The sequence below is a fragment of the Onthophagus taurus genome, chromosome 8 (genome assembly GCF_036711975.1).
Source record: "Onthophagus taurus isolate NC chromosome 8, IU_Otau_3.0, whole genome shotgun sequence".
In the NCBI taxonomy this organism is placed as follows: Eukaryota; Metazoa; Arthropoda; class Insecta; order Coleoptera; family Scarabaeidae; genus Onthophagus; species Onthophagus taurus.
In genome coordinates, this window is record NC_091973.1 from 6,665,322 (window position 1) to 6,916,475 (window position 251,154).

The window sequence follows — 251,154 nt, forward strand, 5'->3', positions numbered from 1 at the left end:
TTCCCTTTACTTTGCATTGCCAAGACACGATTTCGGTAGAGTGCAAGAGGTGCTTTTCCCGAAGTATTTTTTGCTGAACTCGATTTTAAGTTTGATCACCTTAGTAATCTACTTGAGATATCATAATTCCCAGTTAGGAAATCCAGAGATACTGTTACAAGTGTCGGCAATGTCGACATGTTTTTTGACTGAATTAGTGATCCGATTATACTTCACGCCGCCTTTGCTACGCTTGATGGCGGAAAAGAATAGTATGGAAAGAAGAGTGGGTGTTGGTAAAGAAATCGGTTCGTTTGAAGGCGAAAAATTAGCATCATCCACCGATTATCTCCGCGTGCATAAAGCTTTTAGGAAGATTCATATGAAAATCGCCATGGGGAATATCCTTACAATGGTGTGCACTGTGATACATCTACTTTATTTATCAAACAAAATCTGCATCTTGTAAATACTTTATTTATTTTAAAATTTTTAGTGTTAACTTTCATCATTCAGACTTTTCCAGTATTATCATTTAAATTTAACTACTTCGTTTTTAATTCTATGTATTTATTAAATTATTATTTATTTATGTATGTAATTCTAAATGATCTGATTATTGAAAAAATAAAAAATCTATACAAAAAAAATTTAATTAATTTAATTATAAACTACAAAAACCTTGACTGTTGAGCTATATTTGACCTTTTATCACTAAAACGAAATGCACCTGATATTCTAAGCATATTTGTCACCCCGACGACGCTTTATCGCAAATACGTCACTTTTTACGCTAATTGACCCGTTATTTCACATTGTTCTATTTAATCTTTCCAAGGTAATTTAAAATCATTTTTATAAATAATTATGCAATTCTTTTTTAAAAGATTTATCAAACGACAAATCACGTCATAACAATAAAAATGTTGTAAAGTTTCTTATCTACTGCGTTCACCTTAACACAAATATTTTACAAACTAAATATGCTATCGAAATACCAGAAAAGGTATTAACTTCCGTAGTCAGAAAGATTTACGTTACAAATTGAAGTCAACACAGATAAAATGTATCATATTTCAACGAATTTGTTTTTGATGGGTTAAATTTTTTTTTATTATTTTTCCGGTGCCTCCACCATATTCCCTATTTTTTGAGTTTTATTTTTCTTTCAATATTTTTTTTTTTTGAATTATGAGAACATGGCGGAATTGCAAGTTATAAAGAATACTTAAATCTTTAAGTAAGGATGAGTTGTAGCTATTTAATCATAGATGTCGGTATTTAACGGACGAATCTGAAGTCCTACAAATACGGCAACGGGTGAAGATGAAATACCTACGAGCGTTCTAAAGCATTCTGCAAGGTACTTAGTTAAACCGCTAACGCATTTAATAAACACATCCTTCACTGATGGCGGTTTTCCGGAAGGAGACAAGTCCTGCTATGACAACTATCTTGGGATTAAATGAAAAACAGGCCATAACAGCATTGTTCATGGATCTTACAAAAGCCTTTTAACCAAGTTGGAGAGAGTTGGCTTTAGAGGTGTTAGCTTATCATGGATGAAATCAAAGAAATTGTATAACTAGAAGCACATATAAACACCAAGAGTTGAAGCCAGCGTTCGATGTGTTTTGTTTACGTTTTCACTCAGTCCAGAACGGGACGCGCTCAGATCGGACCGTCCAGCCGATGATCACCGAGTATTTCCGAATCTTTTAATGGTTCCTTTGAAAATAAATTTACCTGATTAATGTTTATCCATGTTTACCGAACCCTAATACATGAATAATTCTCTCCTAAGTAAACAAGGTTTGTGTGCGCATTTGTGTTTTGGCTTTGGCGAAATAATAATAATAATAAATAAATTTATTGCCATAATAAGAAACAAAAAATACAAATTAAAGAAAATGTATACATTTAACTTAATACATAAATACAGGCAAAAGGGTCGATTTATCGCGTAAGCGATATCTTCCAAACAACCCAATCAATCAGCAGTATACTAAGTTATATAGAAAAACAATAAATGAACGGCAAGCTGCTATGCTAAACTTATGGTCACCAAAAACGGTGCATAATAATAGTTGCTGGAATAAAAGAAGAAGAGAAGAGAAGAAAAGTAGAAGAAGAGAAGAAAAGGGAGAAGAAAAAGTTTTCAGGAAGATACTTGAAGAGCCAATAAATGACGTTTTAGGTGGTTTTTAAATGTTACAAGGTGAGGAATATTACGGATCTCAGTAGGCAGACTATTCCAAAGGGTTACTGCCTGCACAGCAAACGATTTATGGTAAATCTCGGTACTATGGGTCGGGAACATAAGCACAGAATCTAACTGAGATCTAGTAGGTAAACCATGCGACGACAAGCGTTGAAATATACAATACAAATACCTTGGGGTTTGATTGTGAAGAACAGTATATAACATAGTTAATATACGAAACGATCTACGGTTCTGACAGCTTAATATCTGCAAATAATTACGGTATGGGGTTATGTGTTGAGATCTCTCGAGATCAAAGATATACCGTATGCAGTTGTTTTGAAGTCTTTGCAATTTGTTTCGTAGTGTTACCGAAAGATCAGGATATGCCGTGTCAGCATAATCAATATGGGGGAAAATCAGGGAAAAACAAAGATTACGACGGATCATGGGAGGAAGGAAGCAATGGAGACTTTTCAGTGAGTGGAAACAATGATAGACCTTTCTGCAGACGGATTGAATTTGAGGTTTCCAGGACATTGTAGAATCCATAACCACCCCAAGGTTTCAACCGTGTCTGACAGCTGAATAATGTCTCCGTCAAGCATTAAATGAATGGATGAAAAATTATTCAGCTTTGCCAGTAAAGGTCGACTGCCAAACGCAATTGCTTGAGTTTTAGCAGTATTTAATTTAAGGCCATTTGTTTCGTAGTGTTACCGAAAGATCAGGATATGCCGTGTCAGCATAATCAATATGGGGGAAAATCAGGGAAAAACAAAGATTACGACGGATCATGGGAGGAAGGAAGCAACGGAGACTTTTCAGTGAGTGGAAACAATGATAGACCTTTCTGCAGACGGATTGAATTTGAGGTTTCCAGGACATTGTAGAATCCATAACCACCCCAAGGTTTCTAACCGTGTCTGACAGCTGAATAATGTCTCCGTCAAGCATTAAGTGAATGGATGAAAAATTATTCAGCTTTGCCAGTAAAGGTCGACTGCCAAACGCAATTGCTTGAGTTTTAGCAGTATTTAATTTAAGGCCATTTGTTTCGTAGTGTTACCGAAAGATCAGGATATGCCGTGTCAGCATAATCAATATGGGGGAAAATCAGGGAAAAACAAAGATTACGACGGATCATGGGAGGAAGGAAGCAATGGAGACTTTTCAGTGAGTGGAAACAATGATAGACCTTTCTGCAGACGGATTGAATTTGAGGTTTCCAGGACATTGTAGAATCCATAACCACCCCAAGGTTTCTAACCGTGTCTGACAGCTGAATAATGTCTCCGTCAAGCATTAAGTGAATGGATGAAAAATTATTCAGCTTTGCCAGTAAAGGTCGACTGCCAAACGCAATTGCTTGAGTTTTAGCAGTATTTAATTTAAGGCCATTTGTTTCGTAGTGTTACCGAAAGATCAGGATATGCCGTGTCAGCATAATCAATATGGGGGAAAATCAGGGAAAAACAAAGATTACGACGGATCATGGGAGGAAGGAAGCAACAAAGACTTTTCAGTGAGTGGAAACAATGATAGACCTTTCTGCAGACGGATTGAATTTGAGGCTTCCAGGACATTGTAGAATCCATAACCACCCCAAGGTTTCTAATCGTGTCTGACAGCTGAATAATGTCTCCGTCAAGCATTAAGTGAATGGATGAAAAATTATTCAGCTTTGCCAGTAAAGGTCGACTGCCAAACGCAATTGCTTGAGTTTTAGCAGTATTTAATTTAAGGACATTTGTTTCGTAGTGTTACCGAAAGATCAGGATATACCGTGTCAGCATAATCAATATGGGGGAAAATCAGGGAAAAACAAAGATTACGACGGATCATGGGAGGAAGGAAGCAATGGAGACTTTTCAGTGAGTGGAAACAATGATAGACCTTTCTGCAGACGGATTGAATTTGAGGTTTCCAGGACATTGTAGAATCCATAACCACCCCAAGGTTTCTAACCGTGTCTGACAGCTGAATAATGTCTCCGTCAAGCATTAAGTGAATGGATGAAAAATTATTCAGCTTTGCCAGTAAAGGTCGACTGCCAAACGCAATTGCTTGAGTTTTAGCAGTATTTAATTTAAGGCCATTTGTTTCGTAGTGTTACCGAAAGATCAGGATATGCCGTGTCAGCATAATCAATATGGGGGAAAATCAGGGAAAAACAAAGATTACGACGGATCATGGGAGGAAGGAAGCAACGGAGACTTTTCAGTGAGTGGAAACAATGATAGACCTTTCTGCAGACGGATTGAATTTGAGGTTTCCAGGACATTGTAGAATCCATAACCACCCCAAGGTTTCTAATCGTGTCTGACAGCTGAATAATGTCTCCGTCAAGCATTAAGTGAATGGATGAAAAATTATTCAGCTTTGCCAGTAAAGGTCGACTGCCAAACGCAATTGCTTGAGTTTTAGCAGTATTTAATTTAAGGCCATTTGTTTCGTAGTGTTACCGAAAGATCAGGATATGCCGTGTCAGCATAATCAATATGGGGGAAAATCAGGGAAAAACAAAGATTACGACGGATCATGGGAGGAAGGAAGCAATGGAGACTTTTCAGTGAGTGGAAACAATGATAGACCTTTCTGCAGACGGATTGAATTTGAGGTTTCCAGGATATTGTAGAATCCATAACCACCCCAAGGTTTCTAACCGTGTCTGACAGCTGAATAATGTCTCCGTCAAGCATTAAGTGAATGGATGAAAAATTATTCAGCTTTGCCAGTAAAGGTCGACTGCCAAACGCAATTGCTTGAGTTTTAGCAGTATTTAATTTAAGGCCATTTGTTTCGTAGTGTTACCGAAAGATCAGGATATGCCGTGTCAGCATAATCAATATGGGGGAAAATCAGGGAAAAACAAAGATTACGACGGATCATGGGAGGAAGGAAGCAACGGAGACTTTTCAGTGAGTGGAAACAATGATAGACCTTTCTGCAGACGGATTGAATTTGAGGTTTCCAGGACATTGTAGAATCCATAACCACCCCAAGGTTTCTAATCGTGTCTGACAGCTGAATAATGTCTCCGTCAAGCATTAAGTGAATGGATGAAAAATTATTCAGCTTTGCCAGTAAAGGTCGACTGCCAAACGCAATTGCTTGAGTTTTAGCAGTATTTAATTTAAGGCCATTTGTTTCGTAGTGTTACCGAAAGATCAGGATATGCCGTGTCAGCATAATCAATATGGGGGAAAATCAGGGAAAAACAAAGATTACGACGGATCATGGGAGGAAGGAAGCAATGGAGACTTTTCAGTGAGTGGAAACAATGATAGACCTTTCTGCAGACGGATTGAATTTGAGGTTTCCAGGACATTGTAGAATCCATAACCACCCCAAGGTTTCTAACCGTGTCTGACAGCTGAATAATGTCTCCGTCAAGCATTAAGTGAATGGATGAAAAATTATTCAGCTTTGCCAGTAAAGGTCGACTGCCAAACGCAATTGCTTGAGTTTTAGCAGTATTTAATTTAAGGCCATTTGTTTCGTAGTGTTACCGAAAGATCAGGATATGCCGTGTCAGCATAATCAATATGGGGGAAAATCAGGGAAAAACAAAGATTACGACGGATCATGGGAGGAAGGAAGCAATGGAGACTTTTCAGTGAGTGGAAACAATGATAGACCTTTCTGCAGACGGATTGAATTTGAGGTTTCCAGGACATTGTAGAATCCATAACCACCCCAAGGTTTCTAACCGTGTCTGACAGCTGAATAATGTCTCCGTCAAGCATTAAGTGAATGGATGAAAAATTATTCAGCTTTGCCAGTAAAGGTCGACTGCCAAACGCAATTGCTTGAGTTTTAGCAGTATTTAATTTAAGGCCATTTGTTTCGTAGTGTTACCGAAAGATCAGGATATGCCGTGTCAGCATAATCAATATGGGGGAAAATCAGGGAAAAACAAAGATTACGACGGATCATGGGAGGAAGGAAGCAATGGAGACTTTTCAGTGAGTGGAAACAATGATAGACCTTTCTGCAGACGGATTGAATTTGAGGTTTCCAGGACATTGTAGAATCCATAACCACCCCAAGGTTTCAACCGTGTCTGACAGCTGAATAATGTCTCCGTCAAGCATTAAGTGAATGGATGAAAAATTATTCAGCTTTGCCAGTAAAGGTCGACTGCCAAACGCAATTGCTTGAGTTTTAGCAGTATTTAATTTAAGGCCATTTGTTTCGTAGTGTTACCGAAAGATCAGGATATGCCGTGTCAGCATAATCAATATGGGGGAAAATCAAGGAAAAACAAAGATTACGACGGATCATGGGAGGAAGGAAGCAACGGAGACTTTTCAGTGAGTGGAAACAATGATAGACCTTTCTGCAGACGGATTGAATTTGAGGTTTCCAGGACATTGTAGAATCCATAACCACCCCAAGGTTTCTAACCGTGTCTGACAGCTGAATAATGTCTCCGTCAAGCATTAAGTGAATGGATGAAAAATTATTCAGCTTTGCCAGTAAAGGTCGACTGCCAAACGCAATTGCTTGAGTTTTAGCAGTATTTAATTTAAGGCCATTTGTTTCGTAGTGTTACCGAAAGATCAGGATATGCCGTGTCAGCATAATCAATATGGGGGAAAATCAGGGAAAAACAAAGATTACGACGGATCATGGGAGGAAGGAAGCAATGGAGACTTTTCAGTGAGTGGAAACAATGATAGACCTTTCTGCAGACGGATTGAATTTGAGGTTTCCAGGACATTGTAGAATCCATAACCACCCCAAGGTTTCTAACCGTGTCTGACAGCTGAATAATGTCTCCGTCAAGCATTAAGTGAATGGATGAAAAATTATTCAGCTTTGCCAGTAAAGGTCGACTGCCAAACGCAATTGCTTGAGTTTTAGCAGTATTTAATTTAAGGCCATAACGTTTGGACCAATCCAAAATATTGGAAAGGTCATGATTAAGACGTGCAATTGCTTCCGGAAAATCATCAATAGTTATCGTAGTGTAAATTTGGAGGTCATCAGCATACACATGATAATTACAAGAAATACAGTGGGTGACGGCATTAATAAAAATCGAAAAGAGCAACGGACCCAACACACTACCCTGGGGTACACCATATTTAATATCACAAGCAGACGAGAGCGCAGAATCAGCACGCACACACAAGGAACGACAGGAAAAGTAAGATTGAAACCAAGATAAACATGAAGAGGTAAATCCAAGGGCAGCTAGTGACGCCAACAAAAGATCGTGATCAACCGAATCGAACGCCTTGCTGAAATCAAGTAATACAAGGATGGTAACACAACGTTTGTCGCAAGCATACCTAATATCATCTGTAATCTTAATAAGCGCTGTTGTCGTGCTATGACCCTTACGAAAACCCGATTGAAAGTCGTTGTGCAAGTTAAATTCTTGTATATACTCTTGAACTTGTAGATAAACAAGGCGCTCGAGAGCTTTAGATAAAACAGATAAAATGGAGATAGGGCGAAAATCATTTAAACTTGAGGGACTCTTGGATTTAGGTATAGGGACAACATGAGCAACCTTCCAGATTGAAGGAAATGAGGATCGTTCAATGGAGAAGTTAAAAATGTGGGTAATAGGAGTAAGAACAATATCCAATATAGGAAGAAGAAGTTTGAGACCAACTCCATCAGCTCCCACACTCGTAGACCTCGAGTGATTCAAGGCATCGCGGACTTCTGACGCTGTGACCAGGACAAAGGAGAAAGAGGAGGATTTAGATGAGGCAAGAATTTCAGAAATAGTTGTCATCCTAGTCCCACCGCTAATGAGCAAAGGTGGGTCAGCAAAAAACCTCGCCAATGAATCCACATCACAAGCAGCCCGAACAGAGGGAGACTCAACCGCCCCTAAGGAACGCATCAACCTCCAAAACGTCCTCGGATTAGCATTGGATAGTCTCCGGTAGAAATACAATTTTTTGGCATTTCTACATTGGTGATTGCAACGGTTACGCAAGATCCTATAGTTTTCACGATTAATAGTATTTGGAATACGTTTAAATAATAGCTTTGCACGATTACGCTCCCTCATCAGTGATCTTATCTCATCACTTAACCAGGGTGCGGGCGGATGTCTCACCCTACGTCGTCTGAGTGGGGCATGCTTGTCATAGAGATTGATAAGTTTAGAGTTGAAGTAGTCAACCTTGCCATCAATATCGGCCATTCGATAAAGCGGAAGCCAATCGATCTTCTGTGCATCAGACAACAGCAAATCGTTATCAATACGACCCAGATCACGAACGGAAATAATGCGTTGCGAGAAAATATGTTGTCGTATCTGCACTGCACAGTAAATTAAATCGTGATTGGAAAATTGAGGAGCAGGGAGCTGACCATGCATAAGTATGCTGCTCGGACGAGTCGTAATAGTAAGATCCAGAAGCGAATGCGAAGTTGGAAGATGATGAGTTGGTTGTGAGGGCAGGATGGTCAAATTTAATGAGGAAGAAATGAAGCGAAGTTTGTCACTCCGTAAGTCATTTTTTAGCAAACAAGTATTGAAATCTCCCATCAGAAGAATAGTGTTATAATTAAAAGAGTGCCTCTCAAGGGTTTCCTCCAATTGATCAAAGTAGTTAACAAGAGGAGGACAGTAAAAAACGCCAAGTAATAACTTGTTGTAGGAACTTTTCAGTTCCACAAGCATAAATTCCGCCCCCTGAACTGACTGATTTTGGGTGCGTTTTATGGTCTGAAGGTACCATTAAAATATATTTTTCAATAAATCGTCTCTAAATTTGAGGTGCGTCTTATAGTTCGAAAAATACAGTATAGTTTTCCTAAAGATAGAAAAAAAAAATATTTAACTATAAATTGTCACAAAACTATTTAAGGATTTTTTTAGTGTAATTAGGCGACGTTGTGGGTATTGTAACAATCATACTGCACTACAATTTGAACAAGAATTGTGTTGTCAGTCTTCAGTCGGATTTGGACGTCTTGGTGGAATGGTGTAACCGTTATCAGCTAAAGATTAATGTCAATAAGTGCGGTGCGGTTAGTTTTACACGCAAGCTGTCTCCTCTTCCATCTTCTCATTATATAGAAGGTGTTCTTCTTGAGAAACTATCTACAATCAAGGATCTGGGAGTAACTTTTGACCGCAAATTGTCTTTTGTACCTCGAAAATCGTGAATATTGCATCGAAAATATTGCATTTTCTGCAGCGAGGATGCTCGCGTGCTTTTTCTGATATCGGTGTGTACAAGACCCTATTTTCGACCTTTGTATTGTCCAAATTGGAATATGGCTCTGTAATTTGGTCGCCACATTATGTGTGTCATAGACTTATATTGGATAGAATTCAGAGGAGATTTCTCAAATATTTGTCTCTACGCCTGGACGGATCATACCCGGATCGTGGAATGGATTGCGCATCCCTACTGCGGCGTAACAACTTTTCTGCACTAGACGTAAGAAGAGATGACCAGTGCATCAAGTTTTTGCAGAAGTTAGTGCAAGGTGAATTGGATTGTGGTTGGTTGTTGTCGCGGATCATTTTCGCGGTGCCTACGCGTACTACACGTAGTACAAATCAGTTTTATTTGAGGAATTGCAGATCCAATGTTTTAGCCAACTCCCCGGTGCAGAGGATGTGTAAACTAACTAACAATCAATAATAGTGTAAGAGTGTTTATGTGAATTATATTTGTTTTATGGCATGTGTTATTTCTTATTTTCTTTTTCTTGTAATATTGTCCTGTAATTGATCTTTGTTGGGCAATAAAGTGAATTATTATTATTATTATTAAGAATAGAAAAAACTATTAGTACATACCGGCAGTAAAGGGGCAGAATTTGGAAATGCAATTGAATGAGATTATACTAATATTTTAAATTGTTCATCAATACTAATAGTAGAAGGAACTAGTAATATTTCAATGCTACAGATACAAAAGACATGTGATTTATGACTAAAACTTCTGAGTTTGTAGTCAAACTTTACTTAATTAGAGAAAAGATTATTAGAGACTATAAACGACAAAATGTATTATTCAATAACAAGAGCATACTTTTAAAGTTAAGTAATTCCATTTTATTAAGTTTACCTCAAAACATTTATCAGCTTTTTGGAGATCATGCGTATGATGAGGCATGTTATTGGTGGGCATGAAATACAATGTATAAAGTTAATAATAACAAAATTTATTAACGTAAAGTTATTTAATGACCCATGAAAGTACTGTAAAATTCTAATTATATCATCTTTAATTTACTTGTAAGAAATAAACTGTTCACAATTTATACGGTTACAATTATAAATTAATTAATTACAAAAGAACTCAAAGTTTACAGTCTTTAATAAACATTTCAACCATGCTCAATAAAAAGAAATAATGATAATATACATTTCTTCATGTACGCCACTGTGTAAGTCTGATTTTACCGAAACTATACACGCCACTGTCAGTGGGACCAATACCAAAACAAACACTCGAACGTTGGTTTCAATCTCGTATACGGCCGGAGATAGGCAATGCTGCTTCTAGTTATACAATTTCTTTGGATGAAATCCTATCTATCAGCGAGGTTACAATGTGTAGTTGCCCACAATGAACAGGGAACAGAAATAAGATCAGCATGGAGAGAAGTCAAGCTGGGAGTACCTCAGGGTTCCGTGTAACGAACAACATTACGATAATGTTTGCGGATGCCACAACGATTGTGACGAGGTGTAGCACTGATTATGAAATCCAGAAATCACTTACTGTGGATCTGAATAAAGTTAAGTACAAAAAAAATCAGATCAAGGCGAGGTATCGGAATACTGAGATTGCCAATGTTGAAGAGATTTCGTTTCTAGGTTGGAAAATGCATCCTGGACTGTCTTGGACCAATCATATTGATTTCCTTGCTAACAAGATCAGTCATTTCTCCTATGCCATTGTATTATTTCCAGATCAGCTGGCATTGAGGCAGCATTAAGTGCCTATTATGCTTATGTGACTAGGGTTACCATACGTGCCGGTTTGACCGGGATTGTCCCGGTTTCGGACAATCGTCCCGGCCGGATGAGTATTTTGTCCCGGTTAACGATGATGTAAACCTCGAACAATAATGAGAGTTTTAGTTTGTCCCGTTAGGAGCAAAACTATTGCTGCGAAAACTTGATGGTAGCCAAGATGTCAATAAATTTATGATGGAAGTAACTGCTTTTTATAGAAGATGTCTTTCATACATTGAATTGTGGGAAGACAGTTTTGGTGGTGCCGATATTTTTGCATGGGTTGGATTGCAACACGTATTGAAATGAGATGAGATTGAACGATCTGCTGAAACTATTAATGCAATACACGGTGCAAATGATCATCAGAAAATTAATACTGATGATCTCTTACACGAGGTGTTGCTTGGTAAAGCATTTTTTGCGTCACATAACGAAGAGTGGAGTACAACAACAGCCCAAATTGAGTATGTTGACAAATGGGTTCAATCATTCAAACATTTTCAGGCACAACATGTTGATGCACCTAATTTAGTCAAAATGTTGCAATACATTTTGTGTCTACCAGGAACGTCCGCACCTGTAGAGCGTGTTTTCCCGATAATGAAGAATTGTTGGTCGAATGATCGAGGTCGTATGTTAGAGGCTACAGTACGAGCGTTATTATACTGTAAATTTAACTTTTCAATTACTTGTAGCGATTTTTATGAAAAAATTAAAAATAATAATAAAATCTTAAAAAAAGTTCATTCTAGCGAAAAATATGAATGTTGTTTTAATAAAATATTTTTTTAATAATAGCCTAAGGTTTTTTTTCGTTTCCACGCCTGTCCCGGTTTGCAGATTTATGATTATGGTAAACCTACTTATGACCATTCCTTGCTAAGATATGGAGTTGTCTTTTGGGGCCGTGGTGTTGGTATAGATAGAATCTTCATATTACAGAAGAGATGTGTAAGAGCAATCTTTGGTCTAAAAAATACTGATAGCTGTAGAAGTTACTTTAAAGACTATAAAATACCTACCATGTATAGAATTTATATTCTGGAATGTACTGTGTTGGTTAGGAAGAATTACTTTGAATTTTTCAAAAAATATGAAATATCACATCCTCGAAAGAGCCACCAAAAACGCACCTTACTAAGATTCAGAAGACGGCTCTGTACCAGAGTATCAAAATTTTCAATCACATTTCGGAAGGTACAAAGATCCTGCCAGTTCCAGGATTCCGGAGAAGACTGAGAGACAGTTATTATTAAATTGACGTACTCTACGCTTTTTTGGTAAAATGGAGGGAATAAAGTATTATTATTATTATTAATAAAATAAAATCCGAATTGCTTGGTTTGAACTCAAAAATTAAATAACAACGGACACTATCTTAGCATCTCTAGATAATGTTTTCTACCACCAAGTTTTCTATGAATTTGGCAACAATTATTGTCTCTTTTTGGCAGAGGCATAAAAATGTAAATAATTGTCCGCCAGGTTTACCTTTGTTGTATTCAGTTTCTTTCTAAATTGTTTTTAACTTTTTCTGGGATTCCTTTCTGGATGTTCTTGGTCTATCTCCTTTGCATCTGCATATAGAGAGTGGCTAGAACTACCATTTACAGATTTAAGCAATATGCTCAAAACTGTTCTGACATGTCCTACTATTTTTGGATCGCAGTTTATCTTCGCAAAGGATCTGAATGACTTTTCACCGAGCAAGGTATTACCCCTTGAGTCCTGATTCATTTATAACATTATACATATCGATGACAAGTCTCATTCGTCAAATGAACCCAAGGGGTTAAGAGCATTGGACTGCACGGTGAAATTTGATAACGTTATTTATACAACCTTAGGGTCGCGGTGCAAGGTTGGATAGTCCGTCTAGCCGATATGTAATCTAGGTGATGTAATTTAATGTAATCTAAAAATTTGCTGACGTATCGATTAGTTTCAATTACAATAATATTTATAACCTCATCAGTGAAAAATGTTTCAAATATCTCAAATGGGCTGTCTTTATTGAGACCTTGTATTTGATCGAGGAAGACCAGAGTCGCTCCAAAATCGTTATTTATACCAGAACTATAACTTTCGCTATCAGAAGATTTGGAATATTTCAATTTTTTTTGTATACTAATTTCACAATTTGCGTATAACTCAACTATGCTACACACGCAATACGTGGAGCACCGAACGACAGCGCAGAAATGTGTTTTAAAAGCGAATTAAAACATGAAACCAGTTCAAACATGTGTTAGACCGAAGTACAGACTAGCCAAAAAGAAAATATACGTGGCGAAAATCGTGTTAAGTATTATTAAAAAATAATTAAACACTTATTAGTTCGAACCTAATGAATTTTCCGACAGCTCTTTGGCAAAGTTTCCAAATCACTACATTCCATCACTCAAATATTTTACCAGCTCGTTTAGCCGTAAGCCAATTTCTTTTCGCAGTGTGAATAAAGCTGTAAATGCTGAAGCTTCTTTGAAATCACTTTAGACTCATCTATGCTTATTCTTCATCTATGACTTCCTGGAAAAATGATGCGTGATAAGTCCACCTACACTGATCCTGAAAAAATAGTTAATGCTTTTGCAGATCAATTATCTGGAGTATATTCTGGTGTCTCTGCTTATAACATGGTTGTTGTACACTCTACGTGTCCTCCAGTATTTGTTGCCGATGTCACCGAAGAAGAGGTTCTTCATTTCCTAAAAAGGTTACCTAATAAATTTACTGCTGGTGATGATGATCTTCCTGCATTTTTCATTCGTGATTGCTGTGCAGTTTTTGCAGTTCCGCTTCATTTAATAATTAACCTATCCTTAAGCACTTGCTCGTTTCCTAAACTTTGGAAGCGCTCACGCATTGTTGCTGTATTCAAGCATGGCGAACGTACCAACATTACTGATTATCGACCAATATCGTTATTGTCCAATTTCGCTAAGGTATTTGAACAGATTATTTACAAGATGATTTATCCACAGGTTCAGTCATTTGTGTCACCATATCAGCATGGGTTTATCAAGCGTCGTTCGACCATTACCAACCTCGCGGTGGTTACTGAGGTAATTTGTGAATCTTTGGATAGGGGCGGTCAGGTAGATGTGGTATACACTGATTTTTCTAAAGCATTCGACATGATTCATCATGACGTCCTCTTGTATAAACTTAGTGCTTTTGGCTTATCTCCTAAGTTTATGAAACTATTTGCCTCTTACCTATCGGGTCGTATAAATTATGTGTACTACAACGGTTATGCGTCTATGGAGTTTACGGCTAGGTCTGGTGTTCCTCAGGGCTCAAATCTAGGCCCCCTACTATTTGTTATCTTCTTGAATGACCTTCTAGACAAATTTTCATCAGGCTTACTAGCTTATGCGGATGATCTGAAACTATTCCGACCTATTTTTGCGGACCGTGATGTTGTCAGTCTTCAGTCGGATTTGGACGTCTTGGTGGAATGGTGTAACCGTTATCAGCTAAAGATTAATGTCAATAAGTGTGGTGCGGTTAGTTTTACACGCAAGCTGTCTCCTCTTCCATCTTCTCATTATATAGAAGGTGTTCTTCTTGAGAAACTATCTACAATCAAGGATCTGGGAGTAACTTTTGACCGCAAATTGTCTTTTGTACCTCACATCGAAAATATTGCATTTTCTGCAGCGAGGATGCTTGGTTTCGTTTTGCGCACCTCGCGTGCTTTTTCTGATATCGGTGTGTACAAGACCCTATTTCGACCTTTGTATTGTCCAAATTGGAATATGGCTCTGTAATTTGGTCGCCACATTATGTGTGTCATAGACTTATATTGGATAGAATTCAGAGGAGATTTCTCAAATATTTGTCTCTACGCCTGGACGGATCATACCCGGATCGTGGAATGGATTGCGCATCCCTGCTGCGGCGTAACAACTTTTCTGCACTAGACGTAAGAAGAGATGACCAGTGCATCAAGTTTTTGCAGAAGTTAGTGCAAGGTGAATTGGATTGTGGTTGGTTGTTGTCGCGGATCAACACGTAGTACAAATCAGTTTTATTTGAGGAATTGCAGATCCAATGTTTTAGCCAACTCCCCGGTGCAGAGGATGTGTAAACTAACTAACAATCAATAATAGTGTAAGAGTGTTTATGTGAATTATATTTGTTTTATGGCATGTGTTATTTCTTATTTTCTTTTTCTTGTAATATTGTCCTGTAATTGATCTTTGTTGGGCAATAAAGTGAATTATTATTATTATTATTAAGAATAGAAAAAACTATTAGTACATACCGGCAGTAAAGGGGCAGAATTTGGAAATGCAATTGAATGAGATTATACTAATATTTTAAATTGTTCATCAATACTAATAGTAGAAGGAACTAGTAATATTTCAATGCTACAGATACAAAAGACATGTGATTTATGACTAAAACTTCTGAGTTTGTAGTCAAACTTTACTTAATTAGAGAAAAGATTATTAGAGACTATAAACGACAAAATGTATTATTCAATAACAAGAGCATACTTTTAAAGTTAAGTAATTCCATTTTATTAAGTTTACCTCAAAACATTTATCATCTTTTTGGAGATCATGCGTATGATGATGCATGTTATTGGTGGGCATGAAATACAATGTATAAAGTTAATAATAACAAAATTTATTAACGTAAAGTTATTTAATGAAACCAAGTTAGTAAATCAAGAACCTAGGCTTTGACATATGTTAAGCAAACAAATATTATTTTCAAATAAATGAGAGTTATTTTAAAACTTATATTTATGAGATACGTTCTTTACTGCAGTATTTACCATGAAAGTACTGTAAAATTCTAATTATATCATCTTTAATTTACTTGTAAGAAATAACTGTCACTGTCAGTGGGACCAATACCAAAACAAACACTCGAACGTTGGCTTCAATCTCGTATACGGCCGGAGATAGGCAATGCTGCTTCTAGTTATACAATTTCTTTGGATGAAATCCTATCTATCAGCGAGGTTACAATGTGTAGTTGCCCACAATGAACAGGGAACAGAAATAAGATCAGCATGGAGAGAAGTCAAGCTGGGAGTACCTCAGGGTTCCGTGTAACGAACAACATTACGATAATGTTTGCGGATGCCACAACGATTGTGGCGAGGTGTAGCACTGATTATGAAATCCAGAAATCACTTACTGTGGATCTGAATAAAGTTAAGTACAAAAAAAATCAGATCAAGGCGAGGTATCGGAATACTGAGATTGCCAATGTTGAAGAGATTTCGTTTCTAGGTTGGAAAATGGATCCTGGACTGTCTTGGACCAATCATATTGATTTCCTTGCTAACAAGATCAGTCATTTCTCCTATGCCATTGTATTATTTCCAGATCAGCTGGCATTGAGGCAGCATTAAGTGCCTATTATGCTTATGTGACTAGGGTTACCATACGTGCCGGTTTGACCGGGATTGTCCCGGTTTCGGTCAATCGTCCCGGCGTCCCTGCCGGATGAATATTTTGTCCCGGTTAACGATGATGTAAACCTCGAACAATAATGAGAGTTTTAGTTTGTCCCGTTAGGAGCAAAACTATTGCTGCGAAAACTTGATGGTAGCCAAGATGTCAATAAATTTATGACGGAAGTAACTGCTTTTTATAGAAGATGTCTTTCATACATTGAATTGTGGGAAGACAGTTTTGGTGGTGCCGATATTTTTGCATGGGTTGGATTGCAACACGTGTTGAAATGAGATGAGATTGAACGATCTGCTGAAACTATTAATGCAATACATGGTGCAAATGATCATCAGAAAATTAATACTGATGATCTCTTTGGCGAGGTGTTGCTTGGTAAAGCATTTTTTGCGTCACATAACGAAGAGTGGAGTACAACAACAGCCCAAATTGAGTATGTTGACAAATGGGTTCAATCATTCAAACATTTTCAGGCACAACATGTTGATGCACCTAATTTAGTCAAAATGTTGCAATACATTTTGTGTCTACCAGGAACGTCCGCACCTGTAGAGCGTGTTTTCCCGATAATGAAGAATTGTTGGTCGAATGATCGAGGTCGTATGTTAGAGGCTACAGTACGAGCGTTATTATACTGTAAATTTAACTTTTCAATTACTTGTAGCGATTTTTATGAAAAAATTAAAAATAATAATAAAATGTTAAAAAAAGTTCATTCTAGCGAAAAATATGAATGTTGTTTTAATAAAATATTTTTTTAATAATAGCCTAAGGTTTTTTTTCGTTTCCACGCCTGTCCCGGTTTGCAGATTTATGATTATGGTAAACCTACTTATGACCATTCCTTGCTAAGATATGGAGTTGTCTTTTGGGGCCGTGGTGTTGGTATAGATAGAATCTTCATATTACAGAAGAGATGTGTAAGAGCAATCTTTGGTCTAAAAAATACTGATAGCTGTAGAAGTTACTTTAAAGACTATAAAATACCTACCATGTATAGAATTTATATTCTGGAATGTACTGTGTTGGTTAGGAAGAATTACTTTGAATTTTTCAAAAAATATGAAATATCACATCCTCGAAAGAGCCACCAAAAACGCACCTTACTAAGATTCAGAAGACGGCTCTGTACCAGAGTATCAAAATTTTCAATCACATTTCGGAAGGTACAAAGATCCTGCCAGTTCCAGGATTCCGGAGAAGACTGAGAGACAGTTATTATTAAATTGACGTACTCTACGCTTTTTTGGTAAAATGGGGGGAATAAAGTATTATTATTATTATTAATAAAATAAAATCCGAATTGCTTGGTTTGAACTCAAAAATTAAATAACAACGGACACTATCTCAGCATCTCTAGTTAATGTTTTCTACCACCAAGTTTTCTATGAATTTGGCAACAATTGTCTCTTTCTGGCAGAGGCATAAAAATGTAAATAATTGTCCGCCAGGTTTACCTTTGTTGTATTCAGTTTCTTTCTAAATTGTTTTTAACTTTTTCTGGGATTCCTTTCTGGATGTTCTTGGTCTATCTCCTTTGCATCTGCATATAGAGAGTGGCTAGAACTACCATTTACAGATTTAAGCAATATGCTCAAAACTGTTCTGACATGTCCTACTATTTTTGGATCGCAGTTTATCTTCGCAAAGGATCTGAATGACTTTTCACCGAGCAAGGTATTACCCCTTGAGTCCTGATTCATTTATAACATTATACATATCGATGACAAGTCTCATTCGTCAAATGAACCCAAGGGGTTAAGAGCATTGGACTGCACGGTGAAATTTGATAACGTTATTTATACAACCTTAGGGTCGCGGTGCAAGGTTGGATAGTCCGTCTAGCCGATATGTAATCTAGGTGATGTAATTTAATGTAATCTAAAAATTTGCTGACGTATCGATTAGTTTCAATTACAATAATATTTATAACCTCATCAGTGAAAAATGTTTCAAATATCTCAAATGGGCTGTCTTTATTGAGACCTTGTATTTGATCGAGGAAGACCAGAGTCGCTCCAAAATCGTTATTTATACCAGAACTATAACTTTCGCTATCAGAAGATTTGGAATATTTCAATTTTTTTTTGTATACTAATTTCACAATTTGCGTATAACTCAACTATGCTACACACGCAATACGTGGAGCACCGAACTAAAACATGAACCTCGTTCAGCCGTAAGCCAATTTCTTTTCGCAGTGTGAATAAAGCTGTAGATGCTGAAGCTTCTTTGAAATCACTTTGAAATCACTCATCTATGCTCAGCTATGTTAAGATGAGTTCCATTAAAATTTGGATCTAGAATATTTGCAGCAAGATGGATTGGATTTATTACCATTTGCTTATTTCTTAACTAAAAAGTTTTTTACTTCCTTTTCTCTTGTTTAAGCAAAGAGTGTGTCAAAATGACTTTCCAACTTATAAAAGCATGCAGTTACTTGGCTTAATCTTGGTTTATCTCCTTCCAGTTGGGTTGTGTATTTAATAATTATTGTATATTGTGTATCAAGAAGACTTTTTAAACTATGAATAATTGAAATGGCTGCTTTGGTGCTATTTAGCATAAATTTTGAGTTTGATTTTTTCAACTTTTGAATGTAGAATTCGATGAGGGTCTGTTAATTTCTGATTCTGATGTATCATCCACAATCATTTCATCGTCCTCTAAAACTAAAATTTAAGAAAATAATTTCCTGAACCGTCCGAGTTTCGTCAGGACCAACAGAGGGAGCCACGATGAGAAAATTATCTAGTTATATTTTCGAGAATCTTTCATCTGTAGGCAACCCACTTCGCAGCGACTTTCGTGATGACGATTATACTATAGGATATAAGCGCTTAATGCAATCATTTGTATATGTTACAGGCCGTACATGAAATCAGACCGTAAATATACGGTCTAGGCGGTATCTATACGGTCTAGATGGCACAGACCGGAAATGACGAGGTATTTTATATACGGACTAGACCATTTACATACCGACTACCGTAATTTAGATGTATGTTCAATCGCAAGTGTCTAGTTGCCGTTTAGTTTTTGTCTCGTTTTGCTCCAATTTACAAAATATTTTGCAGCAAAATAAGCACAGTGGTGACATTCGTTAAAATTTAAACGTTTTTACTGTTTAATGCAATAGATTTCCACAATTTTACTGCTAAAAAAAAAGTCCAAGAATACACTGGCTCTTAAAGCATTATGATGTGTTATCTGTTCAGGGGGTAGAAAAACTAATAGTGCCTCTTAACAATGATTTAGTTGATGTAATATATTACGTTCATGACGACGAGTTGTTTAACATTCTTCAAGAACTACACACATCCACACTTATGTTCTGTAATTGGAGTCATATATATTATGGAATAGGTAATTAATAAAATCACTTTTTACTTGCAGGTCATGGTGGTAGAGATCGCATGATGAAAAAAACAAAGGAAAAATACAAGAATATAGTGCGTACTGAAATTTTATTGTTTATTAACTTGTGCGCTCCATGGCAAATGAAACAAAAAAGGGAAAAGAAGGGAATTATATCAAAACCGATGATCTTCAATGATCTGAATTCCAGATGTCAAGTAGACTTAATCGATTATCAGTCGCATGCTGATGGTAAATACAGATTTGTCCTGGTGTACCAGGATCACTTAACAAAATTTGTTATTCTGCGACCACTTGAAAGTAAACGCGCAGAAGAAGTCGCTTACCACCTTGTAGACATCTTTACCACTTTTGGGGCTCCTGTAGTTTTGCAATCTGACAATGGACGCGAATTTTGCAATAGAATTATTGAAGAATTAAAAAGTTTGTGGCCTGAACTAAAACTGGTCCATGGAAAACCGCGTTACTGTCAAAGTCAGGGTAGCGTCGAACGCGCTAATCAAGACGTGGAGAACATGTTAACAACTTGGATGTTGGAAAACGAAACAGAGCATTGGAGTCAAGGTCTACGATTCATACAATTTATGAAGAACACATCTTTGCACTCTGGAATAAAAAGGGCGCCATGTTCGGGGACAAACCGAAAATTGGATTAAAAACTTCTAATATTCCATTAGAAGCAATGGATAGCGTAACAACCGAAGAAGATCTGGAAAATGTGATTAATTCTATTCTGATTGAAAATACAGAAACCGTTCAACTGAAAACAGAGCAACCAGCGCTGGAAGGTGTTTCAACAGAAAAAGATTTAGAAGAAGTGGTTACGTTGGTTGTTACTGACAACACACAAACCGGACAATGCCAATTGCACCAAACAGCAACGACCGAAAATGTACCACTAGAAAATAACAATGACACTCAAACACTCTCGTATGAAATATGCGGTAGTTGTTTCAATCCCACTAATCGTGATGCCTCACATGCTGAGAGCACGTCCTTGGAAAATATTTGCAATTTTTGCAATAGAAACAGAAACATAGCAAATGCCAAGGGCGCTTATGATGGATTACAAGCACAGGCAAAACGAATGAAATTAATATCAGATAGCACCCATCCCATACAGATTGGATCAACTGTGAGGATTCCTGTTCCAGCTGTCGATCGTGGCAGGGGAGATGCTCGGTCAGTTTTAGCGGTAGTGTTAGAAGCTACAGAAGATGGTTTTTACCGCTTGGGTACAAAACTAGGAGTCATTTCAAAATACTACAGTCGTTCAGAATTTAGGATTATATGTCCTGCTAACATTTTGAAAATTGAAGAAATCACCAAAGATAAGGAAGTTTCTCTTAGATCGGTGGCTACAAGTCAATCTACTGGGCATGGGCAAGGTTTCAAAAAATGTTACTGTAAGACTAAATGTCAGTCAAACAAATGTGCTTGTCGAAAAAATAATGTATTATGTAACTCAAAATGTCACAATAGTCTAACTTGTACAAATAAATAAAAAATGCATTTTTTTCTTTGTTTAAAATATTACAGTAATATGTATATCGTCTATTTGCAGATGGACCGTTTATAAATAGACTAGTCCTTTTTCAAACCGACTAGTCCGTTTATTAAAGAACAAGCTTCTTACACATATAGACTAATAATTTTAGTCCATTTACATATGGACTAGTCCTTTTGTATACGGTCTTGTTTACATATATGGTCTGTAACATATACACGAGATTTTTAATATTCCGTTCCTTCACAGTGCACGAGTATGCAGATAGCCATTTTTACATCAACTCTAAATCCTACATATTCTAGTACATCAAAGCAATGATTTGATAAAAATTAAGAATTACTAACTTAATCGCTCCGAATAATTCTGACCGCAAATGGCGGTTTAAGTATTTCTAAAATACTTACCACACATACTTACCGCCTTTTTTCGAAGTTAAAAAATAATAAAGTAAAAATATTGAAATCCATAACGGAGGTTTTTAAAAATTTATTTTTTTTTTATATCTGACAAATATAATTCGCGGATACAACAGAAAACAAGTAGCTGATAGCAGTTTATTTTAATACATATTCATACATTTATATATATAGCACATCCAAAGTGAGTTTTTGATGGTAAATAAGGGAGAGATATCTCTTTGGGACGGGTTCTTTTTGGATGAGGGGGAGGATAGTACAAATGGAGGCAGAAAAAGGGAGAGCGGAACTTTTTAACGGCTCATGCAGATAAAGTGCAAATAAAGTGGACTAATAGTTTCCTTTTGTTTTATGACGATTAAAACGAAACAACTTAGGTACCGTGATTCGAGAGGTTTTTTGACGAAATACAAAATAAAAATGAAAGAATTGATGAAAAATAAGTAATAAGAACTAAATAATTGTTAAATAATCTTTTAATATTTTAACAAATTAGAATAGTAAAAGAACTCAAATAAATTATACAAGTAATTAGAAAAAAAATATATACTACCGACCCCGAGTGACTCGCTTTTCGAGTCACTTTCGTGCTGCGGGGACGGTCCGAGAAAAAAAAAATTTGCCCAATTGACATATCGAACGCACACAACTTCCTTCGGATGGTGGAGATAGAATAAACTAAGTTGTGTAAATGTGGAACATAAACGTAAACATTTTACGCTTCACTAAAAACATTCTTAATTATCAAAAGTTTCATGTGAAACTTCACAACCAGTTCCACGAATACGTTAACTTACATGAAATTTAACGATTAATTTTAAAAACGGACACCACACTTTTCAATTATCACCTGCTTCTTGGGGCTCATCCGTTTCACCCTAAACAAAAACATCAAAAATATAAGCAATGAGGTACTTAAATTATCTTTTTTTAAGTATACCTGGTTGTCACTTGTCCAGAGCGTGAGGTTATCTCGAAGGAGTTGCATTATTAGGGTACTATCCTTGTACGAATCTTCATTTAATGTGTCGAGTTCTGCTATTGCATCATCAAAAGCCTGAGCAATAAAATCGTCCAAATTATGATTGAAAAAAAATTAAATAAAACAAAATAAAATAGTATCATTATTAAGCTTAAAAAGTTAATTTCATGATTAAAATCTACATTATGACTTGCAGTTAGTAAAAAAAATCAAAATAAAAAAAATAAAATTTTCGTACAAATGCAGAATTACATGTCTTGTTATTATTATTATTATTATGATGCATTAGGAGAGGTCGGGATAATAACCACACTCAATACTCCTAACCTGTTTGGCTAAATGACAAGCTCTCGCCGGAGAATTTATAATTTCATAATAGAATACGGAGAAGTTAAGCGCTAAACCGAGCCGGATGGGGTGCGTCGATTGCATTTTTGATTTTGCGATATCGAACGCCTCCTGGTAGGCCTTTTGCGAATCTTCTACCACAGCTGCACACGTGAAAAACAAAAAAAAATAAAGTTGAAGAAGTAAAGTTTATTAAAACTCAATATGAAGACACATGTAATTCTGCACCTGCTGGAAAGTTGATAAAAAATATATAAAAATTATAATTAACCTGCTTGGCCAGTTGACAGGCCTTTTCTGGGGAATTTAAAATTTCATAATAGAAAACTGAGAAGTTCAGCGCCAATCCTAGCCTGATTGGATGCGTCGGCGTCATCTTGGCCTTCGAAATCTCAAACGCGTCCTGATATGCTTTCTGCGAGTCGTCAACTACAGCTGAAATTTTCAAACGAAACAGAAACAATCAAAGTGACTCCCCAACTAAATTCGGATGGATCTCGCGACAACCGCGTTCTATTTATACTAATATATGTATAACACACTTTATTTGGATTTTTTCAATTTTATTTTTGCACTTACTATTTCTGGCGTCACCGGTTGCCACCTCTGCTAGATACCGGTAGTAATCTCCTTTCATCTTAAGGTAGAACACTTTAGATTCTGCGTTGCTTGCTTTTGGAATTAGGTATTTGTCCAACAAACCCTAATAAATCATTAAATATATGGATTAATATATGAAGGGTGTGGCAAATAAGTTATGCCACACCCTTTCTTTAAATGTATATTGTGTTAAGGTTGTGGATGAACCCAATTTAACTCATAATCTTTTTTAATAATTGGGTCAATAATAGAAAATGGATGACTTACAAGTACATCATAGCAGATTTCTCTTAATTCCTTTTCGACTTTTTCTCTGTACTCCTTGGCCATTTGCTGATTCCTTTCAGAGCATTCAGTCTTCTGTTCCATGGAGATAACTCGCACGAATTGGTGTCATTCCTTTCAGTTTGCATTAAATAGTAGCATAAAATTTGAGAATTGTTAATTTTGTTGAAATGTCTCCAATTAGCAAATTTAGCGTATGAGTACTTTTCATGAAGTATATTTCTTGGTCCAACCATCACACTGTAAGCTAAGAGCATTCGCTTCTCCAATTTTAATGTCTGCATCAACTTTTTCATACTCAAAGTCCAGTAATTTGTTTGATAATAAATAATGTTTGAAAAATGATTGCCAGTGATTGTTCTCAACAATGACAAATATACAGCCTTAGTTGATCTAGCTTCTCTTGTTCAACTTTTGAACGTAGAATTCGATGAGGGTCTGTTAATTTCTGATTCTGATGTTGATGTATCATCCACAACCATTTCATCGTCGTCTAAAACTAAAATTTTAAAAAATAATTTCCTGAACAGTCCGAGTTTCGTCAGGACCAACAGAGGGAGCCACGATGAGAAAATTACCTAGCTATATTTTCGAGAATCTTTCATCTGTAGGCATACCCACTTTGCAACGACTTTCGTGATGACGATTATACTATAGTACATAAGCGCTTAATGCAATCATTTGTATATACGAGATTCTTAAGATTCCGTTCCTTCACAGTACATGAGTATGCAGATTTTTACATCAACTCTAAATCCTACATATTCTAATACATCAAAACAATGATTTGATAAAAATTAAGAATTACTAACTCAATCGCCCCGAATAATTCTGAACGCAAATGGCGATTTAAGTATTTCTGAAATACTTACCACACATACTTACCGCCTTTTTTCGAAGTTAAAAAATAATAAAGTAAAAATATTGAAATCCATAACGGAGGTTTTTAAAAATTTATTTTTTTTTATATCTGACAAATATAATTCGCGGATACAACAGAAAACAAGTAGCTGATAGCAGTTTATTTTAATACATATTCATACATTTATATATATAGCACATCCAAAGTGAGTTTTTGATGGTAAATAAGGGAGAGATATCTCTTTGGGACGGGTTCTTTTTGGATGAGGGGGAGGATAGTACAAATGGAGGCAGAAAAAGGGAGAGCGGAACTTTTTAACGGCTCATGCAGATAAAGTGCAAATAAAGTGGACTAATAGTTTCCTTTTGTTTTATGACGATTAAAACGAAACAACTTAGGTACCGTGATTCGAGAGGTTTTTTGACGAAATACAAAATAAAAATGAAAGAATTGATGAAAAATAAGTAATAAGAACTAAATAATTGTTAAATAATCTTTTAATATTTTAACAAATTAGAATAGTAAAAGAACTCAAATAAATTATACAAGTAATTAGAAAAAAAATATATACTACCGACCCCGAGTGACTCGCTTTTCGAGTCACTTTCGTGCTGCGGGGACGGTCCGAGAAAAAAAAAATTTGCCCAATTGACATATCGAACGCACACAACTTCCTTCGGATGGTGGAGATAGAATAAACTAAGTTGTGTAAATGTGGAACATAAACGTAAACATTTTACGCTTCACTAAAAACATTCTTAATTATCAAAAGTTTCATGTGAAACTTCACAACCAGTTCCACGAATACGTTAACTTACATGAAATTTAACGATTAATTTTAAAAACGGACACCACACTTTTCAATTATCACCTGCTTCTTGGGGCTCATCCGTTTCACCCTAAACAAAAACATCAAAAATATAAGCAATGAGGTACTTAAATTAATTTTTTTAGGTATACCTGGTTGTCACTTGTCCAGAGCGTGAGGTTATCTCGAAGGAGTTGCATTATTAGGGTACTATCCTTGTACGAATCTTCATTTAATGTGTCGAGTTCTGCTATTGCATCATCAAAAGCCTGAGCAATAAAATCGTTCAAATTATGATTGAAAAAAAAAATATAAAAAAAAAATTGTATCATTATTAAGCTTAAAAAGTTAATTTCATGATTAAAATCTACATTATGACTTGCAGTTAGTAAAAAAAATCAAAATAAAAAAAATAAAATTTTCGTACAAATGCAGAATTACATGTCTTGTTATTATTATTATTATGATGCATTAGGAGAGGTCGGGATAATAACCACACTCAATACTCCTAACCTGTTTGGCTAAATGACAAGCTCTCGCCGGAGAATTTATAATTTCATAATAGAATACGGAGAAGTTAAGCGCTAAACCGAGCCGGATGGGGTGCGTCGATTGCATTTTTGATTTTGCGATATCGAACGCCTCCTGGTAGGCCTTTTGCGAATCTTCTACCACAGCTGCACACGTGAAAAACAAAAAAAAATAAAGTTGAAGAAGTAAAGTTTATTAAAACTCAATATGAAGACACATGTAATTCTGCACCTGCTGGAAAGTTGATAAAAAATATATAAAAATTATAATTAACCTGCTTGGCCAGTTGACAGGCCTTTTCTGGGGAATTTAAAATTTCATAATAGAAAACTGAGAAGTTCAGCGCCAATCCTAGCCTGATTGGATGCGTCGGCGTCATCTTGGCCTTCGAAATCTCAAACGCGTCCTGATATGCTTTCTGCGAGTCGTCAACTACAGCTGAAATTTTCAAACGAAACAGAAACAATCAAAGTGACTCCCCAACTAAATTCGGATGGATCTCGCGACAACCGCGTTCTATTTATACTAATATATGTATAACACACTTTATTTGGATTTTTTCAATTTTATTTTTGCACTTACTATTTCTGGCGTCACCGGTTGCCACCTCTGCTAGATACCGGTAGTAATCTCCTTTCATCTTAAGGTAGAACACTTTAGATTCTGCGTTGCTTGCTTTTGGAATTAGGTATTTGTCCAACAAACCCTAATAAATCATTAAATATATGGATTAATATATGAAGGGTGTGGCAAATAAGTTATGCCACACCCTTTCTTTAGATGTATATTGTGTTAAGGTTGTGGATGAACCCAATTTAACTCATAATCTTTTTTAATAATTGGGTCAATAATAGAAAATGGATGACTTACAAGTACATCATAGCAGATCTCTCTTAATTCCTTTTCGACTTTTTCTCTGTACTCCTTGGCCATTTGCTGCTTCCTTTCAGAGCCTTCAGTCTTCTGTTCGATGGAGGAGATAACTCGCCATGAAGACCTCCTGGCGCCGACGACGTTCTTGTAGGCAACAGAAAGAAGGTTTCGCTCCTCATTGCTGAGTTCTACACCGGTTTCAGTGACGGACTTCATCGCAGAAGCCATGTCATCGTAGCGCTCCGCCTGTTCAGCCAACTTGGCACGCTGCACCAGTTCATCCTTGTCCACTTGAGACATCTCGACAACAATTTCAATCTAAGTCTAGCCTAAAAAATGGGATTAATGAAAGTAGTAATGAGAAGCTACTAGCTAAGAGTTCAAGTTTAAAGGCTTGTTAACCTTTCCAGGGAGAGTATAAAAGAGAGACTATTTATAGACGCGTAGTGCGGATAACCGCCACCACCCCTCTTCTCGTACCCCCTAAAATATTGACAACCCACCGCGTATCCCAAAGATGTTCGCCAATATGGCGTCGTCGCCGACCACACCTTTCGGGGAAATTAATAAGACGCAATATTAATAAGCCGTAATAACCGGTTATTCGAAATTTTGATCTCGAAGCTTAAACGATTACAAAACGATATTGAAACGAGGTGGCTCCTACCCTGAGAAAAGAACGTTGGGGTACTTTTTCTTTCTACAATGGCCGATGACGAAGAAACGATAAACTCGCCGCTACGTCCGAGCGCGGCGCCACACACATCGCTAGAAACCAATAGAAACGACGTGTGTGACGCATCCCTCCAAAAAAAAAAGAGAACGATAATTTTTTTTACAATAATCTAAAAGAAATTGTTTTCATTTTTTTTCTTTTTTTTTAGTTTAACCTTCAAACTAAAAAAAAATCCGTTACGTTTAAAAATAAGACACTACACACTTGCAAAAAAAACTGGTTCAAAAACGTGTATTCACCGGAAACGCAATCATAATTGATATTAATAGCAAAAAACTTACTCTCTCTAAATGAAACAATCAAAAATACGGAAAGGAGTCGGAAACGCGAGCACATGCGGCAAAGACTAGAACGAGACTACGACGCTCGGTCGATTTGGGGTCCACAAACTGTAATACAAGGACACAAGATGGCGGCCACCCGAACCTCGCTACTGTTCGGTCTATTTTATGGATTTTCTATCCGAAACGACGCGGTTCGGGTCAAAAACGATATGAAAACGCCGTGTGCTTACCGAAAAAGTATCGATAACTCGCCTATTTTACTTACTTAAATCGGAAAATGCGTTTCAATTCGTGGGAAAACCGGCAAAATACGTTGCTGTACCGCACCGCTCCAACAGCGACAGAGCTACTAATGACTGAGAGAGCCTATGCGTTGCCAACCTTAACCGACCAACGTTTTCTCACCATGCGCAAAACGAACGGATATAGAACATTCTGTCTTATTATTTAAATTTTTTAAATTTAATTTCTTTTATTAATATAGCATAAATCAAAACCCTTAATACCCGTATTTATCAAATAAAATTCTTTAATAATAATAATAATAATAATAATTTAACCACGATGATACAAAACGACGTTATAAATAAATTCGTTTTGCAATTATCACGTGTTTTAAATTTGCACCATCTAATAAAATCGTGTACCAACGGAGAATCACTCACGCGGAGAAAATAAAAATCAATACCTCACAAAGGTTCGTAAAAACAGAACAGACTCCCGTCCGGCCGTCTACTATCTAGAGTCTACAGACTGCTTCAATTACAATCGAATACAATAATTGTACTAGAAAAGAAATGAAATGACTTCGATAGCTTTCGCAGATTTTATTAATATAACCAACTAAATAGGTGACGCATCGTCGGTTTAGTCATATCCGAGGTACTTATAGGTCGGTTTCATTCATTTGTACAAAACGCCAAAACAGATTACGTAATATTAAAACGTATAAGTAACGTAAATTTACGTTGCAATGTGCTATGGACTAATATAGATAATCATAAAAAAGGAATCATGACATCACACCCTATTTCAAATACGCAACTAATCATTCTTTATCGCTAATATCGTTATATACTTTATATACTAAATATATAAATGAAGTGGGAGACAGAACCAACAGTTGCTATGGAAATTGCCCAGGCTCCAGCCTGGGTCGATAAATTATATTGTATGGTTTTCAATTGCGTTTTCAAAGATTTTAAATTTTCTTTTGATAACACACACCGGACGTGCATAATATCTTGTTATTTCACAATAGAACTGGTTCTACGAACATTCTCGAAAATACAGTCATGGTGTTAGATATGCGAAGAATTTCGTCGATATAACATCTATTTAGGATGGTAATCGTCAGATGGCGATTAGATTTTTAGTTTCACTTCGTTATATTAATATTAATCAAATAACATTGTTCTTCTCAACAAACAATTTTTGCTTTATTATAAAATAAAACCCATTGTTCATATAGATTTTTTTATAAACCCAAAATTAAATTTAAACTCAAACAATTGTAATTTTTTGAGCAAAGTTAAATATTTATTCAAATTTTGGTAATCATTTTCTAAACAGATTCCCACGAATAGTTGGTTTTAATTTTAATAGATGGTGACACCTAAACAATATTAATAAATCAGAAAAATATTATTTTTTATTACTGATTTTAGTTATCTTCTACAAAATCAAACCAAAAACACTTATCCATACCAAGACTTTATCAGATGTTTACTGTTAAAAAATTATATCAACATTATGTAATCATTTAATAAATATTGACTTTAACTAGGTGATACCAAATACGAAGCCAGTGCATTAAATGAATCAAAATTACTAAAAATCTTATTTTCCTCAATATAAATTATACTACAATAATTTTATAAGTTATTCCTAAATGATTTCAATTCATTGTACAAAAATAAGTCGAAACAAACTTTCGAGAGAATGGCACGTCTAAAATCAAGGATACAAATTTAAGCTGCTAAATGAAAGTGCAATACAATACCCAAGTATGATTCAAAAACAAAATAAGATACGCTTTGTGAAACATCTAACATACCTAACCTTAATAAACAGTGTTAGGCTAAATCACGTCAAATTGATGATTCATTAGCAGTCAAAAATGTGATTGGAATAAATTTCATATCAACCTAAAATTAATTAACACATTGTCAACAACCCAAGGTCAATTAATGCAGCGCCACAAGGTCTTTGCGATTCTCAAAAGACGAAGAACCAAGGTCAAAGTCAAACGAAACCTGAGTTTTGTGGAGTTACGAATTTTGCTCAAACCACTTCTATATATCTGTTCTGTGCTTCAACATAAAGTTGTAACACAGTACGTACCCAGTATACTCCTGTTCCGACCCCTTCCGGCATTTTTGATCCATCTGTGAACATGCAAATATCCCAAATTCACCATAAATTGCAGACTATGATATCTTGGTAGACTAATTCCAGACCAAAAACGTTCATAAATTTATCCACAAACCTTACCAATTTTGAAACATTTCAAAAACAGAAACGGCAGAGAAAAAAACGAGTTCGAGATGATCAAAACTGCATTGCCCAACGTCTAACATAACCTTAAAAATCAGAAATCGGTCAATTAATGATCGATTAGCAGTCAAAAATGTGATTGGAACAAATTTCATACCAACCTAAAATTAATTAACACATTGTCAATAACCCAAGGTTAATTGATGCAGCGCCACGGCCACAATCGACCTAGAATTCTGAGGTTAGAGTTGAAAATGTAGGATTTTGCCCGATTAAATCGACATCACATGCGATCGAGGCGCTGCAATTAATATTGTATCTACTGCAAAGAACTTAGTTTTAGAACAGAGAAAATCCGACTTTGGCTGATTAAGTCTAAGTCACTTGACGACAAAGAGATCCAAAACTCCAATTAAAAACTAAAAAATTTCAAATTTGGTAACATTTTTGTTTGGAATAACATTGTTGAATTCGAAGCAAGGTCTTTAATGGCGATTCTCAAAACACGAAGAACCAACGTCAAAGTCAAAAGAAACCTAAGTTTTGTGGACTTACGAATTTTGCTCAAACTGAGATTTGCATCTTTTAACCACCACAACCACTTCTATATATCTGTTCTGTGCTTCAACATAAAGTTTTTATTAGGTGGAAGTGAAATAGATAGAACATCGAAAACTGTGCAACTTTCGTTATCAACGTTGATTTGAAAAACTTAGTAGATATTTAGTATTAATACTGAGACTACATTACATTACTTAGATTACATATCGGGTAAGCAGACCAACCAAAAATCAAGAATCTGATACGATTAACAGCAGGGCAATGACATAAAACATGCTCAACCGTCTCCTCATCCTGCGAACATAGCCGGCATTCAACATCGTCGGCTAGACCCAACAAGTTGAGGTGTGTTTTTAATCGGCAGTGCCCATTAGAACTTAAGTCCTAAAGTATTCCCGGCTTTGACAGTTTCGATGTTAATAAACACCTTAGCGTCTCATTCCAGAAGAACTGGTCCATAGTAGGCGAAGTCTCTCTTCAGTCCATAGTCGAATTCTGCTGGTTCTGGCCCCACAAACGCTTTAGCGCTAGCTCATCTTCCGCTTCATTGCCAGCTACTCCATAATGATCTGGGACCCAGATCAGAGAAACTCTGTTATCACAACTCACTGTGTTTAATGTTCTCTTACAGTCATTAACCAGAACTGATACCATTTTCATGGCTTGCAGCGCCTGGAGAGCGGCTTGACTGTCTAAAAAAAATGGTACTATCATGTTCTCTTTCAAGAAGGATTTTAGCACCTTGTTCCGACCCCTTCCAGCATTTTTGATCCATCTGTGAACATGCAAATATCAATAAAGCATAAAAGATCAACAAACAGCATTGGAACAGTTTTGAGCATATTGCTTAAATCTGTAAATGGTAGTTCTAGCCACTTTCTCTACATAGATTTGCAAAGGAGATAAGTCAAGCAGAACATCCATGTGTTTATCGCATGAGAGTATTAAGAAGATAAATTAAATATGATGTTAATTTATGGTGAATGTCGACGAAATTCACCATAAATTGCAGACTATGATATCTTGGTAGACTAATTCCAGACCAAAAACGTTCATAAATTTATCCACAAACCTTACCAATTTTGAAACATTTCAAAAACAGAAACGGCAGAGAAAAAAACGAGTTCGAGATGATCAAAACTGCATTGCCCAACGTCTAACATAACCTTAAAAATCAGAAATCGGTCAATTAATGATCGATTAGCAGTCAAAAATGTGATTGGAACAAATTTCATACCAACCTAAAATTAATTAACACATTGTCAATAACCCAAGGTTAATTGATGCAGCGCCACGGCCACAATCGACCTAGAATTCTGAGGTTAGAGTTGAAAATGTAGGATTTTGCCCGATTAAATCGACATCACATGCGATCGAGGCGCTGCAATTAATATTGTATCTACTGCAAAGAACTTAGTTTTAGAACAGAGAAAATCCGACTTTGGCTGATTAAGTCTAAGTCACTTGACGACAAAGAGATCCAAAACTCCAATTAAAAACTAAAAAATTTCAAATTTGGTAACATTTTTGTTTGGAATAACATTGTTGAATTCGAAGCAAGGTCTTTAATGGCGATTCTCAAAACACGAAGAACCAACGTCAAAGTCAAAAGAAACCTAAGTTTTGTGGACTTACGAATTTTGCTCAAACTGAGATTTGCATCTTTTAACCACCACAACCACTTCTATATATCTGTTCTGTGCTTCAACATAAAGTTTTTATTAGGTGGAAGTGAAATAGATAGAACATCGAAAACTGTGCAACTTTCGTTATCAACGTTGATTTGAAAAACTTAGTAGATATTTAGTATTAATACTGAGACTACATTACATTACTTAGATTACATATCGGGTAAGCAGACCAACCAAAAATCAAGAATCTGATACGATTAACAGCAGGGCAATGACATAAAACATGCTCAACCGTCTCCTCATCCTGCGAACATAGCCGGCATTCAACATCGTCGGCTAGACCCAACAAGTTGAGGTGTGTTTTTAATCGGCAGTGCCCATTAGAACTTAAGTCCTAAAGTATTCCCGGCTTTGACAGTTTCGATGTTAATAAACACCTTAGCGTCTCATTCCAGAAGAACTGGTCCATAGTAGGCGAAGTCTCTCTTCAGTCCATAGTCGAATTCTGCTGGTTCTGGCCCCACAAACGCTTTAGCGCTAGCTCATCTTCCGCTTCATTGCCAGCTACTCCATAATGATCTGGGACCCAGATCAGAGAAACTCTGTTATCACAACTCACTGTGTTTAATGTTCTCTTACAGTCATTAACCAGAACTGATACCATTTTCATGGCTTGCAGCGCCTGGAGAGCGGCTTGACTGTCTAAAAAAAATGGTACTATCATGTTCTCTTTCAAGAAGGATTTTAGCACCTTGTTCCGACCCCTTCCAGCATTTTTGATCCATCTGTGAACATGCAAATATCAATAAAGCATAAAAGATCAACAAACAGCATTGGAACAGTTTTGAGCATATTGCTTAAATCTGTAAATGGTAGTTCTAGCCACTTTCTCTACATAGATTTGCAAAGGAGATAAGTCAAGCAGAACATCCATGTGTTTATCGCATGAGAGTATTAAGAAGATAAATTAAATATGATGTTAATTTATGGTGAATGTCGACGAAATTCACCATAAATTGCAGACTATGATATCTTGGTAGACTAATTCCAGACCAAAAACGTTCATAAATTTATCCACAAACCTTACCAATTTTGAAACATTTCAAAAACAGAAACGGCAGAGAAAAAAAACGAGTTCGAGATGATCAAAACTGCATTGCCCAACGTCTAACATAACTTTAAAAATCAGAAATCAATCAATTAATGATCGATTAGCAGTCAAAAATGTGATTGGAACAAATTTCATACCAACCTAAAATTAATTAACACATTGTCAACACCACAAGGTTAATTGATGCAGCGCCACGGCCACAACCGACCTAGAATTCTGAGGTTAGAGTTGAAAATGTAGGATTTTGCCCGATTAAATCGACATCACATGCGATCGAGGCGCTGCAATTAATATTGTATCTACAAAAACTGGAAAAAGCGTACTGCAACGTCTCGGCTACAAACGACTTAGTTGTAGAACAGAGAAAATCCGATTTCGGCTGATTAAGTCTAAGTCACTTGACGACAAAGAGATCCAAAACTCCAATTAAAACTAAAAAATTTCAAATTTGGTAACATTTTTGTTTGGAATAACATTGTTGAATTCGAAGCAAGGTCTTTAATGGCGATTTTCAAAATTTTCTCAAAACACAAAGAACCAACGTCAAAGTCAAAACCTGAGTTTTGTGGACTTACGAATTTTGCTCAAACTGAGATTTGCATCTTTTAACCACCACAACCACTTCTATATATCTGTTCTGTGCTTCAACATAAAGTTTTTATTAGGTGCAAGTGAAATAGATAGAACATCGAAAACTGTGCAACTTTCGTTATCAACGTTGATTTGAAAAACTTAGTAGATATTTAGTATTAATACTGAGACTACATTACATTACTTAGATTACATATCGGGTAAGCAGACCAACCAAAAATCAAGAATCTGATACGATTAACAGCAGGGCAATGACATAAAACATGCTCAACCGTCTCCTCATCCTGCGAACATAGTCGGCATTCAACATCGTCGGCTAGACCCAACAAGTTGAGGTGTGTTTTTAATCGGCAGTGCCCATTAGAACTTAAGTCCTAAAGTATTCCCGGCTTTGACAGTTTCGATGTCAATAAACACCTTAGCGTCTCATTGCAGAAGAACTGGTCCATAGTAGGCGAAGTCTCTCTTCAGTCCATAGTCGAATTCTGCTGGTTCTGGCCCCACAAACGCTTTAGCGCTAGCTCATCTTCCGCTTCATTGCCAGCAACTCCATAGTGATCTGGGACCCAGATCAGAGAAACTCTGTTATCACAACTCACTGTGTTTAATGTTCTCTTACAGTCATTAAGCAGAACCGACACCGTTTTCACGGGTTGCAACGCCTGGAGAGCGGCTTGACTGTCTAAAAAAATGGTACTATCATGTTCTCCACCCCTCTTTCAAGAAGGATTTTAGCACCCTGTTCCGACCCCTTCCAGCATTTTTGATCCATCTGTGAACATGCAAATATCGATAAGGCATAAAAGATCAACAAACAGCATTGGAACAATTTTGAACATATTGCTTAAATCTGTAAATGGTAGTTCTAGCCACTTTCTCAACATAGATTTGCAAAGGAGATAAGTCAAGCAGAACATCCATGTGTTTATCGCATGAGAGTATTAAGAAGATAAATTAAATATGATTTTAATATATGGTAAATGTTGCCGAAATTCACCATACATTGCAGACTATGATATCTTGGTAGACTAATTCCAGACCAAAAACGTTCATAAATTTATCCACAAACCTTACCAATTTTGAAACATTACAAAAACAGAAACGGCAGAGAAAAAAAACGAGTTCGAGATGATCAAAATTGCATTGCCCAACGTCTAACATAACCTTAAAAATCAGAAATCAATCAATTAATGATCGATTAGCAGTCAAAAATGTGATTGGAACAAATTTCATACCAACCTAAAATTAATTAACACATTGTCAGCAACTCAAGGTCAATTGATGCAGCGCCACGGCCACAACCGACCTAGAATTCTGAGGTTAGAGTTGAAAATGTAGGATTTTGCCCGATTAAATCGACATCACATGCGATCGAGGCGCTGCAATTAATATTGTATCTACTGCAAAGAACTTAGTTTTAGAACAGAGAAAATCCGACTTCGGCTGATTAAGTCTAAGTCACTTGACGACAAAGAGATCCAAAACTCCAATTAAAACTAAAAAATTTTAAATTTGGTAACATTTTTGTTTAGAATAACATTGTTGAATTCGAAGCAAGGTCTTTAATGGCGATTCTCAAAACACGAAGAACCAACGTCAAAGTCAAAAGAAACCTGAGTTTTGTAGACTTACGAATTTTGCTCAAACTGAGATTTGCATCTTTTAACCACCACAACCACTTCTATATATCTGTTCTGTGCTTCAACATAAAGTTTTTATTAGGTGCAAGTGAAATAGATAGAACATCGAAAACTGTGCAACTTTCGTTATCAACGTTGATTTGAAAAACTTGGTAGATATTTAGTATTAATACTGAGACTACATTACATTACTTAGATTACATATCGGGTAAGTAGACCAACCAAAAATCAAGAATCTGATACGATTAACAGCAGGGCAATGACATAAAACATGCTCAAGCGTCTCCTCATCCTGCGAACATAGTCGGCATTCAACATCGTCGGCTAGACCCAACAAGTTGAGGTGTGTTTTTAATCGGCAGTGCCCATTAGAACTTAAGTCCTAAAGTATTCCCGGCTTTGACAGTGGCGATGTTAATAAACACCTTAGCGTCTCATTCCAGAAGAACTGGTCCATAGTAGGCGAAGTTTCTCTTCAGTCCATAGTCGAATCCTGCTGGTTCTGGCCCCACAAACGCTTTAGCGCTAGCTCATCTTCCGCTTCATTGCCAGCTACTCCATAATGATCTGGGACCCAGATCAGAGAAACTCTGTTATCACAACTCACTGTGTTTAATGTTCTCTTACAGTCATTAAGCAGAACCGACACCGTTTTCACGGGTTGCAGCGCCTGGAGAGCGGCTTGACTGTCTAAAAAAATGCTACTATCATGTTCTCCACCCCTCTTTCAAGAAGGATTTTAGCACCTTGTTCCGACCCCTTCCAGCATTTTTGATCCATCTGTGAACATGCAAATATCGATAAAGCATAAAAGATCAACAAACAGCATTGGAACAGTTTTGAGCATATTGCTTAAATCTATAAATGGTAGTTCTAGCCACTTTCTCTATAAATGCGTTTGCAAAGGAGATAAGTCAAACAAATTGCTATTAAGAAGATAAATTAAATATGATTTTAATTTATGTTAAATGTCGCTGAAATTTTACGATTATGCAGACTACGATATCTTGGTAGACTAATCATACAAGTTGCATCGCAATCTGGTAACATCAACGGTGCGGGCTGAAAAGAAGGCATACTATGATTACGCCTTACGTAGTAAAGATCCAAAGGCTCTTTGGAGAAAGATTAAACTTCTAAATATAAATAAAAAAATCGATAACAAAGTGCCTAACATTTTTCTTCCAAACGATTTAAATAATTATTTTGTTCACGGTGATTCTTCACTTTATATCCAGACTGATCCCGAATTACCCATATTTTATCAAAATAATGTAAACCCTAGAGTGCAGATAATGCAAGCTTTTATGCCTGTTGATGAACATGAAGTATCTATAATAATTAATAACATTAAAACTGCAGCGGTGGGTTCTGATGGTATCTCAATCTGGATGATTGACTTGTGTACCCCTTTTCTCATTCCTTATATTACTCACGTAATAAACGCTGCTGTTCATCAATCAGTTTTTCCGAATGCCTGGAAAATGGCTGAAGTAATTGCATTACCTAAAGTATCTTCCCCTTCTGCCCTAAGGGATTTTAGACCGATCAGTATCCTCCCAGTAATGTCAAAAATTTTAGAGAGAGTCTTGGAAAAGCAACTTAGAGCACACTGCGAAAGGTATAGTATACTGCCAGATCAACAATCTCAAGCATTTGATACAATAAATCATAATATACTTGCATCTAGACTTAATTATTTTGGTCTTGGAAATCAAGCTGCAATTTTGATAAAGTCATTTTTGTCGGACAGGTCTCAGGTGGTGAAGATTAATAGTCAAGTGTCGAGCGCTCTGTCTGTTACTCGTGGAGTCCCTCAGGGGTCCATTTTGGGGCCACTATTGTTCTCTATTTATACATCTGATTTTGACCAGGTTCTTGGTTGTATGCAGACGATACACAGCTTCTGCTGAATTTTAATCCAAATAATTGGGTTGATGCCTGCATAAAATTTAACTCAGATATAGCATTATTTTCTGATGTTGCGAAACGCCATGAACTTGTGCTAAATCCATTTAAGTCTTCTGTTCTTCTGTTTTGCGGTAGTGTCACAAGGAGAGCGATTAAGCCTTTGATATCCGGTCAATTGGTGGTGGATGGCGAACCTCTTACTGTTTCTGATGATATAAAAATTTTAGAAGTCACATTGGATCATCAGTTGAGGTTTGAGGAGCATGTGGCCAGGTGCTTGAGGGGTGGGTATGGCGCCCTGCGTCTCTTGTATGCCCATAGGGATGTCTTAAGTAAAAAATTAAAAATTATGCTGTGTGATAGCTTGGTTCTAAGCAAATTAAATCACTGCGACGTTGTTTATGGTCCAAATTTAACGGAGGTGAGTGGGCGTCGTATCCAGAACCTTCAGAACGGTTGTATTTACGGAATTCGTAAATATGACCATATTAGTCATAAGTTGGCAGAGACTGGGTGGTTGAACATGAAAAACAGACGTAAATTGCATGCAACTTGCGCTTATTATAAAATTATTAAAAGTCAGCGGCCTCCTTACTTGCTGCAACGCCTATCTTTCAGAAGCGATGTCCATAACATTAATATAAGGAGGAAAGATGTATTGACGGTACCACGCCGCGCCTCGCACCGATCCTTTTCCTACCAGATAGCTAAAACGTACAATGATGTACCTATGAACCTTATAGGATTGAACTGTATTTCGTTCAAGAGTAAATTAAAATCCTCCCTCCTTCTTGAGTCATCATGATTTTTTTTTTATTATATTCTGAGTTATTAATGTATCGCTTTATACTGGCATGTCGTCGTATTTTGTTATTTTGTTTTTTTTTTCATTTTGTTTATTAGTATTGTTAAAAACATTCTCATTTTTGCTTTATATATATATTTTCTATATATTCTGGATTAAGTGGAAGAGCAGTTGGTTAATAACCTAACTGAACTTCGTCCAGAAAATAAGTCTATTTTCTAAGAGTGTATTATTGTTTTCTTTCCTTTTTTTTGCGACTTATAAATAAAGGCATTATTATTATTATTATTATTATTAATGACAACTAGCATAAATTATTTCGTCAACTAAGAGAAGGCGCAAATTTTTGTTGTCATCGAATTTAAAAAACAAATAAATTTTTGCCGTATAAGTACAGGATGTCCCGTTAAGCGTACGGAGCGGCTGTATCTCTAGAACGGTAAGGCCTAGAGGTTTGGGAAAAAAATCCTTATAAGTAAAGTGACTAAGAGAAATAGCTGGAAATTATTTTGAAGTTCGTAATTCGACCGCTAGGGGGCGTAACTGCCATTGAGAAACATAAAGTTCCCGCTATCTCAGAAACTTAGACGATGAGCTATAACTTTGACAACATCATTTAATAGCTTGGATAATACCGCATCGCTTTTGTTTTGCGATATTTCTCATATCTGTCATAATAGGGGAGGGGGAGGCCAATGCGTTTTCATATGTTTACATTTTAATATCTCCTAGACCATTCAACCGATTTGAATGTTTTCGGTGTTGTTTGAAAGAGCATTTTATGCTCTTTTTAAAGTTATTTTCAGTAAGACCGTCTGCTTTAAAACAAATGAGCTAGAGGACGTTATCTGCAGCGATTACATATTTTTGTGATTTTTGAAGAAAAGTTAAATGGAACGATACTATTTACTTCACAGACCCTTAGTCACCTTAAAATTTGCTAAATTTTAGTGAAAACCGCATCTCGATATCGCCACCTGTTCTCGAGTTATAGAAGAAAATATTAAAAACTCGAGTGCCATCAATCCGATCCAGTTACCTCATCGAGAAAAACAAATCACATAACCATGGTAACTGTAAACATGTCATTTACTAACGCAGAAGCGTATGATGGAGCGTATGATGATTTATTTTCAATGTTTCGAATACGATGCAACTGCATGGCAAAAATGAGCAATGCAATTACGACAAAGAAAGACATTTTTCTCTAGAAGTGTTTTTAAGATTGACTTAGCGATTACGGAAAACTGGCAACGTGTAGCCCATTCAGACATCTCTATGAATTCGTAAATCATATTGGTGCACAATGTGATCCCACATAATCTGGGAACTCCGAAAACAATTGTCCACAAGAGTTCTCAAAAGAATAATATCTCCACCACGTTGTTACATCAGGCCTTAACAGATACCGATTATGATAACAGATTGAACTATTACCATTGACTTTTAAATATGATTTGGGCAAATCCAAACCTTTTATCACAAATGCTATGGATGCATGAAGCATCTGTCCACAAGCTGATGTAAACTTGCATAATATGCATTCTTGGTTCGAGCAAAACCCACATTGCTTTCACCTCTTTATCTATTGGGTAGACTAAACGACCTGACTTTTCAAGAAAAACCAATAACCAGGAAAAATATGACAAAACACTAAATACCAGTAAAAACGTGTCCAGGGCCGAGACTTAAGCAGCGCTTTTTTTTCGTCGAAACTAGATTAAATAAATGCATCGAGGTTTATGGAAGGCATTTCGCTCATTAGTGAGTTATTTTTGCCAAAAGTTTAAGTTATTCTAAGTGTTTTAGTTTATTTTGTTTTATTATCATTGTTGATGTTTCATTGATCCGTTGGCTTTTCAACACGCCTCAAAAGTAGTTTTGAAGCAGTTCTAAGCTTGGATAAAGTGTGAAGGAAGGTTCTAGATAATAAAATTTTTGTTCTCTCTTATTTGTTTCCTAAGGTAACTTGATCTGATTAAGATATACGAATTTTTAACATTTTCTTTTATAATTCGAGAATGGATGGAGATATCGAGATGCGGTTTTCACTAATATTTAGCAAATTTTATGATGATTAACGGTCTGTGAAGTAAATAGTACCGTTCCATTTAACTTTTTTTCAAAAATCATAAAAATATGTAACCGCTGCAGATAACGCTCTCTAGCTTATTTGTTTTAAACCAAGCGGTCTTACTGAAAATATCTTTTAAAAGAGCATGAAATGCTCTTTCAAACAAGACCAAAAATATTCAAATCGGTTGAATGGTCCAGGAGATATTAAAATGTAAACATTTCAAAACGCATTGGCCTCCCCCTCCCTTATTATGACAGATATGAGAAATATCGCAAAACAAAAGCGATGCGGTATTATCCAAGCTACTAAATGATGTTGTCAACGTTATAGCATATCGTCTAACTTTCTGACATAGCGGGAATTTTATGTTTCTCCATGGCAGTTACGCCCCCTAGCGGTCGAATTACGAACTTCAAAATAATTTCCCGCTATTTCTCTTGCCCACTTTGCTTATAAGGATTTTTTTCCCAATCCTCTAGGCCTTACCGTTGTTGAGATACAGCCACTCCATACGCTTAACGGGACACCCTGTACAATTTTGATTTCAGTTCCTGGCTGAATTTTCAGTTTTGGCATAAAGAGACAAGTTTCTCAGTAATATTCTGCCGTGGAACGAAAGTCGAAAAAATCGATATAAGACTATCTTAGTTGAAGTCACCGTGACCTGGAGTTTCTGCAGAACAACCATCTTAAACCGCTGAATGTTTTGCTGGACGCATTAAAAAGAGCGACGTGGTTTCAACAAGATGGTGCACCTCCATATAACGCACATATAGTGCCGCAGTATCTGGACCGCAGTCTTGTAAGTGTATGTAATGTTGTTAATAAGGAAAATTGCAGTTTTTGATGCTCCTAATAAAAAGAGTTTTTTGACTGCAGCGCCATCTTTATTTTTGTTTAATGAATAATAATAATAACCATTCCAGATATACTTGGTGTGGGAATTATAAGTGAAACACTGTATACGCAGAGATCGGGGGTCGAGAGGTGGCGGAATTTGTTTTGTTTTACGTGATTTTTTGGAGTTCTCCATTATTCCGTCTTCTTTCGAGATTGAGCAGTTGTGGATAAAAGTCCGTTTTGGTTGCGAGTGTCTGTGTGTTGGATGTGTGTATAAGCCTCCCGCTGTTTATTACAGAGGATTTCTGGATGAATTTGAGAATTCGGTTGTAAGTTGTCTGAGCTTTACTAATCGAATTATATGTTGCGGTGATTTTAATGTTAATTTAATCAATATGGATAATTGCGATAGTGAGTATCTGTTGAATTTGCTAAATTCTCTTGGAGGTCAACAATTGATTGATGTACCTACAAGAATTACTTTTGGAACGGCTTCTCTGATAGACTTGTTGATAACGTTCGAAAAGACTCTGGTTCTACGCAGTGGAGTGCTCTGATCATGATATGGTATTTTGCGATGTTGGTGTGAATGTAGGTAGACAATCTCCAGTGTTTAAGTCTCTACGACTACTAAGGCGTATTGATAGTGTATCTTTTCTGCATGATTTACAATCAGTTCCATTCAATTTTATATTTTATCTAACTGATATTAACGACAAGGTCTCATTCTTTACACACGCCTTAATTGATTTATTTGATATTCACGCTCCAATAAAGCAATGTCGAGTTACCAAGCCTCCCGCACCCTGGATGACTGATAATATTAGATTAATGATTAAGTTGAGAAATGAGGCTAAAACCAGGTTTAGACTCATTGGGAATATTATAAGACCCTTCGCAATTTTACTACTGCAGCTATAAGAAATGAAAAGCGAGCTTATTTTGGTTCTATTGCTGCTACGGGCAATACCAAACAGATTGGAATAACTTGAAAACTTTGAACTTAAAACCAATTAAAAAATCTTGTCTACCTTTAAATTTAAAACATCCTGATCTGATTAATAATTATTTTGTAGGCAGTGTAAATGACATTATTAAAGATTTACAGGCTTCTGACCTTGACCTGTACAGTTCTCCTATTTATGGTAGTCAGTTTTCATTTAAGACTGTGGAGATCTCTCTGGTTTTTGACGTGATTGCATCTATTACATCTTCTGCTATTGGTACTGATGGAATTTCCATTGAGATGATCAAACTGTGTTGCCCCACCATTTTGCCATATTTAACCCACATACTCAATTGTTGTTTAGTTGACCATGTCTTTCCCTTGAAATATTCCTCTGCTCAAAAAGGATAACCCACGAGAGTATAGTGACTTGCGACCAATAAGTATTCTCCCTGTTCTTTCTAAAGTTTTAGAAAAGGTTATGAAGGCTCAATTGGGGGAGTATATGGAGACCAATAGTTTGCTCCCTTCAGAACAATCGGGTTTTCGATGTGGGTATAGTTGCACTACATCAATGTTAAATCTAACTGATGATATATTGTCCGCTGTTGACGTGGTTTTTTTAGACTATTCAAAAGCATTTGACACTGTTAACCACACCATTTTGAGCAAACTACTTCGTTATCTGGGTTTTGGTGAAGGCGCAGTAACACTATTGAGTAGCTATCTTAGTGATCGCACACAGAGGGTGAAAATTGATGATGCCATGTCTGGTGAACTCGCACTTTGTAATGGTGTTCCCCAAGGATCTGTGCTGGGACCTATTTTATTTTCTATCTATACGTCACAATTTAATAAATTTATTAAATTCTGTAAAATGAGTACATATGCTGATGATACCCAGCTTTACGCTTCATACGCGACAGTGGGCAGTGGTATTGCTGAGGCTGGTACCTTGATACGATTTTTGAATTAGCAACATACCACCAGCTTAAAATAAATCCTGACAAATCTATGTGGATGAGTTTTAATGGGCAACAGCGCAACCCTACTTCGCACTTAGCCATTAAGATGAATAACACCTTAATTAAAAAGGTCTCTGAAGCTAAGTGTCTTCCCAGTAAACAAGAAACATCTGTGAAACATTTCAATTTTAACGTACAATGAATTAAATGAAACATTTTACAAGTACGTTTCATATACGTGACAGATACGATTGTTACGAAACGTATCTAAAGATATGTATCAAATACATCTCAGTAGGTATATTTATGAAATATCATTAAAATATGTAGCAGAAACATTTCATTTGAAACATTTCTCTACAAATGTGTCTGAAACATGCCTGAATATCTTCATCAGCGCCTGTGAACGTATGCGCATGTTCCAGGACTCGGTGACTCATCAGCGTCTTGTCACGACTTGTTCTATTGTGTGTTTTATGCTGTTCAGTTCTGTTGGTTCTGTTCTCAGTTCCTTCGAATCGTTTTCTATATATCTGTTCTGTGGCTCGAATATTGGTTTAGAATGGCGCAGGTAAGTTTCGTATAAGTTTTTTTATATATCACCACTAGATTTAGTTATTTTTAAATTTATCTAAAAACATTCTTGTTTAAAATGGTGACTTAAATCTTGTGATTGAATTTAACCGAAGAATATTATATTGACATAAAGTTATTCCTTAACCAACGCGATGTATTCGCTGCGACGGCGATTGTTACGCTTGATAATGTTGTCGCCAAGTCGACACGGCGGCAAATGAACATGCACAAACGTGCCCAAACCGACTTTTTCAACTGTCAGGTGACAACGACAAAAACCGTGGGTGTAGCGATACTTTCGCGTCGGTCTGGGTTGGTCTGGCGAAACGTCATGCGAAACAATCGCCGTTACAGCAAATAAATCGCGTTGGTTAAGGAGGAGTTTAAAACTTTTTCCATGACCGAATTCTAATTTAAACATACATTTTAGTGGCAGTTAGGAAGAGCTTCCATTTAACTGATAAAGAATATGAAGTGGTAGTAAGCAATTGGTTACGACAAGCGAATTTACTTTATAATAAGCGAAATAAGGAAACCGCAGATGAGATAATAAAGAATATTGTTATTTTCTTTTAGTATTCTTTCTTTCGTTTACTCGTCGCAATACTGAAAACGTAGTGCAAGAATCGCATCTCAAATATGAAACAAATTTAAAAATTTTGTGTTTCCATTTCTCCATATTTGTATAATTTATGTAGTTTTGTACTTTTATGTTTTAGTTTTATGTAGGTTATTTAAATTTTAGTTAAATTTCTTAGTCTTGAACAATCATAAAAAGATGATGAAAGAGATCCCCAGCTTCTTCAGACTACAAGTAAAGAAGACCTATTTATTTTGTAAAAGTCTTCTTGTTATAAGTGAGACCACATGTTGTAAAATTCTTTTAATCAAGAAAAATAAACAATTCCAAGACTGTACACATCGTTTGTGGTACATTACTTGTTTTATTGTATTATCTGACATGTAAATTGTCATGTAACTGTTTTTGTAAGTTATTTTGTAATACTGATAGGTTCTCTTCATAAAAAGAATTTTACAACATGTGATATCTCCAATAACTAAGATAAAAAAAAATGTTAAATATATTATTATAATTATTATTATTAAATATATTATAGGTATTCTTTACTTGTAGTCTGAAGAAGCTGGGGATCTCTGGCGAAACATCACAAATATATGTGTTTTAATTGAAACAAAGTTTCGTTTGAGAAAAAAAATTCTGTAGGTTATTCATATATAAACAGAAGTAAAAATAATTAAAAATACCACTAATATAATCTAAATTTAACTTTATATTTAAATGACCTACATAAATTATTGGAATGTTTATGTTTAATTTGTTTACAAATAAGAATTTTATTTAAGTTACCATTTTAATATATTTTGTACCCATATTTACTAAATATATTTAATGCATACCTACTCTTATACCTTACTTTATATGTCTTAATCAATGAGAAAACAGAATAGTGGAAATTATTGATTGATAATTTTGAAATTTGGTACAGTAAGCGGTAAGTAACAAGTATCGTACTTCTATTATTATTTTTCCTACCTTAAGGTATGATTTTGTTGCAGCGTCCACCGTCTGCGTCCTGGATGGTATGCTCAGAAATGCTTCCTCAGCATATGCATATCTTTTGAGGAAGCATGTATGAGCATCTTGTCCAGGATGCAGATGCTACACGTCAACGAAATTATATCTTTACATACATATGTATGTACATCCCTGAAACGTCAACGAAACCTTTCAGAAATTATTTTTAAATGTTTATGATACATACTATTAATGTAATGTAAACGTAAACAAAACATTACAGAAATAATTCAAAACCATTAATGAAACATTTTAGTAGTGTACCGTAATTGTCAGCTGTATGTTGCAGAAACGTTTCAATAGAAACGTTTCAATAAAACATAAAAAGGGTCGGACATTAGCAGTTTCAGACACGTTTCATCTATGTTTCAGAAATATGTCGAAGAAACGTTTTACGTTTCAATAATATGTATCAGAAATGTTTCTGAAACGCAAATTTGTTTACTGCGTTGGTATGATTTTAGATACTAGCTTAAGATTTAGAAAACAAATTCAAACATATATTCAGAGATCATATTTTTTTTGCGTCGGCTGTACCCGCATCGTTCATGTTTACCTTTGAAATTAAAAGTGCTCCTCTGTGATATGTTTGTTCTTTCACAATTTTAATTATATGTCTGCTGTATATCATAGGGCTATAGATGCAGTCACGTCACGAAGTATACAAAAGGTTCAGAATAGTTGCCTCAGATTCATTTATGGGATTCGCAAATTTGATAGAGTTTCTCATAAACTTAAGGATGCTGGGTGGCTGCACATGAGCTCTCGACGGGAGTTTCATAGTTTGTCTCTCTATCATAGAATCGTTACCTCTGGAGTCCCGGAGTACCTGCATAATAAAATTAAATATAAACCACAGTGCGAGGGAAGTCAGACAAGGTCAGGTATTAGTTTCTATTCTCCAAAACATAGAACATCACTTTTTCAAAGGTCATTTACATATCATGACCAATTTCGAATAAAATTGAGGAATATGATTTTTCAGCAGTCAACGGGTCTTGTCTGATGTTTGTTATTCTTTGTTTCTCTGTGATTTTTTTGTGACCTTATTCTTATTGATATAAAGTCATTGTTACGATGTTAACAGTTACGCCATCAGTTATTACACTGAGTCCTTTTTTAATTTTCATTATTATTGTTTTTTTTTTATTTTGCTCCTCTTATTTCTTTTTTTTTCTCCTTCATTTAATTTACGTTTGGGTCTTTTGGGCCCTTTCATTTTGTGGGAAGAGTCACCAATTTGTGGGACAATTTAAAAAGAGATTAAAACCAATTTTCGTTACAACGTGACTTGACTTTTTATTTTGTTATAATAATAATAATAAACAAACTTTTTGTATCACTATGGATTTACAATTTTTGTTTAAAAAAGAACTTATTACTATGATTTATATTTATAATTGTGGTGGTTGCCACATATATTCCCTCCCACAACAGGAAATGATAATGGCTATAAAAGGAAAAGGAGTAACGAAACATTCAGTCTTGAATTGAAAGACGCTGTTTTTATTACCAATATTTCGATTTCCAATAAAGGAAAATAAATATTGGTTCAACAACAGACTATTTGAAATGCATATAAAAAGAAACGCATCTGTTGACGTATAGTACTGTCAACTAATGTTTATAAAATTAATTTGGTTATTTTAAATTGACAATGTGATGAATTTTGGTTAATTAGTTATTCTGATGTATCAACGTAATTGACAGTGTCATAATTGTCATGCAACTTATCATTCAAAATGAATGCAGGTTTTAAACGATCTATGCTGATGGTATCATGTAAGTTATTACGAAGAATCTTAAAGGTTTTTTCATATTTTTTAATAACCTTATAAGGTCCATCATAACTAAAATTAAGTGAAGGTCGACGACCTTCGATTCTAACAAAAACATAATTTGAATTAAATAAATCTTTATGAATAAAAGGTTTTGAATAACAATGGAATGATGAAGAAATTGGCTTAATTGCGGATAAACTCTGTCGCAAATTTGATAAAAGTGGTTCAATTTCCACTTGTGAGGTAGAAGTAATAAAGAATTCTCCGGGCAATCGGAGTGTTTGACCGTATACTAATTCAGCGGAAGTACAACCGAGATCCTCTTTTAATGTAGATCGTAGTCCTAATAAAATGAGTGGAAGAGCGTCGTTCCACTTTTTACCAGAACTACTAGCAGTAATAGCGGTTTTGAGAGTTCGGTGAAATCTCTCTAAAATACCATTACTTTGTGGATGGTATGTGGAAGTGTGTATTTGATGGATACCAAGTATTTTATTAAATTGAGAAAAAAGTTTGAATTCAAACTGTTTGCCTCGATCATGGGTAATAGTGTGAGGTATACCGAATCTTGAAAAATGATGACGAAGTAATGTAGTCGCTATGGTGGAAGAAGTTATATCTTTGAGGGGAAACGCTTCAGGCCATCGAGTAAACCGATCAATAACGGTTAGTATGTAAGTACAACCAAGTGATGGGGAAAGAGGACCAATTAAATCAATATGTATATGTTCAAATCTACCTCTCGGAATGGGTATGTTCTGAGGAGGAGATTTGATATGTCTATGAACTTTCGCTTGTTGGCAATTTAGACAAGCTTTTGTCCATAATTGAATGTTTCTAGACATGTGAGGCCAAAAGAAGCGAGATTTAAGATTGTGAAGTGTTGATCGAATGCCAGAATGAGTTAAATTATGAAATTTATCAAATATTTCTTTTCTCAAATTTTTAGGAATATAAATTCTGTGTGAAGTTAAAGAAGTTTCACACCAAACTTTGCATTTTGTATTTGCAACCGTTTGAAGAGATAATTGGTATGGAGTATTGTTCGAAAATTGATTGCGTAGAAGATGATTTAACTCGTCATCTTTGACTTGGGCTGCTCGTATGTCCTCAGGCAATGGATAATTAGATGAAAGGGATTCAATAGTGATTCGTGACAAAGCATCGGCTACAATATTAGAGTCACCTTTAATAAATTTGATATCTGAGGTAAATTGTGTTATATAATTTAGGTAACGGGTTTGGCGAGGAGTTTTATCTGAAAGACTAAAAAAGGAATTTATTAACGGTTTGTGATCAGTAAAAATTGTAAAATGATTTCCATGTAGGTAATGCTTAAAAAATTTAATGGCGGAATAAATTGCCAATAATTCACGATCAAAAGTGGAATATTTCGCTTGAGTAGAAGTGAGCTTTTTTGAGTAAAAAGCAAGTGGTGCTGTAAAATTATCAACTAAAGCAGCACCAGGGCAAGGATGAGCTAAAGCGATCGAATTTGCTAAAGCACTTTTGGCCGAAACAAAAGAATTGGAATTTTCTTGAGACCAAAGTATAAGTTGTGTTTTGGAACGAAGGGAAGTTGCCAAATTATAAAGAGGTCGTAATATCTCTGAAAAATTTGGTACGAACCGGTGAAAGTAGTTTATCATCCCTAAAAATCTTTGAAGTTCCTTTAAATTTGTAGGTTTTGGAAAATCATTAATAGATTTTACTTTCAATTGAGAAGGGCGGATTCCTTCTGAAGAAATTTCATGCGCAAGGAAATCTAAAGAGGAAACTCCAAAAAGACATTTTGATGGTTGGATATTGATACCGTAAGCGGTTAACCTCTCAAAGAGTGTTGATAAGTGAAGTAAATGGTCTTCTTCGTTTTTACTTGCGACAAGGATATCATCTAAATAGACAAAAATGAAATCGAGACCAGAAAGTACTTCGTTCATGAAGCGTTGGAACGTTTGGGCGGCATTTTTGAGGCCAAAGGGCATTCTCAAAAATTCGAATAAGCCAAATGGTGTTGAAATCGCTGTTTTGGGAATATCTTCTACAAACTTTTTGTATCACTATGGATTTACAATTTTTGTTTAAAAAAGAACTTATTACTATGATTTATATTTATAATTGTGGTGGTTGCCACACATTTAATTTAATTATGTTTAAATTTAGATTTGATATGATGCGGGTGATACTGTATTAATGATTTCAAGATTTTGCCTTTGTTTTTTTTTCTTTTTATTTGTTATTATTCATAGATTTTTTTTTTTTATTTTACGGTTGGATAGAACAGACTATTCTTGATCTCCATATATTATGTATATATTTGTATTGTAGTTGCTTCTTTGTAATGGAGACAATAAAGTCATTTATTATTATTATTATTATATAAATAAAAGTAGTTCTGCGATATTAATGGCTTGGATTAAGGTGGATAAAAATTTGACTTTTCATCTTTGCGATTACACCGAGTAAACAGCACACAATGTCCTTCCCAATAAACCTGAGTACGCAATATGATGACTAGCTTTATCTGATATAGATTATTTAAAAAAATTTTTAAAAACAGATTCCTGTAAAAGTTAATTCTAATCTTAAAAGATGGCGACACAATATTAGGAACGAAATATATTAAAGAAAGTCATAAATATTTTTGTTTCATCACTTTATAAAGTGCTAAATCAGTAAAAAGTTGTTTTATAAAAGATAATGAAAACACTTAACTCAACCAAGTTTCTTTTATCAGATGTTTACTGTAGAAAATATGTATCAACGTAATCATTTAATAAATATTGACTCACACCGGCTGATAGAAAGTTCAAATTTCTGAAGAGGAAATGTTTTAATGAAAATTTTTGCACGCATGCGCAAAATATCTGAAATGCTATAAAATTAAGATAGGATTAGTTATCAAAAATTTGATAATATTAACCATGAAATAAAAATAGTTAATACAAAGGTATGCGGAATAATTTTTTTTGTTTCTCCTTTGTATCGGGAATAATTTTGTAGCAGTACCGTGTTGTTACCGATCATACTTCGTACCTTCCCAAACTGTGTTAACCTCACCACACATAGGAACTGAAACAGATGTTCCAGGTAGAGGGGATGGACGCTAAGCTACGGAGGCACTACATAGCAGTGCCCAAGTCATAGTTGTGCATTTGTTTTTATTGATAATTAGCATTGTCCGGTTCAAAAAATTCGAGTTCGAATGCGCGTTCACCGCGGTCTGGTTGAATATAAAAAGATACTTATCGTGCGATAACTTTTCGGTCCGATGTTGCCACTTCGTTCACTTTGTTTTTTAGATCGTCAACGAGATGTGACCAAAAATTTGAAAATGACCGCGAAATATAAAGTATTTGTTCTTTCTTTTATCCGTTCCAATGATAGTTGTATTATAAATTCAGTTTAATAGTAAAAAATTGTTTTTACCATGGAAGACGATGTTTCAGTAAGAGTGGCGGTCAGGTATGTTATTAAAAAAATTTTTTTTAATTTTTATTAAAGTTATCGTATAATTAAATTAAAACGTTTTTCGATAGATAAGTTATCGACGTATACTAACAGGTGTTTTTACTGTCAATAAATATGGGATTAGCGTCATGCTATTAATATTGTTAACCGAACCGTGCAAATCGATATCGTTTAAATTATCCATCTCCGTAATGAAAAAATCAATAGTTTTCCTCTTATGAAAAAGTCCAAATAAGATCCGCGAATGACGTCACTCGAATCTAGAAGGACAGACACAGTTTTGAGTTTATCTAACATTATTATTATTCCCCTGAGGTAAAAAAGTTTTTAGTTACGCAACAAAATCGACGAAAGTTTAATCCAACTCGAATAGATTTTCTTTTAAAATTTAAATGTCGAAGTTGCGCAATCTTAAATTATTATCTAGATTCTATCTTTTGATAATAAAAAAAAATATATATATACATTTTAAATAGGAAGGTTAAAGAAGAGGCAAGTTCATTCACTTCTTCGCACCGTCTTAACTCGAAAATAAAGGATACAACCCAAAAATACACCTTTAGAGACCTACTGGTAACGTGCAGCTTACGCTATATAAACACAATTTAAACGTGCAAATTGTACCTGCAACTAAGTAATTATTACTATTACGTTAAAGGCCGCGAGGGGAGTTGTATCATGTTTATTTTTAAATTTTAAATGATCCGCTTACGCAAATTTATTAGCAATTTTTTTTATGTGTCGATGATATATACAAAATTTGAAGACAATTCCAAAATATTTTTTATTATTATTTTTATTTAGGCATATGGTTTGAAAATATGCATGTATAAATGAACGGTGTGAAACTCAAACGCTTATGCAATAGTCTCTCCTTCGCCTACATGTCTGGCGTGGGAAGAGTAACCTTCATCAACACCACGACCGGTCGGTGGAAGTAAAAAGAACATCTCGCTAAATTCGATTAGACAAAATCGTTGAGATGAAATCGTCTTGATATATTTATTTATTTTTTATTTTTAAAGAAAAAAAAAACTTTAAAACTGTGGAACCTTGATTCTCCGGTGCAAACACCATGACAAAACCGCGGTCGCGTGTGGGCAGGGTAAACTTTTTTCGTCAAGAATATGCACCTGGTATAGGAGCGGTTTTATACAATAATACTTGCACAATTGTGGTCTAAATTTACAAACAATGAATTTTTATGTTTTTTTGAATAGAATATGTTCACAAATAATACTCTTTTAACAAAACTAAGATATCCCAACCCATTCCAGAGATACTTGGCGTGGGAATTTTAAGTGAAACACTGTGTAGATATAAATAAAAATAGTTCCGCTTCTTTCTAATATGTATTATATGTTGAGAAGACTATTTCCTGCTTTGATATTTTTTTATTCGTTGAAAAGTTTTTTTGATTTTAGTACTCTTGATTAGTGCAGTTGTTATAAACTTGGGATGGGCAATAATACTTGCACAATTGTGGTCTAAATTTACAAACAATAAATTTTTTATATATGTTTTTTTAAATCCACAAATAATACTTAAGAACTGAAGTCATTTATGTACTCTAACAACAACTTTTTACAAAACTAAGATATCCCAACCCATTCCAGAGATACTTAGCGTGGGAATTTTAAGTGAAACCTGTATACAGGGTGTTTCGGTGACTCGGGGAACAAATTTAACCATATATACTAGAGTGAAAATGATGACGATTCATGTAAAAAAAATTTAGTAAAAGTCTTCAAATTTCAAAGATACAGGCCATAAAAGTTAGGAAATTTTAACAAATTTTTCCAAATATCTTAAACACTATTTACAGTAAAGCGTTGAAATTTGGTACAGTGTAAATCAATGTCATGTAAAATCGTTAGGCAATTTATGAATTGGATCGGTCATCGGGAACAATGCTATACAGAATGTTCCTAAAGTTTGTTTGTTCAGAACTTTTTTATTCTATCATAACCGTACATTTATGTTTGCAGTTTCTAATAGCAAATTTAATTTAGAAACTTTTATTACTCTTAGATAATATTGATAAAAGTCACCGTTTTCGTGTTAAATTCAAAAATGTTGGGTTCCGATTTCATTAATAGCACTAAAAAAAAAAGAAATCTAAGTTTTTGAACATTTCCCTTAGTATTTTTTATTACTTGTCTTGTTATTTTATGTATGTTTTTATTATTCCTGTTAGTGTTGTCGTTTTTTTGTTTATTTTTTGTTGATTTTTAATTTATTGTTTTCGAATTCTTTTATTAAACCAACAAAAACAAATTAAAAATGTGATTTAGCTAAATCTACACTTGGACATGTTGCGTACATAATAGTTATGACAGCTCAGTTCGATTTTCACTTGTCATTGCCAATTCAGATTATTTATTTATTTCTTTTTTTTTTTAGTGTTATTGAATTCGGAGCCTAACATTTTTGCATTTAATACGAAAACGGTGGTTTTTATCAATATTCTCTAAGAGTGATAAAAGATTCTAAACTAAATTTACTATTAGAAACTGCAAAAATAAATGTAGGGTTATGATAGAATAAAAAAGTTCTGAGCAAACAAAGTTTAGGAACAGCCTGTATAGCACTGTTCCCGCGTACCGATCCAACTCAAAAATTGCCTAATGATTTTACGTGATATTAGTTTACACTGTACCAAATTTCAACGCTTTACCATAAATAGTGTTTAAGATATTTAGAAAAATGTGTTAAAATTTCATAACTTTGATGGCCTGTATCTTTGCAATTTGAGGACTTTTACTAATTTCTTTTACATGGATCGTCATCATTTTCACTCTAGTATACTAGGTTACATTTGTTCCCCGAGTCACCGAAACACCCTGTAGATATAAATAAAAGTAGTTCTGCTTCTTTCTAATATGTATTATATGTTGAGAAGACTATTTCCTGCCTTAATATTTTTTATTCGTTGAAAAGTTCTTTGATTTTTGATTTGAAAAGTTTTGTTGGAGGATATGAGAGATGCGTCACACTACAGACTTTATTACAAGTGTATCTTATGTTGTTAGTACTCTTGATTAGTGCAGTTGTTATAAACTTGGGATGGGCAATAATACTTACACAATTGTGGTCTAAATTTACAAACAATAAATTTTTTATATATGTTTTTTTAAATCCACAAATAATACTTAAGAACTGAAGTCATTTACGTACTCTAACAACAACTTTTTACAAAACTAAGATATCCCAACCCATTCCAGAGATACTTGGCGTGGGAATTTTAAGTGAAACACTGTATAGATATAAATAAAAGTAGTTCTGCTTCTTTCTAATATGTATTATATGCTGAGAAGACTATTTCCTGCCTTAATATTTTTTATTCGTTGAAAAGTTTTTTGATTGTTGATTTGAATAGTTTTGTTGGAGGATATGAGAGATGCGTCACACTACAGACTTTATTACAAGCGTATCTTATGTTGTTAGTACTCTTGATTAGTGCAGTTGTTATAAACTTGGGATGGGCAATAATACTTGCACAATTGTGGTCTAAATTTACAAACAATAAATTTTTATATATGTTTTTTTAAATCCACAAATAATACTTAAGAACTGAAGTCATTTACGTACTCTAACAACAACTTTTTACAAAACTAAGATATCCCAACCCATTCCAGAGATACTTGGCGTGGGAATTTTAAGTAAAACACTTTATAGATATAAATAAAAGTAGTTCTGCTTCTTTCTAATATGTATTATATGTTGAGAAGACTATTTCCTGCCTTAATATTTTTTTATTCGTTGAAAAGTTTTTTAATTTTTGATTTGAAAAGTTTTGTTGGAGGATATGAGAGATGCGTCACACTACAGACTTTATTACAAGTGCATCTTATGTTGTTAGTACTCTTGATTAGTGCAGTTGTTATAAACTTGGGATGGGCAATAATACTTATACAATTGTGGTCTAAACTTACAAACAATAAATTTTTTATATATGTTTTTTAAATCCACAAATAATACTTAAGAATTGAAGTCATTTACGTACTCTAACAACAACTTTTTACAAAACTAAGATATCCCAACCCATTCCAGAGATACTTGGCGTGGGAATTTTAAGTGAAACACTGTATAGATATAAATAAAACTAGTTCTGCTTCTTTCTAATATGTATTATATGTTGAGAAGACTATTTCCTGCCTTAATATTTTTTTATTCGTTGAAAAGTTTTTTGATTTTTGATTTGAAAAGTTTTGTTCGAGGATATGAGAGATGCATCACACTACAGACTTTATCACAAGTGTATCTTATGTTGTTAGTACTCTTGATTAGTGCAGTTGTTATAAACTTGAGATGGGCAATAATACTTGCACAATTGTGGTCTAAATTTACAAACAAAAAATTTTTATATATGTTTTTTTTAATCCACAAATAATACTTAAGAACTGAAATCATTTACGTACTCTAACAACAACTTTTTACAAAACTAAGATATCCCAACCCATTCCAGAGATACTTGGCGTGGGAATTTTAAGTGAAACACTGTATAGATATAAATAAAAGTAGTTCTGCTTCTTTCTAATATGTATTATATGTTGAGAAGACTATTTCCTGCCTTAATATTTTTTATTCGTTGAAAAGTTTTTTGATTTGAATAGTTTTGTTCGAGGATATGAGAGATGCGTCACACTACAGACTTTATTACAAGTGTATCTTATGTTGTTAGTACTCTTGATTAGTGCAGTTGTTATAAACTTGGGATGGGCAATAATACTTGCACAATTGTGGCCTAAATTTACAAACAATAAATTTTTTATATATGTTTTTTTAAATCCACAAATAATACTTAAGAAGTGAAGTCATTTACGTACTCTAACAACAAGTTTTTACAAAACTAAGATATCCCAACCCATTCCAGAGATACTTGGCGTGGGAATTTTAAGTGAAACACTGTATAGATATAAATAAAACTAGTTCTGCTTCTTTCTAATATGTATTATATGTCGAGAAGACTATTTCCTGCCTTAATATTTTTTTATTCGTTGAAAAGTTTTTTAATTTTAGATTTGAAAAGTTTTGTTGGAGGATATGAGAGATGTGTCACACTACAGACTTTATTACAAGTGTATCTTATGTTGTTAGTACTCTTGATTAGTGTAGTTGTTATAAATTTGGGATGGGCAATAATACTTACACAATTGTAGTCTAAATTTACAAACAATAAATTTTATATATGTTTTTTTAAATCCACAAATAATACTTAAGAACTGAAGTCATTTACGTACTCTAACAACAACTTTTTACAAAACTAAGATATCCCAACCCATTCCAGAGATACTTGGCGTGGGAATTTTAAGTGAAACACTGTATAGATATAAATAAAAGTAGTTCTGCTTCTTTCTAATATGTATTATATGCTGAGAAGACTATTTCCTGCCTTAATATTTTTTTATTCGTTGAAAAGTTTTTTGATTTCTGATTCGAAAAGTTTTATTGGAGGATATGAGAGATGCGTCACACTACAGACTTTATTACAAGTGTATCTTATGTTGTTAGTACTCTTAATTAGTGCAGTTGTTATAAACTTGTGTATGGGAAAATGTATATATACATATAAAAATATAAAAAACTTCTTACTTGCTTATATTTTAAATATTTATTGGAACCGGTTTCGACACATAAAGGTCATCATCAGCCAAAATCTTTGCAAAAAGAAAATCACAACAAAATCTAATATCGTTATAAAAATTATATAACTTACGTCATAAATGAAGAAAATGCTAACGTTGAATTTTATAAAAATAACACATTGAATATTAAAATATTAAAATTTACATAAATAAACTATGGTAACAAGTTAAAATTAAATAAATATGTTACAAATTAAAATGAAATGTACAACAAGACGAACACAGCACACAATAATGGAAATTTTACATGAATTTTTTTTAATTTTATTTGTTTGGTTTTTCTTTTCTTGCTTTTTGATAAGAAGGAGTATAATGGGGTGTAAAAAGTATCAACTTGATCGTTGAGTTCTTTGTTTTATGTTCCTGTAGTCTTAAATCAAGTCTACGACCTGTTTGCCCAATATATAAAGTTATAAACTTAGGTTGGGCAATAATACTGGCACAATAGGGCCGTTAAGGTCAATCGATTAGAAAGACCGTCTTTCAAAAAATCGATAATCTAAATTAAATTAGACGGATTAGTTTAATTTTTGCAATAATTAATGTAAAAATTTAAAATTCCCCACTCTCGACTCCAGATGACGTTTTTTCTTGTATTTTCTTCTAGCGTACAAGATTCGTAGCATTGTCTCTTTCCAGGAATTTTATTAATTTTTATACGCTCAAATCTGAGTGACGTACTTTGGAGTTCGCGCCCTGCAGTTTCAAATTTTATTATTTTTTTTTGGAAAAATTAAGCCTCAGAATCAAAAGTTAAACAAAAATACTTAACGGCCTTATTGTTGTCTAAATTTACAATTAATTTTTATATTGTTTTTTTTTAATAGAATATAATCGATTAGAAAGACCGACTTTCAATAAATCGATAATCTAAATTAAATTAGACGGATTAGTTTAATTTTTGCAATAATTAATGTAAAAATTTAAAATTCCCCACCTCCGACTCCAGATGACGTTTTTTCTTGTATTTTCTTGTAGCGTACAAGATTCGTAGCATTGTCTCTTTCCGGGAATTTTATTGATTTTTATACGCTCAAATCTGAGTGACGTACTTTGGAGTTCGCGCCCTGCAGTTTCAAATTTTATTATTTTTTTTTTTAAATTAAGCCTCAGAATCAAAAATTAAAAAAAAATACTTAACGGTCTTATTGTTGTCTAAATTTACAATTAATTTTTATATTATATGTTTTTTTTTAATAGAATACAATCGATTAGAAAGACCGTCTTTCAATAAATCGATAATCTAAATTAAATTAGACGGATTAGTTTAATTTTTGCAATAATTAATGTAAAAATTTAAAATTCCCCATCTCCGACTCCAGATGACGTTTTTTCTTGTATTTTCTTCTAGCGCATAAAATTCGTAGCATTGTCTCTTTCCAGGAATTTTATTGATTTTTATTCGCTCAAATCTGAGTGACGTACTTTGGAGTTCGCGCCCTGCAGTTTCAAATTTTATTATTTTTTTTTTTTGGAAAATTAAGCCTCAGAATCAAAAATTAAAAAAAAAACTTAAATACTTAATTGTGGTCTAAATTTACAATGAATTTTTATATTATATGTTTTTTTTTAATAGAATACAATCGATTAGAAAGACCGTCTTTCAATAAATCGATAATCTAAATTAAATTAGACGGATTAGTTTAATTTTTGCAATAATTAATGTAAAAATTTTAAATTCCCCACCTCCGACTCCAGATGACGTTTTTTCTTGTATTTTCTTCTAGCGTACAAGATTCGTAGCATTCTCTCTTTCCAGGAATTTTATTGATTTTTATACGCTCAAATCTGAGTGACGTACTTTGGAGTTCGCGCCCTGCAGTTTCAAATTTTATTATTTTTTTTTTGGAAAATTAAGCCTCAGAATCAAAAATTAAAAAAAAATACTTAACGGTCTTATTGTTGTCTAAATTTACAATTAATTTTTATATTATATGTTTTTTTTTATAGAATACAATCGATTAGAAAGACCGTCTTTCAATAAATCGATAATCTAAATTAAATTAGACGGATTAGTTTAATTTTTGCAATAATTAATGTAAAAATTTTAAATTCCCCACCTCCGACTCCAGATGACGTTTTTTCTTGTATTTTCTTCTAGCGTATAAGATTCGTAGCATTGTCTCTTTCCAGGAATTTTATTGATTTTTATACGCTCAAATCTGAGTGACGTACTTTGGAGTTCGCGCCCTGCAGTTTCAAACTTTATTATTTTTTTTTTTGGAAAAATTAAGCCTCAGAATCAAAAATTAAAAAAAAATACTTAACGGTCTTATTGTTGTCTAAATTTACAATTAATTTTTATATTATATGTTTCTTTTTAATAGAATATAATCGATTAGAAAGACCGTCTTTCAATAAATCGATAATCTAAATTAAATTAGACGGATTAGTTTAATTTTTGCAATAATTAATGTAAAAATTTAAAATTCCCCACCTCCGACTCCAGATGACGTTTTTTCTTGTATTTTCTTCTAGCGTACAAGATTCGTAGCATTGTCTCTTTCCAGGAATTTTATTGATTTTTATACGCTCAAATCTGAGTGACGTACTTTGGAGTTCGCGCCCGGCAGTTTCAAACTTTATTATTTTTTTTTTGGAAAATTAAGCCTCAGAATCAAAAATTAAAAAAAAATACTTAACGGTCTTATTGTTGTCTAAATTTACAATTAATTTTTATATTATATGTTTTTTTTTAATAGAATACAATCGATTAGAAAGAGCATCTTTCAATAAATCGATAATTTAAATTAAATTAGACGGATTAGTTTAATTTTTGCAATAATTAATGTAAAAATTTAAAATTCCTCACCTCCGACTCCAGATGACGTTTTTTCTTGTATTTTCTTCTAGCGTACAAGATTCGTAGCATTGTCTCTTTCCAGGAATTTTATTGATTTTTATACGCTCAAATCTGAGTGACGTACTTTGGAGTTCGCGCCCTGCAGTTTAAAATTTTATTATTTTTTTTTGGAAAAATTAAGCCTCAGAATCAAAAATTAAAAAAAAATACTTAACGGTCTTATTGTTGTCTAAATTTACAATGAATTTTTATATTATATGTTTTTTTTTAATAGAATACAATCGATTAGAAAGACCGTCTTTCAATAAATCGACAATTTAAATTAAATTAGACGGATTAGTTTAATTTTTGCAATACTTAATGTAAAAATTTAAAATTCCCCACTCTCGACTCCAGATGACGTTTTTTCTTGTATTTTCTTCTAGCGTACAAGATTCGTAGCATTGTCTCTTTCCAGGAATTTTATTGATTTTTATTCGCTCAAATCTGAGTGACGTACTTTGATGTTCGCGCCCTGCAGTTTCAAATTTTATTATTTTTTTTTTGGAAAAATTAAGCCTCAGAATCAAATATTAAAAAAAAATACTTAACGGTCTTATTGTTGTCTAAATTTACAATGAATTTTTATATTATATGTTTTTTTTTTAATAGAATATAATCGATTAGAAAGACCGTCTTTCAATAAATCGATAATTTAAATTAAATTAGACGGATTAGTTTAATTTTTGCAATAATTAATGTAAAAATTTAAAATTCCCCACCTCCGACTCCAGATGACGTTTTTTCTTGTATTTTCTTCTAGCGTACAAGATTCGTAGCATTGTTTCTTTCCAGGAATTTTATTGATTTTTATACGCTCAAATCTGAGTGACGTACTTTGGAGTTCGCGCCCTGCAGTTTCAAATTTTATTATTTTTTTTTTGAAAAATTAAGCCTCAGAATCAAAAATTAAAAAAAAATACTTAACGGTCTTATTGTTGTCTAAATTTACAATGAATTTTTATATTATATGTTTTTTTTTTAATAGAATATAATCGATTAGAAAGACCGTCTTTCAATAAATCGATAATTTAAATTAAATTAGACGGATTAGTTTAATTTTTGCAATAATTAATGTAAAAATTTAAAATTCCCCACCTCCGACTAAAGATTACGTTTTTTCTTGTATTTTCTTCTAGCGTACAAGATTCGTAGCATTGTCTCTTTCCAGGAATTTTATTGATTTTTATTCGCTCAAATCTGAGTGACGTACTTTGGAGTTCGCGCCTTGCAGTATCAAATTTATTTATTTTTTTTTTGGAAAAATTAAAAAAAATACTTAAATGTGGTCTAAATTTACAATGAATTTTTATATTATGTTTTTTTTTTAATAGAATACGTCCACAAATTCCAAGAGAAATAATCGATATGTGCCAAGTATGTACATCAGTAACACCAGGAGAGCCTCAAGTTCGTATAGGTTCAGATAAATACTTCACATACGATCACGTATTCGATATAGGAGACACGCAAGATGAAGTTTACGGGACGTGCGTCGAGCCGCTAATACTATCATCATTAGAAGGGTAATTATTATATTTTTAAAACGCCGTAAATCATTCCTTTCACTTTCTAAAAAAAATCGTCGGCGTCGCTTCACCCGCATCCGTCGAAACTTTCATTTCTAATAAAAAAAAATGCTTTCCTGATAGGTATAACGCCACGGTGTTAGCTTACGGGCAAACTGGATCGGGAAAAACTTACACCATGGGATCGGGGTTCGACGTTGACGTCACCCCGGAACAAATCGGAATCATTCCTAGGGCTATTAAACAAATTTTTAGCGAAATTCGTGATACAATAACCAGGTTTCAATCCGAAGGAAGACCTCCTCCCGAATTTAAAGTTTCCACGCAATTTATGGAATTGTATAACGAAGAAGTAATCGATTTATATAATCCAGTTTATAATAAGGTTAGACAAAAAATAAAAAAATTAATTGAAAATAAATTATTTTTGCATTTTAGACTAGCACTTATAAAATCCATGAAGATCCATACGGCGGTATTCAAATAAAAGGTGTAACGACGCAAACTGTAATATCAGAAGAAGAAACGCTTCAATGTCTTCGTGTGGGTGCTTTATCAAGAACCACTGCAAGCACTCAAATGAATACGCAATCGAGTCGATCGCATGCGATTTTTACGGTTCATATTAAACAGCAGCGACTTATAACAGAGCAAGAAGATTCTAGTGGTTACGAAATTTTATCGGCGAAATTCCATTTTGTTGATTTAGCCGGATCTGAGCGCTTAAAACGCACGGGAGCGACAGGTGATCGAGCCAAAGAAGGTATTTCAATTAATTGCGGACTATTAGCTTTGGGAAACGTCATTTCTGCCCTTGGCGATAAAAGCAAAAGAGCAACTCACGTCCCATATAGAGATTCAAAGCTTACACGACTTCTACAAGATAGTCTAGGAGGAAATAGCCGAACGGTTATGATAGCTTGCGTAAGTCCTAGCGATCGCGATTTTATGGAAACTTTGAACACATTAAAATATGCGAATAGAGCTAGGAACATAAAAAATAAAGTATTTATTAATCAAGATAAAAGCACTAGAACTATTAGCCAATTGAAACAACAAATAGCTCAGCTACAACTCGAATTAATAGAATACAAACAAGGAAAAAGGATCATTGACCAAGATGGTTGCGAAACCGTTAACGACATGTTTTACGAAAACACCATGTTACAAGATGAGGTTAACAATTTAAGAACGCGAATAAAAGTTATGCAAGAAACCGTAGATAATTTAACGTTTAAGAACACCCAATTATTGAGCGAAAAAGCCATGGGTAATTGGGTCGAACCCGACAAAGGACACTTAAGCGATATGATCCAAGAATACGTCAAAGAAATCGAAGATTTACGAACGAAATTAATGGAGGCAAACATAACTTGCGACCACCTACGCAAACAATTAAGCAGATACAGGGAATCCGCGGGAAGTCTAAGAGGCTCCCTCGACAGAGAAATTCCATCCCTAATAGAAGAAGCCCGACGAAAACTAGAACGCGAAAAAGATGTACTTACAAGAAGCCTAGTTGAAATCGATGTAAGCGATCGAGACAGCGAAGAAGAAAGCGAAAACGACGAAAAAGAATACAAAACGAAACTAAACGACGAACTCATCAACTTAACAAACGACATAGATATGAAACAAAAATTAATCGACGAGCTAGAATTATCACAAAGACGCATGCACACAATGAAACAACATTACGAAGAAAAATTAATGCAACTAACAACAAAAATTAAATCAACACAAGAAGAACGCGATAAAGTATTACATACCTATTCATCCACGCATCCAGAACAAAGCGAAAGTGTAAAAAAAATTCGCGAAGAATACAGCAAAAAAATATCAGAAATGCAAAAAGAATTAAAAAAGCTTCAAGTAGCGCAAAAAGAACACGCGAGGCTATTAAAATCCCACAATCATAACGAAAAACAATTAAATTCGTACAAAAATGAATTGTTAGATATGAAAAGGGCGAAAGTGAAATTAATAAATAAAATGAAAGAGGAATCTCAAAGGCACAGAGAAACCGAATCGAAACGTCTCAAAGAAATCGCCCAATTGCGGAAGGAATCGCGGAGAAATGAGAGTGTTATTAAAACCATGGAGGCGCAAAATCGGCTTAAAGAACAAGTTTTGAAACGAAAACAAGAAGAAGTTTCGATTTTGAGAAAAATACAGAGGAATAAATACGGAGTTTTAGATAATAAAATTCGATTTTCGGAAAAAACTGCTAAAGCTAAATGGAGAAAATTGGAAAATTCTATTAATAACATTACGTTAAATAGACGGGGAATCACCGAACAAGAAATTAGGATGGACAATTTTTTGGAAAAACGAGAATCTTTAGGTAAAAAATTAACCATTTTTTTTATACTAAAAAGGATTGATCAAAAATTACAAATAAAAATTATGACAATTTTCAAAATTCGCTATAAAATTAATTTCTTGAAGGATCCTTGTGGAAACATCACCAATTATTAATTAAAGTATCCTCTTTTTAATGCAAAAAACCGTTTTGAAAAATCACTTTTAGTTCTTGAGAAATAAATTTTTGAAATAATCGAGAATTTTGCAATTTTCGCCGATTAAATTTTAAAAATTCGTATAAAATCGATTTCTTGGAATATGAACATGAAAATTCCCTAAAGTATTAATAAAAGTGCCCTCTTTTCAATGAACCAACCCGTTTTGAAAAATAACTTTTAGATTTTGAGAAAACAATATTTGAAATTTTGATAAAATTTTCAAAATTCGCTATAAAATTAATTTCTTGAAGGATCCTTGTGGAAACATCACCAATTATTAATTAAAGTATCCCCTTTTTAATGCAAAAAGCCGTTTTGAAAAATCACTTTTAGTTCTTGAGAAATAAATTTTTGAAATAATCGAAAATTTTGCAATTTTCGCCGATTAAATTTTAATAATTCGTATAAAATCGATTTCTTGGAATATGAGTATGGAAATTTCCCAAAGTGTTAATAAAAGTGCCCTCTTTCCAATGAACCAACCCGTTTTGAAAAATAACTTTAAGTTTTTGAGAAAACAATATTTGAAATTTTGATAAAATTTTCAAAATTCGCTATAAAATTAATTTCTTGAAGGATCCTTGTGGAAACATCACCAATTATTAATTAAAGTATCCCCTTTTTAATGCAAAAAATCGTTTTGAAAAATCATTTTTAGTTCTTGAGAAATAAATTTTTGAAATAATCGAGAATTATGCAATTTTCGCCGATTAAATTTTAATAATTCGTGTAAAAACAATTTCTTGGAATATGAATATGAAAATTTCCTAAAGTGTTATTAAAAGTGTCCTCTTTCTAATGAACCAACTCGTTTTGAAAAATAACTTTTAGTTTTTGAGAAAACAATATTTGAAATTTTGATAAAATTTTCAAAATTTGCTATAAAATTAATTTCTTGAAGGATCCTTGTGGAAGCATCACCAATTATTAATTAAAATATCCCCTTTTTAATGCAAAAAGTCGTTTTGAAAAATCATTTTTAGTTCTTGAGAAATAAATTTTTGAAATAATCGAGAATTTTGCAATTTTCGCCGATTAAATTTTAATAATTCGTATAAAATCGATTTCTTGGAATACGAATATGAAAATTTCCCAAAGTGTTATTAAAAGTGCCCTCTTTCCAATAAATCAACCCGTTTTGAAAAATAACTTTAAGTTTTTGAGAAAACAATATTTGAAATTTTGATAAAGTTTTCAAAATTCGCTATAAAATTAATTTCTTGAAGGATCCTTGTGGAAACATCACCAATTATTAATTAAAGTATCCTCTTTTTAATGCAAAAGGCCGTTTTGAAAAATCACTTTTAGTTCTTGAGAAATAAATTTTTGAAATAATCGAGAATTTTGCAATTTTCGCCGATTAAATTTTAATAATTCGTATAAAATCGATTTCTTGGAATATGAATACGAAAATTTCCCAAAGTGTTATTAAAAATGCCCTCTTTCCAATGAACCAACCCGTTTTGAAAAATAACTTTTAGTTTTTGAGAAAACAATATTTGAAATTTTGATAAAATTTTCAAAATTTGCTATAAAATTAATTTCTTGAAGGATCCTTGTGGAAATATCACCAATTATTAATTAAAGTATCCTCTTTTTAATGCAACAAGCCGTTTTGAAAAATCACTTTTAGTTCTTGAGAAATAAATTTTTTAAATAATCGGGAATTTTGCAATTTTCACCGATTAAATTTTAATAATTCGTATAAAATCGATTTTTTGGAATATGAATATGAAAATTTCCCAAAGTGTTATTAAAAGTGCCCTCTTTCCAATGAACCAACCCGTTTTGAAAAATAACTTTTAATTTTTGAGAAAACAAAATTTTCGATGTTACAATTTTCAAAATTCGCTATAAATTAATTTCTTGAAGGATCCTTGTGGAAACATCACCAATTATTAATTAAAGTATTCTCCTTTTAATGCAAAAAACCGTTTTGAAAAATCACATTTAGTTCTTGATAACTAAATTTTTGAAATAATCGAGAATTATGCAATTTTCGCCGATTAAATTTTAATAATTCGTATAAAATCGATTTCTTGGAATATGAGTATAAAAATATCCCAAACTGTTAATAAAAGTGTCCTCTTTCCAATGAACCAACCCGTTTTGAAAAATAACTTTTAGTTTTTGAGAAAACAATATTTGAAGTTTTGAGAAAATTTTCGATGTTGCAATTTTCAAAATTCGCTATAAAATTAATTTCTTGAAGGAACCTTGTGGGAACATCACCAATTATTAATTAAAGTATCATCTTTTTAATGCAAAAAGCCGTTTTGAAAAATCACTTTTAGTTCTTGAGAAATAAATTTTTGAAATAATCGAGAATTTTGCAATTTTTGCCGATTAAATTTTAATAATTCGTATAAAATCGATTTTTTGAAAAATGGATATGAAAATTTCCCAAAATGTTAATAACAGTGTCCTCTTGCCAATGAACCAACCCGTTTTGAAAAATAACTTTTAGTTTTTGAGAAAACAATATTTGAAGTTTTGATAAAATTTTCGATGTTGCGATAATTTTCAAAATTCGCTATCAAATTAATTTGTTGAAGGATCCTTGTGGAAATATCACCAATTATTAATTAAAGTATCCTCTTTTTAATGCAAAAAGCCGTTTTGAAAAATCACTTTTAGTTCTTGAGAAATAAATTTTTGAAATCACTAATAATTTTACATTTTAACGTGTTCATTTTATTAAATTATAAATTATTTATACAAAAATCCTTTTCTACATATAATTTTTCATGACGACGCTTCTGATGATGACTCAAAGTCGAAACATGTTAAACAGAACTTAATAAACTAGTAATAAAGTACAGAAACTACAATTGTCATAATTTTCTATATACTGTTAAATTAATTATTATAAACACAATCAACTTAGTTCATATAAATACTTTTTGGACAATCTTAACATAATTTTCCAAACAATTTGAACGATTAATCAATAACTATCTTCACGTTTATTTACAATTAAAGTGACATCTAACAGTATGGTTATGTTTTGATAAGAATTTTTTTAACAAATTGCATGTATACTAACATATTTTTTTTTATTTCTTTTTTACCGACAGAAGTAAATGCAAAAGAACACTTTTCTTTGGTAGGTAAGGAATTGGAAATTCTTCAAGACCGCAGAAATCAAATGTCACGTCGCGGACAAGAGACTACCGCTTTGGACAATTACATCGAAGATATTCAAGCGAATTTGAATTACCTGCAAGAAAAAATAAGCGAAACGCAACAAAACGTGATGGAAATCGAGGATTCCCAAGATAACGACGAAGCCACGAATTTACTTCAAGTGGTAAATTCATTGTCGACAGTGGATGAGGCGAAATATTTAATTGAAAAACTTTTAAATATGACCCTAAGCAAAACCAACGCCGTCGCTCAATCAGATGCTAAATTAAAAGAAAACGATGCGCTATTACACGTCTTGAAACAAGAAAATGTACTTAGAGGGCAATTATTAGATCATATTTTACATTCAGACCATTTGGCTTTAGCTGGACAAATGAGTTCTTCTACTAACACTGGATCTAATGAATCTAGTAGATCTGAATCACCAGATGTATCACAGTAAGTAATTTTAGAAATTGTACTAAATAAGCTAAAAATGAAAATTCCTTTTTAGATCATTCAGTTTAGACACGATATCTCCAAGTAATAGTAAGTCAAAAATACGTAGAAGAATGGCAGCTCCTGAAGAAATGTTATATGGGCTACAAATACAGCGAATCTGAACGTTTGCCGTAATAATTGCCTGTTTGGTGATTATTACAGTGTTACGAAAAGAATAAAATGGTGCTATACTTTATATATCATATTTAAAATCTGTTTCATTTCGTTGAATTTTTACATAATCTTCATATGAAGTCTAAAGAAACTGTTGGTCATCAATTTATGTAATTTTTGATTCTATAAACATTTGTAGAGACAGAAAAAATTTTCTTAATCCAAATGTAAATAAGGCGACTTCACTGCTGTGGTAAGACACCTTCTTGGAGTCTTCTTCTTCCATGAGAAAGCTTCATCAGAATATTATTCATGCCAAGGAACAAATAAGACTAGGTATAATTTTAGCTATTAAAACGGTGCCAATTGTGCATAAGAGAAAATGGCGCACATTTTGAGCACAAAAATAATTTTGACTTGAAATTATTGAATCAACTTTTGTCTTGCGTACATGCATGCAAATAATTTGTAATTCCTAAATTATTGTAATGCCTTGCATGATATGTAACCCCATAGCTATGCAATAAAGGCCTTATTGTAGAATATTAGAAAAATTAGAATATTGCCAAATTCTGCATCAAGTCAAATAAGAAATTCTTGTCTTGTACATTTTGATATTTGATGGATTTACCACACAATAAAGTATCAGTACAAATTACATTTTAAAACTTGTACAAAAAAATTAAAAAAATACACCTCCAAGGTAATGAAAAACTTGTTAGGAATGATAAAACAAATGCAAGGAATTCGAACTGTAACATTTATTGCTAAATTGAACGTTTTTGGGATTTATAAAAAGATAAATACAAGAAAAATATTTTGCGCTTTATCTCATCCCTCATCCCAATTTCTGCCGTGTGCTTGCGATCATTATTTTAGGATTTTCACGCATTTTATTTAATACTGGGACGCCCTGTACAAAGCTGTATTTTTTATTGTACTGACGAACGTGCATTTTTACAATTTTGTTAATTTCACCTCTTTTCGTAAACTAACAATCAAATCTCGAATGCTTTGTGAAATTTGGCGGTTTCTTGTATTCATTTTTAATAAATATCCAAAATTTGAATGGCACGAATACATCAAACTACAGTAGTCTTTTTCTTGTACAGAGTGTATTCCGAATATAAAGAACCCTCAAGGGACCTAAAAATGGATTCGTTATAAGCAATAATTTAAAAAATCATGAATAATGATGGTATCAGATTTTTTGGCATTTTTCAATTGATTTCAGTAAATTTTATGTTTATACTTAGTGCCTGGAAGAGGTGAAACATATCTTTATTAAAAAAAAATTGTTTGTAATAATGTTTTAACAATGTAGTTAAAATGGCAAAAAATGAAATTTTGCACGATTCTCGTAAATTAACAATATCTTCGGTAAAATATGTTCTACCATGGTTTTGTTCATATATAATTATTTTGTCAATCTAACATCTTGGAAAATAAACTAAGTACATAATACTTGTATGAGAAATCATGTATCATCACTTCGCCGAGGTCGCTTGCGGGCGAGGCGCTACATTTGATATCACGTAGTCATAAAATTAGTCGAGTTGAGGTTCGTATTCATAATGTATCAATCCCAGCGCCTCGCCCGCAAGCGACCTCGGCGGTATTAGATGAAATCGTTCATTTGATGTCTTAGAAAGTAAATTAGTACACAATACTTGTATGAGAAATCGTTTATCATCACTTCGCCGAGGTCGCTTGCGGGCGAGGCGCTAGATTTGATACCACGTAGTCATAAAATGAGTGTATCAATCCCAGCGCCTCGCCCGCAAGCGACCTCGGCAATATTAGATGAAATCGTTCACTTGACATCTTGGAAAGTAAACTAACTACATAATACTAGTATGAGAATTCGTTTATCATCACTTCGCCGAGGTCGCTTGCGGGCGAGGCGCTAGATTTGATACCACGTAGTCATAAAATGAGTGTATCAATCCCAGCGCCTCGCCTGCAAGCGACCTCGGCGATATTAGATGAAGTCGTTTACTTGACATCTTGGAAAGTAAACTAAGTGCATAATACTAGTATGAGAACTAGTTTATCATCACTTCGCCGAGGTCGCTTGCGGGCGAGGCGCTACATTTGATATCACGTAGTCATAAAATTAGTCAAGTTGAGGTTCGTATTCATAATGTGTCAATTCCAGGGCCTCGCCCGCAAGCGACCTCGGCGGTATTAGATGAAATCATTCATTTGATGTCTTAGAAAATAAATTAAGTACACAATATTTGTTTGAGAAATCGTTTATCATCACTTCGCCGAGGTCGCTTGTGGGCGAGGCGCTAGATTTGAGTCATAAAATTAATTGAGTTGAGGTTCGTATTCATAATGTATCAATTCCAGCGCCTCGCCCGCAAGCGACCTCGGCGGTATTAGATGAAATCGTTTATTCGATGTCTCAGAAAGTGAATTAAGTACACAATACTTGTATGAGAAATCGTTTATCATCACTTCGCCGAGGTCGCTTGCGGGCGAGGCGCTAGATTTGATACACGTAGTCATAAAATTAGTGTATCAATCCCAGTGCCTCGCCCGCAAGCGACCTCGGCGATATTAGATGAAATCGTTCACTTGACATCTTGGAAGGTAAACTAAGTACATAATACTTGTATGAGAATTCGTTTGTCATCACTTCGCCGAGGTCGCTTGCGGGCGAGGCGCTAGATTTGATACCACGTAGTCATAAAATGAGTGTAGCAATCCCAGCGCCTCGCCCGCAAGCGACCTCGGCGATATTAGATGAAGTCGTTTACTTGACATCTTGGAAAGTAAACTAAGTACATAATACTAGTATGAGAACTCGTTTATCATCACTTCGCCGAGGTCGCTTGCGGGCGAGGCGCTACATTTGATATCACGTAGTCATAAAATTAGTCAAGTTGAGGTTCGTATTCATAATGTGTTAATTCCAGGGCCTCGCCCGCAAGCGACCTCGGCGGTATTAGATGAAATCATTCATTTGATGTCTTAGAAAATAAATTAAGTACACAATATTTGTTTGAGAAATCGTTTATCATCACTTCGCCGAGGTCGCTTGCGGGCGAGGCGCTAGATTTGAGTCATAAAATTAATTGAGTTGAGGTACGTATTCATAATGTATCAATTCCAGCGCCTCGCCCGCAAGCGACCTCGGCGGTATTAGATGAAATCGTTCATTTGATGACTTAGAAAGTAAATTAGTACATAATACTTGTATGAGAAATCGTTTATCATCACTTCGCCGAGGTCGCTTGCGGGCGAGGCGCTAGATTTGATACCACGTAGTCATAAAATGAGTGTAGCAATCCCAGCGCCTCGCCCGCAAGCGACCTCGGCGATATTAGATGAAATCGTTCACTTGACATCTTGGAAAGTAAACTAAGTACATAATACTTGTATGAGAATTCGTTTATCATCACTTCGCCGAGGTCGCTTGCGGGCGAGGCGCTACATTTGATATCACGTAGTCATAAAATTAGTCAAGTTGAAGTTTGTATTCATAATGTGTCAATTCCAGCCACTTCGCCGAGGTCGCTTGCGGGCGAGGCGCTCTGTTTGATACTTTATGAACACAAACCTTAATTCCATGAAATTTGGCATTTAGGAGCTATGATACCAGTTCCATCAGACCCAAAAAATATACTGAACATGAACATTTTTGGGGATACATCTCTTTTTTATTACCTTTAGGGTGTATCTGCTTTAATTTTTTTGTAAAAGTTTTAAAATTTAATTTGTACGAAGACTTTATTGTGGCTTTGTATAAGAATCTCATATCCAATTCGATTAAATTTTAGTATTGGAGGATAATGTTGGTTGCCTATTCGCTAGGATCAACCCAACAGTTTCTTAAGATCTATGTATGTTCTTTATTTTTTTATTAACGAATATATTTTGTTATTGAACTAAATAATATATGTTAACTCAAAACTAAAATTGTTGAATTAAATTGACGAATTATTTTTAATTAATTAATTAAATCTTTACTTATCTAAACTAACAAAAACTAACTAAATTCTCTTCGTGTATTTTTATTGAATTGAAGAACAAAAAGAAAGTATTAGTTGTTTTATCCTAATTAATTTATTTATATCATGTATTATATATGCTAGCATATAAGACTTGTCTTATATGATGGTATATTCGTTAAATTGTATACTATTGTTGACGTTTTTTTATTATTATTATTGTATTTGTATGTTTTTATTATTATATAAGTCCTATTACGTTTGCCTTTAATCATTAAAACATGATTAATTATCAATCAATAACGCATGGCCAAATGTACTTTTACTTAAAGTATTTATATGTATTGTATAATTACGTACGTTGCAATAAATGTATATCTTATTTCTTTGTTTCATTAAGTGACATAACATTTTAAGTTAAAAAGAAATAATAAGAGGCGGGAAAATTTGAAATGTAAATAATTGGTAACCAGGGTAATTCGCCATATGATCACCACGCCTTGCGGCAAATGAAACGAAACATAATTAAGTAACGATTTTGTGTTATTGCCGTTTAAGAGTTATTCCAAGGTGTGGGAAATAAGTTTGAAACGATATTTATAAAGTAATTTATGAATAAAAGTGGTTTCGATGGAGTTGGATTTTCGATTGGGCACACTGTTAATCGGTGCGCATGCGCGATATAAAACTAGTCTTGTTATCGTGATTCAATAAATAGTTTCCTTGGCCCCTGAAAAATGGAATCCCGATAGATCCCAAAGTGTTATTTCCGTTAACCGAATTCGGACGGTAAAAAGAGTAATTCGAACGTTTTCGGTTTAAAGAATTTTTTCAGTTTGTTGTGACGTTTCCGGTTTCGGACATGTCATTTCTATCGGTCCGTGTAGAAATGACCGGGTACAACACCATAATGGCGATGTGCACGAAACTCGCATAAAAACGTTATTCGCTATGACATTATATTCTATTTAGGGTTTAGTTGAAAAAATTTTTTCGAAAACAACAAAAAAATTAATTCCCTAAAACTGTGAATCATAACGGGAGAATATAAACGGAGAGAAGAAATAATAGAAAAAAGGCGATCTCTCTCTCACGATTTTATCGAAGAGAGGAGCCCTATTACCGGATAAATAATACTTTTGGGGAGTGTAATGAACGAAAGGGATTTTCAAAAACGGTGTGCAAATCATTTGCAAAAATACTGTGATACTAAACAAAAAATGTGATACTTAATCTAATGTGGCTTTACGTTGCGTTACGCGAACTGTTTTTAGTGAATTAAGTCATCCATACGCGACGTTTCGTTTTCTTTAAAGCAGGTAAAGAAGGTTATTTATTTGTTATTAATTAATATTATAACATTATTAAAGAGAGGTGCTAAAAAGAAAAAGTGGAGAAAGTTTTTTTTATTATTAACGTTGCAAATTATTTATTTTATCTTTTTCACATAAAACGGTACCCTAGATAATGAATTAATAACATTATATCTTATCTAGAAATTATTCTGTCAGTGTATATATATGTTGCTATTACCTATAGAATTGTATCTCTAAAAGCCAAATTGACCAATTTACCAAAACCGTTGTCTTATATGGTGACTAATCCAAACAATTTTTTAATATCCGTTCGTAAAATAAAGAACGGGTGACAAAATCGATGATTTTTGAGGTTAGTTTCAACCCAAACTGGACCCGATGGTGACTAAATCCTTTCAGTTTTTACATTAAGTACAGGTAAATACAAACTTTTGTTTAATTCAAAACATATGAAAATCAATTTTTTGACGTAAAACCTAACATAACCTCAAATTCACTTTACTTAGTACCTATATACAGGTGTTTCACAAAATAAGATGATTGAACAAAACGTGTGTTATCTCGAGTTGCATTCTTAAATAAAATAATAAGAAAGAAAAAACCAATTCAGATAATTAGATAATGAAACATCGTAGTGGTCATGTGACAATACCTCAAAATGTTCGTCTGGATGTTTACTTTCATATCCAGTATTAGTAATTGCTTTTTTAACCCTTACAATATTAATTTTTCAGTTAGGCATGTAATGTAATGATAAACAATTTCGCGCGCAAGCGACCTCTGCGGTATTAGATAAAATCGTTCATTTGATGTCTTAAAAAGCGAATTAATACACAATATTTGTATGAAAAATCGTTTATCATCACTTCACCGAGGTCGTTTGCGGGCGAGGCGCTACATTTGATATCACGTAGTCATAAAATTAGTAAAGTTGAGGTTCGTATTCATAATGTATCAAACCCAGCGCCTCGCCCGCAAGCGACCTCGGCGGTATTAGATGAAATCGTTCATTTGATGTCTTAGAAAGTGAATTAATACACAATACTTGTATAAGAAATCGTTTATTATCACTTCGCCGAGGTCGCTTGCGGGCGAGGCGCTAGATTTGATGTCACGTAGTCATAAAATTAGTGTATCAATCCCAGCGCCTCGCCCGCAAGCGACCTCGGCGGTATTAGATGAAATCGTTCATTTGATGTCTTAGAAAGTGAATTAAGTACACAATACTTGTATGAGAAATCGTTTATCATCACTTCGCCGAGGTCGCTTGCGGGCGAGGCGCTACATTTGATACCACGTAGTCATAAAATTAGTGTATCAATCCCAGCGCCTCGCCCGCAAGCGACCTCGGCGGTATTAGATGAAATCGTTCATTTGATGTCTTAGAAAGTGAATTAATACACAATACTTGTATAAGAAATCGTTTATTATCACTTCGCCGAGGTCGCTTGCGGGCGAGGCGCTAGATTTGATGTCACGTAGTCATAAAATTAGTGTATCAATCCCAGCGCCTCGCCCGCAAGCGACCTCGGCGGTATTAGATGAAATCGTTCATTTGATGTCTTAGAAAGTGAATTAAGTACACAATACTTGTATGAGAAATCGTTTATCATCACTTCGCCGAGGTCGCTTGCGGGCGAGGCGCTACATTTGATACCACGTAGTCATAAAATTAGTGTATCAATCCCAGCGCCTCTCCCGCAAGCGACCTCGGCGGTATTAGATGAAATCGTTCATTTGATGTCTTAGAAAGTAAATTAAGTACATAATATTTGTATGAAAAATCGTTTATCATCACTTCACCGAGGTCGTTTGCGGGCGAGCCGCTACATTTGATATCGCGTAGTCATAAAATTAGTAAAGTTGAGGTTCGTATTCATAATGTATCAATCCCAGCGCCTCGCCCGCAAGCGACCTCGGCGGTATTAGATGAAATCGTTCATTTGATGTCTTAGAAAGTTAATTAGTACACAATACTTGTATGAGAAATCGTTTATCATCACTTCGCCGAGGTCGCTTACGGGCGAGGCGCTAGATTTGATATCACGTAGTCATAAAATTAGTGTATCAATCCCAGCGCCTTGCCCGCAAGCGACCTGGGCGGTATTAGATCAAATCGTTCACTTGATGTCTTGGAAAGTAAATTAAGTACATAATACTTGTATGAAAAATCGTTTATCTTCACTTCGCCGAGGTCGCTTGCGGGCGAGGCGCTACATTTGATATTACATAGTCATAAAATTAGTCAAGTTGAGGTTCGTATTCATAATGTATCAATCCCAGCGCCTCGCCCGCAAGCGACCTCGGCGGTATTAGATGAAATCGTTCATTTGATGTCTTAGAAAGTGAATTAATACACAATACGTGTATAAGAAATCGTTTATTATCACTTCGCCGAGGTCGCTTGCGGGCGAGGCGCTAGATTTGATATCACGTAGTCATAAAATTAGTGTATCAATCCCAGCGCCTCGCCCGCAAGCGACCTCGGCGGTATTAGATGAAATCGTTCACTTGATGTCTTAGAAAGTAAATTAAGTACACAATACTTGTATGAAAAATCGTTTATCTTCACTTCGCCGAGGTCGCTTGCGGGCTAGGCGCTAGATTTGATACCACGTAGTCATAAAATTTTTGTATCCATCCCAGCGCCTCGCCCGCAAGCGACCTCGGCGGTATTAGATGAAATCGTTCATTTGATGTTTTAGAAAGTAAATTAAGTACACAATATTTGTATGAAAAATCGTTTATCATCACTTCACCGAGGTCGTTTGCGAGCGAGGCGCTACATTTGATATCGCGTAGTCATAAAATTAGTAAAGTTGAGGTTCGTATTCATAATGTATCAATCCCAGCGCCTCGCCCGCAAGCGACCTCGGCGGTATTAGATGAAATCGTTCATTTGATGTCTTAGAAAGTGAATTAATACACAATACTTGTATAAGAAATCGTTTATTATCACTTCGCCGAGGTCGCTTGCGGGCGAGGCGCTAGATTTGATATCACGTAGTCATAAAATTAGTCAAGTTGAGGTTCGTATTCATAATGTGTCAATTCTAGCGCCTCGTCCGCAAGCGACCTCGGCGGTATTAGATGAAATCGTTCACTTGATGTCTTAGAAAGTAAATTAAGTACGCAATACTTGTATGAAAAATCGTTTATCTTCACTTCGCCGAGGTCGCTTGCGGGCGAGGCGCTAGATTTGATACCACGTAGTCATAAAATTTTTGTATCAATCCCAGCGCCTCGCCCGCAAGCGACCTCGGCGGTATTAGATGAAATCGTTCATTTGATGTCTTAGAAAGTAAATTAAGTACACAATATTTGTATGAGAAATCGTTTATCATCACTTCGCCGACGTCGCTTGCGGGCGAGGCGCTAGATTTAATATCATGTAGTCTTAAAATTAGTCGAGTTGAGGTTCGTATTCATAATGTATCAATCCCAGCGCCTCGGCGGTATTAGATAAAATCGTTCATTTGATTACTTAAAAAGTGAATTAAGTACACAATACTTGTATGAGAAATCGTTTATCATTACTTCGTCGAGGTCGCTTGCGGGCGAGGCGCTACATTTGATATCACGTAGTTATAAAATTAATCGAGTTGAGGTTCGTATTAATAATGTATCAATTCCAGCTCCTCGCCCGCAAGCGACCTCGGCGGTATTAGATGAAATCGTTCACTAAGTACAGGGTGTCCCAATTTCGTTGTCCGCATAGGCTATATCCGAAACTAAAAGAGATAGAAAAAAAGTAGCTTACATGTCATGATCTCGTTTTTCGAGAAAAAAGCAAAAACTGAAAGTTTTGCGAAAACGACAGTCGCGAATATCTCACTTATTATCAAAGATAGAGTATTATAAATAAAACATTATATGGGCAACTTTTTACGAAGAATTCAATGGTTTAGGTAGGTTGTTTTTCCCATCTTTCATTTTCGAGATTTTAGACGTAACTTTATTTTTTTAAATGTAAACCATAGTTGGCTATGATCTAAAATAATTTGTTATTTTCTTCTGATAACAAATATATATAGTTTGCTGGGTATATTTCTTATATGTAGTTATTGAATAATTAACAGAAATTTATTGTGTTCTATCTAAAACTAATGTATGTATTTAAAAGTTAATGTAGCTATGGTGGTAACCATACATACTATGATGGAACATAATGTATCAAATAATTGCCAAAGTTTGTCTTTAAAAATTCGCACAACTCTAGCATTATGAGCTGGTATGGAGCACCAGCATGTTAAGTGTTAAAGTATAACAAAACTGAATAAAACTTCACAATGAATTTCGAAAATTATAAAAAATGTAACATAATAGAATGCTATATGTTATCAGATAAGAATGCGACGTTAGCCGCGGAATTATATTTCACAAGGTATCCGGAAACAAGACAACCGCACGCAAGAACCTTCAACCGGTTAGCAGAAAATTTCATGGAAACCACGTGCAAAAACATACCAAAATGACCTGCAACAATAGTTGCGATAAATCCATCAACATCTTGCGGAGAAATTGAACAAGACGTTTGACCCAAAAGCCGCTGCTCCCGAATATTAAAGAAAAATAAGTATAAACCATACAAAGCGCGGGTAACTCATCATTTGCGTGCCGGAGATGCCAATCTAAGATTAGAATTTTGTCGATGATATTTAGAAAAATTAAATAATCTGCTGTTTGTTCAAAATGTCATCTGGACCGATGAAGTCTCTGAGTGTTCAATGAAGATTAGGCTTCAATGTATGGTGTGCCCTTTTAGATGATAGAACTATCTATTATTTCTATTATATTAGAGATATTCGCGATTGTCGTTTTCGCAAAATTTTCAGTTTTTGCCGATAGGGCGAAAACAAAAGACGATAGCTGTTCGGAGTTTTGGACATTAGCATTTTTTCGAAAAACGAGATCATGACATGTAAGCTACTTTTCTTATATTTCTTTAATTTCTTAAATTCAATAAATAGTAATACTTTTTCTGGTCTTTCTCAATTTATTGTCTAACCGGTTTCGGCGTACGCCATCATCAGAGACATTAGAAATATAGATTGAATTTTAGCAACTTATTTTCCTTATTTTCATTAGTGCCCGTCAATCCAAGTTTTATAGTATTGTTTTATAATTTATCGTGTACACAACAACTAAACAACTAAATGGAAAATAAGTTGTTAAAATCCAATCTATATTTCCAATGTCTCTGATGATGGCGTAAGCCGAAATCGGTTAGACAATAAATTGAAAAAGACCAGAAAAAGAATTGCTTTTTATTGAATTTATATTATATAAAAAATAACTGGTCAACATCGATCAAACTCCCTCATCTAATTCTGATACTTAATGAACACAAACCTTAATTCAATGAGATTTCTGTGCTAGGATCGTTTCGACCAATATGTTGGTCTTCATAAGACACTTCTAAAACGGATGTATAAAGTTTGTTAGTTATGATTTATGATACATTTTATAGTATTAATATTTACCATCTTAAAGTGTTACAAATGGGGAGTTGAAAAAACGCGTAACATCGTAAAACAGCAATCGAGACAGCAAATTGTTAATTCTGAATATTAAGCTGATGATCTCACGAGATGTAATCGATCGGAGCAACATGTACTAAATAACCCTCTGGGTGGCAGTATAAAGATGTAGTCATGTAAAAACAGTCAGATAGGGAATAAGAACAGCTAAAAACAAAAAAGAAAGTCAATAAATTCCAAAGGTTAAAATGTTTGACATTAATGTGCATGCAGCACTTCTTTACGGTAACAAACGACAACTCTCCACATTACTGTACTAATTTTAAAGTATAGGTCAAAAAGCATCCCGAAAATTAGTTTTTTGACGTAAAACCTAACATAACCTCAATTTCACTTTACTTTAGTACCTATATACAGGTGTTTCATAAATATATTATTATTATTATTGGTATTTCATTCATAAATAAAATAATAAGAAAGAAAAAACAATTCAGATAATTAGATAATAAAACATCGTAGTGTGACATTCTTTAAAATCTTTCTTCTGCAAAGAGGAGAAAAGAACCACAAGTGAAAATAACGACTATAAAGACGATAACCACGCAGAATCAATCTCACCACACAATCAAACTTACCGCACACCAGCTACTTCAGGTATAACGCACACTCTGGTTTATTCCTTGCGACTCCAATCCCAACAAATTGCTTTTTTTGCTCAAAATATTATAAAACTTATTAATTATCTCTTTTATTAGAACAAACAAACGATTAAAATTTGAAAACAAAAACTAAAAAGTTTTTTTTCAATAATGAGTTGTACTTATTTAGACGGCGTGGCATTCTATCAATCAAGTGATTCTTGAATCCGTAGCCGGAGATCGGGTAAGTTATCTGGAATACATGTTGGGCGACAAATTAGGCGACCGAGCAGACTATGAGAGGACAGCAATGTTAGCTTCTTCCAAAAAACGTGTAGTAGCCCTTGCCGTATGAGGGCGTGCATCATCCTGTTGGAAAATGGGATTTTCCAGCCCCTGATGATATGGAAGCGCAACATGTTCTAGCACATTGGCAATATAACGAGCCATCAATGAAGACCAACTACCGTAACATATTGCACTCATGGTGTTTTGCGTTCCACAAAAAATGTTGGATTTTTATGTTCTCCACGCATCCGTCTGACCCTCCTACGACCAAGTCATTAAACACAATTCGTTGCTCCATTCTATCCTGGATAAAAATAACAGATGACATTGACATTCTGGGTCCTACATCTCTCATCCAATCATTTGCAATTGATCGAGTTGTTGAAAATCTGTCTCTTGTGGCCAACATCTCAATACCGTTGTAACGAGCGTTTTCTCTTAGCAAAAGTCATGCCGATAATATGGCCACGTTCAAAATAAGTCAATTGGAAAAATGTTGATGTTAACTCTTGGCATTGTTACCAAGTTCAGAACGAAAGTGTGAAAAATAATTTGCAAAACTGACAGATAATTACACACTGATTTGTTTATTTCTTTAAATTTATTTCTGTGCAAAGGAATAAACAAAAAAATAACCAAAATACTAGCAAATTTTAATCGTTTGTTGTTTTTATGAAAGACATCAATATTCTAGCTGTTGCAATTTTTATGGAACTTAGTATATTTAGAATAATCTGATGCTGTTAGACTCCTTTTAATTGGTATTGAAATTTAGAAGATATGTAAATGTTATTATAAGGGGCTGAAAAAATCAACCCCTATAATACTTTGCATCAGAACTTTTTAATGCGTCTACATTTTGCTATTTAAAAACTTGATTTAAATAGAGGGATTCAATACGCAACTTATTTGTCTCTTAACATTTTCTCCTAAAATTGTTAGTTTGATCACAAAAAATAAAATAATACACAGGCTCAAGTGAATTAATTCACATAGGTTATTATTAGTCAAAAAAATAGAGTTATGTCAAATTGATCTCAGCATTATTTTATTTTTTGTGATCAAACTAACAATATATTAGCTGTAAAATGTCAAGAGATAAGAAAGTTGCAGATTTTTTCCATACCTTTAGTTATATAAAAGACACTCCTTGAAATCTTTCACATCAATTTAGAAACACCCTGTATAATATAAGGCTTCTTCTATTATTATGGAAATTATTAACTCCTTGCAACCCGTTCTTTTCTGCTATCTAGCAGGTCGACTCCATTCATATAGTTATTGTATTCTTCTATGCATAAAAATCTTTCCTTAGGCCTTTTCCCATTGGCGTCATCTTGCCATCATCTGCGACTCTGTCATAATCTCCAAGTGGCTTACTTCGGTTATAAGGAGTGGCTAATCATATAATTGGTATACTTCACCGTTGGTGCCATAAACGCAGATTTAACTTGAAGCAAATTTGTAAAAGTCAGATTTTGTACATAAGACACAAGGGAAGAAGAGGAAAAGCGCACTTCAAGAAATATGTAAAATAGTCTTAGGAGGGACACAATAAAGGAGGTGTAATGTACAGGGTGGGTAAATTTGGGTGTTATTATAGGTTATCTCAGAAACTATAAGAGTTACGAAAAATCTCGAAATGAGGTTGATACGCTTTTAAGATACTTTTTTGAGAAGAATATACTGATGATTTTGGAGATCTGACATAAAGTTGTATCGCGAAAATTTTACTTTTTGGTTATAACATTAAAAACAAAAGAAGATGGAGGTATAGTCTTTGCGGGATTGGATGGCAGCTACTTTTTTCATATCTCTTATTGTTTCTGAGATAGCCTATAATAACATCAAAATTTACCCACCCTGTAGATTAATAATAAGAGAAAAAATAAATTCACTCAAAAGCTGAGATATAGGTGAGAAGTGTCTTTTAGGTACTTAAATTCTTTAGCGCATGATTTGTTCAATCACATAGAATCTCGAATAAAACTTGAAACATATTTCAGTTTTATATTAATACATATTATTTTAGTAGTGATTTATAAAAATGTTTAAATTTAAAGGAAGAACGATAAATGATTCTAAAATTAATCAAAAATGTTATCAATTAAAATATATGTGGGTTTTATCAAACAAATTTTTTTGAATATTACAAATTTTCCACCAATTGCTTAACCCTTAATATAGGTATAATACCCAGATGTGAAGTTTCATTTCGGTTTCTGTTAGCGGAATATTTTTGAAATACGTTTTTAAGACACTTTTTGAGTAGAATATACTGCCGTTGGACAATTTTAAACTTATAATTTTGGAGATATAACATAAAGTTGTATCGCGAAAATTTGACTTTTTGGCAATAACATAAAAACAAAAGAAGATGGAGGTTTGGTTTTTGCGAGATTGGATGGCACCTACTTTTTTCATATCTCTTATAGTTTCTGAGATAGCCTATAATAACATCAAAATTCACCCACCCTGTACATTAATAATAAGAGAAAAAATAAACTGACTCAAAAGCTGAGATATAGCTGAGAAGTGTCTTTGAGGTACTTAAATTCTTTAGCGCATGATTTGTTCAATCACATAGAATCTCGAATAAAACTTGAAACATATTTCAGTTATATATTAATACATATTATTTTAGTAGTGATTTATAAAAATGTTTAAATTTAAAGGAAGAACGATAAATGATTCTAAAATTAATCAAAAATGTTATGAATTAAAATATATGTGGGTTTTATCAAACAAAATTTTTTGAATATTACAAATTTTCCACCAATTGCTTAACCCTTAATATAGGTATAATACCCAAATGTGAAGTTTCATTTCGGTTTTTGTTAGCGGAATATTTTTGAAATACGTTTTTAAGACACTTTTTGAGTAGAATATATTGCCGTTGAAAAATTTTAAACTTATAATTTTGGAGATATAACATAAAGTTGTATCGCGAAAATTTGACTTTTTGGCTATAACATAAAAACAAAAGAAGATGGAGGTTTGGTTTTTGCGAGATTGGATGGCACCTACTTTTTTCATATCTCTTATAGTTTCTGAGATAGTCTATAATAACATCAAAATTCACCCACCCTGTACATTAATAATAAGAGAAAAAATAAACTGACTCAAAAGCTGAGATATAGCTGAGAAGTGTCTTTGAGGTACTTAAATTCTTTAGCGCATGATTTGTTCAATCACATAGAATCTCGAATAAAACTTGAAACATATTTCAGTTTTATATTAATACATATTATTTTAGAAGTGATTTATAAAAATGTTTAAATTTAAAGGAAGAACGATAAATGATTCTAAAATTAATCAAAAATGTTATCAATTAAAATATATGTGGGTTTTATCAAACAAAATTTTTTGAATATTACAAATTTTCCACCAATTGCTTAACCCTTAATATAGGTATAATACCCAAATGTGAAGTTTCATTTCTGTTTCTGTTAGCGGAATATTTTTGAAATACGTTTTTAAGACACTTTTTGAGTAGAATATACTACCGTTGAAAAATTTTAAACTTATAATTTTGGAGATATAACATAAAGTTGTATCGCGAAAATTTGACTTTTTGGCAATAACATAAAAACAAAAGAAGATGGAGGTTTGGTCTTTGCGGGATTGGATGGCACCTACTTTTTTCATATCTCTCATAGTTTCTGAGATAACCTATAATAACATCAAAATTTACCCACCCTGTACATTAATAATAAGAGAAAAAATAAACTGACTCAAAAGCTGAGATATAGTTGAGAAGTGTCTTTTAGGTACTTAAATTCTTTAGCGAATGATTTGTTCAATCACATAGAATCTCGAATAAAACTTGAAACATATTTCAGTTATATATTAATACATATTATTTTAGTAGTGATTTATAAAAATGTTTAAATTTAAAGGAAGAACGATAAATGATTCTAAAATTAATCAAAAATGTTATGAATTAAAATATATGTGGGTTTTATCAAACAAAATTTTTTGAATATTACAAATTTTCCACCAATTGCTTAACCCTTAATATAGGTATAATACCCAAATGTTAAGTTTCATTTCGGTTTCTGTTAGCGGAATATTTTTGAAATACGTTTTTAAGACACTTTTTGAGTAGAATATACTGCCGTTGAAAAATTTTAAACTTATAATTTTGGAGATATAACATAAAGTTGTATCGCGAAAATTTGACTTTTTGGCTATAACATAAAAACAAAAGAAGATGGAGGTTTGGTTTTTGCGAGATTGGATGGCACCTACTTTTTTCATATTTCTTATAGTTTCTGAGATAGCCTATAATAACATCAAAATTTACCCACCCTGTACATTAATAATAAGAGAAAAAATAAATTGACTCAAAAGCTGAGATATATGTGAGAAGTGTCTTCGAGGTACTTAAATTCTTTAGCGCATGATTTGTTCAATCACTTAAAATCTCGAATAAAACTTGAAACATATTTCAGTTTTATATTAATACATATTATTTTAGTAGTGTTTTATAAAAATGTTTAAATTTAAAGGAAGAACGATAAATGATTCTAAAATTAATCAAAAATGTTATCAATTAAAATATATGTGGGTTTTATCAAACAAAATTTTTTGAATATTACAAATTTTCCACCAATTGCTTAACCCTTAATATAGGTATAATACCCAAATGTTAAGTTTCATTTCGGTTTCTGTTAGCGGAATACTTTTAAAATACGTTTTTAAGACACTTTTTGAGTAGAATATACTGCCGTTGAAAAATTTTAAACTTATAATTTTGGAGATATAACATAAAGTTGTATCGCGCAAATTTGACTTTTTGGCTATAACATAAAAACAAAAGAAGATGGAGGTTTGGTCTTTGCGGGATTGGATGGCACCTACTTTTTTCATATCTCTTATAGTTTCTGAGATAGCCTATAATAACATCAAAATTTACCCACCCTGTACATTAATAATAAGAGAAAAAATAAACTGACTCAAAAGCTGAGATAGAGTTGAGAAGTGTCTTTGAGGTACTTAAATTCTTTAGCGCATGATTTGTTCAATCACATAGAATCTCGAATAAAACTTGAAACATATTTCAGTTTTATATTAATACATATTATTTTAGTAGTGATTTATAAAAATGTTTAAATTTAAAGGAAAAACGATAAATGATTCTAAAATTAATCAAAAATGTTATCAATTAAAATATATGTGGGTTTTATCAAACAAAATTTTTTGAATATTACAAATTTTCCACCAATTGCTTAACCCTTAATATAGGTATAATACCCAAATGTGAAGTTTCATTTCGGTTTTTGTTAGCGGAATATTTTTGAAATACGTTTTTAAGACACTTTTTGAGTAGAATATACTGCCGTTGAAAAATTTTAAACTTATAATTTTGGAGATATAACATAAAGTTGTATCGCGAAAATTTGACTTTTTAGCTATAACATAAAAACAAAAGAAGATGGAGGTTTGGTCTTTGCAGGATTGGATGGCACCTACTTTTTTCATATCTCTCATAGTTTCTGAGATAGCCTATAATAACATCAAAATTTACCCACCCTGTACCTTAATAATAAGAGAAAAAATAAATTGACTCAAAAGCTAAGATATATGTGAGAAGTGTCTTCGAGGTACTTAAATTCTTTAGCGCATAATTTGTTCAATCACTTAAAATCTCGAATTAAACTTGAAACATATTTCAGTTTTATATTAATACATATTATTTTAGTATTATTTTATAAAAATGATAAATTAAAATATATGTGGGTTATAATCAAGCAAATTAATATAGGTATAATACCCAAATGTAAATTGAAACGCACACAACATTTCGGTTTTTGTTAGCGGAATATTTTTGAAATTTGATATAAATTGAACTCTTGTAAAAATTGGCCGATGAATAATTGTTTTTAATTACGATGTTATCAAAACTTGTAGGTAACATAACCTTACTAATAGCTCTTAGTCAGTGCTGTTACTGCATTCAACTCGGTAGTGTTTTCGTTGATTCGAAATGAATTCGGATTAAGGTAATAATTAAATATAACTAAATACTTACATTTAGACTTGTTTCTTGTTATGTGTTTCTTTTTTATGATCTTATTTACCGTGGAAAACATAGTTTGCAATGCAATTTCAATTAGTATTGTATTCGATTAATAATGGACGGTTAATTTTTTTATGTGTTAAATATGTTCTAGGTGTGCGAGCGATTAAAATGGAATTTAACACAAAACCATTGTTAGAAACAAGTAAGGGGCTGTAAAAAATCGAATTTGTTTGTGTTTGTTTCAAATTGAATGGAACATTTTGGCTATTTTACTGTTAATTTATGAAGCTTTTCATACATTAAAAAATTTTGCGTCATTTGTGGGGTATTTGCTGATAACAAGGCGTTATAAAGCGGATGCTCGATTCGTTCTTGATTCATTCTTGCAATCGATCATTCTAAGATAAATGGTCGAAGTAACCAATAACCATGCGTTTCCCATTTTTTTCGTACACGTTCATTTACTGTTTGTTTGTATTGGTCAACTATTATAATAAGATTAAGTCGATTGTCATGTACGTTACGGTCAGTTTAGTATTGGATCTTGTTACAGTGCGACAACAAGACGTAGTACCTAAACAACCCAAACCGATGATGGAGCAGAAGAAGAATTCGAAACGCCATGGAGCCGGAGGAGGCGGCGAAACCCATTCGTCGAGGCATTCGATGAATTCCAATTCGGGCGTGCTGATGGTTGGACCAAATTTTCGCGTTGGTAAGAAGATCGGATGCGGTAACTTTGGCGAACTAAGGCTGGGTAAAAATCTTTACAACAATGAGCACGTAGCGATTAAAATGGAACCGATGAAGTCGAAGGCTCCGCAATTGCATTTAGAGTATCGTTTTTATAAGTTATTGGGATCTCACGAAGGAATACCGGAGGTATATTATTTCGGACCCTGCGGAAAGTTCAATGCACTTGTAATGGAATTATTAGGACCTAGTCTAGAGGATCTGTTCGACCTTTGCGACAGACGCTTCTCGCTAAAGACTGTGCTAATGATAGCGACGCAGCTACTGCATAGAATCGAGTACGTCCACGGACGGCATCTAATTTACCGCGATGTTAAGCCGGAAAATTTTTTGATCGGTCGCAGCTCGACGAATCGCGAGAAAATCATTCACATTATCGATTTTGGCCTCGCGAAAGAGTACATAGAATTAGAAACAAACAAACACATACCGTATAGAGAACACAAGAGCTTAACGGGCACCGCACGTTACATGTCGATAAATACGCATCTTGGTAAAGAACAATCACGAAGGGACGACCTCGAAGCCTTGGGACACATGTTCATGTATTTCCTAAGAGGTTCGTTGCCTTGGCAAGGCCTTAAAGCGGACACCTTAAAGGAACGTTACCAGAAAATTGGGGATACGAAACGTGCAACGCCAATCGATGTTCTATGCGACGGTCATCCGGATGAAATGGCACAGTATCTCCGCTATGTTCGTCGGCTTGATTTCTTCGAAACGCCGGATTATGAATATTTACGTAGACTGTTTACCGATCTCTTTGAACGAAGCGGTTTCGTCGATGACGGAGAATTTGACTGGACAGGAAAAACTATGGTAAGAACCAAGACGGTTACCACAAAAACTAAATACACTAAAACTAAAAGATTTTGGGAAAAACGTAAAAAGGGTTATTATTTTTCTGTAACAGCCACCAAACGCGTACTATTTTCAACAAATCAAAAAGGCGCCGCCTTCTAATAAATTTAAAACTCGGTCTGCAAAGGTAACACGATTGTATTTTGTCCCACGGCTATTCTCGTTTTCTTAGGCTAGAACTTATTATATATTACTCCTTTATTTAGTTAGGTACATTGGTTGCTTATGTATGTACTTAATTACTATTATTATTGCATTTATTGAGGTAATCTTGTAATCGTTTTGAATATCGAAACATTCAAGGTGTCTTAATTTGTTGTTTTTTTTCTCTATTAATATTAACATCTCAAATAACTAACCTAAACCCTACAAAAAAAATTAATAAATAAATAAAGTTTAAAAATTATCCTATCCTATTCACAAATTAATATGCAATTACGAATAAAAATAAATTTAGTTAATAACACATTTAAGGCTAAAAACCAAACTTAACACATCTTTGCCGCCAATACTATGCAAAACGAGTTTAGTTAATGTGAAATTCGCGCAAAACGATTTTATCCGATTACCGCGCAAGATGTGTTAAAAAAAATTAATAAATTAAAACAAATGTGTTATTATTAATCATTCTATGACGTATCAAAATTTCAAATTTTTTTGTAATACAAGTTATGAAATTCTTAAGAATGTTTCGTGATTAAAACTAATTACGAATCATATTATTACCGAAATAAGAATCCTACATAATTTTTAATACAAATTAATGGGAATTAACAAGCAATTTAAAAAAAATCATTTTTCAGAGTACCCCAGTAGGTTCTTTACAAACGACAGGTCACGAGGTTGTAGTATCACCAAACAGAGAGCGTCATATACCTAATAAGGTATTAAAAATTTTTTTTAATTAAGCAATGATTTAACGATTTTTATTAAAAAAATCTTTAGAATCCTCCAAAGTCGAACGCATGGCCAGAAGCATCCAAACAAAGTACATTGGGTAATTTAACACCAGCGGATAGACACGGATCGGTTCAAGTTGTTAGTTCAACGAATGGTGAATTAAACGCGGATGATCCAACTGCCGGACAAAGTAACACGCCGATAACGCAACAACAAGAAATTGAATTATTGGATGAAACAAAGTGAGTAACAGAGAGTTGTCGTAGGGGTTTAGGCGAAAATAATAGGTCTGTTTTAATAAAAAGTGTTATTAAAACAAACCTAATGCATTATTAGGGGGGGTGAAACGAATAATGATGGCGAGTTAGTTGGGATTTGGATTGTTGTTGTTGTTTCAGGTGTTGCTGCTTCTTTAAACGGAAGAAGAAAAAAGGGGTTAGAACAAAATGACTACAATACAGCGAGACGGATCAACACCTCACGCTATTACCATGCGGTCACAGTAATGCTGCTACACTCAATTGACTCTTGTTTAATTAAATGAAACAAACAAATTTTGAAACAAAAAAAGAGAAAGAAAAAAAATATGGTAAAATTAAAAAAAAATCAAGACCAACATATAGTTGTTATTATGTTATTTACTATTTAATAGCTAAATGTAGGGTTAGTTTTAATTTCAAATATAAATATTTTAAGTCGATTACCTAACTGCATTATTATATTGTAATAAGAGCCTTACTCGTATTTTCTTTTTCATTCATTTTTCGTACCCGATTATGATTAATATTTAATTTACAAAAAAAAAGGTTTAAAAAAATTCTTTTATGTAGTATATTATTTATTGTAATCCTTACCAAATACTACCTTAGATTAATTACTAATCCATTTTCTTTATTATTATTTTATTTTATTTTTTTTCGTTCATCCATAATTTGTAAATATCTAATTAATTTAAAATTTAAAAATTGTCATTGTCTCCTATTTTATTATTTTTTCTCAATACAATTGTTTGTAATTATTCTTGTTTTCCTCAATTTTTGGTTTTTTTTATTTATGAGTAAGGTTCTGATCGCTAAAAAAATAATACAAAAAACTTACTTTTTATCTAAAAGTCGGAAAGTTCTAACATTAAAATTATAAATAAAGTTAGAACTCTTTGATCTCGAGACGGAAAGGAAATTAATTAAATACGCTGACAATGGTGTAATATACAAAAAAAACTATACAGGCCTTCACGACGATTATGTTGTTCTTAAAACAAAGAATTAAATAAATTTAAAATTAAATTGAATTGCGTGTAGTACGACATTTCGAAAATTATTAATAAATATATATTCGACTTTATTACAGTTTTTTAAAAAAACTATTTGCTTGAAAGTTTAATGACGAATGAAAATTGTACATACAAATCCAAAAATAAATAAATAAAAGCATTGGCATATTGAATATTTTCTATCGGACGTAAAAATTGTTTATTAATTCCAAAAAAGAATTTTATCCATTATAGAATTTGAAAGTATTCGAAAGAAAGTATTAGGATCTTGTATTATAATCTACATTCAATATAACAAGCTTTCAATATTATGTGGTTAACAGATTGTGATTTTATTATTGTATGATATAATTACGAGATGCCGTTGTTCACGTGAAAAAAAAATTATAGCCTTACATAGCTTTGTTTATCACGAATTTTACCGTAGCCATTTTTCTTCTTCGTTAATTCTACTCTCTTTTTATCTTTTCTTTCCTCTTATTTTTACGTGCCCGAATGTAAAACAATACAATAAATCATAGCTGTTAACTATCCAATTTGAACAACAACTGTACCTTTTGTGAATTGTATTTCTATAAAATAGAATGCAAAAAATAATGTTTTAAACTGGTTTTATTTATATTTAATCCATTTACAAAAAAATAACAAACAAAAAATTGCTTCACCACTCAAAATATTTCATGTAACCCTCCAACCCTTGTTTTCCAAAAAAAATATAAAATTATAACATGTATGGAATGATAGCTTTTCTTGATTTCGGATAATCTTTGAATTCTTTCTTGTAATTTTTATGCTTATTTATTGCCCAAAGTGTCATTTGATACATTCCAGCCATTGCAAATATTAAAGCTAAAAAATAATAATAATTAAATCAGACTGTACAATAAAATAATTTTATTTTTACCTGGAACACAACTAGTTAAGATTGAAAACCCAAGCCAAGCCCCATATTCATAAGTATAATTAGGGCAAGAAACCAAATTAAATAATTTTGTAAAAAAATTACTATTGGGTTTTGGTATTTTTCGCACCGTCGATCCAGCGGGTCGTAAATCTCTTAATAATAAGTGAATACTTAAATTACCCAACTCACAAAACTAACAAAACAAAAAAATTATTAAGTATCACCCTAATTAATTCGTTTCTTACGATAAACATCCCTAACCCAAACGCCATTTGCAAAAAGGATGGTTCAGTAAATAATGGATGATTTACATGTACGGCTATATAAGCGGCAAAACCCCAATAATAAGCACAATTTTTAAATAAGCTTCTTATTGGCATTGTGGCGTGGGAAAAACGATGAACGAAAATCGATTCGTAAATTCGTTTTAAATAATGGAATGACCAACAGCAAACTGCAATTCTAAAAAAAAGATTTTTTATTTTCTAATTTTTTATATTTTGGAGAAGTTCAAGAATCATCGTAGCGGCTTAAAAATCAATCCTAGAAATACGTTAGAAATAAAAAGAAAGTGCGGAAAAGTGTAGAACACATCGAAAAATTACATTCAAGATTCGATGTGAAAAAAAATATATACCACAAATAAGAAATAGAACTAGAAACATTCGGATTTAGCCACATTCTCTCAAGACGGCTAAACCCGAATGATTCTAGTTCTAGCTCTAGTGATAGTGATAGTACAATAGTAGAACTAACACTAGACCGAAAATTAGAATCATTCGGATTTAGCCGCACGTCTCTAAAGACGGCTAAACCCGAATGAGTCTAGTTTTAGGTCTTGTGTTAGTTCTAACGATAGTGCAATATTAGAACTAACACTAGACCAGGAACTAGAAACATTCGGGTTTAGCCGCAAGTCTCTCAAGATGGCTAAACCCGAATGATTCTAGTTCTAGGTCTTGTGTTGGTTCTAGTGATACTGTAAAACTAAAACTAACACTAGACCTGGAACTAGAAACATTCGGGTTTAGTCGCACGTCTCTAAAGACGGCTAAAGCCGAATGATTCTAGTTCTAGGTCTTGTGTTAGTTCTAGTAATTATGCTAGCGTAAAACTAGAACTAACACTAGAACTAGAAACATTGGGATTTAGCCGCACGTCACTCAAGACGGCTAAACCCGAATGATTCTAGTTCTAGGTCTTGTGTTGGTTCTAGTGATACTGTAAAACTAGAACTAACACTAGACCTGGAACTAGAAACATTCGGGTTTAGCCGCACGTCTCTAAAGACGGCTAAACCCGAATGATTCTAGTTTTAGGTCTTGTGTTAGTTCTAGTAATTATACTAGAGTAAAACTAGAACTAACACTAGACCTAGAACTAGAAACATTCGGATTTAGCCGCACGTCTCTCAAGACGGCTAAACCCGAATGATTCTAGTTCTAGGTCTTGTGTTAGTTCTAGTAATTATGCTAGCGTAAAACTAGAACTAACACTAGATCTAGAACTAGAAACATTCGGATTTAGCCGCACGTCTCTCAAGACGGCTAAACTCGAATGATTCTAGTTCTAGGTCTAGTGTTAGTTCTAATATTGCACTATCGTTAGAACTAACACAAGACCTAAAACTAGAATCATTCGGGTTTAGCCGTCTTTAGAGACGTGCGGCTAAACCCGAATGATTCTAGTTCCAGGTCTAGTGTTAGTTCTAATATTGCACTATCGTTAGAACTAACACAAGACCTAAAACTAGAATCATTCGGGTTTAGCCGCACGTCTCTAAAGACGGCTAAACCCGAATGATTCTAGTTTTAGGTCTTGTGTTAGTTCTAGTAATTGTGCTAGCGTAAAACTAGAACTAACACTAAACCTAGAACTAGAAACATTCGGATTTAGCCGCAAGTCTCTCAAGACGGCTAAACCCGAATGATTCTAGTTCTAGGTCTTGTGTTGGTTCTAGTGATACTGTAAAACTAGAACTAACACTAGACCTGGAACTAGAAACATTCGGGTTTAGCCGCACGTCTCTAAAGACGGCTAAACCCGAATGATTCTAGTTTTAGGTCTTGTGTTAGTTCTAGCAATTATGCTAGAGTAAAACTAGAACTAACACTAGACCTAGAACTAGAAACATTCGGATTTAGCCGCAAGTCTCTCAAGACGGCTAAACCCGAATGATTCTAGTTCTAGGTCTTGTGTTGGTTCTAGTTTTAATTTAATAAAAATATGGAACATAGTGATATATAACATCTAACCTATAAATTGTTTATTTTATAGCCACACAAGAACACCTACACTTAGTCACAAAAGTCTTCGTAAAGGTGAAAAAATTCTACAAAACAATAAAATAGCCGATTATATATATTATATTAAAATAATATAATATAAAACAGTTAATAACGTTTTATGGATAAAATAAAACATATTCTATTTAAATAAATAAATAAGTAAAAAAAAATATCGCTTTTTGATGTCATGAAAATGTTCGTACACTGATTCTTACTTCATTATGATGATTTGCCGATCGTTAATGTTCGGTTCACTTCGTTTAACTTTGGTATATCATAAACTCTGACTTGTTAAGACATGTTTAGTGTGAAAATTGCATTACATAATAGACACAGTGAAGAATTAAGAAGTTTAACTGTTAAATTCAAAAATGAAGGGAAATCGTTGAGCACAATCACAAAAGTTGTTAGTAAACCACGATCTACAATGCAACATATCATAAAAAAATTCAAAACTGTTTATAATATTATAATTATTTTATAATTTATAATAAAGTGAATATTTGAGTTGTATCTATGATTTTAACTGTTATTTAATATGGCTAGTTCAGCAAAAAAACAAAAAGTGTAAGATAGAAAGAGTATCAGAGAATTTCAAACTTGGTGGACAGAGAAATATGGCATGATTAGTATGTTCTGGCACATCGTCTGTGAAACGGCATTTTGAAACAAATCACAAAAAAGCGAACCAGAGCAAAAAGAATTAATTGCAAGTGCATTGAAAGACAGAAATAAACAGTCAACATCTATGACTAAATATGTTTGCAAAAATTGTCATACGAGCGCGGCAAGTTACGCGGCTACAAATATTATTGCTCCGCATAGTAAACCTTTTCAAGAGGGACAGTTTTTGAAGGAAGTCTGGTTAGATAGAAGACAATTCAGCGTATCAAAAATACTCTTTTATCTAGAAATACAATAAAAGAAAAAATCTTAAAACTAGCCGAAAATGTAACAGATCAACAAAAAATTGACATTAGCTCTGCTTCTTTTATATCGCTATGTTCGTTTAGCTGTTTTTGCTCAATATTACGTTGGAAACGTCATTAAGAAAGAATTAATTGCGATCAAATCGTTGATGAACTGATGTTGCTCCAAGTATGGTGGGTAAAAAAAATGATTTCATAAGTTTATTTCAAACAGACGTAGGGCAATCGATTCTTCAATTCCACTGAACAAGCCTTGTGTGCTAAGAGTGGTTTGATAATGTAATGGCGGTAGTCGCAAAAATATTCAACCTCATCTCGTCGCAGGCTTTAAACAGGCGAAAGTTCGATGCTTCGTTAGATGAAGTCAACTCGGTGTACAATGGCTTACTGATGTTCGCTGGTTTAGTCGCTTGGAAGAAATCAGACTGTTTCTGCAAAATGAGGGAAAAGTTGAAGAATACCTACACTTGCTGGATGTTATGTGGCTTTCATAATTGATATTTTTTACAGACATTTAAATGTTAAACATAAATTAATTAAAATAATTCGCGCTTTTGAGACTAAACTGCAAGTTTTCAGGGACGATATTATCACAAACTACAAGTATTTTCCAAATTTGAAAAAATATTTCAACGATTTGGAAATATATGAGAAACCAGACGAAAACCAAGTTACTGAAGAATTTATTTCTGTGATTGATTCTTCAATCAGGGAATTATTATCGGAAATACTCAAGCTTATTATGTACCCTGATGTGATGTCATTGGATAAACTGAATTTGTCCCAATTGGACAAAATTCAAAACATGGAATGCGTTACCAAACACATTTAATTGTTTGAAGAAGCTGGCTCATGCCATTTTAACAATATTTTTTTGCCTACGAGTCATTATTTTCAGAGATAAATAACATTAAAGACTCGGTTTGACAGATGACTCCAGTTCAGCATGCATTCTGCTAAAAGTAACATCTTACAACCCTAACATATGTTATTTATCATCTAATCTGCAACAACAGAAGTCACACTAATTTTACATTAATTTAAATTACGCGTATAATTGCAAAATGTTCCTATTTTTTTGTAGTAAATAAAGAGTTTTGACTTGATAGTATTTATTGATTGTATTATTTATTCCCAACAATTAGAAAGTCGAAATTTTTTATGGCACGTCTATGACTATATTAAACATTTCTTTAGAAAAATCTAGAACAATGAAAAATTTTAAAATCAAAAAATGAAGAGCTAACTTCCCACATTCTGTACGAACACTTTCGTGTGATCAGAAAAAGTAATTTATCTTTGTTATCTTTCCTAATTCTTACTAGAAGCATATATTTTAATTTTAAATCATTATTAATCGCTGAAAATATGTAAAATGTTTCATAACATTCATAAATACGAATTTCTGGGCTGTATGAAGACTTTTGTGACAAAGTGTAATGGCCCCTCTTCACTATTGCTCAAGATGGACACAGTGGTATAGTCTAGATGGCCCACCTAATGGACCACTATAAGCAAAAGGTGCTGTTGACAACCGAAATGGTTAAGTTGTGTGGACATGCCACTGCGCAGTTAGCTGCGCATGATGGCGCCCTTTAATGCGTGGTGTCCCAAAACCATCCTTTACCATTACCATTATCCACCATTTTACACCATACCATTGCTCTATTATAATTTCAATTACAATTTTGTTATTTTTAAGTTCTTGTTACTATTAATTATATATTATTATTATTATTCATGGCCACTTCAGACCATCTACACAATGGCGATGGCTTGCAGTGGTCCATAATAAGCCATAGTGAAGAGGGGCTATAAAAAACACCCGAAAATATGCGTTTTAACCAAATGTGCTGCAAAAATATATAGTTAGCATGGTCGATGACGTCACAAAAAGTGACGTCACGTCGAAACTTAAAAGTGATTTTTCGATTTTTAAGCCACATGATGATTCTTAATATATTTTTTTAACTTACTTAGCCCCTAAAGAATATGGAGCGTTGGAATTGGCGTAAATAAACGCCGGACGTAACGCAAAAAGAATATATACAATAAGTGGGCCGAAATATTCAGCCACAAAAACCGTTCGCCATCCAATTTGAAGCCCCAAGTCTTTAACATAAAGTGTTGACCCATTCGATAATCCCAAACCAGATAGTGATGTGTTATCTTTTAAGTCTTTGCCTTTTAATTCGCTGCGAATTGATTGGCGATGAATTGATAACTTCTTTATGGCACGTGATATTGCTTTTTTTACGTCTCCAACAGTATCTGATGACTGCATTGAGACTTTGCAAAGCGATTTATTACTTGTAGAGAAAATGTTTAGCTAAAAAAAAAATATTTTAGGCTATTAAAAATGGGATTTTGTAGATTTTAACTTACCTCCATGCTGACGGTGCAAATTAGAAACTTGAAATGATTTCAATTCAGCCGTTAATTATTCAATAATTTTAAAGGTAATTTGATCGCTCTTTGACCACCTAGTGACGTATGCAACTTCAAATGACACTAACAATGTAAACAAATATAAAAAATAAGATGTATTTTTTAAAGCTAATTAGAAAATTTTTAAAAAAATTCGTCTAAATTATTGCCCCATTTATTTGTATTATTATACTTATTTATTTAATATTCTAGAATATTTTTTAGTTACAAAACTTTTAATTGTTGGTACCCATTGAAGTCTTATATACAGCATGGTCCATTTAAAGTGAAACAAGCGATTATCTCGAAAATTCATTTTATATAAAAATGAACCAAATGAAAGTTGTTCTATGCGAAGGGGGAAATCATATTACAATAACATTTTTTGACCTTGATCTTATTTTCAAGGTCATGGCTAATTTTTTAAATGGCACACTACGTTTTTGATTGCAAAATCTGAATCTATGAATAAAAGTAAAAGAATTAAAAAAAATTACATCATAAAACATCTTTATCTTATAAGAACAAGTATAAAATTTATAATAAATGTTCAAATATTTCCCCACCCACTTCAATACATTTATTAACCCTTCTACTAAAACTTTCTTTACATCTTAACCTTTAAACACTAAGCGAAAATCTGTGAAAATGGATTTTTTGTCGTCTGCCTCACCTTCTTACCCTCTATTAAGTCTGCTTTTAGTTGTTGCGAGGCGCATATCCATTTTCTCAAAATTGTCACGTAGTCGTATATGTGTTACATTTTTTTCTCGTACCAAAGATCGCAATTTAGTTTATAATGTCGTTATTTGTTACTTTTAGTGTATTAAAGTGTGTATAACATTGTTATAATTATTGTGCAGTGTAAATAATCTAGTGATTACTTAAGAACCATGGCTTTACGTTCCTCAGAAATCAAAAAGTGATGTTATCGTTAAGGAACTGAAGCGTCAAAAGACTTGTACACAAACTAGACCATCGACCATAGAAAGAATTATACAAGGAAAAAATGGACATGCTTGGTCCACTACTCCACCAACAATGACTATTCGTACTATAGCCCGTAACATAGTTTTAAGACGATGCGGCACAAAAGGTGCAGCAAAACTTTGGAAGCATTTCAATTATTTTTCAGTGATGATTTGATTACAAAAATCGTCCAGCACACAAATTCAGAAATAGTACGTAGACAAGTTATGTATTCAAATATTACAGCTACTATCTCGCTAACTACTTTGTTAGAAATAAAGGCTTTACTTGGTTTATTAGTATTTCTGAATTACACTGTTGGAAATAATTCACGAGCACACCCTGTATAATCCGAACGCGTGTGTCTAGCGTAATGAAATTCCAACTCAGATACTTAGGAGGGGTAAAGAAAAATGTCGTCTGCTTTCTATCAACAATGCATGAGGGTGCTACGATTGCACAAAGTGGAAAACGACAATTGATTGAGCATTGTAACGCAACTAAAGGCAGCGTTGATGCTTTTGATAAAATGTGCTCAACCTCAAGCGGTTCTTACATACAGAAGCATATCCTGCATTATCAATAATCTAAAACTATAATAAAAAAAAACTTATTATTCCCATATCGATGAATCTCTATCGCCTCTCTCCTCATTCTTTGGAAGTAATGTCCGTTTCTTGCTAGCACTTTGGTTTTGTCGAACTCTATGCTGTGTCAGATTGTTGGATCTTCCTTAGTCGGACGTCCGTCTCGTGTTGCTTGATGCGGCACTCGATGTTACATCCAGTTTGGCCAACGTAATATTAGATAGACTCCTGCTCCCCGTAATGGGGTTAGTTTGATGAAGCTTTCGATATACTCCCAGTTCCATGTCCCCATCTGACTTCCTAGTGACTAACATATCCAGGAATGGCAACTGTTTTGCAGTTTCTGTTTCCATGGTCTAGAAATTCCTGGAGTTGCTCTTTTCCATGTTTCCAGATCACGAAACATTTCAAACATCTCCATGTAAAAATTGGCTATCACAGGACGACGATAGGTAGTATCCACGCATCTTTGACTGGTACTCTGCTGAATAGAGATTCCACGTCGAAACTTACCAGCATATCCTGAGGGTTTAGCTTCATACTCCTAATTGATTCTACAAAATGTGTGAAGAATCTGACATATGACTCTGTCTTACCTGTAAAAGAAGACAGAATCTTTTCTTAAATCTTGGAAAACAGAAGTAAAAAAACTAAAAAAAAAAACAGAAGTTTTCTTAAATCTTGGATTTTCGTCCGCCCAACTATGTAAATTTCTCAAATTGATGATTCCATCTTTAGAAAAAGTGGATTCATCTGTAAAAAGCACTTTTTCTAAAAACTGATCATCAATTTGGATTTTGTGCTGCATTATTTGGCAATGTTGCAGTCGCAGTGGGTCTTCCTGAACTTTGTAACAATGAAATGGATAAAGCTGTTGCTCGTGAAGAACACGCCAGACAGTTGTTTTTGAAGTTAAAAAATGCCTCGCCATATCCAAAGTACTAGCTGTAGTATTTTCTTCTACATAGTCTAGAATATCTTCTTGGCCAACTTTGACTTTTTCGAAGATTTTTGTTTTTTAGTGTTACCATTGAAATCGAAGCTTAATATTTTCGCGTATAACTCGAAAACGGTCAATGTTATCAAAATTTTCAAAGAGTGATAAAAGTTTCTAAAATAAATTTTCTATTAAAAAGTACAAAAATAAATGTAGGGTTACGAGCGAACAAAAAAGTTCTCAAACAAATTTTAGGGACAGCCTGTATGCTATACAGGTTGCCGCCGCCCGATCAAAGTCAAAATTAGTTCAATAATTTTGCTTGATATTTGTTTACTCTGTACCAAATTTCAACACTCTACCATAAATGGTATTGAAAATATTTAGAAAAATTAGTTTTAATTTTTTAGAACTTTGATGGCCCATATCTTGGCCATTTGAAGACTTTTATAATAATTTTTTTTCACGAATCGTCATCATTTTTGCTCTAGTATATGAGGTTAATTTTATGCCCCGAGTCACCGGAACACCTTGTATATATAATAGTCCCTAACTAAAAACGGATTTAAGATACAAGGGTATGCTGATGACCTGGTAATCACAATCCGAGGTAAATATGATTCAATCATAACTCAGCTAATGCAGAAAGCCCTACTACTCACCAGTACTTGGTGCAGAAGCAATGGGCTCAGCATCAATCCCAATAAAATCGAAATAGTCCCTTTCACTCGGAGAAGGAAGCTACAAATAAAAGCACCCTCCATTGAAAGTAGAACTATTAACCTCAAAACAGAAACTAAATACCTAGGGGTAATACTTGACAGTAAATTAAACTGGAACTCACACTTAGATAAGGTGAGGGAAAAGGCCATCATGGCAAACCAGATCTGCCGCAGGCTCCTAGGAAGGAACTGGGGTCTCAAACCACGAATGGCTCATTGGGCCTACGTAGCAATAATCAGACCCATGGTCGCCTACGCCTCATTGGTTTGGTGGCCAAAAACAAAACATAAGACAGCTCAACAACAGCTGGCACAAATCCAGCGGTTAGCATATCTTAACATAACGGGTGCAATGAGATCCTGTCCGACGGCTGCTTTGGAAGCCCTACTCGGTCTCACACCACTCCACATATATATACAAAAGGAGGCAGCCTTAAGTGCCTTATCACTGAAAACAGTTTCTTCACTCAAGTTGATGCAGGGTAATCTCAGAGGACACCTCGAGATCCTCAAAGACCCATGTCTAAATCACCTGATTGAAATTAAAACGGACCTTATACCGACGGAATACAATTTCAACCAACCGTATAAGGTCATATTTAGTAGCAGGGATGATTGGGCGAAAGGAGGGCCTCAACTAAAAAGAGGAGCCCTAGCCTGGTACACCGATGCTTCAAAGACAGTAAGATCTGGAGTAGGCATGGGCATCAGTGGACCAAACAGCCACATCAAATTGCCCCTCAGCTCGGACTTAACAATTTTCCAAGCAGAAGTTCTTGCTATAAACTTCTGCACCGCTTTGAACCTACAGAAGAGACAAAAAGGTGCATCCATAAACATTTTCACAGACAGTCGGGCCGCCTTAAAGGCAATTCAGGCCTACACGTGTGGCTCCGCACTGATCAGAGAGTGCACCAACAACCTGAGAGAACTCGCTAGGGGCAATGATGTTACCCTATGGTGGGTTCCAGGTCACAGCAACATTGAGGGCAATGAGAAGGCCGACAAGCTGGCCAAAGAGGCAGCAAACACGCCCTTCATTGGACCCCAACCTGGATGTGGACTACAAAAAAGCCACCTAAAACAAATAATCAAAGTCATCTAATTCAAAGATAGCCTTACGCTGGAAAGAACTTCCAGGTCACAGACAAGCGAAGAGTATGATAACTCCGTCGCAAAACAAAACCAAAGAGGTTTTATGCCTCAGCAAAGGGGATCTAAGAACGCTCTCAGGCTACCTGACCGGCCATGTGCCCCTAAAATACCACCTCTTCCACATTGGACAAGCTGAGGATCAAACTTGTCGACTATGCAACGACGAGTCAGAAACTGCTGAACATATACTGTGCAATTGCGTCGCCAGAGGACGTCTAAGGCACAACGTCTTCGGTAAAACTACCCTGTTACCTACCGACATAAAGGTTCAAGACCTCAGGACAATACTAAGGTTCATTAAGGACCTACATTTGCCCTAAACCTTTGGAGGGCTAAAGTTACAATAGATCTTATAGGTCGCGGTAACGAGAGGGGCCGCCCTCCTCAGCCCGACAGCAATAATAATAATAATAATATATAATAGTATATTATTATATGAGCATATAATGAGGGCTATTATTCACGAAGGTTAAGTTTATGTCACGAGCGTAAGCTCATTATATGCGAATAGAATACTATACTTTGTCCACGACTATTGAAATTGATTCCATAAATTTATTGTTTAAATAAATTTTTGAATAAAGGTTAAACGTCAATGTGACACAAATTCAATGTTACTAACTGTAACCAACTTCACAACAATTTGTCAAAATTAAGTGTCAGTTTTATAAAACGTCGTTTTCTTTACGAAAATTAATTAATTTATGCTTAAATCATACGAAAAAAGGAATTTGTTTAGGTTTTTTATGTCAAACATTTAGAAACTCCTAAAAAATTGAATTAAATTGACGTTTTTTGAACTTTTAACGTTTCAAATAATTATTATTAGTCTGGTCAAGATGGCTACCCGTGAATAATGATTATTATTCACCGCTATTATTCACTCCGTGAAAAATGACTACCATTTTGTTTTAGAAAACTCATTCATAAGGTATATATTATAAGGTAGTCGTGGACAAATATTTTTTTTTCTTTTTAGTTTGTTAGGGACATTTATTAATTTTTATTTGTTCAGCCAATTCATTTTTTATTTTTTTTCGTTTTTACTTATCGGCCACGTTAATTGTTTCAGTTTGAATTTAATTTTGATTTATTACTTTATTTTGTTTTTTTTATATATTTATTTTTTTTTGTGTATGGTATTTCCAGGAAGACCAGGACGCCATAAATTGGCTTACTGATGGAAATACTCTTTGGGAAATTCTATACTTAGTTATTTTAATGTATTACTTACATTGTAGTATTCTTTTATGCCAATAAATAATTATTATTATTAAAGACCACTTTATTTGCAACGGTTAACAAACTTATTACGTTAACTTTGGTACTTTGAGGACATTTGACGTAAAACTTGGTTATATTTCGTTTTATGACATCCAGACTTTAATTGCAAAAGATGAAATTTGAATTCAAAAATGTATCGTTAATTATACACAATTCGGGGACACGCTGTATATATTATATATAAAACTTCAATGTTGGTACCGCTGTAACGTAAGTTGGCAATACGTTTGTACGCTGTGTTTTTAGAGTAAACGGGCGGAGTCCGGTGTGATTGTGTCGTTAGAAATATAACGTTTAAAGAGAAAATACAAGAACAATATGGGTTGCGCTGTTAGTACAGCGGGTGATAAAGAGGCAACGGAACGTTCTAAGAAGATCGATAGGGATTTAAGGGCCGATGGGGAGCGGGCCGCCAGCGAAGTTAAACTTCTTTTGCTCGGTATGTGAGTCATGTTAACGATAACCCGATTTCTATTTCGGTTTTTAAAAAATAGGGGCCGGCGAATCTGGAAAAAGTACCATCGTTAAGCAAATGAAAATCATCCATGAAACTGGTTACTCTAAGGAAGAAAGAGAACAATACAGACCTGTTGTATACAGCAACACCATACAAAGTCTTATGGCCATCATCAGAGCCATGGGGCAATTAAGAATTGATTTTGCTGATCCCACTAAAGCAGTAAGTTGTTATTTTTTATCAAAAATATGATCTTAATATCTTTAACATCTTTTTAATAGGATATTGCACGCCAATTTTTCACTTATGCAAGTACAGCAGAAGAAGGTGAACTTCCTCCTGAGTTGGTGATATTGATGAAGAAGTTGTGGCAAGACCCAGGAGTGCAACTTTGTTTTGCCAGATCCAGGGAGTACCAATTAAATGATTCAGCCGCCTATTACTTGAATTCTTTGGATAGAATATCTCAACCAAGCTACATTCCATCACAACAAGATGTCTTAAGAACTAGAGTTAAAACCACTGGAATTGTTGAAACCCAATTTTCATTTAAAGGATTACACTTTAAGTAAGAATGTTGCATTCTCCTGATCTCATCATAATTAATTTTTTTTTGTAATAAGGATGTTTGATGTTGGTGGCCAACGTTCTGAAAGAAAAAAATGGATTCATTGCTTTGAAGGTGTGACTGCTATTATCTTTTGTGTGGCCTTATCAGGTAAATATATTAATCAGTTATTTAATTAAATTAAATTAAACAAAATTATTTTATTTATTTAATAGGTTATGATTTAGTATTGGCAGAAGATGAAGAAATGAATCGTATGGTTGAATCAATGAAATTATTCGATTCAATTTGTAACAGTAAATGGTTTGTTTCAACCTCGATAATTCTCTTTCTGAATAAAAAAGATTTGTTTGAGGAAAAAATCACCAGGAGCCCATTAACAATATGTTTCCCAGAATACACAGGACAAAACACTTACGAGGAAGCCTCAGCATATATTCGAACAAAATTTGAAAACTTGAATAAACGCAAAGACCAAAAGGAAATTTACACGCATTTCACGTGTGCCACTGATACAAATAACATTCAATTCGTTTTTGACGCTGTCACTGACGTCATTATCAAAAATAATTTGAAAGATTGCGGACTGTTAATGTAAAAATAATTGATTTAATGATTTATACTTTGCACAACGTGATATTTTTTTTTGTATAGCTTAAGGGGTTTCTTCTTGAAAACAAAAACATTAAACAAGTATGTATTCAAAAGCTCAAACTGTAGATAAAACGAAACGAAAAGATTGAAGAAAAGTGTCTTACAGTGCCAATAAATCCCCAAATATGTTATCTTTAATATTTTTTTATCTATTTAAGGGGGTAATACTCTGTATTTTTGTATAAACTTACACTTGTTGTTGTGTCAGGGCACAAATGCAATAACAAAAAAGATTTAAAATGCCTTGATTTGTTATAAAAATTCTGATATACAACAAAAAGTATTTTTTTATTAGGCTTTTACACCCCCACTCAAGAACTGATTACGACAAAAAAAATAATCGTTTATAATCGCACTAATTGACTCAGGATTACATGATATATACATTTATATAAACATTCACTAAAAACAATAAATAGTATTAATTGGAAAATAGTCTTAAATAAAAAGTTGGCTCATTTTAAGGAACCGTCTTTAAATGGGATTATTATGTTGTTCAAGAAACGAGACAAATTGTATTTATTAATTAAAATATAAAAATTATTTACTATATTTGTATCTTGTTACGATTTAAGATTCGCGCAGGATGTATATTACTTCCAACTAAATTACTTTTTTTGTACTATAAAACAAACTGATATACCTACTGATTTTTTACTTTTATATTTTTTATATTTGAATAATTCAAATTTAACCATTGTAAAATAGATATTATTCAAAATATTTTCATTTCATTTTTTTTAACAACCTTAACTTAATCCAGATATCGCGACAAAGACCATTAAATTCATCTTTGTATTACATCTAAAACTACTTGTGGTTATTGACGAGCACTATCTATTATTACTGACAGATAAATCTCACAAAAGTCAAGATACAGTTACGCATTTGATACAAAAGAGCTTACACAGACATTGTGTAGTGAATATTATATTATTTAAAATAATATGGAAAGAAAAGAAATATCGGTTGAAGTTCGCCATTTAATAGTAAAGTTAAGAAATGAGGGAACATCATATGGTGAAATAGCCAAAATTTAAATGGAAGTGTATTAAATAAACCACGCATTGGTCGTCCAACAGTGATATCCAACAAGTGCTCCTCAACTGGTAGCAAATTAAACTAATTAAGAATGCTGTTCAACCCAAAATTTGCTAAAAAAACGTAGAAAATTAGTTTTGTAATTAAATAGGATATGATAGAAGTATTTTTTGTATTATTTGGTGTTTTAGGCATGATGAGGAATATGCTCTAGGTTAAATTAAACTGATTAAAAATTCTGCTCAACCCAAAATTTGCTAGAAAACAAGGAAAACTACTTTTGTAATAAAATAGGATATGTTAGAAGTATTTTTTGTATTATTTGATGTTCTAGGCATGATGAGGAATCTGCTCCAGCTTAAATTAAACTGATTAAAAATTTTGATCAACCCAAAATTTGCTACAAAACAAAGAAAATTAGTTTTGTAATAAAATAGGATATGATAGAAGTATTTTTTGTATTATTTGGTGTTTTAGACATGATGAGGAATATGCTCTAGGTTAAATTAAACTGATTAAAAATTCTGCTCAACCCAAAATTTGCTAAAAAACAAGGAAAATTAGTTTTGTAATAAAATAGAATATGTTAGAAGTATTTCTTGTATTATTTGGTGTTTTAGACATGATGAGGAATCTGTTCCAGCTTGAATTAAACTAATTAAAAATTCTGCTCAACCCAAAATTTGTTAAAAAGCAAGGAAAACTAGTTTTGTAATGAAATAGGATATGGTAGAAATATTTTTTGTATTATTTGGTGTTTTAGACATGATGAGGAATCTGCTACAGCTTAAATTAAACTGATTAAAGATTCTGCTCAACCCAAAATTTGTTAAAAAACAAAGAAAATTAGTTTAGTAATAAAATAGGATATGTTTGAAGTATTTTTTGTATTATTTGGTGTTTTAGACATGATGAGGAATCTGCTCCAGCTTAAATTAAACTGATTGAAGATTCTGCTCAACCCAAAATTTGTTAAAAAACAAGGAAAATTAGTTTTGTAATGAAATAGGATATGGTAGAAGTATTTTTTGTATTATTTGGTGTTTTAAACATGATGAGGAATCTGCTACAGCTTAAATTAAACTGATTAAAGATTCTGCTCAACCCAAAATTTGTTAAAAAACAAAGAAAATTAGTTTAGTAATAAAATAGGATATGTTTGAAGTATTTTTTGTATTATTTGGTGTTTTAGACATGATGAGGAATCTGCTCCAGCTTAAATTAAACTGATTGAAGATTCTGCTCAACCCAAAATTTGTTAAAAAACAAGGAAAATTAGTTTTGTAATGAAATAGGATATGGTAGAAGAATTTTTTTGTATTATTTGGTGTTTTAAACATGATGAGGAATCTGCTACAGCTTAAATTAAACTGATTAAAGATTCTGCTCAACCCAAAATTTGTTAAAAAACAAAGAAAATTAGTTTAGTAATAAAATAGGATATGTTTGAAGTATTTTTTGTATTATTTGGTGTTTTAGACATGATGAGGAATCTGCTCCAGCTTAAATTAAACTGATTGAAGATTCTGCTCAACCCAAAATTTGTTAAAAAACAAGGAAAATTAGTTTTGTAATGAAATAGGATATGGTAGAAGTATTTTTTGTATTATTTGGTGTTTTAAACATGATGAGGAATCTGCTACAGCTTAAATTAAACTGATTAAAGATTCTGCTCAACCCAAAATTTGTTAAAAAACAAAGAAAATTAGTTTAGTAATAAAATAGGATATGTTTGAAGTATTTTTTGTATTATTTGGTGTTTTAGACATGATGAGGAATCTGCTCCAGCTTAAATTAAACTGATTGAAGATTCTGCTCAACCCAAAATTTGTTAAAAAACAAGGAAAATTAGTTTTGTAATGAAATAGGATATGGTAGAAGTATTTTTTGTATTATTTGGTGTTTTAAACATGATGAGGAATCTGCTCCTGCTGAAATTAAACTGATTAAAAATTCTGCTCAACCCAAAATTTTTTAAAAAACAAGAAAAATTAGTTTTGTAATGAAATAGGATATGGTAAAAGTATTTTTTGTATTATTTGGTGTTTGAGACATGATGAGGAATCTGCTCCAGCTTAAATTAAACTGATTAAAAATTTTGCTCAACCCAAAATTTGCTACAAAACAAAGAAAATTGGTTTTGTAATAAAATAGGATATGTTTGAAGTATTTTTTGTATTATTTGGTGTTTTAGACATGATGAGGAATCTGCTCCAGCTTAAATTAAACTGATTAAAAATTCTGCTCAACCCAAAATTTGTTAAAAAGCAAGGAAAATTAATTTTGTAATAAAATAGGATATGTTAGAAGTATTTTTTGTATTATTTGGTGTTTTAGACATGATGAGGAATCTGCTCCAGCTTAAATTAAACTGATTTAAAATTCTGCTCAACCCAAAATTTGCTAAAAAACAAAGAAAATTAGTTTTGTTATAAAATAGGATATGTTAGAAGTAATTTTTTGTATTATTTGATGTTTTAGGCATGATGAATAATCTACTCCAGCTTAAATTAAACCGATTAAAAATTCTGCTCAACCCAACATTTGCTAAAAAGCAAGGAAAATTAGTTTTGTAATGAAATAGGATATGGTAGAAGTATTATTTGGTGTTTTAGACATGATGAGGAATCTGCTCCAGCTTAAATTAAACTGATTAAAAATTCTGCTCAACCCAAAATTTGCTAAAACACAAGAAAAATTAGTTTTGTAATAAAATAGGATATGTTAGAAGTATTTTTTATATTATTTGTTGTTTTAGACATGATGAGGAATCTGCTCCAGCTTGAATTAAACTGATTAAAAATTCTGCTCAACCCAAAATTTGTTAAAAAACAAAGAAAATTAGTTTAGTAATAAAATAGGATATGTTTGAAGTATTTTTGTATTATTTGGTGTTTTAGACATGATGAGGAATCTGCTCCAGCTTAAATTAAACTGATTAAAAATTCTGCTCAACCTAAAATTTGTTAAAAAGCAAAGAAAACTAGCTTTGTAATGAAATAGGATATGGTAGAAGTATTATTTGGTGTTTTAGACATGATGAGGAATCTGCTCCAGCTTAAATTAAACTGATTAAAAATTCTACTCAACCCAAAATTTGCTAAAAAACAAAGAAAATTAGTTTTGTTATAAAATAGGATATGTTAGAAGTAATTGTTTGTATTATTTGATGTTTTAGGCATGATGAATAATCTGCTCCAGCTTAAATTAAACCGATTAAAAATTCTGCTCAACCCAACATTTGTTAAAAAGCAAGGAAAATTAGTTTTGTAATGAAATAGGATATGGTAGAAGTATTATTTGGTGTTTTAGACATGATGAGGAATCTGCTCCAGCTTAAATTAAACTGATTAAAAATTCTGCTCAACCCAAAATTTGCTAAAACACAAGAAAAATTAGTTTTGTAATAAAATAGGATATGTTAGAAGTATTTTTTATATTATTTGTTGTTTTAGACATGATGAGGAATCTGCTCCAGCTTGAATTAAACTGATTAAAAATTCTGCTCAACCCAAAATTTGTTAAAAAACAAAGAAAATTAGTTTAGTAATAAAATAGGATATGTTTGAAGTATTTTTGTATTATTTGGTGTTTTAGACATGATGAGGAATCTGCTCCAGCTTAAATTAAACTGATTAAAAATTCTGCTCAACCCAAAATTTGCTAAAAAACAAGGAAAATTAGTTTTGTAATGAAATAGGATATGGTAGAAGTATTATTTGGTGTTTTAGACATGATGATGAATCTGCTCCAGCTTAAATTAAACTGATTAAAAATTCTGCTCAACCCAAAATTTGCTAAAAAACAAAGAAAATTAGTTTTGTAATAAAATAGGATATGTTAGAACTAATTTTTGGTATTATTTGATGTTTTAGGCATGATGAGTAATCTGCTCCAGTTTAAATTAAACTGATTAAAAATTCTGCTCAACCCAAAATTTGTTAAAAAGCAAGGAAAACTAGTTTTGTAATGAAATAGGATATGGTAGAAGTATTTTTTGTATTATTTGGTGTTTTAGACATGATGAGGAATCTGCTCCAGCTTAAATTAAACTGATTAAAAATTCTGCTCAACCCAAAATTTGCTAAAAAAACAAAGAGGGGAAATTCAACAAGCTACCCATAAAGTCGTGCATCCAGAAACTGTACGTAGAGTGTTAAGATTTAATGGACGAGTTCCACGAAGAAAACCTTGGATTTCTCAACAAAACAGGCAGAAAAGGATTGAATTAGCTAAAAGATATCTTGCAAGTGACTTTGTATTTTGGAAAACAACTTTATTTACTGACGAAAGTAAGTGTAATATTTTCGGATCGGATGGTAGAGGAAAAATTTGGCAGAAGGCAAACCAAGAAATTTCCCAACCGTTAAACATGGCTGGTTTGTGGCTTAATGGGCTACAAAATTTGATTTTTATTGATGATATTATGGACCATAGCGCTTGGAAATCAAATGTTCAATTCATTTGGCGTACGTAGACTTTTGTGACTAACTGTATGCCCACCGTACTACATATAGTACACGCATAGACATGTCTGAACGTGTCCGAACATGCGTCGAAGTGGCATTCGAGTAGATCTTATTTTTTCTATTATTCTAGAGGTTTCTCGTTAAACGAGGCTTTGGCAATGATAGAAGATGACGACGAACTGGTAGAAAACGTCGTTTCTTTCTGGTGAGGAGGATGCCACAAACCTAAATAATTTGCCAAATATAATTTTTAATGGCCAAGTTAATCCTTTGGGGCTATTTTCACTTTTCTGATGATGAAATTCTGGATCTAAAAGTAATCGTTATGCAAATCAGTACAAATACTAAATTGGTAAAATTTGGAATGCTCTTTCAAATGCTAAAGGCTAAATCAGCTAAATGCAGTTGTGCAAATCGAGAGATCCGACTAAATAAGATACTTTTTTTCTTTTAATATATATTTGTTATAAGTATGTTAGTAGTAAAAAAACATAAAAAAATCAAATAAATAAACGTAGAGGTAGTTAAAATATATACACAAAAACTTAAAAAAGAAATTTTAAAATTAAGTATTAGATTTGCAATGTGAACAAAGACAGCCACAAATACAAGTTAAGCACTTAATAGGTCCAGTACTAGCCGCTTCGTAATAAACGATATCAATTAAGAAGCAAGCGCCGATTAAGACCGCTTTCATCCTAACGTCTAAATTTAACGGAAAACTTATCCCGAAATTTTCCGCATCTGTTCCAATTTCTTGGACTAATCCGGACCAATACTTGGCGATTTTTCCAATTTTCGTTTTTCCGTCGGCCGATAAAATTTTAAATTCTACTTCGCCGCAACAAAAAGTCGCCGTGCAACATGGTCCTTTAATTTTTAAAACAACTTCTCCCGTTGGATCGACTATCAGAAAACGGGGGTTCATAAAACTCCATTCTTGTTGTATTCTCCCCAGTAAATTTCCAGGTGGCGAATAAATTTCCATCGTCTAAAAAGAAATGAAAGAAATGTGTGTTAAGGCGGTTAATTTTTGTTACCTGCAAACAACAAGGAAATAAACAAGAATCACAACTCGCTGGTCTTCTGATGTGAATAACTTCTTTTGAGCGGTTATCAAAAACTTTGATTTGGAAAGGTCGATATGACCCTAAACAATTTCTGGCCATATATCCGCTATCTTCCGCGGCGAAATATACTCTTTGTCGATTTTTATTTTTTATTGAAAATTTATTTTTCGACTCAAAATCCATCAACACTTCAGTTAATTCAATTTTTTGCTTCACCATTAGCTCATCTACCACCGTCAAATATTCTAAACCCGGCGGACAATTCGGTATGCTTTGCGGAATTTCCATCCATTGACCTTAAATACAAAAAAATACAATACAAATTATTTTTGTTTAATAAACCTTGACCATGACCCTAAGTTCAAATTAAAACCAATTAAATACTTAGGCAACTTATAATACTGATGATCTCATCATTATGAAATGCTTTTTTTACCTTCTGGGACACCAATACCTGTTGGTTGGGTAATTATGGCTCCTGTATAACCTGGTGGGGACGGTAAATACCCTCGATTTGATGGAGGGTATCCATGGTAAGCGTTTGCATTGTTATATTGAGGGTTATAAGGGGAATACCCTACAATTAATATATGATTATAAAAAAATAATATTGAAATTTTCTAATTTTTTTTAATTACCTATATTTTGAGATGGTTGAGGTGGAATAATATTAACTTGAGGGCTCGCTGGAGGTGGTTGGGGATGACTTGGTGGTAATTGTGGATAAGGGGGACAAACTTGAGTTGGAACACCTTTAAATAATAAAATTATTTTTTTTGCCTTTAATTTTTTTATTACTTACTTTGATTTGGAGGATTACTGACATTTTCTGACATCCTTTTTTTCGTCAATCTTCTCAATAAAGTGTTTATTTAAAGGTTTAGGTGTGCTGGCGACGTGTTTCAATGTGAGAGTGAAGATTTCATTGCAGAGAGAACAACAAAACGAGAACGACGACCTTGAACGCCCAACCATTCGTTTACAAATAAAAACAGGCATTGAATTGAAAATTTCTTTCAATAAATTTCAAGTTGGAAATGATGGGATGTAGTATAGTAAAACATGTTGCATTTATTGGTATTATAAATATATTTGTTATGTACTTTAGCCATAAAATGATGTCATTGTATATTATATATATATATTAGAAAACGTTGTATATAGAATATACGCTTAAAAACATTTAACAAAGAAATAATAAGAGGCGTTTTAAAAACAATACATTTGTGCTTATTGTGTCGTCAAAAAATATTTGTTTTAATGAAGCATCCCTTCGCTATTTTTTTCGAAGAACATAGCATCAATAAGGAAGCACGCGCCAAGCATTACAGCTTTCATACGAACGTCCAAGTCCATGGGAAAAGTGATTCCAAAGTTGTCCGAATCCGTGTACGCTTCTCGAATTAATCCCGACCATTGTTTGGAGATTTTCCCGACTTGAGTGCCCCCATCAGCAGACATAACCTTAAATTCAACGTCGCCACAAATGCTCATTGTGCAAAAAGGACCTTCTATGCGCAAAACGGTTTCACCACTTGAATTGTTTACTTTAAACGACGGACAACAAAGTGTCCATTCTTGTTCGACTGAACCAACCACGTTTCCAGGTGGTGATGAAACTTCCATACTCTTAAAATTAAAATCAAAATCAATTCAATTAATTCGAAGTAAGAAATAATTATAATTACTTGTAAACAACATGGAAATAAACATGAATCACATGCTAAAGGTCTATGAAGATGGATAACTTCATGACCATAATTATCTAAAATTTTCATATCAAACGGACGTAATGGCCCACAGCAGTTTCTTGTGCAACAATCGTTGTCTTCAACAGCATAATATACTTTTTGCCCTAAACTGTTTCTTATAGAGAATTTATTTTTTGATTCGTAACCGGTGATAACTGCAATACAAAATTAAAGAAAAATTCAACAATCATCAAGTCGCCTAAAAATCGACGATGTTTTTTTTAATCGATGCGAAATGACCCAAAAAATACGTTACAAAAAAAAAGAAAGTGCGGAAAAGTGTAGAACATAACGAAAAATCACTTTCAAGTTTCAATGTGACGTCACGTTTTATGACTAGGACTATGTTGTTAGATAGGCTGTGTATTAAGACTATGTATTAATAGACTGTGTATCAATAGACTGTGTATCAATAGGCTGTGTTTTAATACTAGAACTAGAGAAACCATTGTCAAGGCAACAATTTGTTCTTAGACTTCAAGAACAACTCACCAGACCATGGCAACAAGAAAGGCTACAAAATTACCCCTCCCTGTCATGAAAATTGAAACACTCTCTATGTGAATTTTTACAAGATCAGCCTATTACAAAGAATCAGGAAAACCCACAAGGGAAAAAGACTTAGTTACTGCAGTTTATGTCCTACAGTGAACATTTTCACTTTTTTTCAATTCTTTGAAATAATCAACAATTTTGTCGAATTTTGCAATTTCCGCCGATTAAGTTTTAAAAATTCGTATAAAATCCACTTATTGGAATATAAGTATGAAAATTTTCCAAAGTGTTAATAAGAGTGTCCTCTTTCCAATGAACCAACCCGTTTTGAAAAATAACTTTTAGTTTTTGAGAAAACAATATTTGAAGTTTTGATAAAATTTTCGATGTTGCGATAATTTTCAAAATTCGCTATAAAATTAATTTCTTGAAGGATCCTTGTAGAAACATCACCAATTATTAATTAAAGTATCCTCTTTTTAATGCAAAAAGCCGTTTTGAAAAATCACTTTTAGTTCTTGAGAAATAAATTTTTGAAATAATCAACAATTTTGTCGAATTTTGCAATTTTCGCCGATTAAGTTTTAAAAATTCGTATAAAATTCATATCTTGGAATATGAGTATGAAAATTTCCCAAAGTATTAATAAAAGGTCCTCTTTCCAATGAACCAACCCGTTTTGAAAAATAACTTTTAGTTTTTGAGAAAACAATATTTGAAGTTTTGATAAAATTTTCGATGTTGCGATAATATTCAAAATTCGCTATAAAATTAATTTCTTGAAGGATCCTTGTGGAAATATCACCAATTATTAATTAAAGTATCCTCTTTTTAATGCAAAAAGCCGTTTTGAAAAATCACTTTTAGTTCTTGAGAAATAAATTTTTGAAATGATCGACAATTTTTCGAATTTTGCAATTTCCGCCGATTAAATTTTAAAAATTCGTATAAAATCCATTTCTTGGAATATGAGTATGAAAATTTCCTAAAGTGTTAATAAAAGTGTCCTCTTTCCAATGAACCAACCCATTTTGAAAAATAGCTTTTAGTTTTTGAGAAAACAATATTTGAAAAAAGTAGTTAATTATTTCGTCGAAAAGTTTTAAAAATTCGTATAAAATCGATTTCTTGGAATATGAGTATGAAAATTTCCTAAAGTGTTAATTAAAGTGTCCTCTTTCCAATGAACCAACCCATTTTGAAAAATAGCTTTTAGTTTTTGAGAAAACAATATTTGAAGTTTTGATAAAATGTTCGATGTTGCAATTTTTATCGATAATTTTCAAAATTCCCTATAAAATTAATTTCTTGATGGATCCTTATGGAAATATCACCAATTATTAATTAAAGTATCCTCTTTTTAATGCAAAAAGCCGTTTTGAAAAATCACTTTTAGTTCTTGAGACATAAATTTTTGAAATGATCGACAATTTTTCGAATTTTGCAATTTCCGCCGATTAAATTTTAAAAATTCGTACAAAATCCATTTCTTGGAATATGAGTATGAAAATTTCCCAAAGTGTTAATAAAAGTGTCCTCTTTCCAATGAACCAACCCGTTTTGAAAAATAACTTTTAGTTTTTGAGAAAACAATATTTGAAGTTTTGATAAAATTTTCGATGTTGCGATAATATTCAAAATTCGCTATAAAATTAATTTCTTGAAGGATCCTTGTGGAAATATCACCAATTAGTAATTAAAGTATCCTATTTTTAATGCAAAAAGCCGTTTTGAAAAATCACTTTTAGTTCTTGAGAAATAAATTTTGAAATGATCAACAATTTTTCGAATTTTGCAATTTCCGCCGATTAAATTTTAATAAATTTAAATTCGTATAAAATCCATTTCTTGGAATATGAGTATGAAAATTTCCTAAAGTGTTAATTAAAGTGTCCTCTTTCCAATGAACCAACCCATTTTGAAAAATAGCTTTTAGTTTTTGAGAAAACAATATTTGAAGTTTTGATAAAATTTTCAAAAAAAAGGGTCCTTGTGGAAATATCGCCAATTATTAATTAAAGTATCCTCTTTTTAGAGTTGCTTCGTTAGTTAAATCAGCATCAAAAAAGTTTCTTTTTGTATCTTGGATCCAAATAAGTTGACATATCTTATCAGCTTTTTTATTAATTTCATTTTTATGAAATAAGATTCCGAAAGTGACGTCACGTGGAAACTTTAAACTTATTTTTCGTTTTACACTATTATGCCACATGATGATTCTTGAACTATACTAAATTAAAAAAAAAAATTTTAACCTTCTAAAATTTCGATTTTTTGTTTGACTATTAATTGATCAATCAATGTAAGGTATTCCAATCCTGGTGGGCAATTGGGAGGTCCTTGAGGCATATTCATCCAACCACCTAAAAATTAAAACAAAGGATTATTTATTTATTTATTTACAGAAGAAAAAGATAAAAAAGGACCTTTGCTCCTCCTCTGTAATTAATTTATGATACCCCTTTTTCTTAGGGGACCTTTTAATTTTGAAAACTTTTATAAATCCTTCCAAAACATGTCTATAAACTCTCGCCGACAACTTTCTACCATCCATCTCTTACTGTTATTATTAAGAAATAATTACAAATTTAAAGTGTTATCAATAGTAATGTTTACGGTTGTCAAGCAACTGGCTGGTGTGGATAATAGATTTAATTGTTCGTTGAAACTTTGTTAACAGACATCTTATCAAATCCCTCTTATCAGTTTTAATTTGTTTTCTCCATTCTACTTATCAAAAAAATACTTACCAGTTGGTGCCATTCCTCCCATTGGTTGATTCATTATTGGTGCACCTGGTGGTGGATAACCTCCAGGTCCTGGTGGTGGATAACCCCCTTGAGGTGGAAACCCTCCTTGTGGTGGTGGATACCCCCCTTGTGGAAGTGGATAACCGCCTTGAGGAGGAGGATAACCTCCTGGATAACCTCCTTGAGGAGGAGGATAACCACCTTGAGATGGTGGATAACCTGGATTATAATCATATCCTGGAGGGGCTGTTCCTTGAGGTGGAGCAGGTGGATAACCTAAATTAATAAATTTTAATTATTAATAACTAATAATATTATTTTAATAATTTAAATTAAACCTGGATTTTGATGAGTAGGATATTGTCCATTATCTTGGTAAGCCATATTTAAGGGTTATTGATCTGCAAAAAAAAGTGTATGAAATAAACAAGGTTCTTATATGGGACGTGACTATTTATATTGACAGAGAAGTACTGAAAAGTAATTGAAGTATTTTGGGATGTCGCTTATTTTAGATTTCGATAAAAACGCAATCGTCGCTTGTTAATCTTGAATCGAATCATTTAATTTACTTGATGTTTTTACCTTTAAACAGCTGACGTAGCGGAATTGTAGCGAATGTTGAGGTGGCGGTTAAAGCCACCGAACGACTATTTTTAAAAAACGTATCTGCACTTTGGGCGTAACTTGGCGTAACTCAATGATTCACTTCACATACTACATGACTGCATACGAAAATATTTAACATGACAAATCGATTAAATTCTCGAAAATCCTATTGGTTATTAAGCAAAACCTTACTTAAGTATACCGCATGTTATCATCAATTTAATAAGGATTTTGATCAATTCTTATCATAATTATCACCAATATAAACTCAAATAACCACAATGTAAACAAAACAATTTCGATACATCTGCGCATGCACCATATTGCACAATAAGCACCAATAAGAAGTAAATAAATAAATCCATGAACTTAATATGTATAGATTGAGGTAACAATTATAAGAAATATTAACAATTTAAATGGTATACTGCAATATTATGTTTTAAATTACATCTATTATTCACTAGATGGCACAATAAATAATTAAATGTTAATTTGATTGCTCATTTTATTGTCAACATGTTCTGCATATATTTTTTGAAATAAATGTATTGAATTTTTTATATATACTCTATTTTTTAATTCGGACGAGTAAAATTAAAGTCACTTTGTGGCGGGAGTTTTAAAACCAGAGAGAATTTTAAGAAATAATCTTAAATACTATTTCTATACTGTTCATAGGGAAATAAAAAAATTAATAAATTTAAAAAATGGTGTCAACAAAAGTTGTTCCTTTTTTAATTCTTAACAAGTTTTATTTGAAAAAAATTTTGATACAACCAATAATTAGGAAGATAACCTAGAATTTAATTTCTATACTATTCAGAGGGAAATTAAAAAATTGATAATTTTAAAAAATGATGCCGACAAAAGATGTTCCTTTTTTAATTCTTAACAAATTTTATTTGAAAAATATTTTGATACAACCAATAATTAGAAAGATAACCTAGAATTTAATTTCTATACTATTTAGAGGGAAATTAAAAAATTGATAATTTTCAAAAATGGCGCCAACAAAAGTTGCTCCTTCCTTATTTCTTAACAAATTTTATTTGAAAAAAATGTTGATACAAACAATAATTAGGAAGATAACCTAGAATTTAATTTCTATACTATTCAGAGGGAAATTAAAAAATTGATAATTTTCAAAAATGGTGCCAACAAAAGTTGTTCCTTTTTTAATTCTTAACAAGTTTTATTTGAAAAAAATTTTGATACAAACAATAATTAGGAACATAACTTAGAATTTAATTTCTATACTATTCAGAGGGAAATTAAAAAATTGATAATTTTAAAAAATGGTGCCAACAAACCTTGTTCCTTCTTTAATTCTTAACAAGTTTTATTTGAAAAAAATTTTGATACAAACAATAATTAGGAACATAACCTAGAATTTAATTTCTATACTATTCAGAGGGAAATTAAAAAATTGATAATTTTCAAAAATGGTTCCAACAAAAGTTGTTCCTTTCTTAATTCTTAACAAGTTTTATTTGAAAAAAAATTTTGATACAAACAATAATTAGGAAGATAATCTTAATAAAAATGGAAAAAGTAAAAACTTTTGAGAGAAATAACAAAGTACTTAATTTATTTCAATAAATAGACATGTTTCGAAACAAATGTTTCATCTTCAGTCTATACTACTTCCAAGAAATTTAAGGATTTACTTTGATTTTGTAAAAAGTTTTCTAGAAGTATTTTGTTTGTAAGAAAAATAACTAGAATTCAGACATATTCCCAACATATTTAAAAAAAAATTTTTACATCATTTTGTAATTATTTTGAAGTACTGAAGATGAAACATTTGTTTCGAAACATGTCTATTTATTGAAATAAATTAAGTATTTTGTTATTTCTCACAAAAAGTTTTTACTTTTTCCATTTTTATTATTTAATTCTTGAGAAATATGGAGAATTTCATCCCAAGATAATCTTAATTTCTATACTGTTCACAGGGAAATTAAAAAATTGATAATTTTAAAAAATGGTGCCAACAAACGTTGTTCCTTTTTAAATTATAAACAAGTTTTATTTGAAAAATATTTTGATATAAGCAATAATTAGGAAAATAATATCAAATTCCATTTCTATACTGTTCACAGGGAAATTAAAAAATTGATAATTTTAAAAAATGTTGCCGACAAAAGTTGTTCCTTTTTTAATTCTTAACAAGTTTTATTTGAAAAAAATTTTGATACAAATAATAATTAGGAAGATAACCTACAATTTAATTTCTATACTGTTCACAAGGAAATTAAAAAATTGATAATTTTAAAAAATCGTGCCGACAAACGATGTTCCTCTTTTAATTCTTAACAAGTTTTATTTGAAAAAAATTTTGATACAAACAATAATTAGGAAGATAACCTAGAATTTTATTTCTATACTATTCAGAGGGAAATTAAAAAATTGATAATTTTCAAAAATGGTGCCAACAAAAGTTGTTCCTTTTCTAATTCTTAACAAGTTTTATTTGAAAAATATTTTGATACAAACAATAATTAGGAAGATAATCTTAATTTCTATACTGTTCACAGGGAAATTAAAAAATTAATAATTTTAAAAAATGGAGCCACAAACGTTGTTCCTTCCTTAATTCTTAACAAATTTTATTTGAAAAAAATTTTGATACAAAAAATAATTAGAAAGATAACCTAGAATTTAATTTCTATACTATTCAGAGGGAAATTAAAAAATTGATAATTTTCAAAAATGGTGCCACAAACGTTGTTCCTTCCTTAATTCTTAACAAATTTTATTTGAAAAAAATTTTGATACAAACAATAATTAGCAAAATAACCTAGAATTTAATTTCTACACTATTCAGAGGGAAATTAAAAAATTGATAATTTTCAAAAATGGTGCTAACAAAAGTTGTTCCTTTCTTAATTCTTAACAAGTTTTATTTGAAAAATATTTTGATACAAACAATAATTAGGAAAATAATCTTAAATTCTTTTACTATATTGTTCATAGGGAAATTAAAAAATTAATAATTTTAAAAAATGGTGCCAACAAACGTTGTTCCTTTTTTAATTCTTAAGAAGTTTTATTTGAAAAATATTTTGATACAAACAATAATTAGGAAAATAATCTTGAATTTAATTTCTATACTGTTCAAAAGGAAATTAAAAAGTTGATAATTTAAAAAAATGGTGCCCATAACAGTTGTTCCTTGTGTAATTCTTAACAAGTTTTATTTGAAAAATATTTTGATACAAACAATAATTAGGAAGATAATCTTGAATTCCATTTCTATATTGTTCACAGGGAAATTAAAAAGTTGATAATTTTAAAAAATGGTGCCAATAAAAGTTGTTACATGATAGCTTGTACTAAAAGTACCCTCACATCTGCTAATTTGAATGAAGTATTCTTATTTGCCACCTCATTTTTTATCTGAGCCCTCAATTCAACTCAATTGGGTTGATTTCTCAGTGATAAGGTGGTAACCTCTAAATAGTTTCCTTGTTTCGTTGGACAAATTTAATAGAATTCTTTATTAAATTTGCCAGAAGAGTTTTAACAACAGTCTCAAAAAAAAAATCAAAAATACATTTGAAAAAAATAGTGTCATCTAATGGGCAGTGTGGTAAATACTTCTTAATATACACATTTTTGATAATTTCAAATAGTATAATTAAATAAAAATAAGAATATAATGAGCTTAAAAGATTTTAATACCCAAGATTTGAAGAAACAAATATTAATAATCTATTTTTTATAATGTCTATGAAAAATCTAACCTTAAATATCAACAACTTGTCAAATGTCAAATTGATTTATAACAACTCCGAAAAATAAGTTTTATAACCATCACCTGTTAACATTACACAAGAAAATAAGTATAAGTAAATAAGCATCTTATCTTTAGTATTTCTTAATTAAACATTGATGTTTAAAAAATTATGAAAGTGATAATCTTTTAGGTTATCTTTACAAAACAAAAAAAAAAAAAAATGGAAGGAGCCCGAAAAAAGGTCATTTCTTTAAACTTTATTTATATGATTACAATTTATTAAGATTCTTTTTAATTATAAAGGAGTCAATTGGGCAGATGAAAGCAAGAATGCGTTTGGCAAAGAAACTTGAAGTTGTTACAGTTGAAGATCCCTTTGAAAAATGTGATAAGATTAGTGGTCTCGTTCGAAAAAGAACAGGCTTAACATATGACGATAATATGGCTCTTCATGAGTGTCCTTGGGATGAACATTATCCTGAAAATCCTTTAAGATATATCAGAATCTTCGATCGGTATGTTTATGTTGTATTTTTTTAATTTTTGTATTGATTCTTTTAATTTTTAGTTTTGTTGAGTTGGACCTAATAAATAGATGCCAACAAATCCCATCAGAAATGATTACAAATGATCTGGTTGAAGTAGTTCATTCAAAAAATACTTATGAAAAATTAAATAAAATAATGGGGTTGGTAGAAGAAGATATGCAAAAAGAAGCTTCCAAATATGATGCAATATACTTTAATGATGTATTATTATTATATGCTATAATGTTATATTTTTCTCATACTTATTTTTTAATTACAGAATACTTTTGAAGCAGCTTGTATTGCAGCAGGTTCAGTAATGAATGCAGTTAAATCAGTTTGTACAGGGGAAACCCAAAACGCTTTTGCACTTGTAAGACCTCCAGGACATCATGCAATGTTTGATGAATACTGTGGTTATTGTTACTTTAATAATGTAGCAATAGGTGCAAAGGTAGCCTTGAAAAATGGTCGGGCTGAGAAGATTTTAATTGTGGATTTTGATGTTCACCATGGGCAAGCGACCCAACAAATGTTTTATGATGATGATAGTGTTTTATATTTTTCCCTGCATCGGTACGAACATGGAACATTTTGGCCCAATTTGCGTGAGAGTAATTTTGATTTTATTGGAGGTGGAAAAGGTAAAGGATATAATGTGAATGTTCCACTCAATTGTACAGGCTTAGAAGATAAGGATTATTTTGCTGTGATATTTAATATTTTACTTCCCATAGCGTATGAGGTAATTTTAATAACAATTTTGTGAGAGACCTTTGAGATGGATTATTTAAAATAATTCGTTTTAGTTTAATCCGGATTTAGTATTATTTTCAGCGGGTTATGACGCCTGCATTGGTTGTCCAGAGGTAGTTATTTTTTTAATATTCTTCTTTTTTGTTGTAGTTTAATCCAGATCTTGTTATTTTTTCTGCTGGATTTGATTCAGCTATTGGCGATGAAAAGGTCGGTTTGACATAAAAATATGTTAATTTGACTAAATTTAAATCAATTTTTGAATAAATCTAACCTCATTTTCGGAATATTAACAACATACAGGGTGTCTCATGTAACTGGTTCATTAGAACTTTTTTCTTATTCGAAATTTTGGTAGCATGGGTTGTTCATTCGGAACTTTCGATCTAAAATATTTTCAAGATTAAATTCCATTTCTATACTGTTCACAGGGAAATTAAAAAAATGATAATTTTAAAAAATGGTGCCAACGAAAGTTGTTCCTTTCTTAATTCTTAACAAGTTTTATTTGAAAAATATTTTGATACAAACAATAATTAGGAAAATAATCTTGAATTTCATTTCTATACTGTTCATAGGGAAAATTAATAATTTTAAAAAATCGTGCCAACAAAAGTTGTTCCTTTTTTAATTCTTAACAAGTTTTATTTGCAAAATATTTTGATATAAACAATAATTAGGAAAATAATCTTAAATTCCGTTTCTACACTATTCACAGGGAAATTAAAGCATTAATAATTTTAAAAAATGGTGTCCACAGAAGCTGTTCCTTTTTTAATTCTTAACAAGTTTTATTTGAAAAATATTTTGATACAAACAATAATTACGAAAATGATCTTAAATTTCATTTCTATACTGTTCACAGGGAAGTAAAAAAATTGATAATTTTAAAAAATTGTGCCAATAAACGTTGTTGCTTCTTTAATTCTTAACAAGTTTTATTTGGAAAATATTTTGATACAAACAATAATTAGGAAAATAATGTTAAATTAAATTTCTATACTATTCACAGGGAAATTAAAAAATTGATAATTTTAAAAAATTGTGCCAATAAACGTTGTTCCTTGTTTAATTCTCAACAAGTTTTATTTGAAAAAAATTTTGATACAAATAATAATTAGGAAGATAACCTAGAATTTAATTTCTATACTATTCAGAGGGAAATTAAAAAATTGATAATTTTAAAAAATGATGCCGACAAAAGTTGTTCCTTTTTTAATTCTTAACAAGTTTTATTTGAAAAATATTTTGATACAAACAATAATTACGAAAATGATCTTAAATTTCATTTCTATACTGTTCACAGGGAAATTAAAAAATTGATAATTTTAAAAAATTGTGCCAATAAACGTTGTTCCTTCTTTAATTCTTAACAAGTTTTATTTGAAGAATATTTTGATACAAACAATAATTAGGAAAATAATGTTAAATTACATTTCTATACTGTTCACAGGGAAATTAAAAAATTAATAATTTTAAAAAATGGTTCCAACAAACGTTGTTGCTTGTTTAATTCTTAACAAGTTTTATTTGAAAAATATTTTGATACAAACAATAATTACGAAAATGATCTTAAATTAAATTTCTATACTGTTCACAGGGAAATTAAAAAATTAATAATTTTCAAAAATGGTGCTCACAAAAGTTGTTCCTTTCTTAATTCTTAACAAGTTTTATTTGAAAAATATTTTGATACAAACAATAATTAGGAAAATAATGTTAAATTTCATTTCTATACTGTTCACAGGAAAATAAAAAAATAATAATTTTAAAAAATGGTGCCCACAAAAGTTGTTCCTTTTTTAATTCTTAACAAGTTTTATTCGAAAAATATTTTGATACAAACAATAATTAGGAAATAATCTTAAATTCCATTTCTATACTGTTCACAGGGAAATTAAAAAATTGATAATTTTAAAAAATGGTACCAACAAAAGTTGTTCCTTTTTTAATTCTTAACAAGTTTTATTTGAAAAATATTTTGATACAAACAATAATTAGGAAAATAATCTTAAATTCCGTTTCTATACTATTCACAGGGAAATTAAAGCATTAATAATTTTAAAAAATGGTGCCCACAAAAGTTGTTACTTTTTTAATTCTTAACAAGTTTTATTTGAAAAATATTTGGATACAAACAATAATTACGAAAATGATCTTAAATTTCATTTCTATACTGTTCACAGGGAAATTAAAAAATTGATAATTTTAAAAAATTGTGCCAATAAACGTTGTTCCTTCTTTAATTCTTAACAAGTTTTATTTGAAAAATATTTTGATACAAACAATAATTAGGAAAATAATGTTAAATTAAATTTCTATACTATTCACAGGGAAATTAAAAAATTGATAATTTTAAAAAATTGTGCCAATAAACGTTGTTCCTTGTTTAATTCTCAACAAGTTTTATTTGAAAAAAATTTTGATACAAATAATAATTAGGAAGATAACCTAGAATTTAATTTCTATACTATTCAGAGGGAAATTAAAAAATTGATAATTTTAAAAAATGATGCCGACAAAAGTTGTTCCTTTTTTAATTCTTAACAAGTTTTATTTGAAAAATATTTTGATACAAACAATAATTACGAAAATGATCTTAAATTTCATTTCTATACTGTTCACAGGGAAATTAAAAAATTGATAATTTTAAAAAATTGTGCCAATAAACGTTGTTCCTTCTTTAATTCTTAACAAGTTTTATTTGAAGAATATTTTGATACAAACAATAGTTAGGAAAATAATGTTAAATTAAATTTCTATACTATTCACAGGGAAATTAAAAAATTGATAATTTTAAAAAATTGTGCCAATAAACGTTGTTCCTTGTTTAATTCTCAACAAGTTTTATTTGAAAAATATTTTGATACAACCAATAATTAGGAAAATAATCTTAAATTACATTTCTGTACTGTTAACAGGGAAATTAAAAAATTGATAATTTTCAAAAATGGTGCCAACAAACGTTGTACCTTTTTAAATTATAAACAAGTTTTATTTGAAAAATATTTTGATATAAGCAATAATTAGGAAAATAATATCAAATTCCATTTCTATACTGTTCACAGGGAAATTAAAAAAATGATAATATTAAAAAATTGTGCCAACAAACGTTGTTCCTTTTTTAATTCTTAACAAGTTTTAATTGAAAAAAATTTTGATACAAACAATAATTAGGAAGATAACCTAGAATTTAATTTCTATATTATTCACAGGGAAATTAAAAAATTGATAATTTTAAAAAATTGTGCCAATAAACGTTGTTCCTTGTTTAATTCTCAACAAGTTTTATTTGAAAAATATTTTGATACAAACAATAATTACGAAAATGATCTTAAATTAAATTTCTATACTGTTCACAGGGAAATTAAAAAATTAATAATTTAAAAAAATGGTGCCAACCAAAGTTGTTCCTTTCTTAATTCTTAACAAATTTTATTTGAAAAATATTTTGATACAAACAATAATTAAGAAAATAATCTTAAATTGCATTTCTATACTATTCACAGGGAAATTAAAAAATTAATAATTTTAAAAAATGGTACCCACAAAAGTTGTTCCTTTCTTAATTCTTAACAAGTTTTATTTGAAAAATATTTTGATACAAACAATAATCAGGAAGATAATCTTAATTTGTGGTTCTATACTGTTCATAGGGAAATTAAAAAATTAATAAGTTTAAAAAATGGTGTCAACAAAAGTTGTTCCTTTTTTAATTCTTAACAAGTTTTATTTGAAAAATATTTTGATACAATCAATAATTAGGAAAATAATCTTATTTTCCATTCCTATACTGTTCACAGGGAAATTAAAAAATTGATAATTTTAAGAACTACTTCCGGTCTACCAGAAATAGACCATAACTTCATTATTTTAAATAGATTTTATTGCACCTTTTAATACGTATGGGGGTTTAAAGAGTATGGTGAAATTAACCAAAATAACTTTTATGAAAGTCAACATATTTTTTTACGTACAATTAAAAGGTGTAAGTTATGGTCTACTTCCGGTAGATCGGAAGTGTCAGCCACCTTAAAAATATTTTAGATCGAAAGTTAATATAATTAATTAATTAATATAATCGAAAGTTAACTTAATTTGGATTATAGCTACAAATTAATTTTAAAAATTAATAAGAAAAAAAATATTTATTGAATGTTTAGTTTTCCGCTGATTTCAGGGCGAAATGAAAATATCTCCAGGATTTTACGGCCAATTAATAACATTGTTAGGCGGTTTAGCGCAAGGACGTCAAGTTGTATGTTTAGAAGGTGGTTATTTTTTGGAATCATTAGCAGAAGGAGCAGCTATGTCCGTAAAAAGTTTGTTGGATGATGCACCAGGGATGGTAAAACCATTTGGAAAGCCAGAAGAACATATAATCGACGTTATCAATAATTTACGATTTATATTGCAACCGTTTTGGAAATGTTTTGAGTCATTTCCTCAAAGAAATGAATGTGTAAATGATCCACATAGAGTTATGGTGAAATATTTAGGTGTTCGACTCACCGCACCCTTTTTAACACACGATTGTTATCCAGTACAATGCGAATTTATAAACGAACAATTCGCAGAAGTTGTGGATGAATATAGAAAGGAATATTCTGAGCCAACAGGAAATGGAATTTGTTACGCTTTCGATGAAGTCATGTTTGAACATAAAACGCCCGAAAATTTTCCAGAACGACCCGAAAGATTGATAAAATTATATGAAAAATTTACCGAGCTAAAATTGCACGAACGATTAATTAAAGTTTCTACTCGTAAAGCAACGGAAGATGAACTGCTTTTAATTCACGATAAAGAATATATCGATTCATTAATTAATTCCAAATTATATACCGCCACTAGAGACGTTTATTTCACCCCAGAAAGTTTACCGCCAATTTTAACATCCGCCGGGTGTTTATTAAACGTCGTCGACCAAGTTATGACAAATAAATCAAGAGCGGGTGTGGCTATGATTCGCCCACCAGGTCATCACGCTGAAAAACACCAACCAATGGGTTTTTGTTTCATCAATAACATCGCATTAGCGGCTAAATACATTTTAACAAAATACAAAACAAAACGGATATTAATTTTGGATTTTGATGTTCATCATGGAAACGGAACTCAAAAAGCTTTTTATAATTCTAAAGAAGTTTTATATATCAGCGTTCATCAATATAATAATGGCAACTTTTTTCCTAATGGATCTGATGGGAATTTTAATATGCATGGCGAAGGACGTGGAGTTGGATATAATGTTAACATTCCATTTAATAAGGTAAAAAATTTCTAATAAGATATTCTTAAATTATCTTTTTTAATGTTTCAGGAAAACCCTTCAGATTTTATGACGGATACCGAATACATAACAATATTCAATCATATAATACTCCCAATATCTTATTCATTCGGACCGGAAGTAATATTAGTCTCCGCCGGATTCGACGCTGGTCTCGACGATCCGATCGGTCATTATCGCGTAACTCCAGAAGCTTTCGGTCATTTCATCCAACTATTAAAACCTTTAGCAAGAGGAAAAATGATTTTGTCTTTGGAAGGGGGATACAACGTAAATACAGTTGCATACTCAATGACGATGTGTATCAAAGCTTTGCTAGGAGACCCTTTGCCGTCACTGGAAATTGGAAAAATTCGGAAAAGCGCGTTAGAAACCTTGGAAAAGGTTATAAACGTCCAAAAGCGTTTTTGGCCTATTCTGCAAGTTAGAAAGGAATTGCCGGAGGGTGTGGAAAGTTTAACTCTTTTGGGACCAGAGGGTTTAATAGTTATTGATAGCCCTGATATTGAGATGCTTCAGAAGATTGGCGTTAATGATGACTAAAAAATATTTTTTAACATTTATAATGTTAACATTCCTAATACTTAAATTCTTTTTAATATGTGTACTATACATATTTTTTTTTAAATGTTGAGTCGTTTAAACTGTTGATTGTATTCAAAAGACATTTTTTTTGTATTTTGTACTAAACGTGTTAATAAAAAGTTTTTATTAATAATGCGAGTTAAGTTTTTTTATTCGCTAGTGTTAGTTCGCGCATATAAAAATGTTGAGTTCCTCATTCCAATGTATACTTGTCGTACATGCGCGGAAAAAATTATCGTTTTTTATATTAATATATCGTACGCATAAAAAATATAAAGTATTGTATAAATAAATAATATTTATTGAATACAAAAGGTAAATAAATTAAGCGTACAGTGAACTTCACTTAAAATGCAATATACAAAAATATATTTCCATAGAAACCAGAGCACCTACTTACTTTGTCCCACATAAAATGCAACATGTCTGAATGTTTCTACTTCTAGTGACAGTGGTAGGTAGCGCTAGTTATATCACTATGTTGCATTCGGGTTTAGCCGCACGTCTCTAAAGACTGCTAAACCCGAATGATTCTATTTCTAGGTCTTGTGTTAGTTCTAGTTTTAGTTTAATAAAAATATGCAACACGTCTCTAAAGACGGCTAAACCTGAATGTTTCTAGTTCTAGGTCTAGTGTTAGTTCTAGTTTTACGCTAGCATAATTACTAGAACTAACACAAGACCTAGAACTAGAATCATTCGGGTTTAGCCGTCTTTAGAGACGTGCGGCTAAACCCGAATGTTTCTAGTTCTAGGTCTAATGTTAGTTCTAGTGACAGTGGTAAGTAGCGCTAGTTAGCATAATATATCACTATGTTGCATATTTTTATTGCACTATAACTAGAACTAACACTAGACCTAAAACTAGAATCATTCGGGTTTAGCCGTCTTTAAAGACGTGCGGCTAAACCCGAATGATTCTAGTTTTAGGTCTAGTGCTAGTTCTAGTGACAGTGGTAAGTAGCGCTAGTTAGCATAATATATCACTACGTTGCATATTCTTATTGCACTATAAGTAGAACTAACACTAGACCTAGAACTAGAATCATTCAGGTTTAGCCGTCTTTAGAGACGTGCGGCTAAACCCGAATGATTCTAGTTTTAGGTCTAGTGTTAGTTCTAGTGACAGTGGTAAGTAGCGCTAGTTAGCATAATACATCACTATGTTGCATATTCTTATTGCACTATAAGTAGAACTAACACTAGACCTAGAACTAGAATCATTCGGGTTTAGCCGTCTTTAAAGACGTGGGGCTAAACCCGAATGTTTCTAGTTCTAGGTCTAATGTTAGTTCTAGTATCAGTGGTAAGTAGCGCTAGTTAGCATAACATATCACTATGTTGCATATTTTTATTGCACTATAACTAGAACTAACACTAGACCTAGAACTAGAATCATTCGGGTTTAGCCGTCTTTAGAGACGTGCGGCTAAACCCGAATGATTCTAGTTCTAGGTCTAATGTTAGTTCTAGTGACAGTGGTAAGTAGCGCTAGTTAGCATAATACATCACTATGTTGCATATTTTTATTGCACTATAACTAGAACTAACACTAGACCTAGAACTAGAATCATTCGGGTTTATCCGTCTTTAGAGACGTGCGGCTAAACCCGAACGTTTCTAGTTCTCGATCTAGTGTTAGTTCTAGTTTTACAGTAGCACTATCACTAGAACCAACACAAGACCTAGAACTAGAATCATTCGGGTTTAGCCATCTTGAGAGATGTGCGGCTAAATAAGAATATACTTCTTATAAATAATTGATTATAACTCAAAAACTGTAACCGATGGATTGAAATGATGTGAACAAAAATTATTCATATTGAATCAGATAAAAGTAATCTATAAGCAGTGTCAACTAAACATTGACAGTTTAATAGTGACAACACAAGAAATACTAAAGTCGTAAAAATCAGCGGTTTTAGTTATAAGTATTGATCAATACTCATAGACCAGTCGGTGCATTGAGGTGACATTGCTAAAAATGTTCCATAATGAGTCTAAAAGACATAATCTATAAGCAATTTCAATCAAACTTTCACATTTATTTAGTGACAATACAAAAAGCTCACAAATCTCATGATGTGGGGTATTGGTTAAAATAATTGATTATAACTCAAAAACTGTAGCCAATTCATTGAGATGATATTAACAAAAATTGTTCATATTGAATCAGATAAAAGTAATCTATAAGCAGTTTCAACTAAACATTGACAGTTTAATAGTGACAACACAAGAAATCCCAAATTGTTAGATATCAGCGGTTTTAGTTATGTGTTGATCAATATTCCAGTAAAACTTAAAGAAAACAATATTTCCGCAAGCCGATGATATCATTCTATCAAATAGCTGCAAGTTTTTGGGTGTTTATCTAGACGAGCAGCTAAGTTTTGACAAACATGTTGATCATCTGGTTTCGAAATTGAACTTGTCCTTTTATGCAATTCTGAAGTTGAAGGGATGCCTCCCGCTATCGGGATTATTAGATGCGTATTATGCTCTCTGTTATTCGCATCTCTCATACAATATATTATGGTGGGGAAGATCGACGGAGTGGCGGCGTGCCTTTGTAGCACAGAAGCGCATTATAAGATTAATCTTCGATCTAAACTGCAGAGATTCGTGTAGAGATACATTCAAGGCCAGTTTGCTTCTTACTCTTAAAAGTATATATATATAAATCAGTTGTTCATGTGCGGGTGCATGTCGATAGATACCCTGTCATGAAACATAATTACGAAACTAGATCTGATAGTTTGGTGTGCTTGGGTCATCATAAGACGGCTTTCTTTGAAAAGAGTCCACGGTATGATTTCCCAAAGCTCTATAATAATTTGCCATCTGCAATTAAAAAAGCTGATACGCTTAGCTCATTTAAACATAAAGTAAAAATGATGCTTGTAGAAAGGGCGTTTTACGACCGCCAGGAATACTTGTCATTTAATTTTAGTTTTAGTCCTAGTCAACTAGCATAGGTCATACTTCATAATTTAATTTCTCTCTTTCTTTGTTGAATATTGTGTATGTTGTGTATTATATATTGTATGTGGTTTGAACTTGTCACATCTACTATTTGTAGGCAGGTGATTAAATAAATTATTATTATTATTATTTATCACACAATTCACCTTAGTAATGCGTCTCTTAGGTGGAAGTGTAATTATCATTAAAATTTGAAAAATTAAAAATTTTATTAATTAACTAAATATTGATTTAAATAAAATCAAATTTATTTAATGAATGTATTAATTTTATTTACCAAAAAATATATATGAAAAGTATGATAACAAATTTAAGTGAAAAAAACATGAACGAAATTACTAAATTTTAAATCTCTTAAATTCTAGTTTTAAGATATAACAAAATATGTTGAATACTTCTCATAAAGTTCTCAAAGACTTTATTGAGATTAGCATTTTGGATAGCTATATTAGATTCAAATAATTTTAGCTGGTAGTCTCTTTCTCTTTTAGGGTAAATTCGTAAGTCTAAAATTTCAATTTTGCGATCTTTGATGAAATTGGATTTAAATTCTTCGTAATCGTCGATTCCAAGATCGCAGTAATAAGCACGAAGGATTTCGTAAATCCTTTTGGCTTGTTTTTTGCATAGTTTGAAATTGGAGCAGATTCTTTTGTATGCATCACTTGCTAAGCCGCCTCTAATTTCGTTGATAGTGAATACTGGTAAGTCAAGACAATTTGAGACATCAACTTTGTCTCTTAAATACGTAAATAATTTGTTGGGAGATTCAACAGAAATTTTTTTTATGTCTAAAGCATTGCTTCGAAGATATTGGGAGATGGTTCTTAAAAATATGAAACCTAAACCTTGTCCTTGGTACAGAGGTGTAATAAAAAATTGACTGATTCTTCCTATTTTTTTTGTATCAAATATATAAATAGTGGCAAAACCTATGGGGGTATAACGAATGACGTTTGGTTTGACGAATTTTTTCTCATATAAATAAATAACTTTCCAGTTATTATCAGTCATATCAATAAAGTTAGCAGCATCAATGTACATTATAATTAAACTTTCAAATCTCTGGTGTAGTTTAACAAACTCTTTGTCTTTTATATCACAAATTCGAATAGAACCCAAAATGTTTCGATCAGGTAATACCAGGTGATCGAATTCTTCAAGAGATACTCCATATTTTAGGCTTCTCTCATAATTCTTTAAGATATTTATAAAATCAGCCTTATTTAGAATCATAGCCTCCCTCAACCAAGGGCTTAAACAATCTATTATATTATCAGCTTTCAATCCCCAATAAGTATCATCCCACTTATCAAGGTAAGAGATTTCAACATAACAATGATACGTATAACATGAATAAAATAATTTAACTTTCAACCCATTATAACCAAAAATGCTCTCTTTTTGAAATATTTGGTGTGTCATCTTTGGCTTACACCTTTCCTTCTTGATATCCATATCTTCAGGTGATTTAACTAGGACAAAGTTTACCATTATTTATACTCGGAATTGATAACGAAATATTATCATTTCAAATACATACCAAATATTATAGTTATGATTTTATTGGCATCGCTGGTAAAATAATTCATGTCGCACATTTTGCTTTGAACTCTTAATTTATGATTTTATTAAACTATTATTTTGGTAAAGAACTGGAGGAAAATGGGAAAACGGAAGAGATTAAATAATTAAATACATATAAAACCGGTTGTTTAGCTTTATAGGTTATGGTATGGTCTTTGTAAAAAGTACGCTTGCGCATATTTTTTTAAATCTAATCGAATTTAACCGAATTTAAACGATTATTTAGCCCCACGTCTTTACAGACGGCTAAACCCGAATGATTCTAGTTTTAGGCCTTGTGTTAGTTCTAATGCTAGTGCTAATGTAAAAGTAGAACTAACACTAGACCGAGAACTAGAAACGTTCGGGTTTAGCCGTCTTTAAAGACGTGGGGCTAAACCCGAACGTTTCTAGTTGTCGGTCTAGTGTTAGTCCTAGTTATAGTGCAATAAAAATATGCAACATAGTGATATATTATGCTAACTAGCGCTACTTACCACTGTCACTAGAACTAACATTAGACCTAGAACTAGAAACATTCGGGTTTAGTCGCACGTCTCTAAAGACGGCTAAACCCGAATGATTCTAGTTCTAGGTCTAGTGTTAGTTCTAGTTATAGTGCAATAAAAATATGCAACATAGTAATGTATTATGTTAACTAGCGCTACTTACCACTGTCACTAGAACTAACATTAGACCTAGAACTAGAAACATTCGGGTTTAGCCGCACGTCTCTAAAGACGGCTAAACCCGAATGATTCTAGTTCTAGGTCTTGTGTTAATTCTAATGATAGTGTAAAACTAGAACTAAGACTAGAATGTTTGGGGTTTAAACTTTTTTTTTTCTTTTAGAGTCATTATGAAACATTTTTATCAATGTCACCTCAATGCACTGGCTAGTCTATGAGGATCCCTGGGGAACCCCTGAAGTTGGAGGAAGTGAAGCCGCCGTAATTAACAAACTGCTGCCGACCTAAAAAGTAAGATTTGATTAACGACAACAGAGAGGCACTTAATCCAAAGTTACTTAGCATTTTTAATAAGATAAAATGATCCAGCTGATCAAACGCCTTCCGAAAGTCGAGATATACAGCATCTGCCTGCCCTCTAGCGTCGATTACATCAGCAACAAATTGGGCGAAGCATGTCAGATTGTCGACAGTAGATCAACCACAAACAAATCCGTGTTGGGGTGGGCTTATGTACTTGTTTAAATAATATGAGATGTGCTTGAAAAGAACGCTTTCAAAAGTCTTCGAGAAACCACACAGCCCTTCTTCAAAATTGGACAGACGTATGACTCTTTCCATAACAACGGAAAGGTAGAAGTAGGCCAGAATCGAAGCACAGTCCTTCAGTAAAAAGCTCGGTATCCCATCAACTCCAGCAATAAGAGTATTCTTTGTACGCTTCAACGCATCCTCAACCTCCTCCAAGCTGTACGCATTATATGCATCGGTAATGAGATGTTTCGATAGACGTCTGTAGCGTTTAAATTCATTCAGGCAATACAGCGAACCAGTACGCTTGTGCCTAGCGCGCATATTCTCCTTCATGCGAATACAATTCTTTACCTCCTTCGTGAACCAAGCAGGCCAACGATGATTCGTAGAATCTCTCACAGTTTTAGGCACTGCTAAATCAAAAACATCGTGTAGCTTGTTATAAAGAAGCCGGCATGCATCATCTATCATTCCAATACCATCCAGGTCCGATCAATTCACCTCACCCAACATCCGATACAACAAAGGTTAGTCTGCACGCTTAAAGTTATAGGTTATAGGAGCATAATCCAGAACAACCGCTAAAGCGGCATGAAATTGTACTGACGAAAATCATGGAAATGTCGGAAATTTGTTAAGGTCGTTTTAAATCTATCATTAGTACCAACGGAACTTCTTGTATTGTAACTAAATAAATATGAGAGTTTGATTGAAATTGCTTATAGAGTATGACTTTTAGAGTCATTATGAAACATTTTTATCAATGTCACCTCAATGCACCGGCTAGTCCATGAGTATTGATCAATACTTATAAGTAAAACCGCTGATTTTTAAGACTTTAGGATTTCTTGTATTGTAACTATTAAACTGTCAATGTTTAGTTGAAACTGCTTATAGATTACTTTTATCTGATTCAATATGAACAATTTTTGTTCGTGTCATCTCAATCCATCGGTTACAGTTTTTGAGTTATAATCAATTATTTTAACCAATACCCTAAATCAAGAGATTTTGGAGCTTCTTGCATTGTAACTAAATAAATATGAGAGTTTGATTGAAATTGCTTATAGATTATGTCTTTTAGAGTCATTATGAAACATTTTTATCAATGTAACCTCAATGCACTAGTCCATGAGTAGTGATCAATGTTATCCACATATTATTCAATTCTTAACACATATTATCAACACATGTCTCGAAACCAACACATTTTCCTCCTCTTGGAAGGAGGCCAATGTTGTTCCTATTCCCAAAGTAAAATCACCAACCGCTTTTTCGGATATACGGCCAATTAGTCTACTGCCAGCAATTTTTTTAAAGGATTTTAGAGAAGCAACTGCGCCTTATCCTATCTGATAACGGAATGGTTACAGTTTTGGTTCTTATAGATTATTCGAAAGCGTTTGACTCCCTTGATATTGATACTCTCATCTCTATTTTACATTACAGTGGCCTGGGCAATAACTCTCTCTCTCTCTTCTTACTCAATATTTAACGGGTAGATCGCAAAGGGTGATCTTAAATGATCGCCAGTCTCTACGGCGACCATTAGCCTCTGGCGTACCGCAGGGCAGTATTCTCAGTCCACTTTTATATAATGTATATACATCCACAATGTCAGAACGACTTCAATGCTGTAAATTTCACTCATATGCTGATGACACCCAGATTTACTACTCGTTCCCACCTGGAAGCAAATTGGTTGAATATGGAAAATCGGCGATTATTGCATAGCTTAAGTTTATATCACAAAATCATTACCACCAAATCGCTACCATATCTATATGAGAAAATAACATACCGGACTGATGTACACAATCTTAATCTCAGACATCGGAATGTACTCGAAATACCCAGCCATAGAACCGAACTCTTTAAGAATTGCTTCTCGTATCAAATAGTTTTTAATTATAATTCCCTCTCATTGGAAATTAAGAACTCTACGACTAAACTGTTTAAAACCAAATATAAAAGATACCTCTGTGCTCGGTCCGGATTCTGCATGTGAACTATCTTCTCTCCTTCATTAGCTGTTTTCCCTGCCAGACAACTATCAGAATCAAAATGCGGGGGAAAAATTAAAAATTCATTTTAATTTACAAAAATTAAAAAATGCATTTTAAATAAAAAAAATATATAATCAAAGAAATATAAATAAACTTAAAAAAGACTGGAATAATCATAATCCATACTTCAGCAAAAATTTAAGAATTATACTGGTGAAAAACCAAACTTAAGGCTCTCAAAAAGATGATGATGGACACCCAGAAAGTAGTTGCTGTCAGTATCAAGAACAAAACATACATAACATTGGCAGAAGACTAGATACTGCTTCTAAAAAACTAAATACTGCTTTTTGAAGACTAGATACTGCTCTGGAAGATTAAATACTGCTTTCTGAAGACTAGATACTTCCGACAGGTCTAAATACAGCGTCTGGAACACTAAATACTACCTTCTAAAGACTAAAATTGCTTTGTGGAGACTAAATACTGCTTTCTGAAGACTGGATACTGCTGACAGGTCTAAGTACTGCAAAAGAAAAATAAGATATTGTTGGAGAAAACATACATAACGTTGGCAGAAGACTAGATACTGCTTCTAGAAGACTAAATATTGCTTTCTGAAGATTAGATACTTCCGACAGGTCTAAATACAGCGTCTGGAACACTAAATACTGCCTTCTAAAGACTAAAATTGTTTTGTGGTGACTAAATACTGCTTTCTGAAGACTAGATACTGCTAACAGGTCTAAATATTACAAAAGAAAGATAAAATATTTTGGAGAAAACATACATAACTTTGGCAGAAGACTAGATACTGCTTCTAGAAGACTAGATACTGCTGACAGGTCTAAGTACTGCAAAAGAAAAATAAGATATTGTTGGAGAAAACATACATAACGTTGGCAGAAGACCAGATACTGCTTCTAGAAGACTAAATATTGCTTTCTGAAGACTAGATACTTCCGACAGGTCTAAATACAGCGTCTGGAACACTAAATACTGCCTTCTAAAGACTAAAATTGCTTTGTGGAGACTAAATACTGCTTTCTGATGACTAGATACTGCTGACAGGTCTAAATACTGCAAAAGAAAGATAAGATATTGTTGGAGAAAACATTAAAAAGGCGCCGGCGCCCCCTTTTAGGTGGCGCCCAGGTGCAGTGCACCCCTTGCACCCCCCGGTAGCGCCGCCTCTGTGTATTGTAACTAAATAAATGTGAAAGTTTGATTGAAATTGCTTATAGATTATGTCTTTTAGAGTCATTATGAAACATTTTTATCAATGTCACCTCAATGCACCGGCTAATCTATGAGTATTGATCTATACTTATAACTAAAACCGCTGATTTTTAAGATTTTAGGTTTTCTTGTGTTGTCACTATTAAACTATGAATGTTTAGTTGAAACTGCTTATAGATTACTTTTATCTGATTCAATATGAACAATTTTTGTTCATATCATCTCAATGTGTCGGTTACAGTTTTTGAGTTATAATCAATTATTTTAACCAATACCCCACATCATGAGATTTTGGAGCTTCTTGTATTGTAATTAAATAAATGTGAAAGTTTGATTGAAATTGCTTATAGATTATGTCTTTTAGAGTCATTATGAAACATTTTTATTAATGTCACCTCAATGCACCGGCTAGTCTATGAGTATTGATCTATACTTATAACTAAAACCGCTGATTTTTAAGATTTTAGGTTTTCTTGTGTTGTCACTATTAAACTATCAATGTTTAGTTGAAACTGCTTATAGATTACTTTTATCTGATTCAATATGAACAATTTTTGTTCATATCATCTCAATGCGTCGGTTACAGTTTTTGAGTTATAATCAATTATTTTAACCAATACCCCACATCATGAGATTTTGGAGCTTCTTGTATTGTAATTAAATAAATGTGAAAGTTTGATTGAAATTGCTTATAGATTACGTCTTTTAGAGTCATTATGAAACATTTTTATCAATGTAACCGGCTAGTCTATGAGTATTGATCTATACTTATAACTAAAACCGCTGATTTTTAAGATTTTAGGTTTTCTTGTGTTGTCACTATTAAACTATCAATGTTTAGTTGAAACTGCTTATAGATTACTTTTATCTGATTCAATATGAACAATTTTTGTTCATATCATCTCAATGCGTCGGTTACAGTTTTTGAGTTATAATCAATTATTTTAACCAATACCCCACATCATGAGATTTTGGAGCTTCTTGTATTGTAATTAAATAAATGTGAAAGTTTGATTGAAATTGCTTATAGATTACGTCTTTTAGAGTCATTATGAAACATTTTTATCAATGTAACCGGCTAGTCTATGAGTATTGATCTATACTTATAACTAAAACCGCTGATTTTTAAGATTTTAGGTTTTCTTGTGTTGTCACTATTAAACTATCAATGTTTAGTTGAAACTGCTTATAGATTACTTTTATCTGATTCAATATGAACAATTTTTGTTCATATCATCTCAATGCGTCGGTTACAGTTTTTGAGTTATAATCAATTATTTTAACCAATACCCCACATCATGAGATTTTGGAGCTTCTTGTATTGTAATTAAATAAATGTGAAAGTTTGATTGAAATTGCTTATAGATTACGTCTTTTAGAGTCATTATGAAACATTTTTATCAATGTCACCTCAATGCACCGGCTAGTCTATGAGTATTGATCTATACTTATAACTAAAACCGCTGATTTTTAAGATTTTAGGTTTTCTTGTGTTGTCACTATTAAACTATCAATGTTTAGTTGAAACTGCTTATAGATTACTTTTATCTGATTCAATATGAACAATTTTTGTTCATATCATCTCAATGCGTCGGTTACAGTTTTTGAGTTATAATCAATTATTTTAACCAATACCCCACATCATGAGATTTTGGAGCTTCTTGTATTGTAATTAAATAAATGTGAAAGTTTGATTGAAATTGCTTATAGATTACGTCTTTTAGAGTCATTATGAAACATTTTTATCAATGGCACCGGCTAGTCTATGAGTATTGATCTATACTTATAACTAAAACCGCTGATTTTTAAGATTTTAGGTTTTCTTGTGTTGTCACTATTAAACTATCAATGTTTAGTTGAAACTGCTTATAGATTACTTTTATCTGATTCAATATGAACAATTTTTGTTCATATCATCTCAATGCGTCGGTTACAGTTTTTGAGTTATAATCAATTATTTTAACCAATACCCCACATCATGAGATTTTGGAGCTTCTTGTATTGTAATTAAATAAATGTGAAAGTTTGATTGAAATTGCTTATAGATTACGTCTTTTAGAGTCATTATGAAACATTTTTATCAATGGCACCGGCTAGTCTATGAGTATTGATCTATACTTATAACTAAAACCGCTGATTTTTAAGATTTTAGGTTTTCTTGTGTTGTCACTATTAAACTATTAATGTTTAGTTGAAACTGCTTATAGATTACTTTTATCTGATTCAATATGAACAATTTTTGTTCATATCATCTCAATGCGTCGGTTACAGTTTTTGAGTTATAATCAATTATTTTAACCAATACCCTACATCATGAGATTTTGGAGCTTCTTGTATTGTAATTAAATAAATGTGAAAGTTTGATTGAAATTGCTTATAGATTATGTCTTTTAGAGTCATTATGAAACATTTTTATTAATGTCACCTCAATGCACCGGCTAGTCTATGAGTATTGATCTATACTTATAACTAAAACCGCTGATTTTTAAGATTTTAGGTTTTCTTGTGTTGTCACTATTAAACTATCAATGTTTAGTTGAAACTGCTTATAGATTACTTTTATCTGATTCAATATGAACAATTTTTGTTCATATCATCTCAATGCGTCGGTTACAGTTTTTGAGTTATAATCAATTATTTTAACCAATACCCCACATCATCAGATTTTGGAGCTTCTTGTATTGTCACTGAATAAATATGAGAGTTTGATTAAAATTGTTTATAGATTATGTCTTTTAGAGTCATTATGAAACATTTTTGTCAATGTCACCTCAATGCACCGGCTAGTCCATGAGTAATGATCAATATTTATAACTAAAACCGCTGATTTTTAAGACTTTAGGATTTCTTGTGTTGTCACTATTAATCTGTCAGTATTTAGTTGAAACTGCTTATAGATTACTTTTATCTGATTCAATATGAACAATTTTTGTTCATATCATCTCAATGCGTCGGTTACAGTTTTTGAGTTATAATCAATTATTTTAACCAATACCCCACATCATGAGATTTTGGAGCTTCTTGTATTGTCACTAAATAAATGTGAAAGTTTGATTGAAATTGCTTATAGATTACGTCTTTTAGAGTTATTATGAAACATTTTTATCAATGTCACCTCAATGCACCGGCTAATCCATGAGTATCTATAGTTATAATTAAAACCGATGATTTTTAAGACTTTAGGATTTCTTGTATTGTAACTATTAAACTGTCAACGTCTAGTTGAAACTGCTCATAGATTACTTTTATCTGATTCAATATGAACAATTTTTGTTCATATCATCTCAATGCATCGGTTACAATTTTTGAGTTATAATCAATTATTTTAACCAATACAATAATATTAAAAAGAATTTCAAATTTAATACGCCATCTGTGGGCAAAAAGAAGAACTAATTTGAATTTGCTTTTTCTTTTTTAAATACATTGAATGTAAGATTAAATTGAGTCTGAATTCCAATTTAAATCAAAAAAAGATTAGAGTGCCACATTAAATTCATCATTATTCGTCAAAAATGAATGAATTTGAGCTAAAATATTCAAATACGTCAACGTCAAATCAAACGCGCATGCGTGACGTTATCACCTCGTCGGAAAAAACCCTGAATTTGTCTGTGAAAAAACTACAACTAATTCTTAGAAAAAAGTGAGTATCATTACAATTCTCATTTAGGTAAGAAAAAGTTAATTATAATTTTCATTTATTTAAAACTATGGAATCAATATCAACTTTAAAAGCGAAATTAAATAAAATAAATGTTAGCGGTTGATATCTAACCTCACTTTTTAACCGAACGAATTTCAAGGATTCTAGAAAATAAACGGAGTGAATGTTTACGTGGCTATTTTATTTTTCAGATTTTACGCAATGGACGATATTAAGCTGCAGATAATTAAAAGCATATTAAGGTTTCTTCGTGATGAAATTGAACATAGTACTCTTGATGCCGAGCAGAAAGAATCTTTGGACGTCGCCCGACAGTGTTTGGAATCAACATATGAGGTTGATGGAAATGATCTTGCATCTTTAGCAAACGCAGATGATTTGAATTTGATGTTTAGAGCCAATTCAGAAGTTAGTGAAGATATTAGTATAATAGCAGAAGAACTTAAAGTGAAAGGAAACGATCAGATGAAATTAGGTTTATATTCAGAAGCGCTGGATTTATATACAAAGTAACTTTAGTGTTTAAACTAATCAATATTGTTAGGTGATTAACTTAACTTTGTTTTTAGGGCTATCAATTTAAATCCTAGAAATCCTGTTTATTATTGTAATAGAGCAGCTGCTTACAGTCGATTAGAAAGGCATTGGGATGCTATTTCTGATTGTAAAGAGTCTATTAAATTATCTCGTTCGGCTAAAGCTTATGGAAGAATGGGGTAATTATTAATTATGAGCATATACAGGATGGTCATTAGACGTTTCTGGGGTTCTGGCCAAAATAAAAATTTGAGAATTCATATTTTAGTATTACCAATTACGTTCGCTTCGTCTAAAATATTTTCAGATTTCTAGCACTTCCGGTTATACCGGAAGTCGCCACCTACTTCATTTTTTTAAATGGAACACCCTGTATGTTTTTACATATTTGGATTTGTCTGTTTTGAAGGGTTATAAATAACTTTACTTTTTGCAATTTGATTCGGCCGTTCTCGAGTTATTCGAATTTTTCTAGAAAAATCTGCTCCAGCGGACATTTGTTCAAAAAATCATAGAACACTGGTTTTTTGAGATATCAATTTAGGACTCAGAACATGCTTAAACAACGTTATGGAGTATGTTTTGGTGCCGAGAACGGCTGTCTAGATCGTTTGGTCACTTTAGTATGACGCGTTAACTTTTCGAAATTTCGAAGCACCATAACTTAATTTTTTTAAATGGCATCCCCCATATTTTATTACTTAGTCGTCTTCGGCGTCTCATTTTACATCTTTTATACTCCATATGTCCTATGCCTAACATTAATAATTTGAGAAATAATTAGGGTTTTTTGATTGATATCAATATTAACCTAGTGTGCTATGGAAAACAAATGTTTAATGAATTATTAACAAACGTCAAAGTCTGATTTACGTTGTTTGATGCTTGTGAGTCTAAAACCGGTTAGAATGGATATTAATAACGTAAATAATGTTTATACAAATGAAGAAATCCATGATTTATTTTTTGTGCACGAAAAGTGCGACAAAGTTCTTAGCAGAACTTGCAGAATGTTTAATGAAAATTATCCATATTTACCTCCGACGAAAAAAGTTAAATTTAGAAGAATAGAAGCAAATTTTTTGCATTTAGGACGAATTAATTACGTGTTAAACCCAAAAATGTAGTAGATAATGCAACGGAATTATTTCGAGCCCAGTCCCAACACCTCAATTCGAGCTGCCAAAGAAGATCTGGGAATTAAATTAAGAATTTCTTGATTTGTGTAAATATTACTTTCGTTATTGTTATCGATTTTAACTCTTTTCAGTACTAATATTAAGGGACCTAACAGATAATTATTACCTCACATGCATCAAGTGACGTAAACAAGTGAGTCTTTGACGAGAACTCATTGAGAAGGCTTGTTTTTCATGGCACCCTAATTATCTCCCAAACTATTAATGTTAGGTATGGGACATATGGGATATAAAAGATGTAATGAGACACCGAAGACTACCAAGTAATAAAATATGGGGGGTGCCATTAAAAAAAATGAAGTTATGGTACTTCCAAATTTCGAAAAGTTAACGTGCCATAGTAAAGTGACCAAACGTTCTAGACAGCCGTTCTCGGCACCAAAACATACTCCATCATGTTGCTTAAGCATGTTCTGAATCCTAAATTGATATCCCAAAAATCGAGTGTTTTCTGATTTTTTGAACAAATTCGAATAACTCGAGAACGGCCGAATCAACGCGACTTCCGGTATAACCGGAAGTGTAAGAAATCTGAAAATATTTTAGTCGAAGAGTTCGTAATTAATAATACTTAAGCCTGAATTCTTAAATTTTTATTTTCGCCAGAACCCCAGAAACGTATAATGACCGGTCTCGCTGAGACACCCTGTATATACTATCTCCTATATCGCTGACTGCCTATTTAAGCAATGAGAGGAGAGCATTTCCATCAAAGGCAGTTGGAATAGTATATTGTCTGTCTTTGTCATGCCTCCATGTCTCGAAAGCGCTTGCGCGAATCATAAATTTTCAAGAATTTGAAGTGTTTCGCGCGTATTTTATGCAGCTTTAAAATGCAATTATTACAGGGTGTCCCGTTAAGGGTACGGAACGGCTGTATCTCGACAACGGTAAGGCCTATAGGTTTGGGAAAAAAATTCTTATAAGCAAAGTGGGTAAGAGAAATAGCTGGTAATTATTTTGAAGTTCGTAATTCGACCGCTAGGGGGCGTAACTGCCACAGAGAAACATAAATTTCCGCTTTCTCAGAAAGTTAGACGATGAGCTATAACTTTGATAACATCATTTAGTAGCTTGGATAACACCGCATCGCTTTTGTTTTGCGATATTTCTCATATCTGTCATAATAAGAGAGGGGGAGGCCAATATGTTTTCAAATGTTTATATTTTAATATCTCCTGGACCATTTAACCGATTTGAATATTTTTGGTCTTGTTTGAAAGAGCATTTCATGCTCTTTTAAAAGATATTTTCAGTAAGACCGTTTGCTTTAAAACAAGTAAGCTAGAGGGCGTTATCTGCAGCGATTACATATTTTTATAACAATAACAATTAATTAATAACAATAGAATATTGTGACCATTTTCAAAAATCCAGTGGACTTAAATCTGGATTTCTCACTATTAAAAAACTCATTATGTCGTGGCATTTTCGTTGTCGAGCCAAAAAACTTATGATTTGATTTATCAAACGAGCAGCGTGTATCTAGCGCCCTCTACGAGCAATAACAAAACAAGTTTCAAATTCGTATTTCTCATGGTCGAAAACATAAAACTACCAAATTTTATGTTAATAGTACAAAAATCTTCAAAATTATTAAGAAATTTCGAAATAAGAATTTAACTTTCAACTCCCTGTGCCTCGAAAACCACTGACTTTTGTATAAGAGATGTTACGTTAAATCATCATATTTTGGTGTTTAGTATCTGCGGTATTCGGATTTCCCATTCTTTCTGACTCACCCTGTACACATGTAACCTATAATATACATAATTAAATGTTTAGATTTTAAGTTATGTTCATGTCAAACATTTATTTGGTGATTTATAAACATCAAGGTCATCAGGTGCTATTAATTTTTAATACTACCGTCGAATAAGACAATAGCGTACTCGCCACGTGCTCACGCATGCCTCTTGAGTAAAAGGGGGCATGACAGAGACAGATATATATATATCTGCACTCTAGTCCTGACACTCTTTGGCTGCCGTAGTCAGCGATATAGGAGATAGTATATATATGATTATGAGTTTTCTACACGTGTGAAGTTGGCCATAGATTTTAAACTGAAAAAAATTCGTGATCGGGGTATTTAATCGATCTAATTTCAACGACATCGTGTTCATGATCGCCTCTTGTTACAAATTCGAAAAGAAAATTTTCCTAACCATGTCCTATAGTCCGGGAAAATCGTTTTTCTTCAAACTTTCGCAAAATTCGGCCTGTTCGGGGTTTCTAATCGATCTAATTTGAACGGCATCTTAAATCTATGGCCAACTTTACACGCGTGAGTTATCTTTATATTTTTATTAATTTATTTTTTTATTAGTGTTGCATATTCAAATATGCACATGTATAAGGAAGCTAAAGAAGCTTATGCAAAAGCTCACGAATTAGATCCGTCAAATGTGACATACGAGCAAAATTTGAAGTTAGCCGAAGAACTTTTAACGTCATCGAGCACATCATCTCGGAGTTCAACGGCGACGGCAGCTCCAGGTGCAGCGCCGGCGGGATTCCCGAACGTGTCAGGGTTGGACTTTAATAGCTTCATGAACAATCCCGCCCTTCTGAACATGGCGTCCCAAATGCTCAACGACCCGTCGTTTAGATATATGTACGTATACGTTTTTTAAGTTGTCTTTGTCACATTTCAAACGTGTTCGTTCAGGGTGTCTGGGATCATGTCGTCAGGACCAAATGACGAGGCAAACATAGACGCTTTTGTTACAGTGTGAGTATCTGTTGATATTCGAAATTTTAGGTCTCGGGTTTTTAGTACTTTATTTTGTTGACGCCTTCAAATAAATTTTCAACTGAGGTAGTGTTTTTAATCTGAAAATGTTTGGAGCTGTCCCACATCATAGGGGTAGGGAATTTATTTGAAGACTTTGTACTAACCAATACAGGATGTCCCGTATCTTCCGCATCATATGGTTGAAGGATACATTATTTTGAAGCAATTTTTCTAATAATATTTTTTCGTAATGTTTATAATAACCGCACGGGAACTGTTTATAGTCGTCCAATGAGTTATGAACGGTCCGCCGCGCCGTTCATAACTCGTTTCTCACGTGTACTCACCAATAGATTCGACACGGAAAGAGAAATAAATTTTTTCCGTGAATCATTTCTGAAGTTGCCACATTATTGCGATATTTGAATAAAAATTAAATTAATAAGAAAGCTGATAAGATATGTCAACTTATTTGGATCCAAGATTTCAAGAAAATTCCAAGATCCTTCAAGAAATTAATTGTATAGCGAATTTTGAAAATTATCGAAAATTTTATCAAAACTTCAAATATTGTTTTCTCAAAAACTAAAAGAGATTTTTCAAAACGGCTTGTTGCATTAAAAAGAGGATACTTTAATTAATAATTGGTGGTATTTCCACAAGGATCCTTCAAGAAATTAAATTTATAGCGAATTTTGAAAATTATCGCAACATCGAAAATTTTATCATAACCTCAAATATTGTTTTCTCAAAAACTAAAAGCTATTTTTTAAAATGGGTTGGTTCATTGGAAAGAGGACGCTTTTATTAACACTTTGGGAAATTTTGCATACTCATATTCCAAGAAGTGGATTTTATACGAATTTTTAAACTTAATCGGCCAAAATTGCAAAATCGATTATTTCAAAAATTTATTTCTCAAGAACTAAAAGAGATTTTTCAAAACGGCTTGTTGCATTAAAAAGAGGATACTTTAATTAATAGTTGGTGATATTTCCACAAGGATCCTTCAAGAAATGAAATTTATAGCGAATTTTGAAAATTATCGCAACATCGAAAATTTTATCAAAACTTCAAATATTGTTTTTTCAACAACTAAAAGTTATTTTTCAAAACGTGTTGGTTCATTGGAAAGAGGACACTCTTATTAACTCTTTGGGAAATTTTCATACTCATATTCCAAGAAATGGATTTTATACGAATTTTTAAAACTTAATCGGCGAAAATTGCAAAATCGATTATTTCAAAAATTTATTTCTCAAGAACTAAAAGTGATTTTTCAAAACAGCTTGTTGCATTAAAAAGAGGATGCTTTAATTAATAATTGGTGATATTTCCACAAGGATCCTTCAAGAAATTAAATTTATAGCGAATTTTGAAAATTATCGCAACATCGAAAATTTTATCAAAACTTCAAATATTGTTTTTTCAAAAACTAAAAGTTATTTTTCAAAACGTGTTGGTTCATTGGAAAGAGGACACTCTTATTAACATTTTGGGAAATTTTCATACTCATATTCCAAGAAGTGGATTTTATACGAATTTTTAAAACTTAATCGGCGAAAATTGCAAAATCGATTATTTCAAAAATTTATTTCTCAAGAACTAAAAGTGATTCTTCAAAATGGCTTGTTGCATTAAAAAGAGGATACTTTGATTAATAATTGGTGATATTTCCACAAGGATCTTTCAAGAAATTAAATTTATAGCGAATTTTCAAAACAATAAATAAAAGAAATTAATCGATCGTAATTGATAATATTAAATAATTATTCGTGAGACGATCTTTTTTATAAAAACGAAACGTATAAACGTTTTATGGTTTCATTTATATTATTTCCTTAAGAAAGATAATTTGTAAGTAATTAACTTTTATTGTAAGGTTGTTATTTTTAGTTGCTTTTGTATTTTAGTTATACTCTGATGAAGATCGAAAAAAACGATCGAAATATTAGTACGAAATAAAATAGTTTCTTTTTATAAAAAAGATCGTCTCACGGATAATTATTTAATATTAATTTTCAAAACGTCAAATATTGTTTTTTTAAAAACTAAAAGTTATTTTGTGGGTATGGTGGAGTACTAAGTAATAGGTTTTTAATATGCGACCAAAGCCGAATATTTGGTAATTATCCTGTATCCGGCCGGATATCCGTTCCACCACTACCGTGCGGTGATTATAAACATTTCGAAAAATTGTTATTAGAAAACCGCTTCAGAATTATGTGTCCTTCAACCGTATAATGCTCTGATGCGGTAGATACGGGACACCTATACATAGAACAAAAAGTTTTAAACTGGAAATTTCCTTATTTTAATACCAAAAATGTGATATTAGTTTTATCTAGATCACCTATTTTCTTTTATTCAGTTTTTTCTTAATTAACCCATTAGTGCATGAAGTTATTCTTTTGATCAAAAACAACTTTTTTGTATTTTTATTTAATTTTATTATCTATTATATCAAAAAAGAATTTTTTTTTGGAAAAAAAATATTTTAGCCCTTAACTATGCGTAGAATACACTGTATCATATTTGCGTTAATAATACTTTAATATAACAGAAATACAATAATTTAAAAACGTAATTATTCACAAAAAAGATGTTAAGGAATAACAAATATGTTTTAGTATTATTTAGTATGATAATATTCAACTAATAATATTACTTTATACATATGAAATTTGACTTTTTTGTACAATGATTACATCGTCGATTTGTCTTGGAGAATTGAATCAAAAGACCAATGTTATCATAACGGATTGTCAGCAATGGCTCAGATACAGAAGTTTTCATATGATGACTTAGCTGAGTGCTATGTATCGCCGAAATGCCAGTAATGAAGAACAGTAACTAAGAGAAACATCACTTTCTGTATAGTGCAACAAATTCATCTAAATTATCCACCCCACGCTTTCCTTTATTATAGCTTGTTACCATTCCAGGCTGCTCTATAACTCTATAAGACCTACTTTGTTTGCACCATGGTGAGATTTTTCTGGAAAGTTTATAGCCATGGCAATCACTTTGTTATTTTTCCATTGAATAAGTAATACTTCATCACTTCTCATGAAAAATTAATGACCCAATGTCACCAACTTGAACTGGTTCCATAAAATGTTACTAAAATCTCATTACAGCATCGGATGCTGTAAGGAGTCTCATTACAGCACCCGTTTGAGTACTATAATAGCTTTCATTACCGTCGCGAATTACAAAAAATAATTAAAAATAATCCAATGGATCTTCTGCTTGGTCATCTTCTTTGGAATGTTTTTTGGACAATGGAGTAGTATCTTCACGCCAATTGCACTTCTTTTGATGATATTGACGTTTTTCTTCTCAAATGTGCAAGTGGTAGAATCTTCCATAACATCTTCCACCAAAACCATACAAATTGCCGTTTTTTTTTATAATATGACGTTTGATAAATAAATAAAATATAATTTTGACGCCCCTTTTGAGGGACACTGCACTAATGGGTTAAGTCGGATTATGTGGTTGTTTTTAATAAACACAGTTATTTTGTTTAATTGTGATGTTGCTTTCGCTAGTGTTAATGCTTAGTTAAGCAAAATTTGGTCTCTAATGATCGATAAGCTTTTCTAAATTAGTTTTTGGCACTTATAGATGTTTGAAGTAATAAAATTTTTAAGTAATTTTTGTTATGGCTCATATTTATTGTCTACATATCAGAAAAAAAAAACTTTTTTCATGTTTATTGATTATATTCATTACTTCAAAGACATCATGTTGATGAGTAATTAGAAGTTTTAATAGAATAATAAATTTTTAATAGAATAATAATAGATGTTTAATATCTGAGTTAATAATAATTTTTAACTATAACATATTATTATTGTTTCTGGCGATTTACTTACATTTGCATGTATCATATGTTTAATAAAATAAAAATCAGATTTAAGTTGCTCATATCACAGAACACAGAATGGCTTTGGACTATAACTCTTATTCAATTAATAATACACTTAAAAGACTAATTTCTAGTGATGGAACGGATAGTGATTTTGCGAAAAGCCCGATACCACCAGATATTCGGCATCCCCTTCGGCCATTATGGTTATAATTTTTGGTGCAACATCGAAAATTTTATCAATATTTCAAATATTGTTTTCTCAAAAACTAAAAGTTATTTTTCAAAACGGGTTGGTTCATTGGAAAGAAAACACTCTTATTAACACTTTGGGAAATTTTCATACTCATATTCCAAGAAGTGGATTTTATACAAATTTTTAAAACTTAATCGGCGAAAATTGCAAAATCGATTATTTCAAAAATTCATTTCTCAAGAACTAAAAGTGATTCTTCAAAACGGCTTTTTGCATTAAAAAGAGGATACTTTAATTAATAATTGGTGATATTTACACAAGGATCCTTCAAGAAATTAAATTTATAGCGAATTTTGAAAATTATCGCAACATCGAAAATTTTATCAAAACTTCAAATATTATTTTTTCAAAAACTAAAAGTTATTTTTCAAAACGGGTTGGTTCATTGGAAAGAGGATACTCTTATTAATACTTTGGGAAATTTTCATACTCATATTCCAAGAAGTGGATTTTATACGAATTTTTAAAACTTAATCGGCGAAAATTGCAAAATCGATTATTTCAAAAATTTATTTCTCAAGAACTAAAAGTGATTTTTCAAAACGGTTTTTGGCATTAAAAAGAGGATACTTTAATTAATAATTGGTGATATTTCCACAAGGATCCTTCAAGAAATTAAATTTATAGCGAATTTTGAAAATTATCGCAACATCGAAAATTTTATCAAAACTTCAAATATTGTTTTCTCAAAAACTAAAAGTTATTTTTCAAAACGGGTTAGTTCATTGGAAAGAAGACACTCTTATTAACACTTTGGGAAATTTTTATACTCATATTCCAAGAAGTGTATTTTATACGAATTTTTAAAACTGAATCGGCGAAAATATGCAAAATACGAAAAAATTGTCGATTATTTCAAAAACTTATTTCTCAAAAACTAAAAGAGATTTTGCAAAACGGCTTGATGCATTAAAAAGAGGATACTTTAATTAATAATTGGTGATATTTCCACAAGGATCCTTCAAGAAATAAAATTTATAGCGAATTTTGAAAATTATCGCAACATTGAAAATTTTATCAAAATTGTTTTCTCAAAAACTAAAAGTTATTTTTCAAAACGGGTTGTGCATCGGAAAGAGGACACTTTGGGAAATTTTTGTTGAAATGTTATATTTTATCATAAAGCAATCCCAATCAAGAGTGCATTAATATTTTATGAGTAGTTGTATATAATATAAAACAAGTGAATATTGTTATTATTAATTGTCAATATATAAAGATAATAAAAAGGTTTGTTAAACTGTTAAAACATATCACTCATAATTTTAATAGGTTACGATCAAAATTTCACAAAGGAAGTATATAAAAGATATTCTACAGCGATTTGGTATGGAGAACTCAAAACCAGTCAGTACACCAATGGACCCAAATGCAAAATTACAAAAACCTGAAGTAAAAAACGAAGAAATAATGAAAAAGTATCCATATCAAAGTCTGATCGGAAGTTTAATGTATGCATCAATTGGTACAAGACCAGATATTACATTTGGCGTTAACTTCTTATTTGTGTTAAATTGACTTAACACAAATTGCAATGAGAGTCATTGGATTACCGCAAAAAGAGTGTAAAGGTATTTAAAAGGAACAATAAATTTGGAACTAACCTATAGAACTTCAGGGAAAGAAAATAAATAAATAATGGAATGTTATACAGATGCAGATTGGGGATCATCTATAGATGATCGGCGCTCCTATACTGGTTATCTGTTTAAAATGGCAAATGCAGAAATCTCGTGGGAAACTAAAAAACAAAGGACCGTTGCTTTATCAAGCACAAAAGCCTTTAATTAATAATTGGTGATATTTGGAGTACTAAGATATATTGTTGGATATCTGGCCAAAGCCGGATATTTGGTAACTAACCACTACTAATTTCTATTCTGTATTCTGTGGTAGTATGCTTTACGCATTTTTTTACAGCACTCTAGATTATTAAAAAAAAATATTTCATTTATTTCTCATACAACATTTTTTCTAGTACTTTTTAATATGATTATGCATAAACTTAATATAGTTCTTTACAAACGTAATTATAATTGTTTGTTGATATTTTCAGAGGTCAACAATTAGCTCAGCAAATGCAAACTGCTTATCCGAATTTAATGGAGACATTAAGATCCAGCATGGGTGGAAATCGAGGTCCAGAAGACGACCAACAGAACCAAGATCCTCCGAATCCTCCGTCGACTGGCAATTAAATAATGTTAAATGTAAAAGAACTTATAAAATTTGTTTGGTAAATGTTTTTTTTTGTATCTTTAATTTTTTGTAGCGCTATAAGCGTAATATAAATGGAGTAATAAATTGTGACAACTACTTTCAGATGGCTATTTTTCTTTTTATTATTATTGTTATGGAAATATTTGAAAAGTGACGTGCAATGTAGAAATTACGAGTCGGGATCATCTGACGCAATTGGCAGCGGATGGTTGTGAAAAAAAAGAAGAGTGAAGCGATGTAGCGTCTATATTATAAATTGACTTTTTCAGTTTAGGGGGGCGTAAGATATTTCAGTGGGTGCTACTTAATTTAGCGCGGCTTCTATTTTTATTCTGGCCACTCCGTTGCCACTTTGCAAAGGCTTTGGCAGTCGCGTTTGTAAATAATGGTATTTTTTTGTCTGAATCATTTCGCGGGCAGGTCGGGTTTAATTTCGCTAATTGACAGCTCCGACAAGAAAACCGTCTTGAGTATGGGGAAATATTTGACGTGTTTTTACATGCGTATATTAAATTATACTGCAGTTTCTAATGAAACAATGATTTATTTTCTAATTAGATAAAACGGTTAAAAATGATTGCTTCGAATGAAAATTATCGATAAAAATATGTTTTTTTAACAGCGAACTAATTTTTCTGGCCGCAACCAAGGTATTACATAATAAATTGTTGGACGGGAGCCTGCTCGAAAAAAAGATGACTCATATCTAGATAAAAAAATTGCCGAAAAACTGAAAATGTTTACTAAAATCCAAGTGGGTCATAAAGACCATTTAAATTGATGACAAGACACCTATTAGTCTCTCCTGAATTAACCGTGCACTTCGCGTTATGCACCGGGTCAACAAAAATGACTAATGAACGATGTTTTCTCCCCAAGCTTCATTTTTCCACTTGGCTCACTGAAAACGACGTTACAAAATCCATCCTCGACGTTTCAAAATAGACCCGGGCCCCTATATGTGTCACGTCAATACAATAACGGGGTCAAGAATGCCACCGGCGCATCCAGATCATTATTACTTGTAATTTAAATAAATTATGATTTAATAAAATTATGTAGTGTTATTAAATATATTTTCCATTTACACTGACCTATAAAAGACCAATTTAGATTTAATGTTCAAAATTTGAATTGTGGCACTTAAAGAGTGTTGACTGAAAGGAATAATATTGGCAAATTAACAGTGGGAAATGTTTTGTAGGCATTGATCGATAAAAGTCGATTTGTAAGGAAGGTTAATCCCCACCTTGAGCTGTTAAAATACGTTGCCGCGGAAATTAGGCAGTTGATCGCATGCTGTTAGGGAGAGAAGTCGTGCGGTGACGCTTGCGCCTAGGATGCTACTAGTGACGTCACTAGGGCGTCTTTCCGCAGGCGCAGCTCGCCGCCCTATATGGCTTGGCATGGCACCAGACTATGTATAAGATTACATCTCTTTTTCTCTGGACTCCGCTAAAAATACTCGGTCCGACAGTTATTTCTAGAAGATTATATAGGTTTCTTTCGAAGAGGTTTTCATTTGGATTCGAAAGGCCGGCCTTGCTTGTCTCCCCTGCACTATAATAGTGTTTTCATGAAACCATATTTTTATTTCCATGCTGACCGATTTAGCATCAATCACCACCTGCGACATATTTTTAACATGCGACAACGACCTAAACCTAACTTAATTACGCTAATCAGTTTTCTAGGGCAACCTCACTTCTTTCATACTGACCTACATATTTAATTTGCCGTAATTTTCAGTTAATTCTTCATGGAAATACATAAAAAAGCGATTAAGAAAACATTGTAATTTATTTATAAATTTAGTTGAAAACACGATACAATCGGCCGGATTTAGAGTGGTTCGAGTTTATTTCGAATGCCAAGTTTTTTGGAGCACGTCGTCTACATTACACTATAAATACAATTTCTAAACAACGAAAAAGGGAGAGCAGCAGAAAATATTTAGACGCGAATGATTAGATTTCAATTATTAAATTTATATATATTGGTCCATGAGATATAATATATGTCAATAAGGAAACTAAATAGTGCGAGAAAACAATGTGATCCTATAGGTAGGTAATTTGTGAGCCAAAATACGAAAATAAGCAACTTTCTTATGAAACGTGTACTAAAATTGAACCCAAGGCGACTAAAACAAGCTCCAAGATCATTAAGGTAGTATTACACGAGCTCATTTCTTGGCATCACGTTGGATCACAGAGATTATAGGTACAACAGCTTTTAGCAACCCCATTAGTCATATTTTACACCCAAAGATGTTTTTGCGAAAATTATATGCCGGACGTATCTGTTTAGATTGTACTTATACGGTTTATTGTTTCTTGGCACATCCAGATATATCGATGCGTCAATCTCTTGAATTATTTTTAATTTTGCTAAATTAATGTTTTATTTATAGTGTAGTTGCCGCTAAACTGACGTTACAAAGTTGTGGCTCTGAATCAACAAAGTTGCGAGTTGGATTTATAACATTTGACTCACAAGGACCGTGGGTATAATCGGTTTGTTAATTGCGGATGAATTATGCCTATATTATTTATCCACTTCCGATGAATTAATGGGCGCGTATATTAATAGTGTATGGGCTACATAAAGTTCGTAATGATTCACGAGTACGATTACGGCCCATAAAAATAAAATTTGAGCGTTCCACTTTGCAAAAGAGTCGAAAAGTAAATGGCGACCCCAAAATAACTTGTTCATAAATCTTTTGACATCAGTGACGATCTTTTGCAATAGTCAAACATTTATTTTGAAGACAATTTTAGTTTTTAACCGGTTATTTTAGTTAAAATAGAACCAGAACCAGAAAGTACCTACACCGAATTTACGAGATCGATGTAAATAGGCCGATACCTCAACGTTGGATCCTTGGAACGGTTCTAGTTTCGTTGCAAAGCAGCCCGAAACGCCAGAATCCGCACCTGCTATAAATAGCTTTTATTTTCAGCCGAATTGTCTAATCAAACCAGTAGAGATATATCAAATTACGGATCCTCACTTCTCCATCTAAGCCAATTATTTTTGCCTTGATCCTTTCAATCGGCGAAAATCCTGAAGTTATTTCGCATATTTTTAAACGTTTCTAGTGAAATAATTAAATATCGATGGAATCGTGCCAAGAATGCTTGAGGTTCATATCATACGAATTACTGTGAAATAGTGTTTTCCACGCTAACTTCACTTGCCAATATTTGATATTGTCCTAGTAAACAAATACAAATAATTAAATCTATTATCACTTAATTTATGCACATCTTTATCGTTGTTAGTCAAAAATAACCTTGAGAAAGAATTTTGATTAATTAATAATCACACCTGACAAAAAAACCCTGAGACTTTGCCATGGCATTCAATGAATCACATTCGCAGATGATGATTTGGAACTAGTTGAGGACGATGCCAAATGGGTCATTAATTAAAAATAACGAAAGGGATTCATAGACGATAGGAAACTTAATTGTTAAGATATTTTTATAAAGATTTGATATTATTTTGGTTCGATTAGTCACTATCGATAATCAACAAATGGGCATCGACGGAGGATGCGGAGGCGGCAGCAGGCAGAGATCCCTATCCCGGTACCGACGCCGACGCCGAGCATCTCTACGGAGTGGGGCATCGACGCTCTGGGGGGAGACGTTGTCACGCTCTAGTTTAGAATCAGGGTGCGAGTTGAGGTTCTTTAGTCAGTGCTTTGGGAGGCCACGAAGAAAGCTCTAGGGTAAGACGAACGAAGATTAAACGACGCGAATATTACACGGAATTAGTGGATGAGTGCGGTATCATAACTTTCGGTGAATCTAATAGTGAATTGAGCGACCATCGAATACGTTTGCAAAGAAGTAAGTGTGCTTGGTGCGGAATTTAGTACGAAGTCGACTTGTTCATCTATGTTAGCGGGATAACGTGACATTCGAGAAAGCATGGGAGTGGCGGAGGATTTCGCTCCCAGCTTCACACAAAAACCACAGCTAAGACAAGAAGATGATGGTAATCGCCTCATCTTCGAGTGTCAGTTACTTGCTTCCCCAAAACCCGACATCCAATGGTTCAGAAGCGATACACTTCTTTCGGAGGATGGCCGAACAAATTTCAAAATCCAATCTGTGGGGACCAACAAGTTCCTTGTCGTCTTGGAATTAGACGATGTCATAGAGGCCGATGCTGGCTTATACAAGGTCAAAGCGAAAAACAAGATGGGCGAGGTAGCTGCCTCCATCAACTTGAATTTCAGCCGTAAGTTTACTTAATGTTAAATTAATATGTAATTATCTTCTTTTTCCTTTTAGCTATGGATGAGCCACGAGAAAAGTGAGTATCATCAAAAATCGGTTTTATCATCATTTTGTTGGCAACGGCCTTCTTGGCCACGTAACTTTTGCGTCAGAGTTCATATTTCTCGGCGCCCGCATCTATTATTATTCCCCTTGAATCATCTCTTAACCTTTTTTTTCCTTAACGTACGCGTAGACAAATCGACGGCATCGCGCCCACCTTCGCCAAGAAACCAGCCATCAGGCAGGAAGAAGATGGTAAAAGATTACTCTTCGAATGCCGTATTCAAGCTGATCCTAGGCCGGTCGTCAGCTGGTTTCACAATACCAACGCCGTTACTGAAGGTTCACGTCACAAGGTAACACACATTTCATCAATGCATAACTATTAGAGTTGGTCATCAAAAATTTTGGCTACATTATATTTGTACGTTTTGTGATCACTTCTATAATTAGGTTATTAGACAATCATTATTAAAAAATTAAATTAAAAAAAAATTTATTGATCTCACTATAATCATAATTTCTTGGCAGTGGATCAACATGATAAAATTGAAAAGGTGTTATGATAGATGTCGAATCGGATTTTAAAAGCTGACTTAATTCCATCTTTTGCAGTTGAGGGTAGATAAAGATGGCCACTCGTATTTTGCAACCCTTGAAATCAAGAACGTTACCGTTGAGGATGCTGGTAAATACAAGGTTACTGCAAAGAACGAGTTGGGAGAGAGCAATGCTACGATCAGTCTCAACTTCGACAGTAAGTAATATGTTATTTGTCCGTAATAAGCTTCAATGTCAGGCTCGGTATAGTTGTTGTTGTTTTTTGTTGGTTTTCGGGATAAGGGGGGTGTTTAACTGCAGAGCTTCTAGTTCTCAGGCTTTTTAATGTTAAGAGGAACCAACATATTTTTCTTCCATGTAAATTTTATTTCAAGTATACTTGTGTGTATTGATTTAATGGTCCAGATTAGCGTTTGGATCTGCTTTTGTGTGTTGATGTGTCCAAGCTGTTGGTTTCTCTTAAAAACGTCATTTTTTAGCTCTGTATAAAGGATGAGAAGTCATCTAGCACTCGTGCATAATAGTACAATGGAACTAACAGACGCCTAATCATAGCTCAGCTTTTAATTTTTGCCATTTCTTAACCCGATATTCAATTAATCCGTGTATTATATTTATACATTGGTGTGGGATATTTACCTTTTTTTCTAGCGTGGTTATTGTAATTTTTATGTATTATATAGTAGTTTTGAAGGCCATGCTCTTATGCAAATATGTTTCCCATTTTTTCGAACGTTGTATTACAGCCCTGTAAAAGATTAAAAGCTGAGCTTTTGTCACACGGCGACCATTGTAACCGATGCGCGAGTGCGTTGTATATTTTTGGGATATATTTGTTGGATGAGTTTCTGTGTATAGGCGATGAAGCTCCAGTACCCGATCAAGAGGGCATCAAGCCGACCTTCACCGAAAGACCCATCATTCGCCAAACAGATGACGGGGCGACGATAACGTTTGAATGTAGGTGCGTCGGAGAACCCAGGCCGGATATACAATGGTATGTATCATACATTGATACCCCCGTGTTGGTTTACACAATGGACCACCGATATATAGGTTCCACGGGAAGAAGGAGATCAAAATGGCCGGAAGATACACCATGTCCATGGAGATGGATCAAAAGTTGTATTACTTAGCACGATTAGAAATCAATAACGTCGAAAATTCCGATAAAGGGGAGTACAGGGCCATAGCCAAAAACAAATATGGCGTCGGAACCGCGACGATAAATCTTAATTTCGAGGGCGACGGTAAACCAAAGTAAGAAATTCGTTGATTCGTTTTACGGAAGAATCATTGTGTATGTTCCTCAGGATTCCGGATGGAAAAGCGCCGCGATTTCCGAAAAAGCCCACTATACGACAAGATGGTGATGTCCTGGTTATGGAGTGCCTCCTCGAAGCAAACCCCGCGCCGGATATCACGTGGTACCACGGAAACCAGACGATCGCGGACAATACACGCGTGAGAATGTTCCGAAAAGCCATCAGCAAAGACACCTACATGTTAACGTTAGAAATTTCGAATCCGACACGAGAAGATGGCGGAAACTATCGCTGTAACGCATTCAATAACTTTGGGGAAAGCAATGCTAATATTTCCCTTAACTTCCAAGGTATCAATCATCTCGAATATCGCGTAACGAAACCGAGCATGAGCATGGCCTTTTTCTCGAGATCAAAAAAAAACGTCTCTTCACCGTCTACCGATTCTTCTATTTCTAGGCGGAGACGATGCTGCCGGCTTCGCACCATCTTTCATCGAGAAACCCAAGATCATCCCCAACGAAAGCGGCACCCTCATCACGATGAAGTGTAAATGCAAGGCCAAACCAAAGCCAGAAGTCACTTGGTTCCGCGGCACCACCGCCGTTAAGGAATCCGCTAAAATCAAGATATCCGTCCTCGATAAAGAAGAGGACATCTACGAACTCACACTCGAAATTAAAGACCCCACCGCACCCGATGGCGGCACATATCGGTGTCACGTCAAAAACGAATTTGGCGAAAGCAATGCTAATCTAAACCTTAACATCGAAGCCGAACCAGAACCCGAAGGTGATGGACCAACATTTGTTGAAAAACCAAGAATTACATCGCACCAAGGCGGAAAATTAGTCGTCATGGATTGCAAGGTAAAACCTAATATCATTAATAATTTTTACTAATTTCTCACGAATTAAAAATTAAAAAGGGGGAAAAGTAAAACTTTTTATGAGAAATAATATTGTTTAGTTTATACGTTAATATGTTATAAATTTGTTCATTTTAAGGAGAAAAGTTCCTAAAAAAATATGCTCAATTCTCAAAGGTAACTGAGATACAGCCAGTTAATACATAAACTGATTTATTTAAATGTGTACATTACCAATTTATCCTGACGTGCCTTGATTCGTGCAGCACTGGTCGTAATACGAAGGATTAGCTCATCACGCATGTTTACTTTTACTTGATAAACATCGCCTTTCAGCCATCCCCACATTCCGTAATATAACGGATTAAGGTCCGGTGACTGAGCTGACCAATCCACCGTTCCGCAAAGTAACAGTATTGGAAGCTCTAAATATCTGCAATTAAGTTATTGTCAATTATTCCACACCATACATTCACAGAGAATTTTACCTGAAAATTTGTTTCAACACTGACATGTAGATTATCCTCAGACCAACGGTGATCATTTCGACTATTATTGATTCTATTCCGAGTGAATGTTAGATATTACCCATTCACGAAATTTTAATCTCCTGGCAGAGTTTGCTGGTTCAAGGTATTGTACTGATTGAACATGGAATCTAGAAAGTCTTCTTGTACTGGTAGATGGGCTGCGTTCTACCGATTGAAGAATTTGTTCAACTTCATTCAGACTTTGCACACCTGCACGTTGAGTATTCATTACTTGTTCTTGGAGCAGAACCGGTTTCATGCAATCTGGAATCTCTCCTATAGTCATCACGAGCATTTCGAAATCGTAACAAAGCACCATATCAGCATGTTCTGCATGAGTCAATATGTAGCATTATCAACAACTTAGTCGACATAATAATGTTAAATGTCAAACATTGACAAATGACTGTTTCACAAAAGCCGTGCTTCATTAAGCACATGTTCATAGGAACTTTTCTGCTTAAAATAAACAAATCTATAACATATTAATGTATGTACCATTCCTCATGAAACACACCCTGTATAGTATACATGTTTCGAAACTATTGTTCCATCTTCAGTACCTATTATTGGAAAAAAATTAACAATTAAAAAATTATTGGTAAAATACAGTGAAAGTATCGGAATTAAGTATAAATTTATATTGAAGCTATTCTTCTTAAACATAAAATATTTTCTATAAAAAACATCAAATAATTAACTTTAAAATTTGGAAAAATAACTTATGTTATGGGCAAAGAATAACCAGAAGTGACAGTGGCAGTGTCCCACCAAATCTGACCCTATATTATAGCGAGTTACCAATGTATGTTGCTATTGGTGGTAAAGATTTGGCAGAATACCGCTAGTGTCACTTCCAAATAATTCTAGTTCTACTATATAATTTAATATACGTACTTTTCTAATACGTATATTTAACCTTTCAACTACTTCAATAAAAATAACACTATATTGTATATAACACTAGACCTAGAACTAGAATCATTTGGGTTTAGCCACACGTCTCTAAAGACGGCTAAACCCGAATGATTCTAGTTCTAGGTCTAGCACTGCATAACAATTAAAACTAGAACTAACACTAGACCTGAATTAGAAAGTTTCGAGTTTTATACTAGCACTGTTACTATGTAGAATTAACACTATACCTAGAACTAGAATCATTTGGGTTTAGCCGCACGTCTCTAAAGACGGCTAAACCCAAATGATTCTAGTTCTAATTCTAGGTATAGTGTTAGTTTTAGTTTTACACTACTATCCGTGCAAAAACTCAATGCCCCTCACTTTAGAGATAGATATCTGATAAAATTGTGACAAACTTTGTTGTAATCACTGAACATTTCTACGTAACATATGTTAATTTGAATATGTTCGGATCGACGGTTTTCTTTTTATCGCGAGTTAAATGAGAAAAGTACCCGATTTTTTACGGTATCGACAACTTTGCGATTTTTTTTCTCGAAAACTATCATACGAAAAAATTTGAATTTTGAACAGGTGGTAGCCTGATGTGTTCTTAATGAGTGGCATATTTTATTTTTTCGATATTCCATACAGATTCGCGGAAAATCGCGGTTTAGTAATACGCCGTTATGTCGAAAACGGCTGAGTGGATTTCCTCGCGGATTTGACCAAAATATGTCAAATTATGTCGGTTGTCGGATTCCGTTATCAGTTATTAAAGAAAAACTGAAATAAGCTCTGCGGGGTGACGGGAGTTCCGTCCAATCGGAACAGATGGTGCGTCCCAGATAGGACGTCGCGCCTTATTTCTTTATATAGGTAAGATAAAGGCGCGACGTACTGTCTAGGAAATCCGACAACCGACATTATTTGACATATTTTGGTAAAAACCGCGGTGAAATCCGCCAGGTCGTTTTCGAAATAACCGCATCCTGCTAAACCGCGAAACTATATGGAATATTGAAAAAATAAAACATGCGCTATAAAAGAAAAACCGCGGACCCGAAAATTTCCAAATTAACATGTGATACGCAGAAATGTTCACTGATTACAATAAACTTTACCGCAATTTTTTTCATCGAGCGGTTACGAAGATATCGATCTAGAACTAGAATTGCACGTCTCTAAAGACGGATACGTTCATAAAGAGTTGGATAACATTATAAAGTATGTTTACTCAACGAACCTTGATTCTGTGCTTTTTGTAACTCGTGATAAGATGGCGGATTTTAAATCGAGCCTCCAACATCAAACGAATCGACGATTTCTGGTTATTCTGGGTTTGAATTATAATATATTTCTTATAATAACGGTACACGTACCGAAGCCGAAAAACAAAAAAACAATCATATAAATTTGCGGTACAGACGGGTGAATTAATTTTCTAAAAATTCGTTTAATAAATTATCGGAATTATTTTTCGATTGTTTCGAGATTTTAAATTATTCTAGCAAGTTTAGATTTAACGATTTGGGTTGGTGATGTATTAATTTTATGTTTTTAAGGCTTATTTTATGATTAATTTCTAAAAAGTGTTTGAAAATAGCAGTCTTTGATATGTTTTTTAAAACGAATTAGTACATTTCTACCTGTTTGACCAATATATATTTTATTGCAATCATTACAGGATATTTTGTAAATACCGTTGAGTAAATTAAATTGGAATTTATGTTTATTATTCAGGAGTAAATGAGAAATTTTAGTCATGTTTTTTAGTTAAAGAATGTAATTGGTCCTTATTAAATTGCTTTTTTGATTTTCGGCTTCGGTACGTGTATCGTTATTATAATATATTTCGTTCACTCCCACAACCCATAACATAAGTTTATGTTTAAGAAGAAAAGCTTTAATGTAAATTCATACTTAATCCTTATAAACCTTAATATTCCATCAAATTGTAAAATAATTTATGTAAGTTTTCCCCTCCTTTTTAATTCCGATACTTTCACTGTATTTTACCGTTTTTATTTTTTATTTTTATCCGTTTAACGGTTTTTGTTAATCTTTTTTTCCAATAATAGGTAATGAAGGTGAAACAATAGTTTTAAAACATGTACAGTATGTCCACGGAAAAGGTGTTGAATAGGAAAAACCTTTTTATTTTTAATTTTATCAAAAAAAGTTAATCTTGATAAAAAATTTTGCTAGTACTTAGGGATCTTTAAATTTATTTTAATATCAATTAACTAATTCCAAATTAACAATGCAGAAGTTGCAAGTTTATTTACTCAAACACACTACCACCCTGTTGGGCACATGCCTTTAAACAAGTAATTCTTCAAAAAATTTTCAAACCTCATGTAAAGATATTGAAGCATCTCTAATTGCATCCTTTAATTGATCAGTAGTGGCATTTATTTGAGGTGTGCGATAAACAATTTGTTGTTCCAATCTCACCCATATGAAAAAATCCATTAATGTGAAATCTGGACTCCTAGGCATTGAGGTCTTATATATAATCTAGAGAGCATATGTGGTGGTGGTGGGGGTAATCAGAAAGTCAGACATGTTGGATGTACCGACCTGAACTTAGCTATAGGTTCAAGTCTCTATTGTACCTACAATTATAACCTCACAATTCTCATAAATTTTATTTTTATTGAAAGTTTTCGAATTTTTTTAGTTTCACATATGTTTCTTATAATTTGGTAGGTTGGACGATTATTTACAACAGTCCATAAAATGTTTCTGGTTACTTGACTTGGAATTAACAATTAAAGGCCTCGGTGTAAGAAGGGGACAACTCCTTGTCTTGATAAATGGAGCTACTCCCTTTTTGCACCGAGGTCTTCATATTGAAGTAAAGTTTATTATTAAGGACTGTTCAGTTTTTTTTAAATAAGCTAACAATTATTTATAAGCAAAGGTTAACGCGATCAATCAGAATTGCTTTAAATATTTTCTTCTTAGTTTATGTTAATTATAAGGGTTATGGCTAAAAATTATTAAGTTCTTTTAAAATATCATATAATTAATAATTATTTATCAATAAAAAATTAATGTTTTGTTTTGGTTATTATTTTCTGTCTTTCCAGTTTATAATAATATAAATTCTTGCAGAAGTATATATCAGACTTTCGAATTTCCCGCTAAGTTGGTACATCTAACATGGCGACCTTTCTGGCTTCATTTTAGGCGTGGTGGGGACAACAGCATACGCACTCTAGATTATATATAAGACCTCAATGCTCCTAGGAGGCCACTGAACTGGTCCTTGTCTCCTAATCCAGTGGTCTAACAGTGTCTAATCTTGTTGAAAATAAAATAAACGACTGTATTCTAATGGAAGATTGTCTAATTCACCGTCGAGGAAATTTCTTAACATAGCTAAATAAATATTTGCATTACAAGGAGTGTCAAAGAACACACATTTACTTTAACATAGTACTGACGCCTCCGTGGTATTCGAAAATGCGGATTAGAGTCACTCCAATATCGTGCATGTTGCGAAGCCACAATACCATTGGTCGAAAAAGTTGATTCATCAAAAAACATTATTTTCTTATGAAATCCTCTTTCCATACTGCCAACCCACAAACAAAAATCCAAACGTTTTGCTTCAAATTCAAATTCATTTTACTCGTCATGGATTACTTAGTATTAACAGAAAAAAATACATATATTATATAATTACAAATTGACTGAAAATGGTTTTAAACGCCGCTTCAAAGAGTCATTTGAGAGACTTCTCGCGTCAAGCGGTAAGCGATTAAACAGTTGTTGGGACGTATATATCAGGCCCCGTTGAGACTTTTGTAATCTGCAAAAATTAGTCCGAATATCATGCTTGCCTCTCGTGTCATAATGATGAAAATTAGAAGAGATATCATTCTTATCGGCATATAAAATCGCTTCCAATATAAATTTTGATGGAATAGTTATAATGTTTGCAGTTTTTCGTAAAACCGACCCCACCAAGCACACGAATAGCTCTACGCTGGAGCTTGAAAATATGACTACTAGCTGGAGTATTTCCCCGTGCCAATATACAATATGTCAAAAGCGAGTGGACTAAAGCATAGTATGCTATTCTCGCAGTTTCAGGAGGAACCGTATCAACTACACGTTTCAGTGCGTAAATGTTTCGGCCCCCACAACTTGAGCATGCTCGTCAAAACTTAATTTTGGAGCAGTTACAATTACGCCTAAAAACTTAGTGCCGCTGGGATTCTGAGGGATAAGATTTCTAAGGCCAAGTAACATATGTACCGTTTTAGAGTTATTAAGAGAAAGTTTATTTGCCACAATCCAATACATGATTAAAAACTGGCTTGTATGGATGTATCTTGTTGTGTTTTAATATCTTCTGAATTTGCGACTTTTTAACAAATTGGAGATTTTCAGCTCTTCTTCTTAATGATAATTTCCGGTATTCCTCTACTGAATGTAATACCAACAAAGTGCTTGCATCATTTTCATCGTATCTTTTTTTTCTCTGGGTATTCGCAACAATGACCCAGTGCTTAAAAACTTCAACATTTTTTACGGCAAGTAATCTCAGAAATGTGCACACTAACTCGACGATGGCATTTTTCGCCTTTCCCATAACATTGCACCAACTAAATTTTTTGTTGTAAAGTATAATGTAATACTACGGCTAATAAAGTATAAAAGCGAAGTGTTAATAAAGCTTGTCACTATCAACGCCTACTAGTACAAAAATGATCACAAATAAATAAAAGTAGGCAAAGTAGGTAGTTTTACTTTTGAACAACTTTTCCTAGTAACTTATTTCCAAATAATAATAAATGCCTTTATTAGAAAATAAGCTTAATTGTATAAAAAAAACATACAAAAGAAAATAGGCGAGTTCCAGCTTGTATTAGTTACTACAGCTGCTCTAACTAACCTAAGAAACAAAAAAAGAAAAACAACAAGATTGCAAAACATGTCAGATCAACGTTTGTGCCCCCATGACTTCTGAAATAAAGACAAACGATAGAAGGGTGGCGACAGTCTTCCGCGAAATCGTGTATTTATTCGGTGGACATCATTTCGAAAAGTTATCAGTTGGTACAGATACTGTGGTTCCTTATAGTTTATAATTTTATGGAATAGGCACAAACACTGCACTTTCCTACGATGATGCATATTTAGCCATCCCGCATAATTCAGTTTTTAAGATATTCTGTTATGTTTTCTAATTCCATATATATACCGAAGACATGAGTTTTGTACTCGTTGAATACGTGTTATGAATTGAGTCAAAACAGAGGTTTCGCACATCTTTTTCAGATGAATACCAAGGTAGTGTCGATGAGGAAACAACATCCTCAGATGATAATAAGCCCTGGATATACAGTTGGAGACATGCTTCTTATAGCAAAAACTGTTATCCATAATCATACCCAAATTCTTCCAATATCTTCTCAAATTAATGCACTTTACTTTTGTAACATTTAAAGTTTTTTCAATTTTCTGAACACCGCGTATAAAATATGTTAAATGTTGAACTAGCAAAATTTTTATCAAGATTTTTCGTGGACATACTGTATACTATATAAATTTTTCAATTTTTTATTTTTAAAACCTAATAAAATTAATGTCAAAAAAAAAAATTTTAAAATCTAGGTTCGTGCTAATCCCAAACCAACGATAGTCTGGTACCGAGAAGGTCAAGTAGTAAAAGAATCCAGCAAAATAAAAATAGTCATCGAAAAAATCGAAGAAGAGATTTATTACATAAAACTCGAACTCAAAGATCCCGATACCGAAGACTCAGGTCTTTACAAATGCAACATCAAAAACACTTTAGGAGAACTCAACGCGAATCTCACACTTAACATCGAAATCATTCCCGTCATTAAAGAAAAACCGAAAGTTATCAAAATCGTTAAAAAACGCACAGTTATCGTTGAATGTAAAGTGCTTAGCAAGTTCGCGCCTGATTGCACTTGGTTTAAAGAATCGACGGCCGTCAAAGAAGACACTAGACACAAAGTCCAAGTTGAACAAGTTAAAGATGTAAGATTTCATTTCGAAATTGGAGTGACTTTTTAATAATTTTTTTTAAACATTCAGGGTGAATTCGCGGTTAAACTCGAAATTTGTGAAATCGAGAAATCCGATAAAGGCATGTACAAACTTGTCGCTCGCAATGAAAAGGGCGAGGCTACTTCACAAACGGTTGAAGTAACCGATCTTCCACCTGAAGAAAAACCGAAAGGAGATAAACCTAAATTAACACAATTAACTAATGTGGTAAGTATTAAAATAATTTTTTTTTTATTTTTGTTATGGAATGATTTTTTAGACTACCGAAGAAGGTAAAACGGTTGATTTTATATCAACTTTGAAAGTTACCGATAAAACGGTTGTTATAACATGGTACAAAAACACCACGATTATTCGAGAATCATCTGATGTTTCGATCTCTTTCGATGGCTCAGTTGCCAGATTGACTATTAGTAAGTGCAAAATATCTCACGCTGCAACCTACAAGATTGTTGCTAAGAACGAATTTGGCGAGGATGAATCCATCGCTACATTAACGGTTGTTGAGAAGAAGGAGAAAAAGAAGGAGGAAGAAGAAAAGGTAAGAAAAATTTTGAAATTTCTTTTAATGTTGTAATTAAAAAAATTAGTAACAAAATTTTTTCAAAATTTGTTTTTGCAACTTTGGATATAGTTTTTCGGTAAGTCTCGATCATCTATTTCCGATTCGATCGAACGAACGTTCGCAGAATCAAAGTTCTTCTAAACGTTTACGTTACGGCGATAAAATTTTATATGTTTACATTTTTCACCGTTTACAAGGTAAAGCTTCGGATATATCTTGGTCTAAATTTAGGCTTTGTGTATGCGAACAATCCGAAGTATTTCAGTATTCGAGACGTTTTTCAACTTTGTATTTTCACAAAAATTTTTAAAAATATACTAACCATTGATGTTATTAACAAAGGTTGAGGAGGTTGAATCCGAACCAGAACTTATTGAAGAAACTAAAAAGGTACACTTACACATCATTACTATAAACACCAACAATAAACACTAAATCAAAAAAATTTTTTTAATAGGAAATTATTGAGGAAGAAGAAAAAGTTAAAAAGCCAAAGGTAACAAAAATATATTTTAATATTTACTTTTACAAATTAACACTACAAAATATAAACTAAAATATAAACAAAAAAATAACACCTCATAATTTGTTTTGTCCCAAAATTGTTTTGCAGAAGGTTGAAAAGAAAGAAATTGTCGAAGAAAAGAAAAAAGAAGAAATAATTGAAAAGAAGAAAATCGAAGAGAAAAAGGTAAGTTATATATTTTTTGAAATCAATTTTTTTCTAATAATAAGTAGTGATGGAACGGAAAATTTTTTCAAAAATTTATTTTTCAAGAACTAAAAGTTATTTTTCAAGACGGGTTGGTACAATGGAAAGAGGACACTTTTATTAACACTTTGAGAAATTTTCATACTCATATTCCAAGAAATGGATTTTACACGAATTTTTAAAACTTAATCGGCGAAAATTGCAAAATCGATTATTTCAAAAATTTATTTCTTAAGAACTAAAAGTGATTTTTCAAAACGGCTTGCTGCATTGAAAAGAGGATACTTTAATTAATAATTGATGATATTTCCACAAGGATCCTTCAAGAAATTAAATTTATAGCGAATTTTAAAAATTATCGCAACATCGAAAATTTTATCAAAATTGTTTTCTCAAAAACTAAATGTTATTTTTGAAAACGTGTTAGTTCATTGGAAAGAGGACACTTTTATTAACACTTTGGGAAATTTTCATACTCATATTCCAAGAAATGCATTTTAAACGAATTTTTAAAACTTAATCGGCGAAAATTGCAAAAGTCGATTATTTCAAAAATTTATTTCTCAAGAACTAAAAGTAATTTTTTAAAACGGCTTTTTGGATTAAAAAGAGGATACTTTAATTAATAATTGGTGATATTTCCACAAGGATCCTTCAAGAAATGAAATTTATAGCGAATTTTGAAAATTATCGCAACATCGAAAATTTTATCAAAATTGTTTTCTCAAAAACTAAAAGTTATTTTTGAAAACGTGTTAGTTCATTGGAAATAGGACACTTTTATTAACACTTTGGGAAATTTTCATACTCATATTCCAAGAAGTGGATTTTATACGAATTTTTAAAATTTATTCGGCGAAAATTGCAAAATCGATTATTTCTCAAGAACTAAAAGTGATTTTTCAAAACTGCTTTTTGCATTAAAAAGAGGATACTTCAATTAATAATTGGTGATATTTTCACAAGGATCCTTCTAGAAATTAAATTTATAGCGAATTTTGAAAATTATCGCAACATCGAAAATTTTACCAAAATTGTTTTCTTAAAAACTAAAAGTTATTTTTGAAAACGTGTTAGTTCATTGGAAAGAGGACACTTTTATTAACAATTTGGGAAATTTTCATACTCATATTCCAAGAAGTGGATTTTATGCGAATTTTTAAAATTTAATCGGCGAAAATTGCAAAATCGATTATTTCTCAAGAACTAAAGGTGATTTTTCAAAACTGGTTTTTGCATTAAAAAGAGGATACTTTAATTAATAATTGGTGATATTTCCACAAGGATCCTTCAAGAAATTAAATTCATAGCGAATTTTGAAAATTATCGCAACATCGAAAATTTTACCAAAATTGTTTTCTCAAAAACTAAAAGTTATTTTTGAAAACGTGTTAGTTCATTGGAAAGAGGACACTTTTATTAACACTGTGGGAAATTTTCATACTCATATTCCAAGAAGTGGATTTTATACGAATTTTTAAAATTTAATTGGCGAAAATTGCAAAATCGATTATTTCTCAAGAACTAAAGGTGATTTTTCAAGACGGCTTTTTGCATTAAAAAGAGGATACTTTAATTAATAATTGGTGATATTTTCACAAGGATCCTTCAAGAAATTAAATTTATAGCGAATTTTGAAAATTATCGCAACATCGAAAATTTTATCAAAATTGTTTTCTCAAAAACTGAAAGTTATTTTTCAGAACGTGTTGGTTCATTGGAAAGAGGACACTTTTATTAACACTTTGGGAAATTTTCATACTCATATTCCAAGAAGTGGATTTTATGCGAATTTTTAAAATTTAATCGGCGAAAATTGCAAAGTCGATTATTTCTCAAGAACTAAAGGTGATTTTTCAAAACGGCTTGTTGCATTAAAAAGACGATACTTTAATTAATAATTGGTGATATTTTCACAAGGATCCTTCAAGAAATGAAATTTATAGCGAATTTTGAAAATTATCGCAACATCGAAAATTTTATCAAAATTGTTTTCTCAAAAACTAAAAGTTATTTTTGAAAACGTGTTAGTTCATTGGAAATAGGTCACTTTTATTAACACTTTGGGAAATTTTCATACTTATATTCCAAGAAGTGGATTTTATGCGAATTTTTAAAATTTAATCGGCAAAAATTGCAAAATCGATTATTTCTCAAGAACTAAAGGTGATTTTTCAAAACGGGTTTTTGCATTAAAAAGAGGATACTTTAATTAATAATTGGTGATATTTCCACAAGGATCCTTCAAGAAATTAATTTTATAGCGAATTTTGAAAATTATCGCAACATCGAAAATTTTACCAAAATTGTTTTCTCAAAAACTAAAAGTTATTTTTCAGAACGTGTTAGTTCATTGGAAAGAGGACACTTTTATTAACACTTTGGGAAATTTTCATACTCATATTCCAAGAAGCGGATTTTATGCGAATTTTTAAAATTTAATCGGCGAAAATTGCAAAATTGATTATTTCTCAAGAACTAAAGGTGATTTTTCAAAACGGCTTGTTGCATTAAAAAGACGATACTTTAATTAATAATTGGTGATATTTTCACAAGGATCCTTTAAGAAATTAAATTTATAGCGAATTTTAAAATGTTATCAAAATTTCAAATATTGTTTTCTCAAAAACGAAAAGTTATTTTTCAGAACGTATAAGTTCATTGGAAAGAGGACACTTTTATTAACACTTTGGGAAATTTTCATACTCATATTCCAAGAAGTGGATTTTATGCGAATTTTTAAAACTTAATCGGCGAAAATTTCAAAATCGGTTATTTAAAAAATTTATTTCTCAAGAACTAAAAGCGATTTTTTAAAACGGCTTATTGCATTAAAAAGAGGATACTTTAATTAATAATTGGTGATATTCCCACAAGAATCCTTCAAGAAATTAAATTTATAGCGAATTTTGAAAATTATCGCAACATCGAAAATTTTACCAAAATTGTTTTCTCAAAAACTAAAAGTTATTTTTGAAAACGTGTTCGTTCATTGGAAAGAGGACACTTTTATTAACACTTTGGGAAATTTTCATACTCATATTCCAAGAAGTGGATTTTATGCGAATTTTTAAAATTTAATCGGCAAAAATTGCAAAATCGATTATTTCTCAAGAACTAAAGGTGATTTTTCAAAACGGCTTTTTGCATTAAAAAGAGGATACTTTAATTAATAATTGGTGATATTTCCACAAGGATCCTTCAAGAAATTAAATTTATAGCAAATTTTGAAAATTATCGCAACATCAAAAATTTTACCAAAATTGTTTTCTCAAAAACTAAAAGTTATTTTTGAAAACGTGTTTGTTCATTGGAAAGAGGACACTTTTATTAACACTTTGGGAAATTTTCATACTCATATTCCAAGAAGTGGATTTTATACGAATTTTTAAAACTTTAAAACTTTAAAAAAAATTCTGGATATCCGTTCCACCACTAATAATAAGCTTGAGTAGGAAATATAATTTGATTTCAAAAATATAATGTAGCATGGCAGCAAAGTTGTTATGTATATAATATATTTTATGGAAATTATATGTATTATATATATTAAATGAGAAATTTTGCTGCCTTGATACATAAATACTGTTTATATGTATAAAAAGCATGTTAATGTACTGTAAAAATTAATAGAAGGAAGAAGAAAAGAAAATGAACGATGTCGATAAGAAAAAACCAGCAGAAAAGGAGCCGGAGAAAGTAAGTGTATTTTGTAATACCATTGTTGGGACTTTGGTAAAAATGTGTTGTTAATGTCCTGTTATAGGCCAAACCAGGCAAGAAAGTTAGCAAGGTAAATACATTTCATCGTCACCAAGACACAAATTACGTTACTTTTCTTTCAAATATTTAGGTTGAAGAACTTAAGACGGAATCTCGAAGAAGTTCGGTTGTTAAAGTGGAACAAAAGGTATTATTATTCTTTCGCTTCTATAAAAAAGAAATTCTTCACTCATATTTTGGGGGTTATTTTAGATCGTTCAAGATGGGGAAACTAAATCAGAAAGTAGACGGTCTTCTATTCAGGTAGCTTTATTTTTCTTCACCAAAAATTTCAAATTCGTAAATTTATTATATTATATCGTAACTAGGTTGAGGAACAAATTTCCGATTCCCGTCGCTCTTCCATTGTAGAAGAAAAGAAAAAGAAGGTACTTTTCTTAAATTCCTATCCTAATATCCCAAATACACTCTATATAATTTTTTTTATTAATTTAGGTCGTGAAGAAAACGGCTGTTAAGGAAACGGTAAGTAATTAAAAATAAACAAATTTATGTCTTGTGTCTTAACAAACTTTACACACAATAAAATACAACAAACAGACACCTACAAACGACGTTGAAGCAAAAACTGAAACGAAAATAGAAGAAGAAAAGAAGGTGACGGAAAAGAAGACTAAAGAAAAAGTTGCTGAACCAGAAAAGAAGCCGAAAGAAAAATCGGCCGAACCTGAAAAGAAACCAAAAGATATCGAACCTGAAAAACCAAAAGCAAAATCAGTTGAAGATAAAAAGGTTGAAGATAAAAAGATTGAAGAACCCTCTGTAATTGAGAAGAAACCTTCATTGAAGGCGCCAGAATTAATCGTTCCTCCGGAAGAACCCCCGAAACTTAGAAAAGTATCAAAAGCTGGAGAGGTACATTTGAAAAAATTTAAACTCACTTTTTTACTATCACATTTTATTTTTTGTTTTACACCAATCACTTAACTAATTACCCTTTCCTTTTAATTTTAAGAAATTATCAAAGAAACACTAAAAAACCCCTTTGTTTTTTTGTTTATTATTTGTTTCATGTCTGCGTCTGTTCGTCCCTTTGAAATCTAGAGCGAAGAAGTCGCCAACGACAAAGTGAAACTGGTAAGTAATCTAATTTCTTTAAGATCTCTCTAAAAACTCCTCCATTCTATGCACTTTTCTGTTTGTGTTTTATTCACTTTGACTTGTCTTTTATTCTCCCCCACTATTCTAAGACGGAGGAAAAAACTAATGCCAAGGTTATCAAACCCAAACTCGACCGACCCAAGTACCAACCTCAGTCTGCTACTTCGGAGTCATTCTTGAACGTTCAGTTGAAGGCTGTTACTAAGGAGGCTAAAGAGGCTCAGCAGGCTGAACAATCTCAAATTGCGCTTAAGGTAGAATCAGGCATCTTCAAGGCATCCACTTCTTTCTATTTCTTCTATATATGCTAATAATTTTTTTCTTCTATTTCTTATCTTTCATATTTACTCTAAACTTATATGAGTTTTATCTTTTCTTAAGATCATTCTTCTACTCTATTTTACTACTTCTAACATTCTTCTCTTAATCGCTAACATTTTTCTTCTCTATCTTTCTAATTTCAATCTTTCTTAATATAAATTTTCGATTAAAAGTGTGGAATCTTATTTAAAATATTTTTTAACGAAAAAGAAAAAAAAATTTGTGACTTTTTCGTTAGAAAACGACGGAGAAGGGGACACTTTGGGAAATTTTCATACTCATATTCCAAGAAATGGATTTTATACGAATTTTTAAAACTTAATCGGCGAAAATTGCAAAATCGATTATTTCAAAAATTTATTTCTCAAGAACTAAAAGTGATTTTTTAAAGCGACTTTGTGCATTAAAAAGGTGATACTTTAATTAATAATTGGTGATATTTCCAAAAAGAACGTTCAAGAAATTAAATTTATAGCGAATTTTGAAAATTATCGCAACATCGAAAATTTTATTAAAACTTCAAATATTGTTTTTTCAAAAACTAAAAGTTATTTTTCAAAACGGATTGGTTCATTGGAAACAGGACACTTTTATTAACACTTTGGGAAATTTTCATACTCATATTCCAAGAAATGGATTTTATACGAATTTTTAAAACTTAATCGGCGAAAATTGCAAAATCGATTATTTCAAAAATTTATTTCTCAAGAACTAAAAGTGATTTTTCAAAACAGCTTGTTGCATTAAAAAGAAGATGCTTTAATTAATAATTGGTGATATTTCCACAAGGATCCCTCAAGAAATTAAATTTATAGCGAATTTTGAAAATTATCGCAACATCGAAAATTTTATCAAAACTTCAAATATTGTTTTTTCAAAAACTAAAAGTTATTTTTCAAAACGTGTTGGTTCATTGGAAAGCGGACATTTTTATTAACACTTTAAGAAATTTTCATACTCATATCCCAAGAAATGGATTTTATACGAATTTTTAAAACTTAATCGGCGTAAATTGCAAAATCGATTATTTCAAACATTTATTTCTCAAGAACTAAAAGTGATTTTTCAAAACAGCTTTTTGCATTAAAAAGAGGATACTTTAATTAATAATTGGTGATATTCCCACAAGGATCCTTCAAGAAATTAAATTTATAGCGAATTTTGAAAATTATCGCAACATCGAAAATTTTATCAAAACTTCAAATATAGTTTTCTCAATAACTAAAACTTATTTTTCAAGACGGATTAGTTCATTGTAAAGAGGACAGTTTTATTAACACTTTGGGAAATTTTCATACTCATATTCCAAGAAGTGGATTTTATACGAATTTTTAAAACTTAATCGGCGAAAATTGCAAAATCGATTACTTCAAAAATTTATTTCTCAAGAACTAAAAGTGATTTTTCAAAACGGCTTTTTGCATTAAAAAGAGGATACTTTAATTAATAATTGGCGATATTTCCACAAAGATCCTTCAAGAAATTAAATTTATAGCGAATTTTGAAAATTATCGCAACATCGAAAATTTTATCAAAATTTCAAATATTGTTTTTTCAAAAACTAAAAGTTATTTTTCAAAACGGATTGGTTCATTGGAAAGAGGACACTTTTATTAACACTTTGGGAAAATTTCATACTCATATTCCAAGAAATGGATTTTATACGAATTTTTAAAACTTAATCGGCGAAAATTGCAAAATCGATTATTTAAAAAATTTATTTCTCAAGAACTAAAAGTGATTTTTCAAAACGGCTTTTTGCATTAAAAAGGTGATACTTTAATTAATAATTGGTGATATTTCCACAAAGAACCTTCAAGAAATTAAATTTATAGCGAATTTTGAAAATTATCGCAACATCGAAAATTTTATCAAAACTTCAAATATTGTTTTTTCAAAAACTAAAAGTTATTTTTCAAAACGGATTGGTTCATTGGAAAGAGGACACTTTTATTAACACTTTAGGAAATTTTCATACTCATATTCCAAGAAATGGATTTTATACGAATTTTTAAAACTTTATCGGCGAAAATCGCAAAATCGATTATTTCAGAAATTTATTTCTCAAGAACTAAAAGAGATTTTTCAAAACGGCTTTTTGCATTAAAAAGGTGATACTTTAATTAATAATTGGTGATATTTCCACAAGGATCCTTCAAGAAATTAAATTTATAGCGAATTTTGAAAATTATCGCAACATCGAAAATTTTACCAAAATTGTTTTCTCAAAAACTAAAAGTTATTTTTGAAAACGTGTTAGTTCATTGGAAAGAGGACACTTTTATTAACAATTTGGGAAATTTTCATACTCATATTCCAAGAAATGGATTTTATACGAATTTTTAAAAATTAATCGACGAAAATTGCAAAATCGATTATTTCAAAAATTTATTTCTCAAGAACTAAAAGTGATTTTTCAAAACAGCTTTTTGCATTAAAAGCCAAGAATTAAATTGAGTTTTATCTTTTCTTAAGATTACGCTTATTCTTCTTCATCTTATTCTTCTTCTCTATTTTACTACTTCTAACATTCTTCTCTTAATCGCTAACATTTTTCTTCTCTCTCTTTCAATCTTTCTTATAAAGGTCTATTTCTTCTATAATGTTCGATGAAAAGTGTAGAATTTTGTTTAATATTTTTTAACGAAAAAAAAAAAAATTGTGACTTTTTCGTTAGAAAACGACAGAGAAGGGGAAGGAGGCTGCGAAAAAGACGGTGAAGAAAGGTGAAAAGATGGAAAAATCATATGAGCTGCCGGAGATTCCTGATTATGAACGTCCAGTGTTAGAGAAGTTTGAGCCTCATGATATGCCGGAGTACGCCGGCAGGGATAAGACAAAATTAACAAAGGTGAGAAGCTGCCAGTGGCAGATTGCCTCCGGATACAGAATTTTTGGCTGGCTACGCTTACTAGTTCGGAGAGGGTCCATATTTATAATTGCATATTATAAAGAGATGAATTCAGTTTTGGCTCAGCTTATTGAATAATAATGCGTTCAGTAGTCGCGATGCCTTCGTAACAAATCGAGTGTGACTGCTTGTGCTGACAGGTTTTTTGGTTGGTGACAAAGTGTTTCATATTTTAACACCATGCCGCAGGATTATCCGAAGGTGCCGGAGATCAAGAAACCGGAGGCGCCCAAGATCGAGATTCAGAAGGAGAAACCTCCCGAGATTCAAAAAGAGAAGAGTCCAGAACCGAGGAAGACATCTTTAGCACCTGGTACTGGCGCTCCTCGCAGAGGTTCTTTGGTTCCACCAGAAGAAGTGGGACGCAGGGCTAGCTTGATCATCACAGATGAGGTATACAAATCTCGTTCATAAAGCTAAACAGGTGCATTTCAGGCCGAGGAGAAGGAGACTTTTTTTGACACGTCCGATTGTGTAACCTTATCTTTTTATGTAGGAACATAGGAAACTGCGTCCCGGCGAAGTCCTGGACGACAAAAAGGTAACCACCAAGGACATGCCGCAGCGAATGCCTGGCAACGTTCGAACGATTACTTTAAATTCCAGCTCGCCAAAACATCCTATTCGCTTTTATTGTCTTGACGAACACTCATACTTACACCAGACGGACGCGCTCGCGCATACCATATTTCTTCTTTTAAATAACTCGGCCTTGCTTACGCAAGCAAAAATTCTCAACGAAACTATTTTTGGGTTAGATCCCCAATCTCTGCTACGGTTTTTCTAGCCATAACTTATCTTTTAAATCCGTACTATTTATTTTCAAATCGACCTAAACTTAACCTAAACGGATATAGATTTTTTTTATAACTAAAATTAGAACTAACACTAGAAACTTTCAGGTTTTGCAGTGCGTCTTAAGAAAAGGTTTGACGTTTCGGATGCCATGTTGCAAGAGGATACTTTAATTAATAATTGGGGATATTTCCACAAGGATGCTTCAAGAAATTAATTTTATAGCGAATTTTGAAAATTATCGCAACATCGAAAATTTTATCAAAATTGTTTTCTCAAAAACCAAAAGTAATTTTTCAAAACGTGTTGGCTCATTGGAAAGAGGATACTTTTATTAACACTTTGGGAAATTTTCATACTCATATTCCAAGAAATGGATTTTATATGAATTTTTAAACTTAATCGGCGAAAATTGCAAAATCGATTATTTAAAAAATTTATTTCTCAAGAACTAAAAGCGATTTTTCAAAACGGCTTGTTGCATTAAAAAGAGGATACTTTAATTAATAATTGGGGATATTTCCACAAGGATCCTTCAAGAAATTAAATTTATAGCGAATTTTGAAAATTATCGAAACTTTTATCAAAATTTCAAATATTGTTTTCTCAAAAACTAAAAGTTATTTTTCAAAACGGATTTTTTCATTGAAAAGAGGACACTCTTATTAACACTTTGGGAAATTTTTATACTCATATTCCAAGAAGTGGATTTTATACGAATTTTTAAAACTTAATCGGCGAAAAATGCAAAATCGATTAAATAAAAAAATTTATTTCTCAAGAACTAAAAGCGATTTTTCAAAACGGCTTTTTGCATTAAAAAGAGGATACTTTAATTAATAAGTGGTGATATTTCTACAAGGATCCTTCAAGAAAATAAATTTATAGCGAATTTTGAAAATTATCGAAACTTTTATCAAAATTTCAAATGTTGTTTTCTCAAAAACTAAAAGTTATTTTTCAAAACGTGTTGGTTCATTGGAAAGAGGACACTTTTATTAACACTTTGGGAAATTTTCATACTCATATTCCAAAAAATCGATTTTATACGAATTTTTAAAATTAATCGGCGAATAATGCAAAATCGATTATTTCAAAAATTTATTTCTCAAGAACTAAAAGCGATTTTTCAAAACGGCTTTTTGCATTAAAAAGAGGATACTTTAATTAATAATTGGTGATATTTCCACAAGGATCCTTCAAGAAATTAATTTCATAGCGAATTTTGAAAATTATTTTTATTAAAACCCAAAACTTTCTAGTGTTAGTTCTAATTTTAGTTCAATAAATTTTTTTTATATTTTAAAATTTTCAATTTTGTAAAAATGGTATGTATAGCGTGATTCGATCTGACCGATGATCATAATTGAATCTCTTCTGACAAATAACTAAAAAAAGCACATTTAAGCATGCAAATCTGAAAAGTCACAAGCTCTTTTCGCAGCGTTTTCGTCTTCGTCAACGTAAATAGAAGCGTAAATAGAATTTTTATATATATTTGTATATGATGTGATCGGAAAATTGTAATGTCTTATATATATTTGTGTATATTTATACATATGTATAAATATGATGTCGTTTATTGTTTATGTTTAAACGAATGCGTTATGCCAACAGGGTGGAAAGTTACGACCTGGTGAGGTACTTGACACAAAGGTGAGATTTGTGTTCGAGCGACACAAAACTGGCCTTCGAAAGTTGGCATGCCTGGTTATGCCGGATATAACAGTATTAATTGATTTTTTATTTTGTGCTTATAGTTTTGTTGGGTTTTTATTTTTTTTTTAATTTTTTTTTGTTACGTTATTTTTTTTTTTAATTACATAATTGGCTTATAATTGGCTTGGTTTATTTTTAAATGGTTTCTAAATTAAAAGAAATTTATTAATGAAAAATGTTAAAAACAAATTGAAAAGCGCCGTTGGTGAATATTAAATATTAATTAATTATCATAATGGTAAATGTATTATTATTATTGGTAGAGAATAATTTTTCTTTGTTTTTTTATTTCTTTTAAAGAGCAAAAAAGGCCTCAGACCTGGGGAATTAGACGAAGGAAAGGTTAGACCCACTTTTAAAGTGATAGTTTATAGAGAAAAATTTGTCAATAAAATTTTATGTTTGTGTCTAACGGTTTTTTTTAGAAATTTTTTCAGCGGGGATTGATTTAGAATAGAAGTGCCTTTATGTCAATAAAAAAATATGTGGTTTATAGTATCTAATCGAAAGGGTTTTTCTTTACACGTCTTAGTATTCCGTTTATAGTTTTTTTATAATTTAATTTCTTAATTTTTTAGTTGTGTTTAGTTGCGTTTCTATGTTTATTTTTCAAGTGCTAACGATTCCGAGATCTCTCAAAACGAACTACACTGACCGATCTCGTATGCGAAACTTTCTTGTAAATAAAAAAAATATATGTGTACATATTCAGCTTTTTCAACGTGCTCTAATTTTACGTGTACGATTAATTTTGTATTTCTTGCGCGCCTGCAGGCTACATTTAGCATGTTTTATCAACAACGCGGATGGCATAATCGCATTTGGCTGAAGTTTTCTTCTAATTTCGAATCGTCAAAAATGTTTAATGTCTCAATATTTAAAATAAAACATTTTAACACATTCACACACATTCTACATATTAACACAAAACTAAAAAGAATTGTATATTTAACATACTCAAATTAAGAAGTCAACCTCGTATTTACTTTCATTTAATTAATATAGCGACGTCGTGCAAGTTCCGACGTGCGAAGACCAAGCTTGGCTGAACTTGAAGATATGATTAATAAACCCAGCACACCTCTAAGACCAACCGGAAGTGGAGGCCCACCGATTATCGTTGATGTACAAGAAAGTTATTCAGCTGTTGAAGGTATTATTTAATTAAATTTTAATTAATTTTTTGTTTTACTAATTTTTTGTTATTTTTAGACCAAAATGCTTACATCACGGTTCAAGTCGAGGGTAACCCTGCTCCTACATTCAAATTTTATAAGGTAACTAAGACTTCTTATTTATATTAATTAATTAATTAATATATATATATATATATATTAGTGATGGAACGGATAGTGATTTTGCTATAATTAATAATTGGTGATATTTCCACAAGGATCCTTAAAGAAATTAATTTTATAGCGAATTTTGAAAATTATCGCAAATTTTATCAAAACTTCAAATATTGTTTTCTCAAAAACTAAAAGTTATTTTTCAAAACGTGTTGGTTCATTGGAAAGAGGACACTCTTATTAACACTTTGGGAAATTTTCATACTTATATTCCAAGAAATGGATTTTATACGAATTTTTAAAACTTAATCGGCGAAAATTGCAAAATCGATTATTTAAAAAAATTTATTTCTCAAGAACTAAAAGCGATTTTTCAAAACGGCTTTTTGCATTAAAAAGAGGATACTTTAATTAATAATTGGTGATATTTCCACAATTATCCTTCAAGAAATGAATTTTATAACGAATTTTGAAAATTATCGAAAATTTTATCAAAACTTCAAATATTGTTTTCTCAGAAACTAAAAGTTATTTTTCAAAACGGCTTGTTGCATTAAAAAGAGGATATCCACCACTAATATATATATATATAATAAATTGTATATATATTTTTTAATAATATATTTTTATATATTTTCGATATATTTTTATATATAAAATAAAATTTGTATACAGGGTGATTTATAACATACGGAGCAGACTAAAAGGACTTAATAATGTTTTGTTAAAAACTTAATAGTTAGATAGATATCCCATGTTAATTTTTTAAATAAGTTATCGTCCATTTTTAAGAAAAAGAACAATTAAAATACTTGTTAAATGACATGTCCGCTGCTAGGTAACCAAATCAACGGGATTGGCAGCAATAAAAACATGGTATTAGCGATTCTCAACAAATAAACACCAGTTTTTGAGCGATTTAACAAATTTTTAAATAGCCGTAACTGCCATATTACAAAGATTTTATTATTCGTGTTAATTACGCATTGTTTAAGTAACCCCGAAATATTCGCAGTTTGAATTTAAACGTAGTGTAATTTTAGCGTTCTATATCTTTGTGATTATTACGTTGTATTCAAAACATTATTAAGAAAATATCTTCAGTTTGGCCCCTAGTACCTAACCTTTTAATTTGCTCCGTGTGTTATAAATAATAAAATATAATTTTTTTTTATAGGGTGTTAGTAGTGGGGTGTTAGTTAATATGTTTTAATATATTTTTAATATATTTTAGTATATTTTTATATATTTTTATATATTTTTATATATTTTTAATACATTTTTATATATTTTTAATATATTTTTATATATTTTTAATACATTTTTATATATAAAATAAAATTTTTTATATATAAAATAAAATATAAATTTTCTTAATAGGGTGTTAGTAGTGGGGTGTTAGTTAATATGTTTTAATATATTTTAGTATATGTTTAATATATTTTTATATATTTTTATATATTTTTATATATTTTTATATATTTTTATATATTTTTATATATTTTTATATATTTTTATATATTTTTATATATTTTTATATATTTTTATATATTTTTAATATATTTTTAATATATTTTAATATATTTTAATATATTTTAATATATTTTTAATATATTTTTATATATTTTTAATACATTTTTATATATAAAATAAAATATAATTTTTCTTAATAGGGTGTTAATAGTGGGGTGTTAGTTAATATGTTTTAATATATTTTTATATATTTTTAATAAATTTTATTATATTTTTAATATATTTTTATATACTTTTAATACATTTTTATATATAAAATAAAATATAATTTTTTTTATAGGGTGTTAGTGAAGTTATCGAAGGTGGTCGTTACAAATTTTTGACAGATGGCGAATACAATTTGATTACACTTTGTATAAGAAAAGTAAAACCAAACGATGAACAACAATATAAAATTGTTGTTTCGAATATGCACGGTGAAGATAGTGCGGAAATGATGCTATACGTTTCTGGTAAGCATAATTTTAATTTTTTAAATTTGATATTAATTTTTTTTATATGAAATAAAAGATGCTAGTGGAATGGATTTCCGTGCAATGTTAAAAAAGAGGAAATACGCAAAATGGGATGAAAACAAAGGTGATCCGGATTGGGGCGATTTGAAAGAAGTGGAGAAACCAATGCCGGCACTCAAGAAAGTTGAAAAGGTCAGGTTGTACTTTCTCGTTATTGTTTATTATGAATTCTTGATTTTACGATGTGTTTATGCGTTTGACACGTGCGCGCGTGCGATTAAACAAACAACAATTGGGCGATAAAACAATTTTTAGCTGTTTATAAACCAATTAAACGATTTATAGCCGATTAAACAACTACTTGGTAGGGTGTTAAAGCGATTTGGAACAATTTAACAAACAAAAATGAATTTAAAGTAAAATTTTTGGGTGATAACCTATTTTTGCTATTATTATTATAGACCGAAGATGCATATCATAGCATACAACCGCAACTGATCGAGGAAAACGATAAAATAATTGTCGTTGTCGGTGGACATATGATAGAGATAGATCCACGTAATAAGGGGAAAGAGAATTGGAGTTGGTTGAAGGTTGGGTGATACCTTTTCCCCCTTTTTTTACCCAGAGAAAACCGATTTAATTTTATTTTTTTTTTTTGGGTTTTTTGATCTGGATCAGGCCGTTTTGCGCTTTCTAATGTGGTCTATTTTTGTTGTCGGATAGAAGCGAGGATATAATTAGGTGCTCTAAATTCCTTTTTATATTTAACTTTTAGAACTTTCTAAGAACCATTCAAGAAAGCTCAAAATAACCCGATCAGGATACTAAATACTAAATAATTTAAAGCTATATCGATGCGTCTCCATAAATAGACCAAAATAATAAAAGGATTTAATGAATAAGTTCAAGATTTTTGCTGCAATGTTTTTACCTCTCTTTAGGGGCTATATTATTTTTTTTTATATTTTTATTTTTAGTGTCGTCAGCAAAGGAGCGTTTTGTCCATTTTATACAGTCCATGTCCGTCTATATTTATGTGTTCGTCCAATTCATTACACTACACAAATATAATTTATTGTCTTTTGTAAGTGTGTTCGTTAGTGTGTGAGTATATATATAAAAAATCGCTTTTATATGTGCTTATGAAAGCTTCAGATCAGTGTACACTAACAACTACATGTCGCTTTAACACGATATTTTTCGGTTGTTTTTTTACAGAGCCAACCTATTGGTATTGGTCGAATTAAAACAATCAAACTGCCAGCCACGACATCGCTTGAATGGCCTAAATTAAGGAGAAGAGAGGTTTAATTCAACTTTTATTTTATTTTATTTTTTCTCTCTCTATATTCTCTTTTTTAGAAGTGCTAATTTTTTTAAAACTCTTTTCTTCACTTAATCAATTGCTTTATGTGTGCAAGCTTCGTGCGCTATCTTCGTTGGAGACTCATCTTTATACTTTTAGACTTTACCCACCTCTCTTTAAAATCTTAAACTTTTAAATAAATAGAATCATTCGAAATACTAACAGCAAATTTTGTCGATTAATATAATTTAAAAAAAATTGAAAAATACGGAAAAGAGTGATTTTTCGTACGGAAACTATTTAAGTTGTCGTCGTTTTAGGATGTATTCGATATCAAGCGAACTCCTGGCCTTGAGGAGATATTATGCGAAGAATGGCCAAAGCTGGTTCAAGTTGAAATACAGAAGGTTGGCAATTTTCTGGTTTTTCAATCCGAAATATTTGTCTTTTGAAAATTAATTGTGATTTAACTGTTAATCAATCGTATCGACAAACTGTGCTCGTTTATCAAATTCAAGAATACCAGCTAATTTCACGCCCCTTATTTTATTTCTATAGTTATTATTCGCGAGATTTTGCGTTCTGTTTAAACTCATCTCTATTTTAATCGTCGTTTGTTGATTTTCACTCTATTCCTATTTAAAACACAAACAAATATTGAAATTCATCATCGCCATCTTCATTTTCTCACCATTAATCATTACTAACTATAATTTATTTTTTAATAATTTTTTTAAATTACTTTTACCCTAAAAATCAATAATAGATCTCTTAATACAAAAAATTTTATATATATATATTTTTTTTATTTATATAAATTTTATGTATTAATACAGCAAGTGTAATTTAATCTTGTTCTTACATTCTGAGGTGTTAAAATTCATCATCGCCATCTTCATTTTCTCACCATTAATCATTACTAACTATAATTTATTTTTTAATAATTTTTTTAAATCACTTTTACCCATAAAATCAATAATAGATCTCTTAATACAAAAAATTTTATATATATATATATTTTTTTTTATTTATATTTTTATAAATTTTATATATTAATACAACAAGTGTAATTTAATCTTGTTCTTACAGTCTGAGGTGTTGAAAATCAATAATAGATCTCTTAATACAAAAAATTTTATATATACAGGGTGTATCTGAATGACTGCAACAAACTTCAAGGGGTGATTCTTTAGTGAATTTTAAGGGTACTATGATATATGAAGCATGGGCGACTTCGGCTCCCCTAAGGAGCTACACCCCTCCAAAAATGGCGGAAAATTTTGGTTTAATTCTTTTTTCTCAAAAGCCATAAACGTTAGAAAAATGAAATTTGGGGAATATGTCATAATAATAATAACTCATGTAATATAATAATACGGAACGTTTTGACCCTATTTGTACTTTCAACCTACCGTTCTAAACCACTAAACATAACCACCCCCTTTACATTTTTGCTAAAATTTGTAGTATGCAGAAGATAGAAAAAATGTACATAGGTAGATGAAAGTATCCTAAAACTTTTTTGTCTCTCTAAAATTTTTCCAAAAACGACTAATTTTTGAGAAAAAAAATAATAAAGTAAACACTGCCCGTTAAACAACGGTGTTGTCAATCAAAAGTTGGAATGAAATTTAATGAAAAAATCTTAGTAGGCATTGCAATCTTTGTCATAAATATTTTTGACGTTTAAATGTCAGTGTTTTTCTTACTATTATTATTGTTTTTCAAATTAATTTTTAAATAAAGTTCTATCGTATTTACGCTCGTTCACTCGACGTTTCAAAATTTTAAATAAAACAATAATAATAGTAAGAAAAACACTGACATTTAAACGTCAAAAATATTTATGACAGATTGCAAAACCTACTAAGATTTTTTCATTAAAAATTCATTCCAACTTTCAATTAACAACCCTACAACTTAACAGTTAGTGTTTGCTTAATTATTTTTTTTTCTCAGAAATTATTAAATTTTAGAAGAACATCAGAGAGACAAAAAAGTTTTAGAATAATTTTATCTATCTAACTGAAATTTTTCCAATGTATTTATCATCTTCATAATAAAAATCTAGGCATAAATTAAACGGAGGTGGTTGCGTTTAGTAGTTTAGAAGGGTAGGTTGAAAGTACAAATAGGGCCAAAACGTGCCCTATTATGAGTTAAACATATTGCCCAAATTTCATTTTCCTAGCGTTTATGGTTTTTGAGAAAAAAAAATTAAACCAAAATTTTCCGCCATTTTTGGAGGGGTGTAGCTCCTTAGGGGAGCCGAACTCGCCCATGGTTCATATATCAAAGTACCCTTAAAATTCCCTAAAGAATCAGCCCTTGAAGTTTGTTGCAGTCATTCAGATACACCCTGTATATATATATATTTTTTTATTTATATTTTTATAAATTTTATATATTAATACATCAAGTGTAATTTAATCTTGTTCTTACATTCTGAGGTGTTGAAATTCATCATCGCCATCTTCATTTTTTCACCATTAATCATTACTAACTATAATTTATTTTTTAATAATTTTTTTAAATTACTTTTACCCCAAAAATCAATAATAGATCTCTTAATACAAAAAATTTTATATATATATATTTTTTTTATTTATATTTATATAAATTTTATATATTAATACAACAAGTGTAATTTAATCTTGTTTTTACAGTCTGAGGTGTTGAAAATCAATAATAGATCTCTTAATACAAAAAAATTTATATATATATATTTTTTTTTATTTATATTTATATAAATTTTATATATTAATACATCAAGTGTAATTTAATCTTGTTCTTACATTCTGAGGTGTTAAAATTCATCATCGCCATCTTCATTTTCTCACCATTAATCATTACTAACTATAATTTATTTTTTAATAATTTTTTTAAATTACTTTTACCCCAAAAATCAATAATAGATCTCTTAATACAAAAAAATTTATATATATTTATTTTTTTTTAATTTATATTTATATAAATGAAATCTAATTTAATCTTGTTCTTACATTCTGAGGTGTATATATTGTATATAATCATTGATAGCATCTTCAGGTTGTTATTATTGCATGCGCTATTGTTATTGTTTTATTTTTGTTGAGTTTGTCGATGCATCTCACATTAACAAGCTTGTTGTCACTGCATCGTATGAATTGTATATAAATTAGACTTCAAAAGACAAATATTTTATTTTTTTTTTAATATTATTTTTATTAAAAAAAATTTTTTTTTCGATTTTTTTGATAATTAATCCCAGCTAAAGCACAAAAATTTTTATTTGGATTAAAAATAAAGCAACACATCACGAAGTCACTAACATTTTGATTTTTATATATATTTTATTTTTATTAATTTTGTTGCAATTTAAGCTAGCAAAAAGCTGCTTTATCTAATTAGCTCATTTAAATATACAACGTAAGTATTCCTAGGCCGCTAAAGCAATAAATCTAGACTCGGCATGCCCATAATCATATGGGCATTCCTTTGTATGAATGGTTAAGAATGATTGGTTCCGAATCCCTATAAAAAAGATTTTTCAAGGATACTTCAAGGATTTCCAGCTGAGCTTCAGTATTTTTTTGTTTGTAGACAACGCCAGTTTCCTCGAGAAGGCCATCTCTAGCTGAACTAATACCAGATTGGCCTGTTTTACACCATTATGAGAGGAAGGAGGTTCGCCTGGTTACCACTCAATATTAAAAAAAAACGAGCAAAATACTCGATATTCTATTTTCAGTCAAGTGATTGCACGATTGTTCTCCCACACATTTTGCTTGTTATCCTCTTCACGTTTATCATTTATTGATCTCCACCAACATGGTGGAGACTGGATGTCTAACACGGAACTTTTCGTTTCAATGGCGAGGCGTTCGTTTTTCTGGAAAGAAATCGATAAACGCCTCACCAATAATTTCTTAATATTAATAATCACTCCTCTATTGATGTTGTCTCTGCATCGATGCATGTTCTTCTTGAACCACTCCAAACAAAAAAGTTTTTTTGTTGGTCAATTTTTTTATACAATTTTTTATATATATATTTTTTTTTAATTTTAATACCTTTTTGGGATATTTTTACCTTCTTTTTCAGTTTGGTTTTTGAGCTGATTTTTCAATTTTGACACTCAGCGACCACCTTCTATATATGTTCACCTATAAATGTTCTTTTTTACCACATTAATTCAAAAGCGTTAACATTTATTTTACCTTTTATAGAAACAAGAGTCTTTCTTGAAACCCTTGGTCGATCAATTTGCGAAAGAAGGCAAGGATAAGAAAGTTGTCTTTGAAGCTGGATTCTCCAAACCAAACTGCAAACCAAAATGGTTATTCAGAAAAGACGTTAGTATACTTATTGTTTAATTAAAAGTATATTTTTTTGGTTATCTTGTTTTAGGAATTATTCTCGGGCTCGAAGTACAAGTTCAAAAACGAAAATGATATGTATCAGTTGATCATCATGAATCCTAAGGTAGAGGACAGTGGGAAGTATACAATTGAAATAGGTGGTGTTACATGCACGGGTTACTTAAACGTCGACGAACCAGATCCTTGCTACACCTTCACCAAGCAATTAAAAAAGAAATACGACGGCTTCACCGATCACGATTTACTTCTAGAATGTACGGTAAGCAGCAATATGGCCGTCGTGCTCTGGTACAAAGGCGAAGAAAAAATCAAAGAAAGCAAGAAATTTGAGATATCGAAAGATATGCAAGGAGTTTGCAAGCTAACCATCAAAGATTGCGTCTTCGAGGACGACGGAGATTACTCTTGCAGAATAAGCAAGCAAACAGAAAGAACAGACGCCAAAGTCGTCATAAAAGAATACCCCTACAAGTTTGTCAAAGTTTTGAAACATCAACAACTCGTCGAGAAAGAAAACGTAACATTAGTGTGCGAATTAGACGACGAAGCCGGCGAAGTTAAGTGGTTCAAAGGCGACCAAGAAATTAAGGCAGATAAAAGGATGAACATTACCAAAGATGGCCGTAAAAGGAAGCTGGTCATCAAAGATTCTAAAGTTACAGATGCTGGGATGTATTCTTGCGTCAGTAACGCCGATAAAACTGAAGCAGAGATCGTCGTAAATTGTAAGTCAAATTAATTTTATTTCCACTTGTTTCGTCACTTTATGATTCCAGATCTTAACCGCTTCAACAAAAAACTCAAGGACACGGACGCAATCGAACGCGAAAAATTAATCCTTGAAGTCGAACTCCAAGATCAAACAGCTCCAGCCGATTGGACCTTCAACGGTAAACCCATCGAGCCTAACGAACGCGTCGAAATTAAAAACTTAGGCGGTGGTCGCCACCAACTCGTCTTCAACAAACTCGAAATGGAAGACGACGGCGAAATCATGTGCGAATCGGGAAAATTGCAATCATCCATGAAATTAACCGTAAAGAAAGGCGAGAGCAAACCAATGATCGACTTCCCAGACACTTACGAAGCTCCCGCGCATAAAGCCATCCTTATGGAAGTCCCATATAAAGGTAAAAAAAAATCAGTGTCTCCAAATGTATGTCTTATATGTTTTGTGTATGTCTTAAATTGTAGTTGATGGCACCAGACAAACACCAATCGAAGCAAAATTAGTCAAAAACGATAAAATCCTCGGTGCTAAAGACGTCGATATCATAATATCAGACGATAAAGTCACCTTCAAAATAAAAAAACCATCGAGAGATCAATCCGGGCAATACCAAATTAAAATCGGCAACGGGCAAGGTGAAGACACTAAAGACTGCAACATCATCATGCAAGATGTACCCACTCCACCTGAAAACGTTGAAGTGATGGACGTCTTCCAAGACTCTTGCATCATCACGTGGAAGAGACCAACGGATGATGGAGGTTCTCCCCTCATTCATTACGTGGTCGAAAGACAAGACATCAGTCTTAAAGGTGGTTTTGAAAACGTTGGCGAATTAAAAGCTGGGGAACCTACCAAATTTAAAATTGAAGGATTAACTCCTAAAAAGACTTACAAATTTAGAGTTCGCGCGGTAAATAAGTTAGGGCCAAGCGAACCAGGAAATTACGCAAAACCGGTCTTAGCCAAAGATCCTTGGGATGAACCAAGCAAACCAAAGAACGTTGAAGTCGTTGATTGGGACAAAGACCACGCCGATCTTAAATGGGATAAACCAGAAAACGATGGCGGCGCCCCAATCACATCTTACATCATAGAGTATAAAGACAAATTTGGCAAAGATTGGGTTAAAGGAATCGAAGTTTCCGGAGACCAATTCCTCGGCACCGTTCCCGGGTTAAAAGAAAACAACCAATACGAATTCAGAGTTCGTGCTGTTAATAAAGCAGGACCTGGCGAACCCAGCGATGTCACCAAACCAATCATTGCTAAATGCAGATTCGTTAAACCATACATAATCGGTAACGATTTGATTAACATTGTCATCAAAAAAGGTCAAACGATTAAATACGACATCAAATACGGCGGCGAACCCGAACCAGAAGTCAAATGGATGTTAGATAAAAAAGAAATTAAACAAGACGCCGAAGAACGCATTACAATCGATAAATACGAAAGAAATACTGTCCTTACAGTTCGAAGAGCTGTAAGAGGCGATAGCGGCAAATACATTTTAGTTTTGAGCAATAGCTCGGGTACCGTTGAAGGTACAGCCGATGTAGTTGTTTTAGACAAACCCTCACCGCCGAAAGGACCCCTTAAAGTCGAAGAGGTACGCTCGGATCACGTCAAAGTGAAATGGCAAAAACCAGATGATTTTGGCGGCACCGATCTTACCGGTTATGTTTTGGAAAAGATGGACATGGACACCGGAAGGTGGATCCCAGCCGGAGAAGTTGGCCCTAACGAAGACACCTTCACTTTCAAGGGATTAACACCCAAAAAGAAATACAAATTTAGAGTCAGAGCTAAAAACAAGGAAGGCGAATCCGAACCACTCGAAACCGACGACGCCATTTTGGCAAAGAATCCTTACGACGAACCGGGCGCGCCTGGAAAACCAGAAATCATCGATTATGACAATAAGAGCGTCACGTTAAGATGGGCCAAACCGGAAAACGATGGTGGAAGACCCATCACGCATTACACCATTGAAATGAAAGATAAATTCACTGCCGATTGGATTGAAGTAGCCACCACGGAAAATAACGAACCTTGCGGAAAAGTTGAAGGATTAAAAGAAAAGATGGTTTATCAATTCCGTGTGAGAGCTCATAATAAAGCTGGTAAAGGTGCTCCATCAGAAGCCACAGATAATCATTTATGCAAACATAGAAATCGTAAGTAATTTATGTTTTTGGCGTTCATTTCCTTTTCTTTTTTTGTATTAAGTAATGCAAATATGCAACACAATATGCGATTTGCGTATTGCAATATGCGATTTGCGTATTTGGTTGCATACTTGTAATGATGATAATTAATTAACATTTTTCTTTTAGTTAAACCCCGCATTGACCGAGAGACCTTCAAAACTGTTATTATTAAAGCCGGAAGAACACACAAATGGTCAGTTGACATCAGTGGTGAACCACCACCGACAGTTCGATGGGTGTGGCGAGATGATATTCCGCTAACGAATAGCGAACGTATTAAAATAGAAAACGTGGATTATCACACTGATTTTACATTAACAAATTGCGTCCGTAAAGATACCGGAAAATATACTTTAATAGCTGAAAACGCGAATGGAAAAGATCAAGAAACCGTGGAATTGACGGTTCTTGGAAAACCTGGAGCTCCAGGTGGACCTCTCGTAGTTTCTGACGTCACAGCAACTAAAGCTAAAGTCGCTTGGAAAAAACCAGACGATGATGGAGGTTTGCCAATTAAAGAGTACGAAATTGAAAAGATGGATCTCGCCACTGGTAAATGGGTGAGATGTGGACGAGTACCTGGTGATAAAGTCCCCACTGAATTCGAAGTAACCGGGTTAAATCCCGGCTCTGAATACAAATTTAGAGTAACAGCTGTAAACGATGAAGGAGACTCAGAACCTCTCGTTTCTGATAAAGGAATCGTAGCCAAGAATCCATTTGATGAACCAACCAAACCTGGTACCCCAGAAATCGTCGACTACGACAACAAAGGTGTCAACTTGAAATGGGAGAAACCCAAAAGCGATGGTGGCGCCCCAATCGAAAAGTACATCATCGAAAAGAAAGACAAATACAAACCAGATTGGGAAAAAGCTGGAGAAACAATCGGCGACCAACCCGAAGCGCGCATTGAAGACCTAAAAGAACGCGGAGAATATCAATTCCGCGTAGTTGCCGTTAACAAAGCTGGTCTCTCACCGCCTTCAGATGCATCAAAAATGCAAATGATCAAACATCGTGCGCTTAAACCCCGCATTGATAGAACAAATTTGAAACCAATTACAGTACGCGCCGGAAAAATAGTAAAATACGATGTCGATGTCCAAGGCGAACCTGCCCCTACTTGCACGTGGTTCCACGTCGAAAAAGAGCTAGCTTCAGAAGGTAACATTGAAATCACCAATGTTGAATATAACACGAAAATCAGCATTACCAACACCGTTCGTAAAAACACCGGTGTTTACAAAATCAAAGCTGTCAACGAACATGGATCAGATGAAGCCGAAGTCGAAATAACCATCCTTAGCGCCCCATCTAAACCTAAAGGACCTCTTAAAGTATCCGACGTCACTAAGAACGGTGCTAAATTAAAATGGGATAAACCAGAAGATGATGGTGGAAAACCAATCACTGGTTATGTAGTTGAAAAATTAGACAAAGCAACTGGACGCTGGGTACCAGTTGGAAGAACTTTAGAACCCGAAATGGACGTTAAAGGTCTACAAGAAGGAAACGAATACAAATTTAGAGTGAAAGCCGTCAACGATGAGGGAGAATCCGAACCGCTAGAAACGGAAGGTTCGATCATTGCTAAAAATCCGTTTGATGTTCCTGGAAAACCAGGAACTCCCGAAATCGTTGATTGGGACTCCGATCGCGTCGAGCTTAAATGGGCCGCTCCAAAACACAACGGTGGAGCACCCATTACCGAATATGTTATTGAAAAGAAAGAGAAATTCTCAACGTCTTGGGATGAAATCTTAAAAACGAATTCTTCAGACTGCGATGCAATCGTTACAGGACTTAAAGAAGGAAATACTTATCAATTTAGAGTGCGCGCCGTAAACAAAGCAGGTCCAGGTGAACCTTCAGATGGTACTCAACCCCACGTTGCTAAAGCCAGGCATAAGAGGCCATTGATTAATCGCGAAAAACTCCACACTGTGAAAGTTCGCGCGGGACAATTAGTCAAATTCGATGTTGATGTCCAAGGCGAACCCCCACCGACAATTACCTGGAACTTCGCAAATAAAGTCCTCGAGAGTAATAACCACACCAAAATCGAGAACGAAGATTACAACACCAAGTTTACTATGACTGGCACAACCAGAAAAGACACAGGAAAATACACGATTAGAGCCGAAAACGAATCAGGATTCGATGAAGCTCCCGTCGAAGTAATCATCCTAGATAAACCAGGAAAACCGGAAGGACCATTAGAAGTCTCAGACGTCCATAAAGAAGGCTGTAAACTTAAATGGAAAAAACCCAAAGATGATGGGGGACTCCCACTCACCGGATACGTTCTTGAAAAACAAGAAGCCGGATCAGGGAGATGGGTTCCCGCTGGATTTATCGACCCAGATAAAACAGACCATGAAATCACCGGTTTAGAACCAAACAAGCGTTACGACTTTAGAGTAAAAGCCGTTAACGAAGAAGGCGAATCTGAACCGCTCGAATCCGACGCCTCCATTTTGGCCAAAAATCCATTCGATATTTCCGCACCTCCCGGTTTACCTGAAATTGTAGATTGGGACGAACATTCCGTCAAACTCAAGTGGGATAAACCAATTCGTGATGGCGGAGCTCCAATTACCGGCTACATCATCGAAGCTATGGATAAAAACACCGGGCACTTTGCAAAAGTTGCGGAAGTTGGCCCGACTTGTCAAGGAACAGTTGGAAAACTTGAGGAGGGCAATCAATACAAATTTAGAGTTAGGGCTATTAACAAAGCTGGTCAATCAGAACCATCCGAACAAACCAATTGGCACACCGCTAAACCAAGATGGTTGAAACCATTGATCGATCGTACAAACTTGAAACCATTAACGATCAAATCAGGCCTCTCTATCAGTTTAGACATCAACATCCAAGGTGAACCTCCACCGAAAGTTACTTGGTTCTTCAACGGCCAAGAACTTCAAGGAGACGAAATTATGCGCATCGATAACATTGACTATAACACGAAATTCTTCGTTCTTAAATCAAAACGGACTATGTCTGGAAAATACACAATCACCGCTAAGAACGAGGTTGGAGAAGACACAGCCGATATCGACATCACGATCTTGGGTAAACCAGGAAAACCCAAAGGACCTTTGGATGTATCAGACGTAACCAAACATGGTTGCAAACTTAAATGGAAAAAACCGGAAGATGACGGAGGTGCTCCAATTGATCATTACGAAATCGAAAAACTTGATCCTTTAACTGGTCAGTGGTTACCTTGCGGAAGAAGCAACGAACCCGAAGCAACAGTAACCGGACTCCAAGAAGGCAAACCCTACAAATTTAGGGTAAAAGCCGTAAACAAAGAGGGAGAATCTGAACCCCTCGAAACCGAAAAAACAATCATCGCTAAAAATCCATTCGATGAACCAGGCAAACCAGGCCGTCCAGATCTTAAAGATTGGGACAAAGACTTTGTCGAACTTGCATGGAAACCACCCGCGAACGACGGTGGTGCCCCTATTGAAAAATACATCATTCAAATGCACGATAAAGCCGGACGTGGTTGGATTGATGCTGCTACAGTACCCGGAGATAGAACAGCCGGTAGGGTTGATACGGTCGAAGAAGGCCACGAATACGAATTCCGTATTGTTGCTGTAAATAAAGCTGGGCCTAGCGAACCTAGCGATCCATCTAAACCCGTAATTGCCAAACCACGATTTTTGGCACCTAAAATCGATCGTAAGAATCTCCAAAAGAAAACTTTGCGCGTTGGACAACTCCTTCGCATTGAAGCAGATGTCCAAGGTGAACCTGCACCTACAGTTGTATGGACCCTCAAAGAACAAACTTTAAGAACAACCGATAGATTAAAAATTGAGAATGAGGATTACCACACCACATTCATTCTTCAAAAAGCTAAACGATCAGATACCGCTACATACACCGTCACTGCGAGGAACGATTCCGGTGTAGATACAGTCGATGTTGAAATCTTGGTTCTTAGCAAACCATCTAAGCCTAAAGGCCCTCTTAAAGTTTCTGATGTATCCGCGGAAGGTTGTAAATTAAAATGGGAACCCCCAGAAGACGACGGTGGTGAACCGGTTAAAGAATACGTCGTTGAAAGACAAGATGTTGAAACTGGAAGATGGGTTCCTGTTGCAACCACCAAAACTCCCGAAGCTGATGTAACCGGATTAATCGAAGGAAAAGATTATCAATTCCGAGTAAAAGCTGTGAATTCCGAGGGCGAATCGGAACCTTTAGTCACCGATGCTCCAACCACTGCTAAGAACCCGTACACTGAACCAGATGCTCCTGGTAAACCAGAACTTAAAGATTGGAGTCGCAATCACGCCGATCTCAAATGGGAAGCTCCGAAACAAGATGGTGGAGCACCAATCACAGGATATGTCGTTGAAAAGAAGAACCCCATTACTGGAAAATGGGAGAAAGCTGTTGAAGTTCCAGCAAATAAAACTGAAGCGAGAGTACCTGATTTACAAGAAGGACAGAAGTATCAATTCAGGGTGAAAGCCGTTAATAAAGGTGGCGAAAGTAAACCTTCACCTCCTTCAGAAACCATCACTGCTAAAGATAGATTTGTTCCACCTAAAATTGATAGAACCCATCTTAAAGATATCACCGTTAAAGCCGGACAACTTATTAAACTCGACGTTAAAGTTTCTGGTGAACCCCCACCAACTAAAACTTGGTTCCTTAACAAAGCTCGTATCGAAAAACGAGACGACATCACTATTGATTTAGAAGATTATAAAACTAAATTTGTTATAACCAGCGCTGCAAGAATACACACTGGTTCATTAACATTAAAAGCAGAAAACACCAGTGGCAAAGATGAAGCTACTATTCAAATTAAAGTTTTGGATAAACCAGCTAAACCTGAAGGACCTCTTAAGATCAGCGACGTTCATAAAGAAGGTTGTAGTTTAAGGTGGAATCCACCACTTGATGATGGTGGTTCTCCCATCGATTATTATCAAGTTGAAAAAATGGATAAAGACACCGGACGGTGGGTTCCGGCTGGAAGAGCTAAAGAACCCAAAATCGATCTTGATAACTTAGAACCTGGTCAAGAATACAAATTTAGAGTAGCCGCTGTTAACTCTGAGGGTGAATCAGTTCCTTTGGAGGCAGAAGAAAGTATTATCGCTAAAAATCCATTCGGTAATTTTATCAAATTGTATAAAATTAACTTTATTAATTGATTTTGTTTCTATTTCAAGATGAACCTGGTGCTCCTGGTAAACCTGAGGTTACCGATTGGGACAAAGACCACGTAGACCTACGATGGACTCCACCAGCGAACGATGGTGGATCTCCAATCACAGGGTACATCATCGAGAAAAGGGAGAAAGGTTCTCCCAAATGGACAAAAGCCGGCGAAACGGGTCCTCATGACACCAAAGGAACAGCCGATAATCTCGACGAAGGCGTCGAATATGAATTCCGCGTACGTGCGGTTAATGCTGCTGGGCCAGGCGAACCCAGCGCTGCCTCCAATTCCGTCATAACCAAACCCAGAAGATGTAAGATATAAAAAAATTATTTATCAAAGTGTTTATTCGTATTTCCCTTTGTTATAGTGGCTCCTAAAATCGATAGAAGAACTTTGCATAACATTACTGTTAAAGAAGGAGAACCAATCTATATTGACGTCAAAGTATCTGGAGAACCTGCACCTGAAATTACGTGGTACCAAGACGACAAGACCATCATCCCCGGCGGTAGCCGCCGTATTGATAACATTCCTTACAACTCCAAATTCTTCAACGATAAACCCGAACGCAAGGATACTGGAGTTTATAAGATACAAGCCACGAATAAATACGGGCAGGATACGGCAGAAATAGAAATTAACGTCATTTGCAAACCAGGAAAACCAGAAGGTCCACTCGAAGTTAGCGACATTCACAAAGATGGGTGCACCCTCAAATGGAAAAAACCAAAAGACGACGGCGGCGAACCAATCGAAAACTACGTCGTTGAAAAACTTGATCCAGAAACCGGTATTTGGCTACCAGTTGCTAAAACAGATGGTCCAATACCAGAATTAAAAGTAGACGGCCTTGTACCAGGTCATGAATACAAATTCCGCGTTAAAGCCGTTAATAAAGAAGGCGAATCAGAACCTTTGGAGACACTAGGAACCATTGTTGCAAGAGATCCATTCAGTAAGACATCTTATTTATATTTATATTAAAGTTTTATATCAATGTTTTTTTATAGCAACTCCAAGCAAGCCAGGTGCTCCAGAACCCGAAGATTGGTCCGCAAACCACGTTGATCTTAAATGGTCCGAACCCCCATCCGATGGTGGATCTCCAATTACCGGTTACATCATTGAAATGAAAGATAAATACAGCCCTCTTTGGGAAAAAGCTATCGAAACAACCACTTCTAAACCAGCCGCTACAGTAACTGGATTAGTCGAAGGAAATGAATATCAATTCAGAGTAATCGCAGTTAACAAAGCTGGCCTCAGTGCACCCTCAGAACCCGGCAAAACCTTCGTTGCCAAACCAAGATTTTTGGCGCCGAAAATCGATCGACGCCACCTTCACGATATCACTTTATCGTCTGGTTCGGCGCTCAAATTCGAAGCGAACATCATTGGTGAACCCCCACCGACGGTTGAATGGAAATTCAACGCGGTTACTTTAAGAAACGACAAAAAAACTTTAATTGATAACGTCGATTATTTCACTAAGATCGCGATTAGACCAGTTAAACGCGAAGATAGCGGGGAATACACCGTTACAGCTTCAAATTCTTCTGGTAGAGATGTTCACGTCATCAATGTAACAGTAACGGATAAACCATCACCTCCCGAAGGTCCACTACAAGTTTCTGACGTCCATAAACACGGATGCAAATTGAAATGGAAGAGACCTAAAGACGACGGCGGTACTCCTATCGAATACTATCAAGTTGATAAGCTTGATGAAGAAACAGGATGTTGGGTACCTTGTGGAAGATCGACAGAACCTAACCTTGAAGTCAATAACTTAACCCCAGGAAAAGAATACAAATTCCGAGTTGCCGCTGTAAATGCGGAAGGCGAATCAAAACCTTTAGAAACTGAACATTCGATTATTGCTAAGAATCCATTTGATGAACCTGGACCACCAGGACACCTTAAAGCTACAGATTGGGATAAAGACCACGTCGATCTTGCTTGGACTCCACCTGCCAACGATGGAGGCTCCCCAATAACTGGCTATATCGTCGAAAAGAAAGACAAATTTGGTGAATGGGAAAAAGCTTTGGAAGTCCCAGCCACCGCTCTTAAAGCCACAGTACCCGATTTAATCGAAGGTCAACCGTACGAATTTAGAGTCCGCGCAGTGAACGCAGCTGGACCTGGTGACCCTAGCAACGAAACCCCAACGATTATCGCTAAAGCCCGCAACCAAGCTCCTAAAATCGATAGAACTAACCTCATCGAAGTTAGAATTCGCGCCGGACAAAACTTTGGATTTGATGTTAAAGTCACCGGCGAACCCATGCCCACAACTAAGTGGTTAATTAAGGGTAAAGAGATCAAATCCAGTGATAGAGTTAAAATACAACACTCTGATTACAACACCAAAATAAGCATCAAAGGCGCAACTAGAGCTGAATCTGGAACTTACACCGTCACCGCTGAAAACGTAAACGGCAAAGACATCGCCGATGTAGAAGTAATCGTTTTAGACGTCCCAAGCCCACCTGGTGGACCACTCAAAGTTTCTGACGTACACGCCAACGGTTGCAAACTCAACTGGCGACCACCAGCTGATGATGGTGGCCAACCCGTTGAATGCTACGTTGTTGAAAAAATGGATGAAGCCACCGGAAGATGGGTACCCGTTGGAGAAACCGACGGCCCATCCACATCCATGAACGTCGACGGTCTTACACCCGGCAAAAAATATAAATTCAGAGTACGAGCAGTTAATAGACAAGGCAAATCTGAACCACTAACAACAGATAAAGCTATTGAAGCTAAAAATCCATTCGACGAGCCCGGAAAACCAGGAGTACCTGAAATAACCGATTTCGACAAAGACTTCGTCGAACTTAAATGGGACAAACCGGAAACTGACGGTGGTTCACCGATTACCGGCTACATCATTGAAAAACGCGACAAATACAATCCCAATTGGGAGAAATGTGCCGAAGTTGAAGGCGACGCCACCGTTGGAAAAGTTAACGATCTCATTGAAGGCACCCCATATGAATTCCGAATTCGTGCAGTGAACAAAGCGGGACCTGGTGTTCCTAGCGACGCTTCTAAAATCCACGTTGCAAGACCTAAAAATCTTGCACCTAAAATCGACCGAAACGCTTTCGGTAATATTAAGATTCGTGTTGGGCAATCGTTCGAATTTAACGTTCCTGTTATCGGGGAACCCCCACCGACGAAGGAATGGATGACCAAAGATTGTCTCATCCTCGCAACAGATCGCATTAAAATCACCAATGAGGATTACCTCACTAAGTTTAAATTAACCGAAGCTAAACGATCAGATAGTGGCGAGTACACATTAGTAGCTAAAAATCGCAATGGTAAAGATACCGCTACGGTTACTGTTGTTGTTATGGATATTCCAACAGCTCCAGAAGGGCCACTCAAAGCTGATAATGTCACCAAGAATTCACTTAACCTTCACTGGAGACCACCAAAAGACGACGGTGGTTGCGAAATCACTCATTACGCCGTTGAGAAGTTGGATATGGAGAATATGAGGTGGGTGCCTGTTGGAGAAGCTGTTGGAACTTCAATGAGAGTAGACCATCTCGTTGAAGGACACGATTATAAATTCAGGGTTAAAGCTTGCAACAAATTAGGAGAATCTGCACCTTTAACCACACTCGAGAGTATCACTGCTAAAGATCCGTTCAGTAAACCAGATAAACCCGGCCAACCACAAGCTACCGATTGGGATAAGGATCATGTCGACTTAGAATGGACCGCTCCTAAGAAAGATGGAGGCAGTCCCATCACCGGTTATATCATTGAAAAGAGACCTAAACACGGAACTTGGGAGAAAGCATGCGAAGTGCCTGGTAATCAAACGAAAGGAACCGTTCCTGATCTAACGGAAGGTGAAGAATACGAATTTAGAGTTATCGCTGTTAATAAAGGTGGACAAAGCGAACCTAGCGAAGCTTCTCTACCTGTAATCGCTAAACCAAGATTCCTTGCACCCAACTTTAATAAGACACTCTTACACGATATTACGGTTAAAGCTGGTAGCAGAATTAGTTATAATATTCCTATTGAAGCCGCGCCAAAACCAACTGCCCAATGGGCTAAAGATGGCAGAGAAATCCATTCGAGCGATAGAGTCGATATGTTCGTCTCGACTAGCCGTGTAACATTTGATATTGCATCCGCTTTAAGGTCTGATACTGGAAGATATACTTTAACATTAAAGAACGACTTGGGTCAATGTTCAGCATCTGCCAGTGTTACAGTTATAGATAGACCTGGACCACCGCAAGCACCACTCGATGTGAGTTGTGTCACTAAAGAAAGTGCTCGTATCAGCTGGAAACCACCGAAAGATGACGGTGGTTCACCAATTCTCCACTATATCGTTGAAAAAATGGATGTTTCCCGTGGAATTTGGTCAGATGCCGGCATGGCTACAATTACATCTCACGATATCACCAGATTGGTTCATCGTAAAGAGTATTATTTCCGAGTTAAAGCTGTTAATGCTGTAGGGGAATCTGAACCATTAGAAACTCCAAGAAGCATTATCGCCAAAAACGAATTTGATGAGCCAGACGCTCCTAGCAAACCTGCCGTCACCGATTGGGATAAAGATCACGTTGACCTTGAATGGAATCCTCCCAAGAACGATGGAGGATCTCCCATCACCGGTTACATTATCCAAAAGAAAGAAAAAGGAAGTCCCTATTGGATCAACGCAGTTCACGTACCTGCTAAATCGAACTCTGCCACTGTTCCTGATTTAACAGAAGGACAAGAATACGAATTTAGAGTCATTGCTACTAACGCTGCAGGTCAAAGTGAACCATCAGAACCTTCAGATCTTGTCACAGCTAAAGCTAGATTCCGTAAGTATATTACACCGTTGGAAATAATTCACGAGCACACCCTGTATAATCTGAACGCGTGTGTCTAGCGCAATGAAATTTGGTAAATTCAAATATAAATTCGTTATAAAATTAATTTCTGGAAGGATCCTTGTGGAAGTATCAGCAATTATTAATTAAAGAATCCTCTTTTTAATGCAACAAACCGTTTTGAAAAATCGCTTTTAATTTTTGAGAAAAAAATTTTTGAAATGATCGGCAATTTTTTCGAATTTTGCAATTTTCGCCGATTAAGTTTTAAAAATTCGCATAAAATCCACTTCTTGGAATATGAGTATGAAAATTGCCCAAAGTGTTAATAAGAGTGTCCTCTTTCCAATGAACCAACACGTTTTGAAAAATAACTTTTAGTTTTTGAGAAAACAATATTTGAAGTTTTGATAAAATTTTCGATGTTGCGATAATTTTCAAAATTCGGTATAAATTTAATTTCTTGAGGGATCCTTGTGGAAATATCACCAATTATTAATTAAAATATCCTCTTTTTAATGCAACAAACCGTTTTGAAAAATCGCTTTTAGTTTTTGAGAAATAAATTTTTGAAGTGATCGGCAATTTTTTCGAATTTTGCAATTTTCGCCGATTAAGTTTTAAAAATTCGTATAAAATCCACTTCTTGGAATATGAGTATGAAAATTTCCCAAAGTGTTAATAAAAGTGTCTTCTTTCCAATGAACCAACCCGCTTTGAAAAATAACTTTTAGTTTTTGAAAAAACAATATTTGAAGTTTTGATAATTTCCAATTTTCATCGATAATTTTCAAAATTCGCTATAAAATTCATTTCTTGAAGGATCCTTGTGGAAATATCACCAATTATTAATTAAAGTATCCTCTTTTTAATGCAACAAACCGTTTTGAAAAATCTCTTTTACTTTTTGAGAAATAAATTTTTGAAATGATCGGAATTTTTTCGAATTTTGCAATTTTTGCCGATTAAGTTTTAAAAATTCGTATAAAATCCACTTCTTGGAATATGAGTATGAAAATTTCCCAAAGTGTTAATAAAAGTGTCTTCTTTCCAATGATCCAACCCGCTTTGAAAAATAACTTTTAGTTTTTGAAAAAACAATATTTGAAGTTTTGATAATTTCCAATTTTCATCGATAATTTTCAAAATTCGCTATAAAATTCATTTCTTGAAGGATCCTTGTGGAAATATCACCAATTATTAATTAAAGTATCCTCTTTTTAATGCAACAAACCGTTTTGAAAAATCTCTTTTACTTTTTGAGAAATAAATTTTTGAAATGATCGGAATTTTTTCGAATTTTGCAATTTTTGCCGATTAAGTTTTAAAAATTCGTATAAAATCCACTTCTTGGAATATGAGTATGAAAATTTCCCAAAGTGTTAATAAAAGTGTCTTCTTTCCAATGAACCAACCCGTTTTGAAAAATAACTTTTAGTTTTTGAGAAAACAATTTTTGAAGTTTTGATAATTTCCAATTTTCATCGATAATTTTCAAAATTCGCTATAAAATTAATTTCTTGAAGGATCCTTATGGAAGAATCACCAATTATTAATTAAAGTATCCCCTTTTTAATGCAACAAACCGTTTTGAAAAATCGCTTTTACTTTTTGAGAAATAAATTTTTGAAATGATCGGCAATTTTTTCGAATTTTTCAATTTTCGCCGATTAAGTTTTAAAAATTCGCATAAAATCCACTTCTTGGAATATGAGTACGAAAATTGCCCAAAGTGTTAATAAGAGTGTCCTCTTTCCAATGAACCAACCCGTTTTGAAAAATAACTTTTAGTTTTTGAGAAAACAATTTTTGAAGTTTTGATAATTTCCAATTTTCATCGATAATTTTCAAAATTCGCTATAAAATTCATTTCTTGAAGGATCCTTGTGGAAATATCACCAATTATTAATTAAAGTATCCTCTTTTTAATGCAACAAACCGTTTTGAAAAATCGCTTTTACTTTTTGAGAAATAAATTTTTGAAATGATCAGCAATTTTTTCGAATTTTGCAATTTTCGCCGATTAAGTTTTAAAAATTCGTACAAAATCCATTTCTTGGAATATGAGTATGAAGATTTCCCAAAGTGTTAATAAAAGTGTCCTCTTTCCAATGAACCAACCAATTTTTGAAAAATAACTTTTAGTTTTTGAAAAAACAATATTTGAACTTTTGATAATTTGCAATTTTCATCGATAATTTTCAAAATTCGCTATAAAATTCATTTCTTGAAGGATCCTTGTGGAAGTATCACCAATTATTAATTAAAGTATCCTCTTTTTAATGCATCAAACCGTTTTGAAAAATCGCTTTTACTTTTTGAGAAATAAATTTTTGAAATGATCGGCAATTTTTTCGAATTTTGCAATTTTCGCCGATTAAGTTTTAAAAATTCGCATAAAATCCACTTCTTGGAATATGAGTATGAAAATTTCCCAAAGTGTTAATAAGAGTGTCCTCTTTCCAATGAACCAACCCGTTTTGAAAAATTACTTTTAGTTTTTGAGAAAACAATATTTGAAGTTTTGATAATTTCCAATTTTCATCGATAATTTTCAAAATTCGCTATAAAATTCATTTCTTGAAGGATCCTTGTGGAAATATCACCAATTATTAATTAAAATATCCTCTTTTTAATGCAACAAACCGTTTTGAAAAATCGCTTTTACTTTTTGAGAAATAAATTTTTGAAATGATCGGCAATTTTTTCGAATTTTGCAATTTTTGCCGATTAAGTTTCAAAAATTCGTATAAAATCCATTTCTTGGAATATGAGTATGAAAACTTTCCAAAGTGTTAATAAAACTGTCCTCTTTCCAATGAACCAACCCGTTTTGAAAAATAACTTTTAGTTTTTGAGAAAACAATATTTGAAGTTTTGATAATTTCCAATTTTCATCGATAATTTTCAAAATTCGCTATAAAATTAATTTCTTGAAGGATCCTTGTGGAAATATCACCAATTATTAATTAAAGTATCCTCTTTTTAATGCATCAAACCATTTTGAAAAATCGCTTTTACTTTTTGAGAAATAAATTTTTGAAATGATCGGCAATTTTTTCGAATTTTGCAATTTTCGCCGATTAAGTTTTAAAAATTCGCATAAAATCTACTTCTTGGCATATGAGTATGAAAATTTCCCAAAGTGTTATTAAGAGTGTCCTCTTTCCAATGAACCAACCCGTTTTGAAAAATTACTTTTAGTTTTTGAGAAAACAATATTTGAAGTTTTGATAAAATTTTCGAAATTCGCTATATAATTAATTTCTTGTGGAAATATCACCGATTATTAAACCTTTATGCTCCGCAAATATTATGGATTTATCTTCACGCGTTCAGATTATATAGGGTGTGCTCGTGAATTATTTCCATCAGTGTAAAAAAAAGATTGATTATTAAGCTGGCTATTTTAATATTCTTTTATAGTTGCTCCAAAGATCAAAACACCACTTAACGATATTAGAATCAAAGCAGGACTCATCCTGCATGTTGATATTGACTTTATCGGCGAACCAACGCCGGACGTCATATGGACCGTTGGAGGAAAATCTCTTACAGCTGATGAACGTACTTCAGTAACATCAATCGGCCATCACACTATTATACACACTGTCAATGCTAAACGATCAGATAGCGGCCTTTATAACTTGCACTTAAAGAATAGCTCGGGAATGGATGAAGGGTCATTCCAAGTCATTGTTTTAGGTAAATAATACATGGAAATAATTGCCAAAAAATTGACTTAATTAATATTTAGATCGCCCTGGACCACCGGAAGCTCCATTGGAATACGAAGAAATTACAGCACAAAGTGTAACATTATCATGGAAACCACCTAAGGATAATGGAGGAAGTGAAATAACGTATGAAATATTATTTTGGGGTTTTTAAATTTTGTTCACTTTTTGGTGGTTTTTAGTGGTTATGTTATTGAAAAACGCGATTTAACACATGGAGGTGGCTGGGTGCCAGCCGTAAACTACGTCAACCCCAAGTTTAATCACGCCTCAGTTCCAAGATTGATCGAAGGCACTAAATACGAATTTCGAGTTTTCGCCGAGAATTTACAAGGACGTTCAGATCCATTGAATACTCAAAAACCAGTTGTCGCGAAGAACCAATACGGTATGTATTATTTTTCGATTTTTTCCAGGGTTTATATCGGAAAAAAACGGTAGAGTATTCATGGATTAATAATTAATTTTTAAATTAAAATATTAATCGTTATTTTTAAACTATAATGATAGATGTTCCTGGAAAGCCTGGCAAACCAGAGCTTGTGGATAGCGATAAAGATCATATTAAGATTAAATGGAGTGCTCCAATCAGCAACGGTGGCTCCCCCATTATGGGGTATGACATTGAAAGGAGAGATCGGGCCACCGGGCGCTGGATAAAACTGAATAAGGACCCCGTTCCTGGACAAAGTTATTATGACGACAGAGTTCAAGATGGCCACCAATACGAATATAGGGTATCTGCAGTTAACGCCGCAGGACCCGGTAAACCAAGTGATGCCTCAAGTGTATTCACAGCTAAACCAATGAAAGGTATATTAAAATTTAAAAAAAAATTATTTATTATTTACAATTACAAAATCAAACAGAAAAACCGAAACTCTTCTTGGATGGCATCATCGGGCGCAAGATCAAAGTTAGAGCTGGCGAACCAATTAACATCGACATCCCACTCGCTGGTGCACCAATCCCAACAGTCGAGTGGTGCAAAAATGCTATTCGAATTCCAGAATCTAACAGAGTATCCACTGACACAAACAGCGAAAGAACCAGATTGCGCGTTGAAGCATCCAATAGAGACGATTCTGGAAAATACACCGTTACAGCTAAGAATGAATACGGCTCAGATTCCGGTGATATCGAAGTAATCGTTGTTGATAAACCAGGCGTACCGAGAGGACCTTTAACCTACACAGAAACTACCCAAGAAACTGTATCATTATCTTGGAACCCACCCTTAGATGATGGAGGTGGTGACATCACTAATTACATCGTTGAAGTAAGCGAATTCGGCACAGATTCATGGAGACCTTGTCCCGGATTCTGCCCAAGACCAGCCTTCACCGTTCGCGGCCTCACCGAAGGCAAAAAATACGTATTCCGCGTTAGAGCGGAAAATATTTATGGCGTTTCTGAACCATTAGAAGGCAAACCTGTGATTGCCAAGAGTCCATTTGATCCTCCAGGTGCTCCTCATCAACCAGAAGTACTTGGATATACACCTTCAAGTTGTTCCTTAGCTTGGAAACCTCCTACTTATACCGGAGGAAAACCAATTACCGGGTATTATATTGAAAAACGCGAACGCGGTGGCGAATGGATGAGGGTTAATAATTATCCAACACCGAATAATACTTATACTGTTCAAGATTTACGCGAAGGTAACAAATATGAATTTAGGGTAGTTGCCGTTAATGAAGCTGGACCTGGTGAACCAAGCAAACCAACTGAACCTATTATTGCCTCCCATCAAAGATGTAAGTATTCTATGTCATTTTCATATATATATATGCATATTTTTTTTTTGCAATAGTCAAACCAGATCCACCTGAACCACCAAAAGCAGATCGTGTTACAAAAGATAGTGTTACACTTTCTTGGAGACCACCGCGTAACGACGGAGGTTCTAAAATTAAAGGTTATATCGTCCAACAAAGGAAAAAAGGAGAGGATGATTGGAGCGACGTCAACGCAATTCCAATCCCAGGAACAGTACATACAGTTCCAAGACTTAAAGAAGGTGAAGAGTACCAATTCAGAGTTATTGCCGTAAATGATTTAGGTAATTCCGAACCAAGCAAAGCAAGCCCATATATCCTCATTGAAGAACAACCAAATAAGCCCGTTATGGACCTCGGTGGAGTAAGAGATATAACCGTAAGAGCCGGCGAAGATTTCAGCATCCATGTGCCATACGTTGGGTTCCCAAGACCCACCGCATCTTGGTTTGCCAACGATAAGATTTTAGATGAAACAGACACCAGAGTATTCCCACAATTAGCTGATGATTACGCTAGTATTATCGTCAAAAACTCGAAACGCACAGACAGTGGCCAATATAGACTACAACTTAGAAACCCATCGGGTTATGACACCGCTACGATTAACGTTAAAGTACTCGATCGTCCTGGTAAACCAGAAAACCTTCGAGCCGACGAATTTGCCGGGGATGCCCTTACTTTGTATTGGCAACCACCGAAAGATAACGGAGGAGCAGAAATTACAAATTACATCGTCGAAAAGAAAGAAGCCAAATCACAAACTTGGTCGAAAGTTAGCAGCTACGTCACAGTTCCATTCATTAGAATTAGAAATCTCACGCTTGGTCGTGAATACGATTTCCGCGTTATCGCTGAAAATCAATACGGACAAAGCGAACCTGCCGTTACTTCTGAACCAATCAAAGCTCGTCATCCGTTTGATCCCCCAGGACCACCTGGAGTACCTAGAGGTGTTGATTCCTCCGAAGATTCCATCACAATTAGCTGGAATAAACCACGCCACGACGGTGGGTCACCAATTACGGGATATGTCGTTGAGAAGAGATTAATTTCTGAAGATAAATGGACCAAAGCTTCTCACGCAATCGTTCCAGATCTTACATTAAAGTAAATTAATTATTAATAATTATTTATTTAATTAATAAAAAATAATTTGCAGGGTAATCAACTTGATTGAAAATCACGAATATGAATTCCGTGTAGCAGCTATAAACACAGCTGGACAAGGACCATGGTCAGGCGCTTCCGATATCCTCGTAGCGAGAGCTCCGCCATCAGCTCCCAAAATCACTTCTGATCTAAGCATCCGCGATATGATTGTAATCGCTGGTGAAGAATTCAGAATTACCGTCCCTTACACTGCCAGTCCAAAGCCGAGAGAAACTTGGAGCATAAACGGAGATGAAGTTATCCAAGATCACCGAATTAAATTTGAAACTACCGATATTGCGTCAATCTTCCACAACAAATCAGCCAAGAGATCCGACAGTGGTGGCTACACAATCAAACTTACGAACAGCGTAGGTTCTGATGCTGCCTCTTGCCGTGTTTTAGTCGTGGATAAACCACAACCACCACAAGGACCATTAGATGTATCAGATATCACTCCCGATAATTGCTCGCTCGCCTGGAGAGCACCATTGGATGATGGAGGTTCACCAATTACAAATTACATCGTTGAAAGATTCGAACCGAGTGGAATATGGACAAAGGTCAGCAGTTTTGTTCGCAACACTCATTATGACGTTATGGGATTAGAACCAAATAAGAAGTACAGTTTTAGAGTTAGAGCTGAAAATCAATACGGTATCAGTGAACCACTAGAAACTTTAGAACCAATCACAGCGAAATTCCCCTTCACGGTACCAGACGCACCTGGAGCACCACGCGTTACAGATTGGGAAACCACCACCATTCACTTAGCTTGGGATAGGCCCAATAACGACGGCGGATCTCGCATTCAAGGTTACAAATTGGAATATCGAGATGTATCAGAAAGCAGCTGGGTCACTGCCAGCGATTATCTTATCAAAGATGCTCATTTTACGCTATACAACATGACGAGCGGAAGAGAATACGAATTCCGTGTACGTGCCAAAAACGCTGCCGGATTTAGTAAACCATCTGCATCTTCCAGCAAATTCAAACTTAAAGGGAAATTCAACGTCCCATCACCACCATGTGCGCCAAAAGTGGTTAAAGTTGGTAAAGGATATGTTGATCTTATTTGGGAACCACCAACAAGCGATGGTGGTTCTAGAATAACCGGATATATCATTGAAAAGCGAGAAATCGGTAGCGCCGTATGGACCAGGTGCAACGAATACAACGTAACAGACACCAGTTACACCGCACTTAATCTTATCGACGGATCAGATTACGAATTCAGAATCTTTGCCGTTAACGCTGCCGGAAAAAGCGATGCGTCAGCTTGCACCACCCCCGTTAAAGTATGTGAAGTACTCGGCGGTGAAAAACCAGAATGGCTCAAACAATTATCAAACCAAACAGTACCACTTGGCAGAACTCTCACGTTGGAATGCGAAGCATCTGGCAAACCTGCACCTACTTATCGCTGGTTGAGAAACGGAAGAGAAATTAATCTCACCGGAAGATTTAGACACGAAACTAGAGGAAATACTGCTTTCTTACATGTCTCTGATGTTCTTAGCATTGATGATGGAGATTATACTTGCGAAGCAAGCAATGTTCTTGGATCTGTAAGGACTACATGCTCGGTTAAAGTTGGATGTAAGTATATATATTGTTGGAAATAATTCACGAGCACACCCTGTATAATTTGAATGTGTGTGTCTAGCGCAATGAATTGTGCTCGTGAATTATTTCCAATAGTATAATTATGATTATTAAGTATATAATTAATTGTTGGAAATAATTGACGAGCACACCCTGTATAATTTGAATGCGTGTGTCTAGCGCAATGAATTGTGCTCGTGAATTATTTCCAAGAGTATAATTAGGATTATTAAATATATAATTAATTTTTTTTAATTTTAGCGCCTCCAAGAATCGATCGCATACCTGGTGATTTATACTTACCAGAAGGTGATAACACCAAGATTAAGATTTACTACTCAGGAGATCAACCATTAGATGTGATCTTAACAAAGAGCGGCACCGTAATTGAAGAATCAGCTCATATTAAATACACCGTCTTCGATGATTACATAATAATCTTTATTAAGGGTATAACAAAAGAAGACGCGGGATTATACAATTTGACGGTTAAAAATGATAGCGGAAGCGCGTCGGGTTCATTCACAGTTTACATAACCGGCCTTCCCGGACCGCCAAACGGCCCATTAGAAACAACCGACATCACCAAACATACTTGCACCTTATCTTGGAGACCCCCGAGTTACGACGGAGGATTACGCGTTACCCATTACGTTATTGAACGCAAAGATATCAGTGGAACTCACTGGATAACCATCAATTCAAGTTGCAGAGACACAACGTTTACCGTCCAAGGTTTGGCTGAAGGTCAAGAATATCTATTTAGAGTAATGGCAGTGAATGATAACGGAATGGGACCTCCACTTGAAGGTGTCAACCCGATAAAGGCTAAAGCACCTTACGACCCACCATCACCACCTGGTGTACCTAAAGTTACCGAAGTTGGTGGTGATTTCGTCAATTTAGAATGGACCAAACCGGAGTCGGATGGTGGTGCTAGAATCCAAGGTTATTGGATCGATAAGCGCGAAGTTGGAAGCAACGCTTGGCAGAGAGTGAACGTTGCGATTTGTTTACCCACCCAAATCAATATTTCAAATCTAATAGAAGACCGCCAATATGAATTTAGAGTGTTCGCGCAGAACATCGCGGGAATTTCCGAACCATCTCAAGCTTCGTCTTCCGTTAAAATCAAAGATCCACTTTGCGCCACACCACCAGAAATTATCAAACCACTTAAAAACGCAAATTGTATTCAAAATCACAACGCTAAATTCGAATGTACCATCACCGGCGTACCGAAACCCACCATCACTTGGTATAAAGGTGCTCGAGAAATCGTCAGCGGATCCAAATACCAAATTTATAGTGAAGGAGATGTCCACCACCTCAACGTTAACGACATCTACGGCGAAGACGCAGATGAATACGTTTGCAGAGCGGTTAATAAAGGTGGAGTTAAATCAACACGTGCAGAACTTGTTATTATGACACCGGCCAAATTAAACATTCCGCCAAGATTCAGAGATACCGCCTTCTTTGATAAGGGTGAAAATGTTGTTATTAAAATTCCGTTCACTGGGCATCCTAAGCCTAGGATAACGTGGGTTAGAGAAGGAGACACGATCGAATCCGGTGGTCATTACCATGTTGAAGTTAAAGATCGTCACGCTATTCTTACAATTCGCGATGGAAGCAAGTTAGATAGTGGACCCTATAGAATTACAGCCGAAAATGATCTCGGACAAGATTCCGCGATCATCAAAATCCAAATTAGCGGTAAGATTTTGGTGTTTTTTATAAAAAAATTTATTTATTATAAAACATTTTAGATCGTCCTGATCCTCCAAGATTCCCAGCTGTTGATAGCATCGGTACTGATTCATTGGCTTTATCTTGGAAAGCTCCAGTTTGGGATGGTGGTAGCAACATTACAAATTACTTGGTTGAAAGACGCGAACACCCATTAAACACATGGATAAGAGTTGGCAACACAAGATTCACCACAATGGCCGTTAGCGGATTAGCTCCAGGTCATCAATACGAATTTAGAATATACGCCGAGAACATTTACGGACGTTCCGATCCGTCGGAAGTTAGCACGTTAGTTTCCACGAAAGACACCGGCAAAAAGAAAGAACAAAAGAGGAAATACGAAGTTGATGAGACCGGCAAAAAGATTAGGGAGTCTCATAAAGAACCAATTAGAGACTACGATCAATACGTATTCGATATTTACTCTAAATATGTCCCTCAACCAGTTGATATCAAAACGAGGAGTGTTTATGATGATTACGATATCTTGGAAGAAATCGGAACCGGCGCCTTTGGCGTAGTTCACCGATGCAGAGAACGCAAAACTGGAAATATCTTCGCAGCTAAATTCATCCCGGTATCTCACGCGATGGAAAAAGAGCTTATCCGCAAAGAAATCGATATAATGAATCAACTACATCATCCCAAACTAATCAACCTTCACGATGCGTTTGAAGACGACGACGAAATGGTTCTCATATACGAATTGTAAGTATTAATGGTGTGCTCAACTTTAAATTAAAATACTAACCACGTAAGTTTTAGCTTATCCGGTGGAGAACTCTTTGAGAGAATCACCGCCGAAGGATACCAAATGTCCGAAGCCGAAGTTATTAATTACATGAGACAAATTTGTGAAGGCATCAAACACATGCACGAGAAAAACATCATTCATCTCGATATCAAACCCGAAAACATCATGTGCCAAACAAAGAAGAGTACCAACATCAAATTAATCGACTTTGGTTTAGCAACCAAACTCGATCCAAACGAAGTTGTTAAAATTTCAACTGGAACTGCAGAATTCGCAGCTCCCGAAATCGTAGAACGCGAACCCGTGGGCTTTTACACAGATATGTGGGCCGTCGGTGTTTTGGCTTACGTCTTATTAAGCGGCCTCTCGCCGTTTGCCGGCGAAAACGACATTGAAACACTTAAAAATGTTAAAGCTTGCGATTGGGACTTTGATGAAGAAGCTTTTGGTAATGTATCCGAAGAAGGCAAAGATTTCATCCGAAGATTACTCGTCAAGAACAAAGAAAAACGCCTTACAGCCCAAGAATGCTTAGTACATGCTTGGTTAGCCGGAGACCACAGCAGCAAAACTAAAGAAATCGAACAAACCAGATATCTCCGCATCCGCGATCAAATCCGCGCTAAATACGAAAATTGGGATAAATATATTTTGCCAATCGGCAGATTATCTGAATACTCATCATTACGGAAATTACTTATGGAGAAATATAGAATACACGATTCATTCTTCGATCGCAGACAAGCCGCTCCTAGATTTGTTATTAAACCGCAAAGCGCGTTCTGCTACGAAGGACAGAGCGTCAAATTTTATTGCAGAGTTATTGGATGCGCTCAACCCACTCTTAGTTGGTATCACAATAACGTTGAATTAAGACAAAGCGTTAAATATATGAAACGTTACGTTGGAGATGACTATTATTTCGTTATTAATAGAGCTAAATTATCTGATCGTGGTGAATACATTATTAGAGCAGAAAATCATTATGGATCTAGAGAAGAAGTGGTATTCTTAAATGTTCAACGTGAGTATTTGAATTAAAATATAATAATATTGTCATAATAATGTATTATATTTTTAGCTGTACCAACCGTTGTTCCGGAATATAGACCAGAAACGCAACCAGTGCGTAGACGCGAACCTCTTCCATACACTTTCTGGCAAGAAGAACAAGAATGTGCCCCATCATTTACATTCTTATTACGCCCACGTGTCATGCAAGAACGCGACACTTGCAAATTGCTTTGTTGTTTGAGCGGAAAACCGTTCCCAACCGTAAAATGGTACAAAGATAAGCGCGAATTGAGTAAATACGAATATTCCATGTCGTCATCGGACGGAGTAGTAACCATGGAAATAGTCGGATGCAGACCAGGCGATTCCGGAAAATATAGTTGTGTAGCAACTAACATTCACGGCCAAGATGAAACATCCTGCGTGGTTATTGTTGAAGGCGAAAGCAGCACCGCCGCACAATCCGAATTGGCGCATAAATTGTTGTACTCTGGTGATAGAAAATACATCGAACAACCGATTAAACCCGCACCTATTCCGGTTACCATCAAAAAGCAAATTACAACACCCAGCGTTCCCCAACAAGCAAGCTCAAAATTAGCAAGTTTAAACGTTGATGGAGACAAGAAATCGCCGAAGAAATATGGAAGGTTAGATTCAACCGGAAGCCCTAACAGATCTAGAAGTGCCACTAAAGAATTAGCATGTACGTATCAAAAATTAAAAAAAAAAAATAATAAATTAATAAATTCCTTTTTTTTAGTGCCACCAGATGATTCCACAATGTGCGCCCCAAGTTTTTCAAGAGAATTAAAAGACTTGACCGTAAATGATGGTGAAAGTTTGACCTTGACATGTTCAGTTGTTGGAGATCCCGAACCCCAAGTCACATGGACTAAAAGTGGAAAACCGCTGAGTTCATCAGACGTAGTCGATTTGAAATACAAAAATGGCATGGCCAAGTTACATATAAACGAGGTATACCCCGAAGATGAAGGTGAATACGTTTGTAAGGCAACTAATTCAGTTGGAACAACAGAAACTAAATGCACTTTAAAAATTAAACGTAAGTAAAAATTTATTTACACTGTTGGAAATAATTCACATATATAATGCACCCTATATAATTTGAACTAAAACTAGAACTAACACTAGAAACTTTCGGGTTTTGCCGTGCGTCTTTTAAGAAAAGGTTTGACGTTTGCCATGTTGTATAACCTTCTTATAACCTTCTTGTAACCTTCTTCAGAAACTGGTTCGAAGTGAGTGCCACTTATCAAAATAAGTAAATTTCATATTTTCGTATCTATCTCGATATTGACGTATCTAAGAGCAAAAGTGCAAGAGAGCAATATTGTTAACAATACAATTTGCTACAATTTTTGTAATAAAAGTTTTCTTATAGCATGCTCCGATTCCCAAGTGTTACCTTTAATAACTTGAATAAGCAACAAATTCATAAAATTTTCATATTTTCGTATCTATCTCGATATTGACGTACCTAAGAGCAAAAGTGCAAGAGAGCAATATTGTTAGCAATAAAATTTGCAACAATTTTTGTTATAAAAGTATTCTTATAGCAAGCTCCGATTCCCAAGTGTTACCTTTAATAACTTGAAAGAGCAACAAATTCATAAAATTTTCATATTTTCGTATCTATCTCGATATTGACGTATCTGAGAGCAAAAGTGCAAGAGAGCAATATTGCTAATAATAAAATTTGCAACAATTTTTGTTATGAAAGTTTTCCTATAGCAAGCTCCGATTCTCAAGTGTTATCTTTAATAACTTGAAAGAGCAACAAATTCATAAAATTTTCATATTTTCGTATCTATCTCGAAATTGACGCATCTAAGAGCAAAAGTGCAAGAGAGCAATATTGTTAACAATAAAATTTGCAATAATTTTTGTTATAAAAGTTTTCCTATAGCAAGCTCCGATTCTCAAGTGTTATCTTTAATAACTTGAAAGAGCAACAAATTCATAAAATTTTCATATTTTCGTATCTATCTCGAAATTGACGCATCTAAGAGCAAAAGTGCAAGAGAGCAATATTGTTAACAATAATATTTGCAACAATTTTTGTTTTAAAAAATTTCTTATAGCATGCTCCGATTCCCAAGTGTTACTTTTAATAAAAAGAGCAACAAATTCATAAAATTTTCATATTTTCGTATATATCTCGATATTGACGTATCTAAGAGCAAAAGTGCAAGAGAGCAATATTGTTAACAATAATATTTGCAACAATTTTTGTTTTAAAAAATTTCTTATAGCACGCTCCGATTCCCAAGTGTTACCTTTAATAACTTGAAAGAGCAACAAATTCATAAAATTTTCATATTTTCGTATCTATCTCGATATTGACGTATCTAAGAGCAAAAGTGCAAGAGAGCAATATTGTTAACAATAAAATTTGCAACAATTTTTGTTATAAAAGTTTTCTTATAGCATGCACCGATTCCCAAGTGTTACCTCTAATAACTTGAAAGAGCAACAAATTCATGAAATTTTCATATTTTCGTATCTATCTCGATATTGACGTATCTGAGAGCAAAAGTGCAAGAGAGCAATATTGTTAACAATAAAATTTGCAATAATTTTTGTTATAAAAGATTTCTTATAGCAAGCTCCGATTCCCAAGTGTTACCTTTAATAACTTGAAAGAGCAACAAATACATAAAATTTTCATATTTTTTTATATATCTCGATATTGACGTATCTAAGAGCAAAAGTGCAAGAGAGCAATATTGTTATCAATAAAATTTGCAATAATTTTTGTTATAAAAGTTTTCTTATAGCAAGCTCCGATTCCCAAGTGTTACCTTTAATAACTTGAAAGAGCAACAAATTCATAAAATTTTCATATTTTCGTATCTATCCCGAAATTGACGCATCTAAGAGCAAAAGTGCAAGAGAGCAATATTGTTAACAATAAAATTTGCAATAATTTTTGTTATAAAAGATTTCTTATAGCATGCTCCGATTCCCAAGTGTTACCTTTAATAACTTCGAAGAGCAAGAAATTCATAAAATTTTCATATTTTCGTATCTACCTCGATATTGACGTATCTAAGAGCAAAAGTGCAAGAGAGCAATATTGTTAACAATAATATTTGCAACAATTTTTGTTTTAAAAAATTTCTTATAGCATGCTCCGATTCCCAAGTGTTACTTTTAATAAAAAGAGCAACAAATTCATAAAATTTTCATATTTTCGTATATATCTCGATATTGACGTATCTAAGAGCAAAAGTGCAAGAGAGCAATATTGTTAACAATAATATTTGCAACAATTTTTGTTTTAAAAAATTTCTTATAGCACGCTCCGATTCCCAAGTGTTACCTTTAATAACTTGAAAGAGCAACAAATTCATAAAATTTTCATATTTTCGTATCTATCTCGATATTGACGTATCTAAGAGCAAAAGTGCAAGAGAGCAATATTGTTAACAATAAAATTTGCAACAATTTTTGTTATAAAAGTTTCCTTATAGCATGCACCGATTCCCAAGTGTTACCTCTAATAACTTGAAAGAGCAACAAATTCATGAAATTTTCATATTTTCGTATCTATCTCGATATTGACGTATCTAAGAGCAAAAGTGCAAGAGAGCAATATTGTTATCAATAAAATTTGCAATAATTTTTGTTATAAAAGTTTTCTTATAGCAAGCTCCGATTCCCAAGTGTTACCTTTAATAACTTGAAAGAGCAACAAATTCATAAAATTTTCATATTTTCGTATCTATCTCGATATTGACGTATCTGAGAGCAAAAGTGCAAGAGAGCAATATTGTTAACAATACAATTTGCTACAACTTGTGATATAAAAGTTTTTTTATAGCATGCTGAGATTCCCAAGTGTTACCTTTAATATCTTGAAAAATAAACAAATTTTTCAAATTTTCATAATTTTGTATTTTTCCCGATATTGACGTATCTAAGAGCAAAAGTGCAAAAGAGCAATATTGTTAACAATAAAATTTGCAACAATTTTTGTCATAAAAGTTTTCTTATAGCAAGCTCCGATTCCCAAGTGTTACCTTTAATAACTTGAAAGAACAACAAATTCATAAAATTTTCATATTTTCGTATCTATCTCGAAATTGACGTATCTTAGAGCAAAAGTGCAAGAGAGCAATATTGTTAACGATAATATTTGCAACAATTTTTGTTTTAAAAAATTTCTTATAGCATGCTCCGATTCCCAAGTGTTACCTTTAATAAAAAGAGCAACAAATTCATAAAATTTTCATATTTTCGTATCTATCTCGATATTGACGTATCTAAGAGCAAAAGTGCAAGAGAGCAATATTGTTAACAATAAAATTTGCAATAATTTTTGTTATAAAAGATTTCTTATAGCATGCTCCGATTCCCAAGTGTTACCTATAATAACTTGAAAGAGCAACAAATTCATAAAATTTCCTTTATACAGGGTGTGCTCGTGAATTATTTCCAACAATGTATGTTTTTTCATTTTATTTTAATTAATTAATTATGTATTTTTTTAGCAATGGTAAACGGAAAGAAAAAGAGCAGTGAAGATAAACCACCTAAAATAGTAAGCCACCTTCAATCGGCTTTCGTAAATGATGGAGAACCAGTAACATTGTCCTGCCGTATAATTGGGGCGGAAAAATTCGACGTAATCTGGTTGCATAACAACAAAGAGATAAAACCAAGCAAAGAATTTAAATACACCAACGAAGCAAACATTTACAAATTAGAAATTGGAGAAATATTCCCGGAAGATTCGGGAGCTTACACATGCGAAGCGTTTAACGATGCGGGAGAGAGCTTCAGCAGTTGTACATTGAACGTAGTCGTGCCTGGAGAGCAACCGAAGAGCCCAGTGTTCAAAACATTCCCTACGTCGGTAACGATTTCGGTCGGAGAGGCCGCCTCCTTCCAAACTGAAACGGAAGACGAGCCCCTCCAAATCAACTGGCTCAAAGACGGCAAACAAATCAAAGAAAACACCGCCAAATATAGGTTCACGGCTGACGGAAAACGTTATAGCTTGCAAATTTTGAACTGCGACCATAACGACATCGGTCAATACCAAGCGAAAGCTATAGGAAAGAAAGGTGAAACCTTCGCGGCCTTCTCACTCAACGTTGTTCCATTGGGTGAACTCTAAAGTTCTGACTTCGACAACCAACCAAAAAAAAATATTTTTAAATAAAACAAAAAAAAAAGCCTAAATCCCAAACGAACGAATTGCTCCGAAGAACTTGTATTTATGTATCATATGTTGTGTAAAATATAATTTTAAGTGTTTTTTGATATCGTCTCGATGGGTTTGGGGTTTGCACCCAAAGTCACATCTGCTATCACGCGCCAGCATCCTCAACTTTTTTACCATCTAAAAACGAACGTGATAACGGTCGTGTTTTCGTGCGAACCCCAGAGCTTTAAGTTTAATCCGAACGACCTTTTTTATTTATTTGTTTTTTTTTTTTCTCTGGCATTCTTAATTTTTCTAGCGAACTGGAGCAAATTACGACACATGACACACTTATTACTAATTGTATGAAAAAAGATTATACTATAAAATAATTTTAGTGTGAAAGTGCTTGTGCCATATTTTCATTACGCCATCGTTTTTTCGTTGATTATTATTAATTATCAGGATACGATTATGTTTTCATATTCGCATTGTCGCTTATGCATAGCAAACAGAACTCTGTATCATATTATGTAAAAAATATACGAATTTAAAAATTTATCTTATTTTATTAAATTTTAACCTTCGAGCGGGCGCACCCGGTTTTATAACACAAGCGGGCGCATGTCATAAATTTTATGACAGCAGGTCCGTATTAATAAGAATTACGTTATTTTTAATAAAACACATTTTGTTTGAGTAAAAATATTTAATTTATATTAAACAATTGTTAAAAACATAAAATGAAATCGAAATTTTTGAAATCTAACAACGTTTATAAACTACCTACCGGAAATTTCACATAAGTCGCAATATATGAATGCAGTAACCATAGTTACGAAACTAATGTGTACTTGCACTGTCCCAGATAAAATGTAACATAGCTCAATAGTACAGGCATTGGGTAGTTTTGTAGAGGAAAAGTTTTGGAAAAGTTTCATTCATTATGGAATGATCCGCTGATGTATTAAAGCCTCAATTTTTCCCGACTGCCTGAAAATCTCCAGGGTTGTTCCGGTTTTTAAAAAGGAAGATAATAACGACGTAAGTAATTATAGACTCATATCAATAATACCGGTGATGGGTAAGTTGTTCAAAATGGCTCTGCACCGGCAACTGACAAGTCACTTAGAGGATAATAATTTGCTGAATTAGTTCCAGTATGGATTCCGGAGTACGGTCGATCACAGCAGATCACATCATCGATCACAGCAGTGCTTGCTTTTGAGCAAGCACTGCTACGAGAAAGAATCCACAAGACCTTCAATGATCTACAAAAAATAAGTGAGAAGTTACTACGACTCCACCTCTCACTTTCCAATTGTATATCCGGAGAAGACTGACTTCAGAAGACCCGTGACACACACATCAAGAAGTTTGAATCTCTGGAACGCCGGTCGCAAAAGAAGAAAGGTAATAGTTTACCAGTAGAAACAATCGTCATTAACAGATCGAATGTCCCACTAACGAAAGACGAAACCACTGTGCTCGCCAAAGGATTGAACTACGCAATCGCCCCGAAGAAGGTCCCAAAGGAGGAAATCATCTGCGAAGTGGAAGCAGCTGTTCGAGGGATGCCTGCACTGAAAGCCGAAAAGATCCGACAAGAAGTTGCGAGAGTATTGAAGTCAGCAAAATCACCAAAATCCAACTTGACAATTGGTGAAAAGAAGGCACTCCGATCTATAAAAGAAAAATCAGAAATCGTCGTGTTACCAGCAGACAAGGGGAATGCCACCGTTGTTATGGACAGGAAAGAATACGACGACAAAATGATGAACTTACTGGACCCAGCCACCTACAGGAAGATCAAGAGGGACCCCACAGACAAAATCGTTAGAAAAATGAAGGAACTGATAAAATCTACAGGAATTCCAGCAGAACAGCAGAAATGTTTGTTTGTGCAGGCGCCGGTACCACCAAGAATCTACGGACTACCGAAGATTCACAAACCAGACGTCCCCCTCCGCCCTATCGTCAGCGCCATCAACTCCCCAACATACCAGCTGGCTAAACATCTTGCAAAGATTCTGTCCCCCTTCACAGGTAACACGGAATCGTATGTCAGGGATTCTACACATTTTGTGGAATCGGTAAAAGGTGTAAAGCTGGATGCTGGGGATATGTTGGTAAGTTTCGATGTGGAATCCCTTTTTACTAGGGTACCAGTTAAGGATGCTGTAGAGGGTCTTCCCCGAAAACTCATTCCGGAGGGTTTACCAGGATACGTGCCAGATCTGGTGGAGTATTGCTTATCGTCGACGTATTTCAGCTGGAAGGGAGAATTTTACGAGCAGTTCGAAGGGGCAGCCATGGGATCTCCAGTATCGCCAGTTATAGCTAATTTCTACATGGAATTATTCGAAGAGGACGCTTTGAAGAAGAGCCAGTGGAAACCAAAACTATGGCTCCGATATGTGGATGACACGTTTGTGATATGGCAACATGGTCAAAAACGGCTCCAAGAGTTCTTGGATCACTTGAACTCTCAACATCCTATGATTAAGTTCACCATGGAAACAGAAACTGCCAAAAAACTACCTTTCCTAGATGTGTTGGTCATCAGGACGACAAATGGAGATATAGAACTTGGTGTATACCGAAAGAAGACCCATACCAACAGGTATTTACAGGCATGTTCACATCATCATCCCCAACAGAAGAGGTCCGTGATCCGTACATTATTTCAGCGAGCAGCGAGACTATGTGAAGGAGAGAACTTGAAGAAGGAGCAACACTTTCTACGAGGCGTGCTGCAGAAGAATGGATACACTTCGAGGGACATCAACCAGGCCATCAAGCAGCGAAAGCAGAAAGAGGACACGGTAAGTACAACACCACTTGGATTTATCTGTCTTCCCTATGTTTCAGGTGTAACGGAACGAATTGCTAGGCACCTCAAGAAGAACGACATCGTAGTGCGGTACGGCACGATCAGCAAAATTCGGAACACACTCCCGATAGCCAAAGACAAACTAACTCCATTAAAAGGAGCGGGAGTCTATCGACTATCGTGTAGTTGTGGGAAGGTTTATGTTGGCCAAACTGGACGCAACGTCGAGTGCCGCATCAAGGAGCATGAGAGGGATGTAAGGCTGAAGAAGATCCAGCAGTCGGCGGTTGCGGAACATTGCCATGCAGAGGGGCACCGAATAGACTTCGAACAAACAAAGGTGCTGGCTAGGGACAACAGATACTACCAAAGACTGACAAGAGAAGTCATAGAGATCTACCGACATAAAAATAACGTTAACAGAGAGGATGGCTGGGAGCTTAGCAGAACATCGAAGATGGTGGTGAACACGAAGACCTCTTCCCGCCTCACACCGGACGCGACGCAATTAGTTATTAATTAGCTTGTAATTAGCGTTAACTGATTATTAATTAGTTTTTCCGACTTATATATAGTTACCGATTTTTGATCTCGTCACTTCGAACCAGTTTCTGAAGAAGGTTGCAACATGGCATCCGAAACGTCAAACCTTTTATTAAAAGACGCACGGCAAAACCCGAAAGTTTCTAGTGTTAGTTCTAATTTTAGTTTAAAATACAAAGAATTGTATTTGTTTGTTAGTTATCAATTGGCCACGTATTCGATTTAAATTTTTTACGTACTTAATTATATATTTATATCCGAATCCTAATAACGCAAACGCCTAAAATTTTTGTATGGATTAAATATTTTTAACATACATAAAACAAAGGGTCGGAGGGTCGCGAAATATTTTTTGATACTAGGGGGGTCGTGTCATGAAAAAGGTTGAAAAACACTGGTATAGGCAACCCAAATTGTCCAGTTACTTGAAGTTCGTACGAATTAATCATTTAAATCTTAATTAATATCATGTTTTTTTTTCAACTACTCACTAATTGAGAATTAATTAGTTATTTTGGAGTCGACCAAGTAATTAAATTATCATTATTACGCCATCTGTGTATTAATTACCTTAATAATTCTAGGGTTATTTTGTTTTATGTCTAAAAAGTGATTGTTGTTCACCCTGATAATGTGAGTAAATGTCACTTTGGCAATTCCATTAATAAGATTACATTTTTTAAGAATTTTTCTGTGAGCGTTGTAAGTGTTATGGTTCGCCGTCCCCATCGATCCGAAACGAGTCAAATCGCATAGTTTGATATCAGGATGCATTTTTCGATTCCTGACACGCAAGAGTTGAACGACGGAAATGGATCCACCTACATGGTAAACAATTTCCTTTCGCTTTTACATCTGTTTTCTAAAAATCAAGTTTGCGATCGAAAATATGAACAAAGTCTTATTTTTTTAGGGTTATAATATACATATCAACGGCGTTTTTCATTGTACCGTCCGTTATAGGCAGTTACACAACTTGAATGAGCAGTTGAAAAAAGAATTCGGAGGGGACCGCTTACCACATTTTCCACCCAAGAAATTGTTACCCTTAACTGATGGACAACTTGAGGAAAGGAGGGCTTTATTGGAAAAATATATTCAAATTAGTATGATGTAAGAAAATTTATTGTATTTAGTTTTTTTAATATTTTATTTTTTTAGTTGGCCAAGATCCAAAATTAGTATCATGCGAATTATTGGTGGGTTTCTTGCTTTCTGCTCAACAAGAAACAACTTGCGAAAAACGACATGAATTAAAACTGGACATTTACACCATGAATAATTATCAAATTTCATTAAATATCCTTTCCACTGATCGTACAGAACAAGTTTTATTAAAAGCATGCAAACACATAAATCTCCCGCCTGAATTCACATCATATTTTGCATTGTATGTTATCCGCAAAGAAGAGAATGGTGGTGATATCACAATTTTACGTAAACTACAAGAATTTGAATCTCCTTATATATCTTGCAAGTCCATTAGGGAATCTAATCGATTAGTCATCAGGAAAAGTTACTGGGATAGCAAATATGACTTGGAATTAATGAACAACCCGGTTGCTTTAAATTTACTTTATACTCAAACAGTTTCTGATGTCGAGCGCGGATGGATTTTAACCAATTCTGACATTAAAAATCAACTCGCGCATTTTCAAGCTCGATTAGCTAAACTAGAATATTTAGAACTTGCTAGAACTTTAAAGTATTATGGTTATACGCAGTTTAACGTTTGTTTTTGCGATTATCCCAAACCTCAAACTAAAGCTTTAGTCGCCATTGGAGGGGAGGAATTAAATTTAAGACTTATTGGCCATGTTATGGGCGAAGGAAGTTTTAAAGTTACTCGAATGAGGTGCTGGAGAATCACAGCAATGCATGTAAATATTAAAATAATAAAAAAAAAAAAAATTTATAATGCGTTTTTTAGAATAAACCAAATATGCCATCGAATAGCAGTATGGTGTCAATAGGACCAGAAGTAGAGTTATCCTTTGAATATTTAATGGCTAAAGAAGAATTAAAATGGATAACCATATCTTCACCTCAATCCATATTAATGTCTGTTTGTTTGCAGTCTGTGGTCGACGAGTTGTTATTAAAAAAGAAAGGGATTAGGCGAAAATCGATTTATTCTTGCAAAGGTCCTTGGTCGTATATGAAACGGGACGGTTCCAGTCATACGATATCGCTGGACGATCCGGATGTGAACACGGACGCCGTTTCTGAGGAAACAAAATCATCAGAAAGTAATACTTTTTCAATAAAAAAATTGCAAGAGAAATTTTCGAGCGTTTCTTTTAAAACAGGTAAAGAGTTTGTTGAGAATCATGCGTTTGAGGGGATTGGAGATGATGATTTGTAAGCAAAATTTTTACTGAAAAATTTTTACTGTGATTCGATGTATGTTCAATAAAATAAAATACTAAATTTGGCGGAAATTTATTTTATTGGGCATACAATGTTTATATTTTTTTAATCCTAATTTTTTTATCCTGCTGTGCCAAAAACCTGACAGGAATCGTGGTATTAAATAATTATTCCCTTGGTATAACGTGACGCTTCTTCGTCAATTATAAAATTCGTTAAAATAACAATGGGAATGGTAAAAAAAATAGGTGCCTTAAAGAATTTAAATAGAAAAAGTTTTAATCGGCAACCAGTATTAAATCAGTCAATCAATGAGACGAGTATTTAACGTTCCTGTATTAAAAAAAAAAAATAGGGGTATAGAATAATGAAGGTACTAATTATCCTACTCATAACAAAGAAAACTAAAAGGCTTGTTATTTTTATATAAAAAAAATTAATATTTCACCCCATTTTTTCTATTAATTATTTTAGATTAAACGTGTAAGATGTCTCTGTACCTGAATTTGCTCATATCCTATTCAAATATATTCTTAAAAGTATCCCGATTGAAAAAAATCTATATTTTAAAATAATGCTCAATGATAAAAATAAAAAAAACTTACTCAAAAAAGATATTAATCTCGTATGCACCTTTTTTAATAAAGTGAGCAACTTTATTAAGATAAAAATGTAATCGTGTTAAATGTAATCACTCAAAAATGTACTAAGCCTAAAATTTTTTGTTTCGAATTTTTATTGTAAATAAAATAATTTCCAAATTACGAGAGAGCGAAATGTGAATGTGATATAATTTTGGTTTTTTATATACCGACAAATGATTTTTTGAAATATTTTTTGTTTCTTAAAATTTCCATTTTACGCAATAATTATAAGTGTGTGTTACATATCGTAATCATTCCAATGTTTAATTAGTGGATTTATGGATATAACCGGAACTTCTTAAATGTATATACATATCTATATTTGTAACTTTTCTTCTTCTATCTGCAGTTAACAGAAAAATATGTGTCGAAATCTTTACACATTTATCTATGTTTTGATGCATGATTTTTTGAGTACTGTATTTGTATATTGCTGTCTATATTAATGTAACTACACTACATATTTATAATTATTTTTAACGTTTTATAACTCTTATTTTATATTTTATAGTATAACAAAAAAATAAATATAACAAAATGAGTTACTCCTCCAATTTTGTATTCAATTTTTTATATTTAAGTGAAAAATCATTACAATTGTAAATCTATATAATAAACGTATAAACAAGAAGTAATTATTATTTTTTGCTGTATCGTCATCATCATAATCTATCTATCCTCTTTATATCCGTAGGTTCTAGTTGTCTCTTGATTTATAAATTTGATAATTTCTTCTTTAATAATTTTTTCTTGGAAATTTTAATAATATTATTATAGCTTTAATTTAACATACATATCACATCATGATGCTTAACACGTTGACTGCCGCAATAGTCACTAAAAGTCTATGCATTCAAACCATCACTTTTTTTTATCAAAAACTCATATTTTTTATTTTCAATCGCGAAGTAGCATATGATTCACGCGGCCGTGTGAAGCATACCGTGATTTATAATAAAACAAGTCTCTTCATATGGATGCTATATAAATGATACGTTTAGTCGTTTACAGTTCGTGGTCATTATGGTTATAATTCCTGGTACATTTCTGAAGTGATACCCTACATTGCCACATTATTACGATATTTGAATAAAAATGAAATTAATAAGAAAGCTAATAAGATGAAGAAGAACTTTTTTGATGCTGATTTAACTAACGAAGCAACTCCAAAAAGAGGATACTTTAATTAATAATTGACAATATTTCCACAAGGATCCTTCAAGAAATTAATTTTATAGCGAATTTTGAAAATTGCAACATCGAAAATTTTATCAAAACTTGAAATATTGTTTTCTCAAAAACTAAAAGTTATTTTTCAAAACGTGATGGTTCATTGGAAAGAGGACACTCTTATTAACACTTTGGGAAGTTTTCATATTCATTTTCCAAGAAGTGGATTTTATACGAATTTTTAAAACTTAATCGGCGAAAATTGCAAAATTCGAAAATTATTTCATAAATTTATTTCTCAAGAACGAAAAGTGATTTTTCAAAACGGCTTTTTGCATTAGAAAGAGGACACTTTAATTAATAATTGGTGATATTTCCACAAGGATCCTTCAAGAATTTAATTTTATAACGAATTTTGAAAGTTGTCGATGAAAATTGCAACATCGAAAATTTTATCAAAACTTAAAACATTGTTTTCTCAAAAACTAAAAGTTATTTTTCAAAACGGGTTGGTTCATTGGGAAGAGGATACTTTTATTAACACTTTGGGAAATTTTCATGCTCATATTCCAAGAAATCGGTTTTATACGAATTATTAAGATTTAATCGGCGAAAATTGCAAAATTCGAAAAAATTATCGATTATTTCAAAAATTTATTTCTCAAAAACTAAAAGTTATTTTTCAAAACGGGTTCGGTCATTCGAAAGAGGACACTTTTATTAACACTTTGGGAAATTTTCATACTCATATTCCAAGAAGTGGATTTTATACGAATTTTTAAAACTTAATCGGCGAAAATTGCAAAATTCGAAAATTATTTCATAAATTTATTTCTCAAGAACTAAAAGTGATTTTTCAAAACGGCTTTTTGCATTAGAAAGAGGGCACTTTAATTAATAATTGGTGATATTTCCACAAGGATCCTTCAAGAATTTAATTTTATAACGAATTTTGAAAGTTGTCGATGAAAATTGCAACATCGAAAATTTTATCAAAACTTAAAATATTGTTTTCTCAAAAACGAAAAGTTATTTTTCAAAACGGGTTGGTTCATTGGGAAGAGGATACTTTTATTAACACTTTGGGAAATTTTCATGCTCATATTCCAAGAAATCGATTTTATACGAATTATTAAGATTTAATCGGCGAAAATTGCAAAATTCGAAAAAATTATCGATTATTTCAAAAATTTTTTTCTCAAAAACTAAAAGTTATTTTTCAAAACGGGTTCGGTCATTCGAAAGAGGACACTTTTATTAACACTTTGGGAAATTTTCATACTCATATTCCAAGAAGTGGATTTTATACGAATTTTTAAAACTTAATCGGCGAAAATTGCAAAATTCGAAAATTATTTCATAAATTTATTTCTCAAGAACTAAAAGTGATTTTTCAAAACGGCTTTTTGCATTAGAAAGAGGACACTTTAATTAATAATTGGTGATATTTCCACAAGGATCCTTCAAGAATTTAATTTTATAACGAATTTTGAAAGTTGTCGATGAAAATTGCAACATCGAAAATTTTATCAAAACTTAAAATATTGTTTTCTCAAAAACGAAAAGTTACTTTTCAAAACGGGTTGGTTCATTGGGAAGAGGATACTTTTATTAACACTTTGGGAAATTTTCATGCTCATATTCCAAGAAATCGATTTTATACGAATTATTAAGATTTAATCGGCGAAAATTGCAAAATTCGAAAAAATTATCGATTATTTCAAAAATTTATTTCTCAAAAACTAAAAGTTATTTTTCAAAACGGGTTCGGTCATTCGAAAGAGGACACTTTTATTAACACTTTCGGAAATTTTCATACTCATATTCCAAGAAGTTGATTTTATACGAATTTTTAAAACTTAATCGGCGAAATTGCAAAATTCGAAAATTATTTCATAAATTTATTTCTCAAGAACTAAAGGTGATTTTTCAAAACGGCTTTTTGCATTAGAAAGAGGATACTTTAATTAATAATTGGTGATATTTCCACAAGGATCCTTCAAGAATTTAATTTTATAACGAATTTTGAAAGTTGTCGATGAAAATTGCAACATCGAAAATTTTATCAAAACTTAAAACATTGTTTTCTCAAAAACGAAAAGTTATTTTTCAAAACGGGTTGGTTCATTGGGAAGAGGATACTTTTATTAACACTGGGAAATTTTCATGCTCATATTCCAAGAAATCGATTTTATACGAATTATAAAGATTTAATCGGCGAAAATTGCAAAATTCGAAAAAATTATCGATTATTTCAAAAATTTATTTCTCAAAAACTAAAAGTTATTTTTCAAAACGGGTTCGGTCATTCGAAAGAGGACACTTTTATTAACACTTTGGGAAATTTTCATACTCATATTCCAAGAAGTGGATTTTATACGAATTTTTAAAACTTAATCGGAGAAAATTGCAAAATTCGAAAATTATTTCATAAATTTATTTCTCAAGAACGAAAAGTGATTTTTCAAAACGGCTTTTTGCATTAGAAAGAGGACACTTTAATTAATAATTGGTGATATTTCCACAAGGATCCTTCAAGAATTTAATTTTATAACAAATTTTGAAAGTTGTCGATGAAAATTGCAACATCGAAAATTTTATCAAAACTTAAAACATTGTTTTCTCAAAAACGAAAAGTTATTTTTCAAAACGGGTTGGTTCATTGGGAAGAGGATACTTTTATTAACACTTTGGGAAATTTTTATACTCATATTCCAAGAAATCGATATTATACGAATTTTTAAAACTTAATCGGCGAAAATTGCAAAATCGATTATTTCAAAAATTTATTTCTCAAGAACTAAAAGTGATGAACAGTTGAAACTAGACGAAACTGCAACAAGAGATTTGTATGTTATTGTTACAATGAGGTTGCTAATGATAAATAAAGTTGTATTCAATGAAAAAAGTCTATTGGGGTTGAACTTGATTATTATCTGCAGTGTCCAACACGTAGAAGAGATACTAATTCCTGTGAATGGTGGAGTACGTTCCACCACTAGTGGATGGTATATGTTGAATTTAGGTGGCAGTATTTAGTTTTTGTTATAAAAGGTGTCAGTAAAAATGAGTTACGAAAAAGAACAACAAAAATTGTAGCAAAAGTGTCTTTCAGAAGAAAGATCATAAAATTATGAACCATTTGAAGATTCTGGTGTTGAATTTGCACCCGGAAAATCTAATGATTCTGCTGATGATGAATTTGCCAGAGAAAACTACGAAATGTAAATAAGCCAAGCACATCAAATCATCGTCAAATAGTGTATTGGACACGATAAATGATGTTATTCAAGCAAATATGCAAGAAAGTAGTGATAGTGACCAGCTATTATAGGAAGACGTAAACGGAATAAATCTAAAATCATATCATTTTACTCAAACAAATGTTGGCGTATTGGAAGAAATACACGATGAATATTTTGATAAAGATCCGTATGAGTTTTTCAAATTATTTGGTAAATTAATGACAACAGAAACAAACAAATTTAATGTTTCATTGGAATTTTGATTTGGATGAGCCTCTGCCAGTTTCCGTTCATTGAATCATACTGGTGCAGAAGTGATATACAACCATATGATTTGATATGTTCATCGCATAGAGGGATTTATCATATTCTCATTTAAAATAACAATGTTGGTTGATTAATAAAGAAACTTGTATTTGAAACATTTTCTGAATGTAAATTTGATGATGATAAAAAAGAAAACAAAGTATATTTTGAATGCTGCTCATGGAATTTTATTTGATACATTATTATAAATAAATACATCCATATAAAATAATTTCCAGTCCCCATTGGAGACGGTTGTAAAACTTATATTTGCAGACCCCACACGGAATATTAAATATATAGGTTATTGTAACTTAGTATTGTCATTATTTTCTTTCAGTTTTTCATTTAACATCACAGAATATACATTATACTTTGATTTATTGTATTCTAGTTAGGGTGAAATCCGTCCTGGAAATGACCTCAAATTTTAATTATATTTTTATTTAATCATCTTCAAGGTGGATTTTCAACCCCGATAGTAATAACATACAGTTACATGCAATAAAGAAACCCTTTTCTTATTAATTTTTTTTAGTTTTGTTATATACATATATTTTTTATATATTTTTTTCCGTATCGGCTTTTACATTACTAAACATTTGGCCCTTCAAGTGTTTGTAATATAAATGCTGATTACGTTTACACACGAGAAAATTGACTAGTCATTATTGTCGGCAGCTATGTAATATTAATTTTTTTTAATCGAAATACTTCAATTTAAAATACAGCTTGTGATTTTTTTTTTATTTTTGATTAAGTTAAAATTTAACAAACTCTTATTACGTCTTACTTATTGTCACCAATCACTGACCTATTTATAGTTTTAAAATTCATTTATTTATTTTAGGAGAATATTTGAAAAAGAACCGGAAGAGAACTTCGATACTGTAAAATTTCGCAGTCTCATTTCTTATTTTATTTTTTTATTAATTTATATTTCAACTAAACGAAAAAAATATTCATTTTTATATAAAAATATACAGTGATTTATTGAAATATGATTGAATTGACTTCATTTATTTATTAGTTTTGATTTTATGGTTTTTAATGTTGTCTTTAATCTTGTATTTTTTTTCTTTTGGAAGACAGCGTATGAACGTTCGAGAATTGATCGAACGATAACTTTATTTTTTACAGTATCGAATTTAATTAAAACGCGGTCACAAAATTTTAACGAAAAATAACTTTTATATTCACATTTCATAGTCTTTTATGCGCTCATCGCTTGATATGTAATTATTTGTGATATTTTGGTTGATATCATTCTTGATATTTTGTGATTTTTTTCAACTTAAAATTATTTTTTTAAATTTTGCGACACGCGTTTTATTGTTTTATATATATTTTATTATATTTTGCGGTTCTCTAAGCTCTACTTTGATTGAATTTTTTTTTTTGATAGCTTTAATAGTTATTAAGTTTTAAGTATCGCACTATAGTAATCCTACAAAAATAGGGAAGACTCTCTTTACTTTTTATTAATGGAAATGATTCGGGAGGAATTTGCCGTGGCTGCCATTTTGAAATCCTTATTCCAAAAATATTCATCTTTTTTAATAAAGATATGTTCCTGATTGTTCGTTCTTTTTTGTTCTTTGCGAAAAATGAAACGCTTTAAGCAACAAACATATGTATCAATCGTATCGACTCATCTTAATGTAAATTATGAGGTGTAGCGGAAAAAATTGGAAAATAAATAAAATATATTTCGGACACTCTGTATTTATCCAGCCTCTCATAAATACTTGAGCGATTTTTTTTGGTTTGAATGCAAAGCTAGATCAGAAAATGACATCCATCGTTGACGAGAGCCGGCCGAGTATCCTTCTAGACTCAACCTGGTAGTAAACTTATCATTTACGACACTTATTCCGCTATTACAGTAAAGTGATTAAACCAATCGGGATATACTTCATGGTTTTAGTCAGTTTTTATTATTTCTTAGTTTGCGTTTGGGTTCTGCAAGTCATCCATGGTGGACACAATTAAAATAAAAGCCCGTCAAAGTCGGTCTGTAAAAGTAAAAATTAAAATTAATTATCAAAATCAATAAAATTAAAATTATTAAAGTTAATTAATTATCGTACCAACATGCAACCAATATCGCACTACTGGTATTGCAATACGCGTATTGTGATATTGGTTGCATACTTGCAATGATTAAAAACTTACATTGTACGAAGTGGTATCGAAAAGGGAAGAAGTATGCGCTTTAGCTCTATCCTTGAAATAACCGTGATCTTGAACATAGTGTTGATCGTCAACGTCAGTTCGTGCAGCCGGTGCTAAAATGTCAGGGAACGATAATAATCCGCCTCTAACCAATGAATCTTCTTCTCGCATATTTCTACCATCCATATCCATATAAGCGTACGACATATCTCTGAGATTTCTAATTTAATAAAAAAGAAATTAAATCAAATGGAATCCGTTTAACCCTTTGTATCCCGGCGGTACTTTAAAGTACCGGTAGTTTTAAACACTCATTTTAAACTGTAGTCATCTATTCGGCGCATTTAGAACTATCGGTACTTTCTACTAAGTTTATACGACAATATAAGTTTTATTGCAACATTTTTTTTCTCAATATTTTTCAAATCCAACCCAACAATTATTATACATCATTTTAAAGAGAGAGCTTTGAGCTTTAATTTAGAACAACTCTCATTCCTTAATTTCAATAAATACGGCTTCCAGGAATTTTTAAATTAGCATCTTTTTTGACACTTTTAGTTTATACGAAAATGTAAGTTTTGTTTCAACATTTTTTTTCTCAATATTTTTCCAATCCAACCCAACCATTATTATATATCATTTTAAAGAGAAAGCTTTGAGCTTTAATTTAGAACAAGTCTCATTACTTAATTGCAATAAATACGATTTCCAGGAATTTTTAAATTAGCATATTTTTTGAGACTTTTAGGTTATAGGAAAATGTAAGTTTTATTTCAACATTTCTTTTCTTAATATTTTTCCAATCCAACCCAACAATTATTATACATCATTTTAAAGAGAGAGCTTTGAGCTTTAATTTAGAGTAAGTCTCATTCCTTAATTTCAATAAATACGACTTCCAGGAATTTTTAAATTAGCATGATTTTTGACACTTTTAGTTTATACGAAAATGTAAGTTTTGTTTCAACATTTTTTTTCTCAATATTTTTCCAATCCAACCCAACAAGTATTATACATCATTTTAAAGAGAGAGCTTTGAACTTTAATTTAGAACAACTCTCATTCCTTAATTTCAATAAATACGGCTTCCAGGAATTTTTAAATTAGCATCTTTTTTGACACTTTTAGTTTATACGAAAATGTAAGTTTTGTTTCAACATTTTTTTTCTCAATATTTTTCCAATCCAACCCAACAAGTATTATACATCATTTTAAAGAGAGAGCTTTGAACTTTAATTTAGAACAACTCTCATTCCTTAATTTCAATAAATACGGCTTCCAGGAATTTTTAAATTAGCATCTTTTTTGACACTTTTAGTTTATACGAAAATGTAAGTTTTGTTTCAAAATTTTTTTTCTCAATATTTTTCCAATCCAACCCAACAATTATTATACATCATTTTAAAGAGAGAGCTTTGAACTTTAATTTACAACAACTCTCATTCCTTAATTTCAATAAATCGGCTTCCAGGAATTTTCAAATTAGCATCTTTTTTGACACTTTTAGTTTATACGAAAATGTAAGTTTTGTTTCAACATTTTTTTTCTCAATATTTTTCCAATCCAACCCAACAATTATTATACATCATTATAAAGAGAAAGCTTTGAGCTTTAATTTAGAACAACTCTCATTCCTTAATTTCAATAAATACGGCTTCCAGGAATTTTCAAATTAGCATCTTTTTTGACACTTTTAGTTTATACGAAAATGTAAGTTTTGTTTCAACATTTTTTTTCTCAATATTTTTCCAATCCAACCCAACAATTATTATACATCATTTTAAAGAGAGAGCTTTGAGCTTTAATTTAGAACAACTCTCATTCCTTAATTTCAATAAATACGGCTTCCAGGAATTTTCAAATTAGCATCTTTTTTGACACTTTTAGTTTATACGAAAATGTAAGTTTTGTTTCAACATTTTTTTTCTCAATATTTTTCCAATCCAACCCAACAATTATTATACATCATTTTAAAGAGAGAGCTTTGAACTTTAATTTAGAACAACTCTCATTCCTTAATTTCAATAAATACGGCTTCCAGGAATTTTTAAATTAGCATCTTTTTTGACACTTTTAGTTTATACGAAAATGTAAGTTTTGTTTCAACATTTTTTTTCTCAATATTTTTCCAATCCAACCCAACAATTATTATACATCATTTTAAAGAGAGAGCTTTGAACTTTAATTTAGAACAACTCTCATTCCTTAATTTCAATAAATACGGCTTCCAGGAATTTTCAAATTAGCATCTTTTTTGACACTTTTAGTTTATACGAAAATGTAAGTTTTGTTTCAACATTTTTTTTCTCAATATTTTTCCAATCCAACCCAACCATTATTATATATCATTTTAAAGAGAAAGCTTTGAGCTTTAATTTAGAACAAGTCTCATTACTTAATTGCAATAAATACGATTTCCAGGAATTTTTAAATTAGCATATTTTTTGAGACTTTTAGGTTATAGGAAAATGTAAGTTTTATTTCAACATTTCTTTTCTTAATATTTTTCCAATCCAACCCAACAATTATTATACATCATTATAAAGAGAAAGCTTTGAGCTTTAATTTAGAACAACTCTCATTCCTTAATTTCAATAAATACGGCTTCCAGGAATTTTTAAATTAGCATCTTTTTTGACACTTTTAGTTTATACGAAAATGTAAGTTTTGTTTCAACATTTTTTTTCTCAATATTTTTCCAATCCAACCCAACAAGTATTATACATCATTTTAAAGAGAGAGCTTTGAACTTTAATTTAGAACAACTCTCATTCCTTAATTTCAATAAATACGGCTTCCAGGAATTTTTAAATTAGCATCTTTTTTGACACTTTTAGTTTATACGAAAATGTAAGTTTTGTTTCAACATTTTTTTTCTCAATATTTTTCCGATCCAACCCAACAAGTATTATACATCATTTTAAAGAGAGAGCTTTGAACTTTAATTTAGAACAACTCTCATTCCTTAATTTCAATAAATACGGCTTCCAGGAATTTTTAAATTAGCATCTTTTTTGACACTTTTAGTTTATACGAAAATGTAAGTTTTGTTTCAACATTTTTTTTCTCAATATTTTTCCAATCCAACCCAACCATTATTATATATCATTTTAAAGAGAAAGCTTTGAGCTTTAATTTAGAACAAGTCTCATTACTTAATTGCAATAAATACGATTTCCAGGAATTTTTAAATTAGCATATTTTTTGAGACTTTTAGGTTATAGGAAAATGTAAGTTTTATTTCAACATTTCTTTTCTTAATATTTTTCCAATCCAACCCAACAATTATTATACATCATTTTAAAGAGAGAGCTTTGAGCTTTAATTTAGAGTAAGTCTCATTCCTTAATTTCAATAAATACGACTTCCAGGAATTTTTAAATTAGCATCTTTTTTGACATTTTTAGGTTATAGCAAAATGTAAGTTTAATTTCAACATTTTTTTTCTCAATATTTTTCCAATCCAACCCCACAATTATTATACATCATTTTAAAGAGAAAGCTTTGAGCTTTAATTTAGAATAAGTCTCATTCTTTAATTTCAATAAATACGGCTTCCAGGAATTTTTAATGTAGCATCTTTTTTAACACTTTTAGGATATACGAAAATGTAAGTTTTATATCAATATTTTTTTCACAAACTTTCAAAATTTTTGACTTCTTGGGACACAAAGGGTTAATGAGAGTTCGTGTTAAATCCGGAATTGGACTAATTAATTAATGAAACGTTCCCTTGGAGAGCGCAGACATCTGTTGAATCGTAATAAAGTTGTAATAAACGCCCGAAATAACTTTATCGATTCTCAAAAAATTCCGCAAACCGCGAAAAAAATTTAATATTGAAGCGTTAAATATTGTCTCATCAAATATTAGAACTTACGATTGCCCTCGTTGCGTAGACTCGGCTAATTCCTTCATAGCGGCCGCTCTGGCAGCCGCTTCTTCGGCGAGTCTTTGTTCTTGAAGTTCTTTAGCTCGTTCAGTTCTAATTAACTCCTAGATCAAACAAGTATTTTTTATTTGTTTTATTATAAATTAATTAAAAATCACACCTTTAATTGTTGAAAACTACCGGATTGTGGTGGCCATCCTGATGATGTACCACCGCCTACTACCCTGAAAGGAAACCTCCTGCGGGGCTCTTCTACGGGACGAGAATCTCCGAAAAGCATGTCATAAACACGACCCTTATCCGGAAGATCTTGTAAACGAAGCAAAGGAGCTTTGTGAATCACCCGACCGTATACTGGAGGTTTCGTCTTGTAACGATTCCCAATGCGCATTCTGAATTAATTTTTGAAACCTGTTGATTTTGAAATTATCCCGGTGTTTGAAACTTACCCACCACCGCTTCTCGATCGAGCGTAATACGGTTCCCAAACGTTATATGAGAACGGATCCCTATACGTGGGAATTTCATTTGTAATTTCCGCCGCTCTAGATTGTCTTTTAGAAAATCGCCACATTGCTTTCAACTCTTCGCAGGTAGGCTCCCCATTAGCCTCTTTACTTCCGGTTGAATCACCCCCACGGAAGTCTTTACCTCCTCTAGGGTACGAAGTAACTGTACCCGAGACAACTAGCAGTAATATTGTACTTCTCACCATAGGTAGCAATGTGCACATCTAAAACATTACCAAGTATACGCGATAATTTTTTTTCAAAAGTCGAAACTATTTCATTCCATCCTGCAAAATACTTTAAACTAAATTGGGTTTATATATAAATTTAATATATAAATTTTATATAATAGGGATTAAGGATTAAGTATCAATTATAAAACGGTTTAGTGAGATTTGAATTTTTATAGCTTTATGCAAATTAAGTTTCCGCCCACGGTTTTTAAAACGGGAACGCCCCATTATTAGATTATCCACGGATTTATGTCTTTTCCGGGTTTTTCGATTTTTCCACCCCCACCCAAAAAAAAGCTTTCACCTACCGCTTTCACAGGTGGGTGATTTATAGGGTTTTCCATTCACCAAAAAATGTTCATAACATCATCGTCGTGACTTACCTTAATTTCGTATTATTCAAATTTGTGCAACACTAAAACTTGTTGAATTCGGTTTGGGTTCATGCATATTTATTTATTTTTTTTTTAATTAAGGATGCGGCAATAATCAAAGCTAAATTAACTTATAACGTAAAAGTTTACCTTGTAAGGTGTCTTTTCTCGTCAGAGTTTTGATTTTGAGGATGTGCAGTGCAAGATGTAAATAGAGTTAAAAGTGCGGAAGTGAAAACGTGAAACGCCAACCGCGTGATCGCGTGCACTGTGCCCTTATTTAATATGCAGGGTGCTTTGTGCCTTTTTCTTATTAAATTTTTTCTTTACGTGCTATACGTACGCAGGCTCGTGGTGGGCCGCGGTAATATTGGGTGTGTTTGAGGTAAAGAGTCGACACCAGACTGAGAAAACAAACTCAGTCCACCGGCCTCTGCCCCGTTGGGCATTGTACCCCACTATTGTCGACCTGCTCCATGCTCCCGAATTGCTGTACGGTGCGTGCGCCGACTGGCCGCACTGGTTGGCGCTTGCAAACCCCGTCCGTCCGACGTTTCCGTTACGTCCTATTCCCGGGCTTGGCGGTTTGCGCTCGTTTCATTCACGAAATCTAACCCGGATCCCCACCACTTGTGACCATCCAGAGATATTCGTGAACGAGCGTCTACACGTTTCGACTCCTAAATTCAAATCTTGCGCCAACAACCCTCCCCCGAGTCCAAACGACAACGTGCTCCGAAAGAACCCTCATTCGTCTTCTTAATAAATTCATTCAAACTTTATATTTTATCATGTTCATTACAAATTTGTTATATTTTTATTAACAACTACAATGTGTCAATTAATTACGCTAGTTTACAAATTTTAATCATTTTCTTCCTCGAATACTGCGATAAAGTTAATGAATTGTTGTCATCGTTTTTAGGAACTTTCGTCGCGTTGCAATACCAATCTGTGATATTGCTAGCATACTTTTTCAAGTACGATAACACTAGTTTACAAGAAACATCTCAAAGACTGCGATATTTTTTTTATAACACAGAATGTTGTGCTGATTCTGAAACTGTCTTCAGTTTTCCTCCATCACGTCCAGTTTTTGAGATATACCCAAAAATGTGGAAAATCGTAAATTAAAAACATAGTAACGGTTCATGCTCAGTATATTTTTTATTGCACACTATGCAAAAGCATAGTATTTAATTCTCTAAATTTCGAAGCATTGGACACCATGGTCGAATGTATTTTACCGGAGATATCGTTAATTCGAATCGTGCAAAATTTCATTTTTTTCCATTTTCACTGTATTATTGAAACATTATTACGAACAATTTCTTTTTAATAAAGAGGTGTTTTAACTCTTCCAGGCACTAAGTATAAACATTAAATTCACTGAAATCAATATTATTTTACCTGGTCTAAATGTTGAACATTGGCAGTCGTTGCTAGAGGACATTTCTCCACTGTCACTTTGACTCTTATAACTTTTTTTTTTACTCTTTTACTGGATTGTATTAATTGGTCAGGAGGATTTGGTTTTGGCAGAGTTCGCTTCAGTTCTTAGGGATCTGTTAACTCTTCTGCTATTAATTAAATTCCACATAGCTTTACCAGAAAAGATAATCTAATACCAACACATCAATTTGGGTTTCGGAATAAACATGCAACAATAGACCAAACTTTACTTATAAGAAAGTAAACTATGTCTCAGTACACATAAATGGCAATGCAATCCTCAAAATATCTTGGTATTTCACTAAGTAACAAGTTGCTAATATACAAGCAAGTATTAAAACCAAAATGGACATACGGGTTGTACCTGCAAGATAAATGCAAGTCTGATTCAAAGATTCCAGAACAAAGTGTCCATCGCGACTTGAAAATAGCATCGGTGTCATCATAAATTGCAGCATTCGCATCTAAAATTCAAGCGCGTGAACAAGTGAGAGGTGCACGTGTCATATTCGCTGTGTTTGCTGCTTGGTTTTGCTTGGTGAGACTAGTTATTCTGAGGTATATTTGTTACCGAAGTGTGAGTCTATGTTCGTGCTTCACGTTGCCGTAATTAGTAAGTGATTATAGCGGTGAATGTCAATGTGGTGAATGTAATGTGAATGTCTTTATTAAATTTGTTTATTTGCTTTGGTTGGTATTGAGATTATCGTAGCGATTTCATTGCTCGGTAAGAAACAGGATTGATTTGCTATCGCACTCTGGGTTGTGTATTGTCTCCTTCGATCTACTCCTGACTCTCTCTTTATCCTTTTTCCTTCTCCGGGGCCTGCCTTTCTGTGTTGTCAGTCACCGTAACGGGCACTACAGGTGTGAAGAGTGTTATCCCTTCTCCTTCCTTTTAGATCGTCGTGGACATACGCCTGATGGATAAATGTGCCTGTTGTAATCGCCAGTGCGAACAGCATCGCACTGTGAGGTGCTGCGTCTGTAGCAAGATATTTAATATTAGTTGTGTCGATGTCTCTGCGGCTGAGGCGCGCAAGGTTCATGCGGGGAAGGGTCTCTCTTTCTCATGCGTCTCGTGCGTTTCATTGGGGAATGACTTAAACAGTCTGAAAGCCGTTATACTCTCTCTCCAGAAGGATATTGCTGCTCTGAAATCAAATGTTACTCCACCGTCTTCACATTCTTTAACTGATTTTGATTCTGATGAATAATCTGATGATTTATAATATTCCAGAATCCCACGGTTTATCACGAAAAGAACAAGGTGATGCGGATGTTGCCTTTCTAAGCAAACTATTTACGCATTTGGGGGTTACTGAACCTATTATTCAGCCTTTTCGCTGTGGTAAATTTGACGCTTCTAATACCGCGAGATCTAGGCCTATACGAGTAAAATTATCAGATCATAATTCTTTTAAGCTAATTTTTCGTAATATGCGGAATTTGAAATCTCATAATGAATTTAAGAACATCTCTGTCTCGAATGATCGGACTCCTTTCCAGGTTGATCTTTATAGGAGGGCGAGGACTGAATTAAAAACAAGAACTGAGTCTGGCGAAAAGGATTTGATACTAAAGTACATCCGTGGCATTCCCTCAATTGTCAAGGCTTCGGAAAACTGATTTTGCCCAACAAAATGTGTCAATCTGTTAATGTATACTATCAAAATGTTAATGGTCTTCGTACAAAAACGCGTGAATTTTATGTTAATTGTTCTGATTGTACCTATGATTTGATTGCTCTATCGGAAACTAATTTAAATTCGGATCTTGGATCTAATGAATTATTCGTGGATAAGTACAGAGTCTTACGAGCTGATCGTAAGTTTGATTTGGTTGGACATAACAGAGGTGGTGGAGTTTTGCTTGCTGTAGCTAGTCATCATGATGTTGAGCTGGTTGATTCTATAGACATTCAGGCTTTCGTACCACTTGTCGATGTGTTGATTTGCAAGTGCTCTTTATGGTCTGTGACCTTATATATCGTGGTGTTGTACATACCTCCTGATAATCCGCAACCTGATTTACTATGTTTCTTGGACGCCCTAGAACATAAAGTTTTGAATTATCCTGTCCTTATCCTTGGTGATTTTAATTTGCCTGAATATATTAAGGCACCTGGTATGTCAACCAAATGTGAAAAACGGAGTTATTTCGTAACTTTTGTGATTTTCTGGACCTTCGCCAACTCAATCATGTACTGAACTGTGACAATCGTCTATTGGATTTGGTTCTGACAAATACTCACCATCAGTTTGATCTTGTTCATGATGATTGTCCCTTCGTCTACGAGGATCAGTACCATCCTGCCTTAGATATTACAATGAATTTACTGACGGCAAATGATGGTTTGCCGAACTTTCCGTCTTTGGGTGGTCGATATAATTTTCGAAGAGCCAACTTTCCTGGCATGTATGATAAACTACTTTACACGGATTGGTCTTTTCTAAGTGTGGAGGTTAATGCGGATGATGCTTTGCGAGCTTTTTATAAAAAGTTGTATGAGATTTTGGCTATTAAAGTTGAAAGAGTATTATAGGAGGAAGTGGAGGAGAAGCAATAGTGCTTTCTATTCAGCGGAATATAAAAGACTGAGATGTTTGACTAAACAGAAAATCTCTGATGCGTATACTTCCTTTACTATTAGTGCTGAACAATCGCTTAGTTCTGATCCCCGTAACTTTTGGAATTATATAAGACAGAAAACAACGACCTCTCGACTTCCTGGAAAAATGATGCGTGATAAGTCCACCTACACTGATCCTGAAAAAATAGTTAATGCTTTTGCAGATCAATTCTCTGGAGTATATTCTGGTGTCTCTGCTTATAACATGGTTGATGTACACTCTACGTATCCTAAAGTATTTGTTGCCGATGTCACCGAAGAAGAGGTTCTTCATTTCCTAAAAAGGTTACCTAATAAATTTACTGCTGGTGATGATGATCTTCCTGCATTTTTCATTCGTGATTGCTGTGCAGTTTTTGCAGTTCCGCTTCATTTAATAATTAACCTATCCTTAAGCACTTGCTCGTTTCCTAAACTTTGGAAGCGCTCACGCATTGTTCCTGTATTCAAGCATGGCGAATGTACCAACATTACTGATTATCGACCAATATCGTTATTGTCCAATTTCGCTAAGGTATTTGAACAGATTATTTACAAGATGATTTATCCAAAGGTTCAGTCATTTGTGTCACCATATCAGCATGGGTTTATCAAGCGTCGTTCGACCATTACCAACCTCGCGGTGGTTACTGAGGTAATTTGTGAATCTTTGGATAGGGGCGGTCAGGTAGATGTGGTATACACTGATTTTTCTAAAGCATTCGACATGATTCATCATGACGTCCTCTTGTATAAACTTAGTGCTTTTGGCTTATCTCCTAAGTTTATGAAACTATTTGCCTCTTACCTATCGGGTCGTATAAATTATGTGTACTACAACGGTTATGCGTCTATGGAGTTTACGGCTAGGTCTGGTGATCCTCAGGGCTCAAATCTAGGCCCCCTACTATTTGTTATCTTCTTGAATGACCTTCTAGACAAATTTTCATCAAGCGTACTAGCTTATGCGGATGATCTGAAACTATTCCGACCTATTTTTGCGGACCGTGATGTTGTCAGTCTTCAGTCGGATTTGGACGTCTTGGTGGAATGGTGTAACCGTTATGAGCTAAAGATTAATGCCAATAAGTGCGGTGCGGTTAGTTTTACACGCAAGCTGTCTCCTCTTCCATCTTCTTATTATATAAAAGGTGTTCTTCTTGAGAAACTATCTACAATCAAGGATCTGGGAGTAACTTTTGACCGCAAATTGTCTTTTGTACCTCACATCGAAAATATTGCATCTTCTGCAGCGAGGATGCTTGGTTTCGTTTTGCGCACCTCGCGTGCTTTTTCTGATATCGGTGTGTACAAGACCCTATTTTCGACCTTTGTATTGTCCAAATTGGAATATGGCTCTGTAATTTGGTCGCCACATTATGTGTGTCATAGACTTATATTGGAGAGAATTCAGAGGAGATTTCTCAAATATTTGTCTCTACGCCTGGACGGATCATACCCGGATCGTGGAATGGATTACGCATCCCTGCTGCGGCGTCACAATTTTTCTGCACTAGACGTAAGAAGAGATGACCAGTGCATCAAGTTTTTGCAGAAGTTAGTGCAAGGTGAATTGGATTGTGGTTGGTTGTTGTCGCGGATCATTTTCGCGGTGCCTACGAGCGAACACGTAGTACAAATCAGTTTTATTTGAGGAAGTGCAGATCCAATGTTTTAGCCAACTCCCCGGTGCAAAGGATGTGTAAACTAACTAACAATCAATAATAGTGTAAGAGTGTTTATGTGAATTATATTTGTTTTATGGCATGTGTCATTTCTTATTTCTTATTTTCTTTTTCTTGTAATATTGTCCTGTAATTGATCTTTGTTGGGCAATAAAGTGAATTATTATTATTATTAAACATGAGAAGAGAATGCACGATCATCTCAACATCGAAGCCACCCTCCCAGCTTCTCGATAACGAGGATGTCCTGCGTCGCCTTCAGAGGATAAAGCCACTGGCGTATATAAATAATAAAAAGTTATTAAAATGTTCAACGAAGATAATTTGCCTTAAAATTTGCAATAACTGCCTGGTCCATTGGATGCATTAACGATGTAGTGTTGAGTGGTAGGAAAACTATTTCCGCCAACGCAAGTGTTTAAGTCCGATAGGTTGATGCGATATCCAGCTTTTATGTAAAATTATTTAGTTCACAGTAACGTTTTACTGGGCAAAAATGTGTGGTAAACCAACTTTGAAAAAAGTCTCTTGTGATCCAAGATTTCTTATTAAATTTCCAAATGATGGTTACACTAGATTTTAGAACTCCTCATGGCCTTTGAGGTTTTGGCATGATACGCAAGTAGAGGTTTTAATTTTAAATCGCCATTGGCATTACCACCCAGAAGAAGGGTTGCAGCTTTGAAACCCCGCTTCCAAAAAAGTCCTGTTTCATCCACGCAGTATTTGCACTCGCTACTTCTCCGGTGATTCGAATGTTGTGGAGTTAAACTTAAATATTGCTTCTTAATCGAGTTATCTTTGCTGCATTAAACGATGTGGTAGTACTGACAAATTAATTTTGTTTTTGTTTTTTAAAATGGTTCTTGTTGTAGAAGTAGACAAATTTGTTATTATTTATTATCTTTACACCCGCTCATTTTTAACAATCTAAAGAAAATAAGGATTAAATTTAAATGAACTAATATTTATTTGATCGTCTTCCACAATAATCTCTATTATTACTACATAAATTAATTACGTTTTACGCAGAACGTAAAAGTGTTGAATAGCTTACAAAACTTAAATCAGCGTTAATCGAGGTTTTACTGTATATAGCATGTATGGTCTTTGCTTGGGCTTCCACAGATATCAGCCCTTTTTTGCGCAGCACCGCTGAGGTTCTGCTCTTTTACCTGGAGCTTCTGAATGGTCCCCTGTAGCGTTAATACTGTATGTTGTAGAGACACTGCTTGTTGTAGAGGAAGTGGAAGACTTCTGCCTTGATGCGCTAGGAGTTGCATCAATCTCTTTTTCCCACGAGAAGCTAGGGAAAGAAGGTCAGCCATGGTAGAGCCCCGCATGTCGCAGTAACGGGATTGTAGACAATGTATCGATGCGGGTAGGAAAATGTTTTTATTTTTTTTAATTACTTTAATTTTATCCACAAATTCAGATTTTACAATAAAATATATAGGGTGCCGTTTAAAAAATTGGTCGTGACCTTCATATAACCTTGAAAATAAGGTCAAGGTCAAAAAATGTTATCGTCATATGGTTATTAAGGCTCTGCGACCGCTACGACAAACGTATTCCCAATAATACGCGTTAACCGTTTGAAATATCAAAAAAAGTTTCAAACGATTGTTAATTTGTTAAATATGTATAATTTGTTAAATTGTTAATTAACAATAATTAATTAATTTTTGTATTAGCCCCGCCCTCAAAGGATTGGCGAACCGGTTTTAGCGAGATCGTGCGTACTCTAACTACCATTGAAATGTTACAATATTTCGGCGTGGGAATTTTTAATTTTCCTCCTTTATTTTATAAAATTTCAAAAAATGTTATTTCGAAAAAGTGTACGTTTAATAATTATCTACGCCTCTTCTAAGCCTTTTTAAAAACCTCGTTAATTAACAATAATTAATCAAATATTTCAATCAAAGAAGTATAAATTTTCATAAATAAATTTATGAAGGATTAAATTTTAATAATTCGTATAAAACCCATTTTTGGAATATGAGTATGAAAATTTCCCAAAGTGTTAATAAAAGTGTCCTTAATCCAATGAACCAACCCGTTTTGAAAAATAACTTTTAGTTTTTGAGAAAACAATATTTGAAGTTTTGATAATTTGCAATTTCCATCGATTATTTTCAAAATTCGCTATAAAATTAATTTCTTGAACGATCCTTGTGGAAATATCACTAATTATCAATTAAAGTATTCTCTTTTTAAAGCAAAAAGCCGTTTTGAAAAATCACTTTTAGTTCTTGAGAAATAAATTTATGAAATAATTTTCGAATTTTGCAATTTTCGCCGATTAAATTTTAATAATTCGTATAAAATCGATTTCTTGGAATATGAGCATGAAAATTTCCCAAAGTGTTAATAAAAGTGTCCTCATTCCAATGAACCAACCCGTTTTGAAAAATTATTTTTAGTTTTTGAGAAAACAATATTTGAAGTTTTGATAATTTGCAATTTCCATCGATTATTTTCAAAATTCGCTATAAAATTAATTTCTTGAACGATCCTTATGGAAATATCACTAATTATCAATTAAAGTATCCTCTTTTTAAAGCAAAAAGCCGTTTTGAAAAATCACTTTTAGTTCTTGAGAAATAAATTTATGAAATAATTCTCGAATTTTGCAATTTTCGCCGATTAAATTTTAATAATTCGTATAAAATCGATTTCTTGGAATATGAGTATGAAAATTTCCCAAAGTGTTAATAAAAGTGTCCCCTTTCCAATGAACCAACCCGTTTCGAAAAATAACTATTAGTTTTTGAGAAAACAATATTTGAAATTTTGATAATTTGCAATTTCCATCGATTATTTTCAAAATTTCTTGAAGGATCCTTGTGGAAATAAATCATTGTATGCAACCAGTACCGCAGTATTTGTACTGCTATACGTAAATCGCGTATAAATCGGGTATACTGTGATATTGGTTGCATACTTGGTGGTACGATAATTAATTAATAATATATAATTTTTAATTTTCCTCCTTTATTTTATAAAATATCAAAAAAATTTATTTAGAAAAAGTGTTCGTTTAATAATTATTTACGCCTCTTCGAAGCCTTTTTAAAAACCTCGGTAATTAACAATAATTAATCAAATATTTCGCCGAATAAGTATAAATTTTCCATTTTTAAACAACTTTCGTTTGAAACTTTTTTTGATATTTCAAACGGTTAACGCGTATTATTGGAAATACTAATTTAAAATTATCCAATCTACCACTACATATTGAGATATGCAGCCAACATTACACAAGTCACGTGGGTTACGATAATTAATTAACACTTTATTTAAGACATAAATTTTAACCTATTTATTAAGATTTAAGCGTTTTGGCGGAAGCGCCGTGTATTATCCATAAATTTTAAGCTTGAATATTGGAAAATTTTTAATTAATTTTTAGAATTTTTTCATTAATCAACTTCAAATAAGAGGTAAAAATCCCTTTACATCGTACCCCGAAAAATAGGGTAGAAAAGCGAGCTGTCAGACGTTCGACAATCTCAAGATATCGTCAAGATCGATACAGCCCCCCGAGACCGAATATAGAGAAAGTAGTCCAAGTCGACGAAGAGGAGGGCTCTTCTCCGGAATTTATTTCCTTGCGCCACGTTGCAGCTTAGCGACCACCCGCTTCAAGTTCCTTCGCAATTAACGCGGATAAGATCTCTTCCAAAAACAAAGGGAGCACCATCAACTAAATGGGTTTAGTCTTCAATCTTCGCAGTGACTCGTCCCTCTTTCAATTTCGATCCTGTAATAAAATTCAAGGGATGATTTTCATGAATGGAATGTGCAACAGCTAGTATTCGTTCGATATAGGTTGCCTCTGGCAACGTCATCTCCTTGGTCGCGAAAAGCCGCTTATCTCGCAATATTCCGAACTGAGCTGGGAAAGAGAAAAACGAAGAATCTGCAAACCCAAGTTTTCAACTACCCAACAAAGCTTTTGTTCGGAAATATGATTCTCTCTAAAACTTTGCTGAAGCATCCTTTAATAATTTTTAAATAAATAAAAAAAATATATAACTTGTTCGTTCGAAATACGGTGAATAGTTTGGCTACATTCCGTTGTCAGAAAATCCGTGGGAGTGAAAATTTCGGAGAATTTCAAGTCGGGAAATGCGGCGGTAATAAAGTGGCACACACCGCGGGATACCTTTAAAATCGAGACCAAAGAAATACCGACGGCGTAATGTAGAGAAAACAAAACCAGCCAAAATAAAACGTTGCGGTAGCAGTTCAGTGAAAACGAGTCGCCTCTCATTCGACGAAATTTAATAGCGAGCGTTCCTCAATTGCGCAACGCCCCCTTAATGTACCAAGCAATTCACCGAAATTACTCGGAAATTTCCACCCACGCTTATAACATTTGATGCTACATTCCATTTTTGTTGAGTTATTTCACAAAATTATTATTTAAATGCAGGAACGTATAATTAATGCATAATTAAATAAAATAATTTTATACTAATTTATATTCTAAATATAAATAATATAGTGTGTTAATTAATTATCGTATCCAATTTTATATTTACGTATAGCAATACAAATACTGCGATACTGGTTGCATACAATGATTTATTTCCACAAGGATTCTTCAAGAAATTTTTTTCAAAACTTCAAATATTGCTTTCTCAAAAACTAAAAGTTATTTTTCAAAACGGGTTGGTTCATTGGAATGAGGGCACTTTTATTAACATTTTGGGAAATTTTCATACTCATATTCCAAGAAATCGATTTTATACGAATTATTAAAATTTAATCGGCGAAAATTGCAAAATTCGAAAATTATTTCATAAATTTATTTCTCAAGAACTAAAAGTAATTTTTCAAAACAGCTTTTTACATTAAAAAGAGGATACTTTAATTAATAATTGGTGATATTTCCACAAGGATCCTTCAAGAAATGAATTTTATAGCGAATTTTGAAAATTATCGATGAAAATTACAAATTATCAAAACTTCAAATATTGTTATCTTAAAAACTAATAATTATTTTTCAGAACGGGTTGTTTCATTGGAAAGGGGACACTTTTATTAACATTTTGGGAAATTTTCATACTCATATTCCAAGAAATCGATTTTATACGAATTATTAAAATTTAATCGGCGAAAATTGCAAAATTCGGAAATTATTTCATAAATTTATTTCTCAAGAACTAAATGTGATTTTTCAAAACGGCTTTTTGTGTTAAAAAGAGTATACTTTAATTAATAATTGGTGATATTTCCACAAGGATCGTTCAAGAAATTAGTTTTATAGCGAATTTTGAAAATAATCGATGAAAATTGCAAATTATCAAAACTTCAAATATTGTTTTCTCAAAAACTAATAGTTATTTTTCGAAACGGGTAGGTTCATTGGAAAGAGGGCTCTTTTATTAAAATTTTGAGAAATTTTCATACTCATATTCCAAGAAATCGATTTTATACGAATTATTAAAATTTAATCGGCGAAAATTGTAAAATTCGAAAATTATTTCATAAATATATTTCTCAAGAAGTAAAAGTAATTATTCAAAACGGCTTTTTGCGTTAAAAAGAGGACACTTTAATTAATAATTGGTGATATTTCCACAAAGATCCTTCAAGAAATTAATTTTATAGCGAATTTTGAAAATAATCGATGAAAATTGCAAATTATCAAAACTTCAAATATTGTTATCTTAAAAACTAAAAGTTATTTTTCAAAACGGGTTGGTTCATTGGAAAGAGGACACTTTTATTAACATTTTGGGAAATTTTCATACTCATATTCCAAGAAATCGATTTTATACGAATTATTAAAATTTAATCGGCGAAAATTGCAAAATTCGAAAATTATTGCATACATTTATTTCTCAAGAACTAAAAGTGATTTTTCAAAACGGCTTTTTGCATTAAAAAGAGGATACTTTAATTAATAATTGGTGATATTTCCACAAGGATCCTTCAAGAAATTAATTTTATAGCGAATTTTGAAAATAATCGATGAAAATTGCAAATTATTAAAACTTCAAATATTGTTATCTTAAAAACTAAAAGTTATTTTTCAAAACGGGTTTGTTCATTGGAAAAAGGACGCTTTTATTAACACTTTGGGAAATTTTCATACTCATATTCCAAGAAATCGATTTTATACGAATTATTAAAATTTAATCGGCGAAAATTGCAAAATTCGAAAATTATTGCATACATTTATTTCTCAAGAACTAAAAGTGATTTTTCAAAACGGCTTTTTGCATTAAAAAGAGGATACTTTAATTAATAATTGGTGATATTTCCACAAGGATCCTTCAAGAAATTAATTTTATAGCGTATTTTGAAAATAATCGATGAAAATTGCAAATTATCAAAACTTCAAATATTGTTTTCTCAAAAACTAAAAGTTATTTTTCAAAACGGGTTGGTTCATTGGAAAGAGGACACTTTTATTAACATTTTGGGAAATTTTCATACTCATATTCCAAGAAATCGATTTTATACGAATTATTAAAATTTAATCGGCGAAAATTGCAAAATTCGAAAATTATTTCATAAATTTATTTCTCAAGAACTAAAAGTGATTCATAAATGGGATGAAATTCTCCATATTTCTCTAATATAATAAAATATGATGTAGGTAAAAGTAAAAACTTTTGAGAAAAGAATATGAAATCTATAAACAATCTAAAAATAACACCGATAATCTATTAAACGAAATATTAGATAACAAATATACTCGCTTGTACCACAAATTTAACTGATTATTTGAAAAACTTTTTCTTTATTTTGTATTCCGTACCTTCCAAGATTTTAACTATTTTATTGAAAATTTTTTTTGATTTTGTTAAATTAATTTTTTGTTTGTAAATTAAGTTGAAAGAAATTTAGATCCCTTCTTAAACCCCACCTACTAACAAAATATTTTTCCATTATATTGTATAATATTCTAAGTAAGTTCACCTTTTCAAATTCCGATTTTTCCTTACCGTTATTAATATGTTCCGGTTAACATTTGTTAATTTGTTTCTTGTTTCTTAAATTTAGGTACTGAAGATGAAACATTAGTTTCGAAACATGTCTGCTTGATTTGAATTAAACATTTTAGTATTTCTCAAAAAGTTTTTACTTTTACCTACATCATATTTTAAAAGTGATTTCTCAAAACGGCTTTTTACATCAAAAAGAGGATACTTCAATTAATAATTGGTGATATTTCCGCAAGGATCCTTCAAGAAATTAATTTTATAGCGAATTTTGAAAATAATCGATGAAAATTGCAAATTATCAAAACTTCAAATAATGTTTTCTCAAAAACTAAAAGTTATTTTTCAAAACGGGTTGGTTCATTGGAAAGAGGGCACTTTTATTAACATTTTGGGAAATTTTCATACTCATATTCCAAGAAATCGATTTTATACGAATTATTAAAATTTAATCGGCGAAAATTGCAAAATTCGGAAATTATTTCATAAATTTATTTCTCAAGAACTAAAAGTGATTTTTCAAAACGGCTTTTTGTATTAAAAAGAGGATACTTCAATTAATAATTGGTGATATTTCCGCAAGGATCCTTCAAGAAATTAATTTTATAGCGAATTTTGAAAATAATCGATGAAAATTGCAAATTATCAAAACTTCAAATAATCTTTTCTCAAAAACTAAAAGTTATTTTTCAAAACGGGTTGGTTCATTGGAAAGAGGGCACTTTTATTAACATTTTGGGAAATTTTCATACTCATATTCCAAGAAATCGATTTTATACGAATTATTAAAATTTAATCGGCGAAAATTGCAAAATTCGGAAATTATTTCATAAATTTATTTCTCAAGAACTAAAAGTGATTTTTCAAAACGGCTTTTTGTATTAAAAAGAGGATACTTTAATTAATAATTGGTGATATTTCCACAAGGATCCTTCAAGAAATTAATTTTATAGAGAATTTTGAAAATAATCGATGAAAATTGCAAATTATTAAAATTTCAAATATTGTTATCTTAAAAACTAAAAGTTATTTTTCAAAACGGGTTTGTTTATTGGGAAGAGGACACTTTTATTAACACTTTGGGAAATTTTCATACTCATATTCCAAGAAATCGATTTTATACGAATAATTAAAATTTAATCGGCGAAAATTGCAAAATTCGAAAATTATTTCATAAATTTATTTCTCAAGAACCAAAAGTAATTTTTCAAAACCGCTTTTTGTATTAAAAAGAGGATACTTTAATTAATAATTGATGATATTTCCACAAGGATCTTTCAAGAAATTAATTTTATAGCGAATTTTTAAAATAATCGATGAAAATTGCAAATTATTAAAACTTCAAATATTGTAATCTTAAAAACTAAAAGTTATTTTTCAAAACGGGTTTGTTCATTGGAAAGAGGACACTTTTATTAACACTTTGGGAAATTTTCATACTCATATTCCAAGAAATCGATTCTATACGAATTATTAAAATTTAATCGGGAAAAATTGCAAAATTCGAAAATTATTTCATAAATTTATTTCTCAAGAACTAAAAGGGATTTCTCAAAACGGCTTTTTGCATTAAAAAGAGGATACTTTAATTAATAGTTAGTGATATTTCCACAAGGATCTTTCAAGAAATTAATTTTATAGCGAATTTTAAAAATAATCGATGAAAATTGCAAATTATTAAAACTTCAAATATTGTTATCTTAAAAACTAAAAGTTATTTTTCAAAACGGGTTCGGTCATTGGAAAGAGGACACTTTTATTAACATTTTGGGAAATTTTCATACTCATATTCCAAGAAATCGATTTTATACGAATTATTAAAATTTAATCCTTCATAAATTTATTTCTCAAGAACTAAAAGTAATTTTTCAAAACGGGTTGGTTCATTGGAAAGAGGACACTTTTATTAATATTTTAGGTAATTTTCATACTCATATTCCAAGAACTGGAAAATTGCAATATTCGTAGTTATATTAGTTATATTATATTAGTTGCCATCCTTCGCTAACTCAATTTGCCTGAATAACACTTTGTGTGTAGGTTGAAATAAAACATCGTTGGTATCATCATATTCTTCATTAAGAGAGAGGAACAATATCGTGGGAATTTTACTATTGGGTGTAAATATTTAACGAAAATATTTTGCTACTTTGAGGTATATATTAATCTCAATTCCATCACGTATCGAAGTTCTTCTAAAAGCATTTCAATACTGGTAAACAATTTTAGTGGACCGGAAATAAGTGTCGAGTTCCCGCATGAAGTCTGAGAAGTTGAATGAAGCGAAATGGATAGAATTCGACCCAGAAACCGATACATTCGAGAGGACCGATGTGTCAATCGACGTCCTTCCGGTCAACAAATCACAGTAAAATTTTATTAATTCACCCATTTATGAATGACGCCCACGTCGTGGGTGGTCGAGCGCTTTGGAAACTCAAGACGAACGGGGTTGATTCGCCTACTACTACGGTGGGTTATACCACACGGTGGTGGTTCGTACTTGTTGTTCCTCGTTACCGTTTACGTTTGGCGTTAAGACGAGCTCTACGACGCGACAACCCTCTTAATGCGGTTAAGCCCAAAGTTAACAAGTGTCCGGAGACGTTTTTATGCAAAAACTAACTGTTTTTTCAAAATTAAACGAAATAAAAGTTCATTACAAACATTTTTTTTTTCTTTATCTACTTAGGGCTGAGAAGGATTTTTATTCCGGAGTTTTCTTGAAAGTTTTTGCGATGGATTTCGTGTCACTAAGCTTATTCCTCCCACTCTTTTTTATTTAAAACTTTTCCGAGAACGCTTTTTATCACTAACTAATAAACTCACTAATTGGAATCTATTCCAACAAACGTTAGATAGCAATCAAGAAAAAGTTAATTTGTTTGCTGAACATCTAAATGAAACTTTTAAATTAGACTATGTTAAATAGTGTCCCTAGCGTAACTCAAAGTGATCAGCAGAGTAATATACCATGTGTAAGAATTAATTGCGGTTCGATTAACTGGTATGAATGTTACTGTTTTGATAATGTACAGGTTTCCAAATGGTAGTTTTCGAGTTGTTGAATAGTGTGGCGTTGCACATATTCCCTGCCATATTGATTTTAATTACTTTTTCAAAAATCAAGAAATCGGTTATTCTTTTTTATGTTACTATGTATTAATTCATTTATTATGATTATTCAATAGACTTTAGCCAAAGTCTGTGAATCCGTTTAGCCAGCGGCATGTCGGATCTCACATCAGCGCTTGACCTTGAGTGTGCATTTCCCGTGAACATGACTGTACAATAGAGACTTGAAACTATAGCTAAGTTCAGATCGGTACATCCAACATGTCTGACTTTCTGATTACTTCCACCACCACTCGCACTCTAAATTATATATAAGACCTTGTGATCTTGTAAAGCACTCAATAACAGTAAGAATAAATGTACTTCCGTCAGATGGAGCAAGAGGCCCAACGAGATCTATATGAATATTTTAGAATATTAAATTCTTCTATAGGCATTCTAGTATGTTTATTTACTTATTAATGCAAGATTTTGTCCAATGATATAAATGAGTATTCCAGAAAAATCTGGATGTGAAATGTTGTGAGAATTAGAAAAGATTGTTTTACGTGAACATAAATGCATGATAGGGAAGAAGAAATTTCGCACCAAAGTTTTAAATTGGAGGAAGAAATTTGTTGTTTTGCTAAAATAAATTTTGCTTTGCTAAGAAGTTGTTTTTGTAAAAGATGTTTAAACTCAGAATCGCTGTCTTGAGTTATTTTTAAAGTTTCAAGATCAGGATAAGGTGAGTTAATGACATCAATATCTAAACGTGATAGAGTATCAGCTACTATGTCAGTTTCTCCCTTAATGTATCTAATATCTGATGTAAATTGTGAAATATAATTTAAATAACGAGATTATCTGGGAGATTTTTCTGTTTTAGATGAAAAAGAATGATTAATAGGTTTATGATCAATTGGTTATGATAAATTATTTAGATTGCTCTAAAACAGCACCTATAGAAGTAGAAGAAGTCTCTCTTGTTAGTGTTAATTCAGCATCTTTATAAGGATGAGCAAGACTAGTTGCATTTATAAGGGACGTTTTCTGAAAGAATCTTGGCTCTCAATAATAATTGAAAAAAAATTGGTATAAATCTATGATAAAAATTTATCATCCCCAAAAAACATTTAAGTTGTTTCAGCGAACAGGAAAATCATTAATGATCTTAATACGTTGCGCAGAAAGAAGAATACCTTCTGGAGTTATATGATGGCCTAAAAAATCGAGAGAATTGACACCAAAAATACATTTTGAAGATTTGACGTTAATGCCATAATTGTCAAGTCGTTCAAAAAGTTGTGTCAAATGAGCTCTTGATTTTTGCTTGAGGTTGATATGTGAGGTTGATATGTAAAGCTGAAGCGACTGAAGATGAGGAAGGTCTACAAATCCCTAAATTTACCATTTGCTCAAATTCAGTCTTTGCAATGTTATACTTTATTTGGTCTAAACGTCGTGGACTCCTTTGTCTTTAAGGGCTTTATTAATTGTATGAAAAGTTGTCCTGTCAAAGTCCTTTTGGATCAGTGTAATCTCGCCTCCCAGTGTATTTAACCCTACCCATCTGTTTTGGATCTCTATATCTATTGATTTTTACTTTAATTTCACCAATTTCATAAGCTATCCATCTATGATCCGAAATGGTTAATTGGACATGAACCACCTATTAATGTTTTTTGAGATATTTACCATTGCCAGCGTAATATCTATTACACTTTGACCGCGTGAAGTAATAAGTGGTTTTTTATCTCTAAATTATTATTTACAATAAATTCTAATAATTTTTTACCTCTCGAAATGAAGTTGACCAAAATGGACATACGGAATCCAACTATGGGGTTGTACCTGCAAGACAAATGCAAGTCTGATTCAAAGATTCCAGAACAAAATACTAAGATGCACCCTGGTACATACAAATACATAAATAAAACAAATATACGATAGGTCCAAAAGGGCTATAGACCTGAGTCTTCCTGTCTTTAAATTCTGTTTTGGTTTTCGGTCTTCTCTTGGCGCTTCAGTCATGATTAATGAGACATATTCGATAATAAATCGGCATATTGAAGTGTATATGTGAGTAGCGCATTTGGTGGATATTCCTCGGTCTCCATAGGACAGTGAGCGGAAGTGTTTGGAGCGGGTTTTGACTTTCATTTTTACTTTAAAGGCATGGGCAGAGAATTTAAGGATAATGCCGAGGTAGTTGCAAGTTGGTGAAGCTGTGATAGGAAAAGAATGAATTATTATTATGGGAGGAGCAACGCGAGCAGGGAGGAATGAGATGAAAAATTAGGTTTTGGAAGGATTTATTAGGATACGCCATTTTCGGTACCATTCCTCTAT

The 251,154-nt window shown here is 33.1% G+C and overlaps 15 protein-coding genes and 4 long non-coding RNA genes across 54 annotated transcripts in view; 11 read left to right on the forward strand and 8 right to left on the reverse strand.

The window, feature by feature from the left end:
• LOC111425608 (transmembrane protein 205) overlaps positions 1–546 on the forward strand; it is a 1,089-nt gene extending 543 nt beyond the window's left edge. The window contains exon 2 of the mRNA XM_023059737.2: positions 1–546. This exon is cut by the window's left edge and continues 183 nt beyond it. Coding sequence (XP_022915505.1) covers positions 1–448 — 448 coding nt within the window. The 3' untranslated portion in view covers positions 449–546.
• A 21,789-nt stretch (positions 547–22,335) lies between these two features.
• Positions 22,336–24,191, reverse strand: LOC139431145 (14-3-3 protein zeta-like). Its single transcript, XM_071198762.1, has 5 exons — positions 24,075–24,191; positions 23,787–23,910; positions 23,187–23,350; positions 22,818–22,934; positions 22,336–22,755 (listed from the first exon to the last, which is right to left on the reverse strand). Exons 1-5 carry the CDS (start codon positions 24,174–24,176, stop codon positions 22,717–22,719), a joined length of 546 nt encoding a protein of 181 aa, XP_071054863.1. The 5' UTR covers positions 24,177–24,191; the 3' UTR covers positions 22,336–22,716.
• A 1,242-nt stretch (positions 24,192–25,433) lies between these two features.
• Positions 25,434–28,541, reverse strand: LOC111422091 (tyrosine 3-monooxygenase/tryptophan 5-monooxygenase activation protein zeta). 7 transcript variants are annotated; one of them, XM_023055303.2, is made up of 7 exons: positions 28,184–28,275; positions 27,164–27,495; positions 26,876–26,999; positions 26,276–26,439; positions 25,915–26,031; positions 25,773–25,853; positions 25,434–25,700 (listed from the first exon to the last, which is right to left on the reverse strand). In XM_023055303.2, the coding sequence occupies exons 2-6, from the start codon at positions 27,464–27,466 to the stop codon at positions 25,815–25,817; spliced, it is 747 nt and encodes a 248-aa protein (XP_022911071.1). In that variant the 5' UTR covers positions 27,467–27,495; positions 28,184–28,275; the 3' UTR covers positions 25,434–25,700; positions 25,773–25,814. The 7 variants fall into 7 exon arrangements, with proteins under 7 accessions (XP_022911071.1, XP_022911069.1, XP_022911065.1 ...); XM_023055301.2 differs by lacking the exon at positions 26,276–26,439 and adding an exon at positions 26,568–26,731; XM_023055297.2 differs by lacking the exons at positions 26,276–26,439; positions 28,184–28,275 and adding exons at positions 26,568–26,731; positions 28,452–28,541 and having other exon boundaries at positions 25,434–25,853.
• Positions 28,542–47,650: 19,109 nt separating this feature from the next.
• LOC139431150 (uncharacterized) lies at positions 47,651–50,218 on the forward strand. The gene is made up of 3 exons (XR_011641450.1): positions 47,651–48,388; positions 48,664–49,335; positions 49,399–50,218. It is a non-coding gene; the product is annotated as an uncharacterized lncRNA (long non-coding RNA).
• A 503-nt stretch (positions 50,219–50,721) lies between these two features.
• On the forward strand, positions 50,722–71,808 carry LOC111421541 (kinesin-like protein 31E). Of its 2 annotated transcripts, none has more exons than XM_023054712.2 (6): positions 50,722–51,179; positions 61,010–61,201; positions 61,328–61,589; positions 61,643–63,548; positions 66,804–67,311; positions 67,367–71,808. In XM_023054712.2, the coding sequence occupies exons 1-6, from the start codon at positions 51,145–51,147 to the stop codon at positions 67,473–67,475; spliced, it is 3,012 nt and encodes a 1,003-aa protein (XP_022910480.1). In that variant the 5' UTR covers positions 50,722–51,144; the 3' UTR covers positions 67,476–71,808. The 2 variants fall into 2 exon arrangements, with proteins under 2 accessions (XP_022910480.1, XP_022910481.1); XM_023054713.2 differs by having other exon boundaries at positions 66,837–67,311.
• A 289-nt stretch (positions 71,809–72,097) lies between these two features.
• On the forward strand, positions 72,098–89,557 carry LOC111421539 (casein kinase I gish). Of its 3 annotated transcripts, none has more exons than XM_071199068.1 (6): positions 72,098–72,745; positions 85,325–85,375; positions 85,727–86,745; positions 87,591–87,671; positions 87,733–87,929; positions 88,056–89,557. In XM_071199068.1, exons 2-6 carry the CDS (start codon positions 85,342–85,344, stop codon positions 88,135–88,137), a joined length of 1,413 nt encoding a protein of 470 aa, XP_071055169.1. In that variant the 5' UTR covers positions 72,098–72,745; positions 85,325–85,341; the 3' UTR covers positions 88,138–89,557. The 3 variants fall into 3 exon arrangements, with proteins under 3 accessions (XP_071055169.1, XP_071055170.1, XP_022910477.1); XM_071199069.1 differs by having other exon boundaries at positions 88,086–89,557; XM_023054709.2 differs by lacking the exon at positions 85,325–85,375.
• On the reverse strand, positions 89,555–95,680 carry LOC111421540 (trans-2,3-enoyl-CoA reductase Sc2). The gene is made up of 5 exons (XM_023054711.2): positions 95,467–95,680; positions 95,058–95,410; positions 90,110–90,326; positions 89,865–90,057; positions 89,555–89,809 (listed from the first exon to the last, which is right to left on the reverse strand). The coding sequence occupies exons 1-5, from the start codon at positions 95,470–95,472 to the stop codon at positions 89,682–89,684; spliced, it is 897 nt and encodes a 298-aa protein (XP_022910479.1). The 5' UTR covers positions 95,473–95,680; the 3' UTR covers positions 89,555–89,681.
• A 5,672-nt stretch (positions 95,681–101,352) lies between these two features.
• Positions 101,353–103,564, forward strand: LOC111424926 (G protein alpha i subunit). Its single transcript, XM_023058647.2, has 5 exons — positions 101,353–101,601; positions 101,657–101,841; positions 101,901–102,187; positions 102,243–102,337; positions 102,403–103,564. The coding sequence occupies exons 1-5, from the start codon at positions 101,481–101,483 to the stop codon at positions 102,783–102,785; spliced, it is 1,071 nt and encodes a 356-aa protein (XP_022914415.1). The 5' UTR covers positions 101,353–101,480; the 3' UTR covers positions 102,786–103,564.
• A 2,375-nt stretch (positions 103,565–105,939) lies between these two features.
• On the forward strand, positions 105,940–107,757 carry LOC139431175 (uncharacterized). Of its 2 annotated transcripts, XR_011641485.1 has the most exons (6): positions 105,940–106,024; positions 106,077–106,588; positions 106,641–106,726; positions 106,783–107,002; positions 107,061–107,285; positions 107,338–107,757. It is a non-coding gene; the product is annotated as an uncharacterized lncRNA (long non-coding RNA). The 2 variants fall into 2 exon arrangements; XR_011641484.1 differs by having other exon boundaries at positions 106,783–107,285.
• Positions 107,758–108,866: 1,109 nt separating this feature from the next.
• LOC111424919 (phospholipid scramblase 2-like) lies at positions 108,867–110,346 on the reverse strand. The gene is made up of 5 exons (XM_023058637.2): positions 110,224–110,346; positions 110,060–110,173; positions 109,858–109,998; positions 109,392–109,717; positions 108,867–109,342 (listed from the first exon to the last, which is right to left on the reverse strand). Exons 1-5 carry the CDS (start codon positions 110,255–110,257, stop codon positions 108,917–108,919), a joined length of 1,041 nt encoding a protein of 346 aa, XP_022914405.1. The 5' UTR covers positions 110,258–110,346; the 3' UTR covers positions 108,867–108,916.
• LOC111424921 (uncharacterized) lies at positions 109,869–110,640 on the forward strand. The gene is made up of 2 exons (XR_002707661.1): positions 109,869–109,954; positions 110,300–110,640. It is a non-coding gene; the product is annotated as an uncharacterized lncRNA (long non-coding RNA).
• Positions 110,492–115,353, reverse strand: LOC111424920 (phospholipid scramblase 2-like). Of its 2 annotated transcripts, XM_023058638.2 has the most exons (6): positions 115,003–115,353; positions 114,756–114,818; positions 114,418–114,693; positions 113,923–114,030; positions 111,110–111,327; positions 110,492–111,050 (listed from the first exon to the last, which is right to left on the reverse strand). In XM_023058638.2, exons 2-6 carry the CDS (start codon positions 114,799–114,801, stop codon positions 110,679–110,681), a joined length of 1,020 nt encoding a protein of 339 aa, XP_022914406.1. In that variant the 5' UTR covers positions 114,802–114,818; positions 115,003–115,353; the 3' UTR covers positions 110,492–110,678. The 2 variants fall into 2 exon arrangements, with proteins under 2 accessions (XP_022914406.1, XP_022914407.1); XM_023058639.2 differs by lacking the exons at positions 114,418–114,693; positions 114,756–114,818; positions 115,003–115,353 and adding an exon at positions 114,094–114,225.
• Positions 115,354–118,782: 3,429 nt separating this feature from the next.
• Positions 118,783–126,067, forward strand: LOC111424925 (histone deacetylase 6). Of its 4 annotated transcripts, none has more exons than XM_071198438.1 (8): positions 118,784–118,902; positions 118,959–119,009; positions 119,072–119,283; positions 119,337–119,517; positions 119,576–120,040; positions 120,105–120,164; positions 124,232–125,323; positions 125,375–126,067. In XM_071198438.1, exons 2-8 carry the CDS (start codon positions 118,989–118,991, stop codon positions 125,885–125,887), a joined length of 2,544 nt encoding a protein of 847 aa, XP_071054539.1. In that variant the 5' UTR covers positions 118,784–118,902; positions 118,959–118,988; the 3' UTR covers positions 125,888–126,067. The 4 variants fall into 4 exon arrangements, with proteins under 4 accessions (XP_071054540.1, XP_071054539.1, XP_071054537.1 ...); XM_071198437.1 differs by having other exon boundaries at positions 118,787–118,880; XM_071198439.1 differs by lacking the exon at positions 120,105–120,164 and adding an exon at positions 120,202–120,261 and having other exon boundaries at positions 118,783–119,009.
• Positions 126,068–129,157: 3,090 nt separating this feature from the next.
• LOC111424922 (histone acetyltransferase 1) lies at positions 129,158–130,827 on the reverse strand. The gene is made up of 2 exons (XM_023058641.2): positions 130,455–130,827; positions 129,158–130,386 (listed from the first exon to the last, which is right to left on the reverse strand). Exons 1-2 carry the CDS (start codon positions 130,510–130,512, stop codon positions 129,266–129,268), a joined length of 1,179 nt encoding a protein of 392 aa, XP_022914409.1. The 5' UTR covers positions 130,513–130,827; the 3' UTR covers positions 129,158–129,265.
• An 857-nt stretch (positions 130,828–131,684) lies between these two features.
• On the forward strand, positions 131,685–149,537 carry LOC111424923 (small glutamine-rich tetratricopeptide repeat-containing protein alpha-like). Of its 4 annotated transcripts, none has more exons than XM_023058645.2 (6): positions 131,685–132,227; positions 138,804–139,121; positions 139,182–139,328; positions 142,678–142,965; positions 143,020–143,082; positions 149,272–149,537. In XM_023058645.2, the coding sequence occupies exons 2-6, from the start codon at positions 138,814–138,816 to the stop codon at positions 149,411–149,413; spliced, it is 948 nt and encodes a 315-aa protein (XP_022914413.1). In that variant the 5' UTR covers positions 131,685–132,227; positions 138,804–138,813; the 3' UTR covers positions 149,414–149,537. The 4 variants fall into 4 exon arrangements, with proteins under 4 accessions (XP_022914413.1, XP_022914410.1, XP_022914411.1 ...); XM_023058642.2 differs by lacking the exon at positions 131,685–132,227 and adding an exon at positions 138,446–138,591; XM_023058644.2 differs by lacking the exon at positions 131,685–132,227 and adding an exon at positions 138,529–138,618.
• Positions 149,538–151,216: 1,679 nt separating this feature from the next.
• Positions 151,217–159,184, reverse strand: LOC111424930 (uncharacterized). The gene is made up of 3 exons (XR_002707662.2): positions 159,101–159,184; positions 156,913–157,517; positions 151,217–156,857 (listed from the first exon to the last, which is right to left on the reverse strand). It is a non-coding gene; the product is annotated as an uncharacterized lncRNA (long non-coding RNA).
• Positions 153,118–215,300, forward strand: LOC111424928 (projectin protein bent). 19 transcript variants are annotated; one of them, XM_071198420.1, is made up of 53 exons: positions 153,118–153,689; positions 153,743–153,764; positions 153,924–154,086; positions 154,346–154,487; positions 155,150–155,288; positions 155,348–155,551; positions 155,605–155,906; positions 156,016–156,425; positions 163,486–163,878; positions 163,936–164,115; positions 164,168–164,449; positions 164,816–164,863; positions 164,931–164,969; positions 165,087–165,164; positions 168,819–168,884; positions 168,952–168,978; positions 169,039–169,095; positions 169,161–169,211; positions 169,277–169,336; positions 169,404–169,433; positions 169,509–169,823; positions 170,013–170,045; positions 170,159–170,323; positions 173,068–173,241; positions 173,491–173,694; positions 175,714–175,752; positions 176,821–176,968; positions 177,028–177,092; positions 178,918–179,089; positions 179,148–179,284; positions 179,554–179,685; positions 180,722–180,808; positions 184,610–184,735; positions 184,791–185,487; positions 185,539–185,892; positions 185,957–187,672; positions 187,832–192,856; positions 192,916–193,218; positions 193,276–193,863; positions 193,919–197,761; positions 201,197–201,475; positions 201,528–201,633; positions 201,690–201,895; positions 202,018–202,320; positions 202,377–203,264; positions 203,321–204,395; positions 204,448–206,039; positions 206,307–207,764; positions 207,818–208,508; positions 208,566–209,578; positions 209,636–210,274; positions 210,332–210,634; positions 214,086–215,300. In XM_071198420.1, exons 1-53 carry the CDS (start codon positions 153,377–153,379, stop codon positions 214,712–214,714), a joined length of 26,511 nt encoding a protein of 8,836 aa, XP_071054521.1. In that variant the 5' UTR covers positions 153,118–153,376; the 3' UTR covers positions 214,715–215,300. The 19 variants fall into 19 exon arrangements, with proteins under 19 accessions (XP_071054521.1, XP_071054519.1, XP_071054536.1 ...); XM_071198418.1 differs by lacking the exon at positions 175,714–175,752 and adding an exon at positions 176,116–176,157; XM_071198435.1 differs by lacking the exons at positions 175,714–175,752; positions 185,957–187,672 and adding an exon at positions 176,116–176,157.
• A 3,449-nt stretch (positions 215,301–218,749) lies between these two features.
• Positions 218,750–221,762, forward strand: LOC111424927 (sorting nexin 17). The gene is made up of 4 exons (XM_023058649.2): positions 218,750–218,945; positions 219,031–219,223; positions 219,279–219,997; positions 220,048–221,762. Exons 1-4 carry the CDS (start codon positions 218,886–218,888, stop codon positions 220,480–220,482), a joined length of 1,407 nt encoding a protein of 468 aa, XP_022914417.1. The 5' UTR covers positions 218,750–218,885; the 3' UTR covers positions 220,483–221,762.
• A 6,005-nt stretch (positions 221,763–227,767) lies between these two features.
• Positions 227,768–233,444, reverse strand: LOC111419214 (uncharacterized). Its single transcript, XM_023051995.2, has 6 exons — positions 233,189–233,444; positions 232,372–232,655; positions 232,083–232,314; positions 231,911–232,026; positions 228,028–228,247; positions 227,768–227,867 (listed from the first exon to the last, which is right to left on the reverse strand). The coding sequence occupies exons 2-6, from the start codon at positions 232,653–232,655 to the stop codon at positions 227,841–227,843; spliced, it is 879 nt and encodes a 292-aa protein (XP_022907763.2). The 5' UTR covers positions 233,189–233,444; the 3' UTR covers positions 227,768–227,840.
• Between the last annotated feature and the right edge of the window lie 17,710 nt (positions 233,445–251,154).

Excerpts from the sequence above, each read along its gene's own strand:
- LOC111424925 (XM_071198439.1), top strand. The coding sequence starts at position 118,989 with ATGGAAGGAGCCCGAAAAAAG. Across the intron at positions 119,284-119,336 it reads TATATCAGAATCTTCGATCG|TTTTGTTGAGTTGGACCTAA; the intron begins GTATGTTTATGT and ends TTTAATTTTTAG. Across the intron at positions 120,041-120,201 it reads TACTTCCCATAGCGTATGAG|TTTAATCCAGATCTTGTTAT; the intron begins GTAATTTTAATA and ends TTTTTGTTGTAG.
- LOC111424920 (XM_023058638.2), bottom strand. The coding sequence starts at position 114,801 with ATGGCTTACCAAGATAATGGACAATATCCTACTCATCAAAATCCAG. Across the intron at positions 114,694-114,755 it reads TCCTACTCATCAAAATCCAG|GTTATCCACCTGCTCCACCT; the intron begins GTTTAATTTAAA and ends TTATTAATTTAG. Across the intron at positions 111,328-113,922 it reads AAAAATCGAAATTTTAGAAG|TTATCACCGGTTACGAATCA; the intron begins GTTAAAATTTTT and ends TTTGTATTGCAG.
- LOC111424919 (XM_023058637.2), bottom strand. The coding sequence starts at position 110,257 with ATGTCAGAAAATGTCAGTAATCCTCCAAATCAAA. Across the intron at positions 110,174-110,223 it reads CAGTAATCCTCCAAATCAAA|GTGTTCCAACTCAAGTTTGT; the intron begins GTAAGTAATAAA and ends TATTATTTAAAG. Across the intron at positions 109,343-109,391 it reads TATTTCCTTGTTGTTTGCAG|ACGATGGAAATTTATTCGCC; the intron begins GTAACAAAAATT and ends ATTTCTTTTTAG.
- LOC111424928 (XM_071198418.1), top strand. The coding sequence starts at position 153,377 with ATGGGAGTGGCGGAGGATTTCGCTCCCAGCTTCACACAAAAACCACAG. Across the intron at positions 155,552-155,604 it reads GAGGGCGACGGTAAACCAAA|GATTCCGGATGGAAAAGCGC; the intron begins GTAAGAAATTCG and ends TATGTTCCTCAG. Across the intron at positions 164,970-165,086 it reads AAAAAGTTAAAAAGCCAAAG|AAGGTTGAAAAGAAAGAAAT; the intron begins GTAACAAAAATA and ends ATTGTTTTGCAG.
- LOC111419214 (XM_023051995.2), bottom strand. The coding sequence starts at position 232,655 with ATGTGCACATTGCTACCTATGGTGAGAAGTACAATATTACTGCTAGTT. Across the intron at positions 232,315-232,371 it reads CGATCGAGAAGCGGTGGTGG|AATGCGCATTGGGAATCGTT; the intron begins GTAAGTTTCAAA and ends AAATTAATTCAG. Across the intron at positions 232,027-232,082 it reads GTAGTTTTCAACAATTAAAG|GAGTTAATTAGAACTGAACG; the intron begins GTGTGATTTTTA and ends TGTTTGATCTAG.
- LOC111424926 (XM_023058647.2), top strand. The coding sequence starts at position 101,481 with ATGGGTTGCGCTGTTAGTACAGCGGGTGATAAAGAGGCAACGGAACGT. Across the intron at positions 102,188-102,242 it reads TTTAAAGGATTACACTTTAA|GATGTTTGATGTTGGTGGCC; the intron begins GTAAGAATGTTG and ends TTTTGTAATAAG. Across the intron at positions 102,338-102,402 it reads CTTTTGTGTGGCCTTATCAG|GTTATGATTTAGTATTGGCA; the intron begins GTAAATATATTA and ends TTTATTTAATAG.
- LOC111421540 (XM_023054711.2), bottom strand. Across the intron at positions 90,058-90,109 it reads TTGGGTTAGGGATGTTTATC|TTTTGTGAGTTGGGTAATTT; the intron begins GTAAGAAACGAA and ends TTGTTTTGTTAG. Across the intron at positions 89,810-89,864 it reads CTTAACTAGTTGTGTTCCAG|CTTTAATATTTGCAATGGCT; the intron begins GTAAAAATAAAA and ends ATTATTTTTTAG.
- LOC111424922 (XM_023058641.2), bottom strand. The coding sequence starts at position 130,512 with ATGTGCGACATGAATTATTTTACCAGCGATGCCAATAAAATCATAACT. Across the intron at positions 130,387-130,454 it reads AATCATAACTATAATATTTG|TTAAATCACCTGAAGATATG; the intron begins GTATGTATTTGA and ends ACTTTGTCCTAG.
- LOC111424927 (XM_023058649.2), top strand. The coding sequence starts at position 218,886 with ATGCATTTTTCGATTCCTGACACGCAAGAGTTGAACGACGGAAATGGA. Across the intron at positions 218,946-219,030 it reads GAAATGGATCCACCTACATG|GGTTATAATATACATATCAA; the intron begins GTAAACAATTTC and ends TTATTTTTTTAG. Across the intron at positions 219,998-220,047 it reads GGAGAATCACAGCAATGCAT|AATAAACCAAATATGCCATC; the intron begins GTAAATATTAAA and ends TGCGTTTTTTAG.
- LOC139431145 (XM_071198762.1), bottom strand. The coding sequence starts at position 24,176 with ATGGAACAGAAGACTGAATGCTCTGAAAGGAATCAGCAAATGGCCAAG. Across the intron at positions 23,911-24,074 it reads AAATCTGCTATGATGTACTT|GGTTTGTTGGACAAATACCT; the intron begins GTAAGTCATCCA and ends ATGATTTATTAG. Across the intron at positions 22,935-23,186 it reads CTTGTCATTTAGCCAAACAG|GCTTTTGATGATGCAATAGC; the intron begins GTTAGGAGTATT and ends TTTATTGCTCAG.
- LOC111421541 (XM_023054712.2), top strand. The coding sequence starts at position 51,145 with ATGGAAGACGATGTTTCAGTAAGAGTGGCGGTCAG. Across the intron at positions 61,590-61,642 it reads ATAATCCAGTTTATAATAAG|ACTAGCACTTATAAAATCCA; the intron begins GTTAGACAAAAA and ends TTTGCATTTTAG. Across the intron at positions 63,549-66,803 it reads GGAAAAACGAGAATCTTTAG|AAGTAAATGCAAAAGAACAC; the intron begins GTAAAAAATTAA and ends TTTTACCGACAG.
- LOC111421539 (XM_071199068.1), top strand. The coding sequence starts at position 85,342 with ATGGAATTTAACACAAAACCATTGTTAGAAACAA. Across the intron at positions 85,376-85,726 it reads AAAACCATTGTTAGAAACAA|TGCGACAACAAGACGTAGTA; the intron begins GTAAGGGGCTGT and ends ATCTTGTTACAG. Across the intron at positions 87,672-87,732 it reads AGCGTCATATACCTAATAAG|AATCCTCCAAAGTCGAACGC; the intron begins GTATTAAAAATT and ends AAAAATCTTTAG.
- LOC111422091 (XM_023055297.2), bottom strand. The coding sequence starts at position 27,466 with ATGTCTCAAGTGGACAAGGATGAACTGGTGCAGCGTGCCAAGTTGGCT. Across the intron at positions 26,032-26,567 it reads CCTGTCAACTGGCCAAGCAG|GCTTTTGATGATGCAATAGC; the intron begins GTTAATTATAAT and ends TTTATTGCTCAG. Across the intron at positions 25,854-25,914 it reads TCTGGACAAGTGACAACCAG|GGTGAAACGGATGAGCCCCA; the intron begins GTATACCTAAAA and ends GTTTTTGTTTAG.
- LOC111424923 (XM_023058642.2), top strand. The coding sequence starts at position 138,461 with ATGAATGAATTTGAGCTAAAATATTCAAATACGTCAACGTCAAATCAA. Across the intron at positions 139,122-139,181 it reads GCGCTGGATTTATATACAAA|GGCTATCAATTTAAATCCTA; the intron begins GTAACTTTAGTG and ends CTTTGTTTTTAG. Across the intron at positions 139,329-142,677 it reads AAAGCTTATGGAAGAATGGG|TGTTGCATATTCAAATATGC; the intron begins GTAATTATTAAT and ends TTTTTTTATTAG.